Source organism: Homo sapiens, chromosome 9 (genome assembly GCF_000001405.40).
Source record: "Homo sapiens chromosome 9, GRCh38.p14 Primary Assembly".
Classification (NCBI taxonomy): domain Eukaryota; kingdom Metazoa; phylum Chordata; class Mammalia; order Primates; family Hominidae; genus Homo; species Homo sapiens.
This window is the reverse complement of record NC_000009.12, coordinates 113058287-113265634: the sequence shown is the minus strand read 5'-3', so window position 1 is coordinate 113265634 and position 207348 is coordinate 113058287. Positions and strand designations below refer to the sequence as shown.

General features: G+C 45.8%; 3 protein-coding genes and 3 long non-coding RNA genes across 9 annotated transcripts, besides 10 other annotated features; 3 read left to right on the top strand and 3 right to left on the bottom strand.

Annotated features, from left to right (window-relative positions):
* Nucleotides 1-1142: 1142 nt before the first annotated feature.
* On the bottom strand, nt 1143-44091 carry SLC31A1 (solute carrier family 31 member 1). The gene is made up of 5 exons (NM_001859.4): nt 43957-44091; nt 9358-9521; nt 8450-8522; nt 6773-6941; nt 1143-5363 (listed from the first exon to the last, which is right to left on the bottom strand). Exons 2-5 carry the CDS (start codon nt 9484-9486, stop codon nt 5162-5164), a joined length of 573 nt encoding a protein of 190 aa, NP_001850.1. The 5' UTR covers nt 9487-9521; nt 43957-44091; the 3' UTR covers nt 1143-5161.
* LOC107987119 (uncharacterized) lies at nt 9032-30857 on the top strand. Of its 2 annotated transcripts, XR_007061737.1 has the most exons (3): nt 9032-9180; nt 22330-22451; nt 23883-30857. It is a non-coding gene; the product is annotated as an uncharacterized LOC107987119 (long non-coding RNA). The 2 variants fall into 2 exon arrangements; XR_007061736.1 differs by lacking the exon at nt 9032-9180 and having other exon boundaries at nt 22056-22451.
* Nucleotides 43180-43369: an enhancer, noted in NCBI's record as "active region_28835". NCBI's record gives its function as "activates an Ori minimal core promoter by ATAC-STARR-seq in GM12878 lymphoblastoid cells {active_cell/tissue: GM12878}" and the evidence as "EXISTENCE:reporter gene assay evidence [ECO:0000049][PMID:35858748]".
* Nucleotides 44210-44319: an enhancer, noted in NCBI's record as "active region_28834". NCBI's record gives its function as "activates an Ori minimal core promoter by ATAC-STARR-seq in GM12878 lymphoblastoid cells {active_cell/tissue: GM12878}" and the evidence as "EXISTENCE:reporter gene assay evidence [ECO:0000049][PMID:35858748]".
* Nucleotides 44358-104629, top strand: FKBP15 (FKBP prolyl isomerase family member 15). Of its 3 annotated transcripts, none has more exons than NM_015258.2 (28): nt 44358-44444; nt 54043-54158; nt 58339-58423; nt 59057-59126; nt 62600-62674; nt 63006-63104; nt 65672-65821; nt 66712-66780; nt 68557-68703; nt 71466-71608; nt 72086-72143; nt 75057-75164; nt 77144-77246; nt 77736-77842; nt 79272-79386; nt 80831-80940; nt 81236-81343; nt 81790-81884; nt 82767-82869; nt 86834-87005; nt 88962-89098; nt 91052-91207; nt 92030-92182; nt 93929-94054; nt 95006-95113; nt 95693-96411; nt 97079-97175; nt 99480-104629. In NM_015258.2, the coding sequence occupies exons 1-28, from the start codon at nt 44392-44394 to the stop codon at nt 99555-99557; spliced, it is 3660 nt and encodes a 1219-aa protein (NP_056073.1). In that variant the 5' UTR covers nt 44358-44391; the 3' UTR covers nt 99558-104629. The 3 variants fall into 3 exon arrangements, with proteins under 3 accessions (NP_056073.1, XP_006717081.1, XP_006717082.1); XM_006717018.3 differs by having other exon boundaries at nt 82767-82839; nt 99480-104126; XM_006717019.2 differs by lacking the exon at nt 54043-54158 and having other exon boundaries at nt 99480-104126.
* Nucleotides 44430-44559: an enhancer, noted in NCBI's record as "active region_28833". NCBI's record gives its function as "activates an Ori minimal core promoter by ATAC-STARR-seq in GM12878 lymphoblastoid cells {active_cell/tissue: GM12878}" and the evidence as "EXISTENCE:reporter gene assay evidence [ECO:0000049][PMID:35858748]".
* Nucleotides 76901-78100: an enhancer, noted in NCBI's record as "P300/CBP strongly-dependent group 1 enhancer chr9:115949815-115951014 (GRCh37/hg19 assembly coordinates)". NCBI's record gives its function as "activates an origin of replication core promoter dependent on BRD2, BRD4, P300/CBP, MED14 and CDK7 cofactors, with strong dependence on P300/CBP, by STARR-seq in HCT116 cells {active_cell/tissue: HCT116}" and the evidence as "EXISTENCE:reporter gene assay evidence [ECO:0000049][PMID:35650434]".
* Nucleotides 101495-114628, bottom strand: SLC31A2 (solute carrier family 31 member 2). Its single transcript, NM_001860.3, has 4 exons — nt 114555-114628; nt 107842-107908; nt 103937-104126; nt 101495-102886 (listed from the first exon to the last, which is right to left on the bottom strand). The coding sequence occupies exons 1-4, from the start codon at nt 114558-114560 to the stop codon at nt 102718-102720; spliced, it is 432 nt and encodes a 143-aa protein (NP_001851.1). The 5' UTR covers nt 114561-114628; the 3' UTR covers nt 101495-102717.
* Nucleotides 107511-107712: a silencer, noted in NCBI's record as "fragment chr9:115920203-115920404 (GRCh37/hg19 assembly coordinates)". NCBI's record gives its function as "represses an EF-1alpha promoter that drives an FKBP-Casp9 reporter gene in an ReSE screen in K562 erythroleukemia cells {active_cell/tissue: K562}" and the evidence as "EXISTENCE:reporter gene assay evidence [ECO:0000049][PMID:32094911]".
* Nucleotides 109412-109706: an enhancer, noted in NCBI's record as "tiled region #5302; HepG2 Activating non-DNase unmatched - State 23:Low". NCBI's record gives its function as "activates a minimal TATA promoter and a strong SV40 promoter by Sharpr-MPRA in HepG2 cells {active_cell/tissue: HepG2}" and the evidence as "EXISTENCE:reporter gene assay evidence [ECO:0000049][PMID:27701403]".
* Nucleotides 127105-127300: a silencer, noted in NCBI's record as "fragment chr9:115900615-115900810 (GRCh37/hg19 assembly coordinates)". NCBI's record gives its function as "represses an EF-1alpha promoter that drives an FKBP-Casp9 reporter gene in an ReSE screen in K562 erythroleukemia cells {active_cell/tissue: K562}" and the evidence as "EXISTENCE:reporter gene assay evidence [ECO:0000049][PMID:32094911]".
* Nucleotides 133512-133806: a silencer, noted in NCBI's record as "tiled region #7760; HepG2 Repressive non-DNase unmatched - State 22:ReprW". NCBI's record gives its function as "represses a minimal TATA promoter and a strong SV40 promoter by Sharpr-MPRA in HepG2 cells {active_cell/tissue: HepG2}" and the evidence as "EXISTENCE:reporter gene assay evidence [ECO:0000049][PMID:27701403]".
* Nucleotides 145789-152739, bottom strand: FAM225A (family with sequence similarity 225 member A). Its single transcript, NR_024366.1, has 3 exons — nt 152472-152739; nt 151972-152078; nt 145789-151215 (listed from the first exon to the last, which is right to left on the bottom strand). It is a non-coding gene; the product is annotated as a family with sequence similarity 225 member A (long non-coding RNA).
* Nucleotides 152740-153957: 1218 nt separating this feature from the next.
* On the top strand, nt 153958-160912 carry FAM225B (family with sequence similarity 225 member B). Its single transcript, NR_024376.1, has 3 exons — nt 153958-154225; nt 154619-154725; nt 155482-160912. It is a non-coding gene; the product is annotated as a family with sequence similarity 225 member B (long non-coding RNA).
* Nucleotides 180844-181345: an enhancer, noted in NCBI's record as "OCT4 hESC enhancer chr9:115846570-115847071 (GRCh37/hg19 assembly coordinates)". NCBI's record gives its function as "activates a minimal SCP1, AML or CMV promoter by ChIP-STARR-seq in naive H9 embryonic stem cells {active_cell/tissue: H9 hESC(naive)}" and the evidence as "EXISTENCE:reporter gene assay evidence [ECO:0000049][PMID:30033119]".
* Nucleotides 188647-189234: an enhancer, noted in NCBI's record as "H3K27ac-H3K4me1 hESC enhancer chr9:115838681-115839268 (GRCh37/hg19 assembly coordinates)". NCBI's record gives its function as "activates a minimal SCP1, AML or CMV promoter by ChIP-STARR-seq in primed H9 embryonic stem cells {active_cell/tissue: H9 hESC(primed)}" and the evidence as "EXISTENCE:reporter gene assay evidence [ECO:0000049][PMID:30033119]".

The following is a 207348-nucleotide window of genomic DNA, read 5'->3' as shown; positions in this document are numbered from 1 at the left end:
GAGGCCGAGACGGGCGGATCACCTGAGCTCAGGAGTTCAAGACTAGCCTGGCCAACATGGCAAAAACTCATCTCTACTAAAAATACAAAAATTAGCCAGACATGATGGTGTGTGCCTGTAGCCCCAGCTACTTGGGAGGCTGAGGCAGGAGAATCACTTGAACCCAGGAGATGGAGGTGGCAGTGAGCCGAGACTGTACCACTGCACTCCAGCCTAGGTGACGGAGTGAGACTCCATCTCTAAATAAGAAAACTAAGGCTTAGGGATCATTAGACTAACTTCCTAAGGTCATACTGCTAGTAGGTGATGGAACCAGAATCCAAACTCATTGACTCCTCTAAGTCCATGTTCATGACACTACACTCGGAAGAGACTAGGAATGGTGGTGATGGCAAGATGCCCACTGGGGGCCAGTGGGAAGAGCAAGTAACGTCAGCATTTTGGCATTACCAAAGGGACTGGCAGGGTCACTGTGCATCTCAAGGTTGGGCGGTGAACTTCTTATAGGCCCAGCTCAGAGCCTCTTGCCTAACAGCAGACACAGGGAAGGGATTATGATGTGACAAAAGTTGGCTTTTAAACTGAGGAATCCTCAGTATACTGAAATACTTGTGGCTTCATGAAGACCCTGTCTCCTGTGCAGAAGGTCACATGGATCTTCTGGCATGTACTAGGCATGTCATTTTAAGTCGAGTAGGGGGAGAGTGAGATGAAAACCTAAAAGGATCATACCACCTAAAATACGGACATCTTTTTTTTTTTTTTTTTTTGAGACGGAGTCTCGCTGTGTTGCCCAGGTGCAATCTTGGCTCACTGCAACCTCTGACTTCCGGGTTCACACCATTCTCCTGCCTCAGCCTCCCAAGTAGCTGGGACTACAGGCGCCCACCACCAGGCCTGGCTAATTTTTTAATATTTTTTTTAGTAGAGACGGGTTTCACCGTGTTAGCCAGGATGGTCTCGATCTCCTGACCTCATGATCCACCTGCCTCAGCCTCCCAAAGTGCTGGGATTACCAGGCGTGAGCCACCGCGCCCGGCCACAATATGGACATCTTAAAAACTGATGGTAATGGCCAGACTCTATGCAGACTATGAAAAGACTAGCTTATTGCATTATCACTCTGGGCAGAAAGACTTGCATAGAATCACAAAATCAAAATATTTATTTTGTTCTTTTTCATATGACACTGTTAAAACATTCCTACTACAGCAATACTGCTCTCCAGGAGCTTACAATCTAAAACAGTCAACATTAATTGTAGACCCAGTAATTAAGGCATTATATCAAATGCAGACTTTGTATCTTTTTTTTTTTTTTGAGACGGAGTTTTGCTCTTGTCGCCCAGGCTGGAGTGCAATGGCGCCATCTTGGCTCACTGCAACCTCCGCCTCCTGGGTTCAAGCGATTCTCCTGCCTCAGCCTCCCGAGTAGCTGGGATTACAGGCATGCACCACCACGCCCAGCTAATTTTTGTATTTTTAGTAGAGATGGGGTTTCACCACATTGGCCAGGCTGGTCTCAAACTCCTGACCTCAGGTGATCTGCACCCCCGCTTGGCCTCCCAAAGTGTGTGAGCCACTGTGCCCAGCCCAGAGTTTCTATCTTTTGATGTATCTTTTGAAGGAGCAGCTGGAGAGGGCAGGATCAAAATTAAATCACATGAAAGTGTACTCCCCTCCGCCTGCTCCTTATAAGGAACCCCTTATGACTAGAACCCAAGACCAGTACCCACAGCCTGAAAGGGAATTTCAGACAACCCTACCATAGAAGTAGTGAAGAAACCTTAATTTCTAATCTCCTAGTGGATACAGTGAGGATTCCATTTGTGGGCAATGGGGATGCTGGGAGTTCCTCCCTCACAGACTAGAGACGGCACCTAAGATTCTGTAACTCTGGGAAGGGTACCAGCCTTATAGAAATTCCAGTGGGTCAACTGCCTCTTGAAGCATGCTTAAAGTCTCTTAACAGGTTTATAAATGCCAATTTCTGGTTGGTATTATATCCACAGCATAGCACTGTCTACTGCATCAGGAGGGCTATGGAGACTTAATATACTAGACATGCGATTAAAAAAACTGAAAGAAAAGGGAAAGGACAACAGAGTAAGGGGGCCAAAGAAATGGTGATGCAGTCTTCTAATAGATGTGAATGGGGAAGGAAGAAAAGAGAAGTTTAGATCCAAAATGAACAAAGAAGTCAAGCATTAAATTCCAAATGAACAGGTATACAGAAATGAAAAGTTAATGAAATCATTGTATTATCACAATCCAAGAGCTCAAGATGGAATTTAAGCTTTTTCTCCTTCACTAGCTTCATCCTTTGGCAGCCAGTCTAAGAATCTCTGAAATTCAGGTTTTTCAGGAGATTATCTCTATCCTGAATACCTGAAGACCTAATCTAAACTGTTATTTCTTTCTGTGAATTTCAAAGTCATAGCATTTTGTCTTAACTGGCCTTGAATTTTCTTTTTTTCTGAGACAGGGTCTTGCTTTGTCACCCGGGCTGAGTGCAGTGGCGCAATCATGGCTTACTGCAGCCTCGACCTCCAGGGCTAAAGCAATCCTCCTGCCTCAGCCTCCCAAATAGCCAGGACTATAGGTATGCACCACCATGCCTGGCTAATTTTTGATTTTTTATAGAGATAGGATCTCACTATGTTGTCCAGGCTGGTCTCGAACTTCTGGACACAAGCCATCCTCCCACCTTGGCCTCCCAAAGTGTTGGGATTACAGGCATGAGCCATTGGGTCTAGCTGGCCTTACTGATTAGGTTTTGTTGCTGGGAGGGTATTCTATAGCAGCTCATGCTGAGATTTCTAGAGAGCACCAATGTCACTACTAACTATTGATTCCTATTTATTTCTCATGGTTTTATGACTCCTTGGCTTTAGACAACAGGCTGTATTATACCTTTGTGTTGGACTTCGTCAGTACCTGTCATTCACCCTGCTCATGTTAAGTATCATCATTACAAAGTGATGGAATGAGAGAAAAGCACAAAGCTCTAAATGTTGGTTCTTGGATTTTAACCTCAATCCAGTAGGCTCATAACCCTCTCTTGGTTCAAAGCCATACAAGTCCACATTCCTTGCTCTCCAATATTTAACTGGCACCCACAGAGAAAGTACAAACTTCAAAACCACAACACAGGCCAACAGGATAGCTGTGTTTTGTTTCCTCTGCCCTGAGGCACAACTGGATCTAGCACCAAGGAGGGCAGGATTTAACAGACCAGCACAAGACAAATCAATTTAAAGAGGTAGTTTGAACCAGGAATAAGACTGCAGTGTAGACTACAACTGAACAGAATACAAATCCAATGTGGTTCTTCACTGAGAACAGGGGTTTTGGCCACTTGTAATGTAATTAAACCCCCACGAATAACAAAGATGATTATATGGAGGATGAGGATCTGCTTGGTATAAGCACAGTTGTTGGAGCCTGAGGAAAACCTGGCCATCAACAAACCACAGCCTGAGTCTTTCCAAAGAGAAAGCTGGGCTTTTGCCCTTCTGGCCCATGACTGGTAGATTTACACTGCAGATCAAAGGTCTCTCTCAACAATCAAACTACTTCCAAGAAACCATAGACCTTTAAAAATAAGGACTAGTGATTTCATACAGGCTAGTAAAAATACTTTGGCTATAGCCCTTCACACATGTGTGCTTGGGTACACATACACACAGGTGGAGCTCAATAAATGTGGAATGATTAGGTATTGATCAGCAGTATTTACTACGTGAGTTAAGTCCAGACACACCATCTACCAATCAGCAATTCAAATTTCCATGCCCAATACCAGGCAGCCAACCCACCAGGCAATATTTCCTTAGCTTAAAGCACAGATTCTCAAAAGTGTGGTCCCTTGTAACATCAGCAGGAACTCAGAAGTGCCACTTTGGGGGCTTTTGGGTTGAGGCCCAGCAATTAGTGTTTTAACAAGCCCTACAGGTGATTCTGATGCACGCTAAAGCTTGAAAATCACAGTTTTAGAGGCAGACATGCGAAAACATTATAATGGAAAAATTAATTCAAACTCTCTTGCTTCACTTCAGCTGGGACAAACCAAGGTATCAAGACAAAGTAAACTGTGAATGGTTTTATTTAAAAATATCTATTTCTATTTTCTCAAATTGATTGTCATTTTTTGATTGGCAAGTTCATGCTAATCAAAGTGTTAAGTGGGAATGCAAGTCGATGCATCAGCCATCCAAGAATACACACTCTGCAAGTTCTAAGCCTGTATTTAGTCTCAAACCACCGCTCTGCACACTACAAAGATTTTGGTATAACGTATCACATCTAGAGAAAGGCACAATGTATTTCCCACTCATTGAATCCAAAAGCTGGACCTTCTTTTCTTTTTTTTTGAGATGGAGTTTCACTCTTGTCACCCAGGCTGGAGTGCAATGGCGCCATCTTGGCTCACTGCAACCTCCGCCTCCTAGGTTCAAGTGATTCTCCTGCCTCAGCCTTCTGAGTAGCTGGGATTACAGGCGCCCACCACCATGCCCGGCTAATTTTTGTATTTTTAGTAGAGACGGGGTTTCCCCATGTTGGCCAGACTGGTCTCGAACTCCTGTCCTCAGGTGATCCAGCCTGCCTTGGCCCCCCAAAGTGCTGGGATTACAGGCATGGGCCACTGTGTCCGGCCCTGGACCTTATTTTCTAATGTTAAGTTTGAGTTCTGGGTTTAGTTGGGCAAGAATTTCCCTCAGCTGCCATCAATCCTGGCTGAAGTTAACCCCTTTCCATCACTGACCCAGGGGAAAAAACCACCAAATTTACTTACTATCTGTTAAAAATTCAAAAAGGAAGCAGATGATCAAGTCATTGAACAAAAAGCTACATGGATTAGACAAGAACATATAACTTGGCTCTAAGATGATGGAGAAGGAAAAGACATCTCATGGGTGGCTTCTCCTTAAGAGAAATGGGAATCTCAGCTTATTAGAAAAAACAATTTGGGAGGTTACTACTTTAGTTCAGAGACTGTAAACTAAACCTCTGTTGAGCAGGGGTGTGTGTGTGTGTGTGTGTGTGTGTGTGTGTACGTGCACAAAGAGGAGCAAGAAGGGATGATTGGAGCAGGAATCACGTCTTCAAGTCTTCAACAACTTCCCACTGCAATCGATAAGGCCACGCCATAGAGTTTGATGTCAATGGCAATGCTCTGTGATATCCACTACCACTGCCTTCTTCCAGCTGAAGAGGAAGTATCCTGTACCGGCCCCTGCTGCTACTGCAATGCAGAGGTACCCGTTGTAGGTCATGAAGATGAGCATGAGGAAGTAGCTTATGACCACCTGGATGATGTGCAGCACTGTTTGCAGGAGGTGAGGAAAGCTCAGCATCTGTTGCCTGGAGAGTAAACAGGGACACAACAATCAGGGACTCCTAGGAGTTCTGCAGATCAGGAGAAAGAGGGAAGAGTTCTTGCCATGAGCTCAGCTGGAACTGGACAGCCACTCTGGCAACTCATGGGTACTTGAATGTTCTTTGATTGGTCCATGGAAATGAAACAGCACAGGGCTGTCAGGCTTATAAACATTGGCCAGATATGGCTGTGGTTCCTCCAGTAGAAGGAACCCTTTTCCGGAGGAGGAGAAAAGGACGAGGAGTAATCCCGACTTACCTCCACCTTAGATCCTGAAAGGGAAGCCGTAAACCCTCTCACGCTCATCTGCCCGAATATTTTTAGGCTTCCCACCTTTGCAAAGTTTACATTCTACAAAAACAGAAACAGAGGCTGGGGGTGGTGGCTAATGCCTTTAATCCCAGCACTTTGGGAGGCCGAGGTGGGCTGATTGCTTGAGCTCAGGAGTTTCAGACCAGCCTGGGCAACATGGCGAAACCTTGTCTCTACAAAAAATAAAAAAAATTAGCTGGGTGTGGTGGCTCATGCCTGTAGTTCCAGCTACTTAGGAGGCTGAGGTGGGAGGATCACTTGAGTCTGGAAGGCAGAGATTGCAGTGAGCCAAGATAGTGCCACTGCACTTCAGCCTGGGCAATAGAGGGAGACCCTGTCTCCAGAAAAAAAAAAAAAAAAGAAAGAAAAAAAGAAAAAAAAATAGAATTGAGGGTTGGGTAGTATAGAAGAAATTACTTAATTAGGGATAAGGAGACCTGGCTACTCATCCCCTGTGCCACCTTAGGTAGGTCACAATCCTTCTGGGCCCCAGTAAGCTCATCAGTACAATAAATAACACTGCTTGTTTGAAAGCAGGATATCAGTCTATAGGATTTCTTAAGGTCCAATTTGGTTTTAAGACTTACATTTTTATTAAAACAATCTCAAAAAACATTTGCCAATCTATGGGAAAAACCAATAATCATCCAAATACTTTCTTAGACAGAACACAGAAATCAATACAGTCTTACATTGTAAAGAAAAAGAGGACAGGGCTGACTAGGTGTAACTTTATAGAATCAACTGCAATCTGCCATTCTTTTATATCTTGATCTGAATTTCTTAACTTGTTCATTATTATTTTGGTAAATATTTTAAAATATGGATTCCTCACTTCCCTTCTTCCAAAGTGGCCAATCCGTACAACTCAGAACAAACATTCATATTTGCAGAAGACTCCCTCTCATTCCTCCTTTGGCCTGCTCATGACCTACAAACCCAAACCTCCAAGGACAGTTTTGATCAAGGTCATACAGAACTCCTAACTCAAGAAGAGGGCTGCTGCTGATCACACAGCTGCGCTTTGCTGCTTAACTGATCGAGTTCTTTAGGACTTCATCTGGATCTGTTCAGTTCTTACCCAACAGTTTTGTGTGTCTCCATAAGGATGGTTCCATTTGGTCCTGGGACAGGCATGGAATTGTAGCGAATGCTGACTTGTGACTTACGCAGCAGGCTCTCTCGGGCTATCTTGAGTCCTTCATAGAACATTGCTAGTAAAAACACTGCCACAAAAGCTCCAGCCATTTCTAAGTATGGAAGGAAAATATGGAGGTACTGTCAAACATGTGCAAAATCATTAGCCAATGTGCTGTCCAGCTAGAAAGACACATAGAAAAAATGCTACTCTCAGCTTTTGAAGACATTATATTTTTACCTCTTCTCTTGCTCAGATAGGAGAACGGCTAAGATGGTGTAACTGAAAACTATTGCCTCTGCCAAGAACATATTTACTTTCTGATTAAGATAAGAAAAATAATCAGAACAACAATAACCTTTTGGTCAGACTGCTTGATATCATTAAATTAGGTTTGTTACACTGAAACACACAATGTAGAATATGGAACAGGGAATAAAACAATTTAGTTTCATCAGTGGCTGACTACATTTCCTGAATAGGCATTTCAATTCTAAGTCTTTCACACTGTGAAGTGTTGGTAATGATATAAATGTATTCAAACTGCTAATTTAACACATTACCTGAACTAAATGCTCTCCTTCTTCCCAAAACAAATTGATTTTATGGCTCCAAACAGACATCTGGTACCTAAGGCAGTCCAACTGACTATTGAGTTTGCGCAAGTTAAATTTAAAGTATACCATACAACATAATAGACACAAACAGATGGGTAATCATCTACCTCAAAACTAGGAGTGTCTAAGATGGGCCGTGCCAAGAATCAGGAAGGATGTGGGCCATAGTTTGGTAGACTAAAAGAACACTGGTCTAGGTAGCTCTAGAAGGTCTGGGTCCTTGTCCTAGCTCTGACATATTAACTCTATGATTGATGGCGAGTCATTTCACAATTTGTGGCACTTAATTTATTGTAAAATTGAAGTATTAGAACAATAGTTTTAAACTTATTTTGTGGTACTTAATTTGAGTTAGTCTTATGTCCAGGACTAATAACTTATCAAATAAGTAAACACTCTGAGGCCGGGCATGGTGGCTCATGCCTGTAATCCCAGCACTTTGGGAGGCTGAGGTGGGTGGATCACTTGAGGTGAGGAGTTCGAGACCAGCCTGGCAAACATGGCAAAACCCCGTCTCTATTAAAAATACAAAAATTAGCCAGGCATGGCGGTAGGTGCCTGTTTAACTCCAGCTACTCAGGAGGCTGAGGCAGGAGAATCGCTTGAACCTGGGAGGCAGAGATTGCAGTGAGCCAAGATAGCTGCCATTGCACTCCAGCCTGGGTGACAAGAGTGAAACTCCGTCTCAAAAAAAAAAAAAAAAAAAAAAATTAAACACTCTGGAAAAGAATGAAAGAAAATGGATTGCAAAAGATTCTATCTGGTATCTAAATTATTTTTTAGAGCTCCAAAACATACATGTTAGTTAACAGAGGTTTACCAGAGGACCAAAAAAGTACTGTGTTTCCTACCTTCTAGGTAGGAAATAGGAACCAAGATGGTTATGCATCATTACCATGTTGACTTAGTAATTAGGACAGAAAGAGGTGCTGGACTTCCAAATTATTTGTCACTGTCTCTCATGTGACTATCACCTTCCAACACTACCTAATGGCTTACTCACCTCCAGCTGTATTGATCACCAAACCGGAAAACAGTAGTTCCACATTCTTAAAGCCAAAGTAGAAGGTCATAGGCTGCCAGAAAACCAAAACAAGTCAGTTAGAGATGAATGAAAATTCTAAATGAGAATTTGGGGCAAAGAAGCTTAGAACATTTAAAAGTAGAAGATCTGGATAATAAGAGACATTCACGTGAGTGGGAGGCTTTTGCCCTCATGTTAGCGTTACCACCACAGGCACCGAGCATGAGTATTCTACTAGGCCCCCACCATCAACTTTTCTCCTGGGCCCCCACCATCAACTTTTATCTTTTTTTTTTTTTTTTTTGATACGGATTCTCGCTCTGTAGCCCAGGCTGGAATGCAGTGGCGAGATCTCGGCTCACTACAACCTCCACCTCCTGGGTTCAAGCGATTCTCCTGCCTCAGCCTCCCAAGTAGCTGGGACTACAGGCGAATGCCATCATGCCCAGCTAATTTTTTGTATTTTTAGTAGAGATGGGGTTTCACCGTGTTAGCTAGGATGGTCTCGATCTCCTGACCTTGTGATCCACCTGCCTTGGCCTCCCAAAGTGTTGGGATTACAGGCATGAGCCACTGTGCCTGGCCAACTTTTGTCTTTTTCTCTTTTCCACCCAAGGCATAAAGACCAGAACCCCTAATTCAGAAAAGAGTCGATTTCAGAAGGGACCACCAAAGAAAGAAGCCTAAAATCTTGGTTCTGGTGTGACTCTGTAAGTAGCTTGCCACATAATCTGGAGCAAATGACTTGACTTGCTTGGGTCTGCTTTAGTTATCCTCACTGGTAAACTGACCTTTAAAGATAATAAGCTTCCAGTACTAAAATTCCATTATTTCTATTACCCAAGTGGGTGGGAAAGGGCCTGCATTGCCCCTCCTATGGCACTCACCATCATCATCATGCTGCTGTCTCCTCCACCATGGGAGTGTGAGGCTGAAGTGGTTGGGTGATGGTGAGAAGGTTGCATGGTACTGTTGGAGTCCATATAGCTCATCCCCATATGGTGGGAATGATCCATTTTTTCCAGGAAAAGTTGAGAGTCAGCAGAAGATTCTTTTAAGAGAAAGAATTATATATAATAATTTAAGGATATAAAAATCTTATCTCTTTTTTTTATTTTTAGAGATGGAATCTTGCTATGTTGCCCAGGCTGGAATGCAATGGCTATTCACAGGCATGATCCCACTACTGATCAGTACAGGAGTTTTGACCTGCTCCATTTCTGATCTAGGCTGGTTCACCAGGCAACCTGGTGGTTCCCTGCTCCTGGGCTTGTTTCTTGGTAAATACTTTGTCTATATGGAATGCATCTAATAAATGAATGCTCTCCTAGCATCTTTACTCAGAATTATTTTTCATAATCTACAGATGGAGAGAGAAAGAACTCGTGCTAATAGGGATCACTTTTGGAGACTGTAGCAGAAAGGGTTTACACGTAGGGCTACAGATGCCTAACCCTTCCTTATTCTGCAGAATTGTTCCTTTTTTTTTGAGACAGGGTCTTGCTCCATCACCCAGGCTGGAGTGCAACTCACCACAGCCTCAACCTCAGCCTCCTGAGTAGGTGGAATCACAGGCCTGCACCACTACCACGCTCAGCTAATTTTTTGTTTTATCGTACAGATGAGGTCTCGTGTTGCCCAGGCAGGTCTCGAACTCCTGAGCTCAAGCAATCCTCTTGCCTTGGCCTCCCAAAGTGTTGGGATTACAGGTGTAAGCCACTGTGCCCCACCAGTATAGTTCCTTTAATAGGTATGCTTAATATATGTTCAAACTTAAATATTAGATAAGGAGAAGGAAAGCAGCTTCTTTGGGTTGCAGGAAACAGGCAATCTGTAATAAGATACAAATGAATGCCATTAATGAAATTTAACTGCTTTAAGGCTTTCTAATCATAAATGTCAGCAGATAAAAAGCAAGGACTTCAGATAATTCACCTAATTGGGATGGCCTGTGCCTAATCAGGATATTTGGATTACATTTTCACATACAGGACAACCAGCCTTCAGCTAATTTAAATTTGAAGAAAGGTCTACTATGGCCCTAGGCACGCAGTGTGCTCAGACTTCAGATACAATTTCAATCCTACCAGGACATTAGAGTGAAGAACATGAAAAACAAGGTATAAATTGGATACTCTATATTAAATTAAGTCTAGACAACTGCAAATTCAGCCTTGTATCTTTACTACCACATCACTGTATTGCTGCAAAAGTCCATCTGGGACATAAACCAAGGAGCAATAATTCCTTTTATTTATTTATTTTTGAGACAGAGTTTTGCATGGTTGCCCAGGCTGGAGTGCAGTGGTGTGATCTCGGCTCACTGCAACCTCTGCCTCCTGGATTCAAGTGACTCTCATGCCTCAGCTTGCCGAGTAGCTGGGATTACAGGTGCATGCTACCACACCTGGCTAATTTTTAAATTTTTAGTAGAGATGGGGTTTCACCATGTTGGCCATGCTGGTCTCAAACTCCTGAGCTCAAGTGATCTGTCCAACTCGGCCTCCCAAAGTACTGGGATTATAGGCTTGAGCTACCGTGCCCGGCCCAGGAACAATAACTCCTATAGCTAGAGTTGGAGTGGGAGAATGGGAAGCTGGTGTGTGTGGAGGGGGAGGTGTTGGTGGATTCTCTTTATGTGTCCCTCAAGTCCAGTCTGTGGAAGAAAAAGTGGTTTTAAAAATTCCAAGTAGGTATTCATGTTCATGAAACCAAGTATGCTTTTCATTATTCATTCACTCAATATTTATCAAGCTCCTATTATATACCAAACTCTGAGCTAGGTGCTAATAATTCAACAATGAATAAGACAAGGTTCCTGATAGGGAGAGAAACAATAAATATAATTTCATGCTGTGAAGGAAATAAGCTGAGAAATAAGACACAATTACCAAGAGGTAAAGAATAAATTGGCCAGGCGCGGTGGCTCATGCCTGTTATCCCAGCACTTTGGGAGGCTGAGGCAGGCAGATCACTTGAGGCCAGGAGTTCGAGACCAGCCTGGCCAACATGATGAAACCCCATCTCTACTAAAACAAAAAAATTAGCCAGGTGTGGTGGCATGCACCTGTAATCCCAGTTACTCGGGTGGCTGAGGCATGAGAATCACTTGAACCTGGGAGGTGGAGGTTTCAGTGAGTCAAGGTTGGACTACCGCACTCCAGCCTAGGTGACAGGAGACTATCTCAAAAAAAAAAAAAAAAAAAGACTGTGGGTAGGAAATTTATATAGATTCAGGGAGCCATCTATTTATTTTCTCCTTGTTAACTCCTACCCCATAGTTCTATGACAGCTGGCTTAAGAAATAGGTTCTTATTTCTAGTGAAGGATAAGGCAAAGCATCAGGTAGGCATAATCAAAGATCCACTTTCATGCCAGACACTACATTATTTTATAATTATAGAGCTCAACAGTGAAACCCCGTCTTTACTAAAAATACAAAAATTAGCTGGGCTTGGTGGCACGCGCCTGTAATCCCAGCTACTCGGGAGGCTGAGGCAGAGAATTGCTCAAACCTGGGAGGCGGAGGTTGTGGTGAGCAGAGATCATGCCACTGCACTCCAGCCTGGTCAGCAGAGCAAGACTCCATTTCAAAAAAAAAAAAAAAAAAAATTACAGAGCTCGACAATCTGGTATTATTGATACCATTACCATAAAGAGATTACATCAGAGGTATAAAAAGATATAAAACAGAGTCTTTGTCTACAATGTTTTTAGAGTAAACACTAAAAAATACAATACACAATAAAATAAAGACCATGCTCAAAGTGTCAGTGATGGGGCAAATGGCAGGTGGGCAGCTGTTTTCAGATAAAGAGGTAATTATGGTAGGATGGAGAGATCACTGGCATCTGAGTGATCATAAATTATGATATTGAACCAAACAAATGCAATAAGAATGAAAAGACTTGGCCAGGCGCGGTGGCTCACGCTTGTAATCCGAGCACTTTGGGAGGCCGAGGCAGGCGGATCACGAGGTTAGGAGATCAAGACCATCCTGGCTAACATGGGTGAAACCCCGTCTCTACTAAAAACACAAAAAAATTAGCCGGGCATGGTGGCGGGTGCCTGTAGTCCCAGCTACTCTGGAGGCTGAGGTAGGAGAATGGCGTGAACCCGGGAGGCGGAGCTTGCAGTAAAGCGAGACCGCGCCACTGCACTCCAGCTTGGGCTACAGAGCAAGACTCCGTCTCAAAAAAAAAAAAAAAAAGAAAAAAAGAAAAGAAAAGACTTTCGCTAGCCAGGAAGACTACTGACACATCCTCATAAAGAGCTAGAGGCAGAAGACACAAATACTGTTCTCTTCCAATGAGAGTCTGAAAAATGATTATAGCATAAGAAAACCACAAAGGATTTACTTCATTCCATATTATCAATATGAATCCTGGTCAGGAGGAGGGAATGAATATTTGCAAGAGTGCCTTCTTAAGACCAAAGGAAATAAAGAAATGAACATCACATGGAGTCTTTCCTCAAGGAGCTTTAAGGCTAAAAGCTAGAAAGGGAAACTGAACAGTCATAATTTTCATTTTGAGATATAAGATAACATGTAGAGGACTGTTAAAAAAGCAAGACTAGGCTGGGTGCGGTGGCTCACCCTGTAATCCCAGCACTTTGGGAGGCCAAGGCGGGCAGATCACCTGAGGTCAGGAGTTCAAGACCAGCCTGACTAAAAACCCCGTCTCTACTGAAAATACAAAAAGTACCCGGACCTAGTGGCAGGCACCTGTAGTCCCAGCTACTTGGGAGGCTGAGGCAGGAGAATCGCTTGAACCCGGGAGGCGGAGGTTGCAGTGAGCCGAGATTGTGCCATTGCACTCCAGCCTGCGTGACAGACCGAGACTCCATCTCAAAAAAAAGCAGGACTATAGTACCACAAACTATCTAAAAGTTGTAACCTTGATGATTTCCTTGATGAACCTTTATAACATTAATTATTACCATGAACTAATTTTGAAGACCCACAGGTTCTTAATTATTCAGGTCCCTCATTATCAATTAGAGAAATCTACTCAATGATGCCACATTATCAAATCTCTTCAGACATATCAGTGACCCAGGGCAAGGTATATACAAATCCCAAGAAAACCTTTCAAAGTATGCACCTGTTTTGAAGTGTCATTTGTGCAGGATATATTTCACATCCAAATATACTAGGAGATAGAACAAGAGCAGAATCTACTTGCTCTCATTGTCAGTAGACAATGGATATATTGTAATGGAATCCTATGCAAGGCTTACCGAATGGTGTATGAATAGGAAGATACAAAGCCGGTGGAGATTAATATATAAACATACACTGTAGGCTCAAACACAAACCAATCCTGATAAGTCCTTACGCTCACTAAAAGCTTTATTTTAGGAAAAGATCCCACGGGAATATGCCAAAGCTAAATTACATCAAAAAAGTTAAAACTTACAAATTAATTATTAAAGCATAATAAATAAAAGTGATTATATTTTTTTCTCTTCCCACTTAAATTTTCAGTGATGTGCTGTATGTATTTGGATAAGTTATCTTCTAAAGCAATCGAACACACCTAACCCATTCTCTCTAGAATAGAAATTCAACTTACAGGAGGTAAACTAGCATTGGTTCTTTTTAGCCTGTTTCCTTTGGTAGCTTTAATCTGACTTAAGCTCAGCTTCTTCCAAAATAAAAATGGGTACTCATGTAACAATAAGTTAAAATCCAGGGTCATACAATCTTTGCTCTATTTTTATTTTTTATTTTTTATTTTTTTAGATAGAGTCTCACTCTGTCACCCAGGCTAGAGTGCAGTGGTGCCATCTTGGCTCACTGCAACATCCACCTCTCAGGTTCAAGCGATTCTCCAGCCTCAGCCTCCCTAGTAGCTGGGATTACAGGCATGTGCCACCATGCCCAGCTAATTTTTTATTTTTAGTGGAGATGAGGTTTCACCATGTTGGCAAGGCTGGTGTTGAACTCCTGACCTCAAATGATCTGCCCACCTTGGCCTCCCAAAGTGCTGGCATAACAGGCATGAACCACCATGCCAGGCCAAATTTACAAATTATTTGTAAAGAAGAATACTGTCTAAATCTGTTTTGTGTGGCTATAACAGAATACCTCAGGCTGGGTAATTTATAAAGAAAAGAGGTTTATTTGCCTCATGATTCTGGTGACTGGACAGTCCAAGAGCATGGTGCCAGCATCTTTGGGGCTTCTGGCAGAGAAGCAGAAAGGCAAGTGGGCATGTGCAAAGAGACACGGGCTCACTTTATAGCAACCCAATCTTGCAGGAACGAATCCATTCCTATGAGAGCAATAACTCACTCACTCCTGAGAGTGGACATTAATTTACTCATGAGGGTGGATCCCTAATGACCCAAATGCCTACCAGTTCTCACCACCATTACAAATACTAACCAAAAAAATCTGAATATATAACTCAGGGACAGAACTGAAATACAAACAATAAAAAAACCCTTAGGATTCCTTTTTTTTTTTTGAAGTTTTTTTTTTTTATACTTTAAGTTTTAGGGTACATGTGCACAATGTGCAGGTTAGTTACATATGTATACATGTGCCATGCTGGTGCACTGCACCCACTAACTTGTCATCTAGCATTAGGTATATCTCCCAGTGCTATCCCTCCCCCCTCCCCCAACCCCACAACAGTCCCCAGAGTGTGATGTTCCCCTTCCTGTGTCCATGTGTTCTCATTGTTCAATTCCCACCTATAAGTGAGAATATGCGGTGTTTGGTTTTTTGTTCTTGCGATAGTTTACTGAGAATGATGATTTCCAATTCCATCCATGTCCCTACAAAGGACATGAACTCATCATTTTTTATGGCTGCATAGTATTCCATGGTGTATATGTGCCACATTTTCTTAATCCAGTCTATCATTTTTGGACATTTGGGTTGGTTCCAAGTCTTTGCTATTGTGAATAATGCCGCAATAAACATATGTGTGCATGTGTCTTTATAGCAGCATGATTTATAGTCCTTTGGGTATATACCCAGTAATGGGATGGCTGGGTCAAATGGTATTTCTAGTTCTAGATCCCTGAGGAATCGCCACACTGACTTCCACAATGGTTGAACTAGTTTACAGTCCCACCAACAGTGTAAAAGTGTTCCTATTTCTCCACATCCTCTCCAGCACCTGTTATTTCCTGACTTTTTAATGATTGCCATTCTAACTGGTGTGAAATGGTATCTCACTGTGGTTTTGATTTGCATTTCTCTGATGGCCAGTGATGGTGAGCATTTTTTCATGTGTTTTTTGGCTGCATAAATGTCTTCTTTTGAGAAGTGTCTGTTCATGTCCTTTGCCCACTTTTTGATGGGGTTGTCTGTTTTTTTTCTTGTAAATTTGTTTGAGTTCATTGTAGATTCTGGATATTAGCCCTTTGTCAGATGAGTAGGTTGCGAAAATTTTCCTAACCTTTAATCTATGATAAAATCTACCTAAAATATTTTATTTACCAAGTTGAGCTTATAACTAGGGTAGAAAGATTAGAATTACTGTGGCCGGGTGTGGTGGCTCACGCCTGTAATCTCAGCACTTTGGGAGGCCAAGGTGGGTGGATCACCTGAGGTCAAGAGTTCGAGACCAGCCTAACCAACATAGTGAAACATCATCTCTACTAAAAATATAAAATTAGCTGGGCATGGTGGTGCGTGCCTGTAATCCCAACTACCTGGGAGGCTGAGGCAGGATAATTGCTTGAACCCGGGAGGTGGGGGTTGCAGTGAGGGAAGGTCCTGCCATTGCACTCCAGCCTGGGCAATGAGAGCAAAACTCCATCTCAAAAAAAATAAAAAAATAAAAAAAAAACAAAGAAAGATTAGAATTACTGTACTGCCCTTTCATTTACTTTTTTTTTTTTTTTTTTGCCAATTGAGGTATACTAGTTTTCTTTAACAGAATTCAAAATCGTTCAATACTGGAGAATCATCTTTGCAATACTGGAGAATCACCTTTGCATTAGAATAACGGAGTGACAGGACTTAACTACCTAACTGGAACACATCTGTAAAAAGAATTTGGAAGGTGAAGGTGAATTTTAAAAGAAAAAGAAGGTGATCTGATTGTATGTCCTGGGAAAGTTACTTAGCCTTTCTGGAGCTGGTTTCCAGCCTGTACAACTTGGAGGATTCTTGGGAGGATTATATGAGATAACATACATAAAGCATCTACCAAAGTACCTGATAAATGGCAGCTATTATCATTATGTGGAATATTAGGGGATAAAAGAACTTGAGTAGGGAAAATCCAATGAGTGAACTTTGTGGGAGAAGGCATTAATCAAAATATTAGCTGGGTTTCTCTCCTCACTTGACTTTATTAAGACAACCCTTGACTTGTCTGTTAGCTTCTCTCCTACAAAGTATTTGCGTCAAGACTACTTTCAAGCCTGCGCACAGTGGCTCATGCCTATAATCCCAGCACTTTGGGAGGCCAAGGTGGGAGGATCACTTGAGGTCAGGAGTTTGAGACCAGCCTGGCCAACATAGTGAAACCCCATCTCTACTAAAAAATTACAAAATTACAAAAATTAGCCGGGTGTGGTGGCGGGCACCTGTAATCCTAGCTACTTGGGAGGCTGAGGCAAGAGAATCACTTGAACCTGGGAGGCCATGTTGCAGTGAGCTGAGACTGCACCATTGCACTCCAGCCTGGGCAACAAGAGCAAAACTCTGTTTCAAAAAAAAAAAAAAAAAAAAAAAAGGACTGCTTTCAAGTATCTTTCTGCCTGTCCTGATTTCCTGAGACCATGAAGTGGCTATGAACACTCATGTGAATAGTTCATAAGAGCTCTTCCTTCTAGCACAGAAATCTTGGATTTTTGTTTGTTTGTTTGTTTGTTTTTTGAGACAGAGTCTCTGTCACCCAGGCTGGAGTGCAGTGGCACAATCTCAGCTCATTGCAACCTCCGCCTCCTGAGTTCAAGTGATTCTCCTGCCTAAGCCTCCCAAGTAGCCGGGACTACAGGTGCACACCACCACACCTGGCTAATTTTTTTGTTGTATTTTTAGCAGAAACGGGGTTTCGCCATGTTGGCCAGGCTGCTCTGGAACTCCTGACCTCAGGTGATCTGCCTGCCTCAGCCTCCCAAAATGCTGGGATTACAGGCGTGAGCCACCATGCCTGGCCATCTTCTTGGATCATTAAGGAAGATGAGAAATGGTCTAGGAATTGACTATTTTAAAAAATTAAGCAGGAGTTTATGTGGAATTTAGTTCACATAAAATAGTTAATAAAAGGAGTTTCTTTCTCAGGAAGGCTTTAAACTATTCAGTTTCTAGGGAACATTTATCTTCAGTTAGGTACCTGAAGTTGGCTATGTGCCAACTTGTTTCTATTGTTCTGAATGCTATTAAATATAGGAAACAGTAAATGCTATATTGACTGTTGAAGAGCTCAGCACTTCTGTTGCTTTCCCCTCTCCCCCATTTAATAAGTATGGTATGATATTTTTCCAAACAGCTTTCAAAACCTCCTTATAGTCAAGAGTGTTTCACAGTCAACCTCTGAAGATTATCAAAAAAGTTTTCCCTGTACCTGCCCCATCACCTGCAAGACAGACACAGTCTGTAAAATCTAATATGTTTAACAAAAATACATATGAATTTATGGTCAGAAGTTAGGGAATTAGCAAGACGGCTAAATTCTGATGCCTATTCTGAGTCTTAGCATTGAGTATTGGCCTTATTTCTATGGTACAATAAGAATAAGATATAATAATCCATAGGGACTATGGAGATTAGATTGCACAAAAAGACTACACAGAAGTAGTCATACATCTGCACATGGGCTCTTTTCTCTAGCTCAGACAGATATAATCTGGAGCCCGGGACAGTTCTTTTGGAGCCTGCCTGTCTTTCCTGGCTTCCATGATAAGGAAGAAAGTCTTTTTTCTTAAAACGATTAGGGTCATATTCCTTTTTAGATTTGTGAAAACATTAAACAAAGAGAAATCTATCTAGTTTCTCTTCTGCTTTCTGTAGTCATTACTTATAATTGGTAACTGTAAGTTTCTGGCAAGCACTTATACAGAAAATTCAAGGTCAAAGACAGTACACTACCATAAACAGGGATGCGTGCTTATGGACTATGTCCACATGATCAAGCAACCAGTTTAACTGGGCGAATCTTGCCTTTTGACGACCTGTATGGGGTTAGTAGATACTCTCAGAAATGGCTCTGGCTTTGTTTTGATTGCCCCTATAGGTGAATTTTAAAATTATCTTGGTCGGGTGCGGTGGCTCACGCCTGTAATCTCAGCACTTAGGGAGGCCGAGGCAGGTGAATCACTTGAGGCTAGGAGTTTGAGACCAGCCTGGCCAACATGGCAAAACCCCATCTCTACTAAAAATTAGCTGGATGTGGTGGTGTGTCTGTAGTTCCAGCTACTTGGGAGGCTGAGGCACGATAATGTGGAGGTTGCAGTGAGCTGAGATAGTGCCACTGCACTCCAGCCTGGGATATAGAGCAAGATTCTTTCTCAATAAATAAAATAAAATAAAAATAAAAATTATCGGCCGCGTGCAGTGGCTCACGCCTATAATCCCAGCACTTTGGGAGGCCAAGGCAGGCAGATCACGAGGTCAGAAGATCAAGACCATCCTGGCTAGCATGGTGAAACCTTGTCTCTACTAAAAATACAAAAAATTAGCCGGGCGTGGTGGCACGCGCCTATAGTCCCAGCTACTCAGGAGGCTGAGGCAGGAAAATCGCTTGAATCCGGGAGGCGGAGGTTGCAGTGAGCTGAGATTGTGCCACTGCACTCCAGCCTGGGTGACAGAGCGAGACTCCATCTCAAAAAAAGAAAAAAAAAATCTTAATGGCCGGGCATGGTGGCTCACACATGTAATCCCAGCACTTTGGGAAGCTGAGGCAGGCAGATCGCTTGAACCCAGGAGTTTGATACCAGGCTGGGCAACATGGTGAAACCTCGTCTGTACTAAAAATATAAAAATTTGCTGGGCATGCTGGTGTGCACCTGTGGTCCCAGCTTGAGAGGGTGTGGGAGGATCGCTTGTGCCTGGGAAGTCATGGCTGCAGTGAGTGGTGATTGCACCACTGCACTCCAGCGTGGGTGACAGGGTGAGGCCCTGTCTCAAAAAATAAAAACAACAATTATCTTGATGATGGCTCAATAAATCCCACACACCTTTTGGGGAGGAGTGGTGGCAAAGGAGATGTAGGAAAACAAAGGGGAGACCTTGATATAATACTGCAATAAACAGAACTTAGAGCTGGGTACAGTGGCTCACACCTGTAATCCTAACCCTTTGGGAGGCCGAGGCAGGCAGATCGCTTAAGCCCAGGAGTTTCAGACCCGCCTGGGCAACATGAGGAAACCCCATCTCTACTAAAAATACAAAAAAGTTAGCCAGGTGTGGTGATGTGTGCCCGTAGTCTCAACTACTTGAGAGGCTCAGGTGGGAGAATCGACCTGATCTTGGGAGGTCATGGCTGCAGTGAGCCATGATTGTGCCATGCACTCCAGCCTGGGCAACAGGAATGTCTTGTCTTAAAAAAAAAAAAACTTAGTGGCATTCTAGGCCAAAATAGTGCAGTTGCTTGGAAAAAACGTAGTAGCTCCCAGTAAGTGGGAGGGGAAATACAATTTGATAAATATTTAGGGAGAAGACTTCCCTTTGAAGGCTGTAATGTTTCCTACTCATTCCCCGGGTGCTGGCTTCATATTCCTATTCCAAATTAACTGACAGAGGCCGGGTGCGATGGCTCACAAAGTGAGCTGTAATCCCATTACATTATAAAGTGTATAAAATGCAATCCCATTTTACATTACAAAGTGCTGTAATCCCAGCACTTTGGGAGGCTGAGGTGGGTAGATCACTTGAGGTCAGGAGTTTGAGAACTGCCTGGCCAACATGGTGAAACCTTGTCTCTACTAAGAAAAACAAAAAACAAAACAACAACAACAAACAAAACAAAACCCAAATTAACCAACAGAAATGTGACCATAATTGGATGAATATAACCATATAATCCTTTTGATATTCTAGCTGCCTTTCCCTTGCCTATGTCTTTCTTGAGGTACAGTGATCGTAGGTATACTTAATTTGATCAATTCCTCTTATAAAGGGTAGCCTTGATTAAACTATGGGTCTCGGCCAGAACTGGCAAAAACTTAAAGACTCCTAAAGTTGTGCCATACCAATGTATTAAAAATGGTAAGTAAAACGATGAGTGGAGGTACTAAGAAAATAGGTCAGGTCAACAAGAAAAAAAAGAAATGTAAAATACCTTACAATTATATACATTCAAACACATATTGTTCTCCCCAGATTAAGTCTGTCAAGTGACAGCAGTCCACACGGCACTTGCTACAACTGTAGTCTTACAAGGATAGTCTGCACTCAGGAAAGTAGTTATCCCAAACCCACCATTATAATTACCTCACACGCCCACATACAAATCTTAGATTTTATCTTTTTAAAACTTCTCCAATAAAACCTGGCTACTGTTTTGCCTTTTGCCTTTGTTGATAATAACTCCAAGGGATCATCTATAATAAATTCTTACTTGCTTTTCTTCATAGCAATGTTGGGGCTGAGAAGGATATTAATAGAATTGGCCAAGAATTAATTTAGTGATTATCTGCAGATTTCAATAATCCTTATATTATTCTCTCTCTCACTCTTGTTTTTTTCTGACCCTGACAGATGGAGATATTTTCTCTTTCTTCACCATATACCTTCCCTGAAGCACTTTTCATGTAAAAAAGCCAAACTATGCCATACTCAAGTAATAGCAGAATTTATGTGGATGAATTACTCATACATCAGACTAATAAGCTGCATAAAAAGTAACCAACTGTCAGAGACATAAAGGAGAAAACTACTTCAAATAATTACACTTAAAACTTTTAAGTGCCTTCATTTATGAGTGGCCAATGATCTAGGCAAACAAGAAATGCTGCATGGACTGACAAGTTTTTAAAAGAATAAAACAGAAGCTATGAAGTAGTAGGAATAGCCTTTTTTTTTTTTTTTTTTTTTTTTGAGATGGAGTTTTGCTCTTGTCACCCAGGCTGGAGTACAGTGGTATGATCTCGGCTCACTGAAAGCTCCGCCTCCTGGGTTCAAGCGATTCTCCTGCCTCAGCCTCTCGAGTAGCTGGGATTACAGGTGCCCACCACCACGCCTGGCTAATTTTTTGTATTTTTAGTAGAGACGAGGTTTCACCATGTTGGCCAGGCTGGTCTCAAACTCCTGACCTCAGGTGATCTGCCTGCCTTGGCCTCCCAAAGTGCTGGGATTACAGGCGTGAGCCACTGCGCTTGGCCAGTAGGAATAGCTTCTTTACTCATAAACTCTTGGCTAAAAATATCTATTTTAGCAAAAAGGGACGATAACTCAGGAGCTGCCCTGAGAATCTTACTTTAACTGTACTTATGGAAAGATAAAAAACAAAAACAAAAAACCTGTGATTTAATTCTAATCAGAACAAGACAGGAAAAAGCTGGGGGCAGTGGTGCATGCCTGCAGTCCCAACTACTCAGAGGATCACTGGAGCCTGGGAGTTTGAATCTAGCCTGGGCAACATAGTGAGACCCACACCCACCCCCGCCCCACATCTCTTAAAAAGAAGGAATAAGACAAAGAAACACTTTATCTCCAGATATCGGTTGAAGGTCATCCCCTTCTATCATAAGTTTCATCTTTCTACATCACTCCAGCTTATCAAGCTGTTCAAACTCAGCAAAGGAGATGAGAAACCTGTTGAGGCAAGACAAATCCTGGAAAAAGTGATAACGTGATGAATTATACAGCCATTGAAGGCTATTATTTGCAAGAGAAAACATGCTAAAGTCAAACTCAATTTTTAAAATGCCCATTGTCCAATCCCTAGGTCACCTATGTCTTCTGAGTAAACATGAATGGACCATGTAATTACTACATAAACAACAAAATATAAAGGCAAAGAATTAGTTTAAATGTGAGAGAGGACACAGGTGACATATACTACATTGGGTAAGTTATTTTATATTTTAGAGCTTCATTTTCCTTAACTGTAAGAATACTGAATTACATAATCCATAAAGTTCCACCTAGAGCTAAAACTTAAACAAAAAAAAAAAAGCCTAGAGTATAAAAACACAAAGCCCTTGGGAGGCTTAGAAGCCTAGCGTATAAAACACAAAGCTCTTGGGAGATCTGAACATTTACATTTTCTCGCCAAATTTACCTTCATATACTTTTGGAAAATATGTGTTTTGTGAAAAATATGAGAGAGACTGTAAACAAAACTCATACCTGTTTCTAAGAGTAGAAGAAGGGAAGAGATTATACTGGCTGCTATTGACCTTTAAGTGGTCTGAAATGCTAAACCAAAACTTTTTATGTGAATTAAGTCTCTAAGGCATGAAGCCTTGACAAGTGTCACATAAAATGACATCGGGGAAATGGAACAAACTATAAGATAAGATCAACTTAAAAATGATTTTAGGCTGGGCATGGTGGCTCATGCCTGTAATGTAATCCCAGTGCTTTGGGAGGCTGAGGTGGGAGGATTACATGAGCCCAGGAGTTTGAGACCAGCCTGGGAAATACAGTGAGACCCCATCTCTACAAAAAAGCAAAAAATTAGCTGGGTGTGGTGTCATGTACTTGTAGTGTCAGCTACTGAGGGAGGCCCTGAAGTGGGAGGATTGCTTTAAGCCTGGGAAGTCAAAGCTGCAGTGTGCCATGATCATACCACTGTACTCCAGCCTGGGCAAGAGTAAGACTCTGTCTCAAAACAAAACAAAACAAAAAGAACCCAACCTACCTCTTCTGCCTGTATGTACTTTGTATTCCAGCCAAACAAGTCCAATGGCCAAAAGTTTCTAGCACTCCTAGGAAACACATCCCCCACTTTTCTGTCTGGTATCTTTGCCTACATTGTTTCTTAAGTCTGAAATGCCCATCCTTACAATCTCTAGTGCAACAAATCCATGCCATACTCCAACGTCTAGTTTTTTTTTTTTGAGACGGAGTCTCGCTGTGTCACCCAGACTGGAGTGCGGTGGCGTGATCTCAGCTCACCGCAAGCTCCGCCTCCCGGGTTCACACCATTCTCCTGCCTCAGCCTCCCAAGTAGCTGGGACTACAGGCGCCCGCTACCATGCCTGGCTAATTGTTTGTATTTTTAGTAGAGATGGGGTTTCACCATGTTAGCCAGGATGGTCTCGATCTCCTGACCTCGTGATCCTCTAGTTTTAAGAGCTCTGAAGAGCCATAGTATATTGTGCCTTTCCTAATAATTCTAACTGGAACTAGGTCTCACAAAATACTCGAAAATGTTTTTATGATATTTTGAATCAGTGCCCATATATCACACTGATAGAATGGTATTGAGAAATGGTAGGAGAAACAGTTGAATCAAAGTATTCTAAAATTCCTTCTCATCTTTATCAACTGCAGATGCTTAATGAGCCCCTCTTGGATGCTACTCTTTCTTGAGTCAGCCAAGGAGAGAAGTCTGGCTCCAAACAATTCGGTCTGCAAAGAGATGGATGAGCCATTTCTTCAGCTATATGTAGATCACCTGAAATTGAAACCTGAGTGTTCTGTCTCTTAATTTGCGGGTCACAGAATCCCACTAAGAATTGGAAGGACCTTAGCAGTCATTGCATGGTGCTCCTCAGTAATACACAAATTCTATAATAACTGTTCAAATACCTCTGGGGACTTGTCAGGCAAGTGTGTTGCTCCCTTCCAGAAATATAAGGAAGCAAAGTTCTCTTTCTAGTCAAGCCAAATACAGAAGATGCCCCATTGGAATCTGAATCTTGCTATTTGACAGTGATGATGCTGATGAACCGGTACTCCAAGCTAAACCAGTATTTGTACTGCAGATACTACTTGCATGTATTTCTCAAGCTATAATTTGCTTCTTAGGCTGCACTCCGAAAAACTAATTTCTGCCTGCAAAAAGAAACCTAAGTATCTTCACCCCCAACTTCTGATATTGATACACTGATTTTTAAGCTCACTATGTGGCATTTAAGTCTGTTACAGACTTATCTTTCCAGCCTTATCTCAATCTACTCCGCTTCACATTCATATGTTCCACTGAAACTGACCTACTCACTTTTCCTCAATAATTTTTTTTTTTTTTTTTTTTGAGACAGAGTCTCGCTCTGTCGCCCTGACTGGAGTACAGTGGCACGATCTCGGCTCACTGCAACTTCCACCTCCTGGGTTCAAGCGATTCTCCTGCCTCAGCCTCCAGAGTAGCTGGGATTACAGCCAAGCGCCACCACACCCAGCTAATTTTTGTATTTTTAGTAGAGATGGGGTTTCACCATGTTGGCCAGGCTGGTCTCAAACTCCTGACCTCAAGTGATTTGCCTGCCTCGGCCTCCCAAAGTGCTAGGATTACAGGTGTGAGCCACCGTGCCTGGCCCCTCAATAAAATTCAGCATTTTGACATTTGTATGCGTTTTCAGGCTTTTGTAATTCCCTGGAATTCCTTTTATTTTTTCCCCTCATTTTCTATATATGTACAAATCCTGCCATTATTTATTCAACATTTATCATGCACAAAAATGTGCCAGAATTAAGGATAAAGCTAAAACATGGACCTTGATCTTTTTGATTTATAATCTAACTCATTCCAGGAGGTTTTTCTTGAATTCCTAAGAAATCTCCCTTTTTTGAATTTCCCTAGCAATCTTCTCTTACAGAAATTGACTTATAGTTTTTAAAATACAAGATAAAAAATGCCATATATACACAGCAAGCTTCTTGAGCGCAAGAAACTTTCTAATTTTTACTTCCTTACAGCATCTGGAAGAATACTTACCAAATATTCATTCATTCAAAAAGTATTTATTAATTCTTACAAAATCCATGTAGGTTTCAATATCTACCTATAAGGAGTCTGATGCAAAAAGACAAGGTACTTGCCTTTGTGGGGCTACTCAAGAGGAAGAAGGCTCTCTCAGTAAAAATGTAAGCAAATAAATATATATAGGTAGGTATAATTATCATTTGTGTAAGTGGTATGAAGGAGGTACAAAAATGAACTGTGGCAGAGAATAACGGTGAAAGAACTAATTTAGATGGAGGACAGGTGGGAAGCGAAAGAGAGGAGCTTTCTTAAAGGAGCTGACTTTAAACAGACTGATAAATTAATTATTGGAGTTTAGTAGAAGGAAAGGTAAGAGCCTTCCTGAGTCGAGAGAAGAAATAAGGGATCAAGGTTAGTATGAACAGAACATACTGAGTGAGCGGAGGAGAGGCTAATGAGGTTGAAGAGGGAAGCATAAAGGATACTCAATTAAGAATGTCTAGGCATGGTGGCTCACGCCTGTAATCCCAACACTTTGGGAGGCCAAGAAGGGTGAATCACTTGAGGTCAGGAGTTCAAGACCAGACTGGCCAACGGGGTGAAACCCCATCTCTACTAAAAATACAAAAGTTAGCTGGGCGTGGTGGCGCATGCCTGTACTCCCAGCTACTCGGGAGGCTGAGGCAGAAGAATCACTTGAACCCAGGAGGCAGAGGTTGCAGTGAGGCCAAGATCACACCACTGCACCGCAGCCTGGGTGACAGAGCGAGACTGTGTCTCAAAAAAAAAATCTTAAAGGTCATTTTAAGGATTCTAAATTTTATTTCCAGGGCAATTGGAAGCTATTTAAAGGTAATATGCAGGCACTCATGTTTCCTGCTTAAGTTCTTCTTTGAGGCAGATTTACAGAAGGAAAAAAATCTTTATAGATTAAATCCTTATGGCTACAGCTGTTTAATTTTCCAGGATCCAGAATGGCATCTGTTAAAACTTTAGGAAGATGAGAAGAATCATCTAATTTCTGGGCATAAAATGGTTTGAGGGGCACAACTTAAGACTATTCTACAAGAATTAGTAAGAAGAATTTATTCCTGGATTTTAAGAGCTTCTAAAAGTCACATGCCACCCTTTGCAGGTGACATTTGATCTTACAGACTATTGTTAAGAGTCTAGGTCTAGGGGTAGGAGTTAAAAAAAAAAAAGTCTGGAGTCAGAAGGTATTCAAATCCCGGCTCTACTAATTTCTAGCTGAGTCTCCTGGTGACATTTCCTGTAAAAGTCCCATGGGTTTTTAGTTTGGCAACAGGTCCTACGCATAGAGATTGCTACAGGGATCGTGTCCAGATTTCAACAGCATTTTGGTCAAATGATTCAAATTTGGTACTTGCTCAATAAAAAATCAATAAATACGATGAAGGTGAACTAGCCTCTGGGAGGGACATGGGCAGCAGACTGTGAGACACACAGCAAGTGTTTAATAGACTACATAATCTATACTATACACCTTCAACAGTGATCTAAACAAACTCGACTTGTCACTCATACCTCATCAAAACATTAGTGATTAATCTAAGACTTGTGAACTCCAGATTTTATTTACTTATTTTTTAATTTAAAAAGGATTCTGAGGCAGAGTCACAGTCTGTCGCCCAGGCTTGAGTGCAGTGTCACGATCTCTGCAACCTCTGCCTCCCAGGTTCAAGCAATTCCTGTGCCTCAGCCTTCCAAGTAGGCGGGATTACAGGCGTGTGCCACCATACCCGGCTACTTTTTGTATTTTTAGTAGAAACAGGGTTTCATCATGTTGGCCAGGCTGGTCTTGAGCTCCTGACCTCAGGTGATCCACCTGCCTCGGCCCCTCAAAGTGCTGGGATTTAAGGTGTGAACCACCGCACCCAGCCTTAAAATCCAGATTTTAATGCCCTGCTTTAGACATAGTGAAAACACACTAGAGTGAGTCAAAGATGTGGATTCTGGTTCCGACTCTATCACTTTGAGTTCTTTTGGGGAAACACCTATCTCAGGGTTTCAACCTCAGTATTAACAACATTTTGGACTGGATAATTCTTTGTTGTCTGAGCTGTCTTGTGTATCACTGGATGTTTAACAGTATCCCTGACCTCTACCGACTCAATGCCAGTAGCATTGCCCCAGTTGTGACAACCAAAAATGTCTCCAGACATTTCTCAATTTGTCCTACCCCCTTGAGAAGCATTTTCATACTCTGAATTTCAATGTCTCATCTGAAACTCATGGAAACATGGAGATAACATCTATTTTGTCCTCCTTCAGGGTTACTATATGATTCAAATAAGATAATGAATGGGGAAAAAGAGGGGAGAAAAGACCATATATGTAAAAGCCTTATTATTACTCTGTGGTAATATTATCATTATGCTCTGTGAGAGCTCAGCAATGAGGTTAATGCATTCATATCTTGTTTACAGAATTCACTATAAGGCTTAGGTAAAGGCTATATGCAGTCTAATATACCCTTTAGGTGGCTATTCAATAAATACTTGTTGATTGATTGATTCTAAGTCTGGGTCCAACAGTAAGTTCATTTACTTTTGCTTTCATGCACGCTTTTTCTGAGAATTGCTGAGCCACAACATTGTAGTATGTTTCCAAACTTAACTCCACTTAAAAGAATAGGCCTAGATTAAACAAGAATAGTTATTCATTTTTCAGATGGAAAACTGAGGTATAAAGGTTAAAAGGCTAGCCAAGGTCACAGGGCAGTTAGTCTAGTGGTCATCATTAGAAGCCTGATTCTGACCTCAAGCCCAGTGTTCTTTTCATTATTCGTAGCATGGTCCTTCTATCCAACTATCTCCTGTCTTTATGTTCCTAGTCTCTCAACATCAAGTAAGCTTTTTTTGCGTTCTAAGGGCAACTCAGAAAAACGGAGGCAAGGAAACAGCTGTAGTTTTGAGAGAGGCTTGGAAAAAAAAAACGTAGACCTATTCCTGTTGAGGCACAATTGGATATTCTCTACATTCCGGGTAAACCAATGTCAAGCTATCCTAGTGCTCTGACAAGTCTATGAAATCCTTGCCCATTAAGTTGTCCAGGAGGAGCTAAATCTAATCGTTACCCCCCTCCAGAGCAGTTGTGTCCTGCAATGCTTTATGCCATGCTTCTGGCATACAGTATGCGCTACAACTGTTATCTGCAGTACTCTTGGCTGCTCTACCTCTAAGTGGCTCTAAGTGGGGTGAAAATGGACTTCCATACAGCCCCAAGCTCTAGGCTACATTTTGGCATTCTGTGAATAATGCATAAAAGCCCCAAATGCCTTTCTACTATTTGTATTTTCAGGGTCAGAAACAGAAATTTTGAGAATAATTCATAAAAATGTCACCATTTATTCTACTCCTTTAAAATATCAGATCATCTCTGATTATCATGGCTTTGTGTGAACTTTCATATGCTGAATGTTGTCACAGTGCTGTCACTCTCAAACACTGACTCAACAGTGTTCTGGATAATTCCCAGGCAAGGGGAATTGGTGGGCTGAAGCCCACCTTAATCTTTATAATGATTACAATTTGAAAAATGTAAGACTAGAAATTTTTGTTCTAGCCCTGGTTTTCTATTACATTAGGTAATTTAGCCTTTCTGGTCATAGCTTCCTGAGTCAAGGAACAGACTAATTCATCTTTAGAGCCTATTTCGGTCTGAAAAGTTTAGGTACATATAAGAATAGTTTCAGTGAGGGCCGGGTGTGGTGGCTCATGCCTGTAATCCCAGCACTTTGGGAGGCCAAGGTGGGCGGATCACGAGGTCAGGAGATTGAAACCATCCTGGCTAACACGGTGAAACCCTGTCTCTACTAAAAATACAAAAATTAGCCGGGCGTGGTGGCAGGCACCTGTAGTCCCAGCTACTCGGGAGGTTGAGGCAGGAGAATGGCGTGAACCCGGGAGGTGGAGCTTGCAGTGAGCCGAGATCGCACCACTGCACTCCAACCTGGGCGACAGAGTGAGACTCCATCTCAAAAAAACAAACAAACAAAAAACAACAAAAAAAGAATAGTTTCAGTGAGAAACAAATGCACACTTGACTTGTCGAAATGCACTCTGAATAATAGGGCTGGGCGCAGTGGCTCACACCTGTAATCCCAGCACTTTGGGAGGCCAAGACGGGCAGATCACTTGAGGCCAGGAGTCTGAGACCAGCCTGGCCAACATGGCAAAACGCTGTCTCTACTAAAAATACAAAAACTAGCCAGGTTTGGTGGCGTGCACCTGTAATTCCAGCAACTCAGGAAGCTGAGGCACGAGAATTGCTTGAACTTGGGAGGCAGAGGTTGCAGTGAGCCGAGATTGCGCCACTGCACGCTAGCCTGGGCGACACAGCAAGACTGTCTCAAAACAAAACAAAACAAAAAAATGAAACGCATTCTGAATAATGATTGATATACTTTAGCCATTCTAACATTTCAGTGGCTTTAACATTGATTAAACACATTCCAGAACATACTGTTCATATTACTTTCCAGAACCAATCTTAAACAATCATCTGCTCTGAGAGGCACCTTGCCAAAGCAGAAACAGCAAGGGCAAGAGCCCACTCTGTTCTCAGAGTCAGGCTGCTCACTGTTGCAGGGCATTGCCGTCTTTTTTCCCCCATAAAGTAAGTATATTTTATTTAATTGTTACCCAGAACAGTAACTATTGCCAGTACTCCAGGAGCTCCCCTCCTGCCTCTCCCAGTCATGCTTCCTCCTCCTCTCCGGGGGGATCTTCTCTCCTGACTTCTAAAATCATACACAGTCTTCTGTGATTTTGAAATTTATATAAATGGAAGCAGAAAGAATGTACTATTGTGTCTGGGTCCTTTGCTCAACATAATTTTTGGGAGGTTCATCCATATTGTGTGTAGCAGCAGTTTGTTATTTTTCATTGCTCTATAGTTTCCTTTGAATCAATATGCAACTTAACTTTTCATTTCTGCTCTTGGCATCTAAACTGTTTTCAGGGTTTTTAATAACACTGCTGTGAACATTTGCAAATACTTTCCCTCCCCAAGATTGGTCACATTCTTCTCAGCACTTATTAGAGTCAGTCTACTTAATTTTAGCCATTCTGGTGGGTATAAATTGAACTTTAATTTGCATCTTCCTAATGACTATTGAAGTGGAAACTTTTTCATACATGTATTGGCTTTTGGATATCCTTTCTTTTGTTAACTATTTGTTCAAGTTTGTGGCTTATTTTTCTGTGAGGTCTTTTTCTTACTGATTTGCAAAGGTTCTTTACATATTCTGGATGAGTCTTCTATCATCACACACATTGCAAATATCTTCTCCCAGTCTGTGGCTTCCCTTTTCATTTCTTTTATTGTGTCTTTAGATGAACGAACAGAAGTTTTTACTGTTAATGTAGTCTATTTATCATGCTTTATTTGTTATCCTAAGGGGCACTGCCATCCTTAAAACTCGTAACAAGTTACAAAAACTTTGTAAGGATAATAAGTACACGTAAAACTGGGATAAAAATCTCACAACAGTATGAATATCAAATGTAAAAATACATATTGAAGAGACTGCCATGTTAATAACATATATAGTAAACAATAAATGTTAATTACTTTCCTAACTCAAGTGCTTCTCAAAGTGTGGTCCAAGGACCACCTGGATCAGAATCATCAGGGAAGTTTGGGTAAAAATAAAAATTATGGACCCTATGCCACACCACTGAATCACCTCTTAGGGAGTAGGGCCTCAAAATTTAGGTGCTTATCAAGTTCCATGGACAATTCTTATGCATGCTAAAGCTTGAGAACCACAGTTCTGAATTACAGAGATGTACAACATAGATACTTAGTACACAGAATCTAAGAACTGGATGTTCAACAAGTGAGAGCTAAAAAAAAAAAAAAAAAAAAAAAAAAAATGATGGCCAGGAGCGGTGGTTCATGCCTGTAATCCCAGCACTTTGGGAGGCTGAGGTGGGTGGATCACTTGAGGTCAGGAGTTTGAGACCAGCCTGGCCAACATGGTGAAACCCCATCTCTACTAAAAATACAAAAATTAGCTGGACGTAGCGGTAGGTGCCTATAATCCCAGCTACTCAGGAACCCGGGAGGCAGAGGTTGCAGTGAGCCAAGATCACGCCACTGTACTCCAGCCTGGGTGACAGAGCAAGACTCAGTCTCAAAAAATAAAAAAAAAAAGTCAAACAAAAAGACAAATATTGCATGTTCTCAGTCATAAGTGGGAGCCAAAAAAGTTGATCCTACGGAGGTAGAGAGTAGAACAGTCACCAGAGGCTGGGAAGGGTGTATATGTGTGTACTCAAGGTGGGGTGAGGGTGGGATTGAAGACAGATGGGTTAACAGAACAAATAGATGCTTAGATAGAAGGAGTAAGTTCTAGTGTTTGACAGCACAGAAGGGTGACTATAGTCAACAACAATACACTGTATATTTCAAAATAATTAGAAGATTTGAAATGTTCCCAATACAAAGAAATGATAAATGCTGAAGGTGATGGATATCCTAAATACCCTGATTTGATCATTATACATTGTGCAATTATTAATTATTGTGCCCATAAATATGTGCAATTATTATGTATCAGTAATAAAGAAAAGAAAGCCAAGATTCAACCAGGAACTAAAATAATGCATTTGTTTATTTTGAAATTCCAAAAAGGTCACAGAGTTAGCCCAGTCTCACATAAAATTTGCACAGACCACCACCTAATAATCAAAGAACTTGGGGGTTAACACTGAATTTAATACCAAATCACTCGTCTTTGGGATTTGAGAGAGGTTTTCTAACGCACTGTGTAAGTAAAATCTCTAAATCCCAGAGGGAGGGGAAATTAAATATTTTTGTAGTTTTATTTTTGTAGACTAGTTGTGAAATACAGGGATTGAACTACCAGAAAGACAGACCTCAAACAGGAAGTACACCGTTTTGCTGAGACTTTTACATTTGTTCCCAGCTGACCTCTCCAGGGTTTGTCAACTGTCTTTCTGAGATTGGGATTCGATCTGAGATCCTGAATAGCCCACCAAAAACAAAAAAACACAAGGAGGAAGCTGTGGGTAGAAAAGATATTTCCCCTTTCTTTATTATGGCAGCTATTCAAATACACAAGGAGATCTACTCATTCTCTAACCGGTAAAACTGTACCTACTGGTTGTGGGCCCTTTGGCAAATTACTTAATATCTTCTTGCCTCAGCTCTAAAATTGGGAAAATAAAACTAACCTATTTCATAGGATTGTTTTAAAGAATTATTAGCAGGAGTTCACTGAGGCCACAGCACAGTGGTTAAGAGGGTAAGTTAGTTTCCTCTAAACTAAGGATGTTTATAGCAACTACCTCTTGACAGTATACACTTAAACACTTACTTAAGCACAGTGTCTAAACACAGGAAGTTCTTGATAAATACTCATTTTTACTTCTCAATCTACTGTTCTCTCTATATATGGTATAAGTGCAATTCCTCAAATCCTTGATTTGTCCACCAACTACCCCATAGCTAACACTTCTTCCTTATGTCTGCTGTTCTTTTTTTTTTGAGACAGAGTTTCACTCTCGTCACCCAGGCTGGAGTGCAGTGGTGCGATCTCGGCTCACTGCAACCTCCACCTCCTGGGTTCAAGTGATTGTCCTGCCTCAGCCTACCAAGTGGCTGGGATTATGGGTGCCCGCCACCACACCTGACTAGTTTTTTTTTTTTTTTTTTAATTTTTAGTAGAGATGGGGTTTCACCATGTTGGCCAGGCTGGTCTCAAACTCCTGACCTCAGGTGATCCACACGCCTTAGCCTCCCAAAGTGCTGAGATTACCAGTGTAAGCCACCGTGCCTGGCCATCTCTGCTGTTCTTGATTTGGGAGCTTGCAGGGGTGTGCAAATGAATCTAACCCATTTAAATTTACCGACAGAGATGGCCTTTATCTATGTTGAATCAGGTGGTCAGTCATTTTTTTCAATTTGATTCCCATCTGTATCACATTTTCTTTGAAATGTTTTAAAGTTTCTGGCTTCTTTCTCCCTGTTTTCTGACTATAAATAATGCTTCTTCATATTCCTATGATAATTTCACTAGGATTTTGGGAAGGAAAAGAGATGAGTTCAAAACGCCATCTTGAAATGGAAATAATGATACATTATACTAGGTTTTTGTCCATCTTTTCTATGTTCCAATTTTGTAAGAGTAGTAGCAATTCTAAGCTATAACATAGAACCATGTATTCTGTGGTATTGCTAAAAACATAACGAAGGAACTGTTTTCAGGGCTACTTTCTAGAAAGTTTGTAAGCTTTTACAAGTTGCCCAAATAATAGGAAGAAGTCCAGTGAGGCACCTAGTTTCAACTACCCAGCAGCAATTTTCCCTGGGAATATGGCATTGAAGAAAACATTTGGAAAGGTAGGACTGCCTAAGTGAGCTGCATGTTAGACCATATAATTCTGTTATCTGTAACTTTACAGGAGTTATAGTCCACATGTGGGCCTGGCTATCGCCTATCCCAGAGTTTATCAGAACTCTTCCACAGAGATACTATGAGTACTTAACGTATGGCCCATAGACAAGTTTTTAAAATCTAAAATAAAAAAAAATCAACACTAATCAAACTCTATCTTCTAAATGTCCAATAAGCTAGAGTTCATATTCATCTAATATTCACTTTGATCTTGATGATTTCATACACATAAAATGGAATTCATGTGAATAAAAAGATACATGTGTATTTTGAATTATACATTCCAATGCTGTTCCTACCAGGTGTGCCTAACTCCACAGCTACCACTAATGCATAACTAAATAAATAATTTCCCCATTTTTTTTTTTTTTGAGACAAGATCATATTCTGTTGTCCCGGCTGGAGTGCAGTAGCATGATTACAGCTCACTGCGGCCTACACCTCCTGGGCTCAAGTGATCCTCCCACCTCAGCCTCCAGAGTAGCTGGGAACATAGGTACATACCATTATGCTCAGCTAATTTTAAAACTTTTTGTAGAGAAGGGGTCTCCCTATGTTGCCCAGGCTGGTCTTGAACTCCAGCCCTTAAGTGATTCTTCTGCCTCAGTCTCCCAAAATGCTCGGATTACAGGTGTAAGCCACCGTACCCGGCCCCCAATTTTTAAGCGCAACACAAAGAATGGCAGCAGGAGCCAGAAAGATAGGTGTGTGTGCGCATTTACTTAAACATAGGCAGACACAGACTCCTCTTCAAGATAATTTACTTGGTCTCTTGTCCTTTCCTGAACCAAATTAAGCATGCAAAGGGATGGCTTGATAGGTGTGTCAAGGCTGAGCAGGGAAAAGGAAGGATATGGCACTTGAGAGGGGAGCAAAGTGAGGTCAGATCACTTTGACATCTACCTCAATTCAACTCAACAAGTATTATGAAGTACCCTCTGCCCCAGAGGCTATAGGGAATTCAGAGATGGAAAGGATGGAGGCTCTGGCTTAAACTTGCTATTGAACAGGGAAAATTTCACAAATGGCTTATTGTACCTAGAAAGAGAATGAGGGAGGTGAGATGGGGAGAAAAGAAAAGTTAGTAGGTTATAGTCAAGAAAGCATGAGGGGCTGATACAATTCTGATCTGCTTTATGGTCCCTAGCTTCCCCAAAAGACTAGTGACTATAGTAAACAATGTTATTGTGGCTATTTCAAAATATCTAGAAGAGAGAATTCTGAATGTTCTTACCATAAAGAAATGATAAATGTTTGAGGTGATGTATACGCTAAACACCATCGTTTGATCATTATGCAATTTATATACGTATTAAAATATCACACTGTACCCCATAAATATGTACAATTATTATGTATTAATTAAAAACAAAACAGGCAGGGTACAGTGGCTCATGCCTATAATCCCAGAACTTTGGGAGGCTGAGGTGGAAGGATCTCTTGAGTCCAGGAGTTCAAGACCAGCCCGGGCAACATAGTGAGGCCTTGTCTCCTCAAAAAATCAAGAAAAGTAGCCAGGCGTGGAGATGCATGCCTGTAGTCTCAGCTATAGGCTGAGGCCATAGGATCTACTTTTGTACTACTTTGGTAGGCTGAGGCAGGAGGATAGCCTGAGCCAGGGAGGTTGAGGCTGCAGTGAGCTGAGATCGCGCCACCGCACTCCAGCCTGGGCGACAGACCAAGACTCTGTCTCTCAAACAAACGAACAAACAAACAAATCCCCAAAAGATTAGTAATTGTTATGGTATCATACACTTTGTAAAGTTATCACACACCTCATAACCATCCAAAAATTTGGGAAGACAGTAAAACACAGACAGAGGCAGATATTTGTTAGGCTCTCTTTGTTTCATCTTTCCATCTTCACTCCCTACATAAATTGTAATAAAGAGCAAATCTTCTGAATCCTCTACTTGGTAAATGCTAGTAAACATAGTTGGGAGACAGTCTCCTTTTGTTCTGAGTTTATAATATTCACCTTGCAAATAGCTTGAATAGTATTATACTGAAAAGCAATAGAAAAATCTACAAGACCATGATGCAGGTGACTTTAGTGAAGTCTGCAATTCAACATAATTTTGGAGAGATTACCTATTCTTGGCTCTTACTTAAGACTTAGTTCTGAATAGTAAGAGATAAAAATTAAGATATTACCAAGAAAATGATACTTTTTCTTTTCCACTAATCATTTTCAGTTAAAGTCTCATAGAAGATCAAAACTAGAACAGTCATCAGTCTGCCCACATTCTTTAACACAGTAATCCCACTTCTAAATATTCATTCTACAGATAAACTGGCACATATGTGAAATGTGTATGTACAAAGTTACTTATAACAGGAGTGTTTGTAATAGCAAAATATTAAAAATACAACCTAAATGTTCATTGATAGGGCACTGATTAAATGAGTTATCATATTTTCATACAATGGAATACTTAGCAGAATAAGAATGAGAACGATCATATATATTGATATAGAATGATCTGTAAGACGTATTATGAAATGAAATAAAAGCAGAATATACTGTATGCTATAATTTGTAAAAAACTTAAAAAGGAAACAGAGTATGTTCATGTTATTTTTATACACCTATACTATCTGCAGGGGAGTTGGGGGGAAACAACAAAGTTGTTGGTTGAGCCTGGGAGGCAAAATAGGACCGTGGTCCCTAAGGAGAGCTGGTCAGAAGTGGGTAGGAGTAAATGAAATACTTTTCACTGAATATCCTTGTGTACTTTTTGAATTACAAACCATATGAATATATTTCCTATTTAAAAAATTAAATTATCAGTCAGGCGCAGTGGATCACGCCTATAATCCCAGCACTTTGGGAGGCCATGGCGGGCGGATCACCTGAGGTCAGGAGTTCAAGACCAGCCTGACCAACATGGAGAAACGCCATCTCTACTAAAAATATAAAATCAGCCGGTCGTGGTGGCACATGCCTGTAATCCCAGATACTAGGGAGGCTAAGGCAGGAGAATCACTTGAACCCAGGAGGCAGAGGTTGCAATGAGCCGAGATCACACTATTGCACTTCAGCCTGGGCAACAAGAGCGAAACTCCAACTCAAAAGAAAAAAAAAAGTATCATCAAATCCAACTCCTTTATTTTACAGATGTGGAAACTGAGGCTTATGTTATTAAATGATGACACTAACATTCTTTAGTTAGGTGAATCCATAACATCTGCTTCTGATAGAAGGCTCCATAACACTAGACTAACCGCTTTCTCCAGCCCCATTTCTCCGGATGGCTTGCTGGGAAGCAGCTAAGCAGGATGGGTTTCTGAGCTTTACATATCCTGTTCTGGTGGCAAATAACATAGAAGCTCCTATTTCTCTTGCCCACTCCCACCCTTCTGTACAAAGAAGATCAAGTGTACAACTACATTCTTCCAAAGGCCTTTACAAAAGCTTTTATTTGCCTGGTTCTAATAGGACAACTCAAATTTGATATGTCAAACAAACAAACTGAAAAGGTCTTTTAGTTATGTAATGATAACAGGGCCTAAGTCCAATGGGGAGTGGATCTCCCAGCTACTTTACTCCATTTCTGTGATACCTTTTGTTGTTGGGTAAGCCACATCCTGGAATAATGTAATCACATGATGCACCCTTTCATGCTCCTCTTACAGGATCCTTTTGTAGCCTTGACGCACTTCCAGTCCGCTAACTGTGCTTTAGTATGATTTATGTGACAATTTCAGTGTTTTCTAGATAGTATCTTAGAGTGGAGAAAGCATGCAGCACGAGGCATCAAAGGCTCTGAGCTCTGGACCCACATTTGCCATATACTAGCCATGTGACATTAGGCAAATCACCAAAATTTGCAAAATTTGCAAAACAGATATTAAAATACCTACGCTGCCAATCTCATAGTATTGTAAGGGTCAAATAAAATATGTTAAATACTTTCCAATTTTAAGGTACAGTAAATATGAAATATAATAGCTTGCTTGCTCATTAGATGACAAAATTAATCTCTGAAAGGAACTAAGTCACACATAAGGCTCACTTTCATGTTTCTTGAAGTATACAGCCTTTCACAGTTTGATTTAAACAAAACTAGCTAGTCAGACAAATATACATTGGCAAAGCATTGCTTTAACTGCTTTATTGTTATAATCAAATGTAGACAATGGTCCTCCTTGTCTAAACTTTGCTTTAGTTATATTACATAGCATTTAAACTGTTTGGATAATAATGTTGTTGGTTTGCCTATGAGTAATATTGGAAATTAATATGGCATAAGACAGAAACTAGAAAACATTTGAACTGTTCCCTTTTTTTTATTCAGTAGGAAAATGCAATTAAATATGTTACACAAGATAAAAGGAACTTGAATGATTTAATGAAAATGCAGTACAAGAATGCAAATGAGGCTGGACATGGTGGCTCATGCCTGTAATCCCAGCACTCTAAGAGGCCAAGGTGGGCAGACTGCTTAAGCTCAGGAGTTTGAGACCAGCCTGGGCAACATGGCAAAGCCCCGACTCTATCAAAAATACAAAAAATTAGCTGGGCGTGGTGGTGCATGCCTGTAGTCCCGGCTACTCGAAAGGCTGAGATGGGAAGATTGCTTGAGCCTGGGAGACAGAGGTTGCAGTGAGCTGAGATTGTGCTCCTGCACTCCAGCCTGGGCAACAAAGCAAGATCCTGTTTCAAGAAAAAATAAAAGAAAAAAGAAAAAAATTGTTCAATATCTCAGATAGAGGCTGTATGGTGTGGCAGTAAAAGTACTGGGCTAGGAACTGAAAGAGGTTCTACATCTGCATTCTAGATCTGGCTCTTAGGTCTCATTTGCTATGCAATTTCAAGGAACTCAGACTATTCTTTCACTATTTATTGCATACCTATCGAATGAAGGTACCATGATGAAACTCTAACCATAAGAAACCCATTCTGGTGAAAGAGGGACACATGTAAATAATTTAAAAATAATGTAAAATGTACTAAGGTATAGATTATGCATAGGGGTTGTGTGAGAACTCATAAAAAGCCATCAGAAAAGGTAGGAGAGAGGATGCGGGTGTATGAGTTACACCATTTCCCTTTCATTTCATAAATTAAATGACTACATTCTAGATGCTGTAAACTGCTTCAAAATTATATAAACACTCATCATAGTTCTACAATAACTCTTCTATCTAGGGAAATATGTCACCTGTTGCTAGAATTTTGCTCTCTTTATATGTTCCCTCCAAATCATTTCTCATATTTACTTTTGAGATTCAGGCTTCCATCTTACCATGCTGTATTTCATAATGTCCTAAGCCTACAAAAGCAGGTTGTATACAAAAGCCTAGGGCCATTGTGTAAAGGAAAAGAGGTAGGGTGGACCCTTCTCAACCCTTTCCTTCTCTGCAGGGCTTTGCATTCCTAAGGATGGGCCCCTCCTCTGCTTGGGGATGTTACCTAAATCATAAAATGATATTACTCAAAGCAATGGAACTTCAAAAGCATTTCCTTCCCAGGCCCTACTATAAGATTTCTTTTGGCATAAACTGTTCATTGTAATGTATTAAGTATCAGACTTTTGATGACTTGTTATACTTAAGTCACAAAACTACAGAAAACTTTTAAGTTTTTAAAATGGATTTAAGAGCTGCATGTGGGAGTACAGGCATCAGGAACCCCCTACCCCTTCCCTCCCTTTTCCCCAGTCAGGCCTGCCCTGTCCACTTTAAAATGCAGTTATTTGGGTGATGCCCTGTTACTAACTTAACTGACAACTGCTAGTTGAAATCAACTTGTCACTGTAAACACTTTGCTTTCTTTATTTCTTTTTTTTTTTTTTTGAGATGGAGTCTCACTCTGTCGCCCAGGTTGGCGCACAGTGGCGTGACCTCAGCTCACTGCAACCTCCGCCTCTCCGGAGCTCAAGCAATTCTCGTGCCTCCGTCTCCTGAGTAGCTGGGACTACAGGTGCCCGCCACCATGCCTGACTAATTTTTGTATTTTCAGCAGACACGGGGTTTCACCATGTTGGCCAGGCTGGTCTCGAACTCCTGACCTCAGGTGATCTGCCTGAGCTGGGATTACAGGCGGGAGCCACCACACCTGGCCGAACACTTTGCTTTTCTAGTGATTATTATATCATCTTTCTCTCTTGTAGCACTTCTGGTGGGAAAGGTGCAAAAAGGAATTAACAGTAGAGATGAGTCTCTGATTCCTAAGTCCTTCTCTACCAAGACTTCCAAGTTGGACAAAAGAGGTAGAGAAAGACTTAGGAATCAAAGACTCTTATGAGTATGGTATCTACTTTCAAAACAGTCATTTCATTTTATTCACATTTAGTATGGAAACTTTATTTTTCTCAATTCAAAATTGAGATTATAATCCAAAGGAAAGCTGAATTGAAAATTTTAACAGATTAATACCAGTGCCCCAAGTGGTGTTTACCATGCCTTCACAACAACCTCATGTTCTAGGGGCCATTAGAAAATGAAGTGGCTACTGACATGGAATGGAGCTAGGGAAATGTAACTTTTTACTTCATACACTCCTAAGCCATTTGAACTTTTTTACATCAATCATGCCATTTAGAATAAAAAATTCCACTTCCTACCAATCTAAGTACAAACTTGTCACCTTGACCTTCAAGGTATTTGACAAATATGGTCCTGGATTCCTTTTCAATTTTAATCCATTACTTTCTTCTGTGAACTGTTGCCTTATACTCTTAGCAAACTATCCCACAGAACTCTCTTATCCAATTTAACTGACATCACACCATTAGGCTATTCTCCAATGTGATGGGAACAACACTTCTGGTTCCCCCTCTGTGAAGTGTGCTTATCAATGGTGACAGTGTGTTTATTCACAAACCTATTTATGCCAGTTGTGCTTATTACTGAAAGTACGTAAATACTATGTAAAGCAATGAAGTATAAATGAGAAGAGAAAAATGACAGCAGCAATTAACACTGAGTACTTACTACCTGCCAGGCACTGTTCTAAATGCTTTACATGAATTAACTCCTATAATATTCACAAGAAACCTAGAAATGGATACTACCATTATGCCTGTTTTACAAAGGCAAAAACTGAGTAACTTGTCTATGGCCTATACAACTAATAAGTGGCAAAGCAATTTGGCTCCAGAGCTCAAGTACTTAACTACTGTACTACATAGACTCTCTAGTAGTTATTTCTAAAACACCACACTGAATGCTTTCGAAAGACCAGATAAAAGTGAGCACACAAGGCCGGGTGCGTTGGCCCACGCCTCTAATCCTAGCACTTTGGGAGGCCAAGGCGGGTGGATCACCTGAGGTCGGGAGTTCCAGACCAGCCTGACCAACATGGAGAAACCCCGTCTCTACTAAAAATACAAAATTAGCCGGGCATGGTGGCACATGCCTGTAATCCCAGCTACTCGGGAGGGTGAGGCTGGAGAATCGCTTGAACCCGGGAGGTGGAGGTTGTGGTGAGCCGAGATTGTGCCATTGCATTCAAGCCTGGGCAACAAGAGCGAAACTCTGTCTCAAAAAAAAAAAAAAAAGTGAGCATACAGATAACACATAAACTTGCTGTTAGGTGTGGGAGACAACAGAAAAGTCTGGAAGGACATTTCATAAACACCTAGAAAGATTCTGCAGTGAGACTGCTTTGCAAGTGACTTTAAGTATTCATTCCATGTTAAAAATACCATAGATAACGTAGGCCAGGGGCTAGCAAGCTCTTTCTATAAAGGGCCAAAAGTAAACATTTTAGATGTTGCAGGCCATGTGGTTTCTGTTGCAATCACAAATATTCAATTCTGCCTTGGAGGGTAAGAGGAGTCATAGACAATACATAAACAAATGAGAAAGGCTGTGTTCTAATAAAGCTTTACTTATAAAAACAGGCAACAGGGTCCTACACTCCAAGAAAAGGCTGAGGCCTTATGTTAAAAGAATGGCAAAAGAATGTTTATGTGTTCGTTAAAATGTTATGCATATAACTATTATCTGTATGATTCCCTGCTTTAACTTACTTCTTCAGTTAACCAACTAATGGCCCTAAGTCTGCTTTCAGTGACTGAGTGAACGGAATGTTATAGATCCCCTAGAACCTGCATTTAATTCATATTCCTATCATTATGCCTGATATAACTTGGTTATAACTTTAAACTACTAATTTTAAAATGCATGCATCATTACAGATTAGTATGGGTATACTCGTATATAAAGACTGTCATCTCTGTTGCAAAATTGCTGATAATTTGAAAATAATTATTAAAATTGCTGCTTCCCTGAGGGAGTAAGGGGAGTGGAGGGTGGAGAAAAAAAATTGCTGCTTCCTGGCCAATCTTCTGGGGGTTGACAATATATTTTATGAGTATTCTAAAAGTTGTATACTTAAGCAAAACAAATAAACAAAAATGCTTACTTTAAACTTGAGATCAAGGTTGTGCCTTACTTACCTTTGTATCCCCAGCAGTTACTCAGTAGAAGTCCAGGTCTAATCCACTCATTTTACAGTGCTTAGGGAGCCTGGCCCAAACTCAGAGTGAGTTATAAGGGCTGGGACAGGAATTCAGATTTCCTGATTCCTAGTCCAGTATTACCAATCTGAAGATACACGAATTTAGGAAGACAGTGGCTTTCTTTTTTTTTTTTTTTAGGTGCACCCAGTCCTGCAGTTCAAAGCCTGGCAAGACTCACCATCATCTTCCTCCTCCTCATACTGCTAATGAGAATCAGCAGCTGTGTTTCTACAGTGATAATCTGCGTATGCATGTTCGTGATGTTCCAATCACCAAAAAGGCTATTGATTTTAGGATTCCTGAGTACCTACAAAAGCTACTTAAACATCCAGGATAAAATCAGCTCCACCCAAGAATACAAGATAAGAGTTCAAATATTCCCTTGGCCATTTTTTTTTTTTAAAGAAAAGGCTGGAAGGACATGTCATAAACACCTAGAAAGATTCTGCAGTGAGACTGCTTTGCAAGTGACTTTAAGTATTCATTCCATGTTAAAAATACCATAGATAATGTAAGCCAGGGGCTAGCAAGCTCTTTCTGTTAAACATTTAGATGTTTCAGTGCTGCAATCACAGTGACCGGTGTTGGGGAGAGGGATTAGAAAGTGCCATGGTACTTAATCCAGTTACTCCCCCAACACCTCCAAGAGGTAGCCAAGTTCACACACTAAACAGAGCTACTGCAACAGTTCTAGTGCTAGTCCTTAGATTCTAGTTCCAGTTCCGGTTCTAGTGCTTAGATTCCAGTTGCATCATTCCAACTGTGAGCCTTCGCTGCTTTAACATCTTTGCCAGGAGGTGCAAAGTTCTCTGGGAGGGAGCTACCAATCATTTCATTTCAATTTCATACTGACAGATTGAAACATTCACGTAAGGGACACCTGTAGTACCAACCTGACTGTGAGGGGAAGCCCAAGAACTCCAGTGAGTCTGTGGACGCTACGCTGGGACACTATCTCCTTAGCCACACCTTGTCTAAGCCAGGACTACCCCAGGATTGTTTCGAGAATGATACCAGGTTAACCAAAGAAATACTTATGTAAGATACAGATAGGGTGGAAACTGGAGGCAGAGGAGTCCGCCACAATTGATGTTGATTTAGGGCTGTCGCAGGAAGACCCAGGGAAACCCACGCCAAAGTTGGGGTGGGGATGTGTCTGCCTCCAAAGTATCCTCCTTTCCATCACCCACCGCCAGAATATCTTAGCTCTTCTGCACCTCATCCGCGTAGAATACAGGTGGACTCTAGAAAGGGGACTTTCCTCGAGGTGTATGCTACAGTCTTTCAATAGTCACTCTGTAAGGGCACACAGTGCTTAAGGGCTGATAAGGTTCTTGTTCACCCACTAGCTCACTATGTCCTGAATCAAAGGACGAGGAATCCAGTCTCAGTCTGCCCTTTACTCTTTGTGACCTCGGACTAGTCACCCGGGTGCTTAGTTCCTTCGTCTCCCTATCTGTAAATTCTGAGATTACGAGGAGGCCGGGATTGAAATCCATGGCCTCTGAGCTCTAAAATCTTCTGGACCAGCAGGCACATGGAAGAACTGGACAAATGGCCGGTTGCATACACGGGGAAACTGAGGCACCGAGCACCCCGGCCCAAGGTCACTCTGGCTATGCCACTGCAGGGGCCGGGCCGAAGCCCCAGTCTTTAACCCTCCAGTCCCGAGCTCTTTCTCCTTCCGCGGAGCTGAGGAAAGCGGCGAGGAAGGTCCTTGTCCCGCTGGGAAAAGGACGGTACCCATGCACAGGGGTGCGAAAGAGGGGCCGAGAGAAGCCTTACCTTTCCAGGTCAAGTCCAGCCACTAGCACCTCTCTCTCCGAATCTTAACCCGTCACCCCCTCACGACTCTTCGAACGGCCCCTCCACTTCTACCCGGCTCGACGTGTCCACCACCGCCACCGAGGCCGAGGATTTCCCGCCCCCTCCCGCCCCCTAGCATTACCGACCAATCCCTGCAAGGGGCTGTGAAGCTCCGCCCCGCTGCGGGCTGGAGAGGCCTGACGTCACTCGGCGCTCGTGCCCGCGCGAGCCTCTCATTTGCCTTTGCCCCACCTTCTCCAGAGCCCAGTCTACTTTCGGTCCAGAGACCGTGCTGGAGTTCGCCCTGCCGGAAAGCAGCACGCCGCCGCGGCATTTTACGACGTCGGCGGTGACAGGCCCTGGGACTCTGGGAATACCCAGCTTCCTCCCCGCAACCCGGTGAAAGCCAACGCAATGTTCGGTGCGGGGGACGAGGACGACACCGATTTCCTCTCGCCGAGCGGCGGGTGAGTGACTGAGAAGTATGCGCTGGAGGGCGTGGCTGAGAGATACCGGCGGATTGTTGGAGGGGGGTCGATCTCTTCTCAGGCCTTTTCCCAACTTCCGGGGGGAGACCCTTGCCACATTCCGGTGCTCTACACCTCTCAGAATCTGGGCAGAACTTGCAACTGTGCTGACCCTGCCGATCTGAGGTTCGGGACCCGGCATCTCTCTTGGCGGGAAGATAGCCCTGGGTTTGCCTTTTGCATTCTGGGTCACAATTTCTCCGGTGAAATGGGAATGATTGCTGATGAGACTTCCTGCCTCAGAATTTTTATAGGAGTCAGCTGGGGCTGATGTGAGACTTCTTTTCTCCATGGAGAAGGCGAAGACACTTTAGAACCAGGCCTTGGTGGGTCAGCTCTAGCATTCTTCAAGGCCCAGCTCGGATGTCACGTTTTGGATGCTTTTCCTTCTGCAACCTCAGGCAGAATGAATTGCTTTCTCTTCCTTATTCCTGCAGCTAGGTGTGTTTGCCTCTATTCTTATACCCCGCACCTATTAGATTATGAGTCCTCACCGGACAGGGACTGCTTATGGTGTTCATTTCTGTCTAGCATGCAGCATGGTACCTAGCACATAGTGAGTGCTCAGGAAGTGGCTGTTGAATGAATAATAGCTGCGAAATTGCACTTTGTAAAGCTTAAAGCTTAAAACCAACGTAACAGACTTCTGTCATTCTCCAGTTTCCCCAAGCATTATATTAATATATACCAGCCTGGAATAGAAATCTTTAAAGAGAGGAAGGGTTTTGTCTCTTTTAGTAGTCAGTTTAGCCTTTTCCATTGTGTTGTGCCAGTGGACAGCTTGACTTCCTCCAAACTTGTGAGCTACCAAGCTCTGATCATTGCAGAGCTTTTCTTTGAACATATGCTTAACAAATTTTGTGCGTGCTGAAGAATGTACTGGAAAAATGACAAATGCACCACATATGCCCCTTATTCTGCTAAATGCTAAGAGGTTACAAAAATGATTAAACTGCTGTGCCTGCCCTTAAGTTGCTTCCAGATCTGTTGGGCCATGTGGTTTCTATTGCAACCACAAATACTCAGTTCTGCCTTGTAGGGTGAGAGTAGTCATAGACAATACATAAACAAATGAGTTAATAGATGAATGACCATAAAATGACACTGGCCTTCTTTTGTCCTTAAGTAGGAATTTTTGATTTACACTGACTAGCTCTATATTACCTACCTTTTAGTCTTTTTCACTCTCACCACTCTGTTCCCTTCCTACCCCGTCTTTAGATGGCCTGCATTCACTTAGTTCCACTTTGAGTTCTTTCCGTTTCTCAGTTATTTTACAGTTAAGCTGTGCTTTTGTTCCTTTTTTCCCTATTCCACTTTAAATTCGCATTCTTCACTATGTGAAAGTATTTGGGAGAAGTCTGTAATGTTAGGGCTCCCAATTTTCATGCAACAATCAGTCCAAGCTGACTGAAAATTATGGGATAGGTAATGACAGCCATGTGCTCTTTTCCAGATTCCTGGCCAGAGATAAATTCTTGGTGGCTCAACTATTCTTTTTTCCTGAGCAGGCTTCTCAAGGATCTGAGACACTTGAATTCTAGGCATGTGACTGTGCTCCTAGACATAGACAACAGCTAATTTGATGGTAAAAGACATACTGAGGAAAGTTATAGTTTATTTTTGTTCCCCACAGTTATCAGGAAAACCAAATCAAATTTAACACTGAGAATACAGAAAGTTTCACCACAATTCTCTGATTTAGCTATTCCTTTTTTGGTTTTCTCTAAGGAAGTAGAACATATGACAGTGAATACTGCAGCTACTTTTCACTTCCTCTTTTATAGCCATATATTACTGTAAGTATACTTGCTTAAGTTCCAAGTCTCTTGATTTAAACACATGATTTGCTTGATTTCATGAAGGATATTCAAGCCTAATAGAAGTAGGAGTATCTGATAATCTGCCTTCTGAGTTTCTAGGCCTCTTAGAGTTTACTATTAATCTAGAAGTAGTAATCAGGAGCCTTGTTTTTGTTTGTTAGTTTGTTTTAGCCCATTCCTCACCGTTGTGGGAAGTAATAGTAATGAACTAATAGTACTTGGCTTCAGCTAATCCAGATAGGAATAAGGCACAGTTTCTGCCCCTAAGAAACTTTTATTTTAGTAGTAGAATAAAATCAATCCAGGAATAATAATCACAAAGCATTTTTAAGGGGCCAATTATGTATATATTTGTTTTAGATTATAAAGGTATGTGTAGGCAGATCCGATTAGCATAGTAATGATAAATCACCAGTCTAAAGATGGTAGAAAGATAAATTAACCGATCATCAGAAAGCATTTTGAGTTCTGTAAAAGATAGGAAAAAGCCTAGATTCAAATGTTGATTCTATCCCCAGTTAGGAATGTGACTTTGGACAGATTATCTTCCATCCTTGTCCCTCCATACCCCAACCTATTCAATAATGAGGTTTGACCTAGATAAACTTTGAGACCTTTGCCAGTTCTGTAGTTTTAATGTTAATGCTAATACCAGTTTATGGTTGCAGGTCAACTTCCGTGTCAATCAAGCATGCTTTCACCCTTGCAGGGGTATCTGAGTTGAACCACATTTTGAGATAATAGGATGTGTTCACAAGTATATAAATACGTACTCTGTGCTTACTTAATGCCATACACTGTTCTAAGAAATACATAGACATTATTGTATTTATTCCTCCCTTCTACTCTATGAAATAATTTTACCTACTATGCCCATTTTACAAATGAGAAATGTATATATATATATATATATATATATATATATATATAATTGTATTTACTCCTCTCTATGAGGTACTATTAATTATTATATCCGTTTTACAAATGGGAAAGGCTCAGAGAGGTAAATTGCCCAAGATCATGCAGCTAGAAAGTAATAGAGCCTGGATCTGAAATCAGGTAGGCAGATTCTACCAGACCTGCCTATGTGCTATTGTTGTTATTATTGAAATGGATGTTTGATGTCAGTTTGTTTAAAAAAGTATTAATACTTTACCAACAAAAAGAATCTCTGTTTATTAAAATACATTGATACAGTATAAATGCATGTGTTTTTGTTTTTGATGAGAAAGAAAATATAAAACTGAGGTGAGGTGAGGTCCTTGGCGACTAAATGCATTGTCTAACATTTTTTTTTAATGTAGTTAATTCTGTCATGACTTTTCCTATGAATTATAAATATAGATTCAAGTCCAGAGTTAGCAAGCTCATTCTTGCCAACATAGGGAGATTGTGTACATTTGAGAGTTCCTTAGTAGTGGAAAAATCTAAAAATTTATTTATTTTTGTTTATTTATTTATTTTTTTGAGACAGGGTTTTTCTCTGTTGCCCAGGCTGGAGTGCACTGGTGCAGTCATGGCTCACTGCAGCTTCGAACTCCTGGGCTCAAGCAATCCACTTGCCTCAGTCTCCCAAGTAGCTGGGATTACAGGCGCATGCCACCACGCCTGGCTAATTTTTAATTTTTTGTAAAGATGGGTTCTTGCTATATTGCTCAGGCTAGTCTTGAACTCCTGGCCTCAAGCAGTCCTCCTGTCTCAGCCTCTGAGAGTGAGCCACCATGCCCTGCTAAAAATTTACAAGTAACTTATCTCCCAAGTTGATGCAGAGTCCATTAAAGATATTAATAGAAAATGGGACTGTGCGTGGTGGTTCACGCTTGTAATCCCAGCACTTTGGGAGGCCAACGCAGGTGGATCATGAGGTCAGGAGTTCGAGACCAGCCTGGCCAACACAATGAAACCCCGTCTCTACAAACATACAAAAATTAACTGGGTGTGGTGGCAGGTGCCTATAATCCCAGCTACGTGGGAGGCTGAGGTAGGAGAATCGCTTGAATCTGGGAGGCAGAGGTTGCAGTGAGCCAAGGTCGTGCCACTGCACTCCAGCCTGGGTGACAAAGCAAGACTCCGTCTCATTAAAAAAAAAAAAAAAAAAAAAAAAAACTGGGCGTGGTGGCTCACACCTGTAATCCCAGCACTTTGGGAGGCTGAGGCAGGTGGATCACCTGAGGTCAGGAGTGCAAGACCAGCCTGGCCAATGTGGTGAAACCCCATCTCTACTAAAAATACAAAAATTAGCCAGGCCTGGTGGCGGGCACCTGTAATCTCGGGTGCTCAGGAGGCTGAGGCAGGAGAATCGCTTGAAGCCTGGAGGTGGAGGTTGCACAGCCGAGATCCTGCCATTGCACTCCAGCCTGGACGCCAAGAGCAAAATTCCGTCTCAAAAAAAAAAAAAAAAAAGAAAATGGAATTAATCTGAAAACTAATTAGGTTGACCTGGCTTTTGGATCGACTTTGTAGTCTTCAGTTGGCTGGTCTTTAGAACATCTATGGAAACACAGTTCACTTATGACACTCTTGTCTTTCCTTTTAAAAAGGCTATACCTGCAAAATTAAAACAGCAAGCCCAATACTCATGGTTTACTGAAGCTAACAAGGACATTCATTTCTTATCAGTAATCTGTGCATAAGCTATGTTATCTTAACTAGGTGCTAAGCTTTGTACATTTTTCACTGTGTTAAAGATAGTGAAACCCAACTCTTCCAGAATCTTATTCTTTAGGCAATTTGCCCGAATTTTCCTGCCTGAAAGGACAAATCTTGCTGTCTTCTAAATTCCATAAGCATTTGGTGATGTCTTTTTAGGCCAGCGCTGCTCTCACTCAAGCATTGCGTTTACAATCTCATTTAAACCTCTTAGTCCTTTACAGTAGGCATTTCTGGCCTATTTACAGGAAACTTAAACTTACATTAGACTACTTTGAGAAAAGAAGGTAATAGTTTCAAGTCATATAAAATTTATTTTGTAAAATGCTAGTGCATATTTCTCTATACATAAAACTTGTTTTAAAAAAACCTGAAAAGCCAAAATAACTTGTTGGGAAGTTTCAATGTTTACTTCACCTAAACTAAGGATGCCTTTGGAGAAGAAGTGCTCAGAGCCAGACTAGACTTTGAATTCATTTACTGAGCCTGTTACATACCAGACACTGGGCATACCCCCTTTTTTTTTTTTTCGGTTTGCTTTATTGTGCCTTGCAGATTTTTTTTTTTTTTTTTTTCACAAAATAAAGGTTGTGTCCAACCCCGTGTTGAGTGAGTCTATTGGCATCATTTTGCCAACAGCAAAATTCCTCCCTTCGTGTCTCCGTGTCACATTTTGGTAATTCTCTTAATATTCAAAAATATTCTCTTGGTCAGTTGCAATGGCTCACACCTATAATCCCAGCATTTTGGGAGGCTGAGGCGGGTGGATCACTTGAGGCCAGGAGTTTGCAACCAGCCTGGCCAACATAGCAAAACCCTGTTTCTACTAAAAAATACAGAAATTAGCAGGGCATGGTGATGCACGCCTGTAATCCTAGCAATTTGGGAGGCTGAGGCATGTGAATCGCTTGAACCCAGGAGGCGGAGGTTGTAGTGAGCCGAGATTGGGCCACTGCACTCCTGCCTGGGCGACAGAGTGAGACTGCATCTCAAAAAAAAAAAAAAAAAAAAAAATATATATATATATATATATACACACACACACACACACACGCACACATATATATTCACACATATGTATATATGTTTATATATACACACACATATATCCTCTGAATATTTCAAACTTTTTCAATGGTATTATATCTGTTATGGTGTGATCTTTGGTGTTACTGTAATTGTTGTTGCCACAAACCACGCTCACATAAAATAGTGAACTTAATTGATAAATGTTGTGTATGTTCTGACTGCTCCACTGACTGGCAGTTCTCTATTTTTTTTTTTTTTATCTCTTCTTGAGCCTACCTATACTCCATGACTCAGCAATATTGGCATTAGGCCAATTAATAACCCTACAACGACCTCAAGTGTTTAAGTGAAAGGAAGAGTTGCACATCTCTTGCTTTAAAAAAAGTAGAAATGATTAAGCTTTGTGAGGAAGGCGTGTAAACAAAGATAGGCCAAAAGCTAGGCCTCTTGTGCCAGTTAGCCATATTGTGAATGCAAAGGAAACATTCTTAAAGGAAATTAAAAGTGCTACTCCAGTGAACACACAAATGATGAGAAAGCAAAACAGCCTTATTGCTGACATGGAGAAAGTTTAAGGGAATCTGATAGAACATCAAACCAGTCACAAATTTCCTTAAACCAAAGCCTAATTCAGAGCAAGGCCCTAACTCTTTTCAATTCTGTGAAGGCTGAGCGAGGTGAGGATGCTGCAGAAGAAAAGCTGGAAGTGAGCAGAGGTTGGTTCATGAGGTTGAAGGAAAGAAGCCGTCTTCATAGCATGAAAGTGCTAGATGAAGGAGCAAGTGATTGCAAGCTGCAGCAAGTTACTAGAAGTTCTAGCAAAGAGAACTGGTGATGGTGGCTACACCAAACAACGGATTTTCAGTGTAGACAAAACAGCTTTCTATTGGAAGAAGATCTAGGACTTTCATGGCTAGAGAGGAGAAGTCAATGCTTGGCTTCAAAACTTCAAAGGACAGGCTTAACTCTTATTAGGGGATAATGCAGCTGGTGACTTAAAGTTGAAGCCGTTGCTCATGTACCATTCCAAAAATCCTAGGGCCCTTAGGCATTATGCTAAATTTACTCTGCCTGTGCTCTGCAAATGGAACAAAGCCTGGATGACAGCACATCTGTTTATAGCATAGTTTACTGAATATTTTAAATGCACTGTTGAGACCCACTGTTCAGAAAAAAAAAGCCTTCTTTCAAATTATTACTGCCCATTGACAGTGTACTTGGTCACTCACAAACTCTGATGGAGATGTATAAGATTAATGTTGTTTTCATGCCTGCTAACACAACATCCATTCTGCACCTCAGATCAGGTCTTACCATTTAAGAAATACATTTCATGGCTAAGCACAGTGGCTCACACCTGTAATCCCAGAACTTTGGGAGGCCAAGGTGGGTGGATCACTTGAGCCCAGGAGTTCAAGAGCAGCCTGGGCAACATGGTGAAACCCTGTCTCTACAAAAAATATAGAAATTAGCCAGGTTTCTTGGTGCATGCCTGTAGTCCCAGCTTCTTGAGAGGCTGAGGTGGGAGAATCCCTAGAGTGTGGTGGTGCATGCCTGTAGTCTCAGCTATTTGGGAGGCTGAGGTGGGAGGATTGGTTGAGCCCTGGAGGCAAAAGCTGCAGTGAGCCATGAACGCCCCACTGCACTCTAGCCTGGTGACAGATTGAGACCCTGTCTCTAAAAAAAAATTGTTTTAAAGAGTTAACACAGCAAGCCTGAGACTATTATTCCTAAAAAGCCCTGCTTACAAGGTTGGCTCTTGGCTGATATCTTAGTCTGTTTTCTGTTGCTTATAACAGAATACCTAAAGTGTGATAAAGAAAAGGAATTTATTTTTTACAGTTATGGAGGCTGAGAAGTTCAAGGTCAGAAGGGCTGCATGTGGTGAAGGTCTTCTTCTTGGTAGGAACTCTCTGCAGGGTCCTGAGATGGCATGGGGCATCACATGGCAAGCATACTAGCTCAGATCTTTCTTCCTCTTCTTATAACGCCACCAGTCTCATTCCCATGACATTTATGATAATCTAGTAATCCTTTTTTTTTTTTTGGTTCGGGGGAGACAGGGTCTTGCTCTGTCACCTAGGCTGTAATGCAGTGACATGATCATAGCTCACTGTAGTCTCAAACTCCTGGGCTCAGTTGAGCCTCCTGCCTCAGCCTCTCAAGCCGCTAGGACTCCAGGCGTTTACCACCAAGACTGGATAATTTTTTTTTTTTTTGGAGACGGAGTTTCGCTCTCGTTGCCTAGGCTGGAGTGCAGTGGCGTGATCTCAGCTCACTGCAACATCTGCCTCCTTGGTTCAGGCGATTCTCCTGCCTCAGCCTCCCGAGTAGCTGGGATTACAGGTGCGTGCCACCACGCCCGGCTAATTTTTGTACTTTTAGTAGAGATAGGGTTTCACCATGTTGGTCAGGCTGGTCTCGAACGCCTGACCTCAAGTGATCCTCCCATCTCAGCCTCCCAAAATGCTGGGATTACGGGTATGAGCCACTGTGCCCAGCCGACCTGTGCACTTTTTATTTTTGCTGATTTTTCTGTATATTTTTTTGTAATAGATCTTAGCCATGAGTACCACTATATGCTGAGACCATTGAGTCCTTCTCTAGAATCCTTGAACCTGGCAGTGGTCTTGGAGCACAAAAGGAAGAACAGGTTTTGCTGGGGCAGTGGGCATTGGAGGATATGAGTTCTGGTTTGGACATGTTACATTTGTATTGCCTGTGGGATATCTATGTTTTCTGGCACTCAAGAGCAAGTTCTGGGCTGGGAATGCAGATTTGAGCATCACCAGCATTTGGATAGCATTTGATACCAAGGTAAATGAGTACAGAGAGACAGTATGAAACCCTACCAAGGGAGAGAAAGTATGAAGCCCTGGAGACATGGACATTTAAAGATTGGGCAAATGAAGAAGAAGAGCCCAAGGGGTTAAAGAGAAGCCAGAGAAATGGGGCAAAACAAGCCAGGGATTGCATTAGTATTTATTGATATCTTATTTGGACCTGTTCCTTCCACAACCCCTGCAGAAGTCAAGAGAAGAATTTGAAGAAGAACAAGTTAATTGACAGTATAAAAAGGTGGTATGAGGTGAAATAAGGACTGGTAAACTGGGGTTAGTAGCAAAGAAGTTGTTGGTGATCGGATGGGCCTGGTGGCTCACACCTGTAATCCCAGCACTTTGGGAGGCCGAGGTGGGTGGATCACTTGAGGTCAGGAGTTCGAGACCAGCCTGGCCAGCATGGTGAAACCCCGTCTCTACTAAAAATACAAAAATTAGCCGGGTGTGGTGACACGCGCCTGTAGTCCCAGCTACTTGGGAGGCTGAGGCAGGAGAATCACTTGAACCTGGGAAGCGGAGGTTGCAGTGAGCCGGGATCACACCACTGCACTCCAGCCTGGGCAACAGAGTGAAACTCCATCTAAAAAAAAACAAAAACAAACAAAAAAATTTTTAGTGATTTTAGCAAGATCAGTTTCAGTGGAATGGTGGGGGATAAGATTTCTTGCAAGGGATGATGAAAGAATGGTTCTGTTAGATGAAAGGATGGCAGGGACCATGTTTGATGGGTAAGTTTGTATCATAGCTTCATTTCAATTGAATAAACTAGTAAAAAGCAGGAGGGGGAGTAGTCAGTAAGGGTGACTAGAAACTGTGATTTGCTAAAAGCAAGAATTTACAGTTTGAAGATACCATAGAGAGCACCTGAACTAGTCACTTCAGTTTATAGGTGGAAAAACTGAGGTCCAGAAAAAAGAAATGCCTTGACCAAGGTCCTGGGGATAAACAGGGTCAACTGATGATGTTCAAATCACATACACAATCTTGATTTCAAAGACACTTTGCTGTGTCCAATATTTTTATTTATTTTTTTTTTTAATTTTTAAATCAGCTTTCCTAGCTTGAAGTGTTTCTAGTATTGAATGGTGGGATGTAGTCAAGGAGGTATTTGTTCAAGGTTGGAGATGAGCAGCTTTTATAATAATTCCAGGTTTGGGATATATCAGTGAAATTTCATTTTTCATTTTCTACTAACAGTGCCAGATTGGCCTCACTTTTTGGACTGGATCAGGCAGCTGCTGGCCATGGAAATGAATTTTTCCAGTACACAGCCCCAAAACAGCCTAAGAAAGGCCAGGGAACGGCAGCAACAGGTAAGTTAAGAGTGTATTAGCCGAGCGAGGTGGCTAATGCCTGTAATCCCAGCACTTTGGGAGGCCGAGGCCGGTGGATCACCTGAGGTCAGGAGTTTGAGACCAGCCTGGCCAAGATGGCAAAACCCCATCTCTAAAAAAAATACAAAAATTAGCCAGGTGTGGTGGCGTGTGCCTGTAATCCCAGCTACTAGGGGGGCTGAGGCCGGAGGATCTCTTGAACCCAGGAGGCAGAGGTTGCAGTGAGCCACTGTACTCCAGCCTGGGCAACAGAGCGAGACTCTGTCTCAAAAAACAAAACAAAACTGAAACAAAATAAAAACAAGAGTGTATTAGGGTTCTCTAGAGGGACAGAGCTAATAGAATATACGTATGTGTGAAAGTGAGTTTATTGAGGAGAACTGACTCACACGATCACAAGGTAAAGCCCCATGATAGGCTGTCTGCAAGTTGAAGAACAAGGAAGCCAGTAGTGGATCAGTCCGAGTCTCAAAACCTCAAAAGTAGGGAAGCCGACAGTGCAGCCTTCAGTCTGTGGCTGCAGGCCTGAGAGCCTCTGGCCAACCGCTAGTGTAAGTCCAAGAGTCCAAAAGCCAAAGAACTTGGAGTCTGATGTTCGACGGCAGAAAGCATCCAGCGCAGGAGAAAGATGAAAGTCGGAAGACTCAGCAAGTCAGCCCCTTCCACCTTCTTCTGCCTGCCTTATACTAGCCACGCTGGCAGTTGATTAGATAGTGCCCAACAAGATTGAGGGTGGGTTTGCCTTTCCCAGTCCACTGACTCAGATGTTAATCTCCTTTGGCAACACCCTCACAGACACACCCAGGAACAATACTTTGTGTACTTCAATCCAATCAAGTTGACACTAAATATTAGCCATCACTTCGGGAGGCCGAGGTGAGCAGATCACGAGGTCAAGAGATCGAGACGATTCTGGCCAACATGGTGAAACCCTGTCTCTACTAAAAGTACAAAAATTAGCTGGGCATGGTGGCGCTTGCCTGTAGTCCCAGCTACTTGGGAGGCTGAGGCAGGAGAATTGCTTGAAGCCGGGAGGCGGAGGTTGCAGTGAGCCAAGATCACGCCACTGCACTCCAGCCTGGCAACAGAGCAAGACTCCGTCTCAAAAAAAAAAAAAAAAAAAGCCATCACAACTGGCACTAGGATTGTGCCTTAACAGGTTAGATGGAAGGGTTAGCAGCCTTCCAAAAGTGACATGCCAGGTTGTGTATCCTTGACCAGTCTGGCTAAGCTCACCCCCAGTGGTGAGTGCTTCTCTAAGATCTGGGATCCTGATTTCTAGCAGCTAGATAGCGTGCGCTTTGTTGGGAACTGATGGAGAGGTTCGAAAGCAAGGCCTTCTGCCCCATATGGACACCGCTCTCCCAAACTCTGTCCAAGGCACTCTAAGTAGGCACTGTCCAGTGTTTTGGTGAGAAGGAAGACCTACTTTTCACTTCTTTTATCTGGACAGGTTAGCTGTAGGCTCCATCCTGAGCCTCCACCCCTCTAGGGCCCCACTCTAAGTCACCTCATTAGCATTGTCAAAAGATACAGTTATAACACATGGAGTTTTAAGATCTTAATTGGCTTTTATTTGAGATTCTAGAATTGGGCAACACTTCATTCTATAAAATGGAATGTTGTGATGAGCTGAGCAGAGGAGGTTGGCTTTATAGGCAGAAAAGTGCTGAAGAAAGCAGAAACAGAACAAAAAACAATTGGTCATTTCAAAGTTACTTTTGTTGTGTAGGTTAAAGCAGAGAAGACTTCCTTCCTTATCATGCTGGCTAAAATTGGATTATACAAAAGATGTTCCTACCACTCTTATCACTCAGGAAATTACAAGGGATTTGGGAGCAGTGTGTCAGGAACCAAGGACAAAGACCAAACATATTTCATATTATACCACAGCCTATAGGCCCTTTACAGAAAATGTTTGCCGATCCCTGCTTTAAATATTACCTATTACTTTAGGCAGTTTTGCTGTAGGTGCTTCTCTTATTCTCCAACTCATAACCTGGCCAGATTTCTAGTAGGCTATGCTTTTATATTTCCTGTGGCACATCTCTTCATCAGCAGTGTGCTTCAGAGTTAAAGTGGTTGAGTTAATGGGAGAAAAAGAAACAACCTTAGTTCCCACCCAATGAAAACACTTGGTTTTTTATTTTTATTTTTTATTGTACTTAATTTTAGAAACAGAGTCTTGCTTTGCTGCCCAGGCTGGAATGTAGTGGCTATTCACAGGTGCCATCACAGTGCACTACGGCCTTGAACTCCTGGCCACTGCACCTGGCTAACTTGATTATTTAAATCAGAAGACAGCAACTATGAGTTTATTACACTTTTAGCAGGGAGCTATAGAAGCAAGATTGCCTATACAGTTTTCTTTAGGCATTTACAAATAAATAAAGTAGCAATACAGAAGTCCCTCTCTGTTCAAGGGAATTTTTTTTTTTTTTTTTTTTTTGAGATGGAGTCTCGCTCTGTCACCCAGGCTGGAGTGCGGTGGCATGATCTCAGCTCATTGCAATCTCTGCCTCCTGTGTTTCAAGTGATTCTCATGCCTCAGCCTCCCAAGTACCTGGGACTCCAGGTGCACCCACCATACCTGGCTAATTTTTGTATTTTTAGTAGAGATGGGGTTTCACCATGTTGGCCAGACTGGTCTCAAACTCCTGACCACAAGTGATCTGCCCACCTCTGTTTCCCAAAGTGCTGGGATTACCTGTGTGAGCCATCTCGTCCAGCCTGAGGAACAGTTGGACAGGATGTAACCAAACCTTAAATTTTTTATACTCCTTTACCCCATAATTCCATTTTAAGGAATTTATTATAAGAAGATAACTGGAAGTACACACAAAAATGTTGCATTTTAATTTATGTGTTTCTGTATTTTCTAAGTTTCCTACAATGCACTTGTACTCTATAATCAGAAAAAAAAGTGTTAATACAGAAAAAATCAAACGAGTTCTTTCAAAATATAAGTTCTTGCATGTCATGTCCGCATCAGTATTATCTCACTACTCTTCCATCACATTCATATAGTGAGTATAAATGTGATTTACTCTTAACATGGTATTTGAAAATGTTAGTGTTACTCTGTAGTCCCTTTTTTTTGTTGTTTTTTTGTTTTTTTTGAGACGGAGTCTCATTCCATCACCCAGGCTGGGGTGCAGTGGTGCGATCTCAGCTCACTGCAACCTCTGCCTCCCAGGCTCAAGCGATTCTTCCTCTTCAGCCTCATGAGTAGCTGGGACTACAGGTGCGCGCCACCACCCCCAGCTAATTTTTGTATTTTTAGTAGAGATAAGGTTTCACCATATTGGCCAGGCTGGTCTCGAACTCCTCGTGATCCACCTGCCTCGGCCTGCCAAAGTGCTGGGATTACAGGCACGAGCCACTGCGCCCAGCCTACTCTGTAGTACTTTGTGAAGTTAATTAATGGGTGTGATTTAAATATCTTACTGAATTTCCCACCCTAGAAGACAGGGAAGGGGAAATAACTTTATTTTCATATATTATAGCTGTCAAAATACTGGAAGGAGAAAATAAAATAGATGGACTATCACTTTTTAGACAGTACTCCTTGTCTAGCCAAAGACTTATTTGGGGTGTGTGGGTTGGGAGTTGGAGTCATGGGTTTCAGACCTAGGCACTATCATGGTATAATTGTGTGAGGCACTTGGGTGATTAGAACCTCAGTTTCTTCACCCCCAGACTAGATCATAGGGCTGCTTTGTGGATCAAATAAGGATAATCATAAAAGCATTACAACACTGACTGTAAATTATAAAGATCAATTTTGAAGCTAGTTCAGTGGTTAAAAATTAGTTTAAGGCCAGGTACAGTAGCTCACGCCTGTAATTCCAGCACTTTGGGAGGCTGAGGCAGGTGGATCACGAGGTCAGGAGTTCAAGACCAGCCTGTCCAACATGGTGAAACCCCATCTCTACTAAAAATACAAAAATTAGCCGGATGTGGTGGCACGCAACTGGAATCCCAGCTACTCATGAGGCTGAGGCAGGAGAATGGCTTGAACCCGGGAGGTGGAGGTTGCAGTGAACCGAGATCACGCCACTGCACTCCAGCCTGGGTGACAAAGTGAAACTCCGTCTTTAAAAAAAATTAGTTTAAAGCAAGAAGTGAATGACAACTTTGTTTTCTTGTTCATCTTCAGGAAATCAGGCAACACCAAAAACAGCACCAGCCACCATGAGCACTCCCACAATACTGGTCGCAACAGCAGTCCATGCATATCGATAGTAAGTCGCTGAGAAGGAACACCCTCTGAAGTTTGGTGGAAGGGCGTGCAGTTAAGCTACTTTTTCTCGAAAAACCTCTGTTTGTTGCAAAACGGTTATTTAGCCCTTCCACGGACAAAATATCAGTAGAACTTTTAACATCTGAATTGGAGATTTCTGTGGTAAAACTTGAAAAGCCATTATCTTGTCTACTGTCTTTAGGGAGTGCTTGTACCCTCAACAGCTGTCAAATGCTCAAAGAAAGCCTCTCCACTGAGATAGCATGAATGATAGATATTTATATTTAAAGAGTAAGGGAATAGTATATGAGCTTTAAATTATAAACTGCTGGGCCGGGTGCGGTGGCGCACTCCTGTAATCCCAGCACTTTGGGAGGCCGAGGCAGAAGAATTGCTTGAACCTGGGAGGCAGAGGTTGCAGTGAGCCAAGATCATGTCACTGCACTCCAGCCTGGTGACAGAGCGAGACTCTGTCTCAAAAAAAAAAAAAAAAAAAAAAATTTTAAACCGCTCACCTGTGTCCCTGCCTAGAGGCTGAATGACTGTTGTTCCCACTTCTGTATGACAGAAAAGAAAGCTGGTTCTGCAGAATTTAGGGAAGTATTAATACTTGTTGTTTCTCTTCCTTTTATAGCACAAATGGTCAATATGTAAAGCAGGGCAAATTTGGTGCTGCAGTTCTGGGGAACCACACAGCCAGAGAGGTGAGAGTGCTCCCACATCTCATGTATATTCAGATGTCCCAAATAATACCAATGAGCTGGCTTTTATCTGGCTTGCCCGATGTCTTGTTTATCAGAAGATAAGGATGATTATTTGTATTGAATGTTAATTTATAACATCAAGCATATAGTAAATGATCACATTTTGCTTACTATTGTGCGTTAAAACAAATCCAACCATTCAAAATTGTTAAATTTGACCTTTGTGATATGATCCTAGCTTAAGAATTTGGGCATTTTTTTGTTTGTTTGTTGTTCAATTGTGGGGTGCGTGTGTACACACACATACACAAATACACACATATATATACACATACATATGTATATATAAGATAAAATTTGCCATTTAACCATTTTTAAGTGCATAATCCAGTGCCATTAATTGCATTCACAGTATTGATTGAGCAACCATCACTACTATCCATTTCCCAAACAGAAAGTGTAACCATTAAGCAATAACTCTACTTCTTCCTTTTTCCCAGCTGCCCATAAGGTCAAATCTCTTCTTGTTTTTATGAATTTGCCCTTTCTAGGTACCTAATATAGGTGGAATCATAACAGTATTTGTCTTTGGTGACTGATGTATTTCATTTCACATAATGTCCTGAAGGTTCACCCATGTTATAGCATGCATCAGTATTTCATTCCTTTTCATGGCTGAAAAATATTTCATTGTAGGTATATACCACATTTTGTTTATTCATTCATCAGTTGATGGACACTGGGTTGTTTATACCTTTTGTCTATTGGGAATAGACAAAAAAAGTATGTATCGTGAAGACTGACATAAAAGTATATGGTCAAGTTCCTATTTTGGCTGTATACTAAGAGTGGAAATTGCTGACTCGTATGGTAATTTTATGTACCACTTTTTGAGAAACTGCCAAACTGTTTTCCACAGCAGCCACACCATTTCACATTCCCACAAGCAATGTATGAGGGTTTCAGTTTCTTCACATCCTTGCCAGCATTTTGTTATTATTATTATTTTTAAATTCTTGCCATTCTAGTAGGTGTGGAATGGTACTTTATTGTGGTTTTAATGTGCATTTTACCCAATGTCTAATGTTGAGTATCTTTTCATTTGCTTATTGACCATTCATGTATTTTCTGTGGAGAGATGTCTACTCAAGCCCTTTGTCCATTTTAAAAATTGGATTGTTTGTCTTTTTGTTGTGGAGTTGTAGTAGTCTTTTAATATATTCTGAGTATTAAACCCTTATTTGCAGATATTTTATAGATTATCTTTTCACTTTCTTGATAATGTCCTTTGATGTACAAAAGTTTTTAATTTTGGTGAAGTCCATATTATCAAGTTTTTTCTTTTGTTACTTGTACTTTTGGTGTTTTATCTGAGAATCCATTACCAAAACCAAGGTCATGACGATTCACCTCTACGTTTTCTTCTAAGAGTTTTATGATTTTATCCCTCATGTTGTTTTATATACAAGTTGGGCCTACGGTAAAAAATTACTTGACATGTGAAGAGGTGGGAAAATGTAACTAATAATCAAGGGAACAAATAAACTAGGAGCAGACTCACAAATAACCTAGATATTGCAGTTAACATACAAGGCACTTAAAACAACTAGGAATAATATCTTAAAGAAAATAGAGGAAAAGTACAAAAGGGATGAAAAGATGGAGAATTTAAAAAGTTAGAATCTATAAGAATAATCACATGGCAGTCTAGATTTGAAAAATACAATTTCTGAAACTAAGAACATATTGGATGGGTTTAACAGAGTCAGAATACAGCAGGAGACAGAATTAGTGACTTCGAAGGCAGTAACATAGAAAATATTCAGACTGAAGCACAGAGAGAAGAAATAATAGAAAGAGACCAGGGCAAAGATTGATGTGGGACATGGTCTAACGTCCATGTAATTGGAATCCAAAGACAGTAGAATTATATCTTTAAAGTACTGAAAGGAAAACAAAACCCTGCCTATTACAGAATTCTATAGCAACAAAAATATCCTTCAAAAATGAAGGCAAAATAAATTTTCAGCCAAACAAAAGTGAGAGAATTCATTGTAGTAGATTTGCACTACAAGGAACATTAAAGGACATTCTTTAAGTTGAGGGAAACGAATGTCTGTGTCTTTCAAAAGACATGGAGAGGCTGGGCGCGGTGGCTTACGCCTGCAATCCCAGCACTTTGGAAAGCCAAGGCTGAGGTCGGGAGTTCAAGGCCAGCCTGACCAACATGGAGAAACCCCGTGTCTACTAAAAATACAAAAAAATTAGCCAGGTGTGATGGCACATGCCTGTAATCCCAGCTACTTGGGAGGCTGGGGCAGGAGAATTGCTTGAACCTGGGAGGTGGAGGTTGCGGTAAGCTGAGATCATGCCATTGCACTCCAGCCTGGGCAACAAGAGTGAAACGTCATCTCAAAAAAAAATGACGTGGAGAATGTTCATAGAAGTATCATTCATAATAGCCTCTAGCTGGAAACAACTCAAATGTTCATAAACAGGAGAATGAATGAAGAGTTTATGGTATATTCACATAATAGAATACTACATGACAATAAAAGAGAATAAAGTCCTGGAACATGAAGTATCAAGGCTTACTCTTATAGATACGGTGAGTGAAAGAAGCAAGACAAAAGAGTATACTCTGTATAATCCTATTTATACAAATTTAAGAATAGCAAAATTGTCTGGGTGCGGTGGCTCACACCTGTAATCTCAGCACTTTGGGAGGCCAAGGTGGGCGGATCACCTGAGGTCAGGAGTTCAAGACCAGCCTGGCCAACATGGTGAAACCTGGTCTCTACTAAAAATACAAAATTAGTAGGGTGTGGTGGCGTGCACCTGTAGTCTCAGCTGCTCGGGAGCCTGAGGCAGGAGAATTGCTTGAACCCGGGAGGCAGTGGTTGCAGTGAGCCGAGATTGCGCCACTGCACTCCAGCCTGGGCGACAGAGAGACTCTGTCTCAAAAAGAAAAAAAAAAAAAGCAAAATTAATCAGCGACAGAAGTCAGAATATTGGTTATCTCAGGGTGGGGATTATTGACTAGGAAGGGCATGAGGGAGCTTCCTGTGGTGTGGGAAATGCTCTGCTATTTTTTAAATCTGGTTGATGGTCACGTGGGCACATATATGTATAATGAACATGTATTTTATGTTTTTCATCAATTTAAAAACAATTTGTATTTTCTTTTACACAACCAGCCACTCTTAGTCACCCCTTGTATAAATGAAAACACCAACAAAATGAAGACATTGCCAATTACAGTTAAACAGTAAGACCAAAATGAGAAGAGATTAATGTGGATAGTGAGAAGATAAAATTTAAAGTTGAAGCCTTAAAGGATGAATAGATTTTGAGTTTAGTATGAAGCACAACCTTTGATACTTATTGCTGATTTTATATTGCTGATTTTATATTGCCTTTTAACTTCTGCTGTCTCTCTTTTTTTTTTTCTATCTGTCGTTGCTTGTCTACAGTATAGGATTCTTCTTTATATCAGTCAACAACAGCCAGTTACGGTTGCTAGGATTCATGTGAACTTTGAGCTAATGGTAAGACTTCATCATATTGGAATCATTAGCTCCTTCGGGATAGGTTTACAGGAGAGACTGGTCTGATTGTACCTAATAGAAATTAGATCCACTGGTTCAGCCCTGGGTGTCCTTGTGAGTATCTAACAGAACCTTTCAGAAAGGTCTCTTGGCTCCTTCTAGGAATGTGGACTGAAGGGTGAATCGTAGAGGGTGAGAGGGAAGAAGAAAGATCTCTGATAGTTCCCTTTGGGTCCACCTGAGTCAAGACCCTACTCTATGAGCTTAGGCCGTCATGTTTATCTGGTATAATACTGCTTGTGGATGAATTTAACATTTCTCCTTTCTCCAGGTTCGGCCCAATAACTATAGCACCTTTTATGATGACCAGAGACAGAACTGGTCCATCATGTTTGAGTCGGAAAAGGCTGCTGTGGAGTTCAATAAGCAGGTGATAACATCTTACTCTCCCTGTGAAAAGCCAAAATACTTGTTTGGATTTCCCTTAATTTTAGGGAAACATATAGAAAACCCATAATCTGCTGTGTTTTGTTAGTGACTAGCATAAAAAACCCACTAAATTTGCCACTTCGGCCTATTGTATGATTTCAGGAAAATAATAGGAATACTTACTGAAACTGCTTGACAATTTAGCCTTTTTCTTTTTTAACAGAGAAAGACTAAATGTAATCTTATTATATTAAAAAATTTTCTACTACATAAATTATCTTAAGGAATAAATAAAACTATCTTTAAAAAATAGTGTTTTCAAAGAATGTTTTAGGCTGGGTGTGGTGGTTCATGCCACGCTTGTAATCCCAGCATTTTGGGAGGCCGAGGCAGGTGGATCACTTGAGCCTAGGAGTTCAAGATCAGCCTGGGCAACATAGTGAAACCCCATCTGTACAAGAAAAGAAAGAAAGAGAGAGAAAGAGATAGAGAGAGCAAGAAAGAGAGTTAAGTTACTACATACTCATTGTAGAAAATTTAGAAAAGCATTAAAAAAAATCACTCATAGTCTTACTACTCAAAGTAACCACTATTAACATATTTCCTTTTTTCTATGCATAATATACATAAGTAGATACAGTCCTTTAATAGTTCTTTATCATGCTTATTTTATTTAAAAATGTATAATTCATCTTTTCCTACCTCATGAAAAACTATTTGGAAACATTTTTGAAGGCTGCATAATATGCATGTTGTCAGTTCAAGCTACCGTAACAAATTACCATAGTCTGGTTAAGCAACAGAAATTTATTTCTCACGGTTCTCGAGGCTGAAAGTCTGAGATCAGGGTGCCAGCACGGTCGGGTTTTAGTGAGACCCTCTTCTGGGTTGCAGACTATCTTCTTCTTGTATCCTCACATGGTAGAAAGAGGGTGAGAGAGTTCTCTGTATCTCTTTAATAAGGTCCCTAATCCCATTCATGAGGGCTCCACCCTCCTGGCTTACTTACTTCCCAAAGGCCCCACCTCCTAATACTGTCACACTGGGAATTAGGATTTCAGTGTAAGTATTCGGAGGGGACACAAACATTCAGCCCATAACATTTGTTTCTTAATTGATGTAATCATTACCTTATGTTGTGCATTTAGATTGTTTTCTGTCTCTGCAGTAAATGATACCGTGGTGAGCATTTTTTATAGAAGTCTGTCCTTTTTTCCCCCCTACATATTTCCATAAGCTTTATTTCAGTAAGTGAGTGATTGGGTCAAAAGGTCCAGATATTTTTAGGTTCTTAATACACTTTGGCACACTGCTTTTCAGAGAGATTGTACTATTTCACATTTATATCAATTTTCTCATCGTACCTTTGCCAGCATTTAGAATGATCCTTTTTTTCTTTTGGTCTTCTTCACTTGGTTAAAAAAAAAAAAATGATGCCTCATTGTTTTTATTTGATTACAATAATGAAACTCTTTTTTTTTTTTTTTTTGAGACAGAGTCCTGCTCTGTCGCCAGGCTGGAGTGCAGTGGTGCCATCTCGGCTCACTGCAACCTCCGCCTCCCGGGTTCAAGCGATTCTTCTGCCCCAGCCTCCCAAGTAGCTGGGACTACAGGCGCACACCACCACTCCCAGCTAATTTTTGTATTTTTAGTAGAGACAGGGTTTCACCATGTTGGCCAGGATGGTCTCGATCTCTTGACCTTGTGATCCGCCCACCTCGGCCTCCCAAAGTGCTGAGATTACAGGTGTGAGCCACCGTACCCAGCCTCTGAAACTTTTTAAAAGAAAATGAGCCGCAAGTTCCTAATGGATACTATGTTAAAACACTGATAAAATTGGGTCTCAAATCCACATTTTTCTAAACTCATAAAGATCTTTCATACTATATTGCTTTTGAGGGCTTAATAATATTAAAACACAAGCCCAAGAATAATTATTCATAAATAGAATAGAATAATTATTCACAAAGATGCCCCTGACTCCTTTGTCTAAGATTTGTGCTAAGATAATATGGCCAAATCTGTAGATAGTATTGATGTGGATTCTGGGAATGCAACATGATTTTTTAAATGCCCTTCTTTCTACTGCAGTCTTTAGAAGTGCCTTCTGACGTTTTTTCAAAGCTCCCCTTTCTTTCCTAGGTTCCCAAACACTGAAACAGTAAATCAGTATCATCATCAATAGCTAATGTTTATTAAGTACTTACTATTATTTGCCAGGTACCTTGTCAAGTACTCTACTTATATTAGCTCATTTAATTTTCATAACCATCCTATGAGATTTGTGAAGCATCATCTCCATCTTGGGTACATAGAGATTATTTGGCTAGGGTCACAAAGTTAATAAGTGGCAGTGCCTGGATCTGTACCCAGACATTCTGACTGCAAAGCCATACTCCTAGGCACTTTGATCCCTGGCAAGATAACTGGCTTCCGTTTGGTTTACTTCTAAACATGTAATCTGTTTTGTTAGTGGATGAAGCTATTTGAGAAAGAGCAGTAGCAATAAAGGAATGAGTACTTATTGAGCTTAAACTACATTTATGCTGCTTTGATTTTGTCTTGCAGGTGTGCATTGCTAAGTGCAACAGTACCTCTTCCCTGGATGCAGTGCTCTCCCAGGACCTCATTGTGGCAGACGGCCCTGCTGTAGAAGTTGGAGATTCTTTGGAAGTGGCCTATACCGGCTGGCTCTTTCAGAATCATGTGCTGGGCCAGGTAAGAAAATGCACCCTGCAAGTTCTTTTGTAAACTTATATAGCATGAGGGCTATTCCCAGGGAAGATACTATTACTGTGAACGGCTGCTGTTGTCAAATAGAAATATTTTAGGATCCCCACTTTAGACACTGCAATTGCTTTGGGGGCATATTATGAAATGTGAATGTGTAAAAGATCCTCAGTGCCACCCTGTCACTTCTACTTAGGGAAAGTGGGAACCAATTTCCCCAGTACTATTATTTTTGCTAGTTGTTCATGTGTATGTCTTGTCCTCCTATACCAGTTTTACACTTGAATATATTCTTATGGGATTAAGTCTTAAAACTTCTTTTTAGACCCTCCTTATAGTTTTTCTTATAGTAGATACTGTAAATACATTGAACTTACTGTGTTTTAATATTATTGAGCCCTTAAAAGCAATATATTATATGAGAGAAAGACCTTTAGACTATGAGTTTAGAAAAATCTGAATTAGAGATCCAATTATATACTAATTTGACTTTGATCAAGTCATTTATACTCTTATTTTTTTCCATTTGTGAATGGAGGCTAATGATCTTGCTCTGCTTACTCGGCAGGGTTAGTGTCAGCATCAAAATGAGATAATTTATTTGAAAGTGTATTGTGGATGAAAAATGCTTAAATACACAGTTGTAGTAATGTGTTTTTTTTCTAAACCTGGAAAATTACTGTTTCAGAGATATTCATTATAATACCCTTTAGCTATGATGTGGGCTAATATTTCAGGTCCTTTAGAAACTATCTTCCCAGTATATTTGACATTCCCTATTCCAGAAGTAGTGTGCTGGTATGTAGTTAGTTGAATATCATAATGGTTATTATTATTTTTGAAATTGGCTGGCCTAATTTCCTTCGATCAAATTGCAGGTTTTCGACTCCACTGCTAACAAAGATAAGTTGCTTCGCTTGAAGTTAGGATCAGGAAAAGTCATCAAGGTAAAGGCTTAACTGTGTTTTTTTATGGTTTTATCAGTTGCAGTGGGTTTAACTTAGATTAAATTTTGTGGAATTCCTTTTTTTATTTTATTTTTATTTTTTGAGACGGAGTTTCGCTCTTGTTGTTCAAGCTGGAGTGCAATGGCACGATCTTGGCTCATTGCAACCTCCACCTCCCAGGTTCAAGCGATTCTCCTGCCTCAGCCTCCCTAGTAGCTGGGATTACAGGCATGCGCCACCACACCCAGCTAATTTTGTATTTTTAGTGGAGATGGAGTTTCTCCATGTTGGTCAGGCTGGTCTCAAACTCCCGACATCAGGTGATCCACCCGCCTCAGCCTCCCAAAGTGCCGGGATTACAGGCATGAACCACCATGTCCGGCCTGTGGAATTTCTAATCAGGTTATCTTTTTGACATCTGGAAATGCCTGGATGAAGAATACGAGGGGAAAATGTGTTACATTGCATTTGGGAGATTTTTATCTATGAGACACTACATTGAAGATGGTTACAATTGTTTTCTGTAGTCCTGACCTTTTCTTTTCCATTCTATGACTCTGAGAATATTATTTCATCCTTCCTATAGCCTAACAGGGGAAAAAGTGAGACAGTTTCTTCTCGAAACTTATCATAAAGGGTTGAATCTCATCTGTCTGGATTGCTTTGAATCAGCACTTTCCAATCACTGTAGAAGGCAACTGTGACAGCAGCAGGAGGAGCACTGGGGTTGAAATCCGAGAACTTGGGTTCAAGTTGTGAATTTTTTCTTTATTAACTGTGCAGGTGTTTTATAAAATAAAGAATGTTTTACACATGTGGTATATTATGGTGTCAGGACATAGTAGTGATGGTGCATCATGCTGTACTCATTCATCTGTGTGGCAAAAAGGTTCTCTCCATCATTTCATGACCACTTTTCCCAGAATCCTATGGAGACTTTTTCCCATAGATCTTAGCAGTTAAGTCATGATCACTGAACCTAGACAGATCTAATGTTGAATCTTAGCTTAACAACTTACTAACTGTGTGATCTTGGGCTAGTTACTTAATCTCCACGAGCTTCAGTTATTGAAGTAAAATGGGGATAATTCTGACAACCTTATGAAGTTTTTGGAGGGGCTTAAACAAGATCATGCATGTAAAGCATTTTCCACACTTCCTAGAAAACATTCTTTTTTGGTGGGGGGAAACTGAGTCTTGCTCTGTCGCCCAGGCTGGAGTGCAGTGGCACGATCTCAGTTCTCTGCAACCTCTGTCTCCTGGGTTCAAGCGATTCTCCTGCCTCAGCCTCCCGAGTAGCTGGGACTACAGGAGCGCACCACCACATCTGGCTAATTTTTTGTATTTTTAGTAGAGACGAGGTTTCACCATGTTGGCCAGGCTGGTCTCGAACCCCTGACCTCAGGTGATCCACCCGTCTCAGCCTCTCAAAGTGCTGGGATTACAGCCATGAGCCACTGTGCCCAGCCAAAAACATGCTTTTTAATGATAGCTTTTCTTTCTCTCTTACTGCTGTTCTTTTATTCCTCCCATTTTCTCTCATCATCTAAGATAAGTATATTTCATGCAACCCCAGATATGCCTGCTTTTACAAGTAGGTTTAGAGGGTGTATTCTAGATATTCTTATACCAACATGGGGCAGTAGTCAGACCCGACCTCTGGAGGCACTGAGTAAACGTGAAAGTGTGGATAAGTGAAACCTGTTGCTCCTGTACTTCACTTTGTCTTCTGAGGAGCTTCTTGTTTGATGAGCTTTTCCTATCTGATTTTTAAAGGGCTGGGAGGATGGAATGCTGGGCATGAAAAAAGGAGGAAAGCGATTGCTTATTGTCCCTCCAGCCTGTGCTGTTGGCTCAGAAGGGGTAATAGGCTGGACTCAAGCAACGGACTCGATCCTGGTGTTCGAGGTGGAGGTTAGGCGGGTGAGTGAAACTCTCTGTGTTTTGTTTGATGAGTCCTCTGCCTGTCTCTTTGCTAGTTACACAAAATGAATAAATAAATGAAGATACTTGAAAACCAGGTTCTGAAGGCATAGATTTCTTTGAAAAATTAGAAATGGAGTAGTCAGAAATAGCAACAGCTTTGAAATCTAAGGACCAAAGTATTATGTCCTTCCTGGCTCTCTATTCAGAGTCTAGAAGTGGTTGTGACTTTAAGAAAGTCACATCTTCGGCCGGGCGCAGTGGCTCACGCCTGTAATCCCAGCACTTTGGGAGGCCGAGGTGGGCAGATCACGAGGTGAGGAGATCGAGACCATCCTGGCTAACATGGTGAAACCCCATCTCTACTAAAAATACAAAAAATTAGCCAGGCGTGGTGGCATGCGCCTGTAGTCCCAGCTACTTGGGAGGCTGAGGCAGGAGAATTGATTGAACCTGGGAGGCGGAGATTGCAGTGAGCTGAGATCATGCCACTGCACTCCAGCCTGGGCGACAGAGCAAGACTCTGTCTCAAAAAAAAAAAAAAAAAAAAGTCACTTCTTCACACTAAGATTTTTATTTTGTCTATAAAATAGTAACTCCTGCCCAGTGTATATTCTTTTTACTTAGTGATTTTATGGCTACAAACTTATTATCTTGATATCTTTACATAAGTATGCAAAGATTGTGTGTGTGTACGTTTTACTACGACTACCTCTGCCACATAGTAATAGCAAAAAACTGGCAACAACCTAAATGTCCATCATTAAGATACTGGTTAAATTATGTTTTTTTCATAGATTTTTATGTAGCTCTTAAAGAATATGAAAAATCTATTGTTAAGGAAGCAAGTTGCAGAACATTGTGGATAGTATGGTCTCATATGTGCGTGTGTGTGTGTGCATGTGTGTGTGTCTGTGTGTATACGTATATACATATCCATATACATAGTCATATGTACATGTATGTGTATACACACATATATGCTCATATATTCATAGAAAATTCCTGGAAGCTTTAAAAGAAATCATTAAAAGTGATTTTTTTTCTGTAGAATGGAAATGGAGTTCAGAAAGTTTTACTTTTTGTCACTGTACCTTTTGTACCATATAAAAAATTTAACATGAATATATATAGTTTCTATGCAACAAATTGTGCTTAGTCAACTTAATACTACCTGTTCCCTGCCCAGAATGATCCTGTTGGCTTTATACTGTTTGTTAGGTTCAAATGTGATAGGATTTGTTACTATAAACTCTAAAATACAATACAAATAGGGAATATTATGGTCATCTTCACTGTGGCTGTTTACACCTGTCACAGAGAAAGGATGTGCTTCCCTTCTCAGTGACGCTTTCCTAACTGTTCCTAACTGGACACTCTCATCCTGCTGGGCCACTCTAGCCTTCTTTCAATGACATACGCCCTGCTGCCTTTTTTCTTTTTTACAGCTTTTATATTCTCTGTCAATTTTCCTTTGAGTTTGAAGAAATCATGGCTGGTGATAGATAACAAACCAATTTGAGTCTTATCATGACTGGCACGAGAAACAAAAAATTTTCTGTTTTACCAATAATCAAAGAATGACAAATCGATATGCATATTAAATTCACAAGGCTGGTAGAGAATCATACCCCATGTGGCAAGAGTGTTCAGAAAGATTTATACACTACTGTGGTGTATAAACTAGTTCACTCTTTGTGGTGGGAAATTTAATGGTATATATTAACCCATTTATGCTGGAGGTTGCAAATTTTTTTTGTGAAAAATCAGACCTTGGTGATGACCTTGAGCAGTAGGATATAAATAACTCCCACAAGCTTAGCGTTCCAATAATGGAACACTTGGCATAAATGGGTTAAAAGCTTTCAAAATGAGCATCCCTTTTATCCAACAATTTTAACTAATTTATAGTTTGGAAATATTTAACTAAAATTTAATTTATAGTTTGGAAATATTTAAGATTATATACAAAAATACATATACAAAGCTATTCATGGAAGCATTGTTTATGATAGAAATAAGCTGAATGTCTAACAGTGAGGAATTGGTGAAATATACTTTTTAATAGCATAGATATTTATGACTTTAGTTCCTAAAATCCTTTGGATACTTTTTCCTATAGATCATAACAGTGAAGGGCTGACCCTTGAAGTTAAATATACTCTTCAGTAGTTAAAAATAATGTTGCAAATTAATATTTAATGACATGGAAATAGGTTAATATGTCAGTGAGTGAGCAAAACAGGTTACAAAACAGCATGGCCCATTTTTGTAAAAGGTATATACAGACACAGATAATATAATGGTAGTTGGATTGCAGGTGATTGCTACCTTTGTCTTTTTGGCTGAGCTACATTTTCTGATTTGCCTACAGTGAACAGGTAATGGCTTGTGTAAGGAAAAATAAGTAAAATGAAAGGAGGGTGAAAGGGGAAGGGTATTTGTAACCTATTCCACCTGCAATGACTCTTTTTTTTTTTTAATTTATTTATTATTTATTTATTTATTTTTTATTATTATACTTTAAGTTTTAGGGTACATGTGCACATTGTGCAGGTTAGTTACATATGTATACATGTGCCATGCTGGTGTGCTGCACCCACTAACTTGTCATCTAGCATTAGGTATATCTCCCAATGCTATCCCTCCCCTCTACCCCCACCCGACAACAGTCCCCAGAGTGTGATGTTCCCCTTCCTGTGTCCATGTGATCTCATTGTTCAATTCCCACCTATGAGTGAGAATATGCGGTGTTTCCTTAGGTGAAGTTTGCCAGAGATTCTGGCTCTGATGGTCACAGTGTTAGTTCCCGCGATTCTGCAGCTCCGTCTCCCATCCCTGGTGCTGACAACCTCTCTGCTGATCCTGTTGTGTCACCACCCACATCAATACCTTTCAAATCAGGGTAAGATACTGCAGTTGTATCAAGCTCTTTTATGGCTCATAAAAATGATTCTTAGAGGGGTTCAGAAATAGAGATATAGTTAAAAACTAAAATAATTTTAAATAACTGGAAAAAATGGGATCAGGGAAATGGGGAAGATACTTGCATCAGATTTTTCTGACAAAGGTTTAATATTCATAGGCCACAAAAGCACTAACTCAGAAGAATACTTATAAAATTCTGGAAGAAAACTAAGCCAAGGGCATAAATACAAAATTATATACTCATGGAAAAAATGTAAATATAAGCATTTGGATGGAAAGTTGTTCATCTTTACTAGCATTCAAAGATTATGCAAACTAAAGAAGAGTTAAAATTCTGTTTTACAGTCATTAAATTGGCACACATTTAAAAAAACAATTTGCTTATCCAATATAATTTGGACTTGTGATTCTGGATTTTGTTTTCAATCTTGGAATATGGTCTATTTGCTTTCAGGGAGCCAGCTCTTCGTACCAAATCTAACTCCCTCAGTGAACAACTTGCAATAAATACAGTAAGTATAAGAGTCTTGGCCAGGCATGGTGGTTCACACCTGTAATCCTAACACTTTGCGAAGCTGAGGCAGGAGGATCACTACAGTGCAGGAGTTCAAGACCAGCCTAGGCAACATAGTGAGACCTCGTCTCTCCTTTAAAAAAAAAAAAAGTGTTTTTCTCCCTCACTCCTAGTGTGCTGAGGTTTTATGTGCTTAGGATATGGTAGGTTAGAGAAAAAAAAGTTAAGAGGCTAAAAAGTTTCTAGGCTAAATCAATGGTTACTTTGTTCATTTCCCCTTACTTGGGAGTCAGTGTAAGTTAGCCTCAGCTTCTGCATAGGGATTCAAATCTTGATTCTTATAAGCATGTGGCCTTGAGAAAATTGTCTAACTTCTGTGATCCTCAGCTTCTTCATTAGTTAAAAGGAACTCATAGTCCCTTTTTACAGTTTTTGTGAGGATTAGAGATAATTTGTAAAGTGCTGAGTTCAGAGCCTTTGTTCAGTTTGTCTTTAATAAGTGGTCACCGTGATTATTATTAGGATTTAGGAGACTGGTGTTCAACTGACGGAGGAGCCTCTCTCAGTTAAAGTGCACTTCAATTTTAGAAGTATTATTTATTCAGAGGATTGTGTTAGTGGTTAATCCTAGACGGTCTCTTCTACTTGCTTTCTGTGACCTTAATTTAGCTTCTCTAAGCTTCATGTTTATTTCCTCATGTGTAAAATGGAGATATTGCCTATCTCAAAGAGATTTTTATGACTTGTAAATAAAATAATGCCTATGGAGTTTTTAGTATTGTGTCTGGCATATTGTAAGCGCTCAGTAAACATTAGCTCTTGTTATTATCATAAGTATTGCTAACATTACATATCTTTATACTTTCATTCTCACAGAGGAGCTCTGTACTAATTCACCAGCTGATTGACTTTGAGCAGGTCACTGAGCCTCTGTGTTTCCCCAGTTGTAAGACGAGAGTGCCAGCATGCTGTTTTAGTAAAATCTGGATTTGAATGCCTTTAAGAAGGATGCATATGGTAGTTTGCTGCTGGCCTGCCTGGTCTGTGAAGGCTTCTGAGTTTGCTGCCTGTGGACCAGACAGTGGCTGAGGCACTTCAAATTCTAAAGCCCTGTGGCCTTCACCTATTGCACTGGGAAACAGAATAGTTGCATGGAGTGAAATTGGTGCTAATATCTCTGCAACCCTAGTTTACTTGTTTATATTCAATCCAACAGGAATTATTAAGCAAATAATTGTTTTGAAGTGATCTCCTAAACCCAGAAGGTTAAATCAAAGAATCAGAAGAAAATTTAAGAATAATTATTATCTCAGATCTTTGAACAGTCACAAAAATGGTCCAATATTGGTTCCATTGTACTCTGTAGTCATAACAACTCGTTACCTATTTCTAAGGCTATAGTAACTTCTAGCAGACTAATGGCCTCCAACTATTTTTCTTCTCTTTTTTTTTTTAAACAAATTTGTTTTTTTTAATGGAGGCAAAATTCACGTTACATGAAATTAACCACCTTTCTTTTTCTTTTTCTTTTCCATTTTAGTTTTTATCTTTTGTTTTGAATAGGTAATTACATTTATATGGCACAGTTATCAAAACAATATAACAAGATCTACATTGTGAGGACTCACTCCTATTCCTGTCCTTATCTACCCTATTCCATCTCACACCCCTTAGGTAACTGCTTTTATTAGTTTCTTATATATTCTTTCAGTGTTTCTTTATGCAGGTGCACACAAGTAGAAATGTATTTTTTATTCCTCCCTCCTTTCACACACACAAAGTAGCATACTCTGTATGTAATGCACCTTGCCTTTTCCATATAACTATATATATATAATTTATATTATATATATATATAATGCAGAATCTTTTCATGTTGGTGTATAGAGAGCTTCCTCATTTTAATCTGCATATCACAATATTCCATTGTGTGCATAAGGTCTATATAACTAGTCCTTTCCTGATGTATCCAACTTTTTTTGGATACATCATCAGTTACGAAAAAATAAGCACACACTCCCAGTATAGGTTTATTGACAAATTATGTACATAAAGTACCACCAATCCCTGTAAGCAAACTCAGTGTCTTACACTGATAGCTTAAAAATAATAAAAATGCAGCCTGGGCAACATGGCGAAGCCCTTTCTCGACCAAAAATACAAAAAATTAGCGCCTGTGGTCCCAGCTACTTGGGAGGCTGGGGTGGGAAGACGTCTTAAATCTGGGAAATGGAAGTTGCAGTGAGCCGAGATCACGCCACTGCACTCCAACCTGGGTGATAGAGAACCCATCTCAAAAAAAAAAAAGTAATAATAATAAAAATGGAGGTTATGATCATTTCCTTCTATACCCAATAGCTCATATTGTGCACCTTCAGGTGTACTTACTTGCCATTCTGAAATTTTGGATCAGTTAATGGAAGCTTCTAGCACAGGGTCTAATGGGTAGTTAATGCCAAGTCATAGTTAAGTGAACCTGAAGTTAAAACAAAGAGCTCCTGTTTCCTTTTCTCCACAGATCTCTTCTGAATTATCTACCGAATTGCTTCAGGGTTTTGAGTGAGGGTACTGTCACCTAAAATGCCTCCCTTTCTTAACATCTCACTTTAATTTTTCATCTGTAAAATGAGACTAATTATGCCTGCTGGGGAGACTTGATTGAAATGAGGCAATGTATGTGAAACCACTTTGTCCATTCCAAAGATACAGGGAATTATTTTTACTGCTATTAATTGTGATCCATGTATACTTCTATGCAAGAAATCTTTCTCATTTTCTAGAGGAAATGTTTTTAAATAGATATGGTAGGGGGATTTGTTGAAGGATTTGATACAAGAGCCAAAGGGATAGAGCTGCCTGAAGGTGATGAGCTTTAATCACAGTGATTTTTGTGACTTTCCTCTCTTTTTAGAGTCCCGATGCAGTCAAAGCCAAGTTGATCTCTCGGATGGCTAAAATGGGCCAGCCCATGCTGCCCATCCTTCCACCACAGCTGGATTCCAATGATTCAGAAATCGAAGTATGTCCCCCTGGCTGTATTAGAATGAATAGTACAGATGTCGCCATCATCTTTCTTTTCATTTGGTTGGAGTGATTGTTTTTTCTCTAAGGCAGAATCATTATTTAGAGAGCTAATATGCAAAATGATACAGATTGGTATTGGTACATGTGTTTCTACTGTGATTAGTACTTCCCTGAGAGATGGAAGCAATTTTGTAGATCTTTTACAAGAACTGGGCAGTTTTCAGTAGTTAATTTAGCCTTCTTTACTAGAATCTCTGTTGTTACTAAAGATCACTCTCTGGGCAGCATGATGCCCAATCCATAGCAGGTGTTCAATTCATATTTATTGAGCGAATGTTTAGATTCTTTTGGGAAATGTTGGTCTTCTCGCTGATGTTGCCTATCACTAAAGCTCCAACTAGTATGTCTTTTGACTTTGTATGTGGTATTCTTGTGTTTGTTTTCTATTTAGAAGTTCAATAATTTTATTGAATTCAAGTCTGTCAATTTTCTCCCCTTGTTATTTGCTTTTGACATTATGCTTAGAAAGCCTCTCCACTTTCAGATTATAAATATCACATGTATTTTTAAAGATATTGATCAATATTTTATAATTAGATCTAAATTTTTAATCCATTTGGAATTTGGTGTATGCTATAAAGTAACTTAATTTTAACTTAATTCTTCTCTAGTGGTTAGTTCTTTATTGAATATAATCGTCCTTTCTCAATTGAAGTGAAATATATAACTTAGACTGATTTTTAGTATTCTTTTACTTTGATAGAAAACAAGGAAAGGGCGATGGTCTTGAAAAAATTTTTTCTGGAATATACTTTATATTTTACATTTTTGTTTTATTTCTTGGAAAAGCTCTATGTAGATTTAACATCTTAAAGGAAGATAGGATTTCTGAGGCCTATTGTTATAGGATTATTTTTTTCTGGTCTGGAAATGCAGTGTAAATAAGAATATTTTTATTAAAAATTTTATGTGCTACTTATTCATTTTAGAATAATTTAAAATTATAGAAAAGAAACATATTGAACAAAAAGGGCATTCATCTTTATATATTGCTTTGTAACCTGATTTTTAAACCTAATGTTGTATCATAAACATTTACATTAACATAAATGATTTAAGTAAATAAAGTGGTTTAAAGGAAACCCAGTGTTCCATTATATCATTTTATTATAATTCCTTTCACTCTGTTATTAGACATTTAGGTTGGTTAAGAGCTGTAGAAATCTAAAACTGGGATGTTTTTCTAGAAGAGAATATAAGGGGACAAGGTGAAGTTCTAAAGTAAAAGAATGTCTGAAACTTTGGTCTTTGAACTATAGCATAGCAGATTACAGTCACTGTATATTGTGCCTCAAGATTTTCTGTTTCTTATATGAAGCAGGAGGTAGAATAACTTTGTTTAGAGTTATAGCTTTGATTTTATGAAAAGCTTTGGTTTTATGAAAATAAAGAATGTTGGAAAAACATCCTAAAACTATATTATCCAAAAACAGCATGTTAATCAGGTGCAGTGAATCCTACGTTATCTGATTTTCATTGAGTACCTTGAGGACTATGGGGATGATTTGTAAGAAGCGAAGAGGCTGGATTATTTCTTGCAAAAGACCACTTTTTTTGTGGGAATAGATTAGATTTGTCTTAAGGCAGTTACTGGCTTGGAAAATGATACATTCTGAAGAGTGGTTAGTTTAGCTGCTTCAGACAATAGAACATCAACCTCTGAGAATATTTGTGGAAATTAACTATATTTACTTATTCAATATGATTATAGGGAGAAGGACTCTTACTTTATTGCATAGCAGAGTGCTTTTTCTCCACAACCCACACCCTCAACTCTTGGCCTTCCGCTTACCTTTCCTTCCTCTTCTTTGCCTAGAAATCCTGTGTTGGAAGCAGGTTTAGGGCAGACAGTCAGCCTCAGTCTTCAATGAGGGACCCCGTACAGAGTAACCCAAACGCTTGTTCCTGTTTCAGGATGTGAACACTCTGCAAGGAGGTGGGCAGCCTGTGGTGACTCCGTCCGTCCAGCCCTCTCTTCATCCGGCCCATCCAGCGTTACCACAGATGACCTCACAGGGTAAGGAACCTCTCTGAGGCTCTGTGGCCTTGAACTGGGTCAGCATGAAAATTATCGTCACTGTTCCTTAAACTGTTAGGCTGCATTGTTTCAGTACTGAGGACTAAAGTGTAAATGTAAGAGTGTGACGCTTGTCAGTTTGTCCCTGGGTAAGGCATTTTCATACCCAGAGATGGACCTGGCTGCTGGTTGTGACTTCTGCTGTGTTGCACTGTCAGTTTTGGAAATCTGCACTCAGCTATTGAGACATCTCCCTGGGTGTGTTCTGCACTTCCTGTCGGGTGGGATCCTAGGGCTGAGTCAGAAGCACATGAGAGCACCCAGTTTCCTTCCACTGGCTCATTCCTGAGATTGCAGTAGAGCTGAGTGTAGGGAGACTAGGCAAGGAAAATAGTTGAGTCTGAAGCATGATAGTATGTAAGGTGCTAGTCTAGACTCACACCAAGAAGCAAGGGTGGATAACAGTGAAAATGTCTCCCTTTATCTTAGCACCTCAGCCATCTGTTACTGGGCTCCAGGCACCTTCTGCTGCCTTAATGCAAGTGTCATCTCTCGATTCCCACTCAGCTGTATCTGGAAATGCCCAATCCTTTCAGGTAACATTTTATAACCGTATTAATTATATCCTATAATTTGCTGTGGTTCTAGTCAGTCTCTTTTCTTCTTCCTGTACATTTCATACAGTAGCAGTTCCCCAAAGTCAGAGTTTGTAATTTTTTTCCCTTCCTTGGTTACCACTTTCTCATCTCTAAACCAGGCAAAGGATAACCTACGTTCCAGTGTCATAAAGATTAAATGCAAGAACAAGTAGAGCCCCTAGTACAACGTAGTAAAGATGCAATCAATGTTTGTTTCCTTTTCTTTTCACACATATCCAGTTGAAGCGTGTATATTCGCGTTCTTCTGTATTCTTTTCTACTAAAAGTTGGCAGGCTAACATTCTGCAGTATATTCAGCAGAATGGTATGGTTTAAAAGTGGAACCATGTGGAAAATGTAGCTTGACTCTGCTATCTAGTAAACTTTTCTTAAAGAAGGCCTTTTTCCTGTTATCACAGAAAACAATGGCAGCAGCCTGTTTGCCAGGGGTAGCAGACCCTTTCTTCTGCCTCAACACACTTGGTGGATAAGGCATACTGTCACTGGGAACAGCTGCTCACTCCTTGTGATGCTTAATGGAGGTGTGGGAATGATGGTGGATAGGCTATGCCTCATTAACATGGGGAGTCTCGAAACTGGAAAAAGTCCCACTGTTGCCCTCTTTCTCCCCATCCCTCCTCTCCTCCATGGAGAATTACTATGCTGTAGACTAAGAATTTTTTTTAAGTGGATGCGTAGTTATATCTATCCCTGGAAATGAGCTAGACTTCCTTATTTCAAGGAAGAATTACCATCCTCATTAAAATAAAAGCTGCTGTTTATTAAGCGCTTACTATCTGTCAGGCCTGTAACTTACTAGCTTTTCAGAACTTTACCTATCTCACTTCATTTAGTCCACAGAACAGCCCTATGAAGTGATATTATTATCTTCCTCTTACAGTTGAGGTGACCGAGACTCAAAGGAACATGAGAGCTCTTGGTCTCGTGGATTAGCTTCAGAATCTAGCAGGGGAGAGGCATCCTTGGAAATTGGCAGATTTGGTTTGGAATCTCAGTGAGCACTTCTTCTTTAAACTCAATGGAAGCTAAGCAGAGTTTATTAATCTAAAAACTTCTTAGACAATAGGCCTGATAATGGGGAATGAATCCCTGCTTAATTATCTCACCAGATGACTGGGTAGTGACCTAAGATACACTTTCTTCAGTTTCTGGGTAGGATTTTAGTGACTGGTTTCCCCTGGGATACATAGATAACTCTCCTGCTGCAGTCCTTACCAACTGCCAAACCCAGATCTCACCCATCTCTAGCTTCAGTAAGTTTGAGTCTCCTCCCAGCTCATCCACTTTATTCCACCAAAGAAAAATGTGAACAAAAAAGAAAGACATGAATGTTTTATCAACCAGTGGTAACTCGTCAGTTTCTCAGCCCTATGCAGGTATGCAAGCCTACGCTTATCCCCAGGCATCTGCCGTCACCTCCCAGCTGCAGCCCGTTCGGCCTTTGTACCCAGCACCGCTCTCTCAGCCTCCCCATTTCCAAGGTAGGGAGTAATTCCCTCAGTTTCTCATCTTCCGCTCTTGCTGTGCTTTCCCTCTTCTTGCTCCTCCTTCATTTTCACACCAACAGCTCTCTACTCATTGTTTCTTCTCTTTTTTAACAGCTTTGTTGAGATATAATATGTATTCCACACATTCATTCATTTTAAATGTGCAATTCAAAAGTGTTTTAGTAAATTTGCAGAGTTGTGCATTCATCACTACAATCCTATTTTAGAACATTTCCGTCATCCCCCAATGTTTCCTTGTGTCCACATTCTGTGTTTTTTTCCTTGGATTTTCTCCCCTGGCCCTTTTAATTCCTCTGTTAGAGTAGCTAGAGTTTAGAGAAAATAGTAAAAGAGCAAAACATTGGAGGAAATTGGGAGAAAGTTGAATACTATAGGTGTTTAGTATCTCTAATGAAAGCTACTCTGTTAACATTTTTAAATTATGAAAATAAGAGACTTTTATAAAAAAGTCAAGCAGTACAAAAGGGTGTAAAGTGAAGTTACTGTCCTTCCCCTCCATAAACCCCCTGACCTTGGGAAACTGTTGTTAACAGTTACTTGGGTAACTTTTCAGATATTTTGTATGCATGTACAAATGTGAGTATCTAATGTAAAAAAATCAAACCAAGATAAAGTGTAAACTGCTATGATGGAATCCTGCCTTGTTCTGCTATTAGTCTTCTGTTTAGTAATCAGCTTTGGTATTAGGACAGTGGTAGGAAGAAGCCAGTATGTCCTGCAACATAATTTGTGGTTCTGGACTGGTCAGGATTTCCTGAATGCAGCCTTTATCTGGAAGCTCTGCCCTTCTCCATCTGGGATACGCTTTTTCATCCATCAAAACTGTCATCTCCCTCTGTGAAGCCTTCCCTGACTATTCTCTGTCCCTCTTTCCTCTCTTCCCACAAACACAACTGTGTACGCGTGTCACCAAAGAGTTAATCGTGCTTTTCTCTGTGCTACTTTTATACCTAGTATATGGTCCATTGTTTTGCACTTAATACACTCTCTTGTAATGATTTGTTTACATGTCAGTCTCCCAGCCAGACTGAGAGCTCACCAAGGGCAGAAGCCGTGTTTTGTTTACTGCTGTATTCCTGGTACCTGGTACAATGCTTGGCATACAGTTGGATGAACGGGAAAGTAATCTGAGCTGCCGGTGCTGTGGCAGTGCAAAGTGGGCATATTTGTGCCCTTGGACCAGATGTAGCCCTTGATGCATTTTGCAGGAACACGGCTTAGTTATTGTTTACTTTGAAGCCCTTTTGCCTCTACTCTCTCCCATATATCTTCTCCTGACAGGGTGAAGTCACCTATAGCATTTCCTAGTGTATGGAAGTATTAATTTCTTTCTTTACTGGAAGAGCTACTAGCTTTTCTTCATACAGTTTCCTCTGCTCCAGTTTCATAAGTTTCTTTTTGGCTTGTATCTGTTTAGGATCAGGTGATATGGCTTCATTTCTCATGACTGAAGCCCGGCAACATAACACTGAAATTCGAATGGCAGTCAGCAAAGTGGCTGATAAAATGGATCATCTCATGACTAAGGTGACTGAGTCAGAGTTGGGGTGATGTTGAAAGTGGGGATGTAAACAGGGAGCAGCCAGAACTGTAGGTAAACTCTTCTTTGATTTCCTGCATTGGTAGTAGTGAGAGGTTATTTCCCTACAAGGATAGTTATAATTATGTTGGGATCCAGTTAGTAGGAGAAAACTCTAACTTAACAGTTAGAGATTGTCCCAGGAACTCATTAACCCCCTTAACAACAGGGTCAAATCTTGGGTAAATTGTATTTCTTCATTTTATAATTTCTCACAAGGTCTTTCTGGTATCCCTTTTGTAGGTTGAAGAGTTACAGAAACATAGTGCTGGCAATTCCATGCTTATTCCTAGCATGTCAGTTACAATGGAAACAAGCATGATTATGAGCAACATCCAGCGAATCATTCAGGTGAGGGTGATTAAGAACATACCACTCAGGCTGAAGGTCTTACCCATCCTCTCTTCTCAGAGGTACTACTCTTTAACACCTCCACCCCAGAAATAGCCTGTGATAAACGCTACACTGGGTTAGACAATTCTAGAAAATCCATTATGGCTTAATTCTGTCCAAGTGACTTATCACTATATATTCTGAAGGAAACATTGCTTTTTTGACCATACTTCAGAATTTCACTTCTTTTTTTAGCCATTTATTCACTCAATCCATTGGACCTAGTGATTTGTATCCATCAGGTGTAATCTGATGTGTTGTTTTAACATACATGTGGACATAAGTTCTAGTGTTTTGTCTCAAAACATGTTAACAATGTCACCTGTCAGTTCAAGTTGATTCTCTTCTATCTGGCACTTTTCTCCCAAGACACTTAAATTGTACATCATATATTTTGAAATTAGGAAAATGAAAGATTGAAGCAAGAGATCCTTGAAAAGAGCAATCGGATAGAAGAACAGAATGACAAGATTAGTGAACTAATTGAACGAAATCAGAGGTAATGACAGGTACGGGGCCTGGCTAGGATGGACAAAAGGGTTTATTATGTATATGCCCAGCTTAAGTACACGTATTTGTTTAGGGCAGTACGTATGTATTTCTGCCATTTCTGTTTCCTGCCTGTCATGTGAATTATTGCCTGTTTTCTGAGAGGCATTGCAGTAGAAGGAGCTTAGTAGGCTGTGATGTAGGGCAGACCTGTGTTTGATTCCTGCTCTGACCCTCATTCATTCTGTGGCTCTGGGCATGTTATTTATTCCTGCTGGCCCTAGTTTCTTTATCTTTAAAACTGGTATTATTACTTACAGAACTCTGGTGTCAACTCTTCTCTCTTCTGTGTGGGCTAACTCTATTTTATCCATCAGAACTCAGCCAAAACTTCACTGATTCCCATATAAGACCTAAGGATTTTGTACTTTTTGTAGATACTTCTGAAGATTTGGAGGGGTGGGTGGGGAGGATGAGTGGAACACATCACAACACAGCATTTCACTTAAAAAAAATCATTCTCCCATATTTCTCTTCTCCACTGTCTCTTGTCTCCCACATGACAGAGCTGGGGGAGTGGCTTTCTCTTCTTCCCTCTTTCTTATAGCCTCCTTACTCCTGTCTCTTTCCTACTCATTCCCATTATCACACACCATTCACATTGTTGTCCTCTCCATTATTCAGGGTAGTTCACTGCTGGCCCAGGTTCCTGCTTCCAACCTGATTTCCTTAGATCTCACTACTTCAGATCTAAGGAAAAGAAAATGCTTTCAAATTGCTTTTGACAAAGGTATAGAGCAGCAATGTTGTGAGGACAGAATGGGCATTGGGTTGTGCCTGCCATACACTCAGTGCTTGATAAATGTTTTCTTTTTCTCTATTTCTTTCACAGGTATGTTGAGCAGAGTAACCTGATGATGGAGAAGAGGAACAACTCACTTCAGACAGCCACAGAAAACACACAGGCAAGAGTATTGCATGCTGAACAAGAGAAGGTAAAGCAACTGGGGAGAGAAAAGCCCAGGTCAGGATGGGTAGAGCTAAGGAATGGTCCCATGTACATACTCACCAGTCGGCTTTCCAACAGAATTTTTGCAGTCACTGCAAAAAGAACTAGATATCTCCCAGCAGGTTTTCATGTATTCATCATCTACATTTCTGTTTTATAATATGCTTCGCAGTAAGGTGACTCAAAAATAATCACTGATCTTAGTAATTTGATTAGTTAAGAATTACACAGCTTATTAGAAACTAAATTTATTCTGTTGACAAAATCAACAGAAAATTTCCTTTATACCAGGTAACAGATGTGTAGGTTCTTTTTAGTGGAATTTAAGATTGTTTGCTCCTTCATCTGTGTCTGCCAAAGCATTTTAAAGTACTACTGTTTGACTTCAATCCTTTCAAAACCAGGAATTTTGACCTGTTCCTGCAGTAGCAGTAAGTAGTGGGTCTTGGATTGGGATCTGCTGATTCTGAAGCTCGCTTCTCCCCTTGCTCCAGTGACGTTCTTTATCCTGAATGGATTCCTTCTTGTTTGGGCTACCACTCATCAGCTAGGAGATCCTGACTTTTTCATCTACTGTCTTTCTTCTCAGAGGTTTAGAACTCGTTTATATTTTGTATTTGTGTTTTCCTTGAAAACATGAAAAGTTAGATTGAACACACTTGTAACTTGTGGAGTTTACTCACTTTCTCATATTCTGTAATGAGGATTCCTTACTATGTCTTATGCTAATCTTTGTCTTCTCTTAGCCCTAGAATCCAGGCAAGCAGTGCCTCATCCTGCACAGCCCTGTCCAATCCTGACCCTGTTCTGTTCCCATTACTTTATACCATTTCTTATTTATGTGACTGACTCCTAATGCCTAGGTCAAGATCAGCAGCCTGTAACATTGTTATCGTTAGGTAGTACTGAAGTCACTTCACCACTCCCCACCCACTAAATGTACTTTTTACTATTTCTCCTTCCTCTACTTTTATTTCTTCTCTTCCTTTCCTTTACTCCTTTTGTTTGCTTGTTTGTTTTTTCTTTATAAAGGGCATCTAAATATATTATTTGGCCTCACAGTTACTATTCAGGGCTAAAATGATTACTGTAACTTGTTCCAGATCAGTGGTCCACAAACACTGGCTGCCTCCGACTTACTTGGGGTGCTTGATTAAAACTAGATATTCTTAAATCCCGAACCTCCAGAGATTCTAATTTAGTTTATCTAGCTGGGGCCTGAATCTGAACTTTTAAAAAGATCCTATAGATTCCAGGTGTAGGAATTACTGCTCTTGTCAGTGATTTCTTTTGTCATAATCTCTGGAGGGGCAACATTTTTAAGAAGTTCAGCATGTGATTCTCATGTTGAGAAGCACTGTTTTGTGTGTGTATGTGTTCCAATAAAACTTTATTTACAAAAATAATAGGTCAGTTTGGCTCATAGGTCATAGTTTGCCAGCCCCTGAATTAGCTCAATAATCTACCCAAATGTTTTCATGTTGATAAACCCCAGAGATGTCTGATACCATGCACTGAACCCAGTAGATGCTCTATTTATAATAGCAAAACAGTAGAAGTAATAATGACAATAGTAATCACAGCTAATATCTGCCACAACCCACTGTGTTATAGATACCATGTTTCACACAAATTTTTTAGGGAATCTCTTGATGCATATGACTGGGATGCCAAGTACCACATGTTTTACTTGATCATCTTTATTTCAATGAAACTTTTTGAGCCTTGACTCTCCCCTCTTTTTCTTTTGATCCACTTCTCACTTAACAGTTTTCCTGGTGATCTCTCCTTTTAAAGGGAGATGGGCAAGGTCCTTTTGTCCCTGGAGGCAATTTTCTGCCTTCAGACACAGCTCAGAAAAGTATGGTTAAGGGCTCAATGAATATTTGGTAAATGAAATTATTTTTCACTGTGATATAATAGTACCACAAAAAATCGTGGAATAATGGCTAAAACTGGAAGAGCTATTAGAGGTTGCCTTCTTAGTTTAACCTTTTTATTTTACAGGGACAGACCAAGGATCAGAGAATGAAAGGGTAAAAGACCTGCATAGGACCCCATTTCCATTCAGCTATATTCCTTTTCCTGTGTCAAATTATTATCTCTCTTGAGTACTATTTTCCTGCTTCTACCTTGCATGCTTTTTTTCACTGTTTTTCTGAACTGTTAGTTCTTCCTGTCATTGCTTTCTTTTTCTCACTCTCCATGTCAGCAGTAGAATTTGATCCAGGGTAGGAACCAGGGTGTAGATTTTTTTGTGTTTTCCCTTCTCACTTGATTATACCCTGACCTTAAAAAAAAATTATAAGTACACCTATACACACACACACACACACACACACACACACACATTTTTTTCTGATCATAAAAGTTGCATCTGTTCAGTCTGGAAAATTTAGAAATACAGATAAGCAAACATAAAATATAAATCCTTCCACTCAAAAATAATGATTATTAATATCTTATCCATTCCCTTATTTTCTGTGTACATGTACATTTGGGGGACAGCATTAATTTTTATGCTTCTGAGAGGCCTTTCTAGCTAAGGACCTGAGATAAAAAGAGCTTTTGGGTGATTTTCTACTCTGCTTAACCTTTAGCAAGAGAGTAACCCTGCATTTCATTGGCACGCCTTTGGAATTTGTCCCTTCCAGTGTTTTAGCTGCTGCAAGTCCTTATGAGAGAGGTGCATGTTCTGTTATTAGTGAACTCTGAGCTATGAATAGATGCAAAGCTCTCTGAGCTCTGAGTTAGTTTTGTTTTCATTAGGCCATTTGAAGCAGGACAATGAGTAGATGAAAGCCACTCCTATATCTGGAACTTCTAGATTTCATTGTCATCTGTGTTTAGCAGGTGAAAACCTAAGGCTACTGAATAGCAAAAATAAGTATCTTAAAGCTTAGTCTAAAGGTTACATATACTCTCAGATACTCATTTATAGCCTATTTATTTTTATTTATTTATTTTTTAAAGTGAAAGCAAGTTTATTAAGTGAAGGAATAAAAGAATGATTACCCCACAGGCAGAGCAGTGGCATGTTATTTTTATTTTATATACAATTTTGTTTTCTTGTTTTTTTTTTTTTTCTTTTGAGATGGAGTCTTGCTCTGTTGCCCAGGCAGGAGTGCAGTGGCACGATCTCAGCTCACTGCAACCTCTGCCTCCCAGGTTCAAGTGATTCTCCTGCCTCAGCCTCCGAGTAGCTGGGATGACAGGCGCCCACCACCATGCCTGGCTAATTTTTGTATTTTTAGTAGAGACCGAGTTTCACCATGTTGGTCAGGCTGGTCTCGAACTCCTGACCTCGTGATCTGCCCGCTTCGGCCTCCCAAAGTGGTGGGATTACAGGCGCGAGCCACTGCGCCCGGCCTTTATTTTCTTTTTTTAGGAGAGTCAAAATATCAGATTTTAAATGCAATCTATAAAACCGATAAAGACTTTGGAATAAGGCGAGGAATAAATATATTTAAAACAAGTGGGTACAGTGAACACAGTAAGAAGAGACAAATGATAATAAGGAAATAGACAACTGTGAAAATGTATGTAAGGTATAATAGAGACAGGCATAGTAGCTTGCACCTGTGGTCCCAGCTACTCCAGAGGCTGAGGTGGGAGGATTGCTTGAGCCCAGGAGTCCGAGGCTACAGTGAGCTATGTCGTGTCATTGCACTCTAGCCTGGGTGACTGAGCGAGACCCCATCTCTAAAAAAAAAAAAATTTTAAGTATACTGGTATAGGTATAATAGTATAGGAGTCATAATAGTAGTAGTAATATAATTGTATAGGAGAGATGGTCCACCCCATAATTTGAATTTGGTTTAATGCAGGTTGAAGGCAGCCATAACTCCCTGTTTACTAGTTCAGTCTACATAGAGTTATGTGAGGTTGGTTCATCACCTGCATGGAGAACACCTATGTTTAAAGTGACATCATACTTTGTTATTATTCAGGCCAAGGTGACAGAGGAGTTAGCAGCGGCCACTGCACAGGTCTCTCATCTGCAGCTGAAAATGACTGCTCACCAAAAAAAGGAAACAGAGCTGCAGATGCAGCTGACAGAAAGCCTGAAGGAGACAGATCTTCTCAGGGGCCAGCTCACCAAAGTGCAGGCAAAGCTCTCAGGTATGTGCTAGGTGGGGGATGCTGGGATTGTTGCCATTTAAACTCAAGGAATTAAGCTGTTTTCTTCCTCTCAATTTTTTTGGCATGATGCTCATGAAGTTTTTGAAGGACTACACCAAAAATTAAAGGAGACTAGTATAAAACCTACATGATTGTTTTACAGAAGGAACAGCAAAAGAACTGACTATTCATGTGGAATTGATCAGTGCCACAGTTCCCTTTTGTTTGGGGAGGTGTTGGCTTCAAAATCTTTGGTACTTATGATTGGCTTCAAATGCCTGGAATAGTTGATGTGTTGTTCTAACTCATGACTCAGTGGAAGTTTAAAAAAGAAATGCTTCCTGGTGTGGTTTCTTCTTTCCTAGAAGATGGATTGCAACTCTTCAGCCTCACACTCAAGGCCCATCCTGCTTGGCTTGTCTCCCGTTATATTGTCCAGTTCATCCTGGCCCTGACCATGCCAGCAAGCCTGCTGGCTGCTCTTCAGCTCATCCTGTAGTTCTTGTCTTGCTTCTTATCCATGCTATTCTCTGGACTTGACATGCCCACCATTACCAATATTCGCTTTTAGTCCTCTTCAAAATCTGCCTCTTTCAGAAGCTTTCCTAGTTTTCTCTAGAACATTTGATCTCTTTAAAAAAAAATCCTTTATCTCATAGTGCATTATTATAACCCTTATCACAGTTTGATAAGCATGGTGTTTTGCTCATCTTTGTAAAGTCCTCTCCTCCATATTAGTGTTAGTTCAGTGCCTGGCAAGACATGGTGATTGGATAGAAGATTTGTGAAGACCAGCAGGTTGATTAATCTACCTTGGTTTATGGAAACAAATATGGAAGGCAGACATGGGACTAGTGGGCAGGGGGTAGCTGGAGCAGCAGCAGAGTTGGGTGGAAGCAAAGTTCATTTGCCTAATAGAGAACTAAAAAACAATGATGTCAATTGGTAAGGTGCTACCTTGAAGATACATCCCTTCCCTTTTATTTTTTTAAAAATTTTTTATATTTTGTAGAGACAGGAGTCTTACTATGTTGACCAGGCTGGTTGTGAACTCTTGACCTCAAGCCATCCTTCCGCCCTGTTCTCCCAAAGCGTTGGGATTAACAGGCATTGGCCATTGCTCCCAGCCCATCTCTTCCCTTTTAGAGCATGACTGGGCCCACATGAGGCAAATGTGTTAGACAGTCTTAGATTTGAATGTTGTTCAAATGTCTCATTTCTGCTTTTGTGGTGCCTTATGACAATTACCTCAAGAGTCATAAGAGTCTCAAAAGTTTCCCAAACAAATTTTATTTATTTCAAAGAGCTTTATTTGAGAAGGGATGCTTTGAAAGCAAATTCTTGGTAGAATGTCCCAGCTACCAAGAAAGTTGAGACTATCTTACTCAAGCAGTGAGAAAGAACCTGGACTAATACTAAACAATGATTGGTCCAGTGTGTTAAGATGGTGGCCAAAATGGACTTATGAGAGTTATCTGTTTCAAAGGTCATTTCTGACTGCTGGGAACATGTCCTTTCCATTTCGTATGTGGAGAAGGTGACATGTATACACAGAGATGACTTTCTATGGGATAAATATGGGTTGATGAGGGAGTCAGCTGACGGCTTGACAAATCTTATTGCTGGTCAGTGAGGTGATGTTGAAAGAAGTGAGCAGAGGCTGCTTGTGTGGTAGGATTGGGAAATCAAAGCACGCGGCTTTGAAAGAGCCACTGGGGCCAGGCGCAGGGGCTCACGCCTGTAATCCTAGCACTCTGGGAGGCTGAGGCAGGAGGACTGCTTGAGCCCAGGAGATGGAGGCTATAGTGAGCTATGATCACACCACTGCACTCCAGCCTGAGTGATGGAGCAAGGCTTTGTCTCCAAAAAATAATTTAAAAAAAGAGCTGCTGGGATAACACATAGCCCATTACAGCTTTGGTTCTGTAGCGAAGTCTCTCTGCTCCTGTATCCCAGAGCTCCAAGAAACCTCTGAGCAAGCACAGTCCAAATTCAAAAGTGAAAAGCAGAACCGGAAACAACTGGAACTCAAGGTGACATCCCTGGAGGAGGAACTGACTGACCTTCGAGTTGAGAAGGAGTCCTTGGAAAAGGTAAGCTCTACAACCCAGTTGGCCAGAATTAGCTGTTTAATAAACATTTTTATTTTCCTTTTACAAATTACAATAGTATGTGCTTATTGTAACAAATACAAATAATATAGAAAAGTGTAAAATTAAAAAAAAATTTTCCCCGCTCTAATCTCATACATTGAAGGTGACAGTTATAAAGTGTATGATCCTTCCAGATTGTTTTCTGTATGTAGAAAACATACATTCACACTCTCACACACATACATGTATGTATACTGACAACTTTTTTTACAGTAGTGGTATCACGTTTAATGTTTTTTAGGAAAATGTCATGGACTTGTACTACATAAGAAGGAGATCTTTCTCACTCGTAGTTAACTGCTGCATAGTAGCCTACTATGAGGCTGTACCATAATTTGTTTAATGATTTGCCTATCGATGGATATTTATGTTTTTATTTTTTCATTATTTTAAGCACTGCTTCTATGGACATTCTCATATTATATAACTGTTTTTGCAAATTTGTTTGAGCATTCCTACGTGATGGATTGCATGAGTAAGAATCATGGGATCAAAGGGAAGGCTACATATTTGAATTTTTATAAATATTACCAGGTTATCCTCAAAGAATAGTGCTTACACTTTCAGCAGTATGTGAGTGAGCCCATTTGTCACATTCTTCCCCACTCTACATATATCACTTTTTCTAATCTTCATTAGTCTGACAGGTGAAATATGTTATCTTGTTTTAATGTGTATTTTTATTAGTAGTAAAGCTTTCATATATTTAATACCTATTTGTATTTCTTATGTACATTCTCTCTTTAGTGTCCTTTATCCTTTTTCCTATTATTAGTTTGATTTGTAAACCCTTTTAAGGGTATCAATCCTTTGTCAGTCATAGATGTTGTAAATATTTTTCTAGCTTGCTGTCTTTTAACTTTATTTATAGTATCTTTTGTTGGTTAAAATTTTAATATCAGGAAATACTAAGTGAACAAAGTGAGAACATTTCTATCTTTTTGTCTGTTCTGGAATCGTTTAAATATGAAAATAATAAACTGCTCCTGAGGCTTCAGTAAATCTCATTAGGTAAAGCTGTTTTGGCCCAGTGCCTTTTAAGAGGGTAAATCTTGGTCTGCAATTGCATTTTTTTCCAGGATTTTTTCCATTTTATTTATTTATTTTTAACCAATTCCTTCTAACCTCTTGGCTGTTTTCAGTTTGTCATTACTATAGATACTACTACAGTGACCATCCTTGTAACACACTCTTTATGACTATGACTTATTGAATCCTTAATTACAATTTGTGGAATTTCTGGATACGTATGTTTTTAAAGGCTTTTCACAGGATTACTATCCAAAGAGAGTATATCCATTCGTTTTCTTACTATCAGGGTATGAGAATGTCTGATTTCCTGTACCTTTATTAAAGTTAGGATGTTCCCTAGCTCTTTTTTTTTTTTTTTTTTTTTTTTTTTTTTTTTTTTTCTGAGGCGGAGTCTCGCTCTGTCGCCCAGGATGGAGTGCAGTGGCGGGATCTCGGCTCACTGCAAGCTCCGCCTCCCGGGTTCATGCCATTCTCCTGCCTCAGCCTCCCAAGTAGCTGGGACTACAGGCGCCCGCCACTACGCCCGGCTAATTTTTTGTATTTTTTAGTAGAGACGGGGTTTCACCGTTTTAGCCGGGATGGTCTCGATCTCCTGACCTCGTGATCCGCCCGCCTCGGCCTCCCAATTTCCCTAGCTCTTAATAGAGGGGTAGATACAGCTCTTCTTGTTTTCCTTCTCCTGTCACCATTTTCCTCACCCAGTAGCCAAGAATGTTAAATATTTAGGGGAAAATTCAACTAAAAAATGGAGTTTTCAGAAATGGAGTAAGGATTCCACAAGGTAATTAACTGCCACCGCCATCATCCCTCTTTATTCTCTGTTAACAAGCTAGAGCTGATGATGGTTCTCTTGTTCCTAAGAACCTCTCAGAAAGGAAAAAGAAGTCAGCTCAAGAGCGTTCTCAGGCCGAGGAGGAGATAGATGAAATTCGCAAGTCATACCAGGAGGAATTGGACAAACTTCGACAGCTCTTGAAAAAGACTCGAGTGTCCACAGACCAAGCAGCTGCAGAGCAGGTAATGGGAAACTGAAGCACTTTGAAAATAGAGGGAAGGTGTGAAGGACTCAGAGAGAAAAGCTTCTGGTTTCTTCCTTACCCTTTAGGATGACATTTCTCATAGCTGATACTCTCACTTTGGAGAAAGGTAGAAAAAGTAATCCAGATATGTGCAGGAGAGCCAGGAATCAAATGGAGAATCTTCTTTCTTTTTTTAAAGCTTAGTTAATATTTAATTACATAAGTAAAAATGAAAAATAGTTTCCTTACAAAAAAAATTCCAAACATGGTAAGGCCAAAACCATCAACCATTGGACACCATCCTTCAGGCACATTATCATCCTTGAAAAGAAGGGATTGATTTAGGTCATCAGGAAGGGAACCAGGGATAGTGGCAGGACACAGCTGGATCTCTAGTCTGTGCAACAGCAACCTTTCTCATTATAAGCTTAAAATTTATATGCATACATTTGTTTAATTAGAGTGCATTGGTGCCCTCAATTTGACCACCTCTGGGAATTTTGGTGAAAAAAAGTTTCTGAACCTATAAAGTTTAGGGTTCAGACCCTGAAAAGCAGTGATCACATGGCCCTGCCCTCCAGGGACCTATCTAGATAGGCACACTTTTGTCTGCTTGGAGTACCTTTTGGAGTCCTGACAACCAATGACATCTTAAGAAGTGCATTTATTTTAAAAGTAATGAGTCTTTTAAACAGTTTCCCAGTTAAATCTGGGCTGTTAGCTTATTCTTTTGCTTTTTGAAAGATGGGTTTCCCTAGGTGCAATGGAATCTCACTCCCCCACCCCCAAGGATGATATGGTCATTACTTTCTCTTGGCAGCTGTCTTTAGTACAGGCTGAGCTACAGACCCAGTGGGAAGCAAAATGTGAACATTTGTTGGCCTCCGCCAAGGATGAGCACCTGCAGCAGTACCAGGAGGTGTGCGCACAGAGAGATGCCTACCAGCAGAAGCTGGTACAACTTCAGGAAAAGGTACATATTTTTCTTGAGTCAGACAGTTTAGGCAGCCCAGTTAATTTGAGGCAAGCAGGCTGTTTGAGTCCTGTCGATCCTTCTAAGCCTGAAAGTTATTAATATCTAGAAGACAAAACCACACTTGTTTAGCTTGTCAGTTATCTTTCACATACTTATGTGGGGTGATAGGTCAGTGACCTGGAAAAAGAGAAAACAGCACTAGTGTTCCGGAACATGTTTCCCATTATTATTGGATCCTTCATTTATTAAGCAAATATTTATTGAGAGTCAGTTGTATTCCATCCAGTGTGTTAAAGGAAGTGCATACAAGGAACCCTTCCCTCATGTATCTCACAGTCAAGAAAGGGAGACAAAGAAACAAAGATAGGTGTTAAGTGCTATGGGGCCCAGAAGAGGAAGTACCCAGGAGAGCTGGGAAGGTTTCCCAAAGGTGGTGACATTTGAGCAGAGCCAAGAAGGACAAATAGCTTTGGTAAGGCAGCAAAGGAGGCAGAACATCCTGGGCAAAGGCACTGAGATAGGATGGAGGCTGGGGTGTGGTGGGATCATCAGGCCTGAAAAAGAGAGATGGGACATGGCTTAGGGTCATGGTGTGAAAGTCCATATTCGAGGTCAGTTTCTTTCCTTAAAGTGTCCAGTTGAAAACTTTTGGCTCAGAGATCTTGGAGGCAATCTTGCAGATGAATGACAAATGGGTTGCTGTTAATGCTGAATGTTTATGTCTAAATGACTAGTTATTACCTACCCTCCTGCTCTTTTTTCATTATATTTTTTACCTGATTGGGAACAAGGCAAGCAACCTTCTTGGGAAAGAGAAAGTGAAGTTTTGCGTTGAAGTCGAATGATGAGGAGATAGAACTCTCTGAGGCAGAGGGTCGTGGGTGGGGGCTGAGGGAGTGGACACCAGCAGACCTAGGCGAGGTTAAGACTTGATGTTTAGAGATTCTGGAGAGGATGTGGAGAAATAGGAACGCTTTTACACTGTTGGTGGGAGTGTAAATTAGTTCAACCATTGTGGAAGACAGTGTGGCGATTCCTTAAGGATCTAGAACTAGAATTACCATTTGACCCAGCAATCCCATTACTGGTTATATACCTAAAGGATTATAAATCATGCTACTATAAAGACACATGCACATGTATGTTTATTGTGGCACTATTCACAATAGCAAAGACTTGGAACCAACCCAAATGTCCATCAGTGATAGACTGGATTAAGAAAATGTGGCACATATACACCATGGAATACTATGCAGCCATAAAAAAGGATGAGTTCATGTCCTTTGCAGGGACATGGTTGAAGCTGGAAACCATCACTCCCAGCAAACTATCACAAGGACAGAAAACCAAACACTGCATGTTCTCACTCATAGGTGGGAATTGATCAGTGAGAACACTTGGACACAGGGCGGGGAACATCACACACCGGGGCCTGTCGGGGGTTGGGGGACGGGGGGAGGGATAGCATTAGGAGAAATACCTAATGTAAATGATGAGTTGATGGGTGCAGCACACCAACATGGCACATGTATACCTATGCATCAAACCTGCACATTGTGCACATGTGCCCTAGAACTTAAAGTATAATAATAATAAAAAAAAAGAATTTGAAATAAAATTGTCTTTTTATTATATGCAAAAAAAAAAAAAAGAGACTTGATGTTTGGGTGGTTCTCCTCCCCTTGGGTTTTCTGACCTTCACCTGGTTCCTGAGGCCACAGCCACAGTCTGTTTGTTTTGCAGTGTTTAGCCCTCCAGGCCCAAATCACAGCTCTCACCAAGCAAAATGAACAGCACATCAAGGAACTAGAGAAGAACAAGTCCCAGATGTCTGGGGTTGAAGCTGCTGCATCTGACCCCTCAGAGAAGGTGAGCTGGTATTTCAAATGAGAAGCAAGCCATTTATATCAAGCATTCAGAAAGAACATGGCCAGTATGTTGTGTTAATAGCTCTTTTTCTAACTTTAGTGATGTTTTACTTGTCTGATGACTTTAAAATGAACCAGATTTGGTGTTTGTTTGTTTGAGACGGAGTCTCACTTTGTCACCAGGCTAGAGTGCAGTGATGTGATCTTGGCTCACTGCAACCTCCGCCTCCCAGGTTCAAGCGATTCTCCTGCCGCAGCCGCCTGAGTAGCTGGGACTACAGGCACGCGCCACCACACCCAGCTAATTTTTGTATTTTTAGTAGAGACAGGGTTTCACCATGTTGGCCAGGATGGTCTCGGTCTCTTGACCTTGTGATCCGCCTGCCTCAGCCTCCCAAAGTGCTGGGATTACAGGCATGAGCCACCATGCCCGGCCCAGATTTGGTTCTTGAGTTTAAGGAGCTTACAGCCTAGTGGGAAAACAAACAAATACATACTTACATATTAAGTGGCAAACCCAAAAGAACCCTATCTTTCTGAGGTTTTGACAGGTATAGGAAGGGCCTCTAACCACAGAAGAAGAATGGGGCTTGGGGAGTGTGCCCAGCATCCACTGGCCTCTGACCCTTAGAGCCTATGGCAGCTCCTAGTGGTGCTCACAGTGGGAGGGGGACATCAAGAAATGGTCTTTAAGCAGTCTTGGGCACACAGACCACAGCTTGCCTGCCCTTGATAGGTAACTCTCATGACTAGCCCTTCTGTCAAAGTGCTGCTCATTATTTAATATCATCCTCTCCACAGTGACAGCCTTCAGTGTCTCTGCTTATGACCAGCAGTATCCCAGTGTAGAGATCTAAGATGGCTTCATTTTGGCCTTCCATACACCTCTCTGGAATTTAATGCATCCTTTAGTGACTTGATTTTGACAGCATGTGTTTTGATGTTCACACAGGTCAAGAAGATCATGAACCAGGTGTTCCAGTCCTTACGGAGAGAGTTTGAGCTGGAGGAATCTTACAATGGCAGGACCATTCTGGGAACCATCATGAATACGATCAAGGTACAGCCAGCCAGCTGTCATTTGTTTCATCGTATTGGGCATTTTGTTGCTTAAGTACCTTCTAAGGGATCATGAATAAAAAATTGTTCAAAGCTGGCACAGTGGCTTATGCTTGTAATCCCAGCATTTTGGGAGGCCAAGGTGGGAGGACTGCTTGAGGCCAGGAGCTTGAGACCAGCTTGGGCAACATAATGAGACTTTGTCTCTACTAAAATTAAAAATTTAAAAATTAGCCGGGTATGGTGGCACGTGCCTGTAGTCCCAGCTACTTGGGAGGCTGAGGCAGGAGAATCACTTGAGCCCAGGAGTTCAAGACTACAGTGAGCCATGATTGCCCCCAACTGCACTCCAGCCTGGATAACAGAGCAAGACCCTGTCTCCAAAGAAAAAAAAAAGAAAATTATTCAGGACTGTTCCTCAGTAATTAGGATGCCTGGAGTGACTTGACAGATATAGTCAGCCTCTTTTAACAGGAAAGAAGCAAAGTCATTTAAACTACATGACCAGTAGTGTTAATAAGAATTAGGAGTGGCTACTGTGTTCCTTTCAGTGACCATCTCTTCCTTGGCTTTTGAATAGATGGTGACTCTTCAGCTGTTAAACCAACAGGAGCAAGAGAAGGAAGAGAGCAGCAGTGAAGAAGAAGAAGAAAAAGCAGAAGAGCGGCCACGAAGACCTTCCCAGGAGCAGTCAGCCTCAGCCAGTTCTGGGCAGCCTCAAGCACCCCTGAATAGGGAGAGGCCAGAGTCCCCCATGGTGCCCTCAGAGCAGGTGGTCGAGGAAGCTGTCCCGTTGCCTCCTCAGGCCCTCACCACTTCCCAGGATGGACACAGAAGGAAAGGGGACTCAGAAGCTGAGGCACTCTCAGAGATAAAAGATGGTTCCCTTCCACCCGAACTGTCTTGCATCCCATCCCACAGAGTTCTAGGGCCCCCGACTTCAATTCCACCTGAGCCCCTAGGCCCTGTATCCATGGACTCTGAGTGTGAGGAGTCACTTGCTGCCAGCCCAATGGCAGCTAAGCCCGACAACCCATCAGGAAAGGTCTGTGTCAGGGAAGTAGCACCAGATGGCCCACTACAAGAAAGCTCCACAAGACTGTCCCTGACTTCAGACCCCGAGGAGGGGGACCCACTGGCCTTAGGGCCTGAAAGCCCAGGAGAGCCTCAGCCTCCACAGCTCAAGAAAGATGATGTCACTAGCTCCACCGGTCCCCACAAGGAGCTGTCAAGCACAGAGGCAGGTTCCACAGTTGCAGGAGCAGCCCTCAGACCCAGCCATCATTCCCAGCGTTCCAGGTATGTTCCTCTGAGCACTGCTTCAGGGACAGGGTAGTTATCTGTGGTGAGTGTCTCTGTTTTTTCCAGGGCTGGCAACTCATCCCTCAGAGACTAATTTACTCATGTCTTCATTCATTAGTTGATGTATTAATTCAACAACACCTACCATGTACAAGGCTCTGTGGCGGGCCCTACAGTAGTGTGGCGGGCCCTGTGGTAGTGTGGCGGGCCCTGCGGTAGTGTGGCGGGCACTGTGGTAGTGTGGTGGGCCCTGTGATAGTGTGGTAGGCAAGGCAGGTTTGGTTCTTGAGTTTAAGGAGTGACAGTCAAGTGGAGAAAACAAATACATACTTACATATCATAAAGTATGATAAGTCCTTTTAAAAAAGAAACAGGGTGCTATTCTAAAGGAGTTGTTCCACTTTAGATAGGGTGGCTAGGGAAGGATTCTGAGAAGGTCACATTGAAAAGATGACTCTGGCTGTAGGTTCTGGAGGGGGCCAACCGCACTAGGAGGCCACTGTAGGGTGTGGGAAGAGATGGTGGCAGCGGAGGTGGGAGGAATTCCTGAGCAGTCACCAACGCTGTTGAATTCTTACCCAAGGGCCGGTGACCCTTGTAGGTGGTGGGTACTGTGACCTGGAGCAGGAACAATAACATTTTCTATGACTTGATTTTCCTTCAGTCTCTCTGGGGATGAAGAGGATGAACTGTTTAAAGGGGCAACTCTGAAAGCTCTGAGGCCCAAAGCACAGCCTGAGGAGGAGGATGAAGACGAGGTGGTAAGGAAATCCCAGGCACTGTCAAGTCCTCACACACCCACCTGGGGGCTCTTCCCTACTGGCTCTGAGAAGAGAAATGGAGCCTGTTGGTGGCCCACTCCCTGGACTCTGTGTGCAGGGCCCTGTGGGAGCAGGCTTGGGGCTGGGCTGGGAGGGCGCAGCTCTGTAAGCAGAGTAGGGGACGGTCACATACCACTTTACTTTTGAGAAAGAATCATAGTCTCTGTCCATGCAGGAATTAGTCCCCTCAGAGGAAGAAAGCTGAGCTGCTTAGCCCCACATTGGAATGCTGAAGCCTTAGTTTTCCCCAAATCTGCTAGGATATTATTTATATTTTAGAATTGGAAAGGACTTTGAAGATCATCTTGCCTGGCATCCTTATTCATAGATAAAAAACCTGAGGCTCAAAATGATGATTTACCCAAAGCCACAGAGTGAGTTAATGGCAAAGCTAGGACTAATCCCCAGGCTCCTGTAAAGACCTCCTGTTCCTGAGCATTTTCCACTTACTCAGCCTGCTTTCCTGCTGCCTTGTTTTGTCATCACAATATCCCTGGGCACAAAATGGGTTCAGTATTAATAGCATAGCTTCACAGAACAAGAGTGAAGGCCAGGAGAGGAGGGCACTGATAGGGACTGAATTAGAACCCCGGTTCTCGCCTCTGCTGCTCCCCGCTGTGCTAGGTTACAACCGTTCTGGCTGTCCCTAGGCCATTTTGACTGCTCTGAAATGCATATGGAGAACACAGGTGGGCTTCAGGCTCAGTCCATCTAAAGGACAGAAATATGAGGGTGAATGGGGCAAATTTTGTCCCCTCATGTATCAGCCAGAGTGGATTTTGCCTTTTGCCAAAACCTTGAGCAGAGAGCTGTGATGGATCTATGCTCCAGCTTGCATGTATCGGAGCCCTTCCCTCTTGCCTGTGTTCCTTTGGGGAATGTACCAGTTCCTTCCATGAGTCTTTCTTCTCAAGAGTTAAATTTTCATTTGAGAATCCAGAATAGCAATTCTGCCCTTAAAAAAAGGAAAAAAGGGGGAAAAACCAAATTGAGTATATTCTAAGTGACTGCCCTAAATATAGTTGGAAGCTTTTAATTAGTGAGCATATTATTGGTATTAGTACCAATACTGTCCAGTTAACATGTAGTTCTTGGGTACTCTGAAAACGACTTCACAGATGTTGTCATTTAATCTACTAATCCAATGAGGTAGGTACTTTTATCCCATTTTATATATCAGAGGGCTGAGGCTCAGGAAGATTAAATAATTTAACTAAGCTTATATAGCTAGTAAATGTAGAGCCAGAACTTTAGTCAGGACAAAACAGAAGCTGTGAGCCACACTTGAAAATCCTATACTGTCAGAGTTAGAGATCACGTCATTGATGTCCAGAGAGAAGTACGAGGTCTGGCTAATTGGTAGTGACGTGGGATTAGCCCAGAGACTTGTATACACATCACGCTGCCTTCCCTTTTGCCTGGCCCTGTGAAGATGGATTCTGGTTGGCAGTTGCTCACCAGAGCAGAGAATGCCTTAGTAGAGACTATTCAGTTCGTGCCTGTCTGTAGCATCAATCCCTGCTAGCCGGGTAGGTCCTGTTCCCTTGCCAAGCCAGAGGAGAAAGGCCAGGAGCTCAAGCTGTGAAAAGAGAGGGTCTCTCATGGCCCATCAGTCCCTTTCACCCCCACTACCTTAGCTGGAAGGAGCGAGGGTGGTGCCAGTCAGGCTAGAGGTGTGGGAGGCTGTGGCCCCGTGTTCTTCACCTCTTAGGATTCTCCAGTTGGCCAAGCCTCCAAATTCAACTCTTTCAAATGATGGGATCACACCCAGAGCCAGTCAGGCCACCTTAGGCCACGACGACAGTATTTTTCCATATGTGATTGTCTTCTTCCCAACCTCCCTTCTTCCCACTTCCTCTCGCTCTCTCAGGGCTGCTTTGCTTCTGTTTCTTCCTACTGCTCCAGTGTTTCCTCTTTGACCCTTCTTTCTCCACACAAAATGTGTAAGTTACTGCATGAGAGGAAAATCTGTCAAATCAGTACATGTGCTTCATAAATAAATGATGAGATTAGCCAAACAAAGTTCATCTTTTGTCTCTGTTGAAAGACTGCCTCCCTTCTCTGCCTGCTGGTCTCAGCTTTATCTGGAAGCCTAGGTTTGCTGGCCTCAGAGTTGGCCCTGTCAGTACAACCTCCTTTCTGACCCAGAGCTGGGAACAGAAGTTGGATTGCTTCCACTCACAGGTGGAAAGTCCAGTGGTGCAGGCACAAGTGAGGACTGACTGCTCTTTCCTGTTTTATCAGAGCATGAAGGGACGCCCGCCCCCAACGCCCCTTTTTGGAGATGATGATGATGACGATGACATTGACTGGCTGGGATGAAGACCCAGGAAACTGGTGCAAAGGTTTCTCTGCAACCCTTCCCTAAGCATGATTTTGCACAGCCAACCCTGGGTCTAGGCGAACCACAGGGTGAGGTCAAGGTGAGCATTCTGGGAACAATATTTGGGCTCAGAGGGTGGGTTGGCCACCTTCTGAGCCCCACCCCCGCCAGACCTGGTGAAGAGGATCATAACCCTGTCTTCAAGAACACTGGGATTTCAGCAGCAAGTTGGAAGAAGGACTGGTAGGTTCCCCTCCAAGCCAGTCACCTGTAAGAGTCCTGTCCTCTGCCAGACTTTTTAATCTCTTCATTAACTCTCAGACTGACCTGGGAGCCCTCCTCTACCTGAATCCAGTGCTCAACTGTGCCCCGGCAACAAGACCTGGGCTGAGGTCTCCCTGGTAGAACTAAGGGAGATTACACCATCTAAATCCCAGTGCAGTCAACAGCCTGGCCTATAGTCCTGGGACATGTATCTTCTTCTTTGCCTTAAATCTGATACAAGAGGTCAATGACTTTGAAAATAAAACTAAAATAAATGTCTATAATGAAACTTGACCCAAGCCCTTGGAGAAAAATTGAGTTTGGTTCCAAGGGCTGTCTGTGCTCTTTTGGGAATCTAAGGGTAGGAGTCTTACAGATCTGGGTCAGTTAATGTGCACAAAACGTTGTGGCATATTTACTCCCTTTGATACCTAACCCTGGAACTTTTAGGCTTTCAAAGAAAGTCACCACTGTAGTCCTAGCTCATCCCTGGGGCATGATGGTTCTGTGAGGACCAGTCCAGTCATCCTCTTGCTCCTGCAGGCTTAGTCCTGCAGTCTAGGAAGCCATGCAAAGAAGGTGAGAGGGTCCCTTCTTTCCATTGTTCATGGCACCTGAGGGATTCTTCACTTTGAGAGCAGCTTCCATTCCCTTAGAACTCATGGGACCAGGACTTATGCAGAGAACAGTAGTGAGAAAATACTTGTGGTCATTTTCTTGATTCCAGGATCTTCCAAAGATTATGCAATCAGTCTTTAAAAAAACAGAATAATTAATTTTAATAAAAAATGTTTCTTGATTTTAAATGTTTTAAAAGATAGGACCCAAAATTCCACTTCATCTGGCCTGGCATCATCCTTGCAGGCTTTGGATATGTCTCCCGTGTGCGGACCTGGGAGGCAGTGAGAACTAATTATTTCTTTGTTGCTTAACAAAAGGCGGTGCTGTTTGGCACTTTCACAGACTGGCTTATCTCCAGCAACCACTGCAGAAGACAGTGTTATCACCATTTTATAGAGGAGAAAACTGAGACTTAGAGAGGTAAAGTAATTTGCCCAAAGTTACATATCTAGGAAGCCTCAGCACAAGAATTCAAATCCTGGCCATCTGATTCCAGAGCCTGGGCTCTTGGCCAGCACAGCCTGACTGTCACTGGTTGGGGGAAGGGGCGGTGATGCTTTTAGAAACAGGCTTCTTGAGACACCAGGCAGCTTTCCAGTTCCCTGCAAACATGGGGGAATGCCCTGATCAGTCCTAAAGGTGTGACATAGTCTACTTTCTAGGGCAGTTATTTCTTATTGTAAATTAACTAGTGGCTATTATATTTGCTTCTGCCCGCAGGGAGAGAAGATGCTGAGTAATTGTGCCAACACAGGTGCTTAAAGTCCGTGTGACAGTTACTTTTCTTATAGCATGTACTCAATTAATACTTGTTACATGAATGAAGAATGACTTGACTTGCCTCAGTTGGCATTCTGGGGTGTCTACCTGGGTGCAGCATTTCAGGGCTGGGTTTCCCTGAGCAGAGTTGTCTTTGTAGCAGATGGATGGACTCTGTCCTCAGACAGGCTTATAAAGAGTACTACCAGTTCTATTAGCCCCACTCAGCCCCTGCAGTTGTTACAAGGGTTCATGTGCTTTCTGTTGGAATTAGGAGAACAGAACAGTCATAGACTATTTAAAAATATATATTTACTAAAATGTATTTGTTTGTTTTTAATTCCCAAAGCTTACAACCATCTTTTCATCTAATCTGTGAGGTATTTAGTATACAGCAGTGATTTTCTCTCTTTCCTTTTTTATAAAGTGAAGAGGTTCAACTATCCAGAGAGTCCCATCTAACTCAAAAAATGTAATGGCTTTGGTTGGATTGCATCTTCAGTCAGTACCTGCCCATGGCTTAATCAGTATTTTAAGTGAATGAATCATGTTTCCCCACTAGATCATTACGAGTAAGCAGTAAGTAATAAATAGAGAATATTAAGTATTGAACATTATTAGATGCAGCTTTTTGTTCTGCATAGAAGAAAGATGAGGATAAAGGAGGGCATTGAGGCCACGAAGAGCTTCCCAGACACCCACGGCCATCAGATCATCTTCTTCCTGCAGGCAGTGCCTTCTGGTGGAAGGAGCTCAGTCTATCAGAGAATAAACCAGGAGCCTGAAAGCAGTCCTGTGTCTCTGCCTTTAATCAGCTGTCACTTATTCTCTCCCCAAGAAAGGGAAATAGGTCTCAGCAGTTTCTGCCATCCATCATGAATCAATGAAATCATTTCATTAAAAATTTTTTTGTATGAATGTGCAAAATTGCCAACTAGGAGTTCAATGGGAAAAATAAAAAAAACTTAGTTTGTCAACATGATCCATAGACGAGATGATCTTCATGTGTTCCAAAGGCAGAAAGGTGAGAAAAAGGATCTAGCTTGGTCTCTGTCCCTCAAAGACAGAAGAGGTCAGGAAGTCCAATGGGCGATGCTCCTGTAGATAAGGCACAAAGCAGGAGAGCTGAGGGTGTCCAGGTTCCATGCCCTGCATCACCAAGAACCCTTCTCCCTGGCTTGAAATCTTTGGAAATTCCTGGTTTGAGTCACAGAGAAGCATTGTCATGGGCTCAGTAACCCTGCCACCCCTGTTATCTCCATTCTCCCTTTGGTCACAGCAGCTGTCTTAAGACACAAGACCATGCCTGGGCCCTACGTAGGCTGGCTGAGAAGGAAGGTTGCTGCAATGGCTTCCGAACTCCAGGGAGCAAGTGCTGGCTTCAGCTCAAAGTTTCCAGGGGCTGGGAATAAGGTGGAGGAATAGCCATCAGAAGAAAGGGCAGTTGGAAGTATAGTGTCTGGAAGAGGGGGCTCCATGTCCCTCCAGCCTCAGTGCCTGCACGTTCCTCACCAGCTAAGCTGTGCTGAGAAGTGGGTAAGCTAGGTAGTAGCCCACAGCAGAGCCCAAGACCACACCAAGGAAAATCCAGGTGTTGTAGGACATTACGGCCAGCATGATGAAGTAGCCGATGACCACCTGGATGACATGGATTAGAGACTGGCCAAAGTGACACAAATACCACCTAGATAAAAAGGAGAAGCAAGTTAATCCTGGTAATGAGCTGGTAATGAGGAAGCTGGGAGTAGATATCAGGGAGTAGAAAGCTGTTGAGTTACGTGACCCGATTGATTTATAACTTGTATGCTTAACCCAGGAGTGATTTCTTTCTGCCCCTCCCACCCCCGCCCCCAGAAAAAACTCGAGATTTATTTTTAAAGAGACATATCTTCACTACATTTGGTTTCAAGCTTCCTGGCATCCTAGGCAAAGGGGAAAATGAGGGTATCTATAATCTGTCTTTCTGATAAGGAATAAGAGAAAATCATCAGTAAGGCATATTTCCCCCCTGAATCTACTTCGGGAGGCAGTATGACAATGGAAAGAAAAAGCATGGTCTTAGGTGACATTATCAGTTCCTAGACCTGCCACTAACTAAAAGTGGCCTAGACAAATGTCTTAACCTCTCTGAACGTAAGATTCCTTATCAGTAAAACAGGAATGAGAATACTTCCCTTGCAGTGCAGTTGTGAAGATCTGAGACACCCATGTAGGGTGGCTAGTGATGGAGCGGGCAGGCTTATTAAGCACAGGTGAGGCTGGGGCTGGACAGAGGGCAGAACAGGGACCCTAAATGGTTGCCTGATTCGAGTGGGAAGGGAGGAGAGGAGAGCTTGTCATCCTCCTCCCACCAAGTGGGATACATTGCTTCAGGACAGCTGCAGATCCCCTCCTGGATATGGGAGCCTAGTGACCCATGGAACTGGTGAGATTTGGGGGAGGGTGGGTGGCCACCTCATTTGCTAGATAGGGGCCTGCACCTGAAGATCACTGTTCCCTAAAGAAAGCCTTCTGAGCCTCTCAAGTGGCTGGCTGTTCACAGAGTGCTTTGGCCTGGGCATCAGGAGACATGAGCTCTAGTTCACTTGGCTATGTGTAGCCACTTTGGCAAGTCCTGGTCCTTCCCTGGGCCTCGCTGTCCTCTCTGTGAAGTGGGGCTAATGCTGTCTGGGCCAGCCTGTCTCTCAGGGTGAATGTGAGGCTTCTGCCCCTTTCCCATACCCACTGCCTGTACCTGTGGTGGGTTCTGCCAACAGGGAATGAATCTGAGCCTGCAGAGTCCCCGTCTGTCTCTGCGATGGTCTGCTGGCTGATGGAGGTTGGCAGGTTCACCAGTACCTGGTTGAGCAGCTTGGCTTTGCCAACCTTGATGCCTTCATACAGTACAGCCAGAAGCAGGAGCACCAACACCGAAAGGGCCATGCCTGTCAAAGGAGGCAGAGTTGTGGAGACCTGGCCAGGCCAGCACTGTTTCCCTTCCAGCACCTCCACCTGTTCATGGAATCCACTCCATCCACCTCTATCCTGCACCTTCTTCCCCACCCTTGCTGAGTTCCGAACTTCTTCACTGTCTTCACCAGACTTTTCTTAGCTGGAGTGTGGCTTTGAGATCAGGAAGAGAAGCCACCTGAAAAATCCAGGGGCTGAGGGTGAAGAAGCCACGTACCATTACCCCACCCACTCCCCCAGCAGGCTGCACAAATCTGTCGTGACTTCTTGTTAAGTGATGAGTACTGCAAGGTCCTATTTATATGTAAGTATGCAAAAAATGTCTGGAAGGAAAGATAAATAGCACAAGAGTAATAGTTATCTCAGCAAAGTAGGATACAGGTGGTTTTTATGTTCTTGCCTAACTTTCTAAGGTTTCTTTTATATATATTACTTTTATAATAGGGGAAAAACCCAATAAATTATTTTACCAAAACTATCAAGTGCTTATTAGAGCTGCTGTGTAAAATTAACTGTTAATTACTACTTTTGTTTCACTAAGAGGGATAATAAGTGGTCCAGCTAAAGTATTTTACTGGACTCTGCGACATAATAAGAGATATATATCCTGTTTCTGCCCTGGTTTCCTGGCACACGACTTCTAGAACCCTTGGAAACGCTGTCAAGTGGTGTCTTTTTATATGCTAATGAGATGACTGATGGCTGAGGCTCCTGGATGGGGGCTGGTTGCCAGGGGAGCCAAACTTGTGCTTGGAGGTTGGCACTTTCAGCCCCACTCCCTACCTCTGGAAGGAGACAGGGACTGAAGGTTGAATTGATCACCAGTGGCCAATGAGGTCATCAATCATTCCTCCATATGAAGACTCCATAGAAACCCAAAAGAATGCAGTTTAGATAGAAGGAATAAGTTGTTGTATTCGACAGTACAGTAGGGAAATTTATAGTTAACCATAATTTATTGTATATTTCAAAATAGAATTGTAATGTTCCCAACACAAAGATAAATGTTTGAGGTGATAAACACCCCAGTCACCCTGATTGGATCATTACATATTGTATATAGGTATCAAAATATCACGTGTACCCCAAAACATGTACAACTATTATATATGAATAATTTTTTTTAAAAGGACAGGATTTGAAAAGCTTCCAGCTGCTGTGAACACATGGGGGTACCTGGAAGGTGGCAAGCCCAGGGAGGGCCTGGAGGCTCTGAACCCCCTCCTACATGCCTTGCCCCATGCATCTTTTCCACACAGCTATTCATTGTACTTTTTTTTTTTAGATGGAGTCTCGCTCTGTTGCCCAGGCTGGAGTGCAGTGGCGCAATCTTGGCTCACTGCAACCTCCACCTCCTGGATTCAAGCAATTATCTTGCCTCAGGATTCAAGCAATTATCTTGCCTCAGCCTCCCAAGTAGCTGGGATTACAGACACCCCCCACCACGCCTGGCTAATTTTTTTGTATTTTTAGTAGAGACGGGGTTTGACCATGTTGGTCAGGCTGGTCTTGAACTCCTAACCTCAGGTGATCCACTCGCCTCGGCCTCCCAAAGTGCTGGGATTACAGGCATGAGCCACCACACCTGGCCCATTTGTACTCTTTTTAAGTGTTTCCTTGAGTGTTGTGAACCATTCTATCAAATAATTGATCCCAACAAAGGCGTTATGGGAACCCTGACATATAGCCAGTTGGCCAGAAGTACGGGAGACAAGCTGGGACTTGCAATTGGTGCCTGAAGCAGGGGGCAGCCTTGTGGGACTGTACCCTTAACTTGTGGGATCTGCACTAACTCTGGTTAGTGTCAGATTTGAACTGAGTTGTAGGACACCCAGCTGGTATCAGAAAAGTTGTCACTGAGGGAAAGCCTACACATCTGGTCACAGAAGTGTGTGGAGCGTAGGAAAAGGAAAAAGTTGGGTTTTTTTTCCCACAGGCTCCCAGGAGGAAATCATCTGACAGATGCAGGTTTTTAAAACATAAAATTATAGGTAATTTCATGTACATGGTGAAACTTCAAACAGTGCAAAAAAGAATACAATGAAAATTCAGGCCGGGTGTGGTAGCTCATGCCTGTAATCCCAGCACTTTGGGAGGTCGAGGTGGGTGGATCACTTGAGGTCAGGAGTTTGAGACCAGCCTGGCCAACGTGGTGAAACCCTGTCTCTACTAAAAATACAGAAAAATTAGCTGGGCATTGTGGTGCCTGCCTGTAGTCCCAGCTACTCGGTAGGCTGAGGCAAGAGAATTGCTTGAACCTGGGAGGTGGAGATTGCAGTGAGCCAAGATCGCGCCACTGCATTCCAGCCTGGGCGACAGAGACTCCATTTCAAAAAAAGAGAAAGATCAGTTTTCTTCCCACCCCAATCTCTCTTCACCCCAATTCTCCTCCCCAGAGCAACCTCTGTTACTCAATGTATATATCAGCCTCTGTTTGTCCAAATGACAGCATCCTATCTACGCATACTGTTTTGCATTTGACTTTATCATCCAGTTTTACCTCAGTTCACACAGATTTACCTTTTCCCCAGTGGCTTCATCGTATCTGTGATAGATTACATTTTCCAAAGACAGCCACTCCAATGTATCCCACCCCACATCCCCTTCTTATGATGTCAACACTCCTGCCATCAAGTGGTGGGGTCCATGTTTGTTCCCTCTCCTTTAGCCTAGGAAGACCTTCGTGACTGCTTCAGCCAATAAAGGTAGAAGTAATTTTATCTGATTTCCAAGGCTAGGTCTTGAAAATCCCACGTACTTCTACCTTGTTCTCTTGCGACACTCGATCTTGGAATCTAGCCACTCTGCCACGAGGAAGCCCAGGCCATAGGAGATGCCACATGTAGGTGTTCAGCCAACAACTCCAGCTGAGGTCCTAGCTAACAACCAGTATCAGCCACTTGGCATGAGAGTGAGGAACTCTTCCAAATGACCCTACTTCCAGCCACTGTTTGACTATACTGCATGAGAGACCTTCAGTAAGGACCACTCACCTGGGTCCAGTCAACTCACAGAACCTTGAGAGAGAATGATAAAATGACTTGTTTTAAGCCACTGTTTATTCAGCAATAGATAACAAGAAATAGTAACCCATTGTAGGGCTGACCATAATTTATTTAATCTGCACCCGCAATAATGGGCATTTGGGCTGTTTCCAGTCTCTTTTTAAGATGCAGTTATTTAAGTTGAAAAATAACTTCTTCATGAATTAGTGACAAACTCTGCCTTTTCAAATCAAAGGAATATTCTTTCCTTTCAAATTGGTGTCTCATCTCCAGCAGCTGCTGTGGGCTTCTGAACTGGTGCAGAACAATGAGCCCTGGATAAGGGAGGTGCCAGGTGACACCCGGAGGCCTTGATCTAGTAGTGGCTCTGATGCGTACTTACTGTGTGACCCTGCACGAGTCTCTCTTCCTGTCTCTGGGCTTTAGTTTCTTGCCCTGTAACAGAGGGAAAAGCTGCCTCCCTGCCTCTCGGCCTTTGTGAGGATCAGTAAGATAATGGAGCCCTTTGCGATCTGAAGGGGAGTGGTTACAAATGGAATTATAACTGTGAAGTTCCTGCTCAGTGTTTATGCCAGAGGAATCAGCCTCACTTAAATGCCCACAGAGAATCAAGAGAACCCAGATTCTCCCTTGCCTAGTACTACAAGGCTTTCCAAGCTACAAGTCTGAGGTCCCCAATTCTTACCAGCAGGACTGTGGACACTCCAGAAATCAAACAGAAGCACCGCTGTATCTGAGAAGATGAAATGCATCTGAAAGAGAAAGGAATCTGCATCATAGGGGCACAGGGCAGTGGAAGTTACGGTCCTTAATGCTCTCCAGCACCTCCTCTGGGAGCCCAGAAAAATGGGGTCACTGGAAGTGCTGGAAGGGCCATCAGAAGTCATCAGGGCCAACTGAGGCCATAAAGAGCTGAGACTTGCCCAAGAGGGTCAGCAGCAGAGCTATAATTGAGCTGGCCATGCTCCATATGAGAATAGAGGTGTGGGAGTGTCCATCCTCACTGGACCAACTGGCTCGGGATGTGACAGTGTCCTCAGACTATGTGGGGATGTCCCCTCCATGCCTTCCAAGTGCAACTGCCTCTTCTTACCCCCCCGGGACCCTAGCCATTCTGCTGCAGCTCCAGAACAGGCTCCCGTGTGATGGAAGCCTGGAGTCCTCTTTGTCCTGTTCAGTCTAGACAGATCCCACAGTGTTTATCGTGGAGGGGCCCAGAGGCAGCTGTCTTCACTGTACTCCACATCTGCCTACTCATTCACTATACATTTGCTGAGCCCAGTTTGTGTGCCAAGCATTATGGAAGTAGGTTAATGTCTCTGACCTTGGTGAGTTCACAGCCTTACAGGAAAGACTGCAGGTAAAAGCAGTGACCATGCAGTGCCTGTCAGATGCCTTTTCAGAGGGTGCTTGCTCCACCTTGTGTTCAGGGTGGCATCAAGGGCTTTTTCTACATCATCTCATTTCATTGTCACAACAGTCCTCTGTGTGACAGGGACAATTAGGTCCATTTTACAGGAAGGAAAGTTAGGGAAACTAGACTTAGAGAAGTAATTTACTGGTGGTCACAAAGCTAGTAAGTTGGCAGAGCTGGGATTCAAACCTGAGTCTAGCTGGATTCCAAAGCCCTGGACATTCCAGGACACGGTGCTTCCTCCCAATCTCCAAGAAAGGAGGGTACAGTGGGAGCTGGATGGTGAGTTCAGACGCCCACACCAGGCTTAATGACTGTTTGGAAAGATGAGGGCCCAACAGATCTATCAGTTAGTTCACCCTCTCAGGGAAGTGAAGGCCCCCTCTGGTCCCCAGGTAAGCCCTCAGCTAGCACAAGCAGTTCTGCAAACACTGTCAGTGTTACCCAGCTAAGGAGATCCTGGCTGAGTTGTAATCAGCTAGTGGAAGCCTTTGCCTTCTAAGACAATGGCCAAATATTAGAATCCTTGAATCTCAGCACTAGAGGTATCCTCAGAGTTTTTAGTCCCATGGCTTTCAGCTTTCTTCACCAGGGAACACCAGCCAATTAAAATCTTTCTTCTAATTCCATTATGTAAAACACGGGGCTCAGGGTGGAGAGGGGAGAGAAATATGAGCTCTGATGAAACTCAGTTTGAAAAATGCTGATCTGGCCCAACTTGAGTCCCTCTCCACCCCCTCTCATTTCCAGGTGAGGAAAATGAGTATGAAGAGGGAAAAGGATTTGCCGGACCTCCTTATAAGCGGGTTACTCTCAGTTTCTGTTCAAGGGAGGAAGATATGGAGTGAGACTGTGGGTACTTGTGAAGGCTGTGGGGGCCATCAGTTCTTACAGAAAAGGAGTTCCGGTGGAGGCAAACGTCAGTGTGGGGGTGGAAAGGTAGGCAGATTTGATTAGCTGCCATTTTGTCAGGAAGCTGTGCCATGTGGGTGTCCTGTAGCCTCCTGGAAACCAGAGCCACAAACTTCTGCTTGCAGACGACAGCCCTAAACCACAGGCCTTGCATGTTCTAGTCGTCTCCAATCCTCCCCCTCTCAACAGTTAGGACCAAAGGAGATAGTAAAGAATAGTAGTCTGAGTCCAGGATTTGGAACAAAACACATTTGTTAACCAGGGCCTCTCTCTGGCCTCAGTTTCCTCCGAGGGGAGCTGGGGGAAAACTCTGCAAAGCCATCCACACAAAGTGACACACAGTAAGGGCTCAATAACCCCAGTGCCTTTTTTTCCCATACATGTCAAAGCTGGAGGGGTGTTTCTCAGAAGTGTTCCATGGGAGAAGTACAGGATGCTAGGAGGTACTGGGAAAAATGGATTCTATGGTCAAGGGAGTTTGAGAGAGACTGGAATTAGACAAAATAAGGTTTAATAGCTTTCTGCACTGCCAGAAGCCTGTACCCAGAACTCTCTCCTCCCCTTTTTCTCTTGCTGAGTGCCCTGTGGGAAAGAATCTCATAGACTATCCTCTAGGAAGTGCTAATTTAGAGCAACCCTCTTTTTTCATGCTGGGAGGGAAATGACACTGATTATTCTGTGCCAGGCACTCTTCTAAAAATGTTATATGTCTTAACTCACTCAATTTCAAGAGGGGAATTATTATTCTTAGCTCCATTTCATAGATGAGACTACTAAGGCAGACAGAGTTTAAGTAACTTGCCAAGTTGCTAGCTAGAATTTTGCCTGGGTGGGCTGGTTTCAGATTCTGTGCTCCTAACTGCTCTCAATGCAGCTTCTCAGGGCAGCACTGGAAGTCCAAGGGGCAGCTGTGACATGCCCAGGGTCACACTGTGAGTTGGTGGCAGCATCAGGACTGGATCCTGGGTCTTCTTACCAGGCCCTCATTTGGCAAGAGGAAAACAGATGCTACAACACAGAGAACAGCCCACTTTCTTGTGCAATACTAGACAGAGATGAGGGCTGTGCTGTCGTTCGGTTGTTTTAACATTTCAGGAAGATATGCAAACAGCAGAAGAAACTGATATGGCCACTTTGGAACAAAATATGGGAAGAAATTGGGGAGAGGAAGGAATGTATGAGAAAAAGCCTCTGTGCAATTAGGATAGTCATGCTTAGCCCCCGAAGGATGTTCAGCCAATAGCTGGCCCATATTTCCTGAGAAAGATGAAGAGTGCACCTTAAATAAAGGAAACAAACAAGGACCAGTCTGGGGATGGGACAGTAAGACCAGAGCCCAGGGACAACAGCGGACAACAGGATGAAAAGGCAAAGAGGATAGGGTGGGAGGGAGGACACTGGAGCGGATCACAGGTGTGGATGACGATGCTGTTATAGCCGGATCCACAGAGGCAGAGTCAGTCCCGGGTGAATCACTGGGAAACCACAGGCCAATCATGAGCTCCACACTGGCAAGCGGCTTAGTGTAGAGGGACAGCAGCAGCTGCTTAGACTCCAGGGCCTTATTAAAAGTACAGATTCCTGGGCCTCCTCAGGCCCCTAAATCAGAGTCCAGGGTCAGAGCCACAGGAGACAGGGAAGACATAGATTTTAACCAGCCCCCTTCAGGAGATTCTGAGGCTCAGTTCACTTTGTTGCAGTTTGAACAGAGGCAGCAAGGCTAGTGGTTAGGGGCACGGTCTCTAAAGCTGCACTGCCTGGATCTCCCTCCCAGCTCTGCCAGGAACCAGCTGCGTGGCCTTGAGCTGCTGACACGCAGAAAGCCCCCTGTGGACCCAGTCTCCTCGTCTGTAAGATGAGGACAGGACTCTAGGAACCCTTTCCCTTGGTTTGGCCTCACTTTCACAGGCTCCCATCTTGAACTCTATCTACTCTTCCTGAAACCTTGTAAAAGAAAAAAGTGCTAGCCTGGGCAACATGGCAAAACCCTGTCTCTACAAAAAATACAAAAATTAGTTGGGTGTGGTGGCATGTGCCTGTAGTCCCAGCTACTTGGGAGGTGCTGAGGTGGGAGGATCACTTGAGCCCGGGAGGTGGAGGTTGCAGTGAGCCAAGATCATGCCACTGCACTCCAGCCTGAGTAATAGAGTAAGACTCTGTCTCAAAAACAACAACAATAACAGTGAGTGTGCCTCTGTTTCCGGGTTGGATGGGGCACCACATCTATGCATCTCTCAGATTTGGACGCTGCAGCCTGGGGTTTGGTAGAGACCTGGGACTAACCTGGCTGTTCTACTCCCTACACTCAGCTAACATGCCTTTCAGTGCCAAAAGGGGTCTGACTTGTGTCACCAACCCCTGCCTGCGCCTACCCAGGGACTGGGCTCACTGGAGACCGTGGAGCTGCAGGACAGAGAAAGAAATGTGAAAGCATCTGATTGGACAGAACAGCCACACAGCTCTGTGTCTTCTGAGGGACTGCATGTGCCTGTACCACGTTCACCTTCCATTTATTATGTGTCACTCCCTGTGACATCTCCGCAGGTGCCTACTATTATTAACCTCTTTAACAAGGAAGGTACATAAAAGCCCACTTATCTCCCCATGGTCACTCGGCAATCAGGTACCCAGAGCCAGAGAGTTTTCTGGAAAGCCTGTACTGGTTCTCAAACCTTAGTGTACTGGGTGTTTCTGGGACAGGTGTTTCTAGGACAGGTGTTTGTTGGGGGTCACACTTTGAGAAATCATAGGAACCATGATGGTCTCCTGTCAACCAGTAGGGACTGGTCAAGTAAATTATATGAGAGCTTCAAAATGGAAATCTAGGCGGTCACATCACAACATGATAAAGATCATGTTGAAGACTTTAAAAAATGTTGAAGAGTTTAAAAATAAGAATAGCTTTTACCCCCCACCCCCAATGGCACTAGCTCAATGTAAAAAGCTGACACAGTACCGAAAAGAAAGTAAAAAATCATTTTGAGTCTTACTACTCAGAGATCTCTCCTGTTAGGCTTTCAAAAAAAAAAAAAACATTTTGACACAGCAAAATGTTTACGCAAGATTGATATACAAAACCAAACAGGTACAAACAATACTGTGAAACTCCATTTACACCGGAGATGGCCTCATCCTCAGCAGAAGCCTCTAGCACCATCTCTGCCAGGTAGAGGTAGGGGTGACACCCATCACCCCTTCTCTGAGTCCATTTGGTAAAGCAGATGGTATGAATGGAATGTCCCTAGTGGCTAATTAATCAGTCAGGGAGTTGCCATAACTGGTTTCCTTCTATCATCCTTGGGCCTGGGCCAGTTATCTTAGGAGCCCAAAACAGCCCAGACATGTTTTGCCATAGACCTGAACACCCACAGAACAGTAAGAGTAATTTGAAAGATTTCTTTTTGTTGTGCTAGGTCTGTGCAGACCCTGGCGATACAGAGATGAATGGGACAAGTCTTTGGCCCTTAGGGAGCTACCTGTCTATGAGGGGGGACATTTAAGTGAGCAAATAATTACAACAGGTTGTAGGTCAGAGAAAGGGAGGCACAGTGGAGGCTCCCTGGGGGTGCTGGGGACCAAGCCGCCTGAGAGACACCTGCCCTGGCCAGAGAGCAGTTGGCTAGGATGGTTCTGAAGCCAGAGAAGCAGGAGATAGCTGGGAAGATGAACTGTATGGTTTGTTCAGAGCTGGAAACACCCACGGAGTCCGAAGCCCCAGAGGGACGAAGACTCACCTGTCACTCAACCCTTTCTACTTTTGCCTTTTTGCTAGAGGAAAAGATGGAAGTCAGCACACCCTGACTTGAGAGAAGCGATCTGGGCTACAGTTTTCAATTAAAGGGCTTTGTGGTCAGATAGGCAAGGGGCAGGGCCCCAATCTTGTTTTCCTACTTGGGATGAATCTTGGCCTCTGAAAGTTTAACTGATTTGTGCTTTTTTCAGGGTGGGGCTGTGGTGAAGGAGGGAGCAATCCCTGGAACTTGTTTTCTTCTATATTTCTTCATTTGGGGTTACTTACACTTTGAGAAAAGCTTCCTTATTTGTAAACAAGGGTTGGGAAGGAGATGAAGGTCCCAGTTGCTAGGCTGACTGGCTGGGGAACTTTTGCAAGTGCTTTCCATCTATTTCCCTTTTTAAAGGACGGCTGATCATTTCACTAAATGGCCTACATACACTTCCTATATCTTTTTTTTTTTGTTTTGTTTGTTTGAGGACGTCTTGTTCTGTTGCCCAGGCCGAAGGTCATGGCTCACTGCAGCCTGGAACTTCTGGGCTCAAGCAATCCTCCTCATCCTGCCTCAGCCTCCGAGTAGCTGGGATTACAGGCGCCTGCCACCACTTGTGGCTAATTTTTGTAGAGACGGGGTCTAGCTATGTTGCCCAGGCTGAGCTTCCTGTATCTTAAATTCTATGACATTCTTCATGGGATGAAGAAAATGATATGACTTCTTCAAAGACGAACGAGTCTTGCAAGCTGTCGTTCTCTCCAGCCCAGGTGAACCCTACCAAGAAAAACAGCTTGTCTGAAACGCTGTTTTCTGACTGAAAGTGTAGGGAAGCTGGAAAGTAGCTGGTTCTGTTTTATTCCCCGAAGAATCAGGCTACAAACTTGACAAGAGCAGGGCCGGGGATGTGCGCTCGGTGTGCGCGCGGGGCTGCGGGCTGAAATGCGCCGGGGGTTTCCCTTTCGTGGAAGCCTTCCTGGAATCTCCCAAGGCGCTGCTCTCCGCCCTGGGGCGCCGGCCAGAGGTCCGGGGCCGGGGGCCCCGGACCCAGCTGTCTTCAGCCACCGCGCCCCCACTCTCAAGCCGCGCCACCGCGGGCGCTCGGTAACTGCTCGCCTAGCCGGACTGCCTCCCAGCAGGAGGGACAAATAAAGAGGAAAACCACAGAGCCACCGCAACCTATACCTGCCGCGTCCCCCAACCCTGTTCCAGCTGTTGGCAATGCTGCCAACACACCCTTCACCAGCCCCGGGCCAGCGGCAGCGAGGATTCGGGGTGCCGAGATGGCAGCTCCAGGAGACCCCGCCCCAACCGCCCACCCTCTTCACCGTAGCGCCCGGCCCTTACCGCCATGGTGAGTGCGCAGGGCGGGCGCCAGGGCCGCGTCTGCTCGCTCGGGTCTCCTCGCTCCGAGTCAGTTCAACCGCCGCCGCCGCCGCCGCCGCGATAGCTACCCTGGCCGCACGGATCACGTGGTCCGGGCGAGGCGGCGCGCGGGCGCCTGGGAGTTGTGGTCCCCACACGCGCCCTACTTCGGCGTCCTCGGGCGCGCCCCCTGGCCGAGACCCAGGCGCCTCGCCCCAGGTTCCCAAGGGCTGAGGCTTGGCGTTCCCGGAGTCGCGAGCGAGAGGGACCACCTGCTGCCCTCTGTCTTCGCCCTTCCTGTTTTGCACTTGGCTTGTCTTGGCGATTATGAGAATGTTTATTGCTCATTGTAATAAACTACCCCAAGCGTAACATATATTGAGTTGAAATGGGCAAGTCCGTGCTATGGACGCAATAGCAACACATTTGGAGTAAATTAAGTCAATTATGCCCTAGATTTTTAGTGTAGTCATTACAAGATAATTACATTTTTCTTTTTAGAAAAATATTTTCCAATCTGATAAGCCAAAAGGAATACACCCGTGTAATTTTGTTTTTCTTTGATTACTAGGGTAGTAAACTATTTTTCTTACGGGTACTTCCATTTCTGTGTATTGCCTGTTCATTTCACTGATCCAGTTTTTTGATGGGGAGTTTCTTGTAGGGTGAGGGATTTTTAATGGTTATTGATTCTTAAGCATATTTAGGAACCCTTTGCTAATCAGCCTATGAGTAAAGAGGCTCTTCAGAGAAACCTTACTAAGGACAGTATTAGCAGAGACCTTGAGCCTGGAGCTAACCTCAGTTCACATCCATACGCATCAACTATTGGCTTTGGGACCGTAGGCAAATAGCTTACATCTCTGAACCTCAGTTTTCTGGTCAGTAAAATGAAAATAATAATAAAATCTATGTCATAGGGATTAAATGAAAACATACATGTTAAATTATCATGTAACCTGGCAGTGGGAGCTTGTTCAGTAAATGGTAGAATCCTCAGGGTCACACAGCTTTTTTTCTTTTCTTTGAAACAGAGTCTCGCTCTGTCGCCCAGGCTGTAGTGCAGTGGCGCGATCTTGGCTCACTGCAACCTCCATCTCCCGTGTTCAAGCAATTCTCCTGCCTCAGGCTCCCGAGTAGCTGGGACTACAGGCGCGCACCACCATGCCTGGTTAATTTTTGTATTGTTAGTAGAGACGGGGTTTCACCATATTGGTCAGGCTGGTCTTGAAATCCTGACCTCGTAATCTGCCCGCCTCGGCCTCCCAAAGTGCTGGGATGCTGGGATTACAGACGTGAGCCATCTTGCCCGGCCCACACAGCTTTTAAGATTCTCAGTCTGAAAGCTAATGGAGCAGCTTCAGGGAGAGAACATGGGCCGTGGCACTGTGATGGGGCTGGAGAGGGAGAGCTGCTGCTGTCATGGTTTACTGGGCCATGGGGAAGCACTGGGGAGAAGGGCTAAGGGTATCTCTGAAGCATCTGGGTTCCAAGAGCTGGGGAGGGCTTTGGGTGTAGCTTTTCACCTCTCTGGGCCTTACATGGGAAGCAGGAGTAAGATAATCTGACCTTCACATAAGTGGGCTCTGGTGCACCCCACTCCCCCCACCTGCATTGAAGAATCTGCAACACAGCTTTATTCATTTGACGGTTTTTGTTGGCTTTGTCACAATCTGATGACCTTTACACTTACTTCTAACTTCCTCATGGATGTTTTGGTTACAACACTTAGCCAGGGAGTCCTAAAATTTCTTTCTGTACCACCAGAGGCACTCCTTCCCTGTCCCCCAGGCAGAGAGCTTGTTGCAAACCATGGGATCCTAGATCATAAGATCACAACACAGCCACCCAAGCCTGGGTCCATGGCAAGAGATTCCGGATTCTGTGTTTTGACAGCCCATGACTCCCCTCCTTTCACGGAGCAATAGTCTGTTGTTGTCTTTCCATAGCACACCTAGACCCCCCGAGACAGAATCCCCACTCAGGAAAGATGGCACTGCCTTGAGTGTCACAAAGATTATTTAGAGGCCCTTTAACCTGGGCTCATTTGTAGTCAGTTGATAGAGCGGAAATCCAACCAGTCATTTCTCCTTCTGAGGTTCAGTAGAGGAACTTGAGACTCATGAAAAGACCACATGCACAACATGTAATTCCTGCAGAATGTTGGGTCTTTATGTGTAGGTAAGGCTGTGTGATCCCCAAGGATGCCACTGCCCGTCTCTGGGACCTCGATGTCCCCATCCGTACAGTGAGGGGTGGAATGGATGACCTGCAACTGCCCTCCACGTGCTGATCTGCAGTTATAAGTGAGCCTGAGGGTGGAGTTGAACATGTTATGGCCAGGACCTTTGCATATTTTCCCTGTTAACTCCATCAACTAGCCTTCCATCTTCTCTCCAACGATACCTCTATTATTTTATATTTATGCCATGAGCAGTATTGTGGATCTGATGTGTGTGACACAGGAGGAGCGTGCACATTCAAGGTTGGCCTGTGTGGAGACAGTGGGTGTGCGTGTCGTGGGGGCTAGTGTTTACTGGATCTTGTGCTGGTAAGGCTGGAGGAAGCAGGAGCCAGGCCGCCAACAACCCGGAGGCTGTGTTGAAAGTCAGGAATTTACTCTGGGACAAGAAGGAACTACCAATGGGTTTTTAATATGTATGTTTTCTCACTGCATTTTGTTCTTTTTCTTTTTTCCCAAATGTCACTCTCTTAGTGAGGCCACTCTGACCACCCAATTTATTTATTTATTTTAGAGACAGGGTCTTGCCCTGTCACTCAGGCTGAAGTGCATTATTGCAATGATAGCTCACTGCAGTCTAGACTCCTGGCCTCAAGTGATCCTCCTGCCTTAGCTTAGCCTCCTGAGTAGCTGGGACTACAGCATGCCCAGCTAATTTTTAACAAATTTTTTTGTTTATTTTTGAGACAGAGTCTCGCTCTGTCTCCCAGGCTGGAGTGCAGTGGCATGATCTCGGCTCACTGCAAGCTCCGCCTCCCGGGTTCATGCCGTTCTGCCTCAGCCTCCCGAGTAGCTGGGACTACAGGCACCTGCCACCACGCCTGGCTAGTTTTTTGTATTTTGTTTTGTTTTGTTTTGTTTTTTAGTAGCATGGGGTTTCACCGTGTTAGCCAGGATGGTCTCGATCTCCTGACCTCGTGATCTGCCCGCCTCGGCCTCCCAAAGTGCTGGGATTACAGATATGAGCCACCACGCCTGGCTGCCTCCCTCTTTTAAAGATCCTTATGATTACATCTAGGACCCATCAGATAATCCAGGGTTATGTCCCCATTTCAAGATCCTTAATTTAATCACGTGCGCAAAGTCTCTTTTGCCAGATAACATTCACAGGTTCCGACCATCAGGACCTGGATAATTTTTAGGGCCATTATCCAGCCAATTGTAGGGGTCATCCACATTTATAACTTTCCTGACTGTCTGGAAGGGCTTTGAGCCAAACCAGAGCAAACAGCAGGCCTCTGGACAGCTGAGAAGAAAGCAATGGTTTGTTTTAGCTTTGCAGGGAAGGTAAGTGCTGTGAGGATCCCTTCACTGTTGAAGCCAGGGCTGAGGAGGGAAACACCCCTGAGAATTCACAGGTATAGGCTCTTTACCTCAGTTGTCTTGACAGGTTCCTTTCACAGCTGCTGCAAGGTTGTCTACTCCAGCTGCCCGGGACTCCCAGGCCCTGCATGCCTGCCTCCTGCAGGAAGACTGAGGGGCCCTGGTTTCTCCAACAATGCTGCACTGAGCTTGGAAGGCCAATGCTCAGACTGCCCCACATTTGCAGGGTAAACAGGTTTGAAAAACAGCCATCCATGTCCCATCCAGCTGACGACAGCAAATTTACAAATACTTTTTAAGCAAACTTGCGGCAAAATACACATAACATAGGCCAGACATGTTGGCTCACGCCTGTAATCCCAGCACTTTGGGAGGCTGAGGCAGGCAGATCGCTTGAGGTCAGGAGTTTGAGACCAGCCTGACCAATATAGTGAAACCCCATCTCTACTAAAAATACAGAAATTAGCTGGGCGTAGTAATGGGTGCCTGTAATCCCAGCTACTTGGGAAGTTGAGGCAGAAGAATTGCTTGAACCTGGGAGGCAGAGGCTGCAGTGAGCAGAGATCACATCACTGCATTCCAGCCTGAGCAACAGAGTGAGACTCCATCTCAAAACAAAACAAAACAACAACAACAAACACACACACAACATAAAATTTGCTCTCAACTATTTTAAGTGTACAGTTCAGTATTGTTAATTATATTCATTAATTATACATCATGTAACCCATATCCAAGATGCTTTTCATCTTGTAAAACTGAAATTCTATGAACATTTAACAACTCCCTATTCCCTTCTCCCCCTGCCCCCGACAACCACCATTCTACTTTGTATCTCTATGATTTGAATGTCTCTCGATACCTCTTAAGTGGAATCACATAGTATTTGTCCTTCTGTGACTGACTTATTTCACTTAACATAATGTCCTTAAAGTTTGTCCATAGTGTGGCAGGTATCAGACTTTTCTTCCTTTTTAAGGCTGAATAACATTTCTTTGTAAGTATATATGATATTTTGCTAATTCATTCATCCACTGATGGACACTTGGGTTGCTTTCACCTTTTGGCTATTGTAAATAATGCTGCAGTGAATGTGGATCTATAAATACAATGTTTTAAAAAAGTGAGTGCTTATCTAGAAGCTTGGCCCTGTACTTCTTTTCAGTCTCATGAAAAGAAGATAGGAATGGACCCCCTCTCTCTGTCCCTGTGTAGGCTTCCTGCTGCATTCAGAGTTCTGAACGTATCCCCAAAAATCTCTACCTGATCCCGACTGTACGCCATTTCCTAATCTTACAGAGATTTGGCAAAGCGGGTTTCAGCTTGTGTACAGTAAATTTCCTCTACAGCAGGTTTTCCTCATCTTGAAGAAATAAACGGATTTTCACCCCCAGGAACCCTAAAACCGTTCAAACAGGAGCATCTTGTTGATATCCCCATGTTGATCTACTATGTATATTTTGACTCCCAATGTATCACAAACCAAATGATCATTTGGTGCTGGAGGAAGGACCCAACTGGAAAAATCTTCTGACTTATCTTTTGGAGTAAGGTAAAGTATTCATTTGACCAGATGAAATGGCTGACATTTGACCATTTTTAACCTGAAAAAAAAAAGGCAATTTCATATATAGTTCAACCAATAGCTGAGGCCACTGTAGGTAGACTCCCCACCCACTGTGCCTGAGTCTGAGAAGGAAGAATGCCTAGCAGATGTAAACCACCTGTCTCTGACACATTGCCGTGGGGGAGACAGCTAGGGAGAAGCTGGTTCTGCTCCGATAACAAAAGGTGTTTTTCTGGTGGTGGGGAGGGGTCAGGGAGGCACTTGAATGAATCTTAGCTCTGGTCACAGTCTGAGGCTGGTGGTTAGTATTATGTGTACCCACCAGGACAATACCTTTGAGACACAGCCCTGTCCCTTCTGTTCTCTCTGGATGGGGAGGATGGGACTCCAGTAGCTAATCAGTGTCCTGGGAGGAATCCATTTGTATCATGTCTGTTTTGAGCAACCTCCATTCTAAGAGGCAACATTCCCAGATCTCAACTCTGCAGCCACCAATTAGGGATTGGGGCAGAGGGGCTGGATAGTTAGTACCATTTCTATCTTTTTCTTTTTGGTTGAGACTCCCCATATATAAGCTCTTCTTTTTAAAGCAGTTAGTATTGAGAAATATTTAATTTAGCCAAACAAAGAAGGTGTGTAAATTTGGCAGTAAGTTGTTGACACATCCATGTCACACTATTACCACGGTGATTCAGAGGCAAATCTGAAGAATAGGATGATAAGCAGTTGATACTTCATTCACTCAACAAACACCTTGCACTGTTTGGGGTCCGGGTTTTGCAGGACAGAGAACAAACCACCTGGTAGTTGACAGGTCAGGGAGGCTTTTTTGGGGGAAAACTCAGTGGTCCAGGCATCTCTCCCAAACATGCTTAAACGGCCCCTTTGGAGATATCATAAGTGATTGGTGGAGATATCATAAGTGATTGGTCAGCAAAGCATTGTGGATGAGGGGTCACCTGTGTGTGTATGGGGATGTGAATTGTGTGCACAGTGTGTATGCAGATGTTACAGTATGTGTGAATGAGTGTGTGTGTGACTGCATGGGAGTGTCTGCATGTGTGTTTGGTGAATTTATGATTCTGTGCCTGGGAGTCAGAGTGAGTGCTAAGCCTCAGTTTATATGAGCAGATGTATGAGCTAAGAATGTGGGTAAGTGCTGGAATGATGTGTGAGTGAACATGAGGGTCTGAGAGTGTGGCACTTCAAATAAAGAAGAAAAGGCCAGATCGGGCGCGATGGCTCATGCCTGTAATCCCGGCACGTTGGGAGGCCGAGGCGGGTGGATCATGAGGTCGGGAGTTCATGACCAGCCTAGCCAAGATGGTGAAACCCTGTACTAAAAATACAAAAATTAGCATGGCATGGTGGCAGGCGCCTGTAATCCCAGCTACTCGGGAGGCTGAGGCAGAGAATTGCTTGACCCCGGGAGGCGGAAGTTGCAGTAAGCCGAGATCATGCCACTGCACTCCAGCCCCTGGGTGACAGACTGAGACAGACTTTTGAGACATCTCAAAAAAAAAGAAGAAGAAGAAGAAGGAGAAGGAGAAGGAGAAGGAAGAAAGAAGAAGCCAGGTGCAGTGGCTCACATCTGTAATCCTAGCACTTTGGGAGGCTGAGATAGGAGAATTGCTTGAGCCCAGGAGTTCGAGACCAGCCTGGGCAACATGGTGAGACCTAATCTCTATAAAAAGAAAAGAAAAAAAGAAAGAAAAAAATGGGGAGGGGAAGGAGAAATGGGTGGATGCTCACTGCTGGCCATGAGAAATTCCCTAGGAGGCAAATCCGGGTTGTGAAAGCTGCAGGGTTAATGGCAATCCACATCCCTAATCCCTTATTTGGCAAACTCCAGAACCAGCACTGCTTGCAGCCAGAGCCTGGATGTGTCTGTCCAGACCTGGAGCCAGTCTGTCTGGGTTCCCACTCTCATATCAGCTCTTGAATAGTCTGTTCCCATTTCTTCATGCCTGGAGACAGCTCCTTTATAGACTATCTCCATCTGTAAGGCCCCTGCCTACTTTGCAGAGGGGAAGGTAGGGCTGTCAGCTTCCAGAAAGCAGCCTAGAGTTGCTTCTGTATAAATAGGTTGAGCATAAGGACCATGTAAAGAGGTCATCTAACCTGTTTCTCCAGTAACTGACAGATAGCTGTTTCTAAAGAGTGATAAACAGAGCTCTAGAGAATTCAAAGAGCCTTTTCCTTCAAAGGGATAAAGTGTAGTGGATGTACCCCTGGGCTGAGACTCAGGAGACCTGACTCCAGACTGTGCTGAAGACAGGAAAGTCATTTTCCACCTCTGGGGCGCCCCTGCAGGAATAAACATAACCTATAGTACCGAATCGCTAAATCTCATTTGTCTGTGTCATTAGCACATGATACTTGTAATGAACTGTCAACTTGTCTGTCTCTGCTGCTGGAATACAGAGTTTTCCACTGAATTTCCAGGGCCTGCTTGAGCTTTCCATGTATATTAGGGACAACAAAAATTGTTATCTAACGGTTATTGCACAATTGCTGTGTATCTAATTCTATGCTACCTACTTCATGTGGATTATTTTTTCTAATCTATCAGCACAATAACCAATGACATAGGTGCCATCATGATCCCTGTCTTTTTAGAGAGGCCAAGTAGTTTGCAGTAGGGCACACAGCTGGTGAAGGGCAGAGCCCAAGCACTCTGATTCTGGAGGCTCTTTCTTAGAGATGAGCAACAGGACCTTTCTTAGGAGGTATATCAAGGTGCTCAAAAGAGGATTAAATGTTGTTAAGTGGAAGAAGCTGTTCCCTGCATTTGCCTGTCCCCCAGCCTCCCACCTGTGAATCCCATTTCAGGATTCAGTTTCCCTCACCCTCAGTAGGACACTGCACTCTCTTGTGGATACTTTTTCTGAACATCCTTATGGTGCTTTTTCCTCATTTTTACCATAGTGATCCTGACTTCCTATATGTCATTATGGGCTATTCCAGAATGGGCATGATGGCTCACACCTGTAATCCCAGTGCTTTGTCAGGCCAAGGTGGGAGAATAACTTGAGGCCAGAGCTCAAGACCAGCCTGGGCAACATAGAGAGACACTCCCATCTCTACAAAAAACTAAAATATTAGCTAGGCATGGTGGTGCATGCTGTAGCTCTAGCTATTCAGGAGGCTGAGGTGGGAGGATCACTTGAGCCCAGGAGACAGAGGTTGGAGTGAGCTATGATTGTATCACTGCACTGAAGCCTGTGTGCCAGAGAAAGACCCAGTCTCTAAAATGAAAAAAGGAAAAAGAAAAAACATGTTAGGTTGACTAAATATCAAAAAGCCAAGGATCATTCTGAAAGTCTTCCTCAAAGTGACCACATTATATATATATATATAATATTTGTTAGAGATATATATTATGGGTTGTTCTGCATATGGTTCCATAGGTTAGTGATATATATTAGTTAGATATATATTTGTATAAAATGAAAGCATATGTTCACAGAATCACTTGTACATGAGAGTTTATTGTTGCTGGAAACAACCCAAATACACATTGACAGGAAAACTGTATCTACACAGTGGAACCCTACTCAGCAACAAAAAAGACCAAACGTCATAGCTCAGTCTAATCTCAGAGACACTGAGTACATACTGTATGATTCTATCTAGATGACCTTCCAGAACAGACAAAACAAAACTGTCTTGTCTTGAATAAAGTTGTTCAACCATCTCTGCATCTCAGTTTCCAGCTTGTAAAATGGAGATGTAAACTAAATATATGAGTTTATTTATACACAATTGTGTATAAGTATTGTATATTGTATATTGTAAAATATCTTGTACATTATAAAATGGAGATGTAAACTAAATACATATATATTTATATATATGTATCTAATATATATCACTAACCTATGGAACCATATGCAGAACAAAGTGTAAGAGTGAATAGAGTTGTAAGGAAAACACATTTTCCTAAAGTAACTCTTGCTCTTCCCTCAATTTGGACCTTTAAAAATGAGGTATAATTTAATAAGGTATAATTAACTTACTAAACAAGTTATAACATACACTTTGGTGAGCATTGATAAATGTACACATCTATAAAACTATCGTCCTAAACAAGATATAAACTTTTCCATCACCTTAGAAAATTACCTTGTGCCTCTTTCTATTCAATTATTCCCACCACCCCTCCTCCCCTCTACAACCATTATTCTGATTTTTATCACTATAGTTTAGTTCTGTCTGTTCTGGAAGGTCATCTAAATAGAATCACACAGTATGTACTCACTTGTGTTTGGCTTCTTTTGGTAAACTATTGGGGGAAATTCAGCCAGATATCGGGTGAAATTCACCCCCAATATTTCACGTAGGTTCTTTTCTATATTCCCTAAGTGTCGGCCGGTCTGAGAAATAAAGGGACAGAGTACAAAAGAGAGAAATTTTAAAGCTGGGTGTATGGGGGAGACATCACATGTCGGCAGGTTCCGTGATGCCCCCTGAACCATAAAACCAGCAAGTTTTTATTAGTGATTTTCAAAAGGGGAGGGAGTGTACGAATAGGGTGTGGGTCACAGAGATAACATGCTTCACAAGGTAATAAGACATCACAAGGCAAATGGAGGCAGGGTGAGATCACAGGACCACAGGACCGGAGCGAAATTAAAATTCGCAATGAAATTTCGGGCACGTATTGTCATTGATAACATCTTATCAGGAGCAGGGTTTGAGAGCAGACAACCAGTCTGACCAAAATTTATTAGGCGAGAATTTCCTCATCCTAATAAGCCTGGGAGCGCTATGGGAGACTGGGGCTTATTTCACCCCTACAGCTTCAACCATAAAAGACAGCCGCCTTCCGAAGCGGCCATTTCAGAGGCCTACCCTCAGGGACACATTCTCTTTCTCAGGAATGTTCCCTGCTGAGAAAAAGAATTCAGCGATATTTCTCCCATTTGCTTTTGAAAGAAGAGAAATATGTCTCTGTTCTGCCCAGCTTACCAGCAGTCAGAGTTTAAGGTTATCTTTCTTGTTACCTGAACATTGCTGTTATCCTGTTCTTTTTTCAAGGTGCCCAGATTTCATATTGTTCAAACACACATGCTCTACAAACAATTTGTGCAGTTAACACAATCATCACAGGGTCCTGAGGCAACATACATCCTCCTCAGCTTACGAAGATAACGGGATTAAGAGATTAAAGTAAAGACAGGCATAGGAAATCACAAGGGTATTGATTGGGGAAGTGATAAGTGTCCATGAAATCTTCACAATTTATGTTCAGAGATTGCAGTAAAGACAGGCATAAGAAATTATAAAAGTATTAATTTGGGGAACTAATAAATGTCCATGAAATCTTCACAATTTATGTTCTTCTGCCATGGCTTCAGCTGGTCCCTCCATTTGGGGTTCCTGACTTCCCGCAACAGTAAACCCAGTGTCTCTGAGATTAGACTGAGCTATGAGGTTCGTTCTTCTTTATTGCTAAGTAGGGTTCCACTGTGTGGATATATTTTTCCTGTCAATGTATATTTGGGTTGTTTCCAGCAACAATAAACTCTCATGTACAAGTGATTCTGTGGATATATGCTTTCATTTTTATTCAGCAAATACCTAGGAGTGGAATTGCTGTGTCAGTCTATTTTCTCTGACACTCAGAGGTCCTTTGCAATTCTTAGAAATACTGCTTTATTAAAAAACGTGATTACTTAAAATGACAAGTCATCACCATAGGGCCTGGAGATTTCCTGGAGCACAAATGCTTGTGATCCTTTAATTATGTTGAAGGGCTCCATTCCAGCACATGAGGCGGTATATTCAGCGCTCTATTGTAGTTTCATGATAGCTTGGGGTAGGCACAGAAAACCAGAACAAAGAAAGAATATGACCTTCACACAGAACTGTATAAAACTTCTCAGAGTAATTATCATTTGAGTCGAGCAATGGAAGACACTAAAATCACTTGATCAGTATAGTCCTTTGGAGAGAAGACTCGGACAGGACTAAATAAGGAATCAAAAACAATAGTTTGGGTCTTGGCTAAGCTGTGTCCTGTGTGACCTTATATAAAGTCATTCAACAGTCTCTGCATCTCAGTTTCTAGCTTGTAAAATGGAGATGAAATCTTGTGAGATGATGACAGATATTCTCTGTCCCCTGCACAGGGATTCTGTGGGACAAGGTAAGATAAAGTCTGCCTAAGTCTCATCCTGGATAAACTGTAAAGTGCCATGCAAAATGAGATAACATCATGTGAAGAGAGGCAGGAACTCACACAGAGCTTGTTTTGTGCTCCGATGACTGGCACTGATTGTCACAAGAACTCAGCTGCCCTTGTTTCAGGGACATTGAACAAGGTCAAACACAGTGACAATAACTCTTTGTGAGCTGCCAGTTGGGCCCGGATGTCCCTCTCCATTGTGTTCATCTCTGCAACGGGGGACTGTTGGGCTCTGGATTCTTCTACATCTGTAGGAGAATCTTTCCCAATGGCACAGCTACCTTCCCACCCCCAAACAATAGGCCCTCAACTCTCTCGGTCCTCACTCATCTTTATTTACCCAACCCATTCTCAGTTCCCCACTGCAGGTGACAAAAAGTTGAATGTTTTATGAAAAGTCTGTTTGGGGTAGTTCTAGCCAAAGATGTCATGGATAAATCTTAAATGGATATAGGAGGTAGTGCAGGCAGCATCATATAATGGCTGTTATTGATTGAGTGTTTACCTGTAAGTGCTAAGGGCTCACAACTACCCTATGAGTTGGGCAGTATGATTAGCCTCAGTTTACAAATGGTGAAATGGAAGCAGTTTTATGGGAAGAACTCAGGACTAGGAGTCTTAGAATCTGAGGGTGCCACCGTTGTCACTACCTGGGCCTGTTTCCTTATCAATAAAATGACAGTGAGGATTATCTTCTTTTAATCTCTGACATCTTTTCTAACACTGACATCCTGTGAGTCCATGTTTGACTCTGGGTGAGTCATACAGCCTCTCTGAAACGCTTTCCTCATCTGTAAAATGAGAGAACCATCACAACCTGGCTGCTCTTTCCCAAAGTGCCATTGTGACAGTGCCCGGTAAGGAGGGAATTGTGCTGAGATGCTAAGTGTATGTCTCTGTTTTCTCTCCAAGGGACCTGAGCCCATAAAAAATGAAGGGTACCTGTGATAAGCAGAAATCAGGCACTGCCTTAGAGGCATTTGCTTGGTAAGGAGTGAATAAATAACAGAGATTGTGAGACATTTTGATATGAGAAAACCTTGGGGATCATTGTGTTAAATACTTTCTATTTGATAGTAGAGAAAACTGATGCCAGAAAAGATAGTGCCTTCCCTGAAGACACTTAGAGGGCAAAGGAAGAGCTGGGGCTGCAGCTCTGGTTCACTGACTTCAGGTATTCTGGTCTATCAGGAACACTTCCAAGCTTCTTCTTCTTCTTTTTTTTTTTTTTTTTTGAGACAGAGTCTCCCTCTGTCACCCAGGCTGGAGTACAGTGGTGCGATCATAACTCACTGTAACTTCCAACTCCTGGGCTCAAGCAATCCTCCTACCTTGGCCTCCCAAAGTGCTGGTATTACAGGTGTGGGCCACTGTGTCCAGCTGAAGCTTCTTACCCTCCAGACACTGACCCAATGTGAGATCTAAATCTCCAACAGGACACCACAGTGGGGACAATACTTTGGCCCCAAACTTTTGAAAGGCTGAGGAGGGTCATTTTCCATTCCTGTCCCTTTTTAGGGACAGTACAGAACATCTGTTATGCTCTATGAAAGAAAGCACAGTGTGAGCTCCACACCTGCACTGTTGCCCTTCTCTGAGGTTCTTGGATTTAGTGGGAGCCTTTATTCAAGCTGGGATCTCTCCTAGGAGGCAGCCTGTTTCCTCAAGTGTGACTTTCCAGGCGTGGCTCTGCAGATGAGCCTAGGTCAGTGGTACAGCAGAGGGAGGGAGGAGCGCTGGCCTGGGATCAAGGGACCTGACCTGCCAAGGACCAAGCAGTACTGGTGGCAGAGCAGAGCTGGAAGCCAGCTCTGATTTCATCACCACAAGGTCTCCACCTGCCTCTGACTGCTTCACCATTGTACCTATTCCCACACCAGTGCCATGCATTGAGGGCAGCTGAGAGTGTCCGAGGAGCAGCGAGGGTGAGGGAACTGCTATTCAAAGGCAGATTTTGCCTGGACTGTCAACTTTGGTAGGTCTGAACTGAACATTCCCTGGAGATGAACCAGAAGTTGAGAGACAGGGCAGGCTACTGGCACTGTCTAGACTGGCTTGGCCAGTGTAATCAAGGATCATAATCTTGGCTTCTGAGATGCTTCAGAGTTCAAACATTCCTTTTCTGGATTTTTGCAACCTGGATTCATAGACTTCCGGGTGTAAAACAGCCACAGAAGTTATATGCAAAACTTTATGTGCGTCAGTGCAGGGGCACTTCTCTCTCTCGAGAGGATCCATAATTTTAATCAGATTCACAAAAAAGAAAAGAGCAGCAATTCCTGCATTAAATATCTCTGAGCAAAGGAGAGAAATGATCTCAGAGGGTTGTGCAAAGATCATCTTGACAATTCTTCCAAGAAGAATGAAGTTCTACCAGTTTCCTTTTTCTTCTCAGAAAAATGGGCTTTGTGAAAGATAGGGTGTAAATATTTAAATTTCAACAGCTGTTTAGTAAAAGAACATGCTTTTTTTAAAAAAAAAAAAAAAAAACAGGGTGTCGCTATGTTGCCTAGCTTGGTCTCGAGCTCCTGGGCTCAAATGAACCTCCTGCCTCAGCCTCCTGAATAGCTGGGATTACAGCACGCACTACTGTGCCCAGTTTAGGAATCTACTTTTCATCTGCATTGTCTCACTGACTGTCCCAAAAGTGATAGTCCACAGAGGCTAAACAGATTTTCTAGGTTGTACAATTTCTAATGACCAGTTTCCAGATCTTCTGACACCTGCTAACAATCTTTCAACTCCAATTCTGAGACCTGGGCTTGTCCTCCCGCCCTGGGCTGCAGCTGGCCCTCCTTGTCCTGATTGTGAAGCTGAACCAACTCTTCTCTTACATAAAAGATACCAAGGAGGGACTGGCCTCCATAGGGTCTTGCTGCTGAGGTGTTTGGAACACTCCTGAGTTAAGAAACACTGAGCTGCGGCCTGAAGTGCCCAGCATGGCAGTGGCAGTTTTTTGTTAATATTAAGAACTATCTCCCATGCACATGGAGAGGGGCTGCCTGTGTCCCTGAGACAGAGATGTCCTCATATGCATGGTCTGGATGGGCACCTGGGAAGGGAGGGGTGAGAAGGGCCACAGAGCCTGTGTCCAGTGCCTGGGCCTGTCACAGCTTACACAGCTACTGGTGCCACCTGGAAACAGAACAAGTTTCCTGGCTCCCAGACCACAGAATTTCCCCTCCCACCAAACTACCCCTCTGAGGTGTCTTCCCTAAACTACTTGAGTAAGCCCAATAGTTGGAAGAATGACCCTCGATCTCAACTTCCACTCCACTCCTCTACTTTCCGTGTCATTTGAGGAATGTGTGAGTAACCTCTGGGGTGCGAGAATATCCCCAGTGGAGAAAAAAAGACAAAATAAGATCATGATTTTAGCTGAACCCACTTAGTTTTATGAGTAAAAGTGTCCTTTATTTCTAAAACAGTATTCTAGAGCAGATGAGATACATTCACATACTTTTAAAATATCTATTGAGCGTACCTATGTGCCAGCACAGGTACGTGATTAGAATTCAGTGGTGAATGCAGCATTTACAGTCCCTGTCTTTGTGGATTCACAGCCTTGAGGAGAAAACTCAGAGGAGAAATGGCTGGCCCAAGGTCACAAGGTTGCTGGTAAAGACAGGGGCATCCTCCGAAGGTGGATCATCCTCATGTTGGTTCCTCTGGCCAGGCTGAGGCAGATGGGGTCAAAACCTCCAGATTGTCTGTCTCCATTATGTATTTCCCAAGCCAGAGAACACAATTCCCATCATGGTTGGAAGCTGAAACCAGGTTTGGCTAGGAAGGGCATTTCCTCCCTTAGGCACTGGGCTGGATGCTGGAGCTGGGCGGGGAACACGAACGACCTGCCTGGTTCCATGAGAACGGTTGTGTCCCTATCCGGGTGTTTCATCCTGGCAAAGGAATGAAGCCCCGCGCCCTGGGTAGGTTTCAGCAGCTCATGGGAAAGCCACCTGGCCTTGCTGGCTGGCAGGGCTTCTCTGTCCCTTCCCAGTTGCCAGGCCATTCCCTACCCCAGGCACCAGCTAAAGGACTGCATGGTGAGCAACCGTGCCCGCACTGTCACTCTGAGGCCCAAATATGTGCAACTTCTGCATCTGTACCCTGTCACCACTTTATTAAAATGATGTTTTAAATTTCTGTATTTTTCGCTACACTATGAGACCCCAGAAGTGATTAAATGTTACTTGCCTTAATCAGAGGAAGGATGTGTGCACTCATCATACCCCAAATACAGGGGCAAGACTGAGGAGCCATTTCAGATCAACAGTACACTGAAACATATTAAATGCTTGGTACTACACCAGATGGTGCAAATGCAAAGATAGATAAATCATGTTTCTCATACACATGAGAGGCAGGTATTCACATGACAATGGGCCAAGATAGAAACAGTGCATTGGGAATGTAGCGATACATTTCAACTTGGGAGAAGAGGAGGTGGAGACAAGAGAAGGCTTCCTGAATGCAGCAGTGTCACTGGAGCTAGGCCCCAAACATTGAGCAGACATTCCAGGAAGGAAAACTACTGGAGCAAAGTCATGGAGGTCTTACAAAAGGGAAAGACCACCACTGTAGCTCGTAACACTCTGGCACAACCTAGGGGCCTGATAATTGTGTGTGCTGAGTGCCCTGCCTAGTCTGCTGGGCACTGATGCTGCTGGTCCCTGGATTAATAGAGGCAGTGATGGCCTCCACCCCAGGCAGCCATCTCCCTCTCCACATCAATCAGGGAACAACTCCTCTGAGGATTTCTTAGGTGTCATCCAACCAACAGCCAGTTGGCTTATGACCAAAGATATGAACAGGGTTCCCCTCACACACCAATGGGTTTGCTTTGAGGAGCACATTGTTCCCTGGATGCTAGGACGCCTAAAATTACCAAAATGTTCTCCATATAACATTCAGTATGTGACACTGCAGGTATGGACATTTGCATACTTTTGTCCACATGTTCATATACACACATGCATTTAATACACATATGCATTTGTGTTCATAAAGATATCTTAATGCATATGTATACATGCAAATGCAATTGACCATGTGCACACATGCCCATACCTGCAGTGTTTGCAGTATGCAGTATTGATCCAGTACCATATGTACATGCAACCAACCTTTTGTGCCCAGGGTGGGGACAGCTGCTGCCCTTTGGTCTTGCTTTGTGCCACCGTCCACTCAAGTTTCTGCTGTCTTTTACATTTGGTCTCCTTTCCACCTCTCATCTCATTGCCTTTGTTTCAGTCACTGCTTACATCTGACAGTCTTTGAATTCTCTTTTGAAGAGTCTTCTGAAAATGCTGTAGGCTCAAGTGAGACTTTAGGGAGCAGAAGAATACTTCCTAGATTCACTCCTTTAGTTGGAGCTTTTCCTGCATGTGGTGGTGGTGGTGGAAGCTACTTCTTCATCCCTGACCTGTAGGCAGAATAAAGATGTCTGTTTCCTCACACTCAGGGGAGGTGCAATGGAGGGTCATGAAAAGATGGCATCCTAAGATGTGTTCTCTCTCCTTGGCACAGCTAGGTTGGCATGTCCTTGTCAAGTCACTTGGAACCAGCGTGGTAGAGGTCTCTATATTTAAACTGCATCACCAACCTGAAACTGCCATTCCTGGAAGCAACCTCTATCTGGTTCTTCTTGTAAAAGAGCCTCTTGTGAGGGGAAAATGAGGAAGACCCACACTGGCTGCCTCAGACAGGGATCTCCACATGGAAAGTTGCACCAGGAGCTTCTCACCTTCCTCTCCTGAAGGGTGGGCCCACAATCCAGGATGGCTCCTTTCCTTCTGGAACCTGTGTGCCTCCCTGGCCCCCATGAACTCTAAAGCTGGTATTTAAGATATTTAAGAGGAAGACATAATACAAAGGATTATTCCTAATTCTGAAAATTAACTCTTTAAATCCAGTGACTTTATCCACTGTTTTATGGATAAAGTGTGTGTGTGTGTGCCTGTTATCCACTGTTTAGTGGATACAGTGTGTGTGTGTGTGTCTGTTATCCACTGTGTAGCGGATAAAGTGTGTATGTGTGTCTGTTATCCACTGTTTAGTGGATAAAGTGTGTGTGTGTGTGTCTGTTATCCACTGTTTAGTGGATAAAGTGTGTGTGTGTGTGTGTCTGTTATCCACTGTTTAGTGGATAAAGTGTGTGTGTGTGTGTGTGTGTGTTGGGGGTAATCTAGTATGTGTTTACTTTAAAATATTAGGTTCCTATGAATTTTATAGATGTAACAATGAATTTCAGGTACACTTTTTGTAACGGAATAATTTGATTGAGCTGAAGAACCACATTTGTTGCTACTGTTTCATAGTGCCAGATTGTGTTTGTTCAGAGACAGAAGAATATCTAAGTGCATCTGTTTCCTCACAGTCCCAATGCCACTGAGTTGCTTCTTTCCGAAGATTAGGAAAAGTGGCATATTTTATATTTCTTTAACTGCTAGTAAAGGTGTCATTCTTCTCGCCACTTGAAGATCTATAGTCTGTGTTTTGTCTAGCATGCATATTATATATAAATTTGGTATATATTTAAGTAGTAACCTTTTATTTTTTTTTGAGATGAAGTTTCACTCTTGTTGCCCAGGCTGGAGTGCAATAGCGCTAATTTTGTATTTTTAGTAGAGACAGGGTTTCTCCATGTTGGTCAGGCTGGTCTCGAACTCCTAGCCTCAGGTGATCCACCTGCCTCGGCCTCCCAAAGTGCTGGGATTGCAGGCATGAGCCACCATGCCTGACCGAGTAGTCACCTTTTATCATATCAGCTCTTACAACTTTTACCCATTCTGTTCCTTTATTTTATACATTCCATTATATTTTATATTAATAGTCTCACAGAATGTTAGTTGCTAGGAGCATGCTACTCACCAAGTATTTATGGACTGAAGATATGTTGAGTTAGAACAGACAGGTGGCATTGAGGCCATCTAGTTCAGGAGCCTAAACATTCACACATAGAAAATAAGGCTTAGTAGTCCCAGCTACTCAGGATGCTGAGGCAGGAGAATTGCTTGAACCCAGGAGGTGGAGGCTGCAGTGAGCCAAGATTGTGCCACTGCACTCCAACCTGGGTGACAGAGTGAGACTCTGTCTCAAAAAAAAAAAAAAAAAAAAAAGAAAGAAAGAAAGAAAATAAGGCTTGGAACAGTTCAGTGACTTATGACTTAGCCAAGGTTACAATGGTAAATCCAGATCATTAAGCCAGACTTATGTCCAGCAAAGTTCTAATTACCACACCAACTGCCTCAACTCTAAAGCATGGTTTCTGTGTTTGTACTACTGATGTTTTGGTCCAGATTGGCCAGATAATTCTTTGCTGTGGGGAACTGTCCTGTGTGTTGCAGAACGTTTAGCAGCATCCCTGGCCTCTAGCTTCTGGGGGCCACAAGCAAATGCCCCCACCTCTGAATTGTGACAACTAAAAATATCTCCAGACATTGCCAAGTGTTCCCTGGGGGACAAAATTGGCCCTGGTTGAGAACCACTGCTCTAGCAAGAACTAAACATTTCCTATGCATTTGTGGGAGTGATGTGAGTTTCCACAGCAGAAGTTTAGAATGGGAGCCCAGCACTCCTCTCAGGCGGCTGGAGAATATGGTAAAATCCATCATGTTATTGCTGGATGGAGGCAACAGTTCAGACCCTGCAAAGTGACACGGCAGAGAGCCAAGCAGGCTTTCCCAAGATAACAAGAGTTAAGCCTTGGCGAGATCAGTACCAAGGACAGCTCAAGGACACTGGCTTTTCAGACACTTTTAACTAGAGGTCTTTCAAGCACAGGTAGTTTGGATTTGAATATCCTTTCCCCTACTCACCCACTCCACCAGAAACTGTCTGTTCTTTAATGTTTCCATGTGGAGATCCCTGTCTGAGGCAGCCAGTGTGAATCTTCCTCATTTGCCCCTTACAATGGGCTCTTTTATAAGAACCAGAAAGTGATTGCTTCCAGAAATGGCAGTTTCATGCTGATGATGCACTTTCAGAGCTAACCAACGTAAGCTTCACCCCCACAGTATGAGATTACTATTATTATTCTAATGTTACAGATCTGGAAGCAGGCTCAAAGGTTCCCCAGCCCAGTGTTACACAGCTAGAAGATTCTGGGCTTCAAGGTTGGAAAAAGAATATTGGCTTCAATGTCTGCTCTTTCCCCAATGCCTGTGCCAGGCAAAGCTTAAGCATCATATCCTCTATGAAGAACTTCCAGAAATTCCTTATCCTCATTAGAATTGACCACTGTCTCCTCTGCCCCACACCTTAAACACACACACTTCACACCACCACAGCATCTATAATCCTTTATGGCACTTGTTTCTACACCTTTCTGTGCTAAATTATAGACCTCCCTAAGGTCAGGCCATGTGTCCCCAGTTACTAACGTGGCATCTGACACACATGAGGGACTTAATAAAGGTTGTGAGTAAATAGATTCAGAGGAGCTACTGAATCAGTAATACGGACAGGCTTCCACGATCAAATCCTTTATAGGCAGGTCAGCAAGAAGAGTTCTCTAATTCCTGATACTGAACCCTTTTCTTGTAGTCTTAAAAAAACATGACCCAAGGGATGATTTTGGCAAATGTGGAAAACAAAGTTTACTGACTCCTAGTATGATTTTCTACGTTGTTCACACCACTGTCAGAATGACAAATTAAAATGAAAAAGTGAAAGCTACTAAACAATGTAACAGATTTAGGTTATTGAATTTCCCATTTTTAAGGTTAGAAAAGAAAATCCTTAAAGAGACAAAAAACAATAAAGGGCAGAATTAGTCCCTGAGTATCTCTGTAAGACAGGAAGGTCAAGCTTTGGAGAGGGTCTGGTTGATCTTTGAGGTTGGATACTGCTCTTCAAGGCATGACAAGCATCAGCTGAAGGAGAACAGGCTCTCTTGTTTGTAAGGCAGCTGATCTCACTTATGTCAGATCCTTAGCCCCTGTGTAAGGCGGTGCTCAGGTGTGCCACCCACACAAGCTGAGTGTGTCCTGAGAAAGCACCTATTTTTAGGTTACAGAAAGGCAATCTAAGGGCCAACTGTGGCCCGGAGCCCTGTTCACTCTGGAGTCTTGGACAACCCTTCACCTTTCCTGTCACCCAGGCTGGAATGCAGTGGCTTAATCTTGGCTTACTGCAAACTCCGCCTCCCAGGCTCAAACGATTCTTGTGCCTCAGCCTCCCAAGTAGCTGGGATTACAGGTGTGTGCCCCCAGGCACAGCTAATTTTTTATAGAAATGGGGTTTTGCCATGTTGCTCAGGCTGGTCTCGAACTCCTGGGCTCAGGTGATCTGAAGAAGGAAAGAAAGAAAGAAGGAAAGAAGAAAAGAAAGAAAGAAGAAAGAAAAAAAGAAAGAAGGAAGAAAAAAAGAAAAAGAGAAAAGAAAGAAAAAGAAAAAGAAGAAAGAAAAAAGAAAGAAAGAAAGAAAAGGAAAGAAAGAAAGAAAGAGATCTGAATGGATAAATGGATTGAAGACTGAATGGAGAGAGATCAGTCAGAAACCAGTCCTGGATAAGAAATAAGGCACAAACTATGAACAAATGGCAGTTGGAGTTGGTAGAGGGACAACTCTTCCCCATTTCTGAAATTTCCTTCCAGGGTAAACTATGATTTGCATGCCCTGTCTCCACCCTTTTGTTCTTCCCCAGGGAGGAGTAACTTGATACAATTTGGAGAATAAGAAACTCAACTCAGCTCCTCCCTTTCCCCTCTTAGAATCAAGCTGTTCTCAACGGCCCCGGTGACCTGGGTCCTCTGCTGCTCCTCTGTGCAGTCGGTCCAGGCAGGCCTTCTACATAGGAGTCTTACCCTGGTCCACGGCTGCCTCTGATGGTGGGAAGTCTGTCTAATTCCAGGCTGCAGGCAGTTGGCTGATTTGGTTCTTATATTCTGCTATATCCTCCAACTTAACTTACTCTTTTTTTTATGCCACCTGTCTTTGTGTTACTTCTCAGCTTGTTGATAACTGGGGCTAGGAAGGGGATGCTACTGATTGACTACCTTTTATACCCTACAACAGAGAGTACAGATAGAACAGGGGAGAGCCCAGAAATATTAAGGAGAGAATGTGTTTATTCAGCAAATATTAACTGGCACCCATTAATGTCAGGATCAGTGCCAGGTGTTAGGGAATCAGCAGAGACCAAATAGACAGCATCCCCTCAGGATGATTACAGTCAGGCTGGAAAGTTAAACAAGTAAACAGTTATGGCAATGTGCAAAAAGCATTTTAAGAAGGGAACATATTCCAGGCATAGATTAGAAAACAACCTAATCAGAAATAAGGTTTTATGTTTTTGTTTTTAATTCAAAAGTAATACATGCTTACTGTAAAACTGTAAAAAAAAAATCAAGTAATGCAAAAGAAAAGTAAAAAGTTTAGAATATCACCCCTTCATCCCATTCCCTAGAGGAAACGACTATTAACAGTCCGGTATATGGTTTTCAGGAATCTTTTCTTTATAGCCACAAAGACAAAATGTATTTATAGAAAATGGGAACATACCATACTTATTGAACTAGAATTTTTGCTCTCTTCATTTAACACACTGTGGTTGCCTTTCCAAGTTCATTAATAGTGATTAAGTTATCTTTAAAAGACCTGCCTTGTATTGCATATCCAAATCTTATTATATGGATATACCATAACTTATTTTGCCAATATGATAGGTGAATGAATCTCATTCCTTTAATTTGTATTTCTTTTTTTTTCTTTTTATTCTTTTTTTAGGCAGAGTTGCTCTCTGTTGCCCAGGCTGGCATGAAGTGGCATGATCTTGGCTCACTGCAACCTCCTCCTCCTGGGTTCAAGCGATTTTTGTGTCCCAGCCTCCCAAGTAGCTGGGACTACAGGCGTGTGCACCACGCCTGGCTAATTTTTGTATTTTTTGGTAGAGACGGGGTTTCACCATGTTGGCCAGACTAGTCTTGAACTCCTGGTCTCAAACGATCCGCCTGCCGTGGCCTTCCAAAGTGCTGAGATTACAGGCGTGAGCCACCACGCCTGGCCGGTGTTTCTTTATTATTGAGCTTGAACGTTAAGTTTTTTCTGTGACCTGCCTGTTCCTGTTTGTAAGTATAAATGCAAAGTAGACATAAAAGAGGTGAATTGCTCAAGCTTAGGAAATACCTGGAATGCCCAAGAAGCATCCTTCTTTTCTCTGAAGACTTGCACATTCTAGTCTTGAAAGTAGAGGGGGATAATATTGAATCTAGACACCTGAGAAGACAATGTACTTGGCTAATCCGCAAACTCCTTTATTATTTTAATAACATTCCAGTATGGGATAAAATTTGGGATTGTCATCCCTTCATAATCCTACAGTTGTTACCAAATAAACCACAATGAACAGTGATATGTTCTTTCAGTTATAGTCAGAACTTTATGGATATGTATGCACCAGTGTCTGTATGTGTATGTACATCACAATTCTCTAACATAGTTCATTAGCATCTTCCCGGGCTGTGTAATACTGCACCATAGAAATGTAATATAATGTATATAATTTGCTCCCTTAAGTAGGACAATTTAATTTACTTTCCATCTTTCCCTGTTATAAACAATGCTGTGAATGCACATGTCCTGTAGCCCAACAATCCTGCTACTAGGAATTTATCCTGTGGATAAAACTAGCACATTTACAAAATGGCATTATATACAGGATTATACACTATACTGTAATTTTGCTGTTACAAACAATCTAAATGTTTGATTATAAGGATCTGATTAAATAAATTATGGTCCATATTTTCATAAGTACAAGGAAACTCTTATATGAAATTAACTCCAAAATATCTCGTTAAGTGAAAAAAACCAAGACACACAGTCATATGAATAGCATGTTACCATTTGTATGAAAAAAGAAAGAATGCGTGTGTATCTCATAAACACACACCCAAGTGTTTGCTGTATATGTAAAGAGTACTTTCAGAAATATACATAAGCAACTGATAACACTGGTTACTTCCAGAAAAGGGAAACTAAATGGGGGGAAGACAGGTGTAGGCGGGAGATTATTCTTTGAAGTCTTTTGTCCCTTTTTAATTCTGAAGCATGTAAATGTATGACCTCTTCAAAAAGTTAGAATTTATTATAATTAAAATTTAAAGACAAAAATTATGCACAGAATTCTTGATCTGTACTTCTGACTCTTTTCTTAGGACAGACTTCTAGAAATGCAATTACTAGGTGAGAGTGGAGCTATTTTTAAGGCCCTTGATTCATAATTCCAAAATATTTTCCAGGAAGGTTATGCCAATCTAATACCTACCCAAATTTTGTTTTTCGGACAGTTATGGCAGATACCGCTGATTGTCCACCCAATATCTACTCTTTCCTCTTCCCTGCGGACAGACCCTGATTTTGTTAAGGATAGCAATGTGCCCAACTTAAATCTTCTCAGCCTCCCCTGCACCCAAACTGGCCACATGACACAGTTCTGGCCAATGAGATGTAAACGTAAGTTGTTGGGTGGGGCTTCTAGGAAAGTTATTTACAAGGAGGCAAACTCAACTAGAGCAAGATTTTTGCCCTTTGCCTTTTCTTTCTTTTCAGGCTGGAAGTGGGATCATATGCTATAGGTCATGGGTGTCTTGTAACCAGAAGGTGATGAGCATGAGGACACAAGCCACAAGGTCAGGCTGGGCAGGCAGACACAGAAGGAAGCAGAACTTTTGGTGGCACAGCGGAGCCATCACTCCAGTCCTAGACTGCCTGCTTCTATTCTCCTTGTTACCTAAGAAAAATAAAACCTAAGTCACTATAAATTGGGTTTTCTGTTGTGAGCATTCATACTTATTCCTAATTGATACAACAGAAATATTTGTGCATGTCTGAATTTAAAAAGAAAAAAGTTATGTATGGAGGAAGATCTGGGGATAAGAAAAATGAAGACATAGTGGAAACACAGTTTCTCTTTTGAAAAAATGAGAGAATAATGAGAGTCTGTATTAGGAAAATGACATGTCGCACTATATGGAGGTGAGGGACAAGTATGGTGGCTCACACCTGTAACCCCAGCATTTTGGGAGGCTGAGGTGGGAGGATTGCTTGAGCCCAGGAGTTTGTGACCAGCCTGGGCAACATAGTGAGATCCTGTATCTACAAAATATAAAATTAGGTGGACATGGTAGAGTGTGCCTGTCGTCCCAGCTACTCAGGAGGCTGAGGTGGGAGGATTGCTTGAGCCTGGAGGTTGAGGCTGCAGTGAGCCGTGATTGTATCACTGCACTCCAGCCTGGGCAACAGAGCGAGACACTGTCTCAAAAACAATTTTTTAAATAAAAAGGATGTGGGGGCCAGGCGCAGTGGCTCGTGCCTGTAATCCCAGCACTTTGGGAGGCCGAGGCGGGCAGATCATGAGGGCAAGAGATCAAGACCATCCTGGCCAACATGGTGAAACCCCGTCTCTGCTAAAAATACAAAAATTAGCTGGGTGTGGTGGCATGTGCCTGTAGTCCCAGCTACTTGGGAGGCTGAGGCAGGAGAATTGCTTGAACCCGGGAGGGGGAGGTTGCAGTGAGATCGTGCCACTGCACTCCAGCTTGGAGACAGAGTGAGACTCCATCTCAAAAAATAAAAAAATAAAAAATTTAAAAAAAGATATTAGGGTGGTCTGAAGATGTTTTCACCAATGGCCTCAGAGATCTTCACTGTCCAGGTAGGATTAAGGAAGCTCCCTTAATACTTCAAAGGAAACTAACTGTTCTTCTGCACATTCTCATTTCCTTTTACTTTCTGTGTTGATCCTAGGTAATTCTTCCTTGGACTTTTTCTTCCATATCTTCTACCTCACTGAAGGACTGAAGAAGGTTGACTGTGTTAGAAATTAAACTGAGGCACGATTAACAATTCAAAGAGTTTATTTGAGCAAACGAAAATCCATGGATTGGGCAGCACCCAACCGTGGACTGGAGCTTCATTTGAGAGGCTTGAAGGAAAGGCTTTTATAAGGTGAATGAGGAAGCAAAGCATGGAAAATAATTGATTGTTTACAATTATGTTGTTGCCTTATTTGGATTACCCAGATAAAAGTCCCCTAGTTATGTAATTGGAGGTTAGCTGGAGGTTTTGGATTGGTGAAGCTTAAATTTCATTTCCTCTCAGTCAGTCATTTATAAGAAATGCATTTGACTTAGGTTTTGGTTTGCTTCTGTGGGAACCCAAGGCATTACAGCCACTTCAGTCTGATGGTTCCTCTTTAAGTGGGCCAGCAAATAATGCTTAAGGATGAAAGAGCAGGAAGAGGCCCTGAGCCCAGAAAATGCCTGTCCACTCGTAGATGCTAGGTGCTTGGGACACAAAAATGCTCAGGCACAGTCCCTGTCCTCAGGGAATCCCAAGAGGTTAGAAAAAGGGACATATATTTTTACAGTGCCATAAACAAATGGAGTTGAGATTACAGGAAAAAAACAGGAGGCATCTCCCCAATCCAAGGGAGGCAGGTCTATGACTTGGAAGAAAAGCAGGAGTTGCCACTACAACCACCTTTGGTGGCCTGCCTGTTTCCATGTCCTTTACTGGCTCCTCTTTACCAACCCTATCTCTTCTTAATTTTGTTTATTATTTATTTAGAGACAGAGTCTTGCTCTGTCGCCCAGGCTAGAGTGCAATCTCAGATCACTATTACTTCTGCCTCCCAGGTTGAAGCAATTCTCGTGCCTCAGCCTCCCAAGCAGCTGGGATTACAGGCATGCACCACCAGGCTCAGGTGATTTTTATATTTTTAGTAGAGAAAATACAAAAATTTTCCCCATGTTAGCCAGGAGTTGGTCTCGAACTCCTGGCCTCAAGTGATCCACCTGCCTCAGCCTCCCAAAGTGCTGGGATTACAAGTGTGAGCCGCCACACCCGTCTAAATTTGCTGTTATTAACAGACAGGATCCTGGGATCCCAGACTTCCTGCCAGCCAGTTTACAAAGGCCAAGAGAGCATGGGAAACTGAGATGAATTCTGACAGGAGAATTCCTGGAGTGAAAAAAAAGACGTGGCAATTATGGGAAGAAATAGGAAGGTCCCTGCAGGGTTAGGAAAAGACTGAATAAAAATTCCTAAGTGTCTAATCAGTATTGTAACTGTTGATCACCCACAGAGTCCTGGTTCTTTAGGAAGAAATATATCTGGAGCAGAGGAAAGCAATTGGTTAGCTTCTATAGCTTGGAAATATCCCTCCTGAATAACCACTCCCTTATGCTTTAATTTGGCCTCCACCAGTAGCATCAGGGTCTGGAGCTGTTATGAGCCGGGTCCACTAGCAGGGCACATAAGGGGAAGCAAGTTACTCACCTGGGTCACAGAAAGAAAAGACTCACACCCTTGATGCCCCACTGCCTCTGTGCATCCAAAGGGTCTGAATGTGTTTCCCAGGACGTGACATCAGGTGTCAGATGACAATTCCCATGGCCATCCTGGCGATGCTTGGGCTACAAGTTATGCAAGGAGCCTCTGATTATCTGAATGTATTCAGCAATGCGACAGTCATACACCTACGATTTGCTTTGTGTAGTCAATGTGGTGCAAGCTGGCCTTGTATAGAAATTTATGCAAACATTTCTACTTAGCCCAAATAGGACAAGTACATAATATTAATGAGTTTACTGTAACAACTAAATGTTATAATACTTAAACATCTTCTGTCATTTAATAGCTCTCAGTGAGAGCTATTTATTTAATACTCACAAGTCTGTAAAATAAAATCAATGAAAAGTAAATGAAAATGAATCATAGGGAAAAGTTCGCCTAGGATACCTGAAATTTCAGTGACTGGTTATGGGTTGGAAAATGAGTTTGAATAAAAAGAAAAAAAATGGTATGTTATCCATTGCATAGAGACAAATTCTTTAAATTCATCTGAATTTTTGAATCATTGAATTTTAAATTTCTATTTAAACAGAATTTAAATTAAAACATTCTTCAGGCTGGGCGCAGTGGCTCACACCTGTAATCCCAGCACTTTGGGAGGCTGAGGCGGGTAGATCACCTGAGGTCAAGAGATCAAGACCATTCTGGCCAACATGGTGAAACCCCGTCTCTACTAAAAATACAAAAATTAGCTGGGTGTGGTGGCGCACTCCTGTAGTCCCAGCTACTTGGGAGGCTGAGGCAGGAGAATCACTTGAACCTGGAAGGCGGAAGTTGCAGTGAGCTGAGATCGCGCCATTGCACTCCAGCCTGGTGACAGAGCAAGACTCTATCTCAAAAACAACAACAACAAAAATAAACAAAAACAAAAAAACTATATGACATCTGCAAGTTTGTATTGTCCTTCATATTTAACTAAGTATTCCCTTAGGCATCCATGGGGCTAAGTATCAACATTTGGTTAAGCCAGCAAATTATTTAAAAGTATCTCCTGCCCCATAGCTGGCACAGTCATGGCCTCTGTTGATGACCATTTGTGTGTGTGTGTGTGTGTGTGTGTGTGTGTGTGTGTGTGTGAGAGAGAGAGAGAGAGAGAGAGAGACAGTCTCACTCTGTCACCCAGGCTAGAGTCCAGTGGCTTGATCTCGGCTCACTGCAACCTCTGCCTCCCAGGTTCCAGTGATTCTCTTGCCTCAGCCTCCCTAGTGGCTGGGATTACAGGTGCGTGCTACCATGCCTGGCTAATTTTTGTATTTTGAGCACAGATGGGGTTTCACCATATTGGCCAGGCTGGTCTCGAACTCCTGACCTCAAGTGATCCTCCAGCCTCGGCCTCCCAAAGTGTTGGGATTACAGGCATGAGCCACCACGCCTGGCCGGCTTTTCTTATATAGGGGTCTTATCTATATAAAAGCTAAGCTATGTCTATGTGTGGGTGGGCTAACAGCGTGACATAATTTATTATTTTTCTGATTTAAAGAAAACTATCTTTGGCATTTTGGTGCCTAAGTACATCAAAGCATGTCTGTAATCATCTGAAAAGCATATACTGTTATGTGATATTGGGAGAACTGGACATTCTGCTGTCCTAGAAGTTTATTCTTGCTGGTGTTATTAAGCTGTTTACTCAGCCATAAACATCTTAAGACCATGGGTGGTGACTGGCAAGGAACATGCCTTGCTAGTTTGAAGATGGAGCTGATTTTACACTTGATCTTAGACAAAAGGCCAAGAAGCAATAAGATGGAATTGATTTTAAAGTGGTGTTACCCTGGCTCTCCTATTCTTCTGTTTCCCTAACAATACCACGCCATACAATTCATCCTTTTAAAGTGGACAATTCAGTGTCTTTTAGTACAGGTGTGCCTCGGCTTACAACAGGGTTACATCCTGATAAATCCACCATGTTGAAAATATTGTAAGTCAAAAATGCATTTAATCCACCTCACCTACTGAACACCATGGCTCAGCCTTGCCTACTCTAAACATGCTCAGAACACTTACATTAGCCCACAGTGGTCTAACATAATCAGACACAAGCCTATTTTATAATAAACTGTTGAATATCTCATGTAACTTATTGAAGACTGCACCAAAAATGAAAGCAAAATGTCGTATGGGCTCTTGAAGTAAGGTTTCTACTGAACGCATACTGCTTTCGCACCATCATAAACCCCAAAAATGGTAAGTCGGCTGGGCATGGTGGCTCACGCCTGTAATCCCAACACTTTGGGAGGCTGAGACAGGTGGATCATCTGAAGTCAGGAGTTCCAGACCAGCCTGACCAACATTGTGAAACCCCATGTCTACTAAAAAAAAAAAAAAAAAAAAAAGAAAGAAAAAAATTAGCGGGGCTTCGTGGTGCATACCTGTAATCTCAGCTACTCCGGAGGCTGAGGCATGAGAATCGCTCGAACCCGGGAGGCAGAGGTTGCAGTGAGCTGAGATAGTGCCACTGCACTCCAGCCTCAACAATAGAGCAAGACTGTGTCTAAAAAAAAAAATCATCAAGTAGAACCATGGTAAATTGGGGACCATCTGTATAGCTACTATGACCTGCAACATCTTTCCCTTTGCCAAGCATCTATACTTCCCACAAAATTATTGGACCGTTATATATCATTCACTCCGAAATCGCCTTTCAGGACTGTGGTTTACTTTGTGTCCACAATATTCTGCTCCATCACTGTTGCTATGGTTGCATGTTGACCTCACTCAACCACCTGCATGAGCACCAGAAACTCTTCTAGAAAAAAAAAAGCTTTTGACTATTTTCCTTAAAAGTCCTTAAAAATGGTCTTTAAATTGATAGGGGAGCGTCTGGGTTTGTTGTTGTCTTAAAATAGCCTCTACATACAGCTTCTGTAAGTAGAAAAAAGGCCATCTTATCTGTGCCACTGTGCAGTGAGTAAACAACAACAAACTGTTCTTGGCAAACATCTCCTACGTAAGATGCTTCCTTCTTCCAGGTCTTAAAAGGAACACATGAGATGAGGAACCCCAAGAAAATTATGCCTTTAGCTTTTGCTTTTTTTAATGGTCTTGTTCTGTCCTTCAGGCTGGAGTGTAGTGGCACAATCATAGCTCGTCGTAGCCTTGACCTCCTGGTCTCAAGTGATCCTCCCACCTCAGCCTCCTTCCTGAATAGCTAGACAGGCACACGCCACCATACCTGCCTAATTTTAAAAATTATTGTGTAGAAATGAGGTCTTGCTATGTTGCCCAGGCTAGTGTTGAACTCCTGGTCTAAAGGGATCTTCCTGCCTCAGCCTCCCAAAGTGCTGGGATTACAGGCATGAACCATGGTGCCCCACCTGGCTTTCCAGTTCTACGAAGTGGGCGAGCGGCTCACATGTGTGGATACAGCACCTACAGCATCAGCATTGCCTGGAATTGGTTAAAATGCAACTACTCCACTTTGGGAGGCTGAGGCAGGCAGATCACCTGAGGTCCGGAGTTCGAGGCCAGACTGGCCAACATGGTGATACCCCGTCTTTACTAAAAATACAAAAAAAAAAAAAATTAGCTGGGCCTGGTGACGGGTGCCTGTAATCCCAGCTACTTGGGAGGCTGAGGCAGGAGAATCACTTGAACCCAGGAGGCAGAGGTTGCAGTGAGCCGAGATTGCACCACTTTCTAGCCTGGCGACAAAAGCAAGAGCGAGACTCTATCTCAAAAAAAAAAAAAAAAGAAAAGAAAAGAAAAGAAAAAGCAACTACTCAGCTCCATCAGACCTGCTCGCTCAGAAACCCTTGGGGAGGGCCATGTGATCCGTGTTTCCACGAGCCCCCCAGGTGGTTCTGATGATGCAGACTCAGATTTGAGGAGGCCGAGGAAGGATCCTCAGGTGAAGGAGGGAAGGAACTGCCTTTACAGCCGGTGAAAGCACCTGACACAGTTCTCTAGAGCAGGACATACTTCTTGTTTTATCTTTTAAATTCAAAATAAAATCACTTTTGTGTGGGTATAGTCATATTAGTTTTAGAAAAAATCAGCCCATTTTCCAGTGTGCACACACTTTATTCCAAGAATATCTTACCCAAGGCGGAAATTCAAAAATTAAATGCCTAGAGGAAAACTGAAGCATTCGCCATCATTCCTGTCAAGGAAACATTATTAATCTCCATATTACCTTTTATTTTTTGTTTGTATGTGTGTGTGTGTATATGTGTGTTTGGAGACGGAATTTCACTCTTGTTGCCTAGGCTAGAGTGCAATGGCACAATCTCGGCGCACCACAACCTCTGCCTTCTGGGTTCAAGCGTTTCTCCTACCTCAGCTGCCTGAGTAGTTGGGATTACAGAAACCTGCCATCAGGCCTGGCTAATTTTTTTGTATTTTTAGTAGAGACGGGGGTTTCACCACATTGACCAGGCTGGTCTTGAGCTCCTGACCTCAGGTGATCCAAACGCCTCCACCTCCCAAAGTGTTGGGATTACAGGTGTGAGGCACCACGCCTGGCTCATATTACTTTTTAAATCATAATATTTTACAGAGAATTTGATTATATCCATTGACAATAAAAACACAAATATTAATTTTAAATGTTTTATTACACATTTCCTTTGAAATTTTCAATACAATAGTGCATTTTTAATCCGCAAAAAATGTTACAATGGTAGTATCTATGCACACAATAATATAAACATGTAGGAGGTGTGTGTTCACATTTTTGGAAATGGACAGAACAAAGGGGAAGAAGCCTGCACCTCAATACTCAGGGCAGAGATAGGCCCCTCTAGGGCTGCATTTGAGGTCAGCACCAACCGTGTGCAAAGCTGATCTGGGCCTGCTGCAGAAAAGAGGCTAAACTCATGTACCCCACCTGTCCTCACTTTCCTCCTGTCCTCTGTGAAAGGGACAGGAGAATAACGGTCCCTTACCTGCCACTTGGCAGCTGTGGCCCTTGGGCAAGTAAGTCCCTTTCCTCCTCTGAGCCCACTTTCCCAAGGTACTCAGTCACAGAGAGAAGCTAGACCTGAGGGGGATGTTAAGGCCTCCTCCCAAGTGGAGAGTGGTGGACATCCATCAACACCTCCATCGGCACGGAATTAGCTCGTTTTCCAGACCGCCATGATCTATTTCACAGCTCAGTTTAGTGGGGGAAGAACAGGACTGTGCTGGGGCTCCTGGCTAGACCCCAGCTCTGCCTTTTGCTGCAAGCAAGGCCTTGGCCAGGACACAGCCCCTGTGTCCCCAGGTTTTCTCCTCTGTCATATGGGAATGATCCGATAGGGTTATAGGGATGATTAGACTGAACAACAGCAAGGGTATAAAATTGTGCCCAGCATAAGCAATCAGTGGTGTAATAGGTCAGGAGAAGGTGACCTGCAGGGCTCAGCGGTGATCGGGAGAGGTGATCACAATCAGCAGCTGGAGAGAGCCTCCAGGTCTTGGGAAACACTGCATTTCGACACAGGCAGTTTCACAGCATATTCAATTTCAGACACCATACACACCACATGCTTAGGATACCCGGACTTTATGTTGGTGTATTATTCTTTGCAGAAAGCATTTTAGTTTTAGTTTAGGTTTTGTTTTAAAGCCGGACCTGAGAATTAGAAGACAATCCTGGGAAACGTTCAGGCCTCTGCAGGCTGAGATGGGGCCCAGGACTATATCTCTGAGGAGGAAAGAGGAACCCATTGAATTTTGGGGAGTACAGGGAGCAGAGAGAAATTGCACTGGGTGTGCGTGTGCGTGCGTGCATGTGTGTATGTGCGTACACAAACAGAGGGGCTGGAGGAGGAAATCAGCAAGGCCCAGAGAAGGGTAGAGGATCTCGAGGCCCGAAGGGCTGGTACCGCACTTGGCTGGATGGCAGCACAGTGGCCTGAGGTTCATGGGTCATTTTTGCCCCCTCTCCATGCTCACGGACCCTTCATGACTGTCCACAGCTCTGAGATGTGGGCCTTGCCAGCTAGAACCAGGCATGCTCTCTGCCCATTTCTGAGGCAGTCGTTGGGACTGTGGGGCCGTGGACCCCGCCAGGCTGGCCTGTCCCCGGACACTCAGGATGCACTTCGGCCTCCTGGCTCCTGCAGGCACCTGCACGAGCCTCCTTTTGAAGGTAATTTCAGGAGTTGTTACAGCAACACCTGTGAACTGAGGCGGACGACAGGGCCACCACAGAGGTGACACTGTGTGCAGGGAGGGGAGAGGGGAGCCACCTCTAGCTTTGTTTCCTGTGCCCCCAGGGAGTTGCCACTCATAGTGGGCTCCACCCTCCCCCCACCAACATGTTCCCTATCATCCTCCAACAGCCACTGCCACCGTGCCCAGGGCCATCCGCACCGCTGAGTCCTGCACAGACCAGGGACCATCGGTCACCCCATCACTTTGAGTTTCCTTCTGCCTGGGCCACATCCAGATTCTGGGATGGTTTCCACACTCAGCCTCACTTTGCCTTTGACGCGCTATGGCCTAAATGTCAGTGTCTCCCAAATTTGTATGTTGAAGCCTAATTCCCAATGGGAATTCTACCAATGGGGTAGAATGAACAGGTGGGGCCTTTGGGAATGCCCTGAAACCAGACAGACTTTCTGAATAATCCCCTCCTGAAGGAAGGTAGTGCTCTCATCAAACAGGCTCCAGCAACCTCCCTTGTCCCCTTCGGCCACATGAGGACACAGCTAGAGGCACTGCCCTAAGGAATGGGTCCTCACCAGGCACTGAATCCTCAGGCATCTTGATCTCGGACTTCTCAGCCTTCAGAACTTTGACGACATATTTCGAGCGTCAGTAACTCCCCAGGCTAATGCACTTTGTTAGAGGAGCCCACCGGACTAGGACGGGCCCTCCCTTCTCACCTGACGTCACATCCTCCCAGGATCCGCCCCTCACAAACTCATGCGTTGCGGGAATTCCTCGGGTGAAGGGGCCAGGAGAGGACCCTGTAAACTGCTCACAGGCAATCAGAGGTCCCTTAGAATGGGGAGGACAGCAAGCACGACAGGAATCTATCAACAATGCACGACACACAGGACCCCAGCAGACCCTCACAGAAAAGGATCAAAGAGGGGAGGCAGGAGAGGGGACCCTCCACCACAGTGTGACAGCCTCCCACCCAGAACAGGGCAGTGGCAGAAGACGCAGGGAGAAGAGCCAACAAGAAGAAAGTGAGCCAGAAGATGCACCTCTCAGAGCCCAGAGTGGCTCCTGCTGTGTGCAGAGCCCAGGAACACCAGAAATCAGAGCTGCGTCTATGGTCCAAAGGGACGAGTCAGTCATTGACCACATCCTACATCACAAAACAGGGGACTTTTCTAGAGTGAAGGCAAGGAGAGAACCTATTCACCACCCAAGAATGTATTCACCACCGAGGTGGGGAGCAAATATACAAGATTGGCGGGACTGCCAGGCCCCGCCTTTTCCCACAGAGGAAGAGGATGAAGCCACATTCTGCAGGCTCTAGCAGGCTCCGAAGTTGGGGGCTGTGATCAAGAATAGGAAGGTCACACTCAGAGTTGGAAAGGCCCAGAAAACTAGGAAGTCCCCCCGTCAGCTACTGTGCCCCAGGCCACCCCTGTCCACCCACCCCAGTGCCTCCTGTCCCAGGGAGAAGAGTCTCTGGGTCCAGGACCCGAGGTCTGCAGAGACTCAGGAGACACAGAGTCCAGGGGTTCGCCACAAGCTTCATCCGAGGGTAAAATGCAAACCAGGATGAGGCATTTGATTCAGGGTCCTCCTGCACTGAGAAGAGGAAGGACAAGAAGAGCCATGGCCAAAGCAGGGGGAGTCAGGATGAGGCAGAGGCCCAGCTGCAGGCAGAGCCACCTCTGTGGTCCTAACCCGGGGATGCCAGGTTCCTCCGGCCACCCCCTCCCCATACTCCCCAGCTGGCTTGGGAGGAGGCTTGCCATCACTATCCCGAAATTCTGCTCCAACACTACGCATATAGAGCTTCTGACTCTCTAGAAGCAACGTCTGCATACGCCAAGACAACTTGAATGACCCCCACCTAGCACGGCTCTCTAGTGACGCCCTCTGTCTGGCATCAGCTGGACTTCTGTGTCTCTTCTATCAGCCATGCTGGCTGCTGTCAAGGCAGTGCTTGGGTTTAAGGGATCCCAGGACTTTGTGCTCAGAGCGTGCAGGGCTCCACCTCACCCTTCCTGAGCGCCTGCCTGGGCTGCCCACGCACACCTGCGCTGGGGAGGGGCAGAGGCGGCCACACCCACCCACATCTAACCCTTCCTCTGGGCCAGCTGTTCACAGGCCAATAACTCCAAAATGCCACCCGTTCTTCATACATTTCCAAAAGAAGGAATGAAGAATACGGTGGCATGTTCACAAGCCTTTTTCTTCTGGAGGAAAAACAAAACTTTGACCAATGACACAGATAAACCAAATGTCTGCCCTGCTCCCTGACAATCCTTCACTTTCTGCAACCACGTGCAGAGGTGGGTACGGACAAGGCCACTGAGGCTCCTATGAAAATAAACCTCTCAGTCACCTTGAAAGATGGAGACATGCCATGGAGCTTCCTATTTCACCAAATGTGGAGGGGACGTTTTGGTGTGGCAGATCCTGCATTCCAAGAGTAAAGAAGAAACAGGACCCACTGCTGGGACCCGGGGCCAGCAGCCCCAGGAGTCCCTGGGCATTCAGCTGGAGGTGGCTCCCACTGCATTACCACCCACGGTGCAGCAGCCCCCCCGTTCTTCCCTTCTGTCCATCAGGACCCATGGAACTGGGCACCCGGCTCTGGGGTATGGAGAGCACACAGGAGGCCTGGCTCCTCCTCACCCCTGACTCTACAGAATTGAGTCTCAACTCAAGTCCCACATACAGGTCTTGGCTTTCTTTCCTGTTCCAACCCCAGAGAGGGCACCGATGCCCAGAGTGAGGGGACGGTTACTTGACCTCCAGGTGTGGAGCATCCCTGGCCAGCTGCTGGGAACCCCGCAGACCGAGGGTGTGGCTGGTACAGGGGGAAAGTGAGATCCTCTCCTCCTCTCTCCTGCCAAGAGGGGGCCAAGGAGAGAAGGGCCAGGGAAAGGTCCACTAACAAAACTGAGTGGGGAGGAGGGGTGACAGTCACAGCTTTCTACACGGAATCCTGCATGCCACAGGAAGTGTCCCCACCTGCTTCCATGCTGGGAACACAGTATTAGACCTCGGCACGAGCCACATGTCCCTGCCCACCCCTCGCCCAGAGGGGGATCAGGAACAGGAAGGAGTTTCCAGTGCCATGGACAAGCCCCGGGTGAGCACAGGATGGGGGGTCCTGCTGTGGTGGGTCCTGGGCTGACCGGAGCAGGCCCTAGAAGCAGGCGAGGTGCTGTGCAGTCTGCAGCGTAACTCTGAACTTGACAATGAGGTCTCCCCGCTGAGTGCATACCTTGAGGAAGAGAAGCATCTTTCCATGGAGTCTGCCCCATTGCCTGCCAATGGCATTCGTGCCCATCTAGAGGACCAGCCGCCGCCCCTGCTGGCTGCCAATGTCCTTTCAGGCAAACACGGCACCTTGAGAAAATGAGGCAGAGAGTGAGGGAAGGGTTTGAGTAGGAAAGTCACCAGCTGGTACTGACAAGGACACTGAGGGAACAGTGGTTCCATCTGAGCAGAAGTGTGTGCCAGGGCTTCTCTTGGAGCACAAAGACAATGCTGCAGGGATGGCTTCTGGCCTGGAAACTCCCTTTTTGGAAAGTGACCTGTGGCTCCAGGTAGCTGTTCTGTGTGCGACGGTGCTGAATCTTGTCCTTGTCCTTGGTGGGACCCCCTGTGCTCAGGGTGGAGGAGCTCTCTGTGACCTCCCTGGACCAGGTAGCGCCACGGGAGATCCCCTTCAGGCACTCTTGCACACAGGTCTGCCCCGCCATCTGCAGGAAGCGTGCGGTGTTCCCGGCTCTCCTTAGACACTCTCAGCAGCTGAAGTCACTCCAAGCATCCAAGGGAGGCTTCTCCCTGCACCTCTGGGTCATGTGGTCAAGGCCAATGCAGGGCAGAGGAGTGACCGCTGGAAAAGAAGAGCCCAGATGAAGTGCAGTCACCTACCTGAGGCCGGGCTCCCCTGGAAGTCCCCATGAAGTAAGTCTAGGAAGAAACCACCAGAGGGCCCCTAGATACCCAGTGGGGAGGGAAAGGGCAGTGCGGCTCGTCTTCATGGAGCGATTGCTACAGTGCTGGGATTTCATCACGCCTGCTAGCTTCATTAGTTACTATTCCCATGAAAAAGTAACACAGTAATGCAACATTTTATTTTATTTTATTTTGTTAATTTTTTTTTTGGACGGAATCTTTCTGTGTTGCCCAGGCTGGAGTGCAGTGGCAAGATCTCGGCTCACTGCAACCTCCACCTCCCAGGTTCAAATAATTATCCTGCCTCAGCCTCCCCAGTAGCTGGGATTACAGGCACCCGCCACCATACCTGACCAATTTTTGTATTTTTAGTAGAGACGGGGTTTCACCAGGTTGGCCAGGCTGATCTTGAACCCCTGACCTCAGATGATCTGCCCGCCTTGCCCTCCAAAAGTGCTGAGATTACAGGCGTGAGGCACCATGCCCGGCCTTAATGCAACATTTTAAAAATCAAAATTCATGCTAAATATTCCATTGTGAGCAAAATATCCACATTTTAAATCAAGCCATGGTCAGATCCTGTAACTGCAACACTCTGAGAGTTGTACAAGCGTTGGGCACGATGGGAAACTAAATTTTGGCAAATTCCATTCAACCTATAAAGTTGTCACCAAAGAAAAGGAAAAGTACTCACTTGCGGAATGTTCCAGACAGCTCCCAGGCACACTGCACTGCCAGAGATGGGGGATCTGCTCCCCGAGGACTGGGGCTTTTCCAATGAAGGCCATTTTCCAGTTTCGTCTAAAAGCACAGAAGGACTTCGTGAAATGTTTGGCTTCTTCCTAAGGGAAGGAGGTGCCTACAGCGTTGCCATCACTGCTGCTGGCCACAGGAAGATGCGTACATATCGTCCCGCCCTAAGATCGTGTTTTGAAAGTGGGCGACTTTGGAAATTAACTGAGGCTGTAACCGCAGAGCTGACGGGATGGGGGAGCTGCTCTGATGAGTCTCCAGAGCGGCCCGGTGACCGCAGGAGCTCTGAGTCATCAAAGACCGGGGCCAGGGAGCCTGGAAGAGGAAGGGCCCGCTGCTCCCGGGCCACGCCGGGACACATGAGTTAGGGGCAAAATTTAATGCCGCAACAAAGCGACTCATTTTTTTGGAACTGAGGCTGTTCCAGAACTTCTTACTCACTCTCGGCGCCGCCCCCGCGCTTCCAGGCCCCGGACCCGCCGCAAACACCGCTGGGCTTGGACTCAAACCGCGGTCCGGTCCCACCCGGTCTGGTCCAGTCCCGTTGGAGGCGGCGGTTGGGCTCAGCGCCAGGCGCGCGCCCTCTGCTGGCCGTTGGGAAGCGGCGAGGGAAGCGCTGAGCTCGCGGCCGAGCGGTGGTCGCTCGCCCCCTCGCGGGCTCTCCCGGAATCGCTGACATTCTCCGTCCCTTGCTCTCTGCTCCTGGCTGGGGATGCTCCATTTACATGGATTGGAATAGACCTAAGCACCACAATTACAAAATCAGTTATACGGTAATCAAAGCCTCAAAACACCAGGTAACCCATGTTCTAAATCACTGTTTGGGAGACAGCCAAACAGGTGAGTCACCTGATGAGAAATACCTGCCCCAACCTCTTACATGAAAGAAAAATTTGTAATACAATCAAGCTACTGGTCACTGTTTATTTTTATAATACCTACCAGTTTTAACAAAATACCATTCTGAAGAAAGTGTCACAAGATAAGTTCAAACAGAAGAACAGCAAATGCCATTTTATATCATTGTAATAGATCAAAGAATATTACAAATAATATTCATTCAAGGAATACAAATTTTCTTCTCTCTAAACATTTTTGTAACTCATAATGTACAAGATATTGTCAAAATAATTCCATGATTTTGGTACTAATATTTGCCAACCGGGGCAAAAGAGTTGCGATTTCTTTTTGAGCTGGGCAAACCATCTGTATAATTGATTAGAAAGAGCCACAAGTTTAACTTCCTCTACAGTTTTCCTGTGGGAAACGTCACATGAAGGGAAATAAAACCATATTTTCATGTAATGTAATTTTTTTTAAGATGGGGTCTTGTTATGTTACCCAGGCTGGTCTCTAACTTTGGCCTCAAGGGATCCTTCCCCCTCAGCCTCTCACCTCTCTCACCTCCAGCCTCCCAAATGCTAGGATTACAGGCGTGATACATCGCGCCTGGTGGAAGAAGAGCACTTCAATTTCACCCCTAAAAACCTCCCAGGCAAAGACTGTATTTCTTTGCCTTCAGATGGGGGCAAATTTTTGGAAGAACCTTTAGACAGCGATTCCCAAACAGGGACAAAGTAGATTTCCTGCTTTCATCTTCCTGATAGTGATCAAGGCTGGAGGGTAGTAGTTTCTCCAGGAGATCTTATCTCACGCACCACCATGGCCCTCCATGTCCAGCTGGTTGAAGCCTGCAGAATGTGGTGGTGGGAACAGGAGTCTTGGGTCTTCTGGATTTTGAGACTATGTCCTGTTTCCCAAGAGAACTAGGAGCAGGTCTTTGTATTCAGGCCTGACTAAGAGGAGATACTATTCAGATATCTACTATTCAGGTATCTCAAATGCATGAAGATGTCCTTACTTTTAAGCCATGGCTCCAAGGCGTATCCCAGGAAAGGGAGCAGGCAAGGCTGGAGCAGAGCGTCCCCAGCCAGGAGCAGAGAGCAAGGGACGGAGAATGTCAGCGATTCCGGGAGAGCCCGCGAGGGGGCGAGCGACCACCGCTCGGCCGCGAGCTCAGCGCTTCCCTCGCCGCTTCCCAACGGCCAGCAGAGGGCGCGCGCCTGGCGCTGAGCCCAACCGCCGCCTCCAACGGGACTGGACCAGACCGGGTGGGACCGGACCGCGGTTTGAGTCCAAGCCCAGCGGTGTTTGCGGCGGGTCCGGGGCCTGGAAGCGCGGGGGCGGCGCCGAGAGTGAGTAAGAAGTTCTGGAACAGCCTCAGTTCCAAAAAAATGAGTCGCTTTGTTGCGGCATTAAATTTTGCCCCTAACTCATGTGTCCCGGCGTGGCCCGGGAGCAGCGGGCCCTTCCTCTTCCAGGCTCCCTGGCCCCGGTCTTTGATGACTCAGAGCTCCTGCGGTCACCGGGCCGCTCTGGAGACTCATCAGAGCAGCTCCCCCATCCCGTCAGCTCTGCGGTTACAGCCTCAGTTAATTTCCAAAGTCGCCCACTTTCAAAACACGATCTTAGGGCGGGACGATATGTACGCATCTTCCTGTGGCCAGCAGCAGTGATGGCAACGCTGTAGGCACCTCCTTCCCTTAGGAAGAAGCCAAACATTTCACGAAGTCCTTCTGTGCTTTTAGACGAAACTGGAAAATGGCCTTCATTGGAAAAGCCCCAGTCCTCGGGGAGCAGATCCCCCATCTCTGGCAGTGCAGTGTGCCTGGGAGCTGTCTGGAACATTCCGCAAGTGAGTACTTTTCCTTTTCTTTGGTGACAACTTTATAGGTTGAATGGAATTTGCCAAAATTTAGTTTCCCATCGTGCCCAACGCTTGTACAACTCTCAGAGTGTTGCAGTTACAGGATCTGACCATGGCTTGATTTAAAATGTGGATATTTTGCTCACAATGGAATATTTAGCATGAATTTTGATTTTTAAAATGTTGCATTAAGGCCGGGCATGGTGCCTCACGCCTGTAATCTCAGCACTTTTGGAGGGCAAGGCGGGCAGATCATCTGAGGTCAGGGGTTCAAGATCAGCCTGGCCAACCTGGTGAAACCCCGTCTCTACTAAAAATACAAAAATTGGTCAGGTATGGTGGCGGGTGCCTGTAATCCCAGCTACTGGGGAGGCTGAGGCAGGATAATTATTTGAACCTGGGAGGTGGAGGTTGCAGTGAGCCGAGATCTTGCCACTGCACTCCAGCCTGGGCAACACAGAAAGATTCCGTCCAAAAAAAAAATTAACAAAATAAAATAAAATAAAATGTTGCATTACTGTGTTACTTTTTCATGGGAATAGTAACTAATGAAGCTAGCAGGCGTGATGAAATCCCAGCACTGTAGCAATCGCTCCATGAAGACGAGCCGCACTGCCCTTTCCCTCCCCACTGGGTATCTAGGGGCCCTCTGGTGGTTTCTTCCTAGACTTACTTCATGGGGACTTCCAGGGGAGCCCGGCCTCAGGTAGGTGACTGCACTTCATCTGGGCTCTTCTTTTCCAGCGGTCACTCCTCTGCCCTGCATTGGCCTTGACCACATGACCCAGAGGTGCAGGGAGAAGCCTCCCTTGGATGCTTGGAGTGACTTCAGCTGCTGAGAGTGTCTAAGGAGAGCCGGGAACACCGCACGCTTCCTGCAGATGGCGGGGCAGACCTGTGTGCAAGAGTGCCTGAAGGGGATCTCCCGTGGCGCTACCTGGTCCAGGGAGGTCACAGAGAGCTCCTCCACCCTGAGCACAGGGGGTCCCACCAAGGACAAGGACAAGATTCAGCACCGTCGCACACAGAACAGCTACCTGGAGCCACAGGTCACTTTCCAAAAAGGGAGTTTCCAGGCCAGAAGCCATCCCTGCAGCATTGTCTTTGTGCTCCAAGAGAAGCCCTGGCACACACTTCTGCTCAGATGGAACCACTGTTCCCTCAGTGTCCTTGTCAGTACCAGCTGGTGACTTTCCTACTCAAACCCTTCCCTCACTCTCTGCCTCATTTTCTCAAGGTGCCGTGTTTGCCTGAAAGGACATTGGCAGCCAGCAGGGGCGGCGGCTGGTCCTCTAGATGGGCACGAATGCCATTGGCAGGCAATGGGGCAGACTCCATGGAAAGATGCTTCTCTTCCTCAAGGTATGCACTCAGCGGGGAGACCTCATTGTCAAGTTCAGAGTTACGCTGCAGACTGCACAGCACCTCGCCTGCTTCTAGGGCCTGCTCCGGTCAGCCCAGGACCCACCACAGCAGGACCCCCCATCCTGTGCTCACCCGGGGCTTGTCCATGGCACTGGAAACTCCTTCCTGTTCCTGATCCCCCTCTGGGCGAGGGGTGGGCAGGGACATGTGGCTCGTGCCGAGGTCTAATACTGTGTTCCCAGCATGGAAGCAGGTGGGGACACTTCCTGTGGCATGCAGGATTCCGTGTAGAAAGCTGTGACTGTCACCCCTCCTCCCCACTCAGTTTTGTTAGTGGACCTTTCCCTGGCCCTTCTCTCCTTGGCCCCCTCTTGGCAGGAGAGAGGAGGAGAGGATCTCACTTTCCCCCTGTACCAGCCACACCCTCGGTCTGCGGGGTTCCCAGCAGCTGGCCAGGGATGCTCCACACCTGGAGGTCAAGTAACCGTCCCCTCACTCTGGGCATCGGTGCCCTCTCTGGGGTTGGAACAGGAAAGAAAGCCAAGACCTGTATGTGGGACTTGAGTTGAGACTCAATTCTGTAGAGTCAGGGGTGAGGAGGAGCCAGGCCTCCTGTGTGCTCTCCATACCCCAGAGCCGGGTGCCCAGTTCCATGGGTCCTGATGGACAGAAGGGAAGAACGGGGGGGCTGCTGCACCGTGGGTGGTAATGCAGTGGGAGCCACCTCCAGCTGAATGCCCAGGGACTCCTGGGGCTGCTGGCCCCGGGTCCCAGCAGTGGGTCCTGTTTCTTCTTTACTCTTGGAATGCAGGATCTGCCACACCAAAACGTCCCCTCCACATTTGGTGAAATAGGAAGCTCCATGGCATGTCTCCATCTTTCAAGGTGACTGAGAGGTTTATTTTCATAGGAGCCTCAGTGGCCTTGTCCGTACCCACCTCTGCACGTGGTTGCAGAAAGTGAAGGATTGTCAGGGAGCAGGGCAGACATTTGGTTTATCTGTGTCATTGGTCAAAGTTTTGTTTTTCCTCCAGAAGAAAAAGGCTTGTGAACATGCCACCGTATTCTTCATTCCTTCTTTTGGAAATGTATGAAGAACGGGTGGCATTTTGGAGTTATTGGCCTGTGAACAGCTGGCCCAGAGGAAGGGTTAGATGTGGGTGGGTGTGGCCGCCTCTGCCCCTCCCCAGCGCAGGTGTGCGTGGGCAGCCCAGGCAGGCGCTCAGGAAGGGTGAGGTGGAGCCCTGCACGCTCTGAGCACAAAGTCCTGGGATCCCTTAAACCCAAGCACTGCCTTGACAGCAGCCAGCATGGCTGATAGAAGAGACACAGAAGTCCAGCTGATGCCAGACAGAGGGCGTCACTAGAGAGCCGTGCTAGGTGGGGGTCATTCAAGTTGTCTTGGCGTATGCAGACGTTGCTTCTAGAGAGTCAGAAGCTCTATATGCGTAGTGTTGGAGCAGAATTTCGGGATAGTGATGGCAAGCCTCCTCCCAAGCCAGCTGGGGAGTATGGGGAGGGGGTGGCCGGAGGAACCTGGCATCCCCGGGTTAGGACCACAGAGGTGGCTCTGCCTGCAGCTGGGCCTCTGCCTCATCCTGACTCCCCCTGCTTTGGCCATGGCTCTTCTTGTCCTTCCTCTTCTCAGTGCAGGAGGACCCTGAATCAAATGCCTCATCCTGGTTTGCATTTTACCCTCGGATGAAGCTTGTGGCGAACCCCTGGACTCTGTGTCTCCTGAGTCTCTGCAGACCTCGGGTCCTGGACCCAGAGACTCTTCTCCCTGGGACAGGAGGCACTGGGGTGGGTGGACAGGGGTGGCCTGGGGCACAGTAGCTGACGGGGGGACTTCCTAGTTTTCTGGGCCTTTCCAACTCTGAGTGTGACCTTCCTATTCTTGATCACAGCCCCCAACTTCGGAGCCTGCTAGAGCCTGCAGAATGTGGCTTCATCCTCTTCCTCTGTGGGAAAAGGCGGGGCCTGGCAGTCCCGCCAATCTTGTATATTTGCTCCCCACCTCGGTGGTGAATACATTCTTGGGTGGTGAATAGGTTCTCTCCTTGCCTTCACTCTAGAAAAGTCCCCTGTTTTGTGATGTAGGATGTGGTCAATGACTGACTCGTCCCTTTGGACCATAGACGCAGCTCTGATTTCTGGTGTTCCTGGGCTCTGCACACAGCAGGAGCCACTCTGGGCTCTGAGAGGTGCATCTTCTGGCTCACTTTCTTCTTGTTGGCTCTTCTCCCTGCGTCTTCTGCCACTGCCCTGTTCTGGGTGGGAGGCTGTCACACTGTGGTGGAGGGTCCCCTCTCCTGCCTCCCCTCTTTGATCCTTTTCTGTGAGGGTCTGCTGGGGTCCTGTGTGTCGTGCATTGTTGATAGATTCCTGTCGTGCTTGCTGTCCTCCCCATTCTAAGGGACCTCTGATTGCCTGTGAGCAGTTTACAGGGTCCTCTCCTGGCCCCTTCACCCGAGGAATTCCCGCAACGCATGAGTTTGTGAGGGGCGGATCCTGGGAGGATGTGACGTCAGGTGAGAAGGGAGGGCCCGTCCTAGTCCGGTGGGCTCCTCTAACAAAGTGCATTAGCCTGGGGAGTTACTGACGCTCGAAATATGTCGTCAAAGTTCTGAAGGCTGAGAAGTCCGAGATCAAGATGCCTGAGGATTCAGTGCCTGGTGAGGACCCATTCCTTAGGGCAGTGCCTCTAGCTGTGTCCTCATGTGGCCGAAGGGGACAAGGGAGGTTGCTGGAGCCTGTTTGATGAGAGCACTACCTTCCTTCAGGAGGGGATTATTCAGAAAGTCTGTCTGGTTTCAGGGCATTCCCAAAGGCCCCACCTGTTCATTCTACCCCATTGGTAGAATTCCCATTGGGAATTAGGCTTCAACATACAAATTTGGGAGACACTGACATTTAGGCCATAGCGCGTCAAAGGCAAAGTGAGGCTGAGTGTGGAAACCATCCCAGAATCTGGATGTGGCCCAGGCAGAAGGAAACTCAAAGTGATGGGGTGACCGATGGTCCCTGGTCTGTGCAGGACTCAGCGGTGCGGATGGCCCTGGGCACGGTGGCAGTGGCTGTTGGAGGATGATAGGGAACATGTTGGTGGGGGGAGGGTGGAGCCCACTATGAGTGGCAACTCCCTGGGGGCACAGGAAACAAAGCTAGAGGTGGCTCCCCTCTCCCCTCCCTGCACACAGTGTCACCTCTGTGGTGGCCCTGTCGTCCGCCTCAGTTCACAGGTGTTGCTGTAACAACTCCTGAAATTACCTTCAAAAGGAGGCTCGTGCAGGTGCCTGCAGGAGCCAGGAGGCCGAAGTGCATCCTGAGTGTCCGGGGACAGGCCAGCCTGGCGGGGTCCACGGCCCCACAGTCCCAACGACTGCCTCAGAAATGGGCAGAGAGCATGCCTGGTTCTAGCTGGCAAGGCCCACATCTCAGAGCTGTGGACAGTCATGAAGGGTCCGTGAGCATGGAGAGGGGGCAAAAATGACCCATGAACCTCAGGCCACTGTGCTGCCATCCAGCCAAGTGCGGTACCAGCCCTTCGGGCCTCGAGATCCTCTACCCTTCTCTGGGCCTTGCTGATTTCCTCCTCCAGCCCCTCTGTTTGTGTACGCACATACACACATGCACGCACGCACACGCACACCCAGTGCAATTTCTCTCTGCTCCCTGTACTCCCCAAAATTCAATGGGTTCCTCTTTCCTCCTCAGAGATATAGTCCTGGGCCCCATCTCAGCCTGCAGAGGCCTGAACGTTTCCCAGGATTGTCTTCTAATTCTCAGGTCCGGCTTTAAAACAAAACCTAAACTAAAACTAAAATGCTTTCTGCAAAGAATAATACACCAACATAAAGTCCGGGTATCCTAAGCATGTGGTGTGTATGGTGTCTGAAATTGAATATGCTGTGAAACTGCCTGTGTCGAAATGCAGTGTTTCCCAAGACCTGGAGGCTCTCTCCAGCTGCTGATTGTGATCACCTCTCCCGATCACCGCTGAGCCCTGCAGGTCACCTTCTCCTGACCTATTACACCACTGATTGCTTATGCTGGGCACAATTTTATACCCTTGCTGTTGTTCAGTCTAATCATCCCTATAACCCTATCGGATCATTCCCATATGACAGAGGAGAAAACCTGGGGACACAGGGGCTGTGTCCTGGCCAAGGCCTTGCTTGCAGCAAAAGGCAGAGCTGGGGTCTAGCCAGGAGCCCCAGCACAGTCCTGTTCTTCCCCCACTAAACTGAGCTGTGAAATAGATCATGGCAGTTTGGAAAACGGGCTAACTGTATGCTGAGGGAGGTGGTGACGGATACCTACTTCTTTTCATGGGAAGGTGAGGTGTCTCCCTGCCCCCCTCAGGTCTAGCCTCTCTCTGTAGCTCAGAACCTTGGGAAAGTGGGAGGCTCAGAGGAGGAAAGAGATTTACTTGCCCAAGGGCCGCAGCTGCTAAGTGGCAGGTAAGGGACTGTTATTCTCCTGTCCCTTTCACAGAGGACAGGAGGAAAGTGAGGACAGGTGGTGTACATGCATCTTTTCTGCAGCAGGCCCAGATCAGCTTTGCACATGGTGCTGACCTCAAATTCAGCCCTAGAGGGGCCTGTCTCTGCCCTGAGTGAGTATTGAAGTGCAGGCTTCTTCCCCTTTGTTCTGTCCATTTCCAAAAATGTGAACACACACCTCCAACATGTTTCTGTGTATATTATTGTGTGCATAGATACTACCATTGTGAAATATTATGCAGATTAATAATGCACTATGCCATTGAAAATTTCAAAAGAAATGTGTAATGAACATTTAAAATTAATATTTTTGTTCTCAGTTAAGGGTTAAGGGATATAATCAGGTTCTCTGCAAAATACTATGGTTTAAAAATAACAAAGATAATATGGGTATTAATAACATTTCCTCAACAGGAATGATGGAGAATGCTTCAGTTTTTCTGTAGGGATTTAGTTTTTGAATTGGGATTTTGGGTAAGATATCTTTAGGATAAAATATGTGCACACAAGAAAATAGCATATTTTTCCTAAAAATTTGTTTTTTATGCATTATTATATACACATAAAAATGGTCTTATTTTGGCTGGGCACAGTGGCTCACGCGTGTAATCCAAGCACTTTGGGAGGCCGAGGCAGGTAGATCACCTGAGTTCAGGAGTTGGAGAACAGCCTGGTCAACATGGTGAAACCCCATCTTTATTGAAAATACAAAAAACATTAGATGAGCATGGGGCGGGCACCCATAATCCCAGCTACTTGGGAGGCTGAGGCAGGAGAATCGCTTGAACCTGGGAGGTGGAGGTTGCAGTGAGCCAAGATAGCGCTGTTGCACTCCAGCCTGGGCAATAAGAGCGAAATTCCATCTTAAAAAAAAAAGAAAGAAGTAGTTTTATTTCAAAATTAGAAGCAAAAAGAAAATAAATATATCCTGCTATAGAGACTTGTCTTCGGATGCTTATGACCTCCTGTAAATGCAGTTCCTCCCTCATCCCCGTCTAAGCATCCTTCCTCAGCCTCCTCAAATTGGAGCCTGCGTCATCAGAACCACGTGGAAGGCTCTAAAAACATTGACGGCATAGAGGGAGACCCTATCTCCAAAAAACAAAACAAAAAAACCCTTTATTTTTAATGGGATAAAAAGTTAAATGGTAGTTAGATATTCAAGTTTTGTATGCTCCATGAACAAACAAACAAACAAACAAAAAAACATGACACTTGATGGAGACTGCAGGCCTGCGTTCTGTACCTGGCTTTGAGGGAGTGATTGGATGGGATGGTGTGCTTCCTGTGCCTGTCCTGTCTGCTCTGGGTTTAATTTACTCTCAATTGGCCATTGTTCTTTCCATGATCTTATTTTCCAGGCATTGTCCTAGGACCCAAGGTCTCTTACATTCTTACATGTAACAGTAAGAATTCTTACAATAAGAATTGAGAGAGTAGAAGCTATTTTTTCCTATGACTTAGAACTTTGGGGGAAGTTTAAAGGGAGATACTGCATGTATTCTGTGTCATCATCTAATTTCTACAGACCCTTCTTAAGGAACTGACATTAATGTTGTACTTAATTCTTCAGGCAGTGTGGGCCAAGAATAAAGCCAGATATACATTTAGTCTAAAAGTACAAGTCATATTATTTCCATCAGTGGATTCCTATAATCCTATGAATAAAATCTTATACATTGGCTTATAAGAGACCCATTGATTCACTATTAATCACTATATTTCTGTTCTTACTGGGCTGAAAAAAAATTGAAATTTAACCTGATGTGTTTCCTGTGCTTTGAAATCTTACTTTGTTTTCATGGTTCTCTTGCCTATTTCTTACCCCACTGCACACATAGAAGAAAGAATATCAATAGCGGCAGTTCTTATCAATCAGAAAACAGGTTAAAAGCCATTCTGGTTCTTGGGCTAAGTCTCAGTAGCAGAGAGAAATAGAAGAGGAAAGGTATGGGATAGAAGTGTATTCACTACCACTCTCTCTGATCAAACCTTGGAGGGGAGCAACGGAGTCCCAGATGTATCCAGGAAGGGGGTCTTGCTTATAGTTTTCACAGCATTGCCTGGGATACAACAGATAATTCCTAGTTGCTATTGTGGGCTATGAATGAGCTAGAATGGGTTCTATATGTCAATGTGGCGGGTGCTGGAAAATTATTTTTAATGATTACATTTTCTTTGACATGTAGTCTCCATTGTTGCTACAGATGGAGAAGAGAAACAGGAGGATTGCATACAGAAAATATATATAGCCAAGTACAAACATGGCATCCATGACTTTTCTTCATGTTGCATTGAGCAAACTCACTCATGGGGCCCCAACTAACTGCAAGGGATGCAATATTTTGCTGTGTCCAAGGGGAAAGTGAATTGGGCTTGGTGAACATATAGCATAGACTCTACTGCAGAGTGGTCTTTAGGTCACCAAAATTCATGTTTCTCTTTCCCCCTCAGGTAGAGCACATTCACTATATCTCCAAAGAAGATGTTAGGAGCCAGCCAAAGTATTATCTAGTAATGCATCCACATCAGTGTTCTGGAACGTGGGGTTGGTCATGTGTACTCTTCCCCATAGTGGCTGGATGTGGCTCTGTGTATATTGTGGAGACAAGGTAATGATGATAAAGACCCCCACTCAGATAGGGATAAATAGGAAACACACAGCAATTTTTATTGCCTACTGGGTGAGCATTATAAAATGTGAATATTTTCCTCAATGAAAAGTAAGAAGAGAACTAGGTTCTCATGAAAAAGTGGCAAAATGGTTTTTACAAACTCTGGCGACTCATATATTTTAAAGTTGCCTAATCAACTGAAATGTATGTATGTAAGCATGGGTATATTCACTAAAGCCTAGAACTAATGATGACCTTAGCAGCAAAGGAATAAAAATATGTTCAATAATTAGTCAGATTGATTGAAATTTGTTTTTTTGTTTGTTTGTTTTTGAGATGGAGTCTTGCTCTGTCGCCCAGGCTGGAGTGCAGTGGCACAATCTCGGCTCACTGCAACCTCCGCCTCCTGGTTCAAGCAATTCTCCTGCTTCAGCCTCTCAAGTAGCTCGGACTACAGGCATGTGCCACCACACCCGGCTAATTTTTTGTATTTTTAGTAGAGACAGGGTTTCACCATGTTAGCAAGGATGGTATCAATCTTCTGACCTCGTGATCAGCCCACCTCGGCCCCCCAAAGTGCTGGGATCATAGGCGTGAGCCACTGCGTCCGGCCTGAACTTTCTTTTTATATGTTTATTTTGCAGATAGTATTTCTTAGAATTTATATTTTGGAGAACAAAAGGTACTCATGTACATGTATAATAGTTTTATTTTATAACATAAAATTGCAGGCTCAAGCTGAAGGCTTTGAGGCCAGTACATGGAGTGACCTCAATGGACTCGAGTGGTAGCAAGCTGAATTTGGTCTCCATCATATCTTTCTGCCCCCTATTGTTACTTCCCTGACTATATTACATTTTGTAGCCAAAGGGATTTTGCAGATGCAATTAAGGTTACTAATCCATTGACAGAAAATGATCTTCTCAGTGGGCCTAATCTAATCACACGAGCCCTTAAAAACGGAAAGCTTGCTCTGCCTGGCAGAGAAAGATTCCAAGTTAGAGACTCCACAAGTTGTTGCTGCTTTGAAGATGGAGACAGCCATGTTAGAGAGAATACAGGAAGCCCAGAGGAGCAGATGGCAGCTCCCAGCTGACAGTCAGAAAAGGAAAACCTGCCTCAGACTTGTAGGTGTAAGGAATTTGATTTTTCCCAACATCCTGAATGAACTTCAAAGTTGATTTTCCCCCAGAATCTCCAGACAGGAGCCCAAATAGCTGCAGCCTTGATTTCAACCTTGGGGATCATGTGCAGAGTGTCCAGTAGATTCCATCCAGACTTCTGAATCCACCTACAGAATTGTGAGATAATAAATGGGTGTTCTTTTAAGAACAAAGTTTGTGGTGGTATTGCAGTGGCCATGGAAAATTTGTACAGTAGTTAATAGTATTACTATTATTGTTATTACTATTACTATTTTCATCTCCACAGAGTTACACCACAGAAGGTACATGCATCTGCAGCAGGCCCAGCTCAGTCAACACCTCTCTGAGTACATTCTAAAGCCACAGCATGCATGAGATTCTGAGGGCCCAGGGTCACTTCTGAACACAGCAGCCCCCCAAAGACTCACAAGGCCAATCACTGCCCACTGAGGCAGAGGTGGGGGATCCATCAGAAAGGGCTGAAAGAAGCTCTAGTAACCCAGAAGTGTCCTCCAGGACCTAATTTGTGAGGTTACACTTCTACTTCTTGTCTTCTGGAAGCCATGAAGGCAGAGCTCATGTTCCAGAGTGAAGTCTTTAGTGACCTCCACTGGACAGTTTGAGTTGGATGCCTATCAGGCCTCCTTCCCTCCCCTTTTAGGATGGGTCCATCCCAAGACATGATGGGCAAGCCCTATCCCCAGATACACCTCCCATCGGTCATTTGGTTTCCTAAGTGGTTCCTGAGTACCACATAAATGCTAAGCACTAGATGCTGGGGATACTAGATGCTCACTAGATAGCAGTGAGCAACCTACATAAAATGCATGGCCTGTAGGAATCCATGGAGGGGAGCTCCCAGGACTGTATCAAGCACATGGAGATGATAGGGAGCACCTAAACCCTCTTGGATGAATTATTAACACCATGGGCAACATTCTACACATTTGTAATAAAGTATGGCGGTAAGGAAGGCAAAAATATCACTTACCCACAAAGAAATGTCCAAGCACAAAAACATCCATACCGACATTGTGTTTATGTTCAAGACAAGCTCACACACCCTTCGGCCAAGATGGCACTATTATGTTCTATGGAGTCCTTGCCAGTCACAGCAAATAGGAAAACTAGGTCAGCGTGTGTGAGTTTATGTATGTGTGTGGTTTTGTGTGTGTGTTTGGCAGGAGAGAGAATGCCATAATTAGTGACTATGAAAATATTCCCATATTTTCCACCGGCTGGGTCAATCTTTCTTCTCCTCACTGGTTTTCTTCCTTCCTAGGCACTCAAACCCCAATATCTTCCTATTTGCCTGCAGGCACTGTGCAGGTGCCCTGTGAACCATCTCATTATTGAAGATTATTTGATTTCCTTGCCTTTTGTCATCAAGCCAGGCGCCATGTTGAGTCCCTATAGGGAGGGGCTTCCCTTTTCCCAGATGTTGAGTTCCAAGTTTGTGTTAAGATAGATGAACCCCAGATATACAGAAGATCCTTAAGGAGCACATAACTTGTTCCTTGGCCTTGCTATCTCCACTGATGACCTACCTTAGCAATAACCCCCAAAACCTGTCCCCTTGAAGCTCACCCATCTCTGTGGCCACTGGACAGTGGCTACCTTTTCTAGCTTTCACAAAACACTATTTTCTGGAAAATAATCTTATGCTTGAACACTTTCAGAGTTGAGCTGTTTTGTGGTGGATGAGAGACTGGGCAAGGTGGCCCAGCCATAGGCTGATTTTCATGTCCCTGGGAGGGAATCCAGCTAGCTTTCAGTGGCTGGAGAATGAGTTCAGTGTACTTGAAAATACATGGACACTTTTTGGGGGGAGTGTGTTGGTTTTGTCTTTCCCAAGCCCAGTAATAATAAGTTCTTTCACCCTCAGCTTTGCTAAGACCTTACCCTTCCTCTTCCCTCTGGCCTCTTCCTCTGCCCACTTCCTAATCCACAAATAGAGCCAAGATTTCTCCTTCCTTGATACTCCAGAATCTGTCACAAAGGGAGAGTCAAGGGGAGTTGGTAGTCAACTGCATATTTTCATTAAGGCTATGTTAAGAATTGGGAAGCATCTCCCCAGCCTCAATCAGGAAAGGGATGGGATCTTGGGTGCAAGAGGTAGCTCTTCTTCACCAATGTATTTAGGGTCATGAGGATTGTTCCTTATCCCCTGAGCTCAGGGCCTCAAGCCTCCCAAACTCCAGTTCCACATTGAGATGTGTGAAGTTTCTTATCCCTTGCCCTGCCTGAGGGCTGAGTAGGACACTTGTGGCCCTGTGGTGCCTATGCACCCCCAAGAATAACACCATATGTCTGCATACAGTTCAGTATGATGAAGGAGCAGAGAGCATAAGTCTAGATTGTGAGGGTTGTTCTTTAACAGATTTTATTCTCATTATTTAAGCCTCTAAACACTTGTCCAGTTGGGTTTTGTGTTTATTAGAAAGGAGGTATTCATTGAACAAATGATAGAACCTGGGAGAGAGGGAGGTGTGTGATGCCACTGTCAAAACCCCTCCCTAACCCAAGAAGTCAAGTCATCAGTAAGAGCTGGACTTGACTTCTTTTCTCTAAGCCCAGTCTTAAGATACACCCAACTTCTCCAAACATGGCAAAGACAGAAGAAACCACTTTTCTTTAAGGAGAAACAGCTATATATGGTAAGAATGACTACCACTGTAAATGAGAAACAGAGACAAGACTCTTCAGAGGAACTATACTGTGAGCAGCAATACATTTTCTCTAATTGGGTGAAAATATTTCTTGAGAGAAATGTTGCTGGGAGGAGGGGATGGAGGAGAACTCTCTGGCTGACTTGAGGAAACAAACCTTATAAACAGAGCCTGAGGAGGCATGGGGATGGCCTGATGTCCCTTGGATCCTTGGTCCAGGCTGCCAGGGCCTGCCCAGAGATACAGGCTACTCAGAGAAGATGGAAGTGGATTGCCTCAAATTGCTCATCATGAAACCACACCACATTCTTTGGTTTTCCAAGCTATCTGTGACCTGCCTATTATTGAGATCATGCAGACTCTTATAATCTACTTGAAGGCTGCAGGATGCAGATGTCAGCCCTTTCCTTCTTCAGGAAATAGGGAGTCTTTCAGTCACAGGAATATCTAACTCTGAGTTCTGCCTGAGCCTCACTGAGTTCTAACTCAGTGAGTATCTAACTCACTGAGTTCCTCAGTGAGTGGACATCTTTCCCTTGCATTAATTACACTTCTCAGCCCTATTGTTTTCTTTAGGCTCTGGCCAAATAACTGACTTGCTCTTTGAGTTTCAGCATCCTTTTGTCCGCAGAGGTAGCCCTGATTTCTGGTGGGCTTGCGCTTTGTAAAAAAAGGCTGGCATGCTCCTGGCCAGCCTTTTCTTTTCTTCTCTGTTTAATTGGATAAAAGCACTGAAACAAATGCCTCATGTTTTTTAAGATATGCTTTAAGAGTCCATAGCAAGAACTGGGCATCTTGTACCAAGAATTTCTGCCAATCACCTCTCCTGTGCTGGATGACTCTTCTCCATAGGGTGAATGGGCTCCAATCCTGCAACCCCTAATTTATCTCCTTCTGCTATGAGTATCCTAAGGTCCTCTTTCTCTTGATTTGTTGATAATATCTTGTCCAGGATCACCTCTTCTGTCTGACCTGCTTGAGGGTTTCTTCTAAGAAGCTTCATGGGCACAGCTATAAAGTCAGCCCTTGAATCATACATGGGTTGATGAGAAACAAAACTTAGACTGGGGAAGGGGTTGGGAATGGGGATTGTTAAACAGTGTTTTGTATCTGAAGACTTCAAAAAGTGTATCCCAAGCCACATAATTTGGGCTTCTAAAAACTTTTGAGGACATAGATAAAAAAGGAAAAGTCTTGAGACTAGTTCTGATAATATTCCAGTCACAAGACTGTCAAATGTCTGGTTCTGACTTCCTAGGATGAAGTTCCCTGGATTGAGCAGTGTAGAGTGTGCAGCAGTCCATGAAGGACACATCCCCCCAGAATTGATCTTCCCATATTCTTGCCCAACTGTATGTTCTAGATGTTTTCAGTCTTTCTGGTTTAGATTTTCCCTTGGGCCTCTTGATAATCCATTCTTTGAGTACCTTACCGAGCCACATTTTGTCCCTTCCCAGAGGACCCTTCACTGAATAGATTTCTAAACCCCTCATTAGGTTACATTTAGGGCCCCTCATGGACCAATGGAGGAGGCCTTTGTCCAAGACCTTGCTTAGCTGGAACTTGGGTGGGCCTCTCCCATAAAGCCTTGTTACCGTAGGAAAACAAAACAATGAATTAATGGAACCCATGGGCAGGTCAACTTGGTGAGAATTTGAGATCTTGGGAGAGTGTGGGGTCAGGTGAGGTGGTGAGGTCCAAAAACAAAGGCAGGTACTGGTTGCAAAATAGGATCCCAAGTGTGTTCTGAGTATAGAAGGATCCGAGTGTGTTCTGTGAGTAGAAGGCAAAGGGGGTGGCAAAATATGATCCATGAACAATCTTGGATCCAGTATCACACAGTGCTGTGATTGAAGAAAGGCACCCAGTCGTGATAATGAAAAGAAGGAAAGTGAGGGGATACTTCAATCCAGTCTGAGGTCAGAAGTATGTAAGCAAGAATGAATGATGACTCAATTGAGCCCGTGGGGAGAGAGAGAGAGACAGACAGACAGACGGACAAACATCTTCCCTCAGCTCCTGGCACTAAACAATATGTGTGTTATGGTCTGAATGTGTGAGTCTCCCAAAATTCATAGGTTGAAATCATAACCCCCAAGATGATGGTATTATTAAGAGGTGGTGCCTTTGTGGGGTGATTAGGTCATGAAGGTGGAACCCTCATGAGTGAGATTAATGCCCTTATAAAAGAGAACACCGAGAGCTAGCTAGCTGCTTCCACCATATGAGGTTACAGTGAGAAGATATGCCCTCATTAGACACTGAATCCACCTGGATCTTGGGCTGTGCAGTCTCCAAAACTATGAGAAATAAATTTCTGTGGTTTATAAGCCATACAGCTTGTGGTATTTTTATAGTCCATTGTCAAATGGACTCAGACAGTACATTTTCATGGTTGCTCTATCTTGCTCCTTACACCATGGATTTTGATGTAACTGCTCTATACATCTATCCTCAAAAGGAAGCACATGCAGGTGCCTATAGGATACAAGATGCAAAAAGTGTGTCCTGGAGGAGAATGGGGATAGTCTTGACTGGCAGGCTTAGTGATGTCCCATTTTCCCATGTTGACAGCTGTTGTGGGACCTCAAGTTCTTGCCTTCTTAGTTAAAAAGAATTTAAACAAGAGACACACAGCGAAGTAAATGCAGTATACAGTAGTTTATTGCAAAAGAAAAAGAATATTTTGAGAGTTAAGTGCAGAATAGACAGTACACCCTGAGGGAGAGAGGATTCAGGGTGGGCTATTCGTAAGAATGAGACAGTAAAGACTGGCACTAGGGCGACTCCCTTTATGGGAGTTGGACATGATTATTCATAAGGGGTTGGGAAAAGTTGTTACTAGTAAGCATATTCTGGGTGGTTTTCTGGGTGCACAGATGCAGTAGCAGTACATATTTGTTCATAGATTGCATATCTCATTAGCATCTTAAATCTCCACCCAGGGGTATGTTTTTTACTATTATAATGAGCAAAGAGTCAGTTTGAGGACAGGTGAAATCAAAATGCACATACTCTCTGCAGGGGAAATTCCCTACTAGAGATAGCTTTGCTTGAATGAGCTGGACTACAATGCGAATGCTGAGGTTTATTGTGTTGACTGTACCATCATGGCTGCCATGTCCTGAGGACATTGCTACTTCCTTGACTGCCTATCCTGCCTCACCCACATCTCTGAATTTGCCACTCTCCTTTTATCACTTATCCCACCACTTCCTTTCACATTTCATTCCTATGGTTCTGTTGTCAGGTCAACACCATGCTGCACAGGGGACCTAGAATTCTATGAGGCAAGCAAGGAAGAGGGATACCTAGAATAACAGAAGAGATTAATCACCCTTTTCAAAGAGAAGGTTGGTCTGGTACCACCTTAGAGACTTTCTGGTGAGCTCTCTGTGCTGGAATATCAGGAGCCCAGGTAACGTCAACCGAATGTAGGAGCAAAGGAAATCTGTTGGAAGCTGAGTTAAATGCTTTATTGGGAATAGACTATTTCAATAGTTACCCTGAGCACCAGGGATTACTTGTGCTAGGTCAAAGGGTCAATGTCAATACTAGTAGGGCTTATGTGTGTACCATGCTTTGTCATTTGCAAGCCCTGCCATGCACATTGTTCCAGGGAATCATCACAACAACACTATGATGTTGGCAAACCAGGGGCTCTTTCAAATGAGGAGTCTGAAATTTAGGGAAGTTGAAACTTGACTAAAGTCAAGACCTCAAATTTCTGCCTGCCAAACAACCAATGCTTCGTCTATTACATCTCACCACATCATCTAGCAGTGAAGACCCATTGCCCTGCACCATCCTTGTTTAATTCACATAAAGGGGCAGAACAAAGATTAGGACAAGTATTCCAGGTTCTGACTTACTTCCTTGGAGCCTCTCCTTGAAGAGCTCTGTTTTCTGAGGACCGAGTCTAAAAACTGAGGCCCTCAGCCACTGGGGACATGAAATTTCTTGGAAAGGAAAAATTAAGTCTTGGGTTGACTAGCAAAACCTGACCTTTTCAAGCTCTAGCTCTAACATCTTCTTGTCTCTGAGTTGCTGCTGAAAGACAAAAATATGAGAGTTTGGGACCCATTTCTCACTCTCATTCTAATCAAGCAGCAGATATTCATTATTAATGAAATATATAACTATGTTAATTTAATTGATATAGGTATTGTTTCCAGGATATTCATTTAAAAAACACTTCATTTTATAAAGCAGTTTTAGGCACACAGAAAAATTGAGCAGAAGGCACAGAGAGTTCCCATATTCCCCCCTCCCCTCACCATACAGCCCTTGCACTGTCAACATCCCTCACCAGGGTGGTACATTTGTTGCAGTCGGAGAATCTGAATTGACACATCATTATCACCTAGAGCCCATAGTTTACATTAGGGTTCACTCTTGGTGTTGTAGATTCCCTGGGTTCTGACAAATATAAAATAACATGTATCCACCACTATAGTATCATACAGAATAGGTTTGCTGCCCTAAAAATGCCCTGTGCTCTGCCTATTCATCACTTCCTCCCCTTAACCCAGGGCAACCACTGATCTTTTTGGTTGTTTTGTTTTGTTAGAGACCGGGTCTCACTCTGTTGCCCTGGCTTGAGTTCAGTGGCATAATAATAGCTCACTGCAGCCTCAAACTCCTGGGCTCAAGTGATCCTCCCACTCAACCTTCCGAGCAGCTAGGACCACAGGTGCACACAACCACATCTGCTAATTTTAAAAAACTTTTTGGAGAGATGGGAGTCTCACTATGCTGCCCAAGCTTGTATTGAACTCCTGGCCTCAAGCAATCCTCCCAACCCAGCCTCCCCAAGTGCTGGGATTACAAGTGTGAGCCACCACGCCTGACCAAAACCACTGATCTTTTACTGTCTCCATAGTTCTGTCTTTTCCAGAGTGCCATATAGTTAGAATCACACAGTATGCAGCCATTTCAGGTTTTTTTTTTCACTTGGTAATAAGTATTCAAAGTTCTTTCATGTACTATTAGTTTTATTTTATTTTTAATTGACAAATAAAAATTGTATGTATTTGTGGGGTCCAAAGTGATATTTTGATACATGCATACATTGTGGAATGATCAAATCAGAGTAATTCGTATGTCTGTCACCTCAAATATTTATCATTTATTTGTGATGAGAACATTTAAATCCCTCCCCCCTTTTTTTAAGAGATAGGATCTCAAACCCCTGGCCTCAAGCAATCTCTTGCCTCAGCCTCCTGAGTAGCTGGGATTACAGACACGAGCCATCATCCCCAGCTTTAAAATCCCATCTTTTAGCTAGTTTGAAATATATAATACATTATTACAAACTATAGTTACCTTGCTGTACAAAAGAACACCAGAACTTATGCCTCCTAACTGCAACTTTGTACCTACTGACCAACATCTCCCATTTCTCCATGAAACCACCTCCCACCAGCCATTAGTAACCACCTTTCTACTTCTATGAGTTCAGCTTTTGTAGATTCTACATGTAGGTGAAGTCATATATTTGTCTCTGTGCCTGGCTTACGTTACTTAAAATAAGGTCTTTTAGGTTCATCCATGTTGCTGCAAATGACAGAATTTCCTGTTGTGTTTTTTAAAGGCTTAATGGTTTTCCATTGTGTACATACACCACTTTTTTTTTGAGACACAGTCTTGCTCTGTTGTCCAGGCTAAAGTGCAGTGGCATGACCATGGCTCACTGCAGCCTCAACCTCCCAGGCTCAAGCAAACCTCCTGCCTCAGCTCCCACAGTAGCTGGGACTACTGGGACTACAGGCATCTGCCACCACACACAGCTATTTTTTTTTTTTTTGTATTTTTTGTAGAGACTGGGTTTCCCATGTTGCCCAGGCTGGTCTTGAACCCCTGGGCTCAAGCAATCCACCCACCTTGTCCTTTAAAAGTGTTGAGATTACAGGTATGAGCCACCACACCCTGCCTGACTCTGGAATGCTTGACCAAAACCTCCAAGGGTATAAAATATCTAGTCTTTCTGCTTTCAGCAGGCTCTCCTAAATCAATTCCTAAATATCATTCAGTCATCCAAACTGCGTAAAGAATATCATCACACTTTCAAGTTATTAGTCTGAAAAGAAATCTCACACTGATGAAGAAACAAAGTAAATATAGTTAATATAGAGAATCAATTAATTAAAAAATCATTCATTTCAACTTGCAAGAGGGATGACTACACATGTTGGTAATAATCAAGTTTGCAGCCTATTTCCCCCAAAATGCACACTTCCTTGAGGTATATAAAGTTTTTACAATAGAATCTCATCTACTCTAACCTAAAGTTGGAAGTTGTCCCCCTAGCTAGTGATGAACACTTGGTAAACTTTGGAGAAAAAGTTGGAAGGCGAATGTCCCACTGCGTGTCTTGGAATAGTTGCTTCTTTCTTATGAAGACAGATGTGATAGAAACCATGAGAGCGCTGCACAAAGCAGCTGAAGCTGATGGGTGACATTCAGGTAGACAGCTTGGGGTCAACAGAGCAACCAGTGCATCTACAATATTGAAGGACAAGCTGGAGAGAACCTCAGATATAGATCAAAATATCCAGGTGGTAAATCAATACACATGAACTGCAGATCAGCCCTGTTAATGTTGTATTTTTTTTAGTGTGTTTCTTTCTTTCATTCTCATCTTTGTTGGTAATGTAATATTTTTCCCAGATTCATTAAAGAAAATAATATATATAGTTATATATACATATATATATATGAATTATATCTTCATTGGGAATTAAGTCAAACTAATTAATATTTATCACCTCACATGCTTCGAATCCTGTGCTGAGAATTCTGAAATCTGCTCTCATAGCCATCTTCAAGTGTACAATACATATGTATAACTATATTCACATTGCCATGTCATAAATATCCAGAAATCTCTAGTTAACTTTCTGATAAATTGTATCCTTTGACCAACATCTCCCTATGCCCATCTTGCCCCTGCCCTAGGCCATGAAGCCCAACTATCCACTCTAAACTTCTATAATTTTCACCTTTGTTGATCCCACATACAAGTGAGATCACGCAATATCAACATTACAGGCCTGGATTGCCCACTAGACAGGAAAACTTCAGGTTTATTCATGAAGTCAAAAATGACAGATTTTCCACTAAAAATGTGAATAGTATTCCTTTTTATGTCTCCACTGATGCCTAGGAAAATTTTGTACCTTACAAAAAGAAAAAGCCTACAACCAACATAATCTCGTACATATTTACTGTGTACATGGATTTCCTTAGGCTGTATGCCCAGATGGGAATGCTTAGATCCCAGTTCCACTAATTATTAATTAAACAGCTTCCACATTGCTCCTTACCACCACTGGCCTAATTGACTATCTCAGCAACATTGCACCAGGATGCCCTTTTCTCCCCATATTAGACAATAATTATCTTCCGGGCATCTCAGAAAACAAGCTGAACAACAAACCCTCTAGAAAGGCCACACTACAATCCATGCTGACTCGTTTGGAGGGCCCTTGAGATGTATATAAAAGACTTAAGACCATGAATGAATCCCATGACACTAGCATTCCAGACATTAAAATTTCTTTTCAGCTTTTCCCTTTTGGGCACAGCTCTTTGGAAACAAATTTTCTATGGCTTGCCAAAAACAGGCAGGGCCCCAAATATCTGAATCTCCTTTCCCAAACTTCCTGAGTTTCTACCCGATTCCTGCCGACAATTGAGCTCTTTCTTTGACTCACGTGCTCACAAAGCAAAGAAGAAGGCTGTAGAGATAAACACAGGAACCCATCGGCAGCTGGATCAGTCCAGTTTAAACGACAATAAATATGATACACACTAACCGTGTGTGACGTCTTCATTAGGGAATTCACTAGAATCGGCCGAATTCACACACTTATCACCACACATGCGTCCCCTGTCCCCGCTCAGGAGAATTTTCAGCTCTACTCCCGTGGATATATTCACGAGAACCTTACATTCTGCTCCACCGTACTCACGTTGCCCTGCCACGGATATCCAGGAAGCACTCCACCTGTCTCTCGGAAACTTTGTGCCCTTTGACCCACATCTCGCATTGGCATCCTTTCCCTGCCCCTACACCTGCCCCTACACCGGCCCCAGGCCCAGCCAACCACCTTTCTCCTCTCTACTTTCCTGATCCTCACAGCATTTTCTCCATCCAACATCACAAGGAGATCACGCAATACGGGTCGGATGGGCCTGGCTGATTTCACTGGGCACCATGACTTTTGGGTCCATGCATAACGTCCCAGATGACAGGCTTTCCTTTCCTTTCCCTGATGTGTTTGTTCTACGAACCCTATTCATTTGTCCTTCTCTAGTCATCTGCTGAAGGGTACTTCGGTCGATTCCACGTCTTGGTTACAGGCAGCGTGCCGACAACCAATGCAGCAGGACACATATTTGCACCACAACCCGATTTCGTGTCCTTAGGCGATACGTCCAGAAGTGGGATGACTGGATCCCAGTTCCAGCGGTGATTTCTTGAGCAACCCCCCCGTATCGCTCCCGGCCACCCCTTGAGCAGCCCTTACTGTGTTGGCACCTCCCACACCCAGCTGGCCACGCAGCCCTGTCCTCAGGCCTCACTCCTCTCTGCGCCAGGTCCAAGGCAGAGACAGCGAGCCTGAGATGTCCCCGAAAGCCGTCAGGGCGTGACCGGATCCCACGGCACCGGCCCTGCGGATGTTCCATTTCCTTTCGCCTGCTTGCTTTCTGGCGGACGTCTCCGCGCACGCCGTTTCTCAGACTCGCCTGGGACAGCCTGCGCCTCGCACGTCTCCCTCTCCCTCTCTTCTCTTACCGAGTTTCTCCTCCCCACACCCCGCCGGGTCCTGCCTAGAGTCGTGTGCCCCTTCCTTGATTCACGTGCTCACCGAGCGAGCGAGGCGGAGGGCTGTGGCCATACACACACGATGATCCCATCCGCAGCCCGCCGGGATGGTCCTGAGCTCACAGCAACACCCGTCGGGTACACAAAGGGGAGGAGAAAATCAGACCGTGAGGCCTAGGAGGAACCAACTCAAACCTGGCTGGTCGTGGGCAAAATGTGGCCCTCTGGCCCACTCTCCTCTGCTGCCTGTTTCTCCATAGAAAACTAAGCTGGGACGAAAGCACACCCTGTCCTTTCCTAACGTCGGTAGATGGATTCCTGCCGCCGTGCCAGAAAGGAGTTTTTCCTCCGCAGACTGCAGGAGCAAGAGAACCTGCGGGACTCGGTCTCCCTTCACTCGAAATTTGCCCGACTCTCGGCATAGTGTGCACACACCCCAGCACGCGCGCGCGCGCACACACACACACACACACACAGGCACGCACACACGCAGGTGCACACCAGGAAGTGGAGAAATCGTCCAACGCAGAGGTAGAGAGGACTTCGAAATGGGCAACGAAGTAGGGCACTTCCTTTGAAATTACCGTGAAGCCCACAGCTACCTTTGTCTCTGTTCTGCCACTCCGCAAAATTGCTCATCACTTGCCGGAGACAGAGCGGCAGGGACCCAGGGAGAAAGCGGAACCCCTCCAACCCGCCTAACCTAATCAAGGTAGCCTGCGCCTGTGGGCGTGTCCGCAGCCAATCCTCCTGGGAACACCCAGCAGGGGGTCCTGGCTCCCTATCAAAGCCCGCCGGCTGCGCCCAACCGGCCATTTCCCCGCTTGCGCTGCTCAGGCTGCCAGAGGGTAGAGCCTCCTCGCCGGGAACACAGAGCTCTTTCCTGGATGGGGAAGCTGTCCCTTGAGGAGACGGGAGAAGACAGACCTCCCTGTGGAAAGCAGGGGAAGATGGAGACCCGCAAGAACCGGGAGGGTTCTGAGAGAGGACGAGGTGAGTGAGGGTCGAGTGTCTCGTCTGTGCGGATTGGTGTGTGGAGGGGGTGGCAGGGGCCAGGGAGGCAGGAGAGTTAGAGCTGGGGTGACAAAGGCAGCGGTCCCCGCCCCACGGGCCCTGATCCGGCAGGTGGTGGGGAAACCTAAGGTCAAAGAAAGGCAGACTTTTTGTGTGCTGGGTGGCTCCGCCAGCTGGGCCATCCTCTGGGTGCGCCCGCGGAGGAGGGTTTGCTGGAGGGTGCCAGGCAGCTGGGGAACAGCCAGAGTGAGGAGACAAGAAGGGACCAGGGGAGTGGGGCCTGGAGGTCTTGGGCAGCTGGAGAAAGAGGAGGGGGTGGGGGACACCTGGGAGCAGAGCCATTCCTGCCTTGAAGTCACTCTGGGAGCTTGGCCCTTGCAACCCTCCCGCAGCCGTCTACGGACGGGTCATGGCCCACTCACTGTCGACCTCCTCTTCCCCCGCAGCTTCCAGCGGGCACAGCCGGGAGGCCTCTGCGTCCAGGCACAAACGGTGGAGAAGCCCCGACGGCTCCCCTCGCAGTCCCGGCAGAGAAACCGGAAACCGAGGGCGGAAGGTCAAGCCACGACCAGCCCCAGCCGGAGAGCGAGGCCACGACAAGCCCGAGTCCGGCAGAGCACGACGCCCCCACGAGCGCAGAGGAGGCAGGCTTAGGGGCTGGGAGCTTGGAGGGGTGGGGAGGAGGGCGCAGGGCCCCGGGAAGGGGAGCGGGGAGTGGGGGGCCCCGAGGGGGCCGAGGAAGCCCTCAGTGCGCCAGGAACCCGGGCCCCCGGTGGCCCCAGATGAGATGTGCTTCAAGTTTGAATGGGCGGAGGGGAGGGCACCCCGGACGGGGCACCGGAGTCCCCAGGATGCAGGGAGGGGCCGAGAGGATGGGGCGCGGAGGCGAGCCGCGGAGGGGTGGGGGATGGAGGGCAGGGGGAGGCGGGGTCGGGAGCGGCTTCGGGACCTTGGAAATGGGTCCCCTAGCGCTGCGCGCAGTCCCTCTGACACCTCCCGCTCTGTCTCCCGCGCAGGTTCTGTTCCCAGCCCGAGGCGCCTGGAGGAGCCAAAGCACCGGCCTAGATCGCCAGGGAGGACGAGCGGCCCGCAACGCCGCGTTGACGTCCGGGAGGAGCGACCCACCTCCCCAAAGCGCCGCCGACGCCACTCCCCAGAAGCCTGGGTCTCCCTCCCGTGCCCGCTCTCGCGAGTCGTCAACCACCTGGGCGGGCTGGACGTGGCCCTGGGCGAGCTTCGGGCCCCGGGGGGCGCCTTCCTCCCGGGGCCCGCCGGCGGCACGCAGCCCAGCGCCTCGCAGCGCGCCTGGCTCACCTGGCAGCTGGCGCACGCCGGGGCCGCCCTGCACTGGGCGCTGGCCACGCTCGACAGCCTGCTGGCTGCGGGGCCCTGGCCCGCGGGCCCGCCGCCCTTTGCGCCCGCTCCTGGGGGCCCTTAGGTGCGCACGGGAGCCAGCACCCTCGCCTTGGAAAAGCTCGAACCCTCTGCCCCAGAGGCGATCCCGACTCTGCACCGCAAACTCTACGGCGCCCTGCAGGACGGCGGCCTCCTGCCGCTTGGACGCCAGCCAGGAGCTCCCCGGCAGCAGCAGAGCAGAAAGAAGGATGGCCCCGCCCCACTTCGCCTCCCGGCGGTCTCCCTCCCGCCGGCTCACGGACATAGATGGCTGCCTAGCTCCGGAAGCCTAGCTCTTGTTCCGGGCATCCTAAGGAAGACACGGTTTTTCCTCCCGGGGGCTCGCCACATCTGGGACTTTGACGACTCGGGACCTCTCTCCCATTGAATGTTTGCGCGTTCTCTGGGAAAGTGAAATGCCTAACCTTGTTTTTACTCTAAGTCGCTACTTTGAATCTTCCCTGTTGGTCTCTTTAATCACCTAGCCTTGCTTCTCATGTAAATAAGGCTCTCTGTAGCTGGGAATGCTGGACAAACTCCAATCGACCCCTTAATTTACGAGACACGAAGGGCTCCTTACCCAACCCCCTTCCGCAAGGAGTTGACCTGTGTAAGCAGATACTCAGCATTTCAAGGGAGCCCAATCAACTGATAAGATACTGGCACAAACAGTGCATGAAGTTCCCAGGATTTTTCTCGAAGAGATAACAACATAAAGCCTTGAGTTCGTGTCCAGCATAGCACCTATATCTAAGTGTCATGAAGGATTTAGAGCCCCGCACCTGGTACCGTTGCCTTTTGTAACCATTTGCCTTTTAAAACTGTTTATCTCTCTATAACCATTTGCTTCTTTTGATTCCTGCATGTTTTTACTTCTGTAGAATTACCGCATTTGAGTTCCCCTCCCCTTCCTAAACCAAGGTATAGAAGTTAGTCAAGCCCCTTCCTCGGGGCCCAGAGAATTTTGAGCGTTAGCCATCTCTTTGGCCGCCGGCTTAAATAAAGGACTCTTAATTTGTCTCAAAGTGTGGCGTTTTCTCTAACTTCTGTGGGTATAACAAAAGGAAGAGGTGTGGGCTTTGGGCTTGGACCTGTGATTGTCCTTCTTTGAGCCGAGAGCGTTGAGAAGCCTACCTGGAGTGACACCCGGATAGAGGCCGAGCCATGCCGATTCGCGGAAGTGGGGGTGGGGGCTTGGGGAGGTACCTCGCCATAGGTGATTTGCAGGGGAAAGTGAAATGCCCCCGCCATAGGTCATTTGCAGTGGAAAGGAAAATGCCTGGTCGGTCAGCTTCTCCGTGTGTCCCAAGAAATGTCCTCAATGTTTCCAACCTCTGCCCCCAGGGTCAGGAAAATATTCCTGAGAGGGTTTGGTGAGCCTCTGGAATCTCTCCACCATTCCGTGTTTGCTTTGCACCCTTGGCTTTGGCGTGGATGAACTGCATCCACGTTTTTGGAAAACAGTCGTCAAGTGTTTAATGACCCTTGTGGCTACCTCTTCGAGTCGTGTGTGTGTGTGTGTGTGTGTGTGTGTGTGTGTGTGTGTGTTCATGCCAGCGTCCTATGCCTTGTAACTGAAACCTGGGGGCTTCTCTCCCTAACCTGTGATGAACACCTGGGCAACTTTGGAGAAGGAGGTGGAAGGGGAATGTCCCATTGGGTGTCTTGGAACGGTGGCTTCTTTCTTGGGAAAGGAAGTGGGATGGAGAGAATCCACCCGAGCTCTTCAGAAAGGACCTGCACCGATGGGTGATAGGCAGCATGGGCTCAGGAGAGCAGGGAGAGTTAGGGGAGACACCCACGTGCCTGGAATAGTGGAGGGCCATTTGGAGCAAGCCTCAGATGGAGAGCGACGTATCCTGGGGTTCGGTCAATCCTTGTGAACCCGAGAGCGTTCCTACGGACGTTAGACTCTCTTCGAGGTGATCTCTCTTGGAGGTTTTGTCTTGCGATTTAATTATTTCCTTCCCCCGCCGGTGCCTTCAAGTATGAATGACAATAAATATGATACACACTTACCGTGTGTGACGTCTTCATTAGGGAATTCACTAGAATCGGCCGAATTCACACACTTATCGCCCCACATGCGTCCCCTGTCCCTGTCGGGAGAATTTTCAGCTCTACTCCCGTGGGTATATTCACGAGAACCTTACATTCTGCTCCACCGTACTCGCGTTGCCCTGCCACGGATATCCAGGAAGCACTCCACCTGCCTCTCGGAAACTTTGTGCCCTTTGACCCACATCTCGCATGGGCATCTTTTCCCTGCCCCTACCCCGGCCCCAGGCCCGGCCAACCACCTTTCTCCTCTCTACTTTCGCGATCCTCACCGCTTTCCATCCCACATCCCAAGGAGATCACGCAATACGGGTCGGATGGGCCTGGCTGATTTCACTGGGCACCATGACTTTTGGGTCCGTGCATGACGTCCCAGATGACCGGCTCTCCTTTCCTTTCCCTGATGTGTTTCTTCTGCGAACCCCACTCCTTTGTCCTTCTCTAGTCATCTACTGATGGGCACTTAGGTCGATTCCACGTCTTGGTTACAGGTAGCGTGCCGACAACCAACGCAGCAGGACACATATTTGCACCACATCCCGATTTCGTGTCCTTAGGCGATACGTCCAGAAGTGGGATGACTGGACGTATCCCACTGGACTGGAATCCCAGTTCCAGCGGTGATTTCTTGAGCAACCCCCCCGTATCGCTCCCGGCCACCCCTTGACCAGCCCTTACTGTGTTGGCACCTCCCACACCCAGCTGGCCACGCAGCCCTGTCCTCAGGCCTCACTCCTCTCTGCGCCAGGTCCAAGGCGGAGACAGCGAGCCTGAGATGTCCCCGAAAGCCGTCAGGGCGTGACCGGATCCCACGGCACCGGCCCTGCGGATGTTCCATTTCCTTTCGCCTGCTTGCTTTCTGGCGGACGTCTCCGCGCACGCCGTTTCTCAGACTCGCCTGGGACAGCCTGCGCCTCGCACGTCTCCCTCTCCCTCTCTTCTCTTACCGAGTTTCTCCTCCCCACACCCCGCCGGGTCCTGCCTAGAGTCGTGTGCCCCTTCCTTGATTCACGTGCTCACCGAGCGAGCGAGGCGGAGGGCTGTGGCCATACACACACGATGATCCCATCCGCAGCCCGCCGGGATGGTCCTGAGCTCACAGCAACACCCGTCGGGTACACAAAGAGGAGGAGAAAATCAGACCGTGAGGCCTAGGAGGAACCAACTCAAACCTGGCTGGTCGTGGGCAAAATGTGGCCCTCTGGCCCACTCTCCTCTGCTGCCTGTTTCTCCATAGAAAACTAAGCTGGGACGAAAGCACACCCTGTCCTTTCCTAACGTCGGTAGATGGATTCCTGCCGCCGTGCCAGAAAGGAGTTTTTCCTCCGCAGACTGCAGGAGCAAGAGAACCTGCGGGACTCGGTCTCCCTTCACTCGAAATTTGCCCGACTCTCGGCATAGTGTGCACACACCCCAGCACGCGCGCGCGCGCACACACACACACACACACACACAGGCACGCACACACGCAGGTGCACACCAGGAAGTGGAGAAATCGTCCAACGCAGAGGTAGAGAGGACTTCGAAATGGGCAACGAAGTAGGGCACTTCCTTTGAAATTACCGTGAAGCCCACAGCTACCTTTGTCTCTGTTCTGCCACTCCGCAAAATTGCTCATCACTTGCCGGAGACAGAGCGGCAGGGACCCAGGGAGAAAGCGGAACCCCTCCAACCCGCCTAACCTAATCAAGGTAGCCTGCCCCTGTGGGCGTGTCCGCAGCCAATCCTCCTGGGAACTCCCAGCAGGGGGTCCTGGCTCCCTATCAAAGCCCGCCGGCTGCGCCCAACCGGCCATTGCCCCGCTTGCGCTGCTCAGGCTGCCAGAGGGTAGAGCCTCCTCGCCGGGAACACAGAGCTCTTTCCTGGATGGGGAAGCTGTCCTTTGAGGAGACGGGAGAAGACAGACCTCCCTGTGGAAAGCAGGGGAAGATGGAGACCCGCAAGAACCGGGAGGGCTCTGAGAGAGGACGAGGTGAGTGAGGGTCGAGTGTCTCGTCTGTGCGGATTGGTGTGTGGAGGGGGTGGCAGGGGCCAGGGAGGCAGGAGAGTTAGAGCTGGGGTGACAAAGGCAGCGGCCCCCGCCCCACGGGCCCTGATCCGGCAGGTGGTGGGGAAACCTAAGGTCAAAGAAAGGCAGACTTTTTGTGTGCTGGGTGGCTCCGCCAGCTGGGCCATCCTCTGGGTGCGCCCGCGGAGGAGGGTTTGCTGGAGGGTGCCAGGCAGCTGGGGAACAGCCAGAGTGAGGAGACAGGAAGGGACCAGGGGAGTGGGGCCTGGAGGTCTTGGGCAGCTGGAGAAAGAGGAGGGGGTGGGGGACACCTGGGAGCAGAGCCATTCCTGCCTTGAAGTCACTCTGGGAGCTTGGCCCTTGCAACCCTCCCGCAGCCGTCTACGGACGGGTCATGGCCCACTCACTGTCGACCTCCTCTTCCCCCGCAGCTTCCAGCGGGCACAGCCGGGAGGCCTCTGCGTCCAGGCACAAACGGTGGAGAAGCCCCGACGGCTCCCCTCGCAGTCCCGGCAGAGAAACCGGAAACCGAGGGCGGAAGGTCAAGCCACGACCAGCCCCAGCCGGAGAGCGAGGCCACGACAAGCCCGAGTCCGGCAGAGCACGACGCCCCCACGAGCGCAGAGGAGGCAGGTTTAGGGGCTGGGAGCTTGGAGGGGTGGGGAGGAGGGCGCAGGGCCCCGGGAAGGGGAGCGGGGAGTGGGGGGCCCCGAGGGGGCCGAGGAAGCCCTCAGTGCGCCAGGAACCCGGGCCCCCGGTGGCCCCAGATGAGATGTGCTTCAAGTTTGAACGGGCGGAGGGGAGGGCACCCCGGACGGGGCACCGGAGTCCCCAGGATGCAGGGAGGGGCCGAGAGGATGGGGCGCGGAGGCGAGCCGCGGAGGGGTGGGGGATGGAGGGCAGGGGGAGGCGGGGTCGGGAGCGGCTTCGGGACCTTGGAAATGGGTCCCCTAGCGCTGCGCGCAGTCCCTCTGACACCTCCCGCTCTGTCTCCCGCGCAGGTTCTGTTCCCAGCCCGAGGCGCCTGGAGGAGCCAAAGCACCGGCCTAGATCGCCAGGGAGGACGAGCGGCCCGCAACGCCGCGTTGACGTCCGGGAGGAGCGACCCACCTCCCCAAAGCGCCGCCGACGCCACTCCCCAGAAGCCTGGGTCTCCCTCCCGTGCCCGCTCTCGCGAGTCGTCAACCACCTGGGCGGGCTGGACGTGGCCCTGGGCGAGCTTCGGGCCCCGGGGGGCGCCTTCCTCCCGGGGCCCGCCGGCGGCACGCAGCCCAGCGCCTCGCAGCGCGCCTGGCTCACCTGGCAGCTGGCGCACGCCGGGGCCGCCCTGCACTGGGCGCTGGCCACGCTCGACAGCCTGCTGGCTGCGGGGCCCTGGCCCGCGGGCCCGCCGCCCTTTGCGCCCGCTCCTGGGGGCCCTTAGGTGCGCACGGGAGCCAGCACCCTCGCCTTGGAAAAGCTCGAACCCTCTGCCCCAGAGGCGATCCCGACTCTGCACCGCAAACTCTACGGCGCCCTGCAGGACGGCGGCCTCCTGCCGCTTGGACGCCAGCCAGGAGCTCCCCGGCAGCAGCAGAGCAGAAAGAAGGATGGCCCCGCCCCACTTCGCCTCCCGGCGGTCTCCCTCCCGCCGGCTCACGGACATAGATGGCTGCCTAGCTCCGGAAGCCTAGCTCTTGTTCCGGGCATCCTAAGGAAGACACGGTTTTTCCTCCCGGGGGCTCGCCACATCTGGGACTTTGACGACTCGGGACCTCTCTCCCATTGAATGTTTGCGCGTTCTCTGGGAAAGTGAAATGCCTAACCTTGTTTTTACTCTAAGTCGCTACTTTGAATCTTCCCTGTTGGTCTCTTTAATCACCTAGCCTTGCTTCTCATGTAAATAAGGCTCTCTGTAGCTGGGAATGCTGGACAAACTCCAATCGACCCCTTAATTTACGAGACACGAAGGGCTCCTTACCCAACCCCCTTCCGCAAGGAGTTGACCTGTGTAAGCAGATACTCAGCATTTCAAGGGAGCCCAATCAACTGATAAGATACTGGCACAAACAGTGCATGAAGTTCCCAGGATTTTTCTCGAAGAGATAACAACATAAAGCCTTGAGTTCGTGTCCAGCATAGCACCTATATCTAAGTGTCATGAAGGATTTAGAGCCCCGCACCTGGTACCGTTGCCTTTTGTAACCATTTGCCTTTTAAAACTGTTTATCTCTCTATAACCATTTGCTTCTTTTGATTCCTGCATGTTTTTACTTCTGTAGAATTACCGCATTTGAGTTCCCCTCCCCTTCCTAAACCAAGGTATAGAAGTTAGTCAAGCCCCTTCCTCGGGGCCCAGAGAATTTTGAGCGTTAGCCATCTCTTTGGCCGCCGGCTTAAATAAAGGACTCTTAATTTGTCTCAAAGTGTGGCGTTTTCTCTAACTTCTGTGGGTATAACAAAAGGAAGAGGTGTGGGCTTTGGGCTTGGACCTGTGATTGTCCTTCTTTGAGCCGAGAGCGTTGAGAAGCCTACCTGGAGTGACACCCGGATAGAGGCCGAGCCATGCCGATTCGCGGAAGTGGGGGTGGGGGCTTGGGGAGGTACCTCGCCATAGGTGATTTGCAGGGGAAAGTGAAATGCCCCCGCCATAGGTCATTTGCAGTGGAAAGGAAAATGCCTGGTCGGTCAGCTTCTCCGTGTGTCCCAAGAAATGTCCTCAATGTTTCCAACCTCTGCCCCCAGGGTCAGGAAAATATTCCTGAGAGGGTTTGGTGAGCCTCTGGAATCTCTCCACCATTCCGTGTTTGCTTTGCACCCTTGGCTTTGGCGTGGATGAACTGCATCCACGTTTTTGGAAAACAGTCGTCAAGTGTTTAATGACCCTTGTGGCTACCTCTTCGAGTCGTGTGTGTGTGTGTGTGTGTGTGTGTGTGTGTGTGTGTTCATGCCAGCGTCCTATGCCTTGTAACTGAAACCTGGGGGCTTCTCTCCCTAACCTGTGATGAACACCTGGGCAACTTTGGAGAAGGAGGTGGAAGGGGAATGTCCCATTGGGTGTCTTGGAACGGTGGCTTCTTTCTTGGGAAAGGAAGTGGGATGGAGAGAATCCACCCGAGCTCTTCAGAAAGGACCTGCACCGATGGGTGATAGGCAGCATGGGCTCAGGAGAGCAGGGAGAGTTAGGGGAGACACCCACGTGCCTGGAATAGTGGAGGGCCATTTGGAGCAAGCCTCAGATGGAGAGCGACGTATCCTGGGGTTCGGTCAATCCTTGTGAACCCGAGAGCGTTCCTACGGACGTTAGACTCTCTTCGAGGTGATCTCTCTTGGAGGTTTTGTCTTGCGATTTAATTATTTCCTTCCCCCGCCGGTGCCTTCAAGTATGAATGACAATAAATATGATACACACTTACCGTGTGTGACGTCTTCATTAGGGAATTCACTAGAATCGGCCGAATTCACACACTTATCGCCCCACATGCGTCCCCTGTCCCTGTCGGGAGAATTTTCAGCTCTACTCCCGTGGGTATATTCACGAGAACCTTACATTCTGCTCCACCGTACTCACGTTGCCCTGCCACGGATATCCAGGAAGCACTCCACCTGCCTCTCGGAAACTTTGTGCCCTTTGACCCACATCTCGCATTGGCATCTTTTCCCTGCCCCTACCCCGGCCCCAGGCCCGGCCAACCACCTTTCTCCTCTCTACTTTCGCGATCCTCACCGCTTTCCATCCCACATCCCAAGGAGATCACGCAATACGGGTCGGATGGGCCTGGCTGATTTCACTGGGCACCATGACTTTTGGGTCCGTGCATGACGTCCCAGATGACCGGCTCTCCTTTCCTTTCCCTGATGTGTTTCTTCTGCGAACCCCACTCCTTTGTCCTTCTCTAGTCATCTACTGATGGGCACTTAGGTCGATTCCACGTCTTGGTTACAGGTAGCGTGCCGACAACCAACGCAGCAGGACACATATTTGCACCACATCCCGATTTCGTGTCCTTAGGCGATACGTCCAGAAGTGGGATGACTGGACGTATCCCACTGGACTGGAATCCCAGTTCCAGCGGTGATTTCTTGAGCAACCCCCCCGTATCGCTCCCGGCCACCCCTTGACCAGCCCTTACTGTGTTGGCACCTCCCACACCCAGCTGGCCACGCAGCCCTGTCCTCAGGCCTCACTCCTCTCTGCGCCAGGTCCAAGGCAGAGACAGCGAGCCTGAGATGTCCCCGAAAGCCGTCAGGGCGTGACCGGATCCCACGGCACCGGCCCTGCGGATGTTCCATTTCCTTTCGCCTGCTTGCTTTCTGGCGGACGTCTCCGCGCACGCCGTTTCTCAGACTCGCCTGGGACAGCCTGCGCCTCGCACGTCTCCCTCTCCCTCTCTTCTCTTACCGAGTTTCTCCTCCCCACACCCCGCCGGGTCCTGCCTAGAGTCGTGTGCCCCTTCCTTGATTCACGTGCTCACCGAGCGAGCGAGGCGGAGGGCTGTGGCCATACACACACGATGATCCCATCCACAGCCCGCCGGGATGGTCCTGAGCTCACAGCAACACCCGTCGGGTACACAAAGAGGAGGAGAAAATCAGACCGTGAGGCCTAGGAGGAACCAACTCAAACCTGGCTGGTCGTGGGCAAAATGTGGCCCTCTGGCCCACTCTCCTCTGCTGCCTGTTTCTCCATAGAAAACTAAGCTGGGACGAAAGCACACCCTGTCCTTTCCTAACGTCGGTAGATGGATTCCTGCCGCCGTGCCAGAAAGGAGTTTTTCCTCCGCAGACTGCAGGAGCAAGAGAACCTGCGGGACTCGGTCTCCCTTCACTCGAAATTTGCCCGACTCTCGGCATAGTGTGCACACACCCCAGCACGCGCGCGCGCGCACACACACACACACACACACACAGGCACGCACACACGCAGGTGCACACCAGGAAGTGGAGAAATCGTCCAACGCAGAGGTAGAGAGGCCTTCGAAATGGGCAACGAAGTAGGGCACTTCCTTTGAAATTACCGTGAAGCCCACAGCTACCTTTGTCTCTGTTCTGCCACTCCGCAAAATTGCTCATCACTTGCCGGAGACAGAGCGGCAGGGACCCAGGGAGAAAGCGGAACCCCTCCAACCCGCCTAACCTAATCAAGGTAGCCTGCCCCTGTGGGCGTGTCCGCAGCCAATCCTCCTGGGAACTCCCAGCAGGGGGTCCTGGCTCCCTATCAAAGCCCGCCGGCTGCGCCCAACCGGCCATTGCCCCGCTTGCGCTGCTCAGGCTGCCAGAGGGTAGAGCCTCCTCGCCGGGAACACAGAGCTCTTTCCTGGATGGGGAAGCTGTCCTTTGAGGAGACGGGAGAAGACAGACCTCCCTGTGGAAAGCAGGGGAAGATGGAGACCCGCAAGAACCGGGAGGGCTCTGAGAGAGGACGAGGTGAGTGAGGGTCGAGTGTCTCGTCTGTGCGGATTGGTGTGTGGAGGGGGTGGCAGGGGCCAGGGAGGCAGGAGAGTTAGAGCTGGGGTGACAAAGGCAGCGGCCCCCGCCCCACGGGCCCTGATCCGGCAGGTGGTGGGGAAACCTAAGGTCAAAGAAAGGCAGACTTTTTGTGTGCTGGGTGGCTCCGCCAGCTGGGCCATCCTCTGGGTGCGCCCGCGGAGGAGGGTTTGCTGGAGGGTGCCAGGCAGCTGGGGAACAGCCAGAGTGAGGAGACAGGAAGGGACCAGGGGAGTGGGGCCTGGAGGTCTTGGGCAGCTGGAGAAAGAGGAGGGGGTGGGGGACACCTGGGAGCAGAGCCATTCCTGCCTTGAAGTCACTCTGGGAGCTTGGCCCTTGCAACCCTCCCGCAGCCGTCTACGGACGGGTCATGGCCCACTCACTGTCGACCTCCTCTTCCCCCGCAGCTTCCAGCGGGCACAGCCGGGAGGCCTCTGCGTCCAGGCACAAACGGTGGAGAAGCCCCGACGGCTCCCCTCGCAGTCCCGGCAGAGAAACCGGAAACCGAGGGCGGAAGGTCAAGCCACGACCAGCCCCAGCCGGAGAGCGAGGCCACGACAAGCCCGAGTCCGGCAGAGCACGACGCCCCCACGAGCGCAGAGGAGGCAGGTTTAGGGGCTGGGAGCTTGGAGGGGTGGGGAGGAGGGCGCAGGGCCCCGGGAAGGGGAGCGGGGAGTGGGGGGCCCCGAGGGGGCCGAGGAAGCCCTCAGTGCGCCAGGAACCCGGGCCCCCGGTGGCCCCAGATGAGATGTGCTTCAAGTTTGAATGGGCGGAGGGGAGGGCACCCCGGACGGGGCACCGGAGTCCCCAGGATGCAGGGAGGGGCCGAGAGGATGGGGCGCGGAGGCGAGCCGCGGAGGGGTGGGGGATGGAGGGCAGGGGGAGGCGGGGTCGGGAGCGGCTTCGGGACCTTGGAAATGGGTCCCCTAGCGCTGCGCGCAGTCCCTCTGACACCTCCCGCTCTGTCTCCCGCGCAGGTTCTGTTCCCAGCCCGAGGCGCCTGGAGGAGCCAAAGCACCGGCCTAGATCGCCAGGGAGGACGAGCGGCCCGCAACGCCGCGTTGACGTCCGGGAGGAGCGACCCACCTCCCCAAAGCGCCGCCGACGCCACTCCCCAGAAGCCTGGGTCTCCCTCCCGTGCCCGCTCTCGCGAGTCGTCAACCACCTGGGCGGGCTGGACGTGGCCCTGGGCGAGCTTCGGGCCCCGGGGGGCGCCTTCCTCCCGGGGCCCGCCGGCGGCACGCAGCCCAGCGCCTCGCAGCGCGCCTGGCTCACCTGGCAGCTGGCGCACGCCGGGGCCGCCCTGCACTGGGCGCTGGCCACGCTCGACAGCCTGCTGGCTGCGGGGCCCTGGCCCGCGGGCCCGCCGCCCTTTGCGCCCGCTCCTGGGGGCCCTTAGGTGCGCACGGGAGCCAGCACCCTCGCCTTGGAAAAGCTCGAACCCTCTGCCCCAGAGGCGATCCCGACTCTGCACCGCAAACTCTACGGCGCCCTGCAGGACGGCGGCCTCCTGCCGCTTGGACGCCAGCCAGGAGCTCCCCGGCAGCAGCAGAGCAGAAAGAAGGATGGCCCCGCCCCACTTCGCCTCCCGGCGGTCTCCCTCCCGCCGGCTCACGGACATAGATGGCTGCCTAGCTCCGGAAGCCTAGCTCTTGTTCCGGGCATCCTAAGGAAGACACGGTTTTTCCTCCCGGGGGCTCGCCACATCTGGGACTTTGACGACTCGGGACCTCTCTCCCATTGAATGTTTGCGCGTTCTCTGGGAAAGTGAAATGCCTAACCTTGTTTTTACTCTAAGTCGCTACTTTGAATCTTCCCTGTTGGTCTCTTTAATCACCTAGCCTTGCTTCTCATGTAAATAAGGCTCTCTGTAGCTGGGAATGCTGGACAAACTCCAATCGACCCCTTAATTTACGAGACACGAAGGGCTCCTTACCCAACCCCCTTCCGCAAGGAGTTGACCTGTGTAAGCAGATACTCAGCATTTCAAGGGAGCCCAATCAACTGATAAGATACTGGCACAAACAGTGCATGAAGTTCCCAGGATTTTTCTCGAAGAGATAACAACATAAAGCCTTGAGTTCGTGTCCAGCATAGCACCTATATCTAAGTGTCATGAAGGATTTAGAGCCCCGCACCTGGTACCGTTGCCTTTTGTAACCATTTGCCTTTTAAAACTGTTTATCTCTCTATAACCATTTGCTTCTTTTGATTCCTGCATGTTTTTACTTCTGTAGAATTACCGCATTTGAGTTCCCCTCCCCTTCCTAAACCAAGGTATAGAAGTTAGTCAAGCCCCTTCCTCGGGGCCCAGAGAATTTTGAGCGTTAGCCATCTCTTTGGCCGCCGGCTTAAATAAAGGACTCTTAATTTGTCTCAAAGTGTGGCGTTTTCTCTAACTTCTGTGGGTATAACAAAAGGAAGAGGTGTGGGCTTTGGGCTTGGACCTGTGATTGTCCTTCTTTGAGCCGAGAGCGTTGAGAAGCCTACCTGGAGTGACACCCGGATAGAGGCCGAGCCATGCCGATTCGCGGAAGTGGGGGTGGGGGCTTGGGGAGGTACCTCGCCATAGGTGATTTGCAGGGGAAAGTGAAATGCCCCCGCCATAGGTCATTTGCAGTGGAAAGGAAAATGCCTGGTCGGTCAGCTTCTCCGTGTGTCCCAAGAAATGTCCTCAATGTTTCCAACCTCTGCCCCAGGGTCAGGAAAATATTCCTGAGAGGGTTTGGTGAGCCTCTGGAATCTCTCCACCATTCCGTGTTTGCTTTGCACCCTTGGCTTTGGCGTGGATGAACTGCATCCACGTTTTTGGAAAACAGTCGTCAAGTGTTTAATGACCCTTGTGGCTACCTCTTCGAGTCGTGTGTGTGTGTGTGTGTGTGTGTGTGTGTGTGTGTGTGTGTGTTCATGCCAGCGTCCTATGCCTTGTAACTGAAACCTGGGGGCTTCTCTCCCTAACCTGTGATGAACACCTGGGCAACTTTGGAGAAGGAGGTGGAAGGGGAATGTCCCATTGGGTGTCTTGGAACGGTGGCTTCTTTCTTGGGAAAGGAAGTGGGATGGAGAGAATCCACCCGAGCTCTTCAGAAAGGACCTGCACCGATGGGTGATAGGCAGCATGGGCTCAGGAGAGCAGGGAGAGTTAGGGGAGACACCCACGTGCCTGGAATAGTGGAGGGCCATTTGGAGCAAGCCTCAGATGGAGAGCGACGTATCCTGGGGTTCGGTCAATCCTTGTGAACCCGAGAGCGTTCCTACGGACGTTAGACTCTCTTCGAGGTGATCTCTCTTGGAGGTTTTGTCTTGCGATTTAATTATTTCCTTCCCCCGCCGGTGCCTTCAAGTATGAATGACAATAAATATGATACACACTTACCGTGTGTGACGTCTTCATTAGGGAATTCACTAGAATCGGCCGAATTCACACACTTATCGCCCCACATGCGTCCCCTGTCCCTGTCGGGAGAATTTTCAGCTCTACTCCCGTGGGTATATTCACGAGAACCTTACATTCTGCTCCACCGTACTCACGTTGCCCTGCCACGGATATCCAGGAAGCACTCCACCTGCCTCTCGGAAACTTTGTGCCCTTTGACCCACATCTCGCATTGGCATCTTTTCCCTGCCCCTACCCCGGCCCCAGGCCCGGCCAACCACCTTTCTCCTCTCTACTTTCGCGATCCTCACCGCTTTCCATCCCACATCCCAAGGAGATCACGCAATACGGGTCGGATGGGCCTGGCTGATTTCACTGGGCACCATGACTTTTGGGTCCGTGCATGACGTCCCAGATGACCGGCTCTCCTTTCCTTTCCCTGATGTGTTTCTTCTGCGAACCCCACTCCTTTGTCCTTCTCTAGTCATCTACTGATGGGCACTTAGGTCGATTCCACGTCTTGGTTACAGGTAGCGTGCCGACAACCAACGCAGCAGGACACATATTTGCACCACATCCCGATTTCGTGTCCTTAGGCGATACGTCCAGAAGTGGGATGACTGGACGTATCCCACTGGACTGGAATCCCAGTTCCAGCGGTGATTTCTTGAGCAACCCCCCCGTATCGCTCCCGGCCACCCCTTGACCAGCCCTTACTGTGTTGGCACCTCCCACACCCAGCTGGCCACGCAGCCCTGTCCTCAGGCCTCACTCCTCTCTGCGCCAGGTCCAAGGCAGAGACAGCGAGCCTGAGATGTCCCCGAAAGCCGTCAGGGCGTGACCGGATCCCACGGCACCGGCCCTGCGGATGTTCCATTTCCTTTCGCCTGCTTGCTTTCTGCGGGACGTCTCCGCGCACGCCGTTTCTCAGACTCGCCTGGGACAGCCTGCGCCTCGCACGTCTCCCTCTCCCTCTCTTCTCTTACCGAGTTTCTCCTCCCCACACCCGCCGGGTCCTGCCTAGAGTCGTGTGCCCCTTCCTTGATTCACGTGCTCACCGAGCGAGCGAGGCGGAGGGCTGTGGCCATACACACACGATGATCCCATCCACAGCCGCCGGGATGGTCCTGAGCTCACAGCAACACCGTCGGGTACACAAAGAGGAGGAGAAAATCAGACCGTGAGGCCTAGGAGGAACCAACTCAAACCTGGCTGGTCGTGGGCAAAATGTGGCCCTCTGGCCCACTCTCCTCTGCTGCCTGTTTCTCCATAGAAAACTAAGCTGGGACGAAAGCACACCCTGTCCTTTCCTAACGTCGGTAGATGGATTCCTGCCGCCGTGCCAGAAAGGAGTTTTTCCTCCGCAGACTGCAGGAGCAAGAGAACCTGCGGGACTCGGTCTCCCTTCACTCGAAATTTGCCCGACTCTCGGCATAGTGTGCACACACCCCAGCACGCGCGCGCGCGCACACACACACACACACACACACAGGCACGCACACACGCAGGTGCACACCAGGAAGTGGAGAAATCGTCCAACGCAGAGGTAGAGAGGCCTTCGAAATGGGCAACGAAGTAGGGCACTTCCTTTGAAATTACCGTGAAGCCCACAGCTACCTTTGTCTCTGTTCTGCCACTCCGCAAAATTGCTCATCACTTGCCGGAGACAGAGCGGCAGGGACCCAGGGAGAAAGCGGAACCCCTCCAACCCGCCTAACCTAATCAAGGTAGCCTGCCCCTGTGGGCGTGTCCGCAGCCAATCCTCCTGGGAACTCCCAGCAGGGGGTCCTGGCTCCCTATCAAAGCCCGCCGGCTGCGCCCAACCGGCCATTGCCCCGCTTGCGCTGCTCAGGCTGCCAGAGGGTAGAGCCTCCTCGCCGGGAACACAGAGCTCTTTCCTGGATGGGGAAGCTGTCCTTTGAGGAGACGGGAGAAGACAGACCTCCCTGTGGAAAGCAGGGGAAGATGGAGACCCGCAAGAACCGGGAGGGCTCTGAGAGAGGACGAGGTGAGTGAGGGTCGAGTGTCTCGTCTGTGCGGATTGGTGTGTGGAGGGGGTGGCAGGGGCCAGGGAGGCAGGAGAGTTAGAGCTGGGGTGACAAAGGCAGCGGCCCCCGCCCCACGGGCCCTGATCCGGCAGGTGGTGGGGAAACCTAAGGTCAAAGAAAGGCAGACTTTTTGTGTGCTGGGTGGCTCCGCCAGCTGGGCCATCCTCTGGGTGCGCCCGCGGAGGAGGGTTTGCTGGAGGGTGCCAGGCAGCTGGGGAACAGCCAGAGTGAGGAGACAGGAAGGGACCAGGGGAGTGGGGCCTGGAGGTCTTGGGCAGCTGGAGAAAGAGGAGGGGGTGGGGGACACCTGGGAGCAGAGCCATTCCTGCCTTGAAGTCACTCTGGGAGCTTGGCCCTTGCAACCCTCCCGCAGCCGTCTACGGACGGGTCATGGCCCACTCACTGTCGACCTCCTCTTCCCCCGCAGCTTCCAGCGGGCACAGCCGGGAGGCCTCTGCGTCCAGGCACAAACGGTGGAGAAGCCCCGACGGCTCCCCTCGCAGTCCCGGCAGAGAAACCGGAAACCGAGGGCGGAAGGTCAAGCCACGACCAGCCCCAGCCGGAGAGCGAGGCCACGACAAGCCCGAGTCCGGCAGAGCACGACGCCCCCACGAGCGCAGAGGAGGCAGGTTTAGGGGCTGGGAGCTTGGAGGGGTGGGGAGGAGGGCGCAGGGCCCCGGGAAGGGGAGCGGGGAGTGGGGGGCCCCGAGGGGGCCGAGGAAGCCCTCAGTGCGCCAGGAACCCGGGCCCCCCGGTGGCCCCCAGATGAGATGTGCTTCAAGTTTGAATGGGCGGAGGGGAGGGCACCCCGGACGGGGCACCGGAGTCCCCAGGATGCAGGGAGGGGCCGAGAGGATGGGGCGCGGAGGCGAGCCGCGGAGGGGTGGGGGATGGAGGGCAGGGGGAGGCGGGGTCGGGAGCGGCTTCGGGACCTTGGAAATGGGTCCCCTAGCGCTGCGCGCAGTCCCTCTGACACCTCCCGCTCTGTCTCCCGCGCAGGTTCTGTTCCCAGCCCGAGGCGCCTGGAGGAGCCAAAGCACCGGCCTAGATCGCCAGGGAGGACGAGCGGCCCGCAACGCCGCGTTGACGTCCGGGAGGAGCGACCCACCTCCCCAAAGCGCCGCCGACGCCACTCCCCAGAAGCCTGGGTCTCCCTCCCGTGCCCGCTCTCGCGAGTCGTCAACCACCTGGGCGGGCTGGACGTGGCCCTGGGCGAGCTTCGGGCCCCGGGGGGCGCCTTCCTCCCGGGGCCCGCCGGCGGCACGCAGCCCAGCGCCTCGCAGCGCGCCTGGCTCACCTGGCAGCTGGCGCACGCCGGGGCCGCCCTGCACTGGGCGCTGGCCACGCTCGACAGCCTGCTGGCTGCGGGGCCCTGGCCCGCGGGCCCGCCGCCCTTTGCGCCCGCTCCTGGGGGCCCTTAGGTGCGCACGGGAGCCAGCACCCTCGCCTTGGAAAAGCTCGAACCCTCTGCCCCAGAGGCGATCCCGACTCTGCACCGCAAACTCTACGGCGCCCTGCAGGACGGCGGCCTCCTGCCGCTTGGACGCCAGCCAGGAGCTCCCCGGCAGCAGCAGAGCAGAAAGAAGGATGGCCCCGCCCCACTTCGCCTCCCGGCGGTCTCCCTCCCGCCGGCTCACGGACATAGATGGCTGCCTAGCTCCGGAAGCCTAGCTCTTGTTCCGGGCATCCTAAGGAAGACACGGTTTTTCCTCCCGGGGGCTCGCCACATCTGGGACTTTGACGACTCGGGACCTCTCTCCCATTGAATGTTTGCGCGTTCTCTGGGAAAGTGAAATGCCTAACCTTGTTTTTACTCTAAGTCGCTACTTTGAATCTTCCCTGTTGGTCTCTTTAATCACCTAGCCTTGCTTCTCATGTAAATAAGGCTCTCTGTAGCTGGGAATGCTGGACAAACTCCAATCGACCCCTTAATTTACGAGACACGAAGGGCTCCTTACCCAACCCCCTTCCGCAAGGAGTTGACCTGTGTAAGCAGATACTCAGCATTTCAAGGGAGCCCAATCAACTGATAAGATACTGGCACAAACAGTGCATGAAGTTCCCAGGATTTTTCTCGAAGAGATAACAACATAAAGCCTTGAGTTCGTGTCCAGCATAGCACCTATATCTAAGTGTCATGAAGGATTTAGAGCCCCGCACCTGGTACCGTTGCCTTTTGTAACCATTTGCCTTTTAAAACTGTTTATCTCTCTATAACCATTTGCTTCTTTTGATTCCTGCATGTTTTTACTTCTGTAGAATTACCGCATTTGAGTTCCCCTCCCCTTCCTAAACCAAGGTATAGAAGTTAGTCAAGCCCCTTCCTCGGGGCCCAGAGAATTTTGAGCGTTAGCCATCTCTTTGGCCGCCGGCTTAAATAAAGGACTCTTAATTTGTCTCAAAGTGTGGCGTTTTCTCTAACTTCTGTGGGTATAACAAAAGGAAGAGGTGTGGGCTTTGGGCTTGGACCTGTGATTGTCCTTCTTTGAGCCGAGAGCGTTGAGAAGCCTACCTGGAGTGACACCCGGATAGAGGCCGAGCCATGCCGATTCGCGGAAGTGGGGGTGGGGGCTTGGGGAGGTACCTCGCCATAGGTGATTTGCAGGGGAAAGTGAAATGCCCCCGCCATAGGTCATTTGCAGTGGAAAGGAAAATGCCTGGTCGGTCAGCTTCTCCGTGTGTCCCAAGAAATGTCCTCAATGTTTCCAACCTCTGCCCCCAGGGTCAGGAAAATATTCCTGAGAGGGTTTGGTGAGCCTCTGGAATCTCTCCACCATTCCGTGTTTGCTTTGCACCCTTGGCTTTGGCGTGGATGAACTGCATCCACGTTTTTGGAAAACAGTCGTCAAGTGTTTAATGACCCTTGTGGCTACCTCTTCGAGTCGTGTGTGTGTGTGTGTGTGTGTGTGTGTGTGTGTGTGTGTGTGTTCATGCCAGCGTCCTATGCCTTGTAACTGAAACCTGGGGGCTTCTCTCCCTAACCTGTGATGAACACCTGGGCAACTTTGGAGAAGGAGGTGGAAGGGGAATGTCCCATTGGGTGTCTTGGAACGGTGGCTTCTTTCTTGGGAAAGGAAGTGGGATGGAGAGAATCCACCCGAGCTCTTCAGAAAGGACCTGCACCGATGGGTGATAGGCAGCATGGGCTCAGGAGAGCAGGGAGAGTTAGGGGAGACACCCACGTGCCTGGAATAGTGGAGGGCCATTTGGAGCAAGCCTCAGATGGAGAGCGACGTATCCTGGGGTTCGGTCAATCCTTGTGAACCCGAGAGCGTTCCTACGGACGTTAGACTCTCTTCGAGGTGATCTCTCTTGGAGGTTTTGTCTTGCGATTTAATTATTTCCTTCCCCCGCCGGTGCCTTCAAGTATGAATGACAATAAATATGATACACACTTACCGTGTGTGACGTCTTCATTAGGGAATTCACTAGAATCGGCCGAATTCACACACTTATCGCCCCACATGCGTCCCCTGTCCCTGTCGGGAGAATTTTCAGCTCTACTCCCGTGGGTATATTCACGAGAACCTTACATTCTGCTCCACCGTACTCACGTTGCCCTGCCACGGATATCCAGGAAGCACTCCACCTGCCTCTCGGAAACTTTGTGCCCTTTGACCCACATCTCGCATGGGCATCTTTTCCCTGCCCCTACCCCGGCCCCAGGCCCGGCCAACCACCTTTCTCCTCTCTACTTTCGCGATCCTCACCGCTTTCCATCCCACATCCCAAGGAGATCACGCAATACGGGTCGGATGGGCCTGGCTGATTTCACTGGGCACCATGACTTTTGGGTCCGTGCATGACGTCCCAGATGACCGGCTCTCCTTTCCTTTCCCTGATGTGTTTCTTCTGCGAACCCCACTCCTTTGTCCTTCTCTAGTCATCTACTGATGGGCACTTAGGTCGATTCCACGTCTTGGTTACAGGTAGCGTGCCGACAACCAACGCAGCAGGACACATATTTGCACCACATCCCGATTTCGTGTCCTTAGGCGATACGTCCAGAAGTGGGATGACTGGACGTATCCCACTGGACTGGAATCCCAGTTCCAGCGGTGATTTCTTGAGCAACGCCCCCGTATCGCTCCCGGCCACCCCTTGACCAGCCCTTACTGTGTTGGCACCTCCCACACCCAGCTGGCCACGCAGCCCTGTCCTCAGGCCTCACTCCTCTCTGCGCCAGGTCCAAGGCGGAGACAGCGAGCCTGAGATGTCCCCGAAAGCCGTCAGGGCGTGACCGGATCCCACGGCACCGGCCCTGCGGATGTTCCATTTCCTTTCGCCTGCTTGCTTTCTGGCGGACGTCTCCGCGCACGCCGTTTCTCAGACTCGCCTGGGACAGCCTGCGCCTCGCACGTCTCCCTCTCCCTCTCTTCTCTTACCGAGTTTCTCCTCCCCACACCCCGCCGGGTCCTGCCTAGAGTCGTGTGCCCCTTCCTTGATTCACGTGCTCACCGAGCGAGCGAGGCGGAGGGCTGTGGCCATACACACACGATGATCCCATCCGCAGCCCGCCGGGATGGTCCTGAGCTCACAGCAACACCCGTCGGGTACACAAAGAGGAGGAGAAAATCAGACCGTGAGGCCTAGGAGGAACCAACTCAAACCTGGCTGGTCGTGGGCAAAATGTGGCCCTCTGGCCCACTCTCCTCTGCTGCCTGTTTCTCCATAGAAAACTAAGCTGGGACGAAAGCACACCCTGTCCTTTCCTAACGTCGGTAGATGGATTCCTGCCGCCGTGCCAGAAAGGAGTTTTTCCTCCGCAGACTGCAGGAGCAAGAGAACCTGCGGGACTCGGTCTCCCTTCACTCGAAATTTGCCCGACTCTCGGCATAGTGTGCACACACCCCAGCACGCGCGCGCGCGCACACACACACACACACACACACAGGCACGCACACACGCAGGTGCACACCAGGAAGTGGAGAAATCGTCCAACGCAGAGGTAGAGAGGACTTCGAAATGGGCAACGAAGTAGGGCACTTCCTTTGAAATTACCGTGAAGCCCACAGCTACCTTTGTCTCTGTTCTGCCACTCCGCAAAATTGCTCATCACTTGCCGGAGACAGAGCGGCAGGGACCCAGGGAGAAAGCGGAACCCCTCCAACCCGCCTAACCTAATCAAGGTAGCCTGCCCCTGTGGGCGTGTCCGCAGCCAATCCTCCTGGGAACTCCCAGCAGGGGGTCCTGGCTCCCTATCAAAGCCCGCCGGCTGCGCCCAACCGGCCATTGCCCCGCTTGCGCTGCTCAGGCTGCCAGAGGGTAGAGCCTCCTCGCCGGGAACACAGAGCTCTTTCCTGGATGGGGAAGCTGTCCTTTGAGGAGACGGGAGAAGACAGACCTCCCTGTGGAAAGCAGGGGAAGATGGAGACCCGCAAGAACCGGGAGGGCTCTGAGAGAGGACGAGGTGAGTGAGGGTCGAGTGTCTCGTCTGTGCGGATTGGTGTGTGGAGGGGGTGGCAGGGGCCAGGGAGGCAGGAGAGTTAGAGCTGGGGTGACAAAGGCAGCGGCCCCCGCCCCACGGGCCCTGATCCGGCAGGTGGTGGGGAAACCTAAGGTCAAAGAAAGGCAGACTTTTTGTGTGCTGGGTGGCTCCGCCAGCTGGGCCATCCTCTGGGTGCGCCCGCGGAGGAGGGTTTGCTGGAGGGTGCCAGGCAGCTGGGGAACAGCCAGAGTGAGGAGACAGGAAGGGACCAGGGGAGTGGGGCCTGGAGGTCTTGGGCAGCTGGAGAAAGAGGAGGGGGTGGGGGACACCTGGGAGCAGAGCCATTCCTGCCTTGAAGTCACTCTGGGAGCTTGGCCCTTGCAACCCTCCCGCAGCCGTCTACGGACGGGTCATGGCCCACTCACTGTCGACCTCCTCTTCCCCCGCAGCTTCCAGCGGGCACAGCCGGGAGGCCTCTGCGTCCAGGCACAAACGGTGGAGAAGCCCCGACGGCTCCCCTCGCAGTCCCGGCAGAGAAACCGGAAACCGAGGGCGGAAGGTCAAGCCACGACCAGCCCCAGCCGGAGAGCGAGGCCACGACAAGCCCGAGTCCGGCAGAGCACGACGCCCCCACGAGCGCAGAGGAGGCAGGTTTAGGGGCTGGGAGCTTGGAGGGGTGGGGAGGAGGGCGCAGGGCCCCGGGAAGGGGAGCGGGGAGTGGGGGGCCCCGAGGGGGCCGAGGAAGCCCTCAGTGCGCCAGGAACCCGGGCCCCCGGTGGCCCCAGATGAGATGTGCTTCAAGTTTGAACGGGCGGAGGGGAGGGCACCCCGGACGGGGCACCGGAGTCCCCAGGATGCAGGGAGGGGCCGAGAGGATGGGGCGCGGAGGCGAGCCGCGGAGGGGTGGGGGATGGAGGGCAGGGGGAGGCGGGGTCGGGAGCGGCTTCGGGACCTTGGAAATGGGTCCCCTAGCGCTGCGCGCAGTCCCTCTGACACCTCCCGCTCTGTCTCCCGCGCAGGTTCTGTTCCCAGCCCGAGGCGCCTGGAGGAGCCAAAGCACCGGCCTAGATCGCCAGGGAGGACGAGCGGCCCGCAACGCCGCGTTGACGTCCGGGAGGAGCGACCCACCTCCCCAAAGCGCCGCCGACGCCACTCCCCAGAAGCCTGGGTCTCCCTCCCGTGCCCGCTCTCGCGAGTCGTCAACCACCTGGGCGGGCTGGACGTGGCCCTGGGCGAGCTTCGGGCCCCGGGGGGCGCCTTCCTCCCGGGGCCCGCCGGCGGCACGCAGCCCAGCGCCTCGCAGCGCGCCTGGCTCACCTGGCAGCTGGCGCACGCCGGGGCCGCCCTGCACTGGGCGCTGGCCACGCTCGACAGCCTGCTGGCTGCGGGGCCCTGGCCCGCGGGCCCGCCGCCCTTTGCGCCCGCTCCTGGGGGCCCTTAGGTGCGCACGGGAGCCAGCACCCTCGCCTTGGAAAAGCTCGAACCCTCTGCCCCAGAGGCGATCCCGACTCTGCACCGCAAACTCTACGGCGCCCTGCAGGACGGCGGCCTCCTGCCGCTTGGACGCCAGCCAGGAGCTCCCCGGCAGCAGCAGAGCAGAAAGAAGGATGGCCCCGCCCCACTTCGCCTCCCGGCGGTCTCCCTCCCGCCGGCTCACGGACATAGATGGCTGCCTAGCTCCGGAAGCCTAGCTCTTGTTCCGGGCATCCTAAGGAAGACACGGTTTTTCCTCCCGGGGGCTCGCCACATCTGGGACTTTGACGACTCGGGACCTCTCTCCCATTGAATGTTTGCGCGTTCTCTGGGAAAGTGAAATGCCTAACCTTGTTTTTACTCTAAGTCGCTACTTTGAATCTTCCCTGTTGGTCTCTTTAATCACCTAGCCTTGCTTCTCATGTAAATAAGGCTCTCTGTAGCTGGGAATGCTGGACAAACTCCAATCGACCCCTTAATTTACGAGACACGAAGGGCTCCTTACCCAACCCCCTTCCGCAAGGAGTTGACCTGTGTAAGCAGATACTCAGCATTTCAAGGGAGCCCAATCAACTGATAAGATACTGGCACAAACAGTGCATGAAGTTCCCAGGATTTTTCTCGAAGAGATAACAACATAAAGCCTTGAGTTCGTGTCCAGCATAGCACCTATATCTAAGTGTCATGAAGGATTTAGAGCCCCGCACCTGGTACCGTTGCCTTTTGTAACCATTTGCCTTTTAAAACTGTTTATCTCTCTATAACCATTTGCTTCTTTTGATTCCTGCATGTTTTTACTTCTGTAGAATTACCGCATTTGAGTTCCCCTCCCCTTCCTAAACCAAGGTATAGAAGTTAGTCAAGCCCCTTCCTCGGGGCCCAGAGAATTTTGAGCGTTAGCCATCTCTTTGGCCGCCGGCTTAAATAAAGGACTCTTAATTTGTCTCAAAGTGTGGCGTTTTCTCTAACTTCTGTGGGTATAACAAAAGGAAGAGGTGTGGGCTTTGGGCTTGGACCTGTGATTGTCCTTCTTTGAGCCGAGAGCGTTGAGAAGCCTACCTGGAGTGACACCCGGATAGAGGCCGAGCCATGCCGATTCGCGGAAGTGGGGGTGGGGGCTTGGGGAGGTACCTCGCCATAGGTGATTTGCAGGGGAAAGTGAAATGCCCCCGCCATAGGTCATTTGCAGTGGAAAGGAAAATGCCTGGTCGGTCAGCTTCTCCGTGTGTCCCAAGAAATGTCCTCAATGTTTCCAACCTCTGCCCCCAGGGTCAGGAAAATATTCCTGAGAGGGTTTGGTGAGCCTCTGGAATCTCTCCACCATTCCGTGTTTGCTTTGCACCCTTGGCTTTGGCGTGGATGAACTGCATCCACGTTTTTGGAAAACAGTCGTCAAGTGTTTAATGACCCTTGTGGCTACCTCTTCGAGTCGTGTGTGTGTGTGTGTGTGTGTGTGTGTGTGTGTGTGTGTGTGTTCATGCCAGCGTCCTATGCCTTGTAACTGAAACCTGGGGGCTTCTCTCCCTAACCTGTGATGAACACCTGGGCAACTTTGGAGAAGGAGGTGGAAGGGGAATGTCCCATTGGGTGTCTTGGAACGGTGGCTTCTTTCTTGGGAAAGGAAGTGGGATGGAGAGAATCCACCCGAGCTCTTCAGAAAGGACCTGCACCGATGGGTGATAGGCAGCATGGGCTCAGGAGAGCAGGGAGAGTTAGGGGAGACACCCACGTGCCTGGAATAGTGGAGGGCCATTTGGAGCAAGCCTCAGATGGAGAGCGACGTATCCTGGGGTTCGGTCAATCCTTGTGAACCCGAGAGCGTTCCTACGGACGTTAGACTCTCTTCGAGGTGATCTCTCTTGGAGGTTTTGTCTTGCGATTTAATTATTTCCTTCCCCGCCGGTGCCTTCAAGTATGAATGACAATAAATATGATACACACTTACCGTGTGTGACGTCTTCATTAGGGAATTCACTAGAATCGGCCGAATTCACACACTTATCGCCCCACATGCGTCCCCTGTCCCTGTCGGGAGAATTTTCAGCTCTACTCCCGTGGGTATATTCACGAGAACCTTACATTCTGCTCCACCGTACTCGCGTTGCCCTGCCACGGATATCCAGGAAGCACTCCACCTGCCTCTCGGAAACTTTCTGCCCTTTGACCCACATCTCGCATTGGCATCTTTTCCCTGCCCCTACCCCGGCCCCAGGCCCGGCCAACCACCTTTCTCCTCTCTACTTTCGCGATCCTCACCGCTTTCCATCCCACATCCCAAGGAGATCACGCAATACGGGTCGGATGGGCCTGGCTGATTTCACTGGGCACCATGACTTTTGGGTCCATGCATGACGTCCCAGATGACCGGCTCTCCTTTCCTTTCCCTGATGTGTTTCTTCTGCGAACCCCACTCCTTTGTCCTTCTCTAGTCATCTGCTGATGGGCACTTAGGTCGATTCCACGTCTTGGTTACAGGCAGCGTGCCGACAACCAACGCAGCAGGACACATATTTGCACCACATCCCGATTTCGTGTCCTTAGGCGATACGTCCAGAAGTGGGATGACTGGACGTATCCCACTGGACTGGAATCCCAGTTCCAGCGGTGATTTCTTGAGCAACTCCCCCGTATCGCTCCCGACCACCCCTTGACCAGCCCTTACTGTGTTGGCACCTCCCACACCTAGCTGGCCACGGAGCCCTGTCCTCAGGCCTCACTCCTCTCTGCGCCAGGTCCAAGGGGGAGACAGCGAGCCTGAGATGTCCCCGAAAGCCGTCAGGGCGTGATCGGATCCCACGGCACCGGCCCTGCGGATGTTCCATTTCCTTTCGCCTGCTTGCTTTCTGGCGGACGTCTCCGCGCACGCCGTTTCTCAGACTCGCCTGGGACAGCCTGCGCCTCGCACGTCTCCCTCTCCCTCTCTTCTCTTACCGAGTTTCTCCTCCCGACACCCCGCCGGGTCCTGCCTAGAGTCGTGTGCCCCTTCCTTGATTCACGTGCTCACCGAGCGAGCGGGGCGGAGGGCTGTGGCCATACACACACGATGATCCCATCCGCAGCCCGCCGGGATGGTCCTGATCTCAGAGCAACACCCGTCGGGTACACAAAGGGGAGGAGAAAATCAGACCGTGAGGCCTAGGAGGAACCAACTCAAACCTGGCTGGTCGTGGGCAAAATGTGGCCCTCTGGCCCACTCTCCTCTGCTGCCTGTTTCTCCATAGAAAACTAAGCTGGGACGAAAGCACACCCTGTCCTTTCCTAACGTCGGTAGATGGATTCCTGCCGCCGTGCCAGAAAGGAGTTTTTCCTCCGCAGACTGCAGGAGCAAGAGAACCTGCGGGACTCGGTCTCCCTTCACTCGAAATTTGCCCGACTCTCGGCATGGTGTGCACACACCCAAGCACGCGGGCGCGCACACACACACACACACACATACACACAGGCACGCACACACGCAGGTGCACACCAGGAAGTGGAGAAATCGTCCAACGCAGAGGTAGAGAGGACTTCGAAATGGGCAACGAAGTAGGGCACTTCCTTTGAAATTACCGTGAAGCCCACAGCTACCTTTGTCTCTGTTCTGCCACTCCGCAAAATTGCTCATCACTTGCGGGAGACAGAGCGGCAGGGACCCAGGGAGAAAGCGGAACCCCTCCAACCCGCCTAACCTAATCAAGGTAGCCTGCCCCTGTGGGCGTGTCCGCAGCCAATCCTCCTGGGAACTCCCAGCAGGGGGTCCTGGCTCCCTATCAAAGCCCGCCGGCTGCGCCCAACCGGCCATTGCCCGGCTTGCGCTGCTCAGGCTGCCAGAGGTTAGAGCCTCCTCGCCGGGAACACAGAGCTCTTTCCTGGATGGGGAAGCTGTCCTTTGAGGAGACGGGAGAAGACAGACCTCCCTGTGGAAAGCAGGGGAAGATGGAGACACGCAAGACCCGGGAGGGCTCTGAGAGAGGACGAGGTGAGTGAGGGTCGAGTGTCTCGTCTGTGCGGATTGGTGTGTGGAGGGGGTGGCAGGGGCCAGGGAGGCAGGAGAGTTAGAGCTGGGGTGACAAAGGCAGCGGCCCCCGCCCCACGGGCCCTGATCCGGCAGGTGGTGGGGAAACCTAAGGTCAAAGAAAGGCAGACTTTTTGTGTGCTGGGTGGCTCCGCCAGCTGGGCCATCCTCTGGGTGCGCCCGCGGAGGAGGGTTTGCTGGAGGGTGCCAGGCAGCTGGGGAACAGCCAGAGTCAGGAGACAGGAAGGGACCCGGGGAGTGGGGCCTGGAGGTCTTGGGCAGCTGGAGAAAGAGGAGGGGGTGGGGGACACCTGGGAGCAGAGCCATTCCTGCCTTGAAGTCACTCTGGGAGCTTGGCCCTTGCAACCCTCCCGCAGCCGTCTACGGACGGGTCATGGCCCACTCACTGTCGACCTCCTCTTCCCCCGCAGCTTCCAGCGGGCACAGCCGGGAGGCCTCTGCGTCCAGGCACAAACGGTGGAGAAGCCCCGACGGCTCCCCTCGCAGTCCCGGCAGAGAAACCGGAAACCGAGGGCGGAAGGTCAAGCCACGACCAGCCCCAGCCGGAGAGCGAGGCCACGACAAGCCCGAGTCCGGCAGAGCACGACGCCCCCACGAGCGCAGAGGAGGCAGGTTTAGGGGCTGGGAGCTTGGAGGGGTGGGGAGGAGGGCGCAGGGCCCCGGGAAGGGGAGCGGGGAGTGGGGGGCCCCGAGGGGGCCGAGGAAGCCCTCAGTGCGCCAGGAACCCGGGCCCCCGGTGGCCCCAGATGAGATGTGCTTCAAGTTTGAATGGGCGGAGGGGAGGGCACCCCGGACGGGGCACCGGAGTCCCCAGGATGCAGGGAGGGGCCGAGAGGATGGGGCGCGGAGGCGAGCCGCGGAGGGGTGGGGGATGGAGGGCAGGGGGAGGCGGGGTCGGGAGCGGCTTCGGGACCTTGGAAATGGGTCCCCTAGCGCTGCGCGCAGTCCCTCTGACACCTCCCGCTCTGTCTCCCGCGCAGGTTCTGTTCCCAGCCCGAGGCGCCTGGAGGAGCCAAAGCACCGGCCTAGATCGCCAGGGAGGACGAGCGGCCCGCAACGCCGCGTTGACGTCCGGGAGGAGCGACCCACCTCCCCAAAGCGCCGCCGACGCCACTCCCCAGAAGCCTGGGTCTCCCTCCCGTGCCCGCTCTCGCGAGTCGTCAACCACCTGGGCGGGCTGGACGTGGCCCTGGGCGAGCTTCGGGCCCCGGGGGGCGCCTTCCTCCCGGGGCCCGCCGGCGGCACGCAGCCCAGCGCCTCGCAGCGCGCCTGGCTCACCTGGCAGCTGGCGCACGCCGGGGCCGCCCTGCACTGGGCGCTGGCCACGCTCGACAGCCTGCTGGCTGCGGGGCCCTGGCCCGCGGGCCCGCCGCCCTTTGCGCCCGCTCCTGGGGGGCCTTAGGTGCGCACGGGAGCCAGCACCCTCGCCTTGGAAAAGCTCGAACCCTCTGCCCCAGAGGCGATCCCGACTCTGCACCGCAAACTCTACGGCGCCCTGCAGGACGGCGGCCTCCTGCCGCTTGGACGCCAGCCAGGAGCTCCCCGGCAGCAGCAGAGCAGAAAGAAGGATGGCCCCGCCCCACTTCGCCTCCCGGCGGTCTCCCTCCCGCTGGCTCACGGAGATAGATGGCTGCCTAGCTCCGGAAGCCTAGCTCTTGTTCCGGACATCCTAAGGACGACACCGTTTTTCCTTCCGGGGGCTCACCACATCTGGGACTTTGATGACTCGGGACCTCTCTCCCATTGAATTTTTGCGCGTTTTCTGGGAAGGGATGAGGTGTGGGCTTTGCGTTTGGATGTGGGATTGTCCTTTGAGCCGAGAGCGTTGAGAAGCCTACCTGGAGTGACACCCGTGTAGAGACTGAGCCACGTGGATTCGCGGAAGTGGGGGTGGGGGCTTGGGGCGGTACCTCACCATAGGGGATTTCCAGGGGAAAGTGAAATGCCCTCGGTGTAGGTCATTCGTAGTGGAAAGGAAAATGCCTGGTCCCTCAGCTTCTTCGTGTGTCCCAAGAAATGTCCTCAATATTTCCAACCTCTGCCCCCAGGGTCAGGAAAATATTCCTGGCAGGTTTTGGTGAGCCTCTGGAATCTCTCCGCCATTCCGCGTTTGCACCCTCGGCTTTGGCAAGGATGAACTGCATCCACGTTTTTGGAAATCAGTCGTCATGTGTTTAATGACCCTTGTGGCTACCTCTTCGAGGTGTGTGTGTGTGTGTGTGTGTGTGTGTGTGTGTGTGTGTTCATGCCAGCGTCCTATGTCTTGTAACTGAAATCTGGGAACTTGTCTCCCTACCCTGTGATGATCACCTGGGGAACTTTGGAGAAGGAGGTGGAAGGGGAATGTCCCACTTCGTGTCTTGGAACAGGTGGCTTCTTTCTTGGGAAAAGAGGTGGGATGGAGAGAATGCACCCGAGCTCTTCAGAAAGGACCTGCACTGATTGGTGATAGGCAGCATGGGCTCAGGAGAGCAGGGAGAGTTAGGGGAGACACCCACGTGCCTGGAATAGTGGAGGGCCATTTGGAGCAAGCCTCAGATGGAGAGCCACATATCGAGGTGTTCGGTCAATCCTTGTGAACCAGAGAGTGTTCCTACGAATGCTAGAGTCTCATAGAAGTAATGTCTCTTTTACGTTTTTTTGCCTGATTAATATTTTCTTCCCCTCCCGGTGCCTTCAAGTATGAATGACAATAAATACCATACATATTTACCGTGTGTGACCTCTTCATTAGGGAATTCACTAGAATCAGCCGAATTCACACAGTTATCGCCGCACTTGCTTCCCCTGTCCCTGTCGGGAGAATTTTCAGGTCTACTCGAATGAATATACTCAACAGTACAACATTATGTTCTGATCCTCCGTACTAACTCATCCCTACCACATATATATATATGTGTATATATATGTATATATATATGTGTGTATATATGTATATATATGTGTGTATATATGTGTATATATGTATATATGTGTATATATGTATATATGTATATATGTGTATATATGTATACATGTGTATATATGTGTATATGTATATATATGTATATATTATGTATATATATGTTGGTTTCAAGAAAATCCTTGAGAAACTGAACTGCCCCTCTTTCTGATTTGTGAGGAAGAAAGGAAAGGAGAGGTATTGAAAAAAATATTGTACCTTTTTACGACTCTAATATCAGGAACAATTAAAGTCAGGAC

Excerpts from the sequence above, each read along its gene's own strand:
- SLC31A2 (NM_001860.3), bottom strand. Across the intron at positions 104,127-107,841 it reads GAGTGTCCACAGTCCTGCTG|GCATGGCCCTTTCGGTGTTG; the intron begins GTAAGAATTGGG and ends CTCCTTTGACAG. Across the intron at positions 102,887-103,936 it reads GTTGGCAGAACCCACCACAG|GTGGTATTTGTGTCACTTTG; the intron begins GTACAGGCAGTG and ends CTTTTTATCTAG.
- FKBP15 (NM_015258.2), top strand. The coding sequence starts at position 44,392 with ATGTTCGGTGCGGGGGACGAGGACGACACCGATTTCCTCTCGCCGAGC. Across the intron at positions 66,781-68,556 it reads GATCAGGAAAAGTCATCAAG|GGCTGGGAGGATGGAATGCT; the intron begins GTAAAGGCTTAA and ends TGATTTTTAAAG. Across the intron at positions 71,609-72,085 it reads TCAATACCTTTCAAATCAGG|GGAGCCAGCTCTTCGTACCA; the intron begins GTAAGATACTGC and ends ATTTGCTTTCAG.
- SLC31A1 (NM_001859.4), bottom strand. The coding sequence starts at position 9,486 with ATGGATCATTCCCACCATATGGGGATGAGCTATATGGACTCCAACAGT. Across the intron at positions 8,523-9,357 it reads ACAGCAGCATGATGATGATG|CCTATGACCTTCTACTTTGG; the intron begins GTGAGTGCCATA and ends GTTTTCTGGCAG. Across the intron at positions 5,364-6,772 it reads GAGACACACAAAACTGTTGG|GCAACAGATGCTGAGCTTTC; the intron begins GTAAGAACTGAA and ends TTTACTCTCCAG.